At 51.2% G+C, this 277785-nt stretch overlaps 11 protein-coding genes across 30 annotated transcripts in view; 8 read left to right on the top strand and 3 right to left on the bottom strand.

Annotated features, from left to right (window-relative positions):
- SYT12 (synaptotagmin 12) overlaps nt 1–2056 on the top strand; it is a 22309-nt gene extending 20253 nt beyond the window's left edge. For all 3 annotated transcript variants that reach the window (XM_055415421.2, XM_055415418.2, XM_088832233.1), the window contains one exon: nt 814–2056. In XM_055415421.2, coding sequence (XP_055271396.1) covers nt 814–987 — 174 coding nt within the window. In that variant the 3' untranslated portion in view covers nt 988–2056. The remainder of the gene's footprint in view (nt 1–813) is intronic.
- A 7651-nt stretch (nt 2057–9707) lies between these two features.
- On the top strand, nt 9708–19332 carry RHOD (ras homolog family member D). Its single transcript, XM_055415417.2, has 5 exons — nt 9708–9917; nt 14461–14548; nt 15662–15771; nt 18113–18247; nt 18761–19332. The coding sequence occupies exons 1-5, from the start codon at nt 9786–9788 to the stop codon at nt 18926–18928; spliced, it is 633 nt and encodes a 210-aa protein (XP_055271392.2). The 5' UTR covers nt 9708–9785; the 3' UTR covers nt 18929–19332.
- A 34246-nt stretch (nt 19333–53578) lies between these two features.
- Nucleotides 53579–147381, top strand: KDM2A (lysine demethylase 2A). Its single transcript, XM_055415416.2, has 21 exons — nt 53579–54610; nt 55816–55939; nt 106607–106745; nt 107498–107576; nt 108002–108048; nt 112369–112547; nt 115449–115555; nt 115899–115992; nt 117133–117286; nt 117388–117503; nt 121261–121387; nt 123288–123682; nt 133535–133618; nt 135076–135345; nt 135882–136013; nt 137535–137624; nt 139562–140274; nt 142121–142284; nt 142851–143009; nt 143576–143791; nt 144225–147381. The coding sequence occupies exons 2-21, from the start codon at nt 55898–55900 to the stop codon at nt 144404–144406; spliced, it is 3489 nt and encodes a 1162-aa protein (XP_055271391.1). The 5' UTR covers nt 53579–54610; nt 55816–55897; the 3' UTR covers nt 144407–147381.
- Nucleotides 147382–157723: 10342 nt separating this feature from the next.
- Nucleotides 157724–176698, top strand: GRK2 (G protein-coupled receptor kinase 2). Of its 4 annotated transcripts, XM_055415414.2 has the most exons (22): nt 157727–158096; nt 167356–167424; nt 167870–167946; nt 169692–169765; nt 169896–169997; nt 170083–170157; nt 170283–170344; nt 171104–171155; nt 171410–171501; nt 171656–171755; nt 171837–171915; nt 172004–172134; nt 172375–172469; nt 172543–172650; nt 173124–173190; nt 173492–173592; nt 174179–174245; nt 174327–174422; nt 174649–174811; nt 174971–175107; nt 175220–175333; nt 175433–176698. In XM_055415414.2, the coding sequence occupies exons 2-22, from the start codon at nt 167384–167386 to the stop codon at nt 175595–175597; spliced, it is 1998 nt and encodes a 665-aa protein (XP_055271389.1). In that variant the 5' UTR covers nt 157727–158096; nt 167356–167383; the 3' UTR covers nt 175598–176698. The 4 variants fall into 4 exon arrangements, with proteins under 4 accessions (XP_055271388.1, XP_055271387.1, XP_055271389.1 ...); XM_055415413.2 differs by lacking the exon at nt 167356–167424 and having other exon boundaries at nt 157724–158096; nt 175223–175333; XM_055415412.2 differs by lacking the exon at nt 167356–167424 and having other exon boundaries at nt 157726–158096.
- Nucleotides 176699–179902: 3204 nt separating this feature from the next.
- ANKRD13D (ankyrin repeat domain 13D) lies at nt 179903–191558 on the top strand. Of its 3 annotated transcripts, none has more exons than XM_088832450.1 (15): nt 179903–180147; nt 180686–180821; nt 180939–181063; nt 181996–182041; nt 182147–182290; nt 182503–182692; nt 188176–188242; nt 188613–188694; nt 188918–188979; nt 189088–189218; nt 190030–190187; nt 190298–190414; nt 190506–190669; nt 190749–190837; nt 191198–191558. In XM_088832450.1, exons 1-15 carry the CDS (start codon nt 180058–180060, stop codon nt 191502–191504), a joined length of 1908 nt encoding a protein of 635 aa, XP_088688576.1. In that variant the 5' UTR covers nt 179903–180057; the 3' UTR covers nt 191505–191558. The 3 variants fall into 3 exon arrangements, with proteins under 3 accessions (XP_088688576.1, XP_055271386.1, XP_088688575.1); XM_055415411.2 differs by having other exon boundaries at nt 179904–180147; nt 191188–191558; XM_088832449.1 differs by having other exon boundaries at nt 179904–180147; nt 180939–181081; nt 191188–191558.
- Nucleotides 191559–191684: 126 nt separating this feature from the next.
- Nucleotides 191685–200231, top strand: SSH3 (slingshot protein phosphatase 3). 4 transcript variants are annotated; one of them, XM_055415408.2, is made up of 14 exons: nt 191685–192661; nt 193177–193217; nt 193764–193995; nt 194943–195061; nt 195148–195219; nt 195556–195621; nt 195707–195895; nt 195977–196070; nt 196295–196423; nt 196503–196549; nt 197308–197454; nt 197665–197865; nt 197956–198229; nt 198393–199440. In XM_055415408.2, exons 1-14 carry the CDS (start codon nt 192596–192598, stop codon nt 198549–198551), a joined length of 1836 nt encoding a protein of 611 aa, XP_055271383.2. In that variant the 5' UTR covers nt 191685–192595; the 3' UTR covers nt 198552–199440. The 4 variants fall into 4 exon arrangements, with proteins under 4 accessions (XP_055271383.2, XP_055271382.2, XP_055271381.2 ...); XM_055415407.2 differs by having other exon boundaries at nt 191691–192661; nt 193180–193217; nt 199298–200231; XM_055415406.2 differs by having other exon boundaries at nt 191692–192661; nt 199298–200231.
- Nucleotides 200232–223713: 23482 nt separating this feature from the next.
- On the bottom strand, nt 223714–225198 carry POLD4 (DNA polymerase delta 4, accessory subunit). The gene is made up of 4 exons (XM_055415405.2): nt 224889–225198; nt 224553–224642; nt 224235–224346; nt 223714–223873 (listed from the first exon to the last, which is right to left on the bottom strand). The coding sequence occupies exons 1-4, from the start codon at nt 224983–224985 to the stop codon at nt 223849–223851; spliced, it is 324 nt and encodes a 107-aa protein (XP_055271380.1). The 5' UTR covers nt 224986–225198; the 3' UTR covers nt 223714–223848.
- An 8666-nt stretch (nt 225199–233864) lies between these two features.
- On the bottom strand, nt 233865–243272 carry CLCF1 (cardiotrophin like cytokine factor 1). 5 transcript variants are annotated; one of them, XM_055415404.2, is made up of 4 exons: nt 242753–243037; nt 241823–241921; nt 237119–237285; nt 233865–235306 (listed from the first exon to the last, which is right to left on the bottom strand). In XM_055415404.2, the coding sequence occupies exons 3-4, from the start codon at nt 237269–237271 to the stop codon at nt 234812–234814; spliced, it is 648 nt and encodes a 215-aa protein (XP_055271379.1). In that variant the 5' UTR covers nt 237272–237285; nt 241823–241921; nt 242753–243037; the 3' UTR covers nt 233865–234811. The 5 variants fall into 5 exon arrangements, with proteins under 5 accessions (XP_055271379.1, XP_055271375.1, XP_055271377.2 ...); XM_055415400.2 differs by lacking the exon at nt 242753–243037 and adding an exon at nt 242412–242500; XM_055415402.2 differs by lacking the exons at nt 241823–241921; nt 242753–243037 and adding an exon at nt 243092–243272.
- A 12922-nt stretch (nt 243273–256194) lies between these two features.
- RAD9A (RAD9 checkpoint clamp component A) lies at nt 256195–262392 on the top strand. 4 transcript variants are annotated; one of them, XM_055415394.2, is made up of 11 exons: nt 256197–256364; nt 256450–256520; nt 257001–257129; nt 257571–257685; nt 257773–257872; nt 259458–259567; nt 259686–259795; nt 259877–259941; nt 260033–260173; nt 260913–261129; nt 261434–262392. In XM_055415394.2, exons 1-11 carry the CDS (start codon nt 256331–256333, stop codon nt 261527–261529), a joined length of 1188 nt encoding a protein of 395 aa, XP_055271369.2. In that variant the 5' UTR covers nt 256197–256330; the 3' UTR covers nt 261530–262392. The 4 variants fall into 4 exon arrangements, with proteins under 4 accessions (XP_055271368.2, XP_055271369.2, XP_088688141.1 ...); XM_055415395.2 differs by having other exon boundaries at nt 256350–256364; nt 256450–256533; XM_055415393.2 differs by having other exon boundaries at nt 256195–256364; nt 259686–259941.
- On the bottom strand, nt 262175–265640 carry PPP1CA (protein phosphatase 1 catalytic subunit alpha). Its single transcript, XM_055415397.2, has 7 exons — nt 265482–265640; nt 264826–264957; nt 264449–264679; nt 263731–263835; nt 262913–263136; nt 262697–262831; nt 262175–262617 (listed from the first exon to the last, which is right to left on the bottom strand). Exons 1-7 carry the CDS (start codon nt 265534–265536, stop codon nt 262507–262509), a joined length of 993 nt encoding a protein of 330 aa, XP_055271372.1. The 5' UTR covers nt 265537–265640; the 3' UTR covers nt 262175–262506.
- Nucleotides 265641–266519: 879 nt separating this feature from the next.
- Nucleotides 266520–272443, top strand: TBC1D10C (TBC1 domain family member 10C). Of its 3 annotated transcripts, none has more exons than XM_055415391.2 (10): nt 266520–266643; nt 266912–267077; nt 267786–267885; nt 268096–268203; nt 268290–268396; nt 268596–268710; nt 269396–269461; nt 269571–269760; nt 271305–271459; nt 271755–272443. In XM_055415391.2, exons 2-10 carry the CDS (start codon nt 266926–266928, stop codon nt 272100–272102), a joined length of 1341 nt encoding a protein of 446 aa, XP_055271366.1. In that variant the 5' UTR covers nt 266520–266643; nt 266912–266925; the 3' UTR covers nt 272103–272443. The 3 variants fall into 3 exon arrangements, with proteins under 3 accessions (XP_055271366.1, XP_055271365.1, XP_088688140.1); XM_055415390.2 differs by having other exon boundaries at nt 266588–266643; nt 266801–267077; XM_088832014.1 differs by lacking the exons at nt 266520–266643; nt 269396–269461 and having other exon boundaries at nt 266650–267077.
- Nucleotides 272444–277785: the final 5342 nt, after the last annotated feature.

The following is a 277785-nucleotide window of genomic DNA, read 5'->3' as shown; positions in this document are numbered from 1 at the left end:
GGTCTGCAGAGGCTGAGGCCCGGGCCATGCTGGTAAGCTGGCTTGCCTGCCTCAGAGGATGGGGAGCTCATCACCTTCCCTTACTCTTTCCTTCCATCCGTCTTTTTTGTGCCTGAAGCCCAAACCTGCCCCTTGGCCCTAGGGCTGTACAGAAACCCCCTGGTCTCCCCTCCTGGGACACCCTGTCTGAATTTGAAAACCCAGAACTTTGCCTCACTCTGGGTGTTTCGAATCCAGGCAGACATCCCAGCGTCCCTGGCTGGTCCTCCCCTGCCACTCTCATGGGGCAGGCCACCCGTCTGCCCCCCGCTTCCTCTGGGCGATCATCCTGCCCCTTCTCCTGCTTCGCAGCCTCTTAAGGCGGGCTAACTCTTGGGACGAAGTGGGGTGAGGGGGTGCTGAGAGGTGGGGGAGAGGAAGGAGAGAAGTCAGGCTGGGTTCCAGTCTCAGCTTCACTACTTTGATCTCAAGCAACTTCTTTCCTCCCTTCCTAAATTATAAGTCCAACACATTATCTCAGGCACAACATCAGACATCCATAACTCTCTGACTCTACGCTTTTTAACTCATTTTGTTCCTGGAACAGATAGGATCTATGATTACCACTGTTTTAGAGATGGGGAAACTGAGGTAGAAAGAGCCCAAGTCATTGGGTCACCCAACAAGGAAGCATTGAGGCGGGGCTGTGGGGTCAGACAGGTCAGAGGTGAAGATTCAGGGGGGCCGTGCCTGGCACTCGGCTGGGGTCTGGGGGCCATGCGGGACCTCAGGCACCACCCCTGGTCCCCAGCACCCATGTCACTTCCTCCCCAGGACCTGTCTCTCCGTGTGACGGTGGCTGAGAGCAGCAGTGACGGCCGTGGGGACAACGTGGGCCACGTCATCATCGGGCCGTCGGCCAGTGGCATGGGCACCACCCACTGGAACCAGATGCTGGCCACGCTGCGCAGGCCCGTGTCCATGTGGCACCCCGTCCGGCGAAACTAGCAGCCGGGGCAGGGCCGGGGCGGGCACCGGAGCCCAGCACAAGCTGAGCTCTGACACCTTTCTCTATCATCCGGCCGGAACCATAAACGCCGGGACCCCCAGTGGAGTCCCCGAGAGCCATCATGATCCCTCAATGCGGGCTGCGTTGGAGGAACAGGCCTGACTGAATGTCAGGGGACCCAGGGCTGTCTCTCACTGAGGACCAGCTGTGGCTGGGCCGGGACTCGGGGAGCGCAGCCAGGAATCGGCACCCTGTGCCCCCATTTTCAGATCCCCAGCAGGTCTGTCCCTCGGCCTGGGGGTGCCTTGGCCTCTCAGAGCTCCCCACACCCCACCCCTGCTGCGAAGCCATGCACAGGGACCCTGTGAGTCTTGGGGGCCAGGTGCTGTGCGAGGCACAGGCTGGGGTGACATGAACAAGGCCAGCCCCTAGGAGGTCAGGGAGACGAGATCCCCCTGCCCCGGTGATCTTCTCGGTGCAGATGGCGGCCCTGCCACCAGGACCTGTGGAGGGCTCAGGGGGACCGGGGAGAATGGGGGGCAACATGGGAGCTGCGCTGGGAGGGGCATGGAGAGAGCTGGGTCCGGGGCCGCATCCCAGCCTTGGCCTAGCTGGGTAGGATTGTGACCGCATCACAAACGCAGTCCTTCACCAGCTGCCGTGGACACAGGGGCCTCTCTCTGGGCAGGAGGAGGGACCGAGGCACCAGGCCAAGTGGTGGCCCACAGGCCACCTGGGACAGCACCTCCAGCCTCATCCTATGTGAAATCTAATCCCTAGAACCATAACCCTCTAAGGCCCAGGGGTCCAAAGAGGCCCAGCCCCAGCCCAGGCCAGCCCAGGGCCAGGGGACACACAGCTGGCCAGCCCCTGCAGCCTGGGAGACCCTCCACTCTTTTCAACCCAGATCTGTGTTTAGCCCCACACAAATCAGGCACTGGCTCTACCGTGTTGGTTGGCGTCCCTCCAGGCCAGGCCCTGTAGGGAAGAGAGATGCCTCAGCTGAGGGGGGCTGGGGGGCAATGGGGTGGACAGAATACAGACTGCCGGGGGCATGGGAGAGGCCTCTGTGGGCACAGGCTCCTGGGAGGATGTGGTGGAATCCCCAGGGCGGGACCTTGGAGAAAGGGTGGCCGGAGTGGTGGTTGTGGGGGACGTTGAAGTGGGTCAGGATGGAGTGGGGGGAACAGGTTTGAAGCCTAGGGAAAGGAGGTGGCTCTGGAGCCCAGTTCAAACCATCAGAACACCAGATGCCCGAGGCTGAGCTCCAGAAGCAGACCCTGAGATTCTCAGGCGAGGGGTTGACAGTGGAGGGGGTGGGGCGGCGAGCCATCAAGAGAAACATTTAAGGCCAGGACAGAGCCCTGGGGCAAGAGAAGAGGCCAGCAGATTGTGGCTTCAGGGGAGCCCAGCTTTGGCCCTATGGAGAGGGGGTGCTCTGCCGTGTGGATGGCACCCCAGGGGGCTCCAGCCTGGAAGCCAGGGCGGGGCTGTTACAGGCCCACAGGAGTCTTTGACGCCTACCCCACCCTAGCTGGAGGGAAGGCGTGCCTGGCCTGGGTATCACCTAGGAAGCTCCAGCTGCCAGAGGCAGCCCCAGAGAAGCAGGCGGGGGTGTGCTCCTCGCCCTGAGGGGTGGGAAGGGGCCCCCAGGCCACAGGGATGGGAGTGGGGAGGAGACAGGGCAACATGCCCTGCGGGCCCACCCTCGGGTGAGAGGTGGGTTCTCCGGCTGGCTGCCTCTGGAGACCCAGGCTCACCCAGGTAGGTTGGGGGGCCCCCAGTGAGGTTGGGGGGCCCCAGGGTGGTCACGGGACTGGAGGCCGGATGGTGGCTCTCCCCACCTGATGTGGCTGTGGCCCAGCCCTGAGGCCAGGCTGTCCACTGGGCGGAGGTCTGCGCACCCCAGGCCAGCCGAGGGCCGGGGAACACGCAGCTAGCCAGCCCCTGCAGCCCGGGAGACCCTCCACTCTTTTCAACCCAGTGGCTCTGCCTTGCAGGCCATGTCGTGTACCACCACCCCCACCCCTCCGCCCCCTCCCTAACTGCATGAAATGCTGACTCTGCACCTGGATGGGCGTGGTGGGGACCGAGTCTGTCGACTGGAATGATTCTAGAACCCAAATAAAGCTGGGGCGGAAGGAGGGGGCTGCCAGGGAGCCCTGCCGGCCCCAAATCACCTTTGTCTCTGGAAATCAGGTACTCGGGCCTCTGTGAGGGTTGCTGTGAGCACGCCTTCCCCTGCTGCTTGGATGCCAGAGGGACAGGAGGCTCCCCCGTGGGGAGGCCATCCCAAGGACCAATGCCCTCAGGCTGTCAGGGTGGCTCTGAGAAGGGGCCCTGAGCCCGCCTGGCTGGGAGAATGGCAGTCAGGAGTCTCAAGGAAGGCCACTGAGGAGTGCTGCTGAGCTGTCTCAGCAAGATCAAGGCAAGAGGGCACAAGTCCCTCAGGGCAAGAGGGACAAGTCACTCCAGTCGTGTCTGACTCTTTTCTACCCCATGGACTGTAGCCTGCCAGGCTCCTCTGTCCATGGGATTCTCCAGACAAGGATACTGGAGTGGGTTGCCATTTCCTTCTCCAGGATCTTCCTGACCCAGGAATCACGCCTATGTCTCTTCTGTCTCCTGCACTGGCAGGCGAGTTCTTCTTTACCACCAGCGCCACCTGGCAAGAGAGATCAGGCCCAAAAAAGGTGGATACGACCAAAAGAGCCTTCCTGGTAGTAGAAACAGCGTGTGAAAAAGGGCGGGAGTGGAAAAACCTTGGTCAGCTCATCAGCCTTGCTAGAGCAAACTCAGGGAGAATGGGGAGAAGGGAACCAGAGGAAGGGCTTGGAGGGGAGATGGGCCAGGTGCGTTCAGTAAGCGCTGGTGCTCGGCTGCAACCTGCAGACTTAAGAGGCAGGTAGTGTTGTCTGCTGCTGCTTCTTTTTTTTTTTTTTTTGCAGATGTGGAAACTGAAACTCAGAGAGGTTAGGTAACTAGCCCAAGGTCACACAGCCAGAGCATCTCAGAGCTGGGGTTCGAGCTCAAGCTCTCTGGCTCTTGAGCTTATGACTCAACTACTAAACCACACTGCCTCCTTCCCCAGCTTCTCAAGGGTGGGGTTGAGGGGCAGCAGAGACATCCCTCCCGATCACAGGCTGCTCTGGTTTTCCCCTCTCCTGTCCTGGAAGATCACAGCAAGCATGGGAGAAGGAGAATCTGGGCCAGGGGGCAGAAGCGGGGGAAGGGGGGAGGGTTCCCAGGAGGCCTGCCCACCTCAGGGCCTAAGTGAAGAGCTTCTGTAGAATTCCTGCCCCCTGCGCCCCCATGCCCAGTGGTAACCAGTGAAACAGGCCCTGCAGGAGCCCAGAAAGAGTGAAATCAGGGAAGACTTCCTGGAGGAGATGGCAGAGTGGGAAGGACTGAGCACGTGGAGGAGGGAAAGAGCCTCAAGACGGGGAAACTGCCTGCACAGGTGTCTGGGGAGCCAGACAGCCAGCTGGGGCTGGAAAGGCCAGGTGGGGCTGAGATGGGGAGGCTTCCTGCCCAGGGTGAGTCTGAACATTCTTGACCTGCTGGCAGTGAGGTCCTGGGTGGGAGCGGGCCAGAGGGAGGGAGACTGGGGACAGGTGGCACTCTAAGCAGCTTTGGGAGTCATGACAAGGAATGTCAGCGAGCCCTGCTCTCAGTCAGTGAGGAGCAGACCCGCTGCTTTTAGGTTTTAGGGTCATTCAGCAGAGACCAAACCACAGTCCTCCCATCTCTTCTCACCCTTTCCTCCCCTTCCATCCCACCTTCCCCTGCTCCTCCAGCCCCAGGCCCCAAGGGTCCCAAGCCCCCTCTGTCTGGGAGCCTTCAGGAATAGGCCGAGCCCCACCCAGGAGGTCAGGTGTGGGGGTCACTACCCTGACAGCGGCAGTGGGGGGCCAGGCCTGCACATGGGAGGGGCCAGGCCTGCACATGGGAGGGGCAGGAGGAGCCACAGCAGCAGCCACGGGTGACAGCGGCTCAAACTCTCCCTTCCTTTCTCCCGCCTTGTCGCACATGCCTGCAGAAACCTGAAGGGACAGACCAAAAAGCCAAATGGACACTCGGGCTGGGCCACAGGGCTGTCTCACTTTCCACCCCCTCCCACCCCACTATCAACCTTCCCGTCCCAGCCAGAAGGGTCAGTAATAGCAAAGCAAGGACGAGACGCCTGTGCCTCCAGCCCTGAGCTCCAGTTAAATGGCGACCGGAATTGCGTGGGTCGCTAAGGGTCGGACACGACTGAGCGACTTCACTTTTCACTTTCACACATTGGAGAAGGAAATGGCAACCCACTCCAGTGTTCTTGCCTGGAGAATCCCAGGGACGGGGGAGCCTGTTGGGCTTCCGTCTATGGGGTCACACAGAGTCGGACACGACTGAAGTGACTTAGCAGCAGCAGGGGAGGCCAGACAGAAGTAAACCTGGGACAAGAAGCCCTTCTGGGTTCCATGTGCCACAGACTGAGTCTGCTGCTTACTTGTGAGACAAATTCCTTCCCCTCAAGAGCCTCAATTTCCCCATCTGAAGAATGGGCATATTGGTCAAGAAGGTCTCTGAAGGCACCTGCACCCCCACATACCAGTTGTGGGATCTTGGGCAAATTATCTGTCCCCTTTGCGCCTCAGTTTCCTCATTCATCAAAGGAGGATAGTAATTAAACACACTTCATAGGATAGAAAATCGCTCAGTCATGTCCCACTCTTTGTGACCCCATGGACTATACTATGCAGTCCATGGAATTCTCCAGGTTAGAATACTGGAGTGGGTAGCCTTTCCCTTCTCCAGGGATCTTCCCAACCCAGGGATCGGATCCAGGTCTCCTGCATTGCAGGAGGATTCTTTACCAGCTGAGCCACATAGGAAGCTCTTAGGATAGAATGAAGTGCCACATATCAAGTGTCTGGCACACAGTGGGTGCTCAGAAAATGTGAGGCCAAGGCTTTGGGTGGAGGGGTTCTGGAGCTCTGGGGTCTGGTGTTTGGGATGAATAGGAGTTGGGGGGGGTACATTGGGAGGTTTTAAGAGCAAAGAATCTGTGTCCCCTGCCAAGACATCCCAAATGGCAGGGCGCAGGACAAGGCCTCTGAAGTTCCACCTCCTCTGGCACCCACTCCAGGGGCCTCCATCCCCCTCCATGAACGCCCCACACCGCAAGCCAGGAACACCAAGCAGAGCCCACAGGCCTGCGCGTTGACGGTGCAGGGAGCAGAGCGGCCACACGGGGGCAGCAGAGACTTGGCCCCGACAGCGGGGAGTTCCGGGCTCCTTGAGGATGGACCGTCAGAAAATGGGGCAGATGGGCCAGGGCCACGGGGGGTCCTTGGAGCAGATGGGGGCCGGAGGGAGTCACCTGTCTGCTGACCCCGGCTCAGGTCACGTTCTGAATTCACTCAGCCTAGCTACTGTTTGTTGTTCCTTCATTTACTTCTTCGGTTTGTCGATTCCTTTGAGTCAGCCCACCTTCCTTTCTTTCTCTCTCCCTGGCTCCTTCACCTGCTTTCCTTTTCCCTGTTTGTCCAGCCAGTCAACTGGGCATAACATCCTGAGCCACGGCTAGGTTCCAGTCTGGGAACTCCTATCTAGGGGACAGAGGTGGGTGGGCCTCAGTCCCTGACATTCAGGTGCTCAGGGCTCGGCTGGGAGCCGGGAGAGCCTGCCTGGCTATTACATTTGAAGGAAGGACTTCCGCCTCAGGCTGAGGACCGGGGGTCTGCAGGTCAGTGACCCGCTGAGCAGGGTGCTGGAGGACTCTGGGCCTAGGACTGCTGAGGCCTCAAAGGGCTGAGTCACCCACAAGCTGGTGGTGAACAGCAGCCACAGAAAACCGTAAAACAGCAAACTGTACCCTGGTCAGGCCAACTGTGACCCGGGCCATCTCTTCATCCAAAACAAACCCCAGGAAAACAGCACCATCCTGGGCCTGGCAATGTCTGAGATTTGGGAAATTCCCTGGCATCAGGGCAGACTCTCTGGCCACTGATTAAATCTCCCTCTGGCCGAAGCAGGAGCATAGAGTGAGAGTGGGGCTGGGTCTAACATCAGGGGGCGTGGGTTGAAATCCCAGCTCAGGATCGTGCTGGCCTGACACAAGCCACTGCCTTTCTCTGAGCTTCAGTTCCCAGATCTGTAGAATGGGGGAGTCCATCCGATCCGACACTCTGCCCAGCTCACTGTCTGAGCACTACACGAAATCATGCACATGAGGTGTGATGTTGGAAGAGAGAAAGCCCGGCTCTGCAGTCAGTACCGGGTTCCAGTTTGAGCTCTGCCTCGTGCTGGCTGTGAAAAGAGTTTAAACCTTTTTGGGCCTCAAGTGCCCCATCTGTAAAATGGGGCTAACACTCCCCACCGGCTAGGGGACAGAAGAGCCTCCACACGGTTGGCAGTCCATTGATGGGCGCTGTTACTATTAGGAAATGTTCAGTGAAACTCTAAAGCATGACACACATCAAGAGTGTCATTAGAGTGATTATCCCCGTAGCAACCAAGGCCAAACACCTCTGCCTGACTCTTAGCTCCCTCCACCCCTAGTCGGGCCCCACCTGCCTCCCAGCCTTGCCATCCAACGCCTGATGACAGCAGTCATCAGGGGAGCCTAAGGGATGACGAGGCCGACAGCTGATTGTTGGGGGTGGGGTTCCTCCTCACCACTCCTTGGGGCGGGGAGCCCAGATCAGTGGCTACACACCCAGTCCGGTGCCAAGTCACTGCCCAGCCCTTTGGCAGTTTCGGGGAGGAAGGGGCAGCTGATGGGTGGAAGGGGATGTCCTGGGGTGCTCGCTCCATCCAGGTGAGGTTTCATTCAGCTCGCTGACCGTGGCCCTGGCTGAGCCTGGAACAGGAGTCAGCGGCCTGGACTCTGCCGCTCAGCAGAGGGGCGGTAACTCTTGCCCTAGCTGCCTCTTTGGGCCACGGTGAGGTTTAAGGTGGCTGAGCGTGGTTTTTCACCTCCTGGCTTTGAACTGCGTGAGGAATGATGTCATGACTTGTGTGGGGGAACGTGCAAAACCCCAAGACTCCTGCCCTCTGTTTCTCTGAGCTTCAGTGAAAACAGTCCATGATCTGCGGCAGCCTTTGTGCCCATCTTATAAATATATATTTCAATTCTAATTCTATATTTCTGGCTGCTAATAGGAGTAGGAGGCCTTCCCAGATGTCGCTGGTGGTAAAGAATCTACCTGCCAATCTGGAAGGCGACGCAGGTTGGATTCCTGGGTCAGAAAGTTCCCCTGGAGGAGGAAAATGGCAACCCACTCCAGTATTCCTGCCTGAAAAATTCCATGGACAGAGGAGCCTGGCGGGCCACAGTCCATGGATTCACAAAGAGTAGGACACGATTGAGTGACTAAGCACACACAACTGGAGTAGGAGGTCAGGTGACAGTGAGTTTCCAGTTCAAGTCTGTATTAATTCCTGGCACCCAAAGTGCTCCACTACCCAGGCCCCATTTAATCCTCAAATTCCTCCCCAGGACCAGCTCCCTAATGCAACCTCACCCATCATCATAGGGAAGACCTGCACCCCCACACACACACTGCAAACAACCCCACACATACACCTCTACGCCTTACACAGGCTGTTCCCTCAGTCTGGAACCCTCTTCTCTTCCCCCATCTAACTGTGTTTCAGTTTTTCCTCAAGACTCTGGCCCTTCTCTCTAACCACCCCCAGCCTGAGTGTGGGGCCCCTCTTCCTAAGTCCCATCTACTGCCTGTCCCTGCCATCGCTAGAGCTCTCATAACAGTGATATGTCCTGCTTGTCTCCCAATCTAGGCTGTGAGAGACTTTTTTTTTTTTGTAATTTATTTATTTGTCTGCATCAGGTCTTAACTGCAGCCTGCAGGGTCTTTCGTTGTGGCACGAGGGGCTTAGTCGCCCCACACATGGGATCTTAAGTTCCCCACCCAGGGATTGAACTCACATCCCTATCATTGGAAGGCGGATTCTCAATCACTGAACCACCAGGGAAGTCCCTGTGAGAGACTTGAACTTCTGCAATTCAGAGTCCCCAAGCCCTTGGGCACAGGCGGTCATCATTGTTGGTTAAATAGCAAGAATTACACATGGCATCATCGACCATGGACCAGACTCTGCTCTAAGCACTTTACAGATGGAAGGTTCCATCGCTTTCCCCAGGCCATGCCCCAGGCAGAGGGGAGACCCACCGCTAGTGAGACTTCCTGGTACTGGCTGGGGGAGGGGAGGTCCAGCTGGCAGTGCCACAGACTCGCCCATAAGGGCCTGCCCGGGTCACCCTCTTCCCACCTGCCCTGGAACACCTGCAGGAGAGCTGTGGAGTGTTCTGTCTGCAGGGAGAGGGGTGGAGGGGGATGCATACTCATTCATTCATCCACCACAAGTCACCAGTTCCTGCTCCGGGCCCCCGCAGAGACTAGGCACTAGGGACCCGTCCCTGCCCCCCACCACGCTGGTGGGCCAATAGGACTGACCCCCACCTCCCTGCTCAGCGAGACGTGGGCCCCGAGCCTCGTCCGTCCCCGTCCACCGGGTCACTGCCCAGCGACGAGTCTTCTCCGCATCAGACCGGGGTGCGCTCCTGAGGGTCCTCTCCTGCAGCCTGAGGGCCCCACAGGGCAGGGACTGAAGAGTTTGTCTCGGGCCGCCAGGCCGGCCGCGGGCCGCGCCGGCCGGCCCCTCACCTGGGCCGCCCGCCGCCCGCACTTCCTCCCGCCGCCCCGCCCCTTCCACATTCCTGCCCCGCCGGCCCGCGGCCGCCGCTCGCCCCGGCCTGCCTCCCTCGCTCCGTCCCTCGGCGCCCGCGATGAAGGCGGCCCAGGCCCCGGGCGAGGAGGCGCCGGGCGGCGCGCTGTCGGTCAAGGTGGTCCTCGTGGGCGACGGCGGCTGCGGGAAGACGTCGCTGCTGATGGTCTTCGCGGAGGGGGCCTTCCCCGAGGTGAGTGCGGCCCCCCGGCGCCTCCTGCCTCCCTGCAGCGCCTGGGGTCCGAGGCAGCTCTCACCGCGCCCCCGGGAGAGAAGGACTCAGTGGCATCGTCTGTTAAGTGCCAAGAACGGCACCTACCTGGGGGGAGGTGTCCCCGGGGACTGACTTGGGCGGCCTGGGGACGTCGCGGGTCCTAAGAGAGCCCTCGGTGGCACTGCCTGGGTAAGAGGGACTGACCACTCTGGGGGGAGCTAGATCACCTATCTTCAAACCCAGGCTTGGGGACTCACAGCTGTGTACCCTCTGGCAGGCCCCCTACTCTCTGCCTGTTTGCTCAGCTGCCTAACAGGAATAGCGGTGGTGCCCAGCTCTCAGGGTCTCAGCGATGAGTGAGTTCACACAGGTCAGAGGCTGAGCTGCAGCAGGAAGGACCCACTGAAAAGTGGCAAAGGTTCTTCTTGGGAGACATCGCATCTTCACTTGTCCCTACGATGGCTGTCCTGTGGGCTCAGCCTTAGAGGGTCAGAACACAGCAACCTTGTCAGACAGCTGGGTTGGCATCTCGGTCTCCCTCAGCTGGGGCCCACCATGCCTTGCTCAGCCTCTGTGAGCCTCCGATCCCTCAAGCGACCTCCTTGGGTGGAGAGACACGAGGGTGGTGGTGAGGTAGCATTAAGGCAAGGCTAAGACACGGTCCCGGGTAGTACCTGGCATGGGGTCGATGCCTGGGCACGTGGACTGTCTTTCCCCTACCAGCATGCCCACCGCCTGTCCAGGTGGACTTGTCGGCCCCAGGGCAGGGTGAGACCCGCCCATTGTGTGCCCCCTCAGCCCGGTTACCCTGGAGTCCATGGGTCCCCTTGCAGCACCACCGCCCCCTCCCGTGGATCCCTGCACCTCTGACCCACGGGGGTGTGGGAGTTGGATGGGGGAGGCTGGGGAGTCCGGGCCTGCTAACGGAGTCAGCCTTTCTTTCCACTGTGGCAGCATCAAGCCAACTCTTGCTTTGTGGTTTTGGGAGCTGACGTCATGTCCTTTGGCCAGTCACATTTTTTTTTTTTTAAGTTGGGGGGAGGGATGTGTTTCCGGGCCCCCAGATGCTGCCTGTGAGAACCCAAACCCAACAATTATACACAGTTGTGGGGAGCTCCACAGAGAAGCTGGGCGACCTGAGGCCCGGGAAAGAGGCCTGGGAGAGGGGCCTGGATGGGGGCGGAGGGTGGGGGTACCTCATCGCCACTGTCCTGGGCTCTGAGACATCCTCAAGAGTGAGACCCATCCCGACTGCAGAGGCTGCAATGTGGAAATAGGCATTCCCAGCTGATGTGAACGAAGTGTGTGTTGAAGGGTGAAGGACACTCCGGGTGGCCCGGGAAAGGGAGCACATGACTGTCACCAGGGGGCTGGCCTGCCACCGTTCTCCGTTTGGGGACCCTCATTCCCCGGGACCTGTCTGCCTCCAGGCACAAGAGAGACGCTTCATTTAAAGAAACACAAGGTCTGAGAGCGCAAAAGGCCTTCAGTTTATAGCTGGAAAGACGGCAGCTGGAGAGAAGAGTCTGGCCTCAGGGCACAGGGCCTGCCCGTGAGAGTGCTGGCCTAGAACCCAGGTCTTCCTGGCCGTGACCAGGACATCCTCCGCAACCCCCCAGAACTTTGCGAGCCAGAGCAGCCTCCTCCTGTCCTGGCCTTGGACGCCTTCTCCTGACAGCCCTCTAAGCCTGGGGAGCCAACAGCTAGGAGACTTGGGGTCCCGTATGCCAGGCCTCCTGCCTGCAGTGAAGAACAGGCTGGGATCTGGAGGGCCTCAGGGGTCTGGAGGCCTACAGTGAGCCTTGTCTGGCTGTGACCCGACCTCGGGTTCAGGGCTGGAGAGTAGAGAGAAAGCTCCTGATGCAGGGGTCTCCTGGCTGGGCACCGACCCCTAACACTTGGGGCATCAACCACAACTACAGGGCCAGAAGCCTAGGAGCCCCACTCAGGGTCAGGGTGGAACGGGGCAGGGCACCCAACTGACCTTCCAGGGCCAGCCGAGTTCTTCCTGGCCCCTTGCAGGGACTCCCGTGGGTGTGCTTCCCCGGCGAAACTCCTGGGTCTCCTCTCTGGAGCTGTGTCTCCCATGCTGTAATGGTCCATCTGTCTGTCTGTGAGTGCTGTGAGGTCAGACCCAAGCCTGAGTCATCTGCCCTGGTCTAGCTGGGCCCAGCCCTGTCTCTCTGCAGGAGGACAGTGCGACAGATAAGATTAGGTGCAGAGAGTGACCCTGCCTGGGGGGTTCAAAGAACAAGACAGAAGGTGTCAATGGAGTCTGCGGGATGACATTCCAGAGAGGAGAACCCAGTCCCACTCCGTGAATGGGGCTTTCCTGCTCAGCTCTGGTGCCAGGGGCCAGAGTGGGTGACCTCAGGAGAGACAGGTAAGGGGGGTCAGAGCCTGGCCCCTGCAGCCTGACAGACCTGGCCCCATGCTCAGCCATCTGTCTAGTGTATACTGTGGGCCGGTCACTTCCCCTCTCTGGGCATCAGTGTCTCCAACAGGAAAATGTGGTGAGGGGCCTTCCCTGGTGGTCCAGTGGTTAGAACCCCACGCTGTCACTGCGGGAGACGCAGGTTCAATCCCTGGTCAAGGAACTAAGATCCCACATACCAAGTGAGGCCAAAAAAGAGAAACTGGGGATAGTACAGACTTTCTAAGGTTACCAGGATCAGAGATGGTGCCGGTAAAGGGCCACGCAGAGCAGATCCCTCAAGAATGTGGGTGACGGTATTATCTCCACGGACACTGCAGTCCTGAAGTGTGTCTCCCGAGAACTTCATGGCAGGTTGCCCTGCACCTCAGATCAGGAGGGACCCTGCCACAGTGGGCAGCCAGGCTGGGAGCTCAACAGATGTCAGCACCTCCACGGAGACAGGCTGGGGAGGGGCTAGGGAAGGGGCACCTCCTGGAAGGGTGGATGCTGCCCCTGGCACCCAGTTTCCTAAGCGGTGGGCGTTTGACCTCGCCTGCCAACCAGCCTTCGCTGTCACACACAGATCCTCGCCTCCTTTAACCAGCGAGGGTGCTGGCCCAAGGTCACACAGTGAGTGCCAAAGCCCTTCCTAAGCCAGGCGCATCTCATTCCAAAGCCTGGGCTCCTTGGACTTCCCTGGTGGTCCATTGGTTAAGACTCTGCTCTTCCATTGCAGGAGGTGCGGGTTCGATCCCTGGTTGGGGAACTGAGATCCTACATGCTGTGTGGCACAGCCCCCGAAAAAGAAAGCCAGCGCTCATAGCCACCGTGGCACCATGTCACACTGTCCCCCACCAGGCCTGAGGGCAGGGGGCGAGGAAGGGGTGTGGGAAGGAGGGGGCAGCCCTAGTCTGAGTAGAGGAAGTGCCAGTGACTGGAGTCCAGGGTGGTTGACCCCAGGGCCATCCTTGGCTTCTCCATCCTGCCTGGTTGCTGCACGTGACCCACCTTTCTCCCCACCCTCCCCACTGCTGCTTCCCAGGTGCCCCTGAAGGACGGTGCTGACCCTCTGCTAAGGGATTGCCCCTCCCAGTAGCCAGGCCCTGACTCAGAGGGCCAGTGGGCAGGCAGCCTCGAAGTCCTCCTAAGTCACGGGCAGGTGGGGGCCCCACCTGGCATGGGAAGAGGGAAAAACAGGGTCCCCCGGGCTATGGTCCCACTGCCCAGCCCTGAGCAAGGGGGGAAGACTTGGCTCCCCAAAAGGCAGGGGGTCCTGCGTGCCACTTGGTGCAGAGGGCTTGTGGTGTGAAAACCTCCCCCCTGTTGCTCGGCCCCCCTCTGCACAAGCTCCCCATCTTCATTCCTGTGCTTGTGTAAAAGCCCCTCCTGCTCCCACTCACTCAGCCTTTGTAGAGAGGGGGCGAGCTCAGGCTTAGCGGGCCTGGGGTGGAGGGGCCCCTGGCCAGGTGACCTCCCCCTGGGGCCGGGCAGGGCGGGTAAGAGAGACAGAAACGGGAGCATCCTGGTTGGATTAGGAGAGGTTGAGAGGCAAAAGAGGGCCCCCCCTCCGAAAGCTAGGAGCTCCCCAGGGTAGGCGGTGAGTCTTTATTCCTTGTTTCTGAACGTCCAGAATCAGACCCAGAGAAGGTGCTCGTGAATGAAAGAATAAGCGCAGGTCAGTGTTATTCAGGAGGCGGGGCAGCAGGAAGGAAGGCTCGGAAATGGCACAGTGTGGACGAGGACAAAGAGGAAAATAGGCCTGGTTCCTGTGGAATCTTAGTCTGCACCAGGCCCTGGGCTCGGGGCTCCGAGTGAAGCTCTGCAGTGAATCCTACAGCAGCCCGCTGCGGTGGGTGCTCTAGGAGATCCACTCTTCAGTCTCAGAGGGCCCCAGGGAGGTTCAGTGCCTCGCGTGGGGGGGCGCACAACTGCAAAGTGGCTGCTCTGGGCCTTAACTCCACCAGCCAGCTCCCGCCCAGAAACCGTCTGCTCTGCTGACTGCCAAAGGGGCTATGCCGTGGGCATTCCTGTGCTCTGGCCTGGTTGCCTAGACCATCGCCCTTCAGAAGCTGCCCCCTTAACCACCCCTAACCCCTTCTTCCTCAGAGCTACACCCCCACGGTGTTTGAGCGGCTTGCCGTGAATCTGCAGGTGAAGGGCAAACCCGTCCACCTCCAAATCTGGGACACGGCAGGTGGGTGCAGGGCTGGGGGAGGGGCAGGGTGGGAGGAGGGGCCCCACTCCCCTCCTTCTGAACCAGGGAGGCTGAGCAGTCTCCAGGGAACGGGTGTCGGCCTGAACCCTCCTCACTGTAGCCCCCCAACCAAGGGCAGCCCACCGTGTCCTGGAGACGAGGCGGAACTCTTGGCTCTCTCAGTTCAGTTCAGTTCAGTCGCTCAGTCGTGTCCGACTCTTTGCGACCCCATGAATCACAGCACGCCAGGCCTCCCTGTCCATCACCAACTCCCGGAGTTCACTCAAACTCATGTCCATTGAGTCGGTGATGCCATCCAGCCATCTCATTCTCTGTCGTCCCCGTCTCCGCCCACCCCCAATCCCTCCCAGCATCAGAGTCTTTTCCAGTGAGTCAACTCGTCGCATGAGGTGGCCAAAGTATTGGAGTTTCAGCTTTAGCATCAGTCTAGAGGCGGTCTATTTCTGGCCACCTGAGCGTTCCACTCTGGCTTTAGCTCCTATGAGATTGTTCGACCTTGACTTCTGACCTTCAGCTTCCTGACCTTGCCCACAAGAAGGTTCAGAGTTAACTACATCAGAACTCAAAGCTAGACTTCCCTGGCAGGCCAGCAGTTACGACTCTGCCTTCCACTGCAGGGGGCCTGGGTTTGATCCCTGGTCAGGGAACTAAGATCCCACAGGTCAAAAAAAAAAAAGAATTCAAAGCTAAACTCAGGGAATCCCACAGCCCCTTACCTTGTTGGGCTGTGACATCTTGGCCCAGGTCCCGCCTGCCTCTTTCTTCTCATCCTCCAGCTCCCTCAAGCCCAGGGCAAAGCAGGTTTCTGAGTTGGGGCCTCAGAAACCCCCTACTCCTGCCAGAGCAGGGCTCTTTTAGCAAGTGGTCTCACCCAGGCTGGGACTGGCACATCCCACAGGCTGGCCAGGGGGACACGGTCCCAAGGGGATCAATCACGGGCTGGACTCCGAGGCACAGAACTAGACCCTGGTCTAGTTCACCCACTCAGCTCACACCGCCCCCTGGTCTTGGTTGGGGTAACCTCTCTGATGTTGGGGACGTGCTGACAGTGGGCAGGAGATCTGGAGGGAGTGACCGCCCCCCCCCAACCAGGGCAAGTGGACTATGACCGCCTGCGGCCCCTGTTCTACCCTGATGCCAGCGTCCTGCTCCTCTGCTTTGATGTCACCAGTCCGCACAGCTTCGACAACATCTCTAACCGGGTAGGTGGCAGCGGGGTGGAGGTGGGGATGGACAGGGAGGCATAGCCCCATAGCCAGGCCACTCTGCTCTGCCCCTGCCCTGGACCCAGCCGACTGTCAGAACCTGGCAGGCCCTGGATGATGTGTGGCCCAATGTGTTTGGCATAACTGTGGGGAAACGGAGGTCCAGAGCGGCTTACCCAAGGTCCCACAGGGATCTGGTGGAAGGGTCTGGATGGGACCTCTGACTCCCAGTCCAGTACTTCCTGCCTGCCCGTACTGCAGACTCAGAATGCTGAGGCCTTTCCACCATGACCCTGCCTAAGGATGCAGGGTGACCCAGAGACCCCTGCCTCTCCCCAGCCCGGTCCTGTCTGAGGTCATAGGAACTGTCAGCCTCCCACAACATGACCGCTGGCTCCCAGTGGCCGCCAGGACATCCCCTGATCATGGTAGATGTCCCTGGGGCTGCTCACAGGTGTTGGGGACGTGGTCCCTGGAGTTCCTCTGCTCTGGCCAGCAGCTCGTGCTGCCAGGGCCTCCAGGCATGTGTGAAGGGCATCTCCAGGGTCCGTCAGAGCACAACCAGTTACAGTGGTGGTAACAATTACCACAACGATGATGGCAGCGTTTACTGAGACAATACGGGCCAGGTACAGTTCTGGGTCCTGACATATTTACTCAGCTAACCTAGAAATGTTAAGGAGGAACTTCCCTGGTGGTCTAGTGATTAACACTCTGCCCTTCTACTGCAGAGGGCGCAGGTTCAATCCCTGGTCGGGGAACTTGGATCCTGCATGCCCCACAATATAACCAAAAAGTGAAAAAAAAAAATTTATGGAGCAGATACTATCATTCCCAGATTGGGGCCCTTGCTCCAAGATACACATCTATTAAAGTGGTAACCCTGGGACTTGAACCAGTCTGCTCCACGCAGTCATTCAGAAAGCACCTCTATGTGCCAGGACTGTTCTAGGCACCAAGGCTGGGAACAGGGTACAGGCAGAGGGGATGGTGAGAGGTGAGTGGGTACCAAATCTGGAAGGTAGAACCGAACCACCAGGATTTGCAGGTGGATTAGACATGGGTGGGAGAGAGACATTTGCTCAGAGCACCTGGAAGGTAGACTTGCTGTTTCCCAAGACGAGGGGTAGCAGGCTGAGGGCAGGGAGGTGGGCAGTGGAGGCCCCTTGGACATCCCAGTGGAGGGGCAGGTGGAAGTCTGAGTCTGCGGTTCCTGGGAGGGGACAGGACTGGGCAGATCCATTTAGGAGCTGCTGGTGGAGAAGAGCTGTGGACTGGGGGTGGGGGACAGAGGGGAGCTGTCACCTGGAGACCTGAGGACAGCCAGGAGAGTGGGGCCCTGGGGCACCGTGCCAACCAGCTTTCAGAGGATAGAATGATCGTTGATGCCAGGGCTTAGCTAGGACGAGGTCTGATGAGATGCCCTGTTGGACTTATCAAAGTGGAGTCAGAGAGAAGACCCTTGTCAAGGGCAGTTTTGTGGATGGGAGGGTCGCTGGGACCCAACACAGGCCCCATATGTCTCCAGAAGCCAGACAGTTTGATGCCGTTTTTCCCTGAAACTGAGCCGGCGTGCACTGCTGGTTCCAGGCTCCTGGGTTATAGTCCAGACTGAAATAACCCAGCCGTGAGGCCTCGCATTCCAGAGAGCAGCTGGCAGGACAGGAGTGCCCCCTCCGACAGGCCAACAGCTGCTGCAAGCATTTCGTGAGCTGCTTTAGTTTTAGAGCCTATTTCTTTATAAATTTTGCCCCACTGGGGAGATGGTCCTGGGACCCCTTACCTTGCAGAGGCAGGATTCTAGAGCAGGTGGGGACAGGGCTCTGGGCGCTAACCACTGGGTTCAAATTCTAACACTTCCGGTCTTGTGACCGAGGTCACGTTACAGAGCCTCTCTGTGCCTCAGTGGGCGCATCTGTGCAGTGGGACTGAGGACAGAACTTGCCGCACAGAGTCTTGGGGGTTCATGTGTTCATCACGTGTAAAGTCTCAGCCTGGCCCGGAGTGCTTGTTTTCTTAGCGCCAGTGAGTTGTTCCCCTGCTCAGTCGCTCAGTCGTGTCTGACTCTTCGCAGCCCCATGGACTGTAGCCCGCCAGTGTCCTCTGTCCATGGAATTTTCCAGGCAAGAATACTGGAGTGGGTTGCCATTTCCTTCTTCAGGGGATCTTCCCTGACCCAGGGATTGAACCCATGTCTCCTGCATCGGCACTACATTACCACGAGTGCCAAGAGTGCTCCCTACACTGGCTGTGCCAAGTATCATTGTCAGACTTTACCTGGAGTTCAGGACAGCGGCCCACTCCCCTGATGGCTCACACACGTGCCCTCTCCCCCCAGTGGTACCCAGAGGTGAATCACTTCTGCAAGGAGGTGCCCATCGTCGTCGTGGGCTGCAAGACCGACCTGCGCAAGGACAAGTCGCTGGTGAAGAAGCTGCGAAAAAACGGGTTGGATCCGGTGACCTACCACAGGGTAGGAGACGCAGCCCGGGGTGGGGTGGGGTGGGGGGCAGGAGAGGGCACCCCTGGGGTGATGCCACTCCGGCCCAGCCTCTCAGCACACACAGGATGTGGAGCAGGGTGGGGGGTGTTTTAGAAACAGCCGTGGTCAAGAACTGCCAGGCTTGGAAGTTTCCAGTGAGGATGGAGAGCAAGTGGAGTGCACATCAGATGGTCCTGCCCCCGCACTTCACAGCCGGGGGGACCCCCCAGCTCTTTCGTCCGCAGGCCTCTCTCTGTGGCATGCCTGGGTCAGGCTGGGAAGTTAATTAGTTGGTACCTGGAGAGGCAGAGACCCAGCCGAGAACTGAGGCAGGAAACTGGATGAAGCCATCAGGGTGCTTGGTCAGGCCAGTGGGCAGGAGCTGTGGGCACCCTAGGAGAGCACACCTAGGATGGCCAAGGGGCCTGGTGGGGGGAGTGGTGGCTGGATGGCAGGGCCCCAGCGGCGGCCGCCTGACAGCAGCCCTGTTGCACTTTCTGCTAGGGCCAGGAGATGGCGCGGGCTGTGGGTGCCGTGGCCTACCTTGAGTGCTCGGCTCTGCTCCAGGAGAACGTCCACGCCGTCTTCCAGGAGGCGGCCGAGGTGGCCCTCAGCAGCCGCGGTCGCAACTTCTGGAGGCGGATCACCCGGAGCTTTTGTGTGGTGACCTGAGGGCCTAGGGCCCTCCCCGCCCGACTGCCCCGGCAGCACAGGAAGGAGCTGGTTGCTGACCTTCTGCCCAGTTGGCTGGGCTGGACCCAGTCCCCAGGCTGTGACCACCGAACTGTACCTCAAACAGATGGGCACCCCCGAGGCCAGCCCCCCCGACCCTGGAGCTGGGATCCTGGATTGCAGCGAAACCTCTCTGAGGCCTGAGGGAAGGGGATCCCGGGCTCACCAGTCCTATGGAGGGCTGGTCCTGGAGACCCTTGACTCACCCCCATCTCCCAGCCCTGGACCACACATCCCGGAGTGGCCTGTGTGCCCTGGCGCTACCTTGTGGCTCTTCTTAGGGCTGTACCCACCCCACCCCCCGCTGCACCCTGCCCATCCCAGTGGTAAACACTTTAAGATGACATCACTTGTCCGCTGCCTCATGCCTCGTTTTGAAATGCCTTCACACACGTGTTCCCCGTGGGGGATGAAAGCACACCCTCTGGGTCCAGTGTAACTATCTGGATCCAAACCAGGCTCTCACTTCAGGACCTTGGGCAGGTTACTTGGGCCTCTTGCCTGTGAAAGAGGCGGGTGCCTGGCACAGAGGGTGCTCACAAAAGGTTCACAGTATCGCTTTCATTTATGATAAATACAACAGATAATATTCCATGGGTGTAATGTACATAGTACAGTCTAAAATATTGTACAGAGTTCTCCAGAGAAACAAAACCAATAGGATATATATTCAGAGGGTGATTTTAAGGAATCGGCTTAAAAACAGTTTTGAGGACTGACAAGTCCGAAACCTGTAGGACAGGTTGGAAGTCAATGTTGCTGTCCTGAGTCTGAATTCTGAAGAGCAGCAGGCTGGAAATTTCAGGCAGGGTTTCTGTGTTGCTGACCTGAGGCAGAATTCCTTCTTCCTTGGGAAACCTGTCTCTTAAGACCTTCGACTGATTGCGTGAGGTCCACCCACACAGAACCAGCCACTAACACCCACCCCCTCAGTTTCATTAGAAACAGCGCTGGGTTGGGACTGCTTCCTCCAGGTGAAGGCTCCTGGCTCAGGTTACAGAGCTGAGCTGAGACAGAGGGAGTGACGTTAGGGACCTGCTCAGAAAACCCCACCTGGATTACAGGCTCCACTCCAGGGTCTTAATATAAGCTGCTCAGGGGTGGGAAACAACTGTTTCTGGCCTAGATTTCTAGCCTGGTTGCTCCTCCCCCAAGCCCACCCCATGCCCAGAATGTTCTTTCTCTTCTCCCCTTCCTGCCCTCCCCAACCCAGTGAGCTAAGCCCAGCTCACACATTTCTAATTTCCCGAAATGTGAGTCCCTGGAACCCTTGATAGTTATTTTACTAAGAAGCTTGTGACACTGACTTCTTGCACCAGACCTGGGTGTCCCTGAAGAAAGCTGTCTGTCTCCCCCGTCCCTTTTTTGGTGATGTGGCTTGGCCCCTTGGCATTGCAGATGGGCAGAGTGCTCTGTCTCTGGAGTCAGTCGCAGATCTAGGTTCGAATCCTAGTCCCGTCATTTTCCAGAGCCAGGTGATTTTATGAGTGTGACACTTCTCCAACCTTAACAATTCCATCAGGCAACCAGAGATCATCCTGCCCACCCTAGAGGGTTGCTGTGAGGGTGAAGTGGCAAAATGCTTGTCAGGTGCCTAGCACAGTACCAGGAATAAAGGACGAATGCAGGAAACATGGACTTGATCGCATGGAGTAGAGCGGGGCTGCCCAGTATATTCTTTGCGGGAGGGCAAGATACTGAACAAGATGTCTGGATCAGGCTCCCTCCCTGGGATAACCAGAGGCTCCATCATCTATGCCTTCAACAGCCTGGTGTCCAGGGAGCTCTATGAGGTACCCAACGCTATGACAAGAACTGCGGGTATAACAGGGAACCCACAGTTTGTGCCCTTAAAGCCAAGTCTCTGTGCAGTGCCACGGAGGATGGGATCTTAACTCCAGCATGCAGGGGTGGTTGGGAAGCTACCAAGAGAGAGAAGGCACTTCCCTGGAGAGAGAGACTGCCCTGTGAACATGGGGGCAATGAGTCCCTCGTGTTCCCTTGAGAGTCCATCAGATGCTGTGTGAAGCTTTACAACGCGGACAAGAGACTTAGGACAAGGAGGCGGAGAGTATTAACAAGAAGGTGATGGACTGATGGGTTGGGTCCTGGAGAGTCAACCTTCTCACCTAATAAATAGGAAGAATAAATTCTGCCTATTTAAATTCCTTGGTGGCCCAGTGGATAATCCTCAGCGCTCGCAATGCAGGGGGCCTGGGTTCAATCTCTGGTCAGGAAAATAGATCCCTCATGCCACAACTAAGACCCAGCATAGAGATTTGCTCTGAGCAACAGTGAACACCAGCACAGTCAAAAATTAATAAATATTTTTAAATGTTTTGAAATAATCGATGTTGGGACTTCCCTGGCAGTCCAGTGGTTAGGACTCAGTGCGTTCACTGCGGTGGTCCTGGTGTGACCCTTTATCAGGGGATGAAGATCTCACATGTTGCTCGGTACACCCAGGAAAAAAAAAATTAAAATGTCCACTTGATGAAGTTAACAGGGCTCAGTTGTTGGGTCAGATGCCAGTCACAGAGGCTGTGAAGGTATTTATTCGAGGTGATTACTTTCCAATTAGTAGATTTTGAGTAAAATAGATTACTTCGCATAACCTGTGTGGGCCTCATCCAATCAGCGGAAGGCCTTCAAACACTGAGGTTTCCTGAAGGAAAGGGTCACATGGCCAGAAGAGGACTGAAGTTCAGCTCAGACCACTGCTGCACTGCGCCCAGGACACGGGCTGGGAGGCCAAGGTCTGGGAAGAACTGCCTTCCGTAGACAGAGCAGAAGCAGAATGGGGTCAGGGAGGTGGGAGAGCCGCAGGTGTGCAGAGGCAGGGGAAGGGCTCTTGGGGCCACACCACACAGTGGGGAGCGGGCACACGGCTGGCCTGATGAGCGGGGGAGCGGGCACGCGCCTGGCCTGATGAGTGGGGGTGGGGTGGTGGTGGGGGGAGCGGGCACGCTCCTGGTCTGATGAGCGGGAGTCTGATGGGGCCACTGGGGAGGAGGGTCCCTGCCGGGGAGCAGTTTCGTCCAGAGCTCATACACCCACTTCTCTCTGGCCAGACCCCAGCCCCCTACCCTGGGTTGCGCTCCCTTGTGTTCTTGGAGAGCTCCTCACTGTTTGACGCGATCGGGTCTCACTGAATTGCCAGTTCCTTGAGAGCACAGGCTGGATTTGTTGGGATCCTCTGTGCCTCCAATGGGCTTCCCTGGTGACTCTGATGGTACAGAATCTACCTGCCATGCAGGAGACCGGGGTTCAATCCCTGGGTTGGGAAGATCCCCTGGAGGAGGGCATGGCAACCCACTCCAGTATTCTTGCCTGGAGAACCCCATGACAGAGGAGCCTGGCAGGTTACAGTCCATGGCGTCGCAAAGAGTCGGACACGACTGAACGACTAAGCACAACACAGTAGCTCAAACAATGCGTCACAAGGAGACTTTCTGGTAGTCCGGTGGTTAAGAATCCACCTTCCAGTGCAGGGGACGTGGGTTCCATCCCTGGTCAGTGAACCAAGAGCCCACGTGTTTGTGTGTGTGTCAAGTCGCTTCAGTCCTGTCCGAATCTCTTCAACCCCATGGATTGTAAGCCCACAAGGCTCCTCTGCCTGTGGGGATTCTCCAGGCACAAATATTGGAGTGGGTTGCCATGCCCTCCTCCAGGGCATCTTCCCCACCCAAGGATCAAACCCACCTCTCTTGTCTCCTCCCTTGGCAGGCAGGTTCTTTACCACTAGCACCACCTGGGAAGCCCTCAAGATCCCACAGGCTGCAGGGCAACTAAGCCTGCACCCCGCAATGAGAAACCCCCAAGAAGCCCTCGCACGGCAACAAAGACCCAGCGACAGCCAAAAAACGTCAAAAAAATTAAAAACAAACACCAGTCCCTCACATGGAGGCAGCACTGAAGAAATCTATGATGAATGATTGGACGGATGCCGCAAAGCAATGCCCCATATCAGGACCTCAGCTGCTCCTGCCTGGACCTCTCCCATCTCCCAGCCTCCAGGCGCTCCGCCTCCTTCTTCCTCCTCACAGATCCAGTCGCTTGAGCCTTCTGCAGCCCTCTGCCCAAAGAAGGTCTAACTTCCCAGGTGGGGACGTGGGAGGTCTCTTGCACCGACTGAAGCCTACCCTCCCCACCTTACGCCTAGCACACCTGACACTCCAGCCACACCTGATAGCTAGCTCAGCCTCGAAGTCTGCTGAAGTGCTTTCCCCACCTCGGCCTGCCCTTCCTGCCGGTCACTGCTTGTTCCAAGCCCTCCTCTACCCCCAGATCCTTTAGAGTCTGGCTCAGAGGCCGGCTTCTGCAGAACACCGGTGGGCCTGCTGGCTTCCCAGCTCCCGCTTCACCTGCACACCAGAGCATGTGTTGTCTGTGGGTGGGCCCCTGGGTGAAGGAACTGGGTCTTCGTTCCCTGTGCAGTGGGAGAAGCCAGATTGGATGCCTTAGGATCCCATGGTTGGTGGCGGGGCCAGGCAGGGTGGCCGGGAGGGCGGAGGCGGGAGCAGGACCCAGTTGGGCAGCTGCAGACACCCAGACACGAGGAACAAGCCGCCACAAGTCAAGGCCGGGGGACTTCTGGGCTGGGAAGCCGTGTCTGCCGGGAGGGTGGACCGTGGGGAGGGTGGGGATGCTGAGAGCAAGGGAAGAATGCAGGCCTCACCCTCGGCCCGAGACACCTGCACAGCTGCCAGAGGTGGGAAGCACTGGGCGGCTGGTTTCCAGCTTCAGCCCACCAGCCATCCCAGGGGTCCCGGGGTAGGGGCAGGGTGCAGGGCATCCCTGGAGCCGGGGTTGTTGTTGTGGGTTGCCCACCTCTTTCTCCTCCTCACCCATCAAGCCGGGCTTTCAATTCCTCCCAACCCCCCTGGAAGGGTGGGCACGGCCTGGGGAAGGCGCAGCCCGGAGGCCAGCTGGGGCCAGGAGCCACAGACAGGCGACTGTCTTCATTTTTCTATGCTGCCTCCGCCCAGCCTTGGGGGTGTCTGCCGGGAAGGCGAGGGGAAGGGGTGGGGACCCCAAGTCATATTGCCCGGGACAGGCCACTCCCTGGCATCCTCGGGCAGAGAGGGTGGGGCACACTGTCTCTGAGTCACGTAGCTTTACCCTCCGCCCCCCCAAGACAGCACCCCGGGGCCCCACATCTGGGTGTGGAAGGGGGTTGGTGGCTGGCAGATCAGCTCACTTTGGGCCACCCTCTTTGCTCTCTCCTGCCTCCTGCTCTGGGGGGCCCTTCCTTTGGAGAATCAAAAACTCACAGTTCCCCGGGAATCACCCTGAAGCCACTAGCTAGGTCTTCAACGGAGCCTGAGGCCAGACCTCAGGCAGAGAGACCCAAAGCAGAGTGGAAGAACTGACCGCCCACCCTGCATTCCTGGGCTTGATCTCCAAGCTCCATGCATCTGATAAATCGGTCAGATTATGGAAAGCCAGGGATTTCCCTGGTTTCCAATTCTGATCCTGCCATTTACCAGTTCTGTGACCTTGGAGGAGTCACCGGGGCTTTCTCTGTGTCAGTTTCCTTATCTGTAAAAGGAGTTTATGCAAACTCCAGGAGACAGTGAAGGCCAGGGAGCCCTGGCATCTGCAGTCCATGGGGTCGCAAAGAGTCAGACACGACCGGACAACTGAACAAGGAGATGAAGGGCAGAGGAGGACGTCCCTCCGGGAGCCGGAGTATATGAATTAAAGCAGCGATTGCCTACTCACTCCGTAGTCAGTGCTAACTGCTAACTAGAGCGATTGGTGGCACTAGTGGTAAAGAATCTGCAGGAGACATGACAGCCATGGGTTCAATCCCTGGGTTGGGAAGATCCCCTGGAGAAAGAAATGAAAACCCACTCTAGTATTCTTGCCTGGGGAAGCCCATGGACAGAGGAGCCTGGTGGGCTACCATCCCTGATGTCACAAAGAGTCAGACACAACTGAAGCGCCTTAGCACGCACGCACAGGGTTTATTTGGTATACAACATTGTTGCAGGGGCTGTAAAGCAGGGGCAAGCATGTCAGTGTTACATGGGTGTCTGTCCCCTTTTCTCAATGTGATCCCAGGCCTGAGAGGGATCCTGATGCCAAGGACGGGCAGCCTCAGAGGGGAGTGGATGTGGTGTACATGGCAGATGGCTCTCTGCAGGGCAGGCTGGACCCTCGGAGGGGAGAATGGGTTAGAATTTCCTCCTCGGCTCATGTTTGCTGAGCCTGGTCCAGGACTGAGGACAGGGCACATACTCCATGTGTGGGATTGTTGTTCTTGAGTTGCAAAGTCGTGTTCCTCTCTTTGCGACCTGAGGCACACCAGGCTTCCCTGTCCTTTACTGTCTCACAGAGTTGGCTCAAACTTATGTCTATTGAGTAGTCAGTGATGCCATCCATCCAACCATCTCATCCTCTGCTGCCCCTTTCTCTTGCCCTCAATCTTTCCCAGCATCAGGGTCTTTTCCAATGAGTCAGCTCTTCACATCAGGTGCCCAAAGTACTGGAGCTTCAGCTTCAGCATCAGTCCTTCCAATGAATATTCAGGGTTGATTTCCTTTAGGATGGACTGGTTTGATCTCCTTGTTGTCCAAGGGACTCTCAAGAGTCTTCTCTAGCACCACAATACAAAAGCATCAATTCTTTGGCACTCAGCCTTCCATATGGTCCAACTCTCACATCCATACATTACTGGAAAAACCATAGCTTTGACTCTATGGACCTTTGTCAGCAAACGGATGTCTCTGCTTTTGAATGCACTGTCCAGGTTGGTCATAGCTTTTCTGGGTTAGGAAATATTGGTTGTCTACTACGTGCAGCCCTGTTCCAGCCATTGCACACCAAGAGGAGAGTGAGGGAGTGAGCAGGATATGGGAGCTCTAGTGTGGACACAAGCAGCAGGGGAGGGGAGTGTCTCAAGTTCGCTGAGCAGCTTGCGCCTGCCTGCCGTTGAGATAAACAGGAAGGGAGCTGGGGATTGCAGGGCAGGGATGGGGCGTCAGTGAAGAAAGACACGTCAAGCTCACCTCTTGCACCCATGCCTCTGCAGCACCGTTGTTCTGGAACTCCTGCTCCTGTCTGCCCACCAGAGCAGCATCACAGAGTCCTGTCTGGCCAGGCGCTGTACGTGACATACCGCACGTCCTCCCCCGGTCAGCATTTCCAAGCCCACGCTTTGCAGCTGAGGAAACAGTTTCAGGAAGTTGGGGACTGGGACCCACAGCAGTGAGTGGCAGAGCTGGGCACTTGGACACGGGGCAGGATAGAACGGGAACTCCCAGCCCTGGCTCCTGACTGCCCCTTGGGCACCGGCCAGGCAGCTGGACCTCGACCAGCAGAGGGCAGCAGGGCCCAAGGAGAGGAGACGTCCCCAGCTCCAGGAGGCTGGTCCGCAGGGCAGGCCAGGTGTGGAGAGCTACCTTTTCATCTGCTCCTGCCTCGGGACACACCTCTCCCTCCAGCCACCGCCCACTGAGCAGGGCGGATCCTAACATTTCAGAAAAGATAAGCTCAGACAGGCCATGTGACTTGAGCACTTGGCCAGTCTGAGCAGAACTAGAATGAAAGTCATGCTGTCATGGTTTCAGGGTCGGAACCTAGGATTCGAATCCCGATCCTGCTCACAGGATTATAGTTGAGTGCATGGGCTGGAGTGAGATCGAAGTGACATGTTTCCCATGGGGCCATGTAACCCAGCCCCATTTAATCTCCTCTGTGATACTCCTGGGGAGGCGGCTTGGAACTGAGGGGCCTCCTCTCTGCCCTCCTCACCCCTGATCCTGACTCAGAATGTATAGTTCAGGAGATGATTAAAATACTTGAGAATGTTGGGACTTCCCTGTTGGTACAGTGACTAAGGCTCCACCCTCCCAAAGCAGGGAGCCCAGGTTTGATCCTCTGCAGGGAATTAGATCCCTCATGCTGAAATGAAGATCGAAGATCTGGCCTTCTGCGACCAAGACCCAGAGCAACCAAATCAATAAATAAATACCTTTTAAAAATCCTTAAGAATGTCAAGGTGCCACAAGGGAGTGCTGCCAGAAAGTAAGGTGCTGTGAGTCAGTAGGTGGGGGTGTGCCCTCCTCACCTCTGCAGTCAGACCCAGCCTGGGGGGCTGGCTGGAGGAGTAAGGAAGGGGAGGATCCAGAGGACCCTGGAGTCCTTCCTGCTGGAGAACCAGCCCACAAGGAGACCCAGACCCTGTGAGGGGGGTGGGACGGTGCTGAGGAAAGACAGTGGAGCTGCTGACTCTCTTCTTCCCGACCTCCTAGCTGAAGGCGCTAAGTCATGTGAAGGACTGGTTCAAAATTGGGAAATGAGCACGTCAAGGCTGTATATTGTCACCCTGCTTATTTTATGCAGGGTACACCATGCGAAATGCCAAGCTGGATGAATCACAAGCTGGAACCAAGACTGCCAGGAAAAACATCAACAACATCAGATATGCAGATGCTATCAGATCCCATCACTTCATGGGAAATAGATGGGGAAACAGTGGAAACAGTGTCAGACTTTATTTTTGGGGGGCTCCAAAAATCACTGCAGATGCTGATTGCAGCCATGAAATTAAAAGACACTTACTCCTTGGAAGGAAAGTTATGACCAACCTAGACAGCATATTAAAAAACAGAGACATTATTTTGCCAACCAAGGTCCGTCTAGTCAAGGCTTTGGTTTTTCCAGTGGTCATGTATGGATGTGAGAGTTGGACTGTGAAGAAAGCTGAGTGCCGAAGAATTGATGCTTTTGAACTGTGGTGCTGGAGAAGACTCTTGAGAGTCCCTTGGACTGCAAGGACATCCAACCAGTCCATTCTAAAGGAGATCAGTCCTGGGTGTTCATTGGAAGGCCTGATGCTAAAGCTGAAGCTCCAATACTTTGGCCACCTCATGCGACGAGTTGACTCACTGGAAAAGACTCTGATGCTGGGAAGGACTGGGGGCAGGAGGCGAAGGGGACAACAGAGAATGAGGTGGCTGGATGGCATCACCAACTCAATGGACATGAGTTTGAGTGAACTCTGGGAGTTGGTGATGGACAGGGAGGCCTGGCGTGCTGTGATTCATGGGGTCGCAAAGAGTCGGACACGACTGAGTGACTGAACTGAACTGAACTGAACCACTCTAATGGCAGAAAGTGAAGAGGAGCAAGAGCCTCTTGATGAAAGTGAAAGAGGAGCGTGAAAAAAGCTAGCTTAAAACTCAACAATCAGAAAACTAAGATCATGGCATCCAGTTCCATCACTTCACGAAAATAGAAGGTGAAGAAATGGAAGCAGTGACAGATTTTATTTTCTTGGACTCCAAAATCACTGCGAACAGTGACTGCAGCCACATAATTAAGACACTTGCTCCTTGAAAGTAAAACTATGACAAACCTAGATAACATATTAAAAAACAGAGACATCACTTTGGCAATCAAAGTCTGTTCAAAGCTCCAGGAGATGGTGAAGGACAGGGAAGCCTGGTGTGCTGCAGTCCATGAGGTTGCAGATAGTTGGACATGACTGATTGACTGAACAGCAACAGTTAATCAATCAAAATCTCTGAACCACTCCCCACACACCCATGCACACACCCCAGTGTGCTAATAAGGAAGAGAAGTTAGGACACCTGCCCAAGGTCACACAGGACACAGGTTTTCCTGAAGGACTAGGGTGACTCCTCAAACTGAAGCTCTGTTCCATCAAAGTGCTAGCGAGGTTTTTATTCAGAATTGTTAAAGGGGATAAAGAAATCAGTAAACGAACTCTTTCTGGATTCTTCTATGCTGCTGCTGCTGCTGCGTCACTTCAGTCGTGTCCGACTCTGTGTGACCCCATAGACGGCAGCCCACCAGGCTCCCCCGTCCCTGGGATTCTCCAGGCAAGAACACTGGAGTGGGTTGCCATTTCCTTCTCTAAAGCATGAAAGTGAAAAGTGAAAGTGAAGTCGCTCAGTCATGTCCAACTCTTAGTGACCCCATGGACTGCAGCCCACCAGGCTCCTCCATCCATGGGATTTTCCTATGACACTCTTGGTTTCAGATACATTGATTGTCAGATCAAGATCAGGAAGCAGTGGCTAACTAAATGGGTGGTGCCTGGGCTTCCTCTTCTGTGAAGGGGCAATGGTAATGCCATTGCTGGCTCACAGGTTGGAAGAGGTCTTAACTCTCAGCCTAGTGAGTGTCCAGCAGGTGAGAGCCCAGTGGGTGTGATTAGTGACATCATTATTGGCATCTTGCAGGCCAGAGCCAGCCCAGAGGACAGCTCTGCTGCAGAGCTTATGATACCATGTAGGGCCCTGTAGGGCTCCTGGGCACAGGACCTTTCTGTGTCCCCCATGTCTTTGATTATATGGAACAGCCTTCACTCAGCCTCCATGACCTTCCCTGAGTTCTGATGGGCAGATTCAAGCAGTTGTTAATCAGGGAAGGGAGAGGAAGGGAGATAGGGGAGAAACAGTCAAGAGCAGCCTTGGGGTAAGATCCTCTTTTCCTATCAAAGGATACACACAACAATGTCTTTGCAGATACTGAAGCCCCCCTCCAGGTATGTGTGTGCTCAGTCAAATCCAAGTCTTTTCAACCCCAAGGACTATAGCCCACCAGGCTCTTCTGTCCTTGAAGTTTTTCAGGCAAGAGTACTGAAGTGGGTTCCCATTCCCCACTCCAGGGGAATTGTCCCAACCCAGAGATCAAATCTGCATTTCTTGCATTTCCTGCATTGGCAGGCAGATTCTTTACCACTGTGCCACCTGGGAAGCCCTCATACTACACAGGATCTTAGCCAAAAGGTCAAGAAGGGATGGGAGAAGTTAATGATTAATGATGGTATACTGCCCACTGGGGGCTTCCCTGGTGGCTCAGAGGTTAAAGCTTCTGCCTCCAATGTGGGAGACCCGGGTTCGATCCCTGGGTTGGGAAGATCCCCTGGAGAAGGAAACGGTAACCCACTCCAGTATTCTTGCCTGGAGAATCCCATGGATGGAGAAGCCTGGTAGGCTACAGTCCACGGGGTCGCATAGAGTCGGACACGACTGAGCGACGGAACAGAACAGAACAGATACTGCCCACAAGTATGTAGATGACACCACCCTTAAGGCAGGAAGCGAAGAGGAACTAAAAAGCCTCTTGATGAAAGTGAAAGAGAAAAGTGAAAAAGCTGGCTTAAAGCTCAACATTCAGAAAACTAAGATCATGGCATCTGGTCCCATCACTTCATGGCAAATAGATGGGGAAATAGTGGAAACAGTGACAGACTTGATTTTGGGGGGCTCCAAAATCACTGCAGATGGTGACTGCGGCCATGAAATTAAAAGATGCTTGTTCCTTGGAAGAAAAGCTATGATCAACCTAGACAGCATATTAAAAAGCAGAGACATTACTTTACTGACAAAGTCCATCTAGTTAAAGCTATGTTTTTTCCAGTAATCATGTATGGATTTGAGAGTTGGAAAAAAAAAAAGCTGAGTGCCAAAGAACTGATGTTTTTGAACTGTGGTGTTAGAGAAGACCCTTGAGAGTCCCTTGGACAGCAAGGAGATCCAACACATCAATCCTAAAGGAAATCAGTCCTGAATATTCATTGGAAAGACTGATGCTCAAACTAAAGCTCCAATACTTTGGTCACCTGACTCGAAGAACTGACTCATTGGGAAAGACCCTGATGCTGGGAAAGATTGAAGGCGGGAGGAGAAGGGGATGGCAGAGGATGAGATGGTTGGATGGCATCACCGACTAGATGGACATGAGTTTGAGCAAGCTCCGGGAGTTGGTGAAGGACAGGGAAGCCTGGCGTGCTGCTGTCCATGGGGTTCCAAATAGTCGGACACAACTGGGCGACTGGGCTGCCCACAAGGATGTAGACCCCTGACCAGTTGGATCTGAAGGTTGATAATGCGGACTCCTGCTGACCTCACCACCAACCCATCAGAAGAGCGTCCAGGAGCTGATCACACACTTTTTGAACAATTTCTATAAAACTTGTCACTATCTTCCCCAAATAGGGACATTCATTTAGTTTAAAGGGCATAAGCCCACTGTGTCCCCCTTTGCCTGGCAATGCAATAAAGTTATCCTTTTCTACTTCACCCAAAACCCCGTCCCCAAGATTTGATTTGGCACGGGTGCACAGAGAAGTGGAGCTTGCAGCATTGCTCAACACCAGCTGCTGAGGGGTCTTTGGGGTGAGGGTGCTGCTCCATGTCTCCCACCACTCCAGTCACCCAGGACTGTTTAGGGCTCACCTTGAGCACCCCCTTTTGCAGGGGCCACTCTCTACCAGCTCCCAGTGCTCCCAACAACCCTAATGGCTCAGAGAGTAAAGAATCCGCCTGCAACGTGGGAGCCCTGGGTTCAACCCCTGGGTTGGGAATATCCCCTGGAGAAGGGAATGGCTACCCACTCCAGTATTCTTCCCTAAAGAATTCCATATTTGGGCTTCCCTGGTGGCTCAGATGGTAAAGAATCTGCCTGCAGTGCAGTAGTGCTGGGTTCAATCCCTGGGTTGGGAAGATCCCTGGAGAAGGGAACGGCTACCCACTCCAGTATTCTGGCCTGGAGAATTCCATGGACAGAGGAACCTGCCAGGCTATAGTCCATGGGGTCGCAGAGTCAGACAGGACTGAGCAAATTTCACTTTCACTTTTCAAGGGTACTCTTAACAGAGAAGTGAGAAATGCAAAGCTCCTTGGGATTCAAATCTCCAGGAATTCCATGATCTCAACTGCTGCAACATACCAACCCCAGCAGCCTTCTTGGGGCTCTCCGGTCCCAGCGAGCACCCCGCCTCTCAACATCTGAGCTCTGCTGCCAGGTTCAGGGCTCACTGCCCAACAGAGGAAGCACTCGGGGGCGGGGGGGGGGCAGCAAAGCATGTGCACCACAGAAAAAAATGGGAAGGAAGGAAAGAGGGAAGGCAGGGAGGGAGGGGAGAGAAAACGAACAATTTGGGAAATAATTTTATTTTTATAACAAAAATTAATCAAAGCACTTTACCTGCATGATCTTCCTTCCCTAACCTAATCATGAGAAAAAACCCCAGTGGACAGATATTTCATAAGCTATCTGAGAGGTCGTCCTCAAAACTGCCAAGGTCATCAAAAATGAGGAAATCTGAGAAACTGCAGCACAGAGGAGCCCAAGGAGACAGGAAAACCAAGAATTCCCTGGCAATCCAGTGGTTAGGACTCCGCACTTTTACTGCCAAGGACCCAGGTTCAGTCCCTGGTCGGGGAACTAAGATCTCATAAACTACAAAGTGCACAGCGTGGCCAAAATAAATAAAAAATAAAGACAAATGTGTGGTGTCCTGGATGAGACCCTGAGATAGAAGAAGATTAAAAGAAAAGGTAAAAACTGATATATTAAGTATTAGATATTAGGTAAAACTAAGGAAATCTGCTAATGTATCAGTGTTGGTTCATTACTGATGAACAAACGTAACAAATGCACCTTATATTTGTACAGACAAATATAAGGTGCTAACGGGGGAAAACAAGATGAAAGTGTAAATGAAATCCTCTGTATGATCTTATTCTTTGTTAACACACAGTTTCTAAAATAAAAAGGTTATTTAAAAATTAGTCCAGGACGTCCCTGATGGTCCAGTGGTTAAGAATCTGCCTACCAATGCAGGGGATGTGGGTTCAATCAGTGCTCGGGGAGCTAAGATTCCTCATGCCATGGGGCAACTAGGCCCAGGTGGCACAACTACTGAGCCCCGACGCTCTGGAGCCTGCTCGCCACACTGGAGAGAAGCCCGCTTCCTACAGCAAAGATCCCACAGGCCGCGACAGAGACCGTCCCACCGGTGGCTCTTGCATTGCCCTGCTCCGTCCTCGCCCAGCTGCAGAAATTCTCCAGGGTTCCCCCCATCCTACCTGGCTTTGCCTGAAATTCTTTTCTCACCTCCTCCACAATGCCCCGTTCCAGGGCCCAGCCTCATGCAAGGTGACCAGGGACCACTGCCCCGTAAGGCTGGTCTGGATAGAATTTTGGCCAGAGGCAGAAGGAGGCTAATTGTGGTTCTGGAGAAGACTCTTGAGAGCCCCTTGGATAGCAAAGAGATCTAATCAGTCAATCCTAAAGGAAATCAACCCTGAATATTCATTGGTAGAACTGATGCTGAAGCTGAAGCTGTAATACTTTGGCCACCTGATGCGAAGAGCCAATTCATTAGAAAAGACCCTGATGCTGGGAAAGATTGAAGGCACAAGAAGGGAGTGGCAGAGGATAAGATGGTTGGATGGCATCATGACTCAATGGACATGAGTTTTAGGAAACTTTGGGATGTAGTGAAGCCTGGCGTGGGGCTTCCCTGGTGGCTCAGAGGTTAAAGCGTCTGCCTCCAATGCGGGAGACCCGGGTTCGATCCCTGGGTCGGGAAGATCCCCTGGAGAAGGAAACGGTAACCCACTCCAGTATTCTTGCCTGGAGAATCCCATGGACGGAGAAGCCTGGTAGGCTACAGTCCACGGGGTCGCAAAGAGTCGGACACGACTGAGCGACGGAACGGAACGGAACGGAAGCCTGGCGTGCTGTAGTCCATGGGTTTGTAAAGAGTCGTACTCAACTTATCAGCTGAACAATAGGGAGGCTGTGGCCAGGTGGTTGGGGGATCAGGGCCGCTTCTGGCCAGTGGACAGCTGGGTCTTACTGTCTTGTCCCCAGCAGGTGCCCTGGCCTACCTGACAGGAGCCCTGCAGTTTGTGCCCTGCCCTGGCAGGCCTTTGATACCTGCATAATCCTTTCTGCTGAGGAGGCCAGCTACGGGGTGTGAACAAGGGCCGGTGAGCTGGAAGAGGCCTTGGGAGCAGCTCTGCTGGACACCCAGAAACCCTGGGAGGAGTGAACTGGTGTCCTGGGCCCTCAAAAACCAGGGTCACTCAGGCAGGGCGTCAGCCCACGGGCGGGGCCGTGCCCTGGGACTCCAAATTGAGTTCACTGCGACCAAGGGCTTAGATGTGATTCCAAACTGTGTTTGGATAACTGACTGACCCTGACTCCTGGGCCAAGGGAACTTGGGCTCTGGCAGACCTGACACAGCGAGAGTGAGAATGTGTGAGCAAACCCATCAGGGGTTGTTTACCTCTCCATTGTCTGAAGTCAGTGTCTGTTTGTTTAAACTTCAGGAGGTCTCTTGAGGGTTCATTTGGGTCTCTGCTGCAGTTAGGAACTTGAATTTCACAAGTATGTGTGAATTATACCCATCTCAGGTCTTGCCCGAAAGTAGAGCAGTTCGGGCTTTAGACAGTCCACACGCATTCAACAAATATTGCTTGTACTGAAGGAGACCCCAGGGGTGTCACCAAGCCTCTGGGACCTGACCTTAGCCATTTTGCCATCTAGGTTGGAGGAGGGGTTTGCTCAGGCCCTGATGGTTAGTCTTTAGGGGCTCTCAGCTGAAAGAATATGGGCCTTCCGCCCCGGCATAGGTTAGGGTTAGGGTTAGAGTATCCAGCAACTCCAGGGCTTCCCTGGTGGCTCACACGGTAAAGAATCTGCCTGCAATGCAGGAAACCCAGGTTTGATCCCTGGGTTGGGACGATCCCCTGGAGAAGGAAATGGCACTCCAGTATTCTTGCCTGGACAATTCCAAGGACAGAGGAGCCTGGCAGACTACAGTCCATGGGGTCATAAAGAGTCGGAAACGACTGAAGCAACAAAGCAGCAGCAGCCAACTCTGAGGATTTATCCAGGTGTCTACATTGACTAATTTAAATAAATAAATATATATATATATATATATATATCTTTAACTGATGCTGAATCTCCATTACTTTGGTCACCTGATGCGAAGAGTTGACTCATGGGAAACGACCCCCGTTGCTGGGAAAGATGGAAGGCAACGGGAGGAGGGGACAGCAGAGGATGAGATGGTTAGAAAGCACCAGTGACGCAGTGGACATGAGTTTGAGCAAGCTCCAGGGGATGGTGAAGGACAGGGGAGCCTGGCTGGCTTGCTGCAGCCCGTGGGGACGACAAGCGTCAGATCCGACTTAGCGACTGAACGATGATGCTGATGCATAAATGCATTTGGTCGCATCAGGCCTTTGTTGCGGCTTGCGGGATCTTCTGTTGCAGCGCTCTCGTTTCTCTCCAGTTGCTGCGTGTGGGCTTCAGAGCACGCAGGCTTAGTTACAGAGAGCAGGTTTGTTGCCCCGTGGCACGTGGGATCTCAGCTCCCTGACCAGAGATCGAACCTGCGTCCCCTGCATTGGAAGGTGGGTTTTTAACCACTGGACCAAAGGGAACTCCCTGAACTCCCTTTGGGGCGTCTGTTCCAGTCACATAAGCTGCCTGAGACTTGCAGACAAGACTGCCCACTTTCCCCACCTCCTTCCTCTCCTTCCTTAGAGGCAGCTTCTGCTCCAGTCCCCCAGGTGCAGGGGCCACTGCAGAGGGCCGCATGTCCTAGGCCAGGAGCAGCTTCTCACGGCAGAGGCCCCCTTCTGCTGCTGGCCTGTGGCTGCAGCCCCTGCAAACCCACCACCCATCCTGCCACATTGCTGCAGGAGCTCAAGGTACCTTGGTCTCCTGGTTGAGCTCTCATTCTCTGTCTCAGAAGGAAGCAGAACTTCAGTTTAGCAGCATTGCCTCATGCCTACCCTGGAGAACCTCAAGAGGAAAGTAAGCTTGAGCTAGGCAGTTGGAAATAGTTCCAGAAGATCACCCCACCAGGCTCAGCTTTGTGGGTGTGTCACCTCAGCACCCACAGAGCCACAGCGTCACCCCAGGCACAGCTAAGCTGCGAAGGCTCAGGGCTTCATCCCAGGGATTGGTGTCCTCAGACTTGTCACAAAACTCTGAGCTTTGAGGCCCCAGCTGGGCCCCTGAGAGCATGTTGCTGCTGGCCCCTTGCCTGAAACTCGACATCCCCATGCACAGCATTGATCAGAGGACAGTTGACATCTGGGTGGTGGGGCATGGGGGCATTTTCCAGCTGCTAACTGTGTCAACTGCACCCTGCTGAAACTTGCAGGGAGTGGGTGGGTGGCCGGCAACTGCGGTTACTGGGCCTGGAGCGGGCAGGTGCCGTTAGCCTGTGGCCTGGGTGGACGGAAGCTGGCAGGCAGGACGGAGCGGGTATATGGAGGGGGAGGACGGGGAGCAGGGCCTGCTTTTCCGGAGGAGGACTCAGACCACACTGCCCTCCTGCTTCCCGGGTCCTCCTCCCCTCCCAGGCTGCTGTCACGTCCTGCGTGGCAGCTGTCACCTCCCTCTGGCATTTGCTGTGGCCTTTTTGATCTCCTCCACTGGTCTGTGGTTCTGTTTGAGGGAGAGGCCAGGCAGGGCCTTCCTTGGCCTTTGCAAACTTCGTGCATGCTGAGGGTCTGACGGTGACCCCCAGTTGGCCTCCTCAGTCATGTCACGTGACATGTCTCATCCCCCAGCCTGTAGCCGTGCCTGGCACCCAGGGAATGCTCCTCACAATGCCCTACACTCCACCCATGCCTAGCCATCACTCTGTAGCCATCGAAGCAGCCACCTGCCCTCTGAGAGCTTCATTTGACCTCACTTGTCCTTCCCTGCACAGTCAGCTATCTGTGTGTTAACCAAGCAGGAGCACGCTCACTTATGTTTTTTGTTTTTTTCGCTGCACTGTGTTTTAGTTGAAACACACAGAACCTTTAGTTGAGGCATGTAGTATCTTTTTTCAGTTGCAGCATGTGGGATCTAGTTCCCTGACCAGAGACTGCACCTGGGCCCCCTGCATTGGGAGCCTGGACTCTCAGCCACTGGACCACCAGTAAAGCCCTGATTGTATGTTTAAATAATCCTTCTGGAAAGTGTTGTGTTAGTTGCTAAGTCGTGTTCGACTCTTTACAACCCCATGGACTGTAGCCTGCCAGTCTCCTCTGTCCATGGGATTTCCCAGGCAAGGATACTAGAGTGGGTTGCCATTCTCTTCTCCAGGAGAACTTCCTGCCCCAGGGATTGAACCCATGTCTCCTGCATTGGCAGGTGGAGTCTTGACCACTGTGCCGGCTGGTCAGTACATCCTTCTGGGGAGGCTGGCCTGGGGAACACGGGCCCGGGAACCCTGTTATCTGGGTTCAAACCCTAGTTCTGTCTGTTCAAGCCATGTGACCTTAGGTAAGACCAAGTGCTTGTTCCTCGGTCTCCGAAGCAGAGTGAATGTCACACCTCCTCACGGGGAGTTTAGGATCAGCGTGAAGACTGGAACAGGGCTGGGCCCTCAGCACACGTGAATGGTTTAGAGAGCATCTCTAGCAGCTGGTGGGGTCCCAGCTGGTGGCAGCGGGTGGCCCTCTGGGAACAGGGGGGTCTGGTGAGATGCTGCCGCCCTCGGGCCTCCACTCACTCTCCATCAGAGCCCAGCGGGTGCCTCCAGCCAGACTGGCTCCTCTTGGGGTGGGACCCTGGCACGGGTTTTCTCTCCAGAGCACCTTCCTTGACACACCTGCAGATCCCTGCAGCCCCTCATGCCTAGAAAGCCTTAGCAAAGGACATTTCTCAAGTCTGATGACACTTTCTTTTGGGAATTGACAGCTCTCCTCAGGTGCTCCTGTCCTAGTTCTCTCTCTCCTAGAACTTTCTCTCCACTGCATTCTGCAGCCCTGGACAGGGGACCCGCCCACCACCCCAGGCAGTCCCCATTCTGTACCTCTGCCCTGGGGCTGCCCAGGCTGCAAACTGCACAGGAGAGGGCAGTGAAAGTGCCGGGGGCCCCACGGCCCCTGGAGGCAGCCCTCAGCCAATGACAGGGGGCAGCTGGTGGAGAGATGACACTGTGAGGCCTGGGCTACCACCTCCACAGGCCGCAGCCAGGCTGAGCTCAGCGGCCCTCTGTGATCGTTTTGTTGTTGTTGTTTTTTAATTTACTTATGGCTGCACTGGGCCTCCACGGCTGCACATGTGTTTTCTCCAGTTGCAACAGTGGGGGCTACGCTCCGTTGAAATGTGCGGGCTTCTCATTGACATGCCTTCTCTTGGTGCAGAGCACGGGCTCAAGGGCATGCCGCCTCAGGAGCCCCACAGTTCCACTCAGTCACTCAGTAGTGTCCAACTCTGCGACTCCATGGACTGCAGCATGCCAGGCCTCCCTGTGCATCACCAACTCCTGGAGTTTATTCAAACTCATGTCCATCGAGTCGGTGATGCCATCCAACCATCTCATCCTCTGTCGTCCCCTTCTCCTCCCACCCTCAATCTTTCCCAGCATTGGGGTCTTTTCCAATGAGTCAGTTCTTCACATCTGGTGGCCAAAGTATTGGAGTTTCAGCTTCAGCATCGGTCCTTCCAATGAATATTCAGGACTGATTTTCTTTAGGATGGACTGGTTGGATCTCCTTGCTGTCCAAGGGACTCTCGAGAGTCTTCTCCAACACCACAGTTCAAAAGTATCTATTCTTCAGTGCTCAGCTTTCTTTGTAGTCCAACTCTCACATCCACACATGACTACTGGAAAAACCATAGCTTTGATGAAACAGACCTTTGTTGGCAAAGCAATGTCTATGCTTTTTAATATGCTGTCTAGGTTGGTCATAACTTTTCTTCGAAGGAACAAGCGTCTTTTAATTTCATGGCTGCAGTCCCCATCTGCAGTGATTTTGGAGCCCCCCAAAATAAAATCTGTCACTGTTTCCACTGTCTCCCCATCTGTTTGCCATGAACTGATGGGACCGGATGCCATGATCTTAGTTTTCTGAATGTTGAGTTTTAAGCCAGCTTTTTCACTTTCCTCTTTCACTTTCATCAAGAGGCTCTTTAGTTTTTCACTTTCTGCCATATGGGTGGTGTCATCTGCATATTTGAGATTTTGATATTTCTCCCAACAATCTTGATTCCAGATTGTGCTTCATCCAGCCCAGAGTTTGTCATGATGTATTCTGCATATAAGTTAAATAAGCAGGGTGACAATATACAGCCTTGACGTATGCCTTTTCCGATTAGGAACCAGTCTGTTGTTCCATGTCCAGTTCTAATCTGTTGCATACAGATTTCTCAAGAGGCAGGTCAGGTGGTCTGGTATTCCCATCTCTAAGAATTTTCTACAGTTTATTGTGATCTGCACAGTCAAAGGCTTTGGCATAGTCAATAACACAGAAATAGATGTTTTTCTGGAACTCTTGCTTTTTCGATGATCCAACGGATGTTGGCAATTTGATCTCTGGTTCCTCTGCCTTTTCTAAAACCAGCTTGAACATCTGTAAGTTCACAGTTCATGTACTATTGAAGCCTGGCTTGGAGAATTTTGACCATTTCTTTACTAGCGTGTGAAATGAGTGCAATTGTGCGGTAGTTTGAGCATTCTTTGGCACTGCCTTTCTTTAAGATTGGAATGAAAACTGACCTTTTCCAGTCCTATGGCCACTGCTGAGTTTTCCAAATTTGCTGGCATATTGAATGCAGCACTTTCACAAATCTTTTAGGATTTGAAATAGCTCAACTGGAATTCCATCACCTCCACTAGCTTTGTTTGTAGTGATGCTTCCTAAGGCCCCTTGACTTCACATTCCAGGATGTCTGGCTCTAGGTGAGTGATCATACCATTGTGATTATCTGGGTCATGAAGATCTTTTTTGTACAGTTCTTCTGTGTATTCTTGCCACCTCTTCTTAGTATCTTCTTTCTGTTAGGTCCATGCCATTTCTGTCCTTTATTGTGCCCATCTTTGCATGAAATGTTCCCTTGGTGTCTCTAATTTTCTTGAAGAGATCTCTAGTCTTTCCCATTCTACTGCTTTCCTCTATTTCTTTGCATTGATCACTGAGGAAGACTTTCTTATCTCTCCTTGCTATTCTTTGTAAATCTGCATTCAAATGGGTATATCTTTCCTCTTCTCCTTTGCCTTTTTCTTCTCTTCTTTTCACACTATTTGTAAGACCTCCTCAGACAACCATTTTGCCTGACACAACTGAGCGACTGAACTGAACTGATGGACCTAACATTCCAGGTTCCTGTGCAACATTGCTCTTTACAGCATCAGACTTTACTTCCAGATACATCTACAACTGGTTGTTGGCTTTGCTGTGGCTCCAACTCTTCATTTTTTCTGGAGTTATTTCTCCACTGATCTCCAGTAGCATATTGGGCACCTACCAACCTGGGGAGTTCATCTTTCAGTGTCCTATCTTTTTACCTTTTCATACTGTTCATGGGGTTCTCAAGACAAGAATACTGGAGTGGTTGGCCATTCCCTTCTCCAATGGATCATATTTTGCCAGAACTCTCCACCAAGACCCGTCCATGTTGGGTGGCCCTATATGGCATGGCTCACAGTTTCATGGAGTTAAACAAGGATGTGGTCCATGGATCAGAATGGTTAGTTTCTGTGATTGTGGTTTTCAGTCTGTCTGCCCTCTATGGAGAAGAATAAGAGGCTTATGGAAGCTTCCTGATGGGAGAGACTGAGGGGGAAACTGGGTCTTGTTCTGATGGATGGGGCCATGCTCAATAAATCTTTAATCCAATTTTCTGTTGATGGGTGGGGTTGTGTTCCCTCCCTGTAATTTACCTGTGGCTAAACTACGGTGGAGGTCATGAAGATAACGGCGACCCTGCAGCAGGCCACCACCGACCCACGCCTCTGCTGGAGACTCCTGGGCACTCATGGTTAAGTCTGGGTCAGTCTCTTGTGGGATCACTGATCCTTTCTCCTGGGTCCTAGAGTGCACAAGGTTCTGTTTGGGCCCTCCAACAGTCTATTTCCCCAGTCCTGGGTGAGTTCCGGCAGCTCTACAGTGGAGTTAATGGCGACCTCCTCCAAGAGGGCTTATGCCATACCCAGGTCTGCTGCACCCAGAGCCCCTGCCTCTGGAGCAGTTCACTGCCGACCCCTACCTCCACAGGAGACACTCAAACACAGTTCTGTCTCAGTCTCTGTGGGGAGTCTGGGTCCTGGTGTGCACAAGGTTTGTTTGAGCCCTCTGAGCGTCTCTGGCAGGTGTGGGGTTTGATTCTAAGCATGATTTCGCCCCCGTACCATCTTGCTGGGGCTTCTCCTTTGCCCTTGGACGTGGGGTATCTCCTCACAGTCACTCCAGTGCCCCACAGCCAGTAGCCCCACGGAGTCTTCCCAGAACAGGGATTGAACCCATGTCCGCTATACTGGCAGGCAGATTCTTAAGCCCTGGGCCACCAGAGACACCCTCTGTGTGACAGCTTTGGTGACAGGCCCTCTATTAGGGGCCTCCTTCCCTCCCTGTCTCTTCATTCTCTTCCCCCGTCTGGGCTCCCCAGGACCACCTCCCAAACACACTTATACTTGAATCTTTGTCTCAGGGTGTGCTTCCAGGTGAACTCAAACTCAGGTGGTGCTAGTGGTAAAAGACCCACCTGCCAATGCAGGAGACGTAAGAGATGTGAGTTCGATACCTGGGTCAGGAAGATCCCCTGGAGAAGGGAATGGTAACCCACTCCAGTATCCTTGCCTGTAAAATCCCATGGACAGAGGAGCCTGGCGAGCCACAGTCCATAGGGTCACAAGGAGTCGGACATGAATCGATCGACTTAGCACAAACTCAAACTAAGACACTCTCAGTTGCTTACGTGAAGACCAGGGCCGACTGTGCTTGTCTTTCTATGCCCAGTGCTCAGTACAGCACCTGGCACTAGGAACCATAGGGCAATCCTTCCAAATTCTTCCACGGATTCTGCATGGGAGCCTGACAGTGTTCTCAGCCTTTAATTAACAGGACGAAACCCTCAGCTTGTCAGAGTTCCTGGCTGCAAACCACAGAGATTGACTCCAGCTAACCAAAGCAGAGAGGAATTTAACGGCTGTATTTGCGAGGGGACAGGTGGAGCTGATGGTAGACGTGGCTCCCAGAACGGACTGGGGGCTGAGGGACCAGGTTTGGGTTGGTAGGAAGCTTTGGAGCTCTGTGGCCCCACTGCCAGTGACTTAGTAGGAATGACCTCCGCTTTCCCCCACATCCTAAAGTCTCCTGCTTGGGCATCAACATCGTGCAAGAGAGGGTCTGCTGGGTCAAACCTATGACAAAAGCCACCGCTAGCTGCATGAGGTGAGGGGCCGAGGGCCTGGCCCCTTCAGTTTCCACAGAGGGAAGACCAACAATGAGGGGTCTCCAAGATACAGAGCCTGGGGTACCTTTAGGAACAATCTCTTTGAATAGGGTTGGAGGGGGACCACTAAGAAATGCAATGTTCACCCGCTTTTCTTTTTTCAAATTTTATTTTGGTTGTGCTGAGTCTTAGTTGCAGCCATCAGGATCTTTAGTTGTGGCAAGCAAACTCTAAGATCTGTTTCCCTGACCAGGGATCAAACCTGAACCCCCTGCCTCGGGAGTGGGGAGTCCTAGCCACTGGACCACTATGGAACTCCCTTCCCCAGGTTCTCCTCTCCGGCTCACAGGGCAAAGCACTGACTTAGTGACTTTCGCTGCAGGAATCCAGCCTCCAGCAATGAATGGCCTGCTGCCTGCCTGCTGCTATTGCCAAAGCTGCTTTTCCCAGCTCTTGCCTGAAGCACGCGATAAAGTTCTCTCTAAACCTTTTGTGCCTATCAGTGACTAACCGATTCCCACCCAGAGCTAAACTTGCCACCAGCTCCTTCTCCTCAGGCCCTCTTGCTTCCTCGTCCTCTTACAACCCCACCCACTTGGCTGGGTCCTTCCAAAGTAACTCAACACCCCCCATCTCCCATCAGGTCATCCCATTTGATACTTTTGATAGGTGATGGTTACTCTTGCCAATTCCACCTCTTCCCTGGCAATCCCTCTCCTCTGCTGGTGCTCTCACATTATCTTCACCAACATTGAGTGAGTGAGATACTGGCTTTGTTTTTATTTTTTTTTAACTTTTTATTTTGTATGGGGGTATAGCCCATCGGCAATGTTGTGATAACATCAGCTGAACAGTGGAAGGACTCAGCCATACTCAGTATAGATGTATCAAAAATGGCTGTTTTCCAGGCCTGGTTCCAGACGTAGTGGAGGAAAGGAGCACACACAGCCTTCAGGGGGCTTCCTCCCCTTGAGGGAAGAATCAGACACACTGGAGACTTTTAGCGCCAAGAGGGCATTCAGTAAAAATATGCCTGTCCAGGTGGGTGGGTGCTGTGGGAATTCCCAGGGGGAGCAGGGAAGGCCTGGTGCCCAGGTTTGGGGGCAGAGCAGGGCACAGGAGGAGCATAGCAAAGCCTGACTGGAGAGGAGGGTCAGGTAGGAGACCTCACCCTCACAGGGGAGTCCAGGGGAAGCTCTGACGGGGAAGCTGCTGGCCAGGTGGTGCCAGCAGAGGCCCTGTTTATCTGTCAGCTGGGGCATCGTGCCCTGCTCTGGAGTCAAGGCTCTCCCAGGGCACCCGCCTGGGTCCTCACTGACCTTTGGCTTGACTTGTGCTCACAGGAAGTGGGCTTCCCTCTGTCACTTCTCCCTCCAGGGAAGCGAAGAGCACTGAGACGTGGCTTCTGTTCAGCAGGAAGGGGTTGAAATTCAAAGCCGACAGCAACTGCCTTCTTCACCCCGGCTTTCAAGTGGAAACTCATCCTGCCTCTTGCCGCCGTACTGGCCAACGATCTCCCTGATGACCTCTCTCCGGGCTCAGAGGAAGGCGTGTCTTCTCTCAGCTGGCACTTATCTCGGGGCCAGTCGGCCACCCTGACTGTCCCCCACCGAGTACCTTCTGCTCCATCCCTTATCCCTATTTCCAGGTTCCGTTTTCAACCCCTTTCCCCCTCCTGGCATCTTCCAGTAGGCTACACACAGGCATGTGTCTTTCCTTCTGCTCTTCTCTTCGCAGCCGGTTTCTTGAAAGATGGGTGTAGGCACCCCGTCTTTTCTCACTTCCCAGTCAGTCTTGACTGGTTGTGACTCCGCCGCCCCCAGCTGCGCTGCCACTGCGGGCAAAGGTTGCCAGTGACGTCACAGTGGCTCCTCGTCCAGGGCTGGTCCTCCCATCTCAGTTCACCCCTCAACTCCTCCCTCCGGCTGACGCTCTCCTCCACGCTGCTTTCAGCCTCTCTGATCTTTCCCTCTCAGTTGTTTCCATGGGCTCCTCTTCCCGAGGGCTGCATCCCACACCCATTCATTCTTCGAGCAGTAACTGAGCGCCCGCAATGGGCCAGGCACGGTCCTCCCGGATGGAGCTGTCCCTGGAGTTCCAGACTCCGTCTACACTTTCCACGGGCCATCTTGTTCCCTTCACGGGATTAACCTGGTGCTGCTGATTCTCGGATCTCCAAATTGGAGCCTGCTCTCCACCACAGCCCTTACAGAGTCTCTTAGCCTTGACCCCATCTTGTGACCCACCTGGATTTCCCACTTCAGAGTTCTTTCTGAACCCTAAATTCCACCTTGTAATTCCCCTGCTTCCATGACCACCGTGGGTTGCCCCCACCTTGGGAGGACACTCTCAGCTTTGTGGGACTGGCCTCACCACCTCAGCCACTCTGGCCTCCTTTTTTGAACATACCGATGCCCATTCCCACTGAGGGCTCTGGTCAAGTTGTTGTCTCTCCCTGGAATGTTCCTTTTTTGTCATACAGTCTCAACTCCAATGTCACCTTCTCACAGAAGCTTTCCTATTTTCCTTATAGACTTTATCTAATAAATTTGCTATGGGGCTCCCAACTAACTGCAAGCTCAGTTTTCACAAACTTGTTTATAAGCATCTATTATGTTCCAGGTGCTGTTCTAACACCGTGAATGTTAAACTTGAAGTCAGATCCTATAACAGTGACCATGAGGAGGAATTCTTAACCCTTTTTACAAATGAGGAAACTGAAACTGGAGCTGTATGGCTTGAGCAAGGTGCCGTGTTCACTGCAAGGATCCCGGCTGGACCCTTACAGCACGTTGCCTCACAAAGCATCTGTCTTGTCCACACCTTTCCTGCCTGGACACCCCTCCCCCACAGCAGAACTGGCCCCTCCCACCTTTATGTCCTCACAGTATCCTGTCCTTCCTCTTGTTTAGTCGCTAAGTCCTGTCCAACTCTTTTTGTGACCCCCATGGACCATACACCATCAGGCTCCTCTGTGCATGGGATTTCCCAGGCAAGAATACTGGAGTTGGCTGCCATTTCCTTCTCCAGGGGATCTTCCTGACCCAGGGATCAAGTCTGTGTCACCTGCATCGCAGATTCTTTCCCGCTGAGCCACTGGGGAAGCCCTCCACAGTATCCTATACAGACCTCCTATCTATCCTGCATAGACCTGGTGTCCATCGCAACACTTGTCTTGGTTTGCACTTGAAGTGCATAGTTATTATTAGACCCTTTCCTTGTTTCAAAGGGCCTCATCTGGAGGCTAATTTATACAGTCACCTGCCCCACCCCAATGAGGTCTCATTTGCAGTCACCTTGCAACCCCTGTGCCAAACACACTGTCTCAAACAGGCAGGTGCTCTCTTGGAGGAAGGAATGAATTAGCAAACATTTGATCTGATGGTGAAAAATGTCATGTTTGAGGAGCAGCAGGAAAAGCAGCTATGAGAAGACATGGTTTATGGTTCCAATCTCATTACTAAACTAGTTGTATGACCTCAGCCAAACTGCTTAACATCTCTGGGACTCAGACTGCCAGGTTTTTTTAACTGAGCAGGTTGGGGTAAATGACCTCTGAGCGCCATGCCAACCAACTCTAAGATTCTGTAATTCACACTAATGTCCCTTTTAAATAGAGAAGGACCTAGTAGGCACTGTACGGAAAAAGTTAACGGGACACTGAGAAGCGCAGCATGAAGAGAGGCGGGTGTTCCCACCTCGCCCAGGGCTCTGTGGGAACCCTCTCTACTTCTCCCTTCCCAAACTCTGCCATGCTGCTGCTCTCTATGAAGGCTGGCATTTTCAAAGTGGTCATTTTTTTTCTTCTCTAAATAGTAAGCTCCTTGAGGGCAGGGTCCAAGTCTTATACTTTAAATCCTGAAGACCCAGCCAGCAGTCAGAAATTGGCATGCATTTTGCGGTTGATGAGGATAATGGTCATATAGAGATCCAGTCAAGTGTGAGACAGACATTTGCAGACTTAATCAGAAATACACCAGAAAATGAAGAGAAAGCACTGGAAATTAGTAGTATATTGTTTTATACCAGTATCTTTCAGAATTACAGGCCTGTGTATTAAGGAGCAACTTAAATGCTTATAGAAATGAATATGGTCCCTTCAAGAGGAATAATGTGAATTCAGAATAAGCAAGCTTCTGCCAAGTCTATATGTATCTTCCAGCAATCCAGAATTGAGAATTCAATTTGCCCACTTTTCTGAATTTGTTGACTATAATGCACAAAATATAGGAAATAGTAAATAAGCACTAAATACTGAAATGAAATAGAAAATTTAAAAATATATCATAAAAACATTAACGTTTATACAAAACATAAGCCTTCACCAGTATAAAATGTGCATTAAAAACAGAGATCTGTCAATCTTTTTCTTTTGGCTGTACCTCTCAGTATGTAGGATCTTAGTTCCCCCAAAGGGACTGAACCCACATCCTCTGTAGTGGAGACCTGGAGTCCCAACCAGTGGATGACCAAGGAATTCCCAATAGATGTGTAAATCTTGTAAGCAGTTTCAATAATAAAGGACTGAGGTATAGATCTTATATCGCTCACATTCCTTATACCAATAAAATTACAGAAGAATTGAAAGTTAACTAATGATATGTAGTTTACCAATATGAAGATAATTAGATCAATAATAGAAGCAGATCTAGTAATTATGACCAAATCAAAACATGAACTGCAAGCTGTGGCAAATCAAGTATATTTGCAAAATAACATAACGTGGAAATCTCACCTTAACTGCAGTCAATATTTTCTTGCAGTCCCCCAGAGGGTGCAAAAATAGATTTAGCCAGGAAGAAAAAGAAGACTAAATATATTTCAGAGTTTAAATATTTATCAAGCATTTGGGGAAAAAAGGAGACTGTCATTTTAAAATTAAACACTCCAAAGATAATGAACTTTAGTATAATTAAAGAGGCACTTTGAAAAAAAGTTGGCTGTTGATATTAACTTTATAATGTCATATCAAAAGCCATGCTCTGATATGGACTCTATGGACGACACCCAGAAACTGCAGATGGCAGAGATAAGTGGAGCAGAAAGACGAGATCACAAGAGTGTTCAGTTCAGTCGCTCAGTCGTGTCCAACTCTTTGCGACCCCATGAATCACAGCACGCCAGGCCTCCCTGTCCATCACCAACTCCCGGAGTTCACTCAAACTCATGTCCATAGAGTCGGTGATGCCATCCAGCCATCTCATTCTCTGTCGTCCCCTTCTCCTCCCGCCCCCAATCCTTCCCAGCATCAGAGTCTTTTCCAGTGAGTCAACTCTTCGCATGAGGTGGCCAAAGTATTGGAGTTTCAGCTTTAGCATCAGTCCTTCCAATGAACACCCAGGATTGATCTCGTTTAGAATGGACTGGTTGGATCTCCTTGCAGTCCAAGGGACTCTCAAGAGTCTTCTCCAGCACCATAGTTCAAAAGCATCCATTCTTCGGCAATCAGCTTTCTTCACAGTCCAACTCTCACATCCATACATGACCACGGGAAAAACCATAGCCTTGACTAGACGGACCTTTGTTGGCAAAGTAATGTCTCTGCTTTTTAATATGCTATCTAGGTTGGTCATAACTTTCCTTCCAAGGAGTAAGCGTCTTTTAATTTAATGGCTGCAATCAGCATCCGCAGTGAATTTGGAGTCCAAAAAAATAAAGCACAAGGTACTCGGTAACAAAACAAATCTTTCTTATAGGAAAATAAATAAAAAGAAATAAGAGAACCAGCAATCCTTTCTAAATATATTGTCTTCCAGCTTCCATAGGAAGTTGTTGATTAGTCCATTTGACTCCACAATAATCCTAGGAGGAAACAGAGCAAGGAGTCAGGATCTCTGCTTTATAAAAGAAAGAAGTTTCTCATAGGTTAAGGGACTAGACTAATAACACACAGCTGGTAAGGCCTCTCACAAAACAGCTGTAAGAGTACCAGACTTTGAAGTTGACAAAAGGCAGTGAATGCCTTGAAGAAGATGTGCAAAGATTAGACTCTCTGGTAGGACCTAGGAACAGGCCCAAGTGTTTAGGCAACTAGCCCTTTGGGGATGTGGCTGGGGCACCCCACAGCTATCAGCCATCACCAGCTGAGCCAGCAAACAAGCACAGGGTTGCAAACAGACCCTGGAACCCTAGGGTGACACAAACTTCCCCCTACTAAACATAGGTGTCATGAGGCATAGGGCTCAGCCTCTTTCAGCCCCACTGGCAGAAAGAGCAGGAAGTCTCTTCCTTTCAGAAGTGGAAGTGAGGGTGGCCTGGCCCCCAGGCAAAGCTAAGACTGCTAAAAGAGCAGGTGGATCCCAGATGCTGCTGCAGCGGCCCCACAGCCAAAGTCAACCCCACCATTCAGGAGAGGTGGGTCTGCATAAAGGCAAGCCAAATGCCTGGGGAAAATGGCAGCAAGGAGAGACTGTGCCAGGGAAGGCTTTGGTCCCACAGTCCCAAGGAAAGGATCAACCATGTTCCATGAAACTAGAAAGAATCTCATGTTATCAATGTTCAATGATACACAAATTTGCAGGGCATTTCTGTCTTCCTTTCTTTTGTTGATCAATTCAGATTTTACTTTCAGACTCAAAAGAAAACTTTTTATCCCTTAAGACCCATAATCACCTAACACCTAATTTTTATCCTTCCTAAGTACAGTTGGACTATAAAGACGAGCACTGAAGAATTGACGCTTTTGAGCTGTGGTGCTGGAGAAGACTCTTGAGAGTCCCTTGGACTGCAAGGAGATCCAACCAGTCCATCCTAAAGGAAATCAGTTCTGACTGTTCACTGGAAGGACTGATGTTGAAACTGAAATTCCAATACTTTGGCCACCTGATGTGAAGAGCTGACTCACTGGAAAAGACACTGATGCTGGGAAAGACTGAAGGCGAGAGAAGGGGACGACAGAGGATGAGATGGTTGAATGGCATCACCAACTCAATGGACAAGAGTTTGAGTTAACTCTGGGAGTTGGTGATGGACAGGGAGGCCTGGCGTGCTGCAGTCCATGGGATTGCAAAGAGTCAGACAGAACTGAGCGACTGAACTGAAGGTTGACACAGTAAGTATCTGATACTAATTTTGGAAGGTCTTTCGAGGGATACAGATGTGGCCTGCCTTCAAGGACCTTACAGTCCAGTAGAGGGGGTGGAGGAAAAGGCATTGGCAACCCACTCCAGTACTCTTGCCTGGAAACTCCCATGGATGGAGGAGCCTGGTGGGCTGCCATCTATGGGGTCGCACAGAGTCGGACACGACTGACGTGCCTTACCAGCAGCAGCAGAGCGGGTGGAGGAAGATGTTCAGGAAGTGACTGTTAGAAAACCAGAGAGCACGCATGATCAGAGTGCACCAGAAATGGGTAGAGGGAGATGGGCGAGCAAGGGCTGCTTCGATGATGAGTGGATGACATGGGCATGCCTGGAGAGAGGAATGAGCACAGCAGGTGAGGAAGGGAAGAGTGACGGAGAGAAAGATGAAAAGAAAGAGACTTCAGGATGGTCGAGTGATGATCAGTGAGAGGCAGAGTCAGGGATGACAGAAGAATAGAGATCAGAGTCAGGGGCTGAAGAGGAGAGACTAGGATCCGGGAAAGGAAAGAGGAAAAGCTATGAATAAGTCACTCCTTACACGATACGTAAATCTGCTTAAACACTGAAGCCATCTCTCCTTAAAACTGGAGGTCAGAAACATAGTAAATGCTTATAAGCTGTGGCTATTCTGTGTCAGACATTGGGCTTTAAGACACTATTCATTTCATCTTGAGTGTTAGCTATTTTCCCCACTGTATAGAAGAAAAACCCAGGCTTTGAGGTGTTCAATAGGACCAAGTAGCTGGTAGGCCGAAGAGCAGGCCTTCAGTCTCTGATGCCAAAGCTTTTAAATTACTGGCTACACTACCTCCTGTAGGCTTATCAGGTGGCTCAGTGGTAAAGACTCTGCCTGTCAGTGCAGGAGACTTGAGTTTGATCCCTGGGTCAGGAAGATCCCCTGGAGGAGAAAATAGCAACCCACTCCAGTATTCTTGCCTGGAGAGCCCAACGGACAGAGGAGCCTAGCTGGCTATAGTCCATGGACATGACTGAGAGCACATGCATGCTAACTCTTAGGAGATCTTCAAGACCAACTTTTCTATTTTGGTTTAGATCTACACCGTTTAGGATATCCCTACTTCCTCCTTAATATTTAGGGAGTACAATGACATTGGAAACAGCTTAACTTAGCTGACCAGATTACAGGGTTCTCTTTTTGAAGGTGATATAGATTTTGGTTCTCAGTATTTGTTGGGTCTTAGCTTTGTTTAATTGGAGAAGGCAATGGCAGGCCACTCCAGTACTCTTGCCTAGAAAATCCTATGGACGGAGGAGCCTGGTAGGCTGCAGTCCATGCGGTCGCTACGAGTCTGACATGACTGAGCGACTTCACTTTCACACATTGGAGAAGGAAATGGCAACCCACTCCAGTGTCTTGCCTGGAGAGTCCCAGGGACGGGGGAGCCTGGTGGGCTGACGTCTATGGGGTCACACAGAGTCGGACACGACTGAGGTGACTTAGCAGCAGCAGCAGCAGCAGCTTTGTTTAATATAACCTGATAGCTCAGTTGGCAAAGAGTCTGCCTGCAGGGCAGGAGACCCAGGTTTAATCCCAGGGTTGGGAAGATGCCCTGGATGAAGCAAATGGCAAACCACTCCAATATTCTTGCCTGGAGAATCCCATGAACAGAGGAACCCAGAGGGCTACAGTCCATGGGGTAACAAGTTGGACATGACTTAGCGAATAAACCACCAGCTTTGCTTAAGAAAGCAGATATTTGTTAATATCTTATCAAGACACCAGTTTATTCCAGTCAGAGTCTATTCTTAATGGTTCTAGAAGGAATTTTTCTTTCTCTCCATCTACTACTCTTGCCCTCTCCCTACAGTTGAATATGTATAGCTAGCTGTTCACAGTTCTAGCGGCCTTCTTGGGGAATCCCCAAGCTCTGTTCTCCTTGAAAATGGCTCTTTTGGGGCAAAGCAATGAGCCTCATGATATGTCCTTGCCAACCAGAGCCATTGTGATTGTAGGGGGAACCACTAGCCATCTGCCTATCTCTTATCTAACCCTGCACATCTGCGTTGGAATATTAACAAAGCCAGCCTGTGGAGAAACCATTGTGGGTATCTGCTTAAACATCATGTCCCCCAATGCAGACTAGTTAACAAATGGTTTTCAACTGGAAGGGAGCTGGCTCCAATCTGACAAACCTTTACTTGAAGTCCTGTTCAAAGTTAAGTATTCCTATTACTGTTCTTGGAGCTGGGTTTCCTCCCAGCACAGGAACCTTAGTTAAACCTGCATCTGTTATCTGAAGGTGAGACGGTTAATCACTTTAAGGAGTCCTGGATCTTAAGACAAAGGAAAAGACCAAGTTGAGCTTCTGCTAGAGACCTCCTTATGTCTCTCTGTCCCCAAGTAAATATTTCATGAATTTATAGGAATATGTGGGAAGGAAATAAAGCCATTTATTTTGCAAATAGCAATGAGGCCTGACACTCAATCTGACAATGGCAAAATCTCTCCTTAAAGACAAAACAAGCAAGCTGCTGCCTTTTCCTCTACCTGCAGAGATCCAGATGCCTATGGGATCCCATCTGGTAGTGCCAGTGTTAAAGACTGCTGCCTTTTAAATATATTTTACTATAGCAGGAAACAGGTTTTAGGCCTGATAATTTTGGGTGAAGCCCTTCATTTACTCTGGAAATCTAAGAGATCTGAACAAAGCTGCTATTAGAATAAAGAACATTTCCCAGTGACTGGAATGCAAGAGGGCAATACCATATTAACAAACCTTTTGTTGTTTGTGAGGTGCTGAGGTCTGGTATGGCAGAGCTGAACTCCCCTCTATAAGAGTAGTCGTGCAAGCTGTTTAACCTTTCTGTACTTCAAGTGTCTTATCTTTGAAATGATATAATGCTACTGGGCCCTTTAGCTTATTTCCAAAGATATCGTGAGACAAAGCAGAGAATATCTGTAAAGACCCCCAAGTTTGCACGTAGAAAAATCTCACGTGCTAAAAATAAATTATAATACCTTGAGTTTACATACTGCCTTTACCCTAGAGTTCAAACCGAACTCTCAATCATTATTACAATCATTGTCTTCCTCTAACGTTTTCCTAAAAGAGTTTGAGGTTGTTTATGGCAGTTGTATGATTCCCTGCATGCCTTTCCTCTCTCCATCTTCAGATCCCAGGAATCAAGAGTTTAAACGGTAGGAAACCAAGGCAGGGAGGAAAAAAGATATGTGTGACACCTCTCAGCAAGAGTGTAGTGAAGCCAGTAGAGCTGACCCGGGTGCGTAACGCCCAAGCCACGGTCCTTTACCGGATTTATAATTTAAACGGGCCCCAAAGCACGAGATTGGCTGGGGAAATGCCCTGATCGCGGTTGGGCTGCTCGCATGGCGTTGCTCAGATACCTCCGGCCGGGCTCCGACGACGTCCCCAGCCTGCAAGCCCGTCGGGCAGCTGTCGAGCCACGGGAGCCCGTTCGTGGGCAGGGCTGGCACGGCTCGGCGGCCGCTGCCCCGTCGCTGACCCTCGCGTGAAGCTGCGCGCACCGAGAGACGACATCTTCCCGGCCGGGCCTCCCGCGCCCGCCGCGGCCCGGGGCGGCGGGGTCGGCCCGGGGGCCGAGGACGGCTCGCGCACCCCTCCGTGGGGGGCGCCCCGACTCGCCGGGGGCGGGGTCACGTCCCACCCGGGCCGCCGGGGGCACGGGCGCTGCGGAAACCTGAGCGTGGCCAAGGAGCGGGGGCTTCCAGGGCCACCTCCCCGGGCGCCTCGGGGCCGCGGTGGGCGCGCCGGCCGCCAACGCCCCCGGGCCGTCGCGGCGACCACTCCCGAGCCTGGTACCTGTGGAGGCCCTTGTCAAGCGCCCGGAGCTCCCCCCAGGGGAGCCGAGCCCAGGACAGACATGCTACTCCCGTTTCCTGCCCCTTCGGAGCGGCGAGGAGTGGGTGAGGCGGGGCCGGGCTGCTGCACCGAGCAGCCCCCAGAGCCGAGGGCGGACGGGCCCCGCGGCGGGGGCGCCAAGGGCCTGCCCGGAGATGGCGGGCAGGCCGGCCGCGGCCCAGCGGCGGGCGCGCGAGGGGAGGGCAGCCGGCGGGAAGGCGCCCCTTCCCTGCGCCCCTTCGCCCTGGGCAGTCTGGCCGACCCGGCCCAGAGGCCTGACCCCGGGAAGGCCCCCGCTTTGAGGCGGGCAACGGCTGCCCTCGCCCAGGCCGCCCGGCCCTCAGGTTGTGTGACTGTGACGGGCTGACTGGGGCAGAGGGCGGCTGAAGGGGACCGGGGCGCTTCTCCCCACTGCTTGGGGGGTGTTGTGCTTTCTGGGGGGTCGGGGGTCACCGCCCTCCCGGGCGAGGTGGGGGAGGGCCGCCGGCGCAGCTGGCCGGCGAGGGGCGGGGTCACGGAGGCGAAGTGTGTGTTCGAGCGAGGGCGTGTGGGGGGCAGGGCGCGCGCGGAGGAGGATCCGTGGTCTGCGCGCAGGCGCGAGCAGCGGGCCGAGCCGGGGCCCTGGAAGAAGGCCGACGGCGAGCGGGGGCGGTGGGCCGGCGGGCCGGCGGGAGGGCGGGCGGGCTGACGCGAGGCGGGGCGGGGAGCCGCGTCGGCGTCGCGGGCGCGGGCGATTCGAGGCCGACGCATCCGCGCGTGCGCGCGCCGGCAAAGTGTCCGCGTTCGAGGGGAGTGACGCGTGCGCGTTCACGTGCACCCCGGAGAGCGGTAAGGAGCGAAGAGAGGCTTGAAGCGGGGTGGGGGCCGAAGCGGCGAGCCGAAGGAGGGGTGGGGAGGCGGCGCCTGCGCAGTGCGCCGCGGAGGAGCTGTGTGTATGTGAGAGTCTGACGGGTTCAAAATGGCGGCGGCTGCTTCAGCGGCTCCTCCTGTGTGAGGGAAACAACACCCCTCCCCGGCGGCGGCGGCGGCGGTGGCGGCTGCGGCTCGCAGAGCACCTTCCCAGCGGCTGGGCCTGTCGCCGCTCTGTCTATCCTGGGCAGGGGGCGCTCCGGGAGGAGGGGCAACGCCAAGGGGGCCCATCCCCCGGAATCCTTCCTCTGCGACTGGGGAGTAGCCGGGGGCTCGTCCCGCAGCGCGGAGCTCGGGCTGAGGGGGAGACGCGAGGGGACCCGGGGCCCCCAGCCCGGCGCACCGCGCCGCTCCCGCCCTCTCCGCCCCCCGGGGCCGGGGCCCGCGTTCCGGGGGGCCGGGGCGGCGCGGGCAGCCTCGGGGCGGCCGGTCTCAGCTGATCGGCCGTCGCTCCCGGGCTCTGGAGGCGGCCGAGCGGCAGCTCGCCGAGGGCACGGCGAACAGGGCGCTCCCCGCGGCCGGGGCTGGTCCGGGGCTTGCGCCCGGGCTGCTGACCGCTCGCCCGGAGGAGGCGGGGGCGCCCCGGGCCCGGCGCCGAGGGGTCGCGCTCCCCTCTCCTGACGCCTCCGACTCCCGGTCTCCAAAGCCAGAAGAGGAGGTTTGATTCAGCAACTGTTTCCTCTCTTTTCCGGGTCGCTCTGACCCTCTGGATACTGGATTGATCCACGGAAAAAAACCGAAGACGACGTTTGGGATTTAATTTTTCTTCTCAGTTTTTGGAATCTTTCACTTCTCACTTGGACAAGAACTCACGAGCAAAATCCCCGGTGAGATTTCCCCCTCCTATCGTTTACCCCCCTCCCCCTTTGGAAGTTTTGGTTCGTTGTGTTATCTAAAGACTTAATGTAAAGTTTCTATTTCTTTTTCCAATGGGTGAACGAACCATTGAAATGCCTTTCCCGGGGGGAACCCGGCGAGATTTGCCATTTTTTTCTTCTCTGGCCCTGACTGTTCCCAAGCCCGGGCTGTCCTCGTCCAGGGGGTGCAAACACGGTTTGCCTCCCGACTTGGGGCGAGGGCTTCCTCCAGGAGGGCTCTGCCACGAACTGCTATTGCAAACTGTGTCATCGGGTCCTCGGGTCTCGTAGCAGTTTTGAAAGGATGCTCTTAAACGTGGCCATAATGTAGTTACAAAAAAGAAAAAAAATCGGCATTCTCTGTGGAAGCCATTATCCCTGAGAATTATTTAGGAAAAAGAAAAACCTTGGTATTAGGGATCGACTGTCGCACAAACCGGTCTTTAATGTTTGGAAAAGATGAATTTGACTTATATGTCTATATAAGTAAAATATCTTATTACTTTAAACAGAAAGATCTGATCAATTTTTGTTTCTGCTTTGCAACTCTCTTGAATTTGTTTCAGAGTTGTACGCATCTTGTGTTGGGGTGGAGCGTTGTTTTGGGAATGAAAAGATCCGGGGAGTTTAGGAAGGACGGCGACGATTGTATACGGATTTTACTAGAGGTGTATAGGAAATTGTTTTGGAGTCTTCATTTCAATCCTCATTTCTTGTTCTCTTTATGTAGTTAGTCTGTCCTTTAGTTTCTATGAAAGAACTATTTTGGTTAGGATCTGGATTAGTTCAGTGCCTGCTTTACCTGGTCAGCTCTAGGAGAGAAAAGTACTACCCGCCCCCCCCCCCCGCCCCCGCGTTTTTTTTTTTTTTGCTAATGTTGCCGTGAAGGGGAGCCTTGCCTATTGTAATCCTGTGGGGAGAAACAAGTGGTGTAGCCCGACTGTAAGGAACTGAAACCATCTTCTTTTGCCTATAGGCCTCAGACAGTTGTAATGTGATTGTTGATCTTGGTTTGGAACCACTTGCCCCAAAGCTGAGAGTTCCCAAACTGGTGAAGAGGAACCCGGTTTCTTAGGAAAACTTTAACTTACACATATCCTAAATACTTCATTGCAAGGGAAAAAGCTTGAGTTCGAGGATGAGTTCTCATCTCTGCTCCTATCATTATTCTTCAGTGTTGCAATCTGGTTCCTAAGGAGGAAGAGGAAGGCAGCCCTGGAGTGGTTTCTTTCTGTAATTTCAACAGAAGAGTGAGAGATGGAACCCGAAGAAGAAAGGATTCGTTACAGCCAGAGATTGGTTAGTATTTACTTGCCTTTTTTTTTTCCCTTCAGTTTTGAAGCAGAATAACTATCTTGTTTCCATTTGTGAAGATACTGTGATTAAAACTTTTCAGGTGTCTTTTTCTCTGCCCCGGAGGAGGAGGGAAGATAATATCTTCTGTGGGTTTTAGGCCAAGTAGTTACAGCCGTAATAGTCATCCTATTTGGAAATGAATGTATAGGTAGCCTTTAACGTCTGCCAAAACGATTGTAAATCAGACGATTTTGTGAATTACAGCCTGACAAGGATTCCAAAATACTGAATTGTAATAAATCTAATTGATTGAATTAGATTAGAATGTAAATTTTAGGAGCAAAGCTATTGGAGGAAGGATAGCTCTGTATAATTATTTTTATAGATTATGGTGTATCAAGATCTGTGGCTTTGATCTGGGGAGTAGAACTAAGGTTTTTTTTTTAAAACACAAATTAACATTGATAGTGTTGAAGGGTATTGATTGAGAGAAGGTAGAATACTGGATGCTGATAAAGTTCTGTATTTTGTATTTTGGGAAGGATGTATGTAATCTCTCTTATGGAAATAAATTTCTACTTAGTAATGATTTGGAGGGAATTAGCTTGTGTCTGCATGAGGATACTTTGTCCTTTAGGCCGTTTTCCTCTCAGGGTTTCCCTGCTGGAGTTAAAGAATTTGATTTTTGTTTTTCTTCATCAAAGAGAGCTTTATTAATACTCACCATATATTCATTTCAGAATTTTGAATTTATGTTTGTAGAGTGGGGAATGAGGAAAGCCACAGAACTGTCTGAATTATGTAAATTTGGTGAACTGAAAGACTTAGAAGATTAGCTAAAGGAATTTATGCTGGTTTTACTTGGCTCTGCATTTTAGACTGAATCTGGAGGAAAAAAGAATGATTCTCTAAAGCTTTTTCTGTTGATCTCCAGATTCTTTGAGAATAACCTGTTCATCCCACCCCCATCCCCCACCCCCCTTAATGTGACTGTTGAAAAGGTGTGGTGTATGTTGGCAAGTATTAATATGTCCAGTAGGCAATAATGTTCTGGTAAACCTTATTTCAGAGGTTTACTTCGCGTTTCCCAATCTGTTGAGGTTATAATTCTTTATCTCCAACTTTTATAAATAAAGTATATCATTAGTGGAATTTTGTACGTTTAGGATTTATTTTTTGTTTTGAAATTTCTTCAGTTCAATTTTTCTTTGGGAAAAGAAAGAAGATGCTGCGAAACTCTTTCCCAGTTAGTTACTGCTATTTGGAATTCGTTTTTATCATGTCAGCTGGTAGGATTGCTGAGCTGTTTTGTAAATAAGAGATGTTGGGATCTAGTCTTTCAAAACAAGTTTTCACATTTTTTAACAAGGTAGAAAGGTAGTGGTAAGTGTGATTTTTGTCCTGGTAAGTTTTTTTTTTAATTGTAAAATGATTGCTACCTGTTGCACACATTAACCTTTCTTTATCTAGCATATTTTTCCTTCTGGTTTGTGATTTTGTAAAGTGTTGTGTAAGAGGATAAAGCACAAATTTTGGGAGAATCTTTCTTACAATTTTGGGTAATAATCTTGGAGTTTAGAGTGACTGATGTTTGTTTTCCTTTTTAAAATTACATGACAGAATTATATCTGAAGTGTAAATCCCTTCCATAACATAACTTTTGATGTGATATTGGTGGCTTATTCGAATGGCGGTGTGCCTACCGAGCTCTTAATGGCTCTGTGTCAAACACATAGAATTCTGTATTAGGTTAGTTATTTGAGGAATTTTAAGACTAACATGAAGATATAAAGGCTAATTTTTGCAGTAGTTATAACACTGTGTCTCTTTAAAGTAGGTCAGAGTATAGAATTTAGTTTTCCTTTGCAGTTACTGGCCATGGAACATAAAGTTTGAAAGAGAATAAATGACAGGTATACTAACTTCGCTTTATGATTAAAGTTTGGTTTCATGCCATATATTTGTCGAATACAATCACTTAGTATATTGATTACAGTCTTACCAGCTTTTACTTCCATATTGTTTTAGAGGACAGAATCTAAATGGTGGTCCCTCTGACATATCTTCAAAACTGCTTCTTGGGAGAGAAAATGTAGCTCCAATATTAACAGTCCGAGTCCAGACTCTGTTGGAACAAAACTTCTTTATATCGAGAACCTTTCACGTATCTTAAAAAGAAGAAAGTTGTGTCCTTACTAATAAGAACATGTATAATTCATGATTGAATAGATCCTCTTTAATGCTTTTAACTGACTTGGATTTGGTGAGATAAATTATGATGTTTATATCATCTTTGTGACAAGTCATCTTTTAAAACATCAGAAATGATTTTTAAAAATTGGCTTTTCTTTTGTCAAACTAGTATTTGTGGAGGAGAATTACACCTTTGAAGATGGTATGTATGTTTTTAATGAAAGTATTTTGTTTTTAATGAAAATATTAGTAGTTTTGTGTATAGAATTCTAGAAGAAAGCCAGATAGCTCTCCATGGCAAGTTGACATCCCTAAGGAGGTATTTAAGTGAGAGGAATAGAACCTTCACTTTTGGTGATGGGTGGTTATTTGGTTGTCCTGAGGTAAAGATGACTTATTTCTGTATTTCTAGTAAATTTGGATGTAGGACCTTACTGAGAAACTGTCAGGTACTAATTATGGAACTTTTGTTCCTTAATTTGGTTTCAGGAGCCAAAGTGTTGGAGCAGTTTTGAATGCTTGTCACAGCCATGTGTATTTAAGTGTTCATTTACAGGGAATGTTCTACATAGTATTTTAGAGTTTCTTAGTCTAAAATATTAGTTAAATCCTTAGCGGTTGTAGTTGATGGTCTTTTAGGTTTTTGAAGTCACACCAATTCTGAGTAGTTCTTGCTATTGCATAGAAAGTCACGGGCAAAATAATGTGCGTGAAAGTAAATGAGTAAGGTGTAGTTACATTTGGTATGGAGAAAATTCACTAGCCCCTGCCAAAGGCAATTGTAGAAACAAATGAATGACTAAATTAGTGTAAAAAGAAAGCGAAGACAGTATACTTCAGACAGTATGCTTCAGGGTAAGAGAAGTTATACTTTTTTCTCTTGACTTGAGCTGGTACTGTTATCTGAAGGGAAAGATGCTGATTTACTTAAGAGTTCAGCTTGCTTGTCAATCTTGATGATGAAATTAAGAGATTTTCTAAAGGATGTTATTACACTGTTGGATGCTCCATCCTGTTAATGTGCCTTATATATGATTCTCTCTGAAGTAGCTGAATCATTTATATGTTGCAGGAAACTGAGGGCACCAATCCCTTATGATATTTTCACCTTCCTTTGGGTTATCCTTAAAATTGTATCCCCCGATTCAGGAGCAATGAACAGATTAACCCTTTTACAAACAGTCCCACTTTGAATGTCCCCTCTGTAAGGTTTTTCTGGCCAGGAATAGACCAGGCAACACAAAAACCTAATTTTAAGCCATTTTTTTCCCATAGCTTAACAATTAAAAAAATTATAGCATGGTCTAAATCATTGAATTTGCTTGTTTATAATTATTCCATTAGACTTAACTGTCAGTCTCTATTGGTGAAAGAGTACATTGTTGCAGTCTCTTTCCTAGTAATATAGGAAAATCTTATTGCCTATTTTTGGTATTCAAAATGCAGATGATGAGGGAGCTAATTTTTTATACTTAAGCATCAGTCTTCCACAGTGACCTGTATTTTGGGAATCCAAATACAGAATGAGGGATGTATTTAAGCCCTATTCTTTGTTTTATTTTGCTGAGCACTCATCACTATCATACTTAAGTTTGTTTGTGCATATATCTCCGTTTTAGAGTGTAAGCTCCTTGAGATTAGGCGCTTTGTTTTTGTTTGTGATGTCTACTAGATGCTTTGAATAGTGCCTGACACATAGAAAGTGCTTAATAAGTAGCCTCAAAAAGAGAGAAGAAAGTGCTCTCAGTCTGCAATATATAGAAAATGCTCAATAAGTATTTGTTGATGTTGTGGAAACCCTGCATAAATACTTTTTTTCCCCCCTGAGTTTTCTTGACTGCTAGGAATAGATCAAGAATGGAGCAGAATCTGGTGTACAGGGATGCACACACTGTTGGGGTTTTGGGTTCTGCAGTATGTACATAAGAACCATAATGCCTGAGCTCTAGCAAATGAAGAGCGTGTAGCAAACCTGCCACGTGAACGTATTTATAGTATTTAGTACTATTGCCTAGAAAATCCCATGGATGGAGGAGCCTGGTAGGCTGCAGTCCGTGGGGTCGCTAAGGATCGGACACGACTGAGCGACTTCACTTTTCACTTTCACACATTGGAGAAGGACATGGCAACCCAATCCAGTGTTCTTGCCTGGAGAATCCCAGGGAAGGGGGAGCCTGGTGGGCTTCCGTCTATGGGGTCATACAGAGTCGGACACGACTGAAGCGACTTAGCAGCAGCAGCAGCAGCAGCAGGCCACTGAAACAAGACAGTATTAGTTAACTGGAAAAGCTCAGTCTGAATTTTAAGTTCTTCATCAAATCCTGTTCAGTTCAGTTCAGTCGCTCAGTCATGTCCGACTCTTTGCGACCCCATGAATCACAGCATGCCTGGCCTCCCTGTCCATCACCAACTCCCGGAGTTCACTCAAACTCATGTCCATTGAGTCGGTGCTGCCATCCAGCCATCTCATTCTCTGTCGTCCCCGTCTCCTCCCGCCCCCAATCCCTCCTAGCGTCAGAGTCTTTTCCAGTGAGTCAACTCATCGCATGAGGTGGCCAAAGTATTGGAGTTTCAGCTTTAGCATCAGTCCTTCCAGTGAACACCCAGGATTGATCTCCTTCAGAATGGACTGGTTGGATCTCCTTGCAGTCCAAGGGACTCTCAAGAGTCTTCTCCAACACCACAGTTCAAAAGCAAAACCTTCTATATTAAGGTTTTTGCTGACTTTTAAGACAAGCTTATGGTTGTGAAGTTGAAAGTGATGGTGGTTGTGTTTATCTCAAGTCTTGGTTTTGACTATTAAGTTGGGGAATGGATACATTTGATATATACCATGCAGAGGGACATAACATTCTTATTTTATGTCTCTCTTTATTTTTCTTCTTAGGGAATGGACGTCCTTAGTCAGGTTTTATTAATTTGCTCTCTTGGTCTCACTTTTGGGATAATACTGTGTTTTTGCATTGTGCTTTCCTATCAGCAGAGCTTAAAATTCAGTAAACATTTATCATGTGTTAGGTATTGGGCCAGGTTCTTTCAAACACGTTACCTTATTTAATCCTAAAAACAACCCTGTAAGGTAGATGGTATAATTTTAAACCTTAATATTTTTATTATGGAAGTCGAGGCCTAGGGAGCTGCCTTGACTTGACCAGGATCACAAAGTTGATAAGGGGTGGAGCCAGACCTTGAACCCTGTTTCTCCTTTCACTCCGTGTCATCTCTCTCGCAGTGTATTTCATACCGAAAACAAATAGGTACTTCTGTTGTAGGAAGTTGTAAACTGAGAGTTTTATCTTTTTTTGAAGCTACTTTTGCAATTTCTTTTAAGTAGTTAATGTAACTACTTAATGTCCTAAATGAGATGGCTGCAACTACTTGACAGCCAACATTTGATCATGTTTTTTAAAAGTTAGTGTGTTCTTTCATTTTTTTTTGTCAATTCTGAACTTATTGCACTTGGTCTATTAAAATAGCAATATTTGTGTAGTTTGTATATATGTCTTTTATTTATGCATGTCACTCATCATTGTTTTCTGTTTTAAATTTTAGGTTCTTGGGGGTTTTCTCTATCTGTGAGTACTTGGTAAAAACTTAAAGCATAAAGATAAAAGGCAGCAGATAGTGACCAAACCAGTGGTTTTGACAAATACAGTGGTGAAGGCCTCCTTCAGGTAGGTAGAGGAGGAGGGAAGAGGATGGCCTTGCAGAAGGTAAAGATAGCATAAGCCTTACTATGGAGTGGGGGGTCTGGTAAGCTGTTAGGTTAATAGGACTAAAGTAGATGATTTGTTTTGGGAGGTAGTGTTGATAATGTAGGGAACACATTTTAAACAATTATGAAAGCTGGGTATGAAAAATAGAGAGCCACTACAAGTTATGGTTTATTTTTAATTGAACACTGATTTGATCAGAGTGTTGTTTTAGGAGTAATATTTTTGTAGTTTTATGTCAGGAAGGTGTCTGAAAGAAGATTGAAACAGATTACCTCTTGAGGTGATAGGTACCTGCACTTAAGTACAGTGGTTCTCAAACTGTGGTCCCCTTACCAGCAAGGTAGATCTTATCTGTGAATCTGGGAGCTGCGCAGAAATGCTTATTTTCGGACCCTGCCCCATTCTTGCTGGATCAGAAACTCTGGGGTTGGGGCCCAGCGACCAGTGTTTTTAACAAGCCAGGTGGTTTTGATTCGTGCAGAAGTTTCAGAACCACCACTCTGGGGTGTGGATAGTAGAAATGGAAAGGAAGGATAGAAGCAAGACACTTGGGCAATGAATGACTGACAAAACTTGCTGTCTGATGGATGGCAGTGTATTTTGAAGGAAAAGATTGCTTGACTGGGGATTGTGAGCCCAGAGTCCTTGTACAAACTGCATTAGCAACTCTAGCTTAAAACAAGAGAACTGACCTGTTACTGAGGGAGTTGTACTGCTAAGTGAATTCTGAGGATTCTGGAGACAAAGATAAATGAATTAAGGTGGACTCTGGGATTATCTCGATTATCAGGAAGATCAGTGGGAGGGTTTTTAAAAGAGGGAGGTGAGAATATTGGTGGATATTTTAGACAGTTGGGACAGATTTATTTAAAGCAGAGATTCTCAGCTGGGGGTGATTTTTGCCCTATCGGGGGAAATTTGGCAATATCTGGAGACATTTTTGATAGTCAGACCAGGGGTGTACTGCTGGTATTTTAGTGAGTAGAGACTAGGGATGCTGTTAAAACATGCCGTTAAACATTTCCTACAACAGAGAATTATCCAGTGTTAATAGTGGGAGTTTGAATTCAGATTTAAAGAGAGAAATTCAGTCAGTGGGTTCTGGGTCTCCATCCTGATTATCTTCTGTTAATCTTAGAGGTTTAAGTCCAACACGGAACATCTTGAAATCATCTCAGATTGCGTTTTTCAGGGCTTTGCCTAAATAAGCATGAAATGGGTTTTTTGTTGTTGAATTTTCACAGAAGTAACTTCATGGTCATGACAAGTCCTCAACCTAGTTGCAGATTTCTTTATTACTCCTTTTAACTTATTCCCTGGTAGCTCAGATGGTAAAGAATCCACTTTGCAATGTGGGAGACCTGGGAAGATTCCCCTGGAGAAGGGAATGGTTACCCACTCCAGTATTCTTACCTGGAGAATTCCATGGATGGAGGAGCCTGGCAGGCTATAGCCCATAGGATCGCAAAGAGTTGGACATGACTGAGTGACTTTTACTTCACTTATTTATTCTAAGATCAACTAATGTGGGTAACCAAAGTAAATACTCACTGTCTTGAGATCAATAATAAAGTTACAATAAATGTTTTGATACTCTCTTTGAAGAATAGAAAAAAAAGATAAAGGGTTTGGTATTGACACGAGAAAATATTGAAATATTGTTCATTACCCTGTGGCTGAATAACCCATGGCTCTTCCTGAGAAACAGTGATGAACTGGTTGTGACCCTCAATGTGAGTTTAAGGTAGCCCCAACCTTAACTCATTTCCTTATATCCCTGGATCACAGAAGTTACAAATGCTTTTGTGTCAAAACTTTTTTGTATCATCTAGCCAGCCCTTGGAGAAGGCAATGGCAACCCACTCCAGTACTCTTACCTGGAAAATCCCATGGGCGGAGGATCCTGGTAGGCTGCAGTGCATGGGGTTGCTAAGAGTCAGACACAACTGAGCGACTTTTCACTTTCATGTATTGGAGAAGGAAATGGCAACCCACTCCAGTGTTCTTGCCTGGAGAATCCCAGGGACGGGGATGCCTGGTGGACTGCCGTCTATGGGGTCACACAGAGTTGGACACGACTAAAATGACTTAGCAACAGTAGCCAGCCCTTCCTTTTTTTGACAGTAACTTCGAGAGAGTGTAGATTTGTAAATATAGTGCTTGATTTGTAGTATTTTAATCATTTCCAAAGTACGTTTCTATTTTTTGTCTTTTGGTCATCTTATTGTTTTGATAACCACAATTCTGGGAGTTGCTAGGAAATGGGAATGGGGCTACCATGTTACACAATTCCGGAGGGTATCATTCACATTTCTTAAACTGTGTGAAAGATGCCACTGGAGTTGCACAGGGTGCAAAAGAAAAAAAAAGGGGGGGTGCTTTTTGGATGGATGAGATAAACGAAAAGCCACCTTGTATATTTGAAACAGGGGGAGAAAGTCCTGTCTGATAGATAGTAGTACACATTAATTGAGTGTACATTGTGTGCTTGGTACTGGCATTTTACATATATTAACTAATTTAATTTTTAGCAACCCCTTGAGGTAGGTTCTATGATTCCCATTTTCTGGTTTGGAAACTGAGGCATAGTGCAGTTAAGTAACTTACCAGAGGTTGTAAAGCTAAGTAAGTTGAGCCAGTGGCTCAGACAGTAAAGAATTCACCTGCAGTGCAGGAGACCTGGGTTCAATCCTTGGGTCAGGAAGATTGTGGAGAAGGGAATGGCAGCCCACTCCAGTATTCTTGCCTAGAGAATCCTGTGGACAGAGGAACCTGGCAGGCCACAGCCCACGGGGTCGCAGAGAGTCGGAGACTACTGAGCGACTAAGCATGCATACAGCTAAGTAGGGAAAGAGCCAGGATTCATGGTAGGCAGTCTAAGATACACTGTCTCTTCTTCATCTTCATTGGAGTACAGCTTGTAAATGTTTTGCCATTTAGGGTGTTCTCCAAATCATGTTTTCTCATTCAGGAGATTCATTCACTTAAATGTTTGCTGAATACTTAATCTGTGTTAGGCACTTAACTTGGGCCTTGCTTTTTTAGAACTTTAAATAACTGTGGTTTCAGGTAGTGTTGGATACTTTGAAGATATTAAGAGGGGGGATGAAATACTTTAGTGTGGGGATCACTCCTTGAGCTTGGGTCATTGGTAAAGGCTCAGTGAGAAGATTGTGTTTTGTAACTGAGACCCGAGTGATGCGGAGCCAGTCTTGTGAAGATCAAGGGCTTGAATGACCAGATCTGGGTCAGCAGAGCTCTAGGCTGAGGGATCTGCAAAGCCCTGAGGTAGGAATGAGAAAATGTTTCAAGCACTTAACCACATGTCAGGCACCAGGCAGAGTGCTTGGGATACAGTGAGGAGCCAGGGAGGCATGGTCCCTCTGCCACAAGAGTACAGTGTTAGGGAAGTCAGATATTAAATACTTAATGCTAGTGATGTTAGTTATAGTTACACAAAGGACTATAAAGATAAATATAGGAGGCAATGAAGGTGTATAATAGGGTGACGTAATCTAAGCTTCAGGAGTGCCAGCAGGCATTAGAGAACACCTTTTCTTGAGAAAGCCTTTAAAGCCGACACCTGAAGGGTGACCATGAGGTAACCAGGCAAAAGGGAGAAGTGATTATCATAAGCAAAGCTGCCCCCCTTGCCCCACCCCACCACCGAAGTTGAAAGGAATCTGACATGTTTCAGGAACCTACCAGCCAAATAAAACCAGAAAGAACAGTGTAACTGGAGAGAAGTGAGTGGTGGAGACAATTAAAATCAAGGTTCAGTTCAGTCGCTCAGTCGTGTCCGACTCTTTGCGACCCCATGAATCACAGCACACCAGGCCTCCCTGTCCATCACCAACTCCCGGAGTTCACTCAAACTCATGTCCATCGAGTTGGTGATGCCATCCAGCCATCTCATTCTCTGTCGTCTCCTTCTCCTCCCACCCCCAATCCTTCCCAGCATCAGAGTCTTTTCCAGTGAGTCAACTCGTCGCATGAGGTGGCCAAAGTATTGGAGTTGCAGCTTTAGCATCAGTCCTTCCAATGAACACCCAGGATCGAACTCCTTCAGAATGGACTATCAGGGGTCAAGTAGGGCTTTATTGTGAATGCAGTGGGAATGCAGAAGTTCAGCAGAGGAGTATAACATGCTAGTATCAGTAGACTAGTATCAGTAGCTGCCGTGTAGAGAAAGGATCAGGGAGAGACAAGAATGGATTTGGTGAGACCGATGGAAGCTACTGTGGTTCAGTTCAGCCGCTCACACGTGTTCGACTCTTTGCAACCCCACGGACTGCAGCACACCGGACTTCCCTGTCCATCACCATCTCCCGGAGCTTACTCAAACTCAACGTCCATCGAGTCGGTGATGCCATCCAGCCATCTCCTCTGTCGTCCCCTTCTCCTGCCTTCAGTCTTTCCCACATCAGGGTCTTTTCCAGTTAGTTCTTCGCATCAAGTGGCCAAAGGATTGGAGTTTCAAATTCAGCATCAGTCCTTCCAATGAATATTCAGAACTGATTTCCTTTAGGATTGACTGCTTCGATCTCCTTGCAGTCCATGGGACTCTCAAGAGTCTTCTCCAACACCGCAGTTCAGAAGCATCAATTTTTTGGTGCTCAGCTTTCTTTATAGTCCCGTTCTCACACCCATACATAACTACTGGAAAAACCATAGCTTTGATTAGATGAATCTTTGTCAGCAAAGTGATGTCTCTGCTTTTTAATATGCTGTCTAAGTTGGTCATAACTTTTCTTCAAAGGAGCAGGCATCTTTTAATTTCATGGCTTCCGTCAGCATCTGCAGTGATTTTGGAGCCCCCCAAAATAAAGTCTGTCACTGTTTCCCCATCTATTTGCCATGAAGTGATGGGACTGGATGCCATGATCTTAGTTTTCTGAATGTTGAGCTTTAAGCCAACTTTTTCACTTTATCAAGAGGCTCTTTAGTTCTTTGCTTTCTGCCGTAAATGTGGTGTCATCTGCATATCTGAGGTTATTGATGTTTTTCCCGGCCATCTTGACTCCAGCTTGTACTTCAGCCAGCCCAGCGTTTCTCATGATGTACTCTGCATATAAATTAAATAAGCAGGGTGATAATATACAGCCTTGACGTACTCCTTTCCTGATATGGAACCAATCTGTTTTTCCATGTCCAGTTCTAATTGTTGCTTCTTGACCTGCATACAGATTTCTCAAGAGGCAGGTCAGGTGGTCTGGTATTCCCATCTCTTGAAGAATTTTCCGCAGTTTGTTGTGATCCACACAGCCAAAGGCTTTGGCATAGTCAATAAAGCAGAAGTGAATTGAGTGATCCAGCAGATATTGGCAATTTGATCTCTGGTTACTCTGCCTTTTCAAAATCCAGCTTGAGCATCTGGAAGTTCACTGTTCATGTACTGTTGAAGCCTGACTTTGAGAATTTTGACCTTTACTTTGGTAATGTGTGAGATGAGTGCAATTGTGTGGTAGTTTGAGCATTCTTTGGCATTGCCTTTCTTTGGGATTGGAATGAAAACAGTTCAGGTAAGATAAAATGCTAGTATGCTTGAGAGGCTGACAATGGAATTATAGAGGTCTTCACAAACATTTAGGAAATAGAGTCAAAGGACTTTGGTTCGTTGGTTGGTTGAAGGGCAAAGTTAGTGGGTATACACGAGGATATACTCGCAAGTTTTTCTTGTGTGAATGGTTTGCTGGAGTCCTTTTACTGAGATACAAGTCACTCTGAAGGAAGAGCAGGTTTGGAGATTGAAGGAAAGAGCTTGCATTCAGTTTTGAGTCAGTTTGGATAGGTTGAGGGTGAAGTAGCTGTGAGATATCATGGTAGAACCGTTGAGTAGGTAACTGACTGTGGTTCTGGGCTTTAGTTAGTGTTAGTCGCTCATGTCTGACTCTTTGCGACCCCATGGACTATATGTAGCCTGCCAAGCTCTCATTCCATGGGATTTTTCAGGCAAGGATACTGGAATGGGTTGCCATTTCCTTCTTCAGGGGATCTTCCCCACCCAGGGATTGAACCCAGGTCTCCTGCATTGCGGACAGATTCTTCACTGTGTGAGCCACAAAGGAAGGCCCATTCTGGGCTTTAGGAAGAGCTTATTAGCATACAACTGGGTCTCATCGGCACATGTGTGGTAGTTCACACATGGGCTTCCCTTGTGGCTCAGCTGGTAAAGAATCCGCCTGCAATGCAGGAGACCTGGGTTTGATCCCTGGGTTGGGAAGGTCCCTTGGAGACCTTGGAGAAGGGAAAGGCTACTCACTCCAGTATTCTGGGCTGGAGAATTTCATGGACTGTATAGTCCATGGGGTCGCAAAGAGTTGGACAAGACTAAGCAATTTTCACTTTCACTTCACTTCAAACTGGGAGTGACTTGCAAAGAGGGAGAGAAAGAGGGAACAGAGCGATATGAGGAAAATCAAAAGTAGCGGTGCCTTGGAAGCCAAGGGACTGTGGTGCCCTGTGATTATCGGGCACTGTTCTAAGCATTTGTGTATTTTTACTCATTTAATGCTTGCAAATGTATGAAGTAGGTGCTTTTATTATCTCTATTTTATAGATCAGGGAAATGACCCAAGAAGGGACTATATTATATAATTTGCTCAAGACCACTGAGTAGCCACCGGAGAAGTTGGTTTTTGAATCCAGGTTTGTCTGGCTCCAGTTTGTATTCTTCACACTGATAGTGTTTCAAAGAAGAGGGAATGGTAAGCTGAAGTGGAGGCTGGGTATACTGGAAACTGAGATTTCTGTCTCCTCCCCCTCCTCCTGCCCCTTGTGCCAAAGGATGCAAAGATGAGCTGCATCTGACCATTTCTTCTCCCTGTTTCCTGTTCCCCTTCCCAGTTAGACAGTTAGATTGAAGACTCTTGACATATTTCTGTAGAACTAAGCAGCCCATAGGGCTTCCCTGGTGGCTCAGAGGTTAAAGCGTCTGCCTCCAATGCGGGAGACCCGGGTTCAATCCCTGGGTCGGGAAGATCACCTGGAGAATCCCATGGACGGAGAAGCCTGGTAGGCTACAGTCCACGTGGTCGCAAAGAGTCGGACACGACTGAGCGACGGAACGGAACAGAGATTTCTGTTGGATTTGGCAACATAGAGGTTACAGGAGTTTCGGTGGCATTGGAAGGCAGAAGACGTTCTTCAAACTAGATGCGAGATGAAACAGAGAGAGAGTGAATGAAGAGAAGTTTAGAGAAGCTTCGCTGTGAGGAGAGAAGGGGAGCACGTCGTGAGCTACAAGTGCAGGGTCCAGAGGATGCTCTCTTGAGTGTTCGTTGTGTTTTGTTTTAAGATGGAAGAGACCACTGCGTTTTTTTTAATGGCATTATCAGCTGTTACTCCTTTCTCTGTTCCTCTCCATATTTAATCCGTTGCTAAAGACTGCCTGGATTTCTGTTTCATTTGATTGCGTTTTGCAAATATTACAGTTTTTACAGATTCAAGATTTATAACTCTGCATTGTCAGATGATGGTTAGCATTGATTTTAGCAATATTTTGAAATTAAAGTATATATATATTTTTAGACAATACTTTTGCACACATAGGAGACATAACTTAATATAAACACAACTTTTATATATGAATCTCCAAGATATGCTTAGATGTCTATTGAAATGAGCAGAAATGGGTCATGCACGTCCTTGAAAGTACATAAAACATATACAACATAATAACTGAACCCTAACAATTAAAAAACCTTAGCTTGGTCATCAGGAAGTCTGTATCCGTTTTCTCAGCTTTATTTTATTCACCTGCAAGATGTTTCTCATTTCAGATAGTTTAAAGCAGTTGTTTTCAAAGTGTGACCCAGATGACCATGTCATCTGGGAGATTATTAGAAATGCAGATTCCCAGGTCCTAAACCCACACTTAACTGAATCAGAAACTGGAATGGACCCAGGCTTGTTCCAACAAGTCTGCCAAGTGATTCTGATAGATGGTAAAGAGAAGCGCTTGAGGTATTTTAAGTCTTTTTCTCTTCATTCAAAAATAACGCAGAGTTAATTACCTTAATTCAAACTTTAGAATTTAAAGTTATTTTTAAAACTTTTCTTCATATGTGTTTCCTACCAGTTGAATTTGAGGATGTTTTTCTAAACTGCTGCTGCTGCTGCTAAGTCACTTCAGTCATGTCCGACTCTGTGTGACCCCATAGATGGAAGCCCACCAGACTCCCCCGTCCCTGGGATTCTCCAGGCAAGAACACTGGAGTGGGTTGCCATTTCCTTCTCCAATGTGTGAAAGTGAAAAGTGAAAGTGAAGTCGCCCAGTCGTGTCTGACCCTTAGCGACCCCACGGACTGCAGCCTACCAGGCTCCTCCATCCATGGGATTTTCTAGGCAAGAGTACTGGAGTGGCTTGCCATTGCCTTCTCCGGTTTTTCTAAACTAGTAGCAGCGAAATCGTGAGGTTTTTGAATCAGAGGCTGTAGATTGAGAAGTATTTGGAGACTGGTGCTTGCACAAAGCAAAGAATGAGTATGTGTATGTGCTTATATCTCTCTATATGCATCTAGCATACATACATGCTTTCCTATCAGTGGAAGATTCTCCTCAAAAGAGTGGTGAAGAGAAGGGAAAGATACTGTACAGGCATTTCTTAGGCAGGCACTAGTGAGTGGTATGGCAGAATAAGAAGTATCAAAACGTAAAGGTTGCTTTTTTTGCAGTAGTAGATACACATACAGTCAGCCCACTGTGTTCCCACAGCCGCATCCGTGGACTCAACCAACCATGGATTGAAAATATCTGGGGGGGAAATTGAAAGTTTTAAAAAGCAAAACTTGAATTTGCTATGCTGGCACCTACTTACATAGCATTTACAACATATTTATAATCATTTGTATAGCGTTATAATAGGTAATCTAGAGATGGTTCAAAGTACATGGGAGGATGTGCATAGATTATGTGCAAATACTACACGATTTTATAAGGAGCTTGAGTATCTGTGGAATTTGGTTTCCAGTGGCAGGGGTAGAGGGTAAGCGGAGTTCCTAAAACAAATCCCACATTGATGCTGAGGGACTGTACTTACTTCCTGTAACAAGGAGCTCTCAATAATAGATGTTTGCCTCTGTGTTACCTGCAACGAGTTGTTGTTGTGGACTGAAAGGTACTGATTATTCTTGATACTCATTTACTTCCTATAGAGGGAGTTGCACACTTTACTATTGGAAACCATAATAATAGCATATGTCAGATGCATATTTTGTGCTTGGCACTATGCTAAGTGCTTTTCCATGTGGTCCACTTCCACTATTGTTGTTTTGGCTTACTGCCTTGAGTTTAAATTGACTCTCTGTTAAATTAAATACTACTAGAGTTCCTAAAAAGAACTCCTTTTAGTATACCTGGTTGAACACTTCCAGGGTTTAGTAAACAATATCATGTTTGTTCCATTTATCTTTTGTGCTTTGTGTGTGTGAGCAAGTATTTTTATAGATTATACTCCATTTAAGTTTATTACAAAACAATGGCTGTATTTCCCTGTGCTGTACAATATATCTTTGTTGCTTATTTATTTTATACATAGTAACTTTACCTTTAGTTATTACCCATCTCATACCCTGTCAGTTGAAGAAGCCTGTGTTCTTTCGTCTTTCCTTACATGGAAGTTGCTTTTTTTTTTCTTTCTTTCTTTCTTTACTTTTTGTAATTGCCTTTCTCTAAATCTTTTCTACCTTTTTAACTGCTTCTTAGTGTCGTTACCAAATCTGTACGAACTGTCGTAGGTTCAGAAATTTTGTTCTTCTTGGTCTTTTGCTCATTTATTTATTCAACAGACATTGTTGGGTGTGCTGCTGATGTTTAATGCATGTGTTGGGGATACAGAAATGAGTATCTGTACCAGGAGGACAAAAAATTGTGCTCTGATAAATGAAATTTAGGAGGTATAAAGTAAAGAGACAAGAGAAAGGAGGGTATGAAAGAAAGTCTTAAAAGTGGAGGTAAACTAACTGGATATTGGGACATTAAGGTTGTTCAAGAGGCCAGAGGATGAGGAAGGAAATTCCAAGCAGAGGAACCAGCATGTTGATAGGCGAAAAAATGTGAAACAGCACTGCAGCATTGCCAGTACTTCAGTGTTAGCTAGTAGATAGAAAATGGAGAGGATCTGAGATCAGAAGAGTCTGAATCCTGTTGTTTGTACTTTATGCAGAAGGCAGTGAGGAGACATGACAGAAACTAGAAACACGGGAATACTTGATGATATCTGCTTTAGAAAGACCGCCCTGGGAGGGTTTTGTGGTAGATAGACTAGTGAGGGAGGAATTGCAGAGGAAAGTAAATCAGATAAGAATTTACTATAATAGCTTAGAAAGAAGTGATAACCAAGCCTTGGTACCAAGAATGGACATGGAGAAGTGACTGAGTCGAGATAGTTTAGGACAGAGTTGGTGGGACATGATGATCCTGTTAGATGCCCTTGGAGAGGAAGATGACTCCTGAGTTCTTGACTTGTTCTTGTTCCCAGTTGTTGGGTGGTGTCACTCATTGAAAGAGAATACCATGGTTTTTTGCAAAGGTAAGAATGTAATTTTGGTATATTTGTATTAGTCCTTGGGCTTCCCTGGTGGCTCAGATGGTAAAGAATCTGGTGGCGATGCAGGAGACCTGGGTTTGATCCCTGGGTCAGGAAGATCCCCTGGAGAAAGGAATGGCCACCCACTCCAATATTCTTGCCTGGAGTATTCCATGGACAGAGGAGCCTGGTGGACTACAGCCCATGGGGTCACAAAGAGTCAGATGTGCCTGTGCCTGAGCGACTAATCTGTTAATCTTTATGTCTGCTGCTGCTAAGTCGCTTCAGTCGTGTTCGACTCTGTGCAACCCCATAGACGGCAGCCCACCAGGCTCCCTCGTCCCTGGGATTCTCCAGGCAAGAACACTGGAGTGGGTTGCCATTTCCTTCTCCAGTGCATGAAAGTGAAAAGTGAAGGTGAAGTTGCTCAGTCGTGCCCGACTCTTAGCGACCCCATGGACTGCAGCCTACGACTCCTCCTCCATGGGATTTTCCAGGCAAGAGTACTGGAGTGGGGTACCATTGCCTTCTCCGAGTCTTTATGTCTACAGTAGCATATTTAAATAATCAATTATTTATTGGGTGTCTTCTGTGAAGAACTCTATCAGAGATTCTGGGCTAATGTCGTGAGGTATCAACATGTATTGGGATGACTTTTTATTAGGTGAGACTAGTCCACAACCATTGTATTTTAATTACTATGTGGATTACTTAATTTCCCTGTAGGCTTTCTGCTTTTAACTTGCCTAAATCAAAGGCTAATAGTATTATACTCATTCATATGGCTTAAGCCCTTTTCTCAGTTTATCCCACTCTGTTTGAAATATTACTCTGTATTGTCTTCTCTGTCATTTATGAAAGTATTAGGAACTGTCCCAAACATTTTATTGTGGAAAAGTGAAGTCGCTCAGTCGTGTCCGACTCTTAGCGACCACATGGACTGCAGCCTACCAGGCTCCTCTGTCCATGGGATTTTCCAGGCAAGAGTACTGGAGTGGGTTGCCATTGCCTTCTTCTTTTATTGTGGAAAACATATGGAAACATCTTGTTCCTTATTTAATTTAATTTTTTAAACCAGTTCTCCATATATGATACAAAATTATTCCAAATTCTGTTTTAAAAATTCTATAGAGAAACTTTGTTAAAAAATTTTTGTAATTCTAACTAAATTACATTTATTGAGTTTCTCCCTTCATGGAGTCCGTGTGGCCATTCCAACAGCACATTTGGGAAAAGCTTTGTTGATACTTGGCCATCTTAAGTCAGGTTGGAAGTGTGAGGAACTCTCAGTTACCAGCCATAAGCCAACAAACTCTACTTTCACTGGATAAAAGAAATTTATAGTGCTATGATCAGATGTCAGGTGGGTGGTGGTGGTAGTTTTAGATCTGGGAAGGCATCACATCTCTAAGCCTTTTGGTCCTTCCTGTGTAAGAACAGCCTTCTCTCATTTTTTATAGACGGAGAGTTTTCTGATCACCTGGATGCATGCATGCTAAGTCGCTCTCTGTGCAATCCCATGGACTCCTACCAGGCTCCTCTGTCCGTGGGATTCTCCAGGCAAGAATACTGGAGTGGGTTGCCATTTCCTCCTCCAGGGGATCGTCCCGACACAGGGATCAAACCCAGGTCTCTTATGTCTCTTGCATTGGCCACCTGGGAAGCCCAGTCACCTGTACACAGCTCCTTAATTTGATGACTTAGTTCTAAGATCCATCTGAAAACTAAAAACTATTGGCTAAAATTATGCCCACCCATATTAATATTAATCAGATTCATTGACTTCTGTGAAAGCACTGATGGCAAAAGAATGGCAAGCTGACCATTTGAATCAAAACCTGTCCATTTCACAAGTGTGTGATCGGTTCATTGCCACAGGACTGTAAACTAGACACACTGGCTTGCTTACCTGTGAAATAGGCTCTGTTCAATTTCTGAAAAGGGACAGTGCTTTTTTATATACTTTTTGTTCTTTTGGGACAGTGCTTTTTTTGTATACTATTAAATCCTAAAAATAGTTTATTGATTAGTTGTACTGTGGGACTAATTTGATAATAAAAGACTCCTATTAACATTATAATTAAATACAGAAATAATACAAAGGACTTGAGAAAAATTCAAATAAGATTTTCCCATGGGTAAAATTTTGTTTTACCTTTTCTCATATTGATCAGTCTTTTGGAATGTAATACTGATGACTCTTCCACAATTTATTAGTGTTTTTGCTTTCTTCCCTCAGCATTGATAGAATCCATATTTTGGGTGAGTGAATGAGGAACATGTTTAAAGGATTTTACCTTGTCGACTGATATAAGTTACACATGCTGGCTGTGAAAAATACAGGAAAATCATTCATAATCTTAAACTTAACCATTACCATTTTAACATATCTCCTTCCAGTTTTTTTTCCCCATGCATAAAAGTATTTCTGTGTAGCTGGGATTATGCTTGATACCATTTTATATCTTGCTTTTTAACTTTATCATAATAATTTTCCAATCACTAAAAATTCTTATTAAAGTTTTTATTGACTAAAGGTATACTGTGATTTCCTATAATTTATTTGCGCATTTCTCTGTTATTGAATATTTGGGGAACATTGACAATATAAATGTGCGGACGTCTCTGGCAGCCCAGTGGTTAAAAATCTGTGCTTCCACTTCCTACTGGGGTTTCGGGTTCAATCCCTAGTCAGGGAACTAAGATCCTGTATGCTCTACAATGCGGCCAAAAAGAAAAAGTGGTGAACTTAACTTTTTTTTTTTTAATGTTTCTGGGTATATCCTTATCATTCCTAGAAGTACAGTAGTTAAGGTTATGAACATTAAAAAAAAAAACTTACTGTGAAAAAAACTTACTGTGAAAAAATTTAAACACAAAATAAATAATAATGGATGTATTCCCCTATACCCATCCCCAGCTGCAGTGATTATCAGCATGTGGAACTCTCTCGTCCGTATCCTCTGCTCCCTCACAATTATTTTAATTAAATCCCAGATACTTTTATTTGAGTAACATCTGTAACATACGTCAGTTATGTATATCTGCATTTTTAGTAAAACTTATTATTTGTGATGTATAAAGCACCTACAGAAAAGAACATAAAACGTATTAACTTCTAGTCCAGTGCATGATCACAGAATGAATCCTCTTGTAACTATCACTCATCAAGATTTGGAGTTGCTGTCACCTCAGAAGTTTGCTCATGCCCCTCCTAAACACTAACTCTTTTCTTTTCTTCGCTTTTCTTTCCAGTGGAGACTTCTAGTGCTTTCATTTAGTTTTACTTGATTTTGAACTTTGGAATGTGTATTTTGTGTCTGGCTTGTTTCACCCAACATTTGGAGATTTATCTGTGTTGCCCTGTAATATGGAGGCTTTAAAAGTATATGACTAGTGTCTCAGTAAATGAACAGCTTCTTAATATCTTCATTGTTCAGATTTTCCTAATGACTGTCTCACTTTTTTTTTTTAATAAATGATTGGTTTGTTTGAATCATGAGTCAGATAAGGTCCATCCACATGTTGTGTATGGTTGATGTGTTTAAAGTCTCTCTTAACCTGTAAGTCACTGTTTCCCCCTTTTCTTGTAGAAAGATCTGGTTACTTGTCCTATGGAATTTCCTACTTTCTGGATTGTGCTGATTTCATACCCATGTTATTTTTAAAATTGAGATATATTAATATTTAAAACACAATAAAATATACAGGTCTCACGTTGAGTTTGGTGAGTTTCGACAGTGGGACATTTCTGTCTTCATGGAAAATTCCCTGTGTCCCTTTGTCTTTAATGTCCTCTTCCATCCCTGAATCTGACTTCTGTCACCATAGACTAAATTTGCCAGTCTTCATAAATACAGAATCATAGCATTTGCTCTTCCCTGAGGGGCTTCTTTCACTTAACATTATGTTTTTGAGATTTGTCATATGTTTCCATAGTTTTCTCCTTTTTATTGCTGAATATATTCCATTGTCCTTATATACCATAATTTGTTTATTCTCCTTTTGATGGACATTTAGGTGGTTTTGTTTTTGGCTATTGTGAATAAGGCTGTGGTAAATATTCTTGTAAGTCTTGATATGGACATGTTTTCATTTTTTCTTGAGAAAATTCAAAGGAGTAGTTGCTGGGTCATATGGTAAATGTATGTATACCTTTAAAGTGCTGTTCCATTTTATGCTTCTGCCAGCAGTGTATGAGAACTTCACTCTGCTCCATATCTTTGCCAACACTTTTTGTTCATGCTGTGCAGCGTTTGGGATCTTAGTTCCCCCACCAGAAATTGAACCTTTGCCCCCTGTATTGAGAGCACAGTCTTAAACACTGGACCACCAGGAAAGTCCCCTTGCCAACATTTTTGACATTAGCCATTCTAATGAGTGTGAAGTAGTATCTCATTATTACAATTTGTATTTCTCTGATAACTAATCTTGTTGAGCACCCATGTGCTTATTAAGCATTTGTGTATTTTCTTTGAAAAAAGTGTCTGTTCAGTCTTTTACCCACCCCCTTTTTTTATTGGTTTGTTTGTTCATCTTTTAATTGTTAATTTGAGTTCTTTTTGTATTTGGATATGGCTTCCCTGGTGGCTCATTGGTAGAGAATCCACCTGCCCTACCAGTGCAGGAGGCCTGGGTTGAAACCCTGGGTTGGGAAGATCCCCTAGAGAAGGAAATGGCAACCCACTCAAATATTCTTGCCTGGGAAATCCCATGGACAGAGGAGCCTGGCAGGCTGCAGTGCATTGAGTCGCAGAGAGTTGGACATAATTACCTAAATGGCTAAACAACAACAAAACAACATATATTTGGATGCAAGTCCCTTGTTAGACTTAATGTGCTGCAAATATTTTTTCCAAAAGTTTGTGACTTCTTTTATTTTCTTAATGGTATATTTTGGTAAACAGAACTTTTAAAATCTTTATTTTTTTTTTTATTTGTAACATGCTTTTTAAAACTTGATTTTTGAGATGACTCTTTGAAAGGGGATATGGTAGTGTCCTCATTTTGCTCATTAGGAAGTAGAGGCCCAGAGAGGTAAAATGACTTGTCCTAAAGTTATACAACTAATAGAGCAAGCTTGGAAACCAGGTCTTTTTCTTTCAGGTTGAATTTCTTTCCGTCACACCGTGTTCTCCGTTTCTCTTTTCCCATTACATGAAAATGATACTGTACTTAGCTACTTTCTTTTTCTTAAAGCTCTTTTACTTTGGGACCTTTGCATATGTAACTCTAAGTTGAACACTTTTCTTCCTCTCTTGAATTTAATTTATCCTTCAGATTTCAGCTTCTATGTTTCATCCTTTGGGAAAATTTTGACATCTCCTTTTCCTGCAGGTAAGGTACCTCTTCTCCCTATTTCTTTAACAGTACATTTTTCTGCTGTCGTAGCAAATAATACCCTGATTGTCTTTCCACTTACTCTTGATTCTGAGGGCAGGAACCATTACAGTTTTATTTATCAGAATATTAATAATGTCTGGCACATGGGAGATGATTAAAAATATAATGAATTTGATTAAATATAATTCTCTCTTTATCTACTAGTGACAGGTTTTTTTTGTTGTTGTTTTTACTGTATACTTAACGCTATGGTGTATGTAATTTAACATTTTTGTGTAGTGTCACGATGCTCCACTTGTGATTGCTGAGTACCTGAAGGATTGTAACATGTTAAAGGGAAGATTATGAAAATTTATTTTTATTCCCTACATACTAGGGAGTATTAAAACTTAATTGAATATTTGACTAGCTTTAGGGAGTTTTCTTTATCCATTTACTTTATTTTTATTCATTTACTTTTACTGTTGACAGTGTCTTAAACAGAAAGTTTAAACTATATAATTGCCTGAAAGATACTACATCTGAAAAACTAATTTATACATTTCACAGCTGCTGTCTTTGACATTGAACAGCAGGCATTGATTCCATCTTTTATTCCTTCAGAGTAGATAGGTTCTTAAAAAGTAATCTCTGACAGCTGTTCTATGGTTTGGTAGAAAAAAATCCTATTCTTAGGAAATACATGCTTAAGTATTTAGGAGTAAAGGGACATCATATATGCAACTTATTCTCAGATGGTTTGGGAGTAAGTGGGCAAAAAAATACACACCTGCGGAATGCAAACTCGTGCAGCTACTTTGGAAAACAATATGGTGGTTCCTTAAAAAACTAAAAATAGAGTTGCCATATAATCCAGCAGCCTCACTACTGGGTATATATCCAGAGAAAACTGTAATTCAAAAAGATAAACGCACCTCAGTGTTCACAGAACACTGTTTATGGTAACCAAGACATGGAAACAACCTAAATATCTGCTGAATGTCTATAAAGAAGATGTGGTGTGTATATGCAGTGGAATACTACTCAGCCATGTAAAAGAAATAATAGGGAGCTCTTGTGATGCTGCTGCTAAGTTGCTTCAGTCGTGTCCGACTCTGCGCAACCCCATAGACGGAAGCCCACCAGGCTCCCCCGTCCCTAGGATTCTCCAGGCAAGAACACTGGAATGGATTGCCATTTCCTTCTCCAATGCATGAAAGTGAAAAGTGAAAGTGAAGTCGCTCAGTTGTGTCTGACTCTTAGCGACCCCGTGTACTGCAGCCCACCAGGCTCCTCCATCCATGGGATTTTCCAGGCAAGAGTACTGGAGTGGGGTGCCATTGCCTTCTTCTGTTGTTGTGATGAGGATTCAGCATTTTCACTGTTGTATCACAGGTTCAGCCCTTGGTTGGGGAACTGAGATCCTGCAGGCTGCTTGGCCTGACCAAAAAAAGAATGAAATAATGCCATTTACAGCAACATAGATGGACCTAGCGGAGAAGGCAATGGCACCCCACTGCAATACTCTTGACTGGAAAATCCCATTGACGGAGGAGCCTGGTAGGCAGTGGTTCATGCGGTTGCTAAGAGTTGGAGACGACTGAGCAATTTCATTTTCACTTTTCACTTTCATGCATTGGAGAAGAAAATGGCAACCCACTCCAGTGTTCTTGCCTGGAGAATCCCAGGGATGGGGGAGCCTGGTGTGCTGCCATCTATGGGGTTGCACAGAGTCAGACATGACTGAAGTGACTTAGCAACAACAGCAGATGGACCTAGAGATTATCAAATGAAGTGAAATAAGAGATACAATTTGATATCACTTGTAGTGAAAGTGAAAGTCGCTCAGTTGTGTCCAACTCTTTGCAACCCCGTGGACTATATACAGTCCATGGAATTCTCCAGGCCAGAATACTGGAGTGGATAGCCTTTCCCTTCTCCAGGGGATTTTCCCAACCTAGGGATTGAACCCAGGTCTCCCGCCTTGCTGGTGGATTCTTTTCCAGCTGAGCCACAACGGAAGCCCTATCACTTATATGTGGACTCTAAAATATGGCATAAATGAACTTATCTACGAAACAGAAACAGACTCACAGACACAGAAAACAGACATGGTTACCAAAAGTGAAAAGTGGTGTTGGTGGTCAGGGGGATATATTAGGCAGATACAAACTATTATGTATATAAAATAGATAAACAGCAAGGTCCTACTGTATAGCACTGGAAACTATACTCAATATCCTATAGTAAACAGCAATGGAAAAGAATATGTGTATATATATGTGTAACTGAGTCACTTTGCTGTACACCGGAAACTAACACATTGTAAATCAACCATGCTTCAGTAAATTCCATACCTGTATACACACACACACACACACAGGATTAAAAATGATTTCATCATTGGTTATAAATGTATGAGAAAGTGAAAACAATAGTAAACATATATGTTTCTGGGGGGCTTCCCTGATGCCTCAGACAGTAAAGAATCTGCCAGCAATGCAGGAGACCTGGGTTTGATCTCTGAGTCTGGAAGGTGTTTATTGATACACTATAACTTAAAGCATTAGAAACATTGAATATTAAAGTGTTCTGTATCTTTGTTAAAAACTTACCTTAGCTTAAAGGGTGCTTACCTGCTTCTTGTTGTGTAACTTAAGATATGGAGCAAACATCTTCTGGGTGCCTTGGCTTCCAGCATTTTATCCTTTGTACTTTAGATGTCATGAACATCACTGAGAGTTCCTTTTTTGCTGGTGTCTCTCTCTCTGGGACAGACGGCCTCATCCTTATCACCATCATCACTTTCCTTAATGTGCATGTCGAGAAGTTTGCCTGCACTAACTTCATCTGATGCACGTAACTCTGTTTTCTACTCAGATTTCACTTCCAGCATTACTACTTTTTATCTTTCTTCATTTTTATCTCTGAAGGCCAGTTCCCTCTTTTGATTATCTGTTTTTGTAAAATTTCATGTGGGTTTATTGCTGGAGACTAGGCATCAACACAGTTACACACTGTATACTGTTTGTGTATGAACTGAATAACATGCCCAGTGACTCATCAACAGACTTTGAAAGAAGGGGTGTGATTGATCACTGGACACAATACACATCTGTCATTTTCATAGCCACTTTTTCGAGCAGTAAAATTTGTACTTAGGCAGCTACCCACAGATCATATACCGTAGTACCTGAGATTTGAACTGTGTTGTTGGGAGACTGATATTCAAGAATATCTGATATTCAAGGATCAGAATTAAATAATAGCTTCTCTGGAAATGCTGGATCTTAAACTATTGAGGACAGAGAGCCAGAGAAATAATTTTAGAAAGTAAAGTGCAAAAGGCATATTTTAGAACTTAGTTGTCTTGAGATTTGAGTGAAATTAACTGAGACCCAATGAGAGAGTGAGAAAGTTACCTTGATAATTAGAGTAGGATAGGGAGCAAAGGAAATGGCAACCCACTCCAGTGTACTTCCCTGGAGAATCCCAGGGGCGGGGGAGCCTGGTGGGCTGCCATCTATGTGGTTGCACAGAGTTGGACACGACTGAAGCGACTTAGCAGCAGCAGCAGCAGGGAGCAAAGGGCTTGCCTGACATTGTGGGGGAGGCGAACTATAACTGCTAGCTTTTAAAGGTTTGATGTTCATTATGAGGTCATCATTTGTAAGGAAAGGTGATAGAACAGGAAACAGAGTTTAGGAAAGAAGCTTGAAACAACAGCATGTGTAATATGAATTGAAGTCGCTGAATACAAAATGAGCAATATTGAAATGATGAATGGGAAAGAACCATTTATTCTTTTTTTTTTTTTTTTGCTTTAGGAAAAAACTCTTCAGGTTAATATTGGCTATAAAAAATATTGGTTATAAACTATAGTTCCATGCTTTCTGCCCTCATTTTAGTGAGTTTAATGATTTCTTGAATATAAGATGTTTTGTAAAAGCTTTTAAAGGTTCACCTTCACTTTTCACTTTCACACATTGGAGAAGGAAATGGCAACCCACTCCAGTGTTCTTGCCTGGAGAATCCCAGGGACGGGGGAGCCTGGTGGGCTGCCGTCTATGGGGTCACACAGAGTTGGACAAGACTGAAGTGACTTAGCAGCAGCAGCTTTTTTAGTTCATCTGGAATTATGTTAGTATGTTTGAAACTTCCTCAGAATCTGGCCCAGCACTAAAGTTACTTTGTAGCACTAGCAGTAAAGATTTCCTGAACCAGATAGAAATATCCCATGCAAGATGGGAGATGAAACAGCTAAGATTTGTGATAGTCTGACATGGAAGCCCAGAATATGTTGCTGTCGTTGTTCACCTGTCGCGTCTGACTCTCTCTGACCCCATGAACTGCAGCATGCCAGACTTCCCTGTCCCTCACCATTTCCTGGAGTTTACCCAAGTTCATGTCCATTGCTTTGATGATACCATCCAGCCATCTCATCCTCTGTCACCCCCTTTTCTTTCTGCTTTCAATTTTTCCCAGCATCAGGGTCTTTTCCAGTGAGTTGGCTGTTTGCATCAGGTGTCCCAAGTGTTAGAGCTTCAGCTTCAGCATCAGTTCTTCCAGTGAGTATTCAGGGTTGATTTCCTGTAAGATTTACTGGTTTGATCTCCTTATTCTTACTCTCCAGAGCATGTAATCAACTTAAAAACAATTCTGTTATGGAAGATTTGGCATATGAGAGTAGAGGTAAGTCTTGTTGGTATTTCATCCAGGCTTAACCACAGCTCCTTGTGCCATCCTGGGAAAGGTCAAGTTAAAAGAGATAACTTTCACTGGATTTCAGAAGTCAGTGAACCTAGCTAAACTTTATTAAAGTAAAAAGGGAGGAGAAGTTCAAGGATCACGAGTTTCAGAGACACTTGATTGTTTACGTTAGAGATTCCTGCAGCAAGACTTTATTCTAATGGTAATGTAAATATCAACTGAGTGTACACTTATTAACTTAGTTTTTACTAGATCAGTTATAGTTGCTTTAAATAGTTGTCATTATTGCTGTCCTTTAAAAAAAAATGAGATGTTTGGTAGATAAAACTCAAATTGTAGGGTTTTTTCTTTATCAGAAACAAATAATCCAAGCAGGGCAAGGAGAGAATGGAACAAATTGAGAAAGTACTGTTAACATATATACACTATCATTTGTAAAATGAATAACTAGTGGTAGCTGCTGTATGACACAGAGAACCCAGCCTGGTGCTCTGACCACCTAAATGGGGCAGGATAGCGGGTGGGGTGGGAGAGAGGATCAAGAAGGAGGGGCTGTGTGTATGTGCCCCCATGCGCCCGTGTATGTGTAGTTACAGCTAATTCAAGTTGTTATCCGGCAGAAACCAACACAACATTATAAAGCAATTACCCTCCAGTTAAAAACAAAAGAAACAAATAACCCATACCCTAAAGTGCAATCCAGATGAATTCATCTATTGTACTTTGCTTAGAATGAACCAAAAGAGCTGAGGTAGAGGCTGGTTGTCCATGGCTTGTCACTTCAGTTCTACTTAAATCTGGTAAGCTTTTGGTAGGTTTGGAATGCCACAACCATGTTCAGTGTAGTTAGTAAGTCAGTCAAGAAATGGTCTTACAACTTCCTTTATTGAGTCTGGCAGATAAATAAGCAAATATTTTTCTTTAACAATGGCAAAAATTAAGGTAGGAGTAAAGAGAAAACAATCCTTAATTTTTGCCATTGTTAAAGAAAAATATTAACTGAATATTCCCTTAGCAAGGCTGTAACTAATCTCTCAATTTCTGTGTGAATTTGCTTCAGTGTGGTTTGGGGTCCCTTCCAGATGCTGATATGGTGTGGCCTTAAATAGGGCACTTCTTAACCTCTCAAGAGTCTCAGTTTAGTCATTTCTAAATTAGGGGTAATAATGATAGTTGCCTTTTTAGAGTTGATTGAGGATTTAATAGGATAATGAATATAGACTGCTTTGCAAACAGTGAAGTTTCAATAAATGGTATCATAATTTTCAAAACTTAAGTTATATAACCAGCTAGTTCTATATATTTCAAATATGACTGGTTTTTAATTATACAAATAGAGTAGGAATATATTATTATATAAAGTATTATAGATAAAGAATACATTATTATGTAAAGCTAAAGTGTTATAGATAAGGCTGCTGCTGCTGCTGCTGAGTCGCTTCAGTCTTGTCCGACTCTGTGTGACCCCATAGACGGCAGCCCACCAGGCTCCCCCATCCCTGGGATTCTCCAGGCAAGAAAACTGGAGTGGGTTGCCATTTCCTTCTCCAATAGATAAGGCTAAAGAGCTCCTGATGGCTTTAGCCCTGATCCCTTACCCCAGAGGAACTATTTTATCAGTACAGGTATCCTCCCGTGTTGTCTTCTTTGTCTTTATACCTGCACACATGCCTGCATGTACACAAATAATACACAGGTAAATGTATTTTCTACTTCATAGACCCAGTATAAAAAGATAGTATTTAGTAATTTTGTAAATATTACAAGTACTAGTTATTAGAATTTATATTTTATAGTCTCAGTAATCCAAGTATATGAGCTTCCCAGGTGACTCAGTGGTAAAGAATCTGCCTGTTGTCAACCTTTGTATTCAGCTGTCTCCAGTTGAAGGCAGTTTTCTATCTTCACAAAATGCATTTACCCCCAAACCTTTTTAGTTTGGAAAAAACTCTAATACAGAAAAGTTGAAAGAGTAGTATAATGATCATCTGTATATTCTTCACCTAGAGTCACGAGTGTTTTCTAAAAATTGCCACATTACTTCTGTATATACTTTCTCAAGGCTGAATTATTTGAAAGTAGTATGCACATCATGACGTATTTGTGTGTGTGTGTGTGCGCTCAGTCATGTCCGACTCTTTGTGACCCCACGGACTGTAGCCCACTTGGCTTCTCCATGGAATTTTCCAGGCAAGAATACTGGAGTGGGTTGCCATTTCCTCCTGCAAGGGATCTTCCCAACCCAGGGGTGGAACCTGTGTCTCTTGTATCTCCTGCATTGGCAGACGGGTTCTTTACCAGCTGAACCACCAGGGAAGCCCACTTGGAAGCGCCTAAATATTTCAGCATGTCTTTCCTAACTAAGGGCATGAACCTGATCATAAATCTGTTGTCCTAACTTAAGAAGATAATGGCAGGTCCCTGTTACCTAATATTCACACTTGCCTAAATGGCGCTTTTCTGGCTTTGTAAAACTCTGGGTTCATTCCAGGTTTATGCATTCCATTTAATTATAGCTCTTCAGTCTCTTTTAATCTAGGATAGAGATTGACATACTATATATCTCGTGTCAAGTCTGACTAGCCACCTGTTTCTATACAGCCCCCAAAGTAAGACTAGCTTTTACATTTCCCCCCGTATTGTTTCTTTTTAATTGAGGTAAAATTCACATAAATAAATTAACCATTAGCCACTTTAAAATGTGCAGTGTATTGACATTTAATACATTCAGTGCATTAGTTTCAAGACATTTTCAACACCCAAAAAGGAAGCCCTGTACTGTTAAGTAGTGTCCCCATCAGCATATCCCTTCAGCTCCTGGGAAGCACTAGTTGACTATCTGTTCCTATAGATTAGCCTGTTCTGGATGTTTCATATAGATGGAATAATATGTGACCTTTTGTGTCAGGCTTCTTCCGCTCGGCATGTTTTTGAGGTTCATTCACATGGTAGCCTGTATCGATATTTCATTCCTTTTGATGACTGAATAATATTTCCTTGATATAGGTATACCACACTTTATCTGCCCAGTGATGGATATTTGGGTTGTTTCTACCTTTTGGCTGTTTTGAGTAGTGTTGCTGTGAACATTTGTGTACAAGTATTTGTTTAAATACGTGTTTTCAGTTCTTTGGCTTTTACATTTTTAAATGGTTGAAAACAATCCAAAGAACAGTATTTTGTGACATATAGAAACTATATGAAATTCAGATTTCAGTATCTGTAGATGAAGTTTATGCATTTGTGTTGTCTCTGGCTGTTTTCATGCTACTGTGGCAGAGTTGAAATAGTTGTGATAGAGACCTTATGTCCCACAAAACCTAAAATATTTACTCTGTGGCTCCTTACAGTAAAAGTTTGCTGATCCTGAACAGACCCTCTATCTTTTTTGTTTTTGTGACATAGATTTTTTTTTTAACTACTAAGATTTTATTTTTAAAGCAGTTTTAGATTTTCAGAAAAATTGAGCAGAAAGTACAGAGTTCCCACATACCCCACCTTGCCTCCCAGTTTCCCCTGTTATTAACATCTTGCATTAGTGTGGTACATTTGTTATAATTGATGAACCTAAAGTGATAAAACATTATCACTCAAAGTCTGTGTTATGTTAGGGTTTGCTCTTTGTATTTATAGTTATTTGGGTTATTAATCCATAGTTTTGCTTTTACTAGAATGTCAGATAGTTGGAATCCAAATACAGTATTGTAGCCTTTTCAGACTAGTTTTTCTCACTTAGTAATATGCATTTAAGTTTCCTGCATATCTCTGTGTCTTGATAGTTCTTTTCATTGCTGAATAACACTCCACTGTGGGGCTTCCCTGGTGGCTCAGTGGTAAAGAATCTGTCTGCCAGTGCAGGAGATGTGGGTTCCATCTCTGGGTGAGGAAGAGCCTCTGGAGAAGGCATTCACTCCACTATTCTTGGCCTGGGAAATCCCATGGACAGAGGAGCCTGCTGGGCTATAGTCTGTGGAGTCACAGAAGAATCTGACACAACTTGGCGACTAAACAGCAGCAACATTCTTTTGTATGGCTGTATCATGGTTTGTTTATCCACTCACCTAGTGAAGGGCATGTTGGTTGCTTCCAGGTTTTGACACTTCTGAGTAAAACTGCTGTAAGCGTTTGTATACAGATTTTGGTGTGTGGACATATGTTTTCAGCTCCTTTTGTGAATGTTATCTCCCAGTCTGTTATTTCTCTTTTTATTCTCTTCAAGAATGTCTTTCACAGAGCAGAAGTTTTTTTATTCTAATGAAGACTAATATACCAAATTTTTCTTTTGTGGATTGTGCTTTTGGTACTTGTCTTAAAAACTCTAAACCCGGGGTCATTTCAGTTTTTTCCTGTTATCTTCTAGAAGCTTTCTGTTGTCTCTTTAGGTCTATGGTCCATTTTGAGTTAATTTGTGAAATATATAAGGTTTATTACTTGGATTTTTTTATTCCATGCTTGTCTGGTTGTTTCAGCACCAGTTGTTGGAAAGAGTGTGCATTCGTTCCACAGAAAAGTGTTGAATTGCCCTTGGTCCTCTGTCAGAAATCAGTTGACTGTACTCACGTGAGTGACATTGTTTTTTAAAATGTCCCACATTCTGGATTTGTCTCTTTTCTCATTGTGTACTTTGTTTTTCTAAACTGTATTCCTTGTAAACTAGAACTTGAGTCTAGAGGATTAGATTCATGTCAAACATTTGGCAAGGATGCTTCCTGGGTGATTGAGAACTTCAAATTGGATCAAGTCAGAAGGGGCACAGAGCTCAGTTGCCCCCCTGGTAGTGACAGTTAAGACTGGTTAAGGTGGTAACCAGCAGAACTCTTCATTGTAAAGGTATGTTTTCCCTTTGCAGTTAGTAAGTTCTCTCGGGGTAGTGCTTTGGCCATGTAATAAATGAATATTTGAATCTTGATTTGTCAGACATGTGCTCGATTCTTGGAAGGCAGCAGTAAAAAGATTTCTGCCCTCACGAAATTTGCCCTCTCCGCTCCAGGTTTGAAGATAATAGTGTGATTGGGTCTATCCTAGGAGAGGGGTGCACTTGCAATTCAGGGTAGGCTCATACCAGAAAAATAAGATCATTGAAAAAGTATCAACCAGTAAGGACAGAATTTCAGTATGGGATGATGTAAAACTTCTGGAGAAGGGTAGTCATGTTGGTTGTATAACAGTGTGAATGCCCCTGAACTATACATGTAAAAATGGTTAAAAATCTTACATTATGTGTAGGTTACTACAATTTTTAAAAAATATATGCCATTATGATGCATCATTGAACTTAGCCCTGCCTCCCTGCCTTTTTTCTGATAATTTTCCTCAGGCTTCTTATTGGTCTGTTTGGACTGAGAAACCCTTCTGAGATAAAATTCTGTAGTTCAGTTCTGGTAGAGAGGAAGAGGCAGTGATGTCACGTTTCATTCACTGCCTCCAGTAGAGTTTGTCGCCTCTCAGGGAGTCCACTGTTGAGATCTCTGGGTGTCCTGGATTGTGCCCAGGCTGTGGGTGGAGCTTCAGCTGTTGGTGCAGACAGGCTCTGCTGTTTCCATTTGTTGCAGTTCGCCAGATGCAGGCCTGCCTTTGCCAGGATATGGAGAGACATCTACAGCTTGAACCATTGTCTGAATGCTGCTGTTTTGACCCAGGAAATCCTACAGATTCAGGATGAGAGCAGTAACCATAATGCCAGCAGCAAAGTGATTGTTGACCAGTTTGCTGTGAAGGCAGGCCCTTCATTTAGGAAGTAAACCTGTTATTAAGAGCGGGAGCTCTGTTTAGAGGGAAGGAAAGAGCACCTTTGTTTGTGACAGTGGAGCTTGGATAACCCCTCTTGCCTTCCTATTTACCTGAACTGACTGTGGAAGAGGAGGTGGTAGAGAAACATTAGAGATGGCTGTGGCAACAGCATGAAACCATGGTAAGGTAAACTGTAACTATTCTGTAGACATTTTATCCATCTGAAACCTTTAGTTGCCCTCATGTTGGAGAATATCTAGATTCTCAGAATATATCAGAGAATATCACAGATTCTCAGTTTTCAGTATACAGATTATAGGTTATGTGCGTATAGCCTTTGGTTTGGCAGTAGTATAGGGAAATTAGTGTGTGGTAGGGTGTTTTTCACTGCAGTAGGAAACACCTTTTTCAGTTAGGAGCCAGTACACTCATATACTTGGGTATACATCATTGTAACAAAAGTTTCAGGAAATGTAACCCATACTGTGTTTTCTGATACTCTCCACTTCATTCTGTTCTATTATTTCATTTAAAAAATGCATAAATGACCTAAATTAATTTTTATGACCCAGGATTTAAAGAGGATTGGTGTGAAACAGTGGTTCCCACAGTATCGTACATACTCAGGATTCTTTTATGTATAGGAATCTGTGAAGTCAAAACTATCTTTGTAGTAATACTAAGATGCTATTTGCCTTTTTCTGTCTCATTCTCTAATTAAAGTGAAGATTTTCTAGAAATACAGTGGAGTTTTCCAGAACTATTTGATGTTTGATGATATCACTCTCAGGATTAATTGAATGTGCATTTGTTTATTCCTGTGTTTTCTAAAATTTTGTAAAGTAGCAGGATTTGTATTTTTTTCCACAGATTAACTCAGTTTTCGGTACTCATTGTGCGCTTAACTAGGTGCTTTTGATTACACCTGCTCTAACCTTTGTAACTTCATCATGGTCCTGTGAAACATTACTTTGAAATCCTGATGTTTTTCTTGAGCCTTTGTGGAAATAAAGGGCTTGTTTTGCAGTTACATATTTAGAAATTCTTGCCTTTTAATTTGTAATCACTAAATATTGACCTGTATATCCCATATATACAAAAGCTGTTTGGGGTCCTCAGTAATTTTTAAGAGTGTAAGGGATTGAGAAGACTCTTGAGAGTCCCTTGGACTGCAAGGAGATCCAACCAGTCCATTCTAAAGAAGATCAGTCCTGGGTATTCATTGGAAGGACTGATGCTAAAGCTGAAACTCCAATACTTTGGCCACCTCATGCGAAGAGTTGACTCACTGGAAAAGACTCTGATGCTGGGAGGGATTGGGGGTGGGAGGAGACGGGGACAACAGAGAATGAGATGGCTGGATGGCATCACCGACTTGATGGACATGAGTTTGAGTGAACTCCGGGAGTTGGTGATGGACAGGGAGGCCTGGCATGCTGTGATTCATGGGGTCGCAGAGTCGGACACAACTGAGCAACTGAACTGAACTGAACTGAACTGAAGGGATTGAGACCAAAAAATTCCAGAATGTCTGTTGTAGGGATTAAAAATAGCTACTTGTTACGTAATTCCGGTTTGTTACCTAACCTTTTTGATTCTTTCTTCATAACTAAAATTGACATTTTACTGTCTTCATTGGATTATTGTAAGGATTATAAATAAGCTATAAAATGGGTTTGAAAATGCTTAACACAAGGAGGCATTCATATGTTAGCTATTATTATGATAGAAAATGTGGTAGCATCTAGTCACATTGATATTTAGCTGTATAGCATTTCATAGCAACACTCACCTGTTGTTGTGAAAGTGAATTGTCTAAACCGGTTCTAAGTTCTTGTTCTCATTCTGCTCTTGCCTATGCTTCCAGTCTTTTCTTAATTCAGTGAGTTTTGTTTTCCAAACAAATTATGAACTTCTGGAAAACAGCCACTCACTTCTCTTTATTTCTTTCCTGTCTTGGACAGAACTCAGCCTACAGTAAGTACTCAGGACATGTAAATTCTGGTACAAGAGCCATGGGACTCACCCGCTTAGAATCTCTATGAGGATGATGGTGGGGAGAGAGCTTTTAGGTCCCTGTTCTAAGTCCTTACTCTCTTTCTTAGAAACTTTCTTTCAGTACTGAACAAGCTTCCTAACAAGTACAGTGAAGGATGAAGTACAGTTTAGCAAATCACTTCAATTTCTTTGTCTATTCCCCTTTCTCTTGGCAGTATAAAATTTAACATAATTTACTTTTCACTAGGGTTTTCTGTCATTACCTCCCAACAGTACAGAGAATCATAGCAATAGATGCCAAATAATTCAGATTGGCATGATTTAATTTTTATTTTCTATAAATGTATATAATTATTACTCCTGTAACACCTTCAGAAATTTTAGAGCAACATAGGCAGGCAGGTGTGAAATTTACTTTATGTCAAGAATTCAACTGTGTTCTAAACCTTCTCCTTTTTTGGTCACTTCTCTTTTTTCCTTTAGTCTTATCTTCAGTCTTATGTCCTAGTCTGTCTTGATGTCCAAAAACTTCTTGTATAAGCACGTAGCTCCTCTGTTCTGGCTCTGCACTTCCCCTGTTCACATGTTACCGTTCCTTTAATGGTCATAACAGTAGAACCAACTCTACCACTTAGGCTTCTCCTAAAGAACACCTTCCAGAAATGACCACTTAATATTAAATTAAAAGAGCTGGCAGTGTGGGGATGAACAGGGTACAGTTGTTGGATTTCATGAAATTTTATCCCTAGGATTAGGTATTTGGTATGAGAAGATTTAGAGATGGTGGAACCATAAAAGAGCTCCTGAGAGGGTTAGGCTTAGAAAACTTACTAGAAGTCTGCCATCTGGGATGATAAAGAAGGAGAAAACCTTATCCAGTGTTTAATGCTATATGAGAAAAGGCATGTCAGGTAGGACTTGTCTCTAGCCACATAAACCAAATCACTCTTTTTGGGAAAGATGGTTATTTCCCAATCCAGTGTTGATTCCTGTTCAAAATCACGATTCTTAATACTTTTTGAGCTCATGCCGGCTATTTTATGTATTTTATCTCACTTAATCCTCATCCAGTCCTGTCCCATGGCTTCTATTATAATTGTTAGTTAAGTGGCTCTTACACAGTGAGAGGCAGAACTGTTATTTGAACCCTTGACTCTGCCACTACTCCATTTAGCCTCTTTATATAGGGTACTCATTGGAAAATACTCTGATGCTGGGAAAGATTGAAGGCAGGAGGAGAGGGGGACGACAGCGGATGAGATGGTAGGATGGCTTCACTGACTCAATGGACATGAGTTTGAGCAAGCTTGGGGAGTTGGTGATGGACAGGGAAGCCTGGTGTACTGCAGTCCGTGGGGTCGGAAAAAGTTGTACACAACTGAGCGACTGAACTGAACTGATAGGGCACTTTACAGTTTGCAGAGTGGTTTTGCATATGTACATTTAAACCTCACCACAATCCTGTGGTGTCAAGAATTAAGTGAAATTCTTGACATATTCGCACAAGAAAATGAAAGCTTAGGGAATTCAAAGCTCAAAGTACCAGTGTATAGACCCAGGCTGACACCCACTCCAACTCCAGTTGCTTTGCTCTCCTTATGTAGTTTTGCTGAAGATAATAAGTAATAAATAGGGTCATAGCTGCAGGTGAATTTTTCTAAGAATGTTCACTTGGTTGGGCGGTGATTGGCAATGTTTTAAATTGTCTGGAGGAATTTAGCAAACCATTATACTTGCATTATTGGTTTCTCTCTTAGCTTGAGTATAACTGCTTTATTGAGTATTCCTTTTGCTGTTGGGCTTCTTAGTGCAGTGGGTTACTTTGCCACTCCTACTGCATTCCTAGGTCAATTCAGAAGTGAAGACTCAATTTTCTGTGCCTTAACCTTAGTTGACACGAGTGAATGACTGAAAGATGGAAAGCGGTCTTGCCAGGATTCTAATGTGGCCATGGCAGTAGGGGAGGGGAAGAGTATATGTGTTTGTGGGGATATTGTAAAATACCAGCTCTTGATTGTTTGCCAGTTCCTTCCAGAGCTTCTGCTCCTTAACATGAAATTTCATGACTCCTCTAAATCTCAGGTTTGACACTTTGAAAGAAGTTATGTGTTGGTTAAGAGATTGACCTTTGTCTATGAATCAAAGCATTAGTCAGAGCTCCAGAGAGAGGAGGGCCATAGCGAAACGCATGTTGATCAGAGGAATATAGCAAGGCTGGAAATAAGTGCATTTATGTAATATCTTCTGGCTTCAAGTGACTGCTTGCTGGCTTCCCTAACTCACCTAAAATTTAGGAGAAGCAGTGTGTGTGACCTTTAATGGTTCATATCATTTACTGAGTAAGTAGAGTTAGTGTTTTCTAAAATCAGCTGTCTTTTCAGGTTCCCTGTATCTTTCTTAGTGACTGGCAGATCGTTCTTACTTCCCTTTTAAATTTGAGGTAAACTTTTAGGGACTTTATCTTTTTCTGTAAATTGTTTTGCCCAACAGATACACTAATCTTTACCTTCTTGGAACTGGAAATGGCTCTGCTTGTGCCATCTATCATACTAATGACTTACAGTTGCATCAATTACAGAAGATGGTGAAGAAACTAGGCATTATCTTTGTTTCTGCATTCTGGGTATCCGTTGCTATAGAAACAAACCAGGCAGTAAACATAGGTGTTCAGGGACTATTTGAATCTCAGAGGATGTTCATTGGCTAATGAAAATAAGTTAAGACATTTGTTGAGTTGAGGGACAAACAATATTTCTGAGTTCATTATTGTTTCCATTTTTGGTGGGTGGTATTTTCCATTTTGTTTATATGTGGGTAATTTGAAGATTATTTCCTAGTGATCAATCCTTCCAAAATTCCCTTTTCTGCTCTGGGAGATAAAAATTAGAAAAAGCAAAACATTTTATATTCCTTTTAGATAATGATTTCACTTAACTCAGAGTGACTTTTGAATGTCAGATGGTAAGAGTCCTAAGTTTAAGAAGCATTCTGTGGTTACAAAAAGGAGGTGAAGATTTGAGAGTGAAACAGAAAGTAGAGTGAGGAATTACACATCTTTTTTTCCCAGCTACTTAAGAAGTAAAACCCCCAAGGTGACTTGGACGTTGACAAATGCTGTTATTTCCAGTTTCTCTGATGGTTTGACTGGGCTTCTTTTGGAGGATAAACTGAACATTTGCATGTTGATAGAACGTGTAATATTGCTGAGTACTGCTTTTGCCAGTATCCAAGAAGAAAAGTGTATGTATATTCTAGTAAAAACTAGAGGAATGAAAATATGCTTTTTCTGTTAACGTCTGAACTCATATTATTTCTCTTCAGGATGGTGTTGAGATGCCTGTCTTCATCCTGAATTTCAGAGACTGACCTCGCTACTTAACAGTTTTTTTCTTTTATAGAATTGTGGCACTATCACAATTAATTGTGCAACAAGCACACTGAACAGTTGATTATACCAAATAGTATGCAGAAAAGCAGGGAATGTTGATGGAAGAGATCCAGCACTGTAACTCATTTATCAGCCAGTTGGCTTTTTGGAGGACATATTTGTGGTTGAGTAAGTGTATCCTGACTCAGGATTTTAGGGTCATTCTGTACATACTACGCATTTGACATTAGTTCTGAGGGAACTTCAGGGGAGGAGTTCACTTTGTGTTGTATATCCCTCTGCTTTTGAGCGTTCTGCCTTCTCAGCTGTCTTTTTTTCTTTTTTTAAAATCAGAGACTTAGATGTGGATGAGCTTCTTGCCAAATTTCTATTTATGGATTGCTCTGTCTTGCTGGAATTACTGTGATCTGCTAATGTTTTGTATGTATAGAAAGTGTTCTTTGTGCTGTTGGTCTCTGCATAAGTTGATCTTCAGTTAGCCCAGAAATATTTCAAGGCTGAACTGTCAGTGAAAGAAATGCGAGCTTTTCAGCTGTGTAGTTGATCAGGACGCGTTGTCATACAGTAAAGCAGCTGTGTCAAAATTAAGCCTGTGTCTTCCTTCATCCTTGTCCTCAAGCCTCTTACTGTTTTAAGGACAGTGGATGTTACATCTAAAGGCAAAAACTTGGGCCCAGGGTTTAGGCACTGTAAAGTGACTACTGTTTTTGTACTACCTTAGGATATTCCCATTAAAATCTCTCATGAGATGTAATGAAGTTACCACATTTTTCTAAACAAATATTATAACTTTTATTTTTGAAAAATGTTATTCACCCTCTGTTAAGGAGAGCCTCAGTAATCCAGTGGGGAGAAGTTTAGTTCAGTTCAGTTGCTCAGTAATGTCCGACTCTTTGCGACCCCACGGACTGCAGCACGCCAGGCTTCCCTGTCCTTCACCATCTCCTGGAGCTTGCTCAAATTCATGTCCACTGAGTCAGTAATGCCATCCATCCATCTCATCTCATCCTCTGTCGTCCCTTTTCCTGCCTTCAATCTTTCCCAGCATCAGGGTCTTTTCTAATGAGTCGGCCCTTTGCATCAGGTGGCCAACGTATTGCTGCTTCAGTTTCAGCATCAGTCCTTCTAATAAATATTCAAGATTGATTTCCTTTAGGATTGACTGATTTAATCTCCTTTCAATCCAAAGGACTCTCAAGAGTCTTCTCCAGCACTGCAGTTCAAAAGCTGCAGAGGTCACTGCTACAGAGGAGCAATATATAATCTATATCCATAGTCCTTGGCACTTAGTAGATGTTCAGTAAAGTTATATTGAATGAGAAAACATTTATTCTCATAAGTGGAGCCTTCACCAACCATTCTGCTACTCCTTCCTCTTGGACTTTAATAAATTCTGTATCTACCTGTCTTAATACATATCACATTAATGCTGCTGCTGCTGCTGCTAAGTCACTTCAGTCGTGTCCGACTCTGTGCGACCTCATAGATGGTAGCCCACCAGGCTCCGCCGTCTCTGGGATTCTCCAGGCAAGAACACTGGAGTGGGCTGCCGTGCTAATACTGTAATTTATTTACATGTCTGTCTCCCCCTACTGGCCAGAAATCTTAGCGCTAGACTGTGCCTTTTATTCTTGTATGCAGAGCATCTGGCTGTAACTCCATAATAAGTGCCCTGTTTTATGAATAAGTGTTCAAATAATTTTTATATCACAAACACACGTACACACATAGAAAGGTGGTAGGCAGTGATTCATCTACATATGTACCTGCCCCAGTGTGTGATCTTACAGTAATATCAGGTTTTCAAAAATATGGAAAGAAAGAAAATGAGAACACCTTAAAGTTTAGTTGATTTTTAGGTTATATATGTATTTATACTTTTGTGAAGGAGACCAGTTGAGAACCTGAGCTTGCTTCTTTCTTTGAAGATGTATAAGAGCTTATTAAGCACTTATCAAGTAGGGATTTGGTGTGTGTTGGAAAGGTTCAGATGTAATCCATATAGCTTTTATAAATTTATAAAAAGATGCCCCCAAACTTTTTCTTTCAAGCAGTATCATGATGTGGGACATGAAAATATAGTTGTTACGTGGCTTCCTATACCAGCACCAGCAAAGAGGCTGTGTAATTAAAACTTTTCTCTAAGGTAGTGAGGTAGATCTATCTCAGATCAGAACTTAGAGATAGTAGGAGATGTAGAAATGAATCTTGGTTTAAAAAAAATGTTAGCAGCGTCATCTTTACAGAAGGTGTGTGATAAATGTCCCTGACTACAAATATAGAGAATGAAAACAAATTCTAATTAACATATATAATAAATGTACTAGGTTCAAAGCACTCTTTGATGTAAAATGGTGTCTGGTTAGAAATAGCAATATTTTTATTTCATCCAAAATAACTGAATGTCCAGGAAGATAATTTGACAAGTAAAAGCTAGAATAAGTCAGGATTGGTGAAATGTTAAATAACATTTAAGGGAAATGCCGTATCCCTTAGCACATATCAGAAACCTCCCTCCCTCTGGAAGATATTTTGAAGATCTTTCTACCAGGCATGGTGTTCTGGTTTATAGACTGCTTCATTGTCAACAGCCCCATCACTTCACCTCCTTGCTCTGCCGGAGCCATTTCAGTTGTTTGGGATCTCCTCCTTTGATAGTTACTTCAGCTGCCCCAAGCCACTGGTCTGGCCAGAGTTTCGTTGCTTAGTGATTTCAGTAGTAGAGAGTAGTGGTTAAGACTGTGGGTTCTAGAATGGGGTTCCAGTCCCAGCTGCACCACTTACGAGCTTTGTAACTTGGGCAGGTTACTTCTGTGCTTCATTTGCCTTTTGTCATACAGAAGAGAAGATAGTATCCTTACATGTGTTAATACATGCAGAATGCTTGTTACAGTACTTGGTACATAGTCAACACTCGAATATTAACTGCTGTAACTACTGTTATTTTGTCCTGGCATCATAGTTCACCTTCAGAGCAGTAGCCCTTCTGGGTGTTATTAATAAAAAAGCAACTGCCTTTTCATACTTTATAAAATTTCTTCATTCTCTGACTCCTTTGATCCCTTGGGGAATGGTAATTGCCTAAGCTCTCCAGAAATAACTGCCTTAACATCTGGTTGATTGAGATACACGGAGATTTGTTTAATATGGGGGAGGAGGCGTAGGGAGGACAGGAGGACCATGCGGAAGTCCCTTGGAGGGCTGCCCTGCCAACCCACCACTCGTGCCTCTTGGTGTCCCTGGTCAGGACAGAGGGGGGCTATGGGTCAGCAAAATGTCAACACAGTGGAATGTAGAAGAGAGCAAGTCTGAGAGTCAGGCGGCGAGGGCTTTATTGTAGAGCACCAGGGGCCTCAGTATTTACCTCCAAGGGAGAATTAGGGTCTCGAGAGGCTAACGATTCACTTAACTGCCTAAGACCACACAGTGAAGTGCCTGTAGCAGAATTGACAAGGGATAAGCTCTCCCTTCAGATAGTTTAGCTTTCTTGTTTTTCTGTTTTCTAGAAGGGTAAACTTAGGTCAGTTTTACCTTTCTTCTTTGTAAAATAATTCCATCATATTTCCTGATTCTCAGAAGATATCCTAGGCAAAAACTATTTGATATAAAATGAAGGAATTGTACAGTGACTCTTAAAGGAAGATTTTTGATATATTACATTATTTTTAGAAATTGTAAGATATTTGCAACAAAACTTGCCATTCTAACCATTTGAAGCAAATTAATTCAGTGGTGTTAATGCACAGTGTTGTGCTGCCATTATTACTGTTTCCAAAACTGTTTTTTCATTACCCCAGACAGAAATTCTATAATCATAAAATGGTAACTTCCCATTCCTCCTCCCCCCAGCCCCTGGTAATCTCTAATCTCTTTCTGTCTTTATGAATTTGTCTATTTTATGTACTTCATAAATGGAATCATACAATATTTTATCTTTTTGTCTGACCTATTTCACTTAACATAATGTCTTCAGGGTTTACCCATATTGCTGCATGTGTCAGATCTCCATTTCATTTTATAGCTGAATAATATTTCGTTGTATATACTACATTTTATCTGTCAATGGAAATTTGGGACTATTTCCACCTTTTTTTTTTTCTTTTTAAACCATCATGAATAATGGCATTATGAACACTGGTGTTGAAGTGTCTGAGTCCCTGCTTTTGGTTGTTTTCTTTTGGTTCTAGAAGTAGAATTACTGGATCATATGGCAGTTCTGTGTTAAATTTTTTGAGGAATTGCTGTACCTTTTTTCCCACACAGGCTGCAACCAGCAATGCATAAGCGTTCTAGTTCCCCCACTTCCTTGATAACACTTGTTATTTTGTGGGTTTTTTTGTTTTTTTCTTTTTTGGTGATAGGAATCTTAATGGATGTGAAATAGTATCTCACTGTGGGTTTGATTTGTGATATTTGGCATCTTTTCCAGTGCATATTGACCATTTGGATGTCTTCTTTGGAGAAATTCCTATTTAAGTCCTTTGCCCATTTTTTAATTGGGTTGTTTCTTTTGTTGTTGTTGAATTGTAAGAGTTCTTTATATATTCTGGATACTTAATCCCATGCCAGATGTGTGGTTTGCAGATATTTTCTCTTATGGTTTCTTTTCACTCTGTTGATAGTGTTTTTTGCACAAATTTTAAAAATTTTGATGAAGTCCAGTTTACCTATTTTTTTTTCTTTTGCTTTTGATGTCATTTTAAAAAATCCTCTTTAAAGCTAATGCTGTGAAGATTTTCCCTTGTTTACTTCTAAGAATTTTATAGTTTTAGCTGTTATGCTTAGGTCTTTGATGTGTTTTTGAGTTAATTTTTTGTACTAAATGAAATGGTTTAAGGTAAGGGTCTAACACATTCTCTTGCATGCAGATACCTAGTTTCCCTTGCATCGTTTGTTGAAAATGTTTTTAATCTTAATAAACTTAAGTCTTATAGCCACGTGTGGCTAGCAGCTAACATTTTGGACAGCTCAGATCTAGCTGATCGTTTAATTTTTCTCCTTTAATCTGTTAACGTGGTGAATGACAATAGTCAATGGAGTGGAAATTCTCAGAACTAACAAACTGCTTTTGCATTTCTGGCACAGCATGGTGGTTCATGAAATACTTAAGAACTTTTTTTAGTCACTTATCTATGTGTCCTTAAATATAAAGTCAACTGAAATGGCTATGAAAATTTAGAAAAATTGCTTTCTCATAAAATGTTATTCAGCAAGATATTATAAAAATACATTGCTTTACTTAAATATGTACATTGTATTAACCTTTCTTCTGTTATAGACTGCCCATCATTATTTTGTATTGAGATAGAATTCATATGCTATTCAGTTTACCCTTTTAAATTGTACAACTCAGGGACTTCCCTGGTGGTCCAGTGGCTAAGACTCCACATTCCCAGCACAGGGGGCCTGGGTTCAGTCCTTGTTCAGGCAACTAGATCCACATACTGCCATTAAGAGTTCGCAGACCGCAACAAAGAGTGAAGATGCCACATACCGCAATTCAGACCCAACACAGCCAAATAAATATTTTTTTAAATAGTATTATAAGTGCACAATTCAGTAGTTTTTAGTAAATCTACAAAGTTGTAAAAACATTCAAGTGAAGTCACTCAGTCGTGTCCGACTCTTTGTGACCCCATGGACTGAAGCCTTCCAGGCTCGTCCATCCATGGAATTTTCCAGGCAAGAGTACTGGAGTGGGTTGCCATTTCCTTCTCCCGGGGATCTTCCCAATGCAGGGATTGAACCCAGGTCTCCCGGATTGTAGGGAGACGCTTTACCATCTGAGCCACCAGGGAAGTCCTCTGTGAAAACATTCAGTTCAGTTCAGTTCAGTCGCTCAGTCGTGTCCGACTCTTTGCGACCCCATGAATCACAGCACGCCAGGCCTCCCTGTCCATCACCAACTCCCGGAGTTCACTCAGACTCATGTCCATTGAGTCGGTGATGCCATCCAGCCATCTCATTCTCTGTGAAAACATTACTAGTATCTAATTCTAAAATATTTTCATTACCCTAGTACACGTTAGCAGTTACTCCCCATCTCTCTTCTCTCCAGCCTGTGTCTTTATAGATTTGCCTATTCTGTACATTTCAGATAAAGGTAATCATAAAATATATGGTCTTTTGTAATTAGCTTATTTCACTTAGTGTTTTTGTCGAAGTTCATCTGTGGCTGTGGCATGTATCGGTACTTCACTCCCTGCTATTGTTGCCTAACTATATTCCATTGTATGGATACATTGTTCAGTCCCTAAGTTGTGTCCAACTCTTTGTGACCCCATGGACTGCAGCACTCCAGGCTTCCCTGTCCTTCACCATCTCCCTGAGTTTGCTCAAACTTGTTTGCATTGAGTCTGTAACGTCATCCAACCATCTCATCCTCTCTCGCCCTCTTCTCCTCCTGCCCACAGTCTTTCCCAGCATCAGGGTCTTTTCCAGTGAGTCAGCTCTTTGCATCAGGTGGCCAAAGTATTGGAGCTCCAGCTTCAGCACCAGTTCTTCCAATGAATATTCAGGATTGACTTCCTTTAGGATTAACTGGCTTGATCTCCTTGCTGTCCAAGGGACTCCCAAGAGTCTTTTCCAGCACCATGCTTCAGTGCTCAGCCTCCTTTATGATCCAACTCTCACATCCGTATATGACTGCTGGAAAAACCATAGCTTTGACTATACAGACCTTTGTTGGCAAAATGATATCTCTACTTTTTAATACACTGTCTAGGTTTGTTATAGCTATTCTTCCAGAGAGCAAGCATCTTTTAATTTCAAGTGTGGCTGCAGTCACCGTCTGCATTGATTTTGGAGCCCAAGAAAATGAAATCTGACAGTTTCCACATTTTCCCCATCTATTTGCCATGTAGTTACAGGACCAGATGCCATGATCTTCACTTTTTGAAAGTTGAGTTTTAAGCCAGCTTTTTCATGTCTTCTTTCACCTTCATCAAAAGGCTCTTTAGTACCTCTTCACTTTCTGCCATTAAAGTGGTATCATTTGCATATTTGAAGTTACTGGTATTTCTCCCGGCAATCTTGATTCCAGCTTGTGCTTCATCCAGCCCAGCATTTCTCATGATATACTCTGCATATAAGTTAAATAAGCAGGGTGACAATATACAGCCTTCAAGTATTTCTTTCCCAGTTTTGAGCCAGTCCATTGTTCCATGTCCAATTCTAACTGTTGCTTCTTGTCCTGCATATAGGTTTCTCAGGAAGCAGGTAATGTGGTCTGACACTCCCATCTTATTAAGAATGTTCCACAGTTTGTTTTGATCCACAGTCATAGGCATTAGCATAGTCAGTGAACCAGAAGTAGATTTTTTTTTGGAATTCCCTTGCTTTTTCTATGATTCCAACAGATGTTGGCAATTTGATCTCTGATTCCTCTGCCTATTCTAAATCCAGTTTGTACAGTTGGACGTTCTTGGTTCACATACTGCTAAAACCTAGCTTGAAGGATTTTGAGCATAATCTTGCTGGCATGTGAAAGGAATGCGATTGTGTGGTAGTTTGAGCTTTCTTTGGTATTGCTTTTCTTTGGGATTGGAATGAAAACTGACCTTTTCCAGTCCTGTGGCCACTGCTGAGTTCTCCAAATTTGCTGGCATATTGAGTGCAGCACTTAAACAGCATCATCTTTTAAGATTTGAAATAGCTCAGCTGAAACTCCATCACTTCCACTAGCTTTGTTCATAGTAATGCTTACTAAGGCCCACTTGACTTCACACTCCAAGATGTCTGACTCTGGGTGAGTGACCACACCATCATGGTTGTCTGAATCCTTAAGAGCTTTCTTGTACACAGTTCTTCCATGTATATTTGCCACCTTTTCTTAATCTCTTCTGCTTCTGTTAGGTCCTTGCCAATTTTGTCCTTTATTGTGCCCATCTTTGCATTAAATGTTCCCTTGGTATCTCCAGTTTTCTTAAAGAGATCTCTAGTTGTGTCCATTCTGTTTTTTTCCTCTATTTCTTTGCATTGGCCACTTAAGAAGGCTTTCTTATCTCTCCTTGCTGTTTTTGGAACTCTGCATTCAATTGGATATATCTTTCTCTTTCTCCTTTGCATTTCACTTTTCTTTTCTCAGGTATTTGTAAAGCATTCTCCGACAACCACTTTGCCTTCTTGCATTTCTTTTTCTTGGGGATGGTTTTGGTCACCACCTACTGTACAGTGTTACGAACCTCCATCCATAGTTTTTCAGGCATTTTGTTGACCAGATTTAATCCCTTGAATCTATTCATCACCTCCACTGTATTGTAAGGGATTTGATTTAGGTCATACATGAACAGCCTAGTGATTTTCCCTACTTTCTTCAATTTGAGCCTGAATTTTGCAATAAAGAGTGGATGATCTGAGCCATAGTCATCTCCAGGTCTTGTTTTTGCTGACTTTACAGAGATTCTCTATCTTTGGCTGCAAAGAATATAATCAGTCTTATTTGGATACTGACCATCTGGTGATGTCCATGTGTGGAGTCATCTCTTGTGTTGTTGGAAAAGAGTGTATGGATATGTACTATATTTTATTTTCCCATGTGTCATCACCCGTTGGTTATAATGAATAATGTTGCTGTGAACGTTAGTGTGTGTGTTTGTGTGGACATGTTTTCATTTTCTTGAGTAGATAGTTGGAAATGAAATTTCTGGGTCATATGGTAACTCTGAACCAGTTTGAGGAACTGCAAGACTCTTTTCCATAGAGTTGTTCTGTTCTATATTCCCACTAGCTATGGGAAGCTATATGACCCTTTTGCTTTTTTCACATTCTCACCAGCACTTATTACCTAGTAGGTGTTAAGTAGTTTCTCATTGTGGTTTTGATTTGCATTTTCTTAATGACTTATGAGCTGAAGACTAATGATGTTTTATGTGCTTATTGACCAGTTATATATTTTTGAAAAATACTCATTCAAACCTTTGTCCATTTTAATTTTATTTTTTGTCTTTTCAGTTTTAAGTTGTAAGAGTTCTTTGTATATCCTGGATATTAGACCCTTATGAGATATATAATTTGCAGATATATTCTCTCATTCAATAAATTAATTTCTTTTTACCTTTGTTGGTGTAGTGTTTTTGAGGTTTTAATTCTGAAGAAGTCCAGTTAATCTATTTTGTTGTTGCTTGTGTTTATGGTTGTGTTTATGGTGTCTTATTTAATTAACTATTGCCTAAAGTCATGAATATTTGCACTGTGCTTTCTTCTAAGAATTCCATAGGCTTAGCCTTTACATTTAAGTCTGATCCATTTTGAGTAAGTTTTTTTAAATAAGGTATGAGGTAGAGATCAGTTTCATTCTTTTACACGTCGTTATCCATTGTCCCAGTACCATTTAAAAATTTTTTTAGTTTTTGAAATTTTTACGGTTTTTAAAGGGCACTTTCCCTCTATATTGGCTCTCCATCCTTGGGCCTGTCTTACATCCAGTGGTTTGTGTCTCCTACTCCTCTGCCCCTGTGTTGCCCCCTCACTGGTGGCCACTGTTTTGCTCTCTGTATCTGTGAGTGCTGCTCTTCTGTTGCATACACTAGTTTGTTTTGTTTATTAGATTCCGCATATAAGTGATAACATACAGTATTTGTCTTTCCCTGACTTCACAAATCATCATGCCCTTCAAGTCTTTGCATGTTGCTATAGATGGCAACATTTTATGTGTAGGTGTGGCTAAGTAGTATTTCACTGTGTGTGTGTCTAAAAATTGCTAAGACCAGTGTCAAGGAGCTTTTTGCCAGAAGTTTACTGGTTTCACATTTATATTTAAGTCTTTCATCCACTTTGAGTTAATTTTTGTGTCTGGGAAGGTAGTGGTTCCGTTTCACTCTTTTGTGTGTAGCTGTCCACTTTTGCCAACGCCATTTATTGAAGAGACTGTCCTTTCCCTGTTATATGTTCTTGCCTCCTTTGACATAAATTAATTGACCTTGTATGTGAGGAGGTTATTTCTGGGTGCAAATGAATGCTTTCTAAAAATGATTGTTGTGGGAAACCATATTTTTTTTCAGTGGTATTGCTCTTGCTTTTTGACATACTTGGAACTCATCTTTTGGAGTTCTTTTCTAAGACACATATGTGAATTAAGGTGAGGAAGAGAGCTGAGTGATGCCTTTCAAAACACAAACCCATTTAAGAAATTGTCAGCGAAAATAACCAGCCTCCCTTCAAATATAAAGGTACCCAGAAGTATTTTTGAGCATTGGTGGCATTTTTAGAGTAAGAGGTCTACTAAAAATAGACCTTAAAGTTGGCCTTTAAGCTGTGACTTATGGCAACAGACTGCGAGGTGAGAGTGTTGCAAGGGTTTTTTTGGCCAAACTCGGGAAAGATGACAGGTATCATCAGTGTTTCCTCCTAAAACTGGTAAATTGAGTCACGCTCTCCTCCGGTGTGTAGCCGTCAGTTTTATTTACTTTAATTTTAATTTCTTATTTTTGCTCTTTCCCTGGTCCCATTCCCTAAGAGACTTTTCTCCAGTGTCTCATTTTCTTAACATATTTACATAAATTCCAGTGCTGTGTAATCAATTCTAGATCATCAGTATCTAAACTTTAAATTCCAGGTTTGGTTGTTCTTAGCACATACTGGGGGTGGGGGCCTTTGGCACCTCAGTCCCCGAGTCCATACTCCTTCCCACCCGGGCCTCCCCCACCTGTTGGAACCTCATTTGATGAGCACCGCGACAGGCAGGGGAATGGGGACGACCCCGGCCGCGGGGAACCTCACCAGGAAACTAAGGACCAAACCAGCCTCTTTTTCCATTCCCAGGTTTTTTTTTTCTGAACCCAAGGCATGCCGTGCTCCCTGTTTCCTTCTATTTGTGTTGACAGGGAGAGGGGTGTTCTGAGTAGGGTGATATTTTTTTCTTCGTTTAAACTATTTTAATACTCAGAGGGATATGTGAAAGGTAAAGTGAGGAGCTCCACTTGGATGTAACCAGGTGGTGGTAGGGTCTGGGCTAGGCAGGCCCTTGTATAAGCAGTGGATTGTGTTCCTTCTCTCCCTCCCTGCTGTGCTTCTTGCGGTGGGACCATAACTCTTACCTTTGGGACTCAAGTTAGATTGGAAGGAAGCCATGGAATGTCTCTCTGGAAATCTTTCCTTTGCTCTTCTGCCCTTCTGAGGTTCAGCTTCTGATTTTCTCCCATGACACATGCATCTTTTCCCAAAATCTTGAACCCTGGGGTTTGATGTTAACAGGGCTTCTCTGGTGGCTTAGGTGGTTAAGAATCTGCCTGCACTTTGGAAGACCTGGGTTGGGAAGATCCCCTCGAGGAGGGCATGGCAACCGACTCCAATGTTCTTGCCTGGAGAATCCCCCTAGACAGAGGAGCCTGGTGGACTACAGTCCATGGGGTCGCAAAGAGTTGGACACAATGGAGCGACTAAGCACAGTACACCCTGGAGTTGGGCTCCTTTACTGTTGCCTCCCACACAAGTTGTCCCATGTGTATGTGTTACAGAAATTTCAGCAAATGTTAATACTTAAACTATGCCAAAAGGTAAATTTGCAGCATAAGCAACTTGTTATCTTAAGAAAAAAATTAAAACAGGCAGCTTACCAAGATAATTTACATACCATAAAATTCACCTGTTTAAAGTGTACAACTCAGTGGTTTTTAGTATATTCAGGGTTGTGTAGATGTCACCACTGTTTAGTTCTAGAACATTTTAATTGTTCCCCAAAGAAACCCACATTGATAAGTTACTTTCTATCTCTCTGTCTCCCCAGCCCTTAGCATCCATTAATCTACTTTTATCTCTGTGGATTTGCCTATTCTGGACGTTTCATGAAAATGAAACTAGCTTTTTGAGGGTAGTGACTGAGTCTGTGGAGCTGCCCCAGGAGCCAGAGCTGTTATATCTCCTTCTCTTCCACTTTCCATTGTACACAGTAAAGGTCGTTTGTACAGCAAAAAATTAAAAAATGAAATTATGTAATACATGGTCTGTTGTGTTTGGCATCTTTCACTTAGTATGTTGTTTTTAAGATTCTTCCATGTGTAGCACATAATGGTACTTTGTTCTTTTTATGGCCAAATAATATTCTACTGTGTAAATATACCACATTTTGTTAATCCGTTTATCAACTGACTGGCATTTGGGTTGTTTCTGCCATTTGGCTGTTACAAATAATGTTCTGCTGTGAGCATCTGCATTTTAGATATGTTTTTAATTCTTTTGGATATGCATCTAGGAGGAGAATTGCTGAATCATAATTGACTGTTTAATGTTTTGAGGAACTGCCAAACTTTTCCAGAATGGCTGCAACATTTTACATTCCCATCAACATTCTGTAAGGGTTCCAGTTTCTCCACATTCTCTTCAACACTTGCTATTGTCTGCCTTTTTAGTAATAGCCATCCTGGTGGGTGTAAAGTGGTATATTGTTGTGGTATTAATTTGAATTTTCCCTAATGACTAATGATCCTAAGCACTTTTTATGTGCTTGTTGACCATTCGTGATATTTTCCTTTGGGAAGACATTATCTTTAATGCTAAGTATTGATGGTCTGCTCTTTTGTTGTTGTTTAGGTTAACTTTATCTGCTGTAAAAGAGGTTTTGCTTCATTAATTAAAATGTTTTAGTCTATTTTCAAAGGTTGTTTTAGAAAGCTAATCCAGAAGTAGCCTTCCCCATAAAAAAATTATGTTTTGTATCCTGGTCTGTAATGTCTATAAAGACAGTTTGTCCCCCATCTGATAAACGATGGTAGATAAATGTTTCGTAGGACTTTTCTTTGTGGTCTAGTGGTTAAAACTTGTGCTCCCAATGCAAGGGGTATGGGTTCAATCCCTAGTCAGGGAACTAAGATCCCATATGCTGTGTGGTGCAGCCAGGAAAAAAAATGTTTAGTAGACCCTATTTGGTCATATTTTTGTTGTAAATTTTTATATCTGTAGGCTCAAAGAGTTAGTGTAAAATTTACAAGTGGGGAGCCTAGTGACTCATTTTAAATGTCGTACATTGTGAGAATATTAGCTGACCTTTATTTGAGAAAAAGATCTACAAAGCAAGGCAAATGGATGCTTAACGTAGCACCTGAAAATCTTGAAAAGGTGTATGATTTCATCCTTCTGTCTCTCCCCAGCGTGGTACCATGCGACGACGCTATGAAGATGATGGCATTTCAGATGATGAAATTGAAGGAAAAAGAACTTTTGACTTGGAAGAGAAACTCCACACCAACAAATATAATGCAAACTTTGTTACTTTTATGGAAGGAAAAGGTCAGTATCATTTGGATTCAGACCTGCAGCCACTTGATGTAGGAGGTTGTAGACTCTGGGAGCTGTGGGCTCAGCTTGTCTGCAGCCAAAATACTGCCTGTTAATACTGTGATGCTGTTTATCTTTATTTTCTCTTATTACACAATGCCACTCATGCACCAGCCTCCCCCGGCCCCCCAGTTCTACCCCATAAGTCATTCTCGGCTATATTGGATAAAGCAAGCGTTTATTAGGACAGGAATATTGGGATTTTTTTCCCTAAAGGCCTCTTCCTTCTTCTCTTATTCCTTGGTTTGGGTTTAATTAAGAATAGTTCAATAATAGTTCTTTTATGCATGTACCTGTGCCACCATAACTGAGCTCCATGTGCGTCATGCAGCTTTGTTCTTAGGCAAACTGACAAGGATGTCATGGTATGTATTGCAGTGGGCAGAATTACATTTTAGGCTGTTAAGGCACAGGATGTGATTTCTGCTTGGGATTTATGAGATGACTCAATAGTACTATCCCCTGTTGGTTAAATTCTGAATTATTGTGGAAATATCGATTTAGCAAACCCCTTGAGTCCTGCTTCTCAGTGAGCTCTCCCTATACCATAAGAGATGTTTCTTAATAACAAGCATGTATTACTTAACAGTAAAACTGTATACGCAGAAATAGCAGACACCATCTCTTATCGTATCGTAGGTCCTTTTATCTTGTTCCAGCTAAACCTCTTGGCCTTTCTAACAATTGTTTTCTTATGGTGACAGATTTTAATGTAGAGTATATCCAGCGGGGTGGCTTAAGAGATCCTCTGATTTTCAAGAATTCCGATGGACTTGGAATAAAGTAAGTGTTCACTGATTGGGTTTGGCTGCAAAGTGGCCACGTTACACCCAGGGCTATAGACAGTGCAGTATTGATAATCCAAGGCATAGATAATTGAAACTGTCTGAAATGTATTATTATAGGTAAATGAGAAAATATAGATGAACTATAAAGAAAATAAATTTGAATCTCCTGAAATCTACCACCCTGAGTAATCCCTATTAACTTTTTCTCATATATTCTTTTTTCCTACACATATATGTACATCTGTTTATATATGTATAAACATATATATGTATAAACATTTATATTTAAAATATATTTTTTAATCCTCAATTTGAAGATTGATGGGGCTTGACTGGGGAGTTCTTAGTTCTTTAAGAAAAAACTCACTCTGACTAGAATAGTTTTGCTTCCCATTATACTTACTGGTGTTTGTTTCATAGGATGCCAGATCCAGACTTCACTGTGAATGATGTCAAAATGTGTGTGGGTAAGTGTTACACTCAAGGCGTTTGAGTGTCTTTGAGGCAAAGATCTAAGATTTACAGCTGAGTCTTAAATCTCTTACTGAGATTTTAAGGTTTTGGAGCGTTGAACTATATATTTATTTGAAGTATATACTAGTTGAAGTAGTTTCTTGATTAGATACTACTATTGAGCGACTGAGAATTTTCTCAAAGGGAGTTACCGAATTTGCTTCATTGAGTACTTCTCATTAGACATACTGCATCTGAACATCTGCCTCTTTCCTACCTTCCAGTTTTATCACTGTGCATCCTTCCTTCTCTCCATGAAGAGCCTTCCTTCCAGGGTAAAATTTCAAAAGTAGAATTGTATTTCTCTGAGCCAAGAATGAAACCTCATTTATGATTCTTGTCCTTCCCTAAAAGCCATAGAGAAATTTCCAGAAAATTTTCACCAATGCTACATTTGGTAACATGGCTAAGATTTGAAACTTTGTAAACTGAGAAGTAAATACATTAAAATATCTCTTCATCAGGTGATTGGTTAACTTGAGTCTTTAATCAGATTTGTGTTTGATTATATTCAAAATTTAGGGGGGGGGAGCAAATTAGAGCAGTGTAATTAAAGAAGAAAACTTCTGGTGTCACTAAGTGAAAGTCACTCAGTCATGTCCGATTCTTTGCAACCCCATGCACTGTAGCCTGCCAGGCTCCAGGGATTTTCCAGGCCTGAATACTGGAGTGGGTTGCTGTTCCCTTCTCCAAGGGCTCTTCCCAACCCAGGGATCGAACCCTGGTCTCCCATGTTGCAAGCAAATTTTTTACCATCTGAACCACCAGGAAAGGCTTTGGGTCAATTTTTCTGCGCATCACTGGTGTTTAGTGTGGCCCCGAGACATGCCAGGATCCTCAGGAATTCAGAGATGGTTACTCTCATATACATGATAAGGCAGTAAAGTGGATTAAAATGTTTTAGAAATGTTTCTAACAAAACATGAAACAAAAGGAGCTTTGGATGCTTTCCCCGTGACAACTTCTGTTGTGCCTTGTCCTCTATGCTGAAGCTTCAGTTCAGGCTTCCCCTTTGAAAGTAAGTAAGTATTGCAGTACTACTCTTGGCCACTTGAGGGCTTTTTTTAGACAGCTGAATGTCCGAGGTAGAGGAAGGTTCTCTCAATCCCTGTATTTTTCACTCCCCTATATGTTTCTGTGTTAGATTACACTTTTCTTCTGTCACTGTGTATTTCCTGTTACTCAGCACAGTCTCTGTGGTGTAGTAGATACTCAGTAGATCTGTTTAGTAATTACTCTTTACAAGGCAGGGTTCTCAGGGGCCTTCAGAAAACCTAATAGTAGAGTGCTTGTTGGTCTGTTACTTGACTTTTTCCTAGTGACCTCCAGAAAGTAATTCCTTGGATCCATAAGTTAATGGGCCACTACAGCTTTTCTCTATTGGTCAGGCGTCCTTATGGGTTTATAGTCCACAGATGACTTGCATCAGAATCATATGTGGTACTTGTTAAAAATACAAACTTCTAGATCCTGTCATAGACTTACAGTATCCACATTTCTGAGCTATACTAATATAGAGACTTATTTACTCACTAGTTTTCTTGTGGATTTCTTCCCACTTCTGCCACTTTCTCATGTCTTCTGTTTGTTTACTGCTAAAAATGGTTGGAGCCCTTCCTAATCTTATATTTTCCAAATAGACCTGTGGATGGTCATAGATACCTTTGTTGTGATTTAAATAAAGCAGTGATTATATTTAAACTAGCAAGACTTATCAGAAATTTCATCTTTATGCTTTGCACCCAAATTGTTTGAAGTCTGGATAGTTTTTTTCTTGGATAACTGATGATTGTTAAAATTCAGTGAACAACATATTGGTGATTACATAATCCATTATTACTAAATATACTTTGGCTAATTGATTCTTCTTTTCTACCTAATGACTGTCACATGTCCAGTGTCAGTTCATGTCCTCAAAAGAAAACCATTCTATCGAGGAAACTTGATGTAAGGGATATGTTGATTTTTAAAATGTGGACTCATAACTGACAGGTTTCAAATCCCAGTTCCACTAATTACTACATTTGTAACATTGGGCAAGTTACTTAAATGTGAAGAACAGTGTCTGGCACATAGTGTGTGCTCAGTTAATGTTAGCTATTACTATGACTAACTGTCATTCTTTTATTTAAGTGCCTTGGTAGCATTGGCAGAATGGTGTTTGCTTTGATTTACATTCCTAAAGAAGAGCATTTACTTTTTTTAAAATTATGGTAAAATACAACTAATTTAATATTTATCATTGTGATAATTTTAAAGTATTCAAATCAGTGACATTAAGTATATTCACGATCTGCAGCTATCACTAATACCAACTTCCTAAAATTCTTCATCACCCTAAACAGAAACCCCATACCCATTAAGTAGTCATTCCTGCTCTTGCCTTCCTTCAGGCCCTGGCAACCACTGGTCTACTTTCTATCTGTAGATTTGCCCATTTTGGATATTTTCATGTAAATGGAATGATAAAACATGTAGCCTTATGTGTATGACTTCTTTCACTTAGTATAATGTTTTTGAGGTTTATCTGTATTGTAGCATATAACAATACTTCCTTTTTATGGTTGAATAATCCATTCATTGTATGGGTATGGCACATTTTGTTAATTGATTGATCTATTGGTGGACATATGAGTTATTTTCACCTTTTTACTATTGTAATTAGAGCTGCTGAGAACATTAATGTGTGAGTTTTGTTTGAACACTTGTGTTTGATTCTTTTAGATATATACCTAGGAGTAGAATTGCTGGGTCATATGGTTATTCTAGGTTTAATTTGTGGAAGAACCATTAAGCTGTTTTCCATAGCAGCTGTGCCATGTTACACTCCACCCAGCGCAGTCTGATTTCTCTGCATCCTTGCCAGCCCTTATTATTTTCCTTTTATTTTTATTATGGCTATCCTAGTGGGTGTGAAGTGGTATCCCAAGGCAGTTTTGATTTAGCATTCACCTTTTCTTCCAAGTAATGAAGGTTCAGTCTTTTGTCTTACATTATCAGTTATTTTTTTATATGTATCCTGCCATATCTGCTTTGTTGTGACCGTATTCTTGTCATCTTGCCTATTATCTCTCATATCTAACTAGACTGTAAACTCCTTGAGAGCAGGGGACCAGGTCCTAACACTATTCTTGGCCTATCCACCAAGGCTAGGTATATATAGTAGGTGTTTGTTAGTTTCTTACAAATTGAATAGTACTCTTAATGTTCCGACAGCAGCTTTTTCTTTTCTCCCCTCCTTGACAACTGTTTTCTTAACTTTAAAAAGTTATATTTTCCTCTATAACTGGGGAATAATATCACCTTGTGGCCCAATGTGAGGATTTAGTCAATGAAGTAAAATGTTTGACATAAAATAGATGCTAATTAATTAAACAGTAGTAAAAATATAAGAAAAAAGGATTGTTTGAACTAGACTGATCGGAGAAGGCTTTTAGAAAAAGAGGCTGGACTGCCTCTCCATATCTTCTCTTATGCTGTTACCTCTGCTTGGAATTCTCACTGTTGAATCTTGTTGAAATTCTGTTCAGTCCTCCAGGCCCAACTCAAATGTCTCCTCTTCCCTCTCTTTTCCTAAAAGCCTTCTCCAATCAGTCAGCTAAAACAATTTTTTTCTTTTCATTTTTCTTTTTACTCCCGTTTAATTAATTAGCATCTATTTTATGTCAAACATTTTACTTCATTGACTAAATGCTCACATTGGCCCACAAGTGACAGTATCCCGCAGTTATAGAGGGAAGTATTAGGGCTGAGAGAAGTTAAATAACTCGCCTAAGTGATACTAGAGCTGAGAGTCAAACTCCGGCCTCTGACTCTGAGGCTGTTGCTCCCCTGCTCTTTTATGCTGCCTCTTCGGCATGCTGCCTTCTGCTGTGGTTGTTGCAGTTGGTTGGGAATCTTGTGTCCATTGAGATGTCTGTATCATTCAGTAAATATCTATGCAATGTATGAAATTTGTCATCTATGAATGGTACTGAGTACTTAAAATTGTTAGCATTGAGATACTGAATAAAGATTCAATGCCTGACCATGTAGTAAACATGCCATAGGGAGTGATTATTGTTTTTAGTATTAATCATTGTCATTCTCATTCTTTCTGGTTTGATTTTCTGTTGATTACCTCTTTCAAGTGACAGCTATCTCCTGTCTATTTATTGCTGAATACTGTAAAGGAAAAAGAATAGTTTGTTTACTTTCATTTGTATCTTATATTCTTAATATATTTAAGGATATCAGTGGCTCAGTTGAAATGATCAATGCATCTTTCATGGCAGGGAGTCGTCGTATGGTGGATGTCATGGATGTGAACACACAGAAAGGCATTGAAATGACCATGGCTCAGTGGACACGCTACTATGAGACCCCAGAGGAGGAGCGAGAAAAACTCTATAATGTCATCAGCTTAGAGTTTAGCCACACCAGGCTGGAGAACATGGTGCAGAGGCCTTCCACGGTTAGTCTAATCATGGTCTCCACATTTTCTTTGTCACCAGGAGGGTTGTTTATATACTGGGAGGAGTTCTTAAACATAGCAGGATGACGATGGAGATGAACAGGAAAATTTAAAAAGAATAACTTGGGTTATTCATTTCCAACATCACTTGATTTTTTTATAGGAAGAGGCCATTCTGATAATTTAGGAACTTTGCCACTTGCATGTAATGGGGAAGAGTCTTAAAATTCACTCTGATAAGAACTGTAAATAGGAAGTTTGCCTAGTAAATTTCTATCCTATAGGTTTATACTTGTAAAGATGCTTGGGAGAAAAATGATATAGAGGCAGGTGAGTAGATTCTGTTGGATGATTAGTAGCAACAGATTGATAACCCAGCATGGGGGAAAGTTAGTTTTTGGTGCTTAAGTTTCCTGAAGATACTGATTTAACCCCTTTCTTATGAAAGTGGCTATCTGCAAGATCCTTTCCTTGAGGGGGATTGGTTTCACTTTTAAAATATACCTGGTCATTTTTGGACCACTTTTATTCCTGTTTCAGAACTCACTTGAGTCAAGTATTCCATCTGGAACAATGGAATTTGGAATGTACTATTATTTTAAACATTATTTTAAAGTCTCAGTGTTTTATCCCGTATCCATTTAAATTATCCTAATTGTACCCTTTGACTTTCAAAGTTAAAATGTGGTTAATTGGTTATAATAATGTCATTCATATATATATATACATACATACCTTCAACTTAATAGATAGTTGCATTATTATCACTAATACATTGGTATGTACAGACCAAGGGAAAATGTTCTGTCAGTGTGATGTAGAGAGATCCCCAGTCTTGACATGAAAGAAGAAATGAGGCAGAGAAGAAAGACCAGAATCCCAGGCAGGAGGAGTAGTATGTGCAAAAGTAGGTGCAGGGAGAGTAAGCTGGGCAACTTTGAACTGTCCGTTGTGGGTGGTAGCATGAAGTGAGATTCTCTCGAGAGGAGAGAGATGGCTTCTGCTGTCATCCCAGCAGTAACTTAGAAGTAAATGAAGAAGTAGCAGATATAATGTGCAAGTTTGTATGGTGATGGGGAAATTAGTTCATGGAAGGCCATGAGCTGTTTTTGCAGTGTGTGATTTGATTATGTCCCAGATTGGCCCTGTATTGGTACAGAACAGCTAGAAACTGGTGATTATCCATCCTGGAGATTTGTTCTCAAAACAGCTGTGAGCATTTAGCAAAAGGCCTATCCAGATCCTAAAGAGTAACCTAAGAAAAAGGTATGAACACATTACTATAGTATTCTTTTGGTAGTCAGATCATACCCAATAATATCAAAAGAGGACAGAGAGTGACTTACTGCTACAGGTGAGAATTCTAGCCAAAAAGATCCAACTATCCCTGAGTGAACACTTGACAAAAAAATACTTGTGTTCCTAATTTTTCCTCTTCCTGTCCAGACATAAGAACTTATAGTAAGTATATTGAACAAGTCAGTTATCCTTTATTCTGGTAAAGACTTTCCAAAGGACAGTTCCAGGAGATGGGAGGTCCTGGCCACTACACTAAGAGAGCAGAAAATAGGTTTTGTTCGATGAGAAGAAGGAAACATGGAGCTCAGTCAGTGTTCCTAGGCCCAGTGGATGCTTGGTTAAAGCTGTTGGATCCCTGAGTGGAAATTCTTTGAAATGGGACAGAAAGTGAATCTTCATAGTTGTTCCTCATCTTGCTTATTTAAACTTTAGTGTCATCAGTGACCCCTTCCAAAAACTCATGGTTTACATCTGAGTGTCCACTGAACATTGATCTGTATCATTACACACAGATTGTATGCATTTATCTAGATATATGTTGTAAAGAAATAAATGATGAAATATATACAGACATAAGTTATAAAGCTCACCAGATATATCTTTTTTATAGCCATAAGTTAGATACCTGCAGCACCGGTGCTTTGCTGAATCCATGGTTGTTTGACTCACACTTAAAACCGTTTCTTGGAGTTCAGTGGTTGGGTGCAGACATTTGAAGATATGGGACATGTTACGATTCAGTGTAAAGTGTTTTAAGTTCATACTGTTTTCATTTTTCATTTCTTTCAGCACATATTATTTAAAACAAATTCCTGGACTTCCCTGGTGATCCAGTGGTTAAGACTCCATGCTTCCATTGCAGAGGGCATGGGTTGAGTCCCTCGTGGGGGAATTTCCCCATGCTGCATGGTGTGGCCAAAGGAAAAAACCAGATTCCTAAACTCTGATAACATTATTTCAAAAAATTTTAACATGTTTTTGCATCTAATCCTCACAATATTCCTTTGAGATAATTATCCTCATTTTACAGATAAGTTCCAGAGAGCCTCACATAAGATCTTGAGAAAACATGATAGACCTGGAACTTCTGATTCCTAACCCAGTAGGTTCTATAGCACATTGCTCATATAAGGCTGCAAATCCCTATGGAATTCTTTTCTCCTCCCCTCTCCTTTCCTCCTTCCCTCTCCTTTCCTTTTAAATGTTTGGTATCTTGGCTCTTCTAGCAGTTCGTCTTTCAGTAAGTTTATAGGAATCTTCCAGACACTGCCTTTTATCTCCACCGCGTAACCCCCACCCCCGCCAGTATAGCTGGTTATGCCAGTCTGCCACACAGAGAGGGTTTTATTGGGTACTACTGCATCATTTAATGACTTTGTTTTGATTAGTGCTATCTTTGTGGTCATGCTCATGGAACCATTAGTCTTTATTTTCACTTAATAATTATATCTAGAATGTTTGTTGACTCTAAATTTACCAACAGATTGTTTGCTTGCTGGAAGTTAAATTCTAGTCTTTCAGTATGTGTTTTGAGAATTTCTGTTTTTCTTGACTTTAGCATTCTCTTTAATGCCAACCTAAATGTTCTTCTTCCTTTTAAAGGTGGATTTCATTGACTGGGTAGACAATATGTGGCCAAGGCATTTGAAAGAAAGTCAGACTGAATCAACAAATGCCATCTTGGAGATGCAGTATCCTAAAGTGCAGAAGTAAGTGGCTTACCCTGCATTTTCCTCAGCGTGCTGTGGGAGACCAGAGTGATAGCAAGGAATGGGTCCTCCCTTAGCAACCTTGCTTCATGTCCCAAGAGAGTCAAGTTGAGTTCCAAAGGAAGAGTGTATGTAAGAGCCCCATAGCCATGGTAACGTAAAGGAGAACAAACTTTTCTTCTGATACTATGATGACTTGAGATTGCATTCCTCTCACTAACTGGGAGTTTATACCAGGTGGAAGAAGATGGAGGGGAGTGTACAGGGGAGAGTGTGGCATTGTGGTGGGAAAAGTCTCCTTTTTCTCATCAGTGCACTAACGCTACTGCTTTTTTTGGGTCAGGTACTGTCTGATGAGTGTTCGAGGCTGCTATACTGACTTCCATGTGGACTTCGGTGGTACCTCTGTTTGGTATCACATCCATCAAGGGGGAAAGGTATGGTCACAGTTGTGATGGGGATTGGAATCTGAAGCTGGTTATATGACTTAGCTTCAGTTCCTGCATGCTTCATATACCCTGAAAACGAGTCTATTAGGAGATAAACACACACGTATCTGGAGAGAATCATAGAGTAACTTGACTTTCTTGGCTAGAATCCAGCAAAAATTGGTATCCATCTAGCCCATTTTCCTTTTACCAATGTCGGCACCAGTACTGTTTCTAGATTCCCAAAGCAGAATTCTCCAAATAAAGGCAAGGAAGTGGTTTTAAGAGGAAAAGATAACTTCTCTACATGGGAGCATAGTAAATAGTAGAAGGGAACACAAAGTGCAGCTAGACTGACAATGAAACCAGTAAATTGGGATCCAGACCACTTTTCCCTGTATAGAGCCATTGGTCTGAAATGTAGCCAGAGGAAGCCTTTAAGTCCTGTCAGGGGATATAAATAGATTTTGAAAGATTATCCTCATTCATAAAGCCTTATATTCCAGCTTCTGAGAGTGCTTTTGAATGCTGTGTGAGAATGAAAATGTAGAATTAATATCAGAAGTTTATAGTATTACACTCTTATTGTTACCCTTTTTTTCTTGTAAGAATTAAAAGCATTTATGAGAGAAAAGTAGACCTGGAATGAAAACAGATGATGCTTTTAAAATGTGAGGGCTGAATTAGAACAGCTATTATCTCCAAATCCAGAGTCATTTTGTTTACTTTACATTCATAAATGGTGTCCTGAGTTTTGTCCTTTTGATCTTGGTTACTACCTTGGAATCCAGGCCTGTCTTTTGAAGATACTGTATACCTAACTAACTGAGGCCAGCCAGCTAGGGGCAAGGAAGGGACTGCCTCGGTGACAAGCTTAATGCCCTCCTTCTCTCTGAGTCCTGTATAGGTTCCAGGTTCTACAGTCAAACCCCAGGGAAGCCCTAATGCTGTTTGATCAAGTGGAGGACAGAAAAGGTCTACTTCCCTGAGGCCTGTAGAATTTCCAAAATGGTCAAGTTCTATAGGCTGGGAGGATTGCTAGCTTCTCTTCTACTTGTTGGTCTTAACTTTGTACCTGTTTTATCAGTTGAGGGAGACGACTGGGTCATGTCAATGGCTGTTAACAGACTGAAGTTTTTTAACTCACAGGTCTTCTGGCTCATCCCCCCTACAGCCCACAACCTGGAGCTGTACGAGAATTGGCTGCTGTCAGGGAAACAGGGAGACATCTTTCTGGGTGACCGGGTATCAGATTGCCAACGCATTGAGCTCAAGCAGGGCTATACCTTCGTCATTCCCTCAGGTAAGCAAGATGGAAAAAAGTGAGTTGTCTACTCTAGCCTCTGAGAGAGCCACACTACAGTGAGTGCTTACAGCCTCTGCCCTCCGTTCCCTTTCTTCTAGGCTGGATTCACGCTGTGTATACTCCTACAGACACATTGGTGTTTGGAGGCAATTTTTTGCATAGCTTCAATATCCCCATGCAGTTAAAAATATACAACATTGAAGATCGAACACGGGTAAGTAACTATGTAAGAATTAAATGTGAAGAGGTTTCATATATCTCTTTTTACTCTGCTTACTGTGTAACACTCAGACTACTGTACTTTAACATATAAATGTGTATACTGCCTTTCTCAGCTGGGGTTCCATGAGAGAATTAAACTTAGTAGAAAATTATTTGTGTGTCTTATTTTGTCAGTTTTCCACAGGGTGTTGCATAGCTGATAAATCATCCTGGATATATAGGGGGAAAGTTACATGCAGTAGATACCTTAAGGCAAGAGTTGACAAACTTCTTTGTAAAGAAAGTGAAAGTGAAAGTGAAGTCGCTCAGTCGTGTCCGACCCTTAGCGACCCCACGGACTGCAGCCTACCAGGCTCCTCCATCCATGGGATTTTCTAGGCAAGAGTACTGGAGTGGCTTGCCATTGCCTTCTTTGTAAAGAACCAGATAGTAAATATTTCAGGCGTTGTGGGCCATATAGTATCTGTCACAAGCACTTACTCTGCCTTGTAGAGTGACGCACTTAAACAAGTGCGGATGGCTCAAATATAATACAGTTGTATTTATGGACACTGAAATTTGATTTCATATAATTTTCTTATGTCACAAAATTCTCTTTTAGTTAGATTCTGCCTTACCCCCTACCATTTAAAAGTGTGATATGTTAATGATTGATCAATCTTGGAAAAGCTATGAAAGTCATAGTGGTACTGCTCTATAAACTTTTTGGTGGATTTGAAAGTTTTCAGGATTAAAAATCAAAAAATAATTAATGAAGAATTCATAATTTTTAGAAGGAATGGTTACTGACTAATGATCAGGTAACCATTTTGGTGTCTATTTTGAAACATGTTTTTTGGTTTGAGCTACCTATTGTATGAATATTATATACATAAGATACAAGATTGTTGCTGTCAGAGTTATAGAGATTGCCCTGTTAGAATTAAGAGAGGATACAGTACTTTTAAAATAAATTTTATAGAAGTGAATTTTATAGAATTTTATAGCTTGTTTATTAAAAGTAGTGAAACTACAGAAGATATAATAGTAGTTTAGTAAGTTTAAAGTAACAGTAAAAATAGTTTAAATATTTTAAAAGAGAAAAAAATCACATAATTTCATAGTAAAATACTCTTATTTAACTCAAGATCATTTTGTGATAATACCATCTACCCTGTTGTAAGATTCAATCTGAAAATATTTTTAAAAAGCATTCCCTTTTTTGGCTAAAAATTGCCATTATACCTGTTGCTTAATTGTTTGCTCAGTTTGAGGGAAGAAAGGGAGGATATATATTCAGTACTATAGGTAAAATGAGCACCTTAACTCTGCATGAAAAAGTCTCCTGCAGACTGTTAAACTGGTAATAACTGTTCTTGGTTTATCTAATTTTCCTAGACTTTGTTTATCAGAAAATGTCAAATTTCAGTATCCAACTGACATACTATTCCATTTTTCCTAAATATGACTTAATTCTTTCCTTCCAAATAAGGAACTCTCTGTGTTTGCATGAAATTTCACTGGGTCCTCTACACATGTCCACAGAGGATTTTTTTTTTTTTTGCTTTCTACACCCAAGCTTTTACATTGCCAGTACCAAGCTGATATACATTTATTATGTTACCAACTTCTTTAAACTTAACAAAGTTTAACTTAAAAGAGACTGTATAGAGAATGCTTTAGTAAAGAAATATAAAATATGTTATAAATTTAATGCAATATGTTAGTTACTTTTGCCATGCTGGTGTAGAAATACACTATTTGAATTGAGTATTGGTAAGTCTATTGATAGTGCTTAAAGGCGCAATAATTTTATAATGATTATTAAAATATTTTTTTTCAAAAATTCTAACCCAGCCTTAGAAATCGATGTGCTCTGTGGTGTCTAGCAGCAGGTAAAATATAACGGGGTAGTTTGGGTGTATGATGTCTTGGCTATTATTAGTACAATGTCTTGAGTTCCAAGTCAAAAATTAAAAGTGTAATGCCCATTTTATATTTTATTTTACCTTATTTTATTTTCTTGTCATTATTACTCCATTGTCAACAGAGTTTCAGAGGGCTTAGAATTTGGGGTTGTCCTAAAGACCTTTCCTGAAGTCTTTTTTAAAACTTAAAAGGCAAACAGAGAAGCGCAGTGTATTATGTTTACTTTGAGGGGGATCAAGTATCTATTAATTCTTGTGTTCCCTCCTGCTGTACCAGAAGTAAATTATTTTCAAACAAGGGAGGAGAAACCTCTTCTATTTGCTGAAGCTGTAGTGGTATCAGAAACTAAGATTCAGAGCCTTTGCATTGGAAAGCTAATGAAAAGTACATGTCTCTCCTGCCTTGCAATGAGGAAAGTGATCTCCTTATTCCCCAGTAATGCCCTGTGACCTAGTGAAGGGTTTTGAAAAGGGATGTCCATCTGAGTCTCCTTGATTTGGAAAGATTGCCTGACATGGAGCTTTGAAAAGTAGGTGGGAACATTCTCAGGAGTTACATATTCAGATCAATCCTAAAAGTATTGTTTTCCTTATCCTTTTGAAAGAAGCCCTCTCTGAAAGAAGACAGGCAGAATATACACGCATACCTCAGAGATCTGGCAGGTTTGGTTCAGTACTACTGCGATAAAGTGAATATTGCCATAAACTGAATCACAGGAGTATTTTTCTTTTTCCAGTGCATATAAAAGTTATATTCACATTATACATAGTCTGTTAGTTATTTTTACATTATTTGTTGTCTGTTAATGTACAGTAGCATTATGTCTTTAAAAAAGTGTATACTTTAAAAATACTTTATTGCAACAAAATTCTGTAAAGCAGTTATCCTTCAATTAAAAACTGATTAAAAAAACAAAAAACTAAAGATAGACAAGAGTTAAAACAGAGAAAGAAAATACTTTATTGCTAAACAGTGCTAGTCTTCATCTGACAAATGCAGGGTTGCTACAAACCTTCAATTTGTTTTTTTTGAAAAAAAAAAAAAGGGCCACAGTATCTGTGAAACTCAGTCAAGTGAAGCACAGTAAAATGAGGTATGTCCGTATTTAAGATAATCTCCATGGTTGATCCTGCTCAATGATTGATCCATGCTGATTTTCGGGTTCCTTGACCATGATAAATATAAAGGGCAATTATTTTTATGTTAATTCACCTAGAATAATTTCATACTATTTGGGGGAAGAATGGAAAGAAAGCTAAAGGTAGCAGCTGATGAGGCCACATAGAATAGTAACCTGATTTGTGGCCATACCATCTTGGTAGAGTACAAAGTATGAAGCAGGCAAGCTGAGAGCTAATAGCAGGAGGAAGTACTCAGTCTAGTGTCCTAGATGAGGTGTAGCTTGGGAATGCATCTCTAATCATACTTTCAGGTATGTAAGGACATAATAAAAACATTTTCCATTATATGCTGTGTTATCATGGCCTTCTGATTCAGGGTACAGGCAAGAATGGTTGACATTTACAATAAGTATATTGTGCCTTACTAACATTTTACTCTCTGTCTCAAAACTTCTTTTTGATGCTTTCCCACTCAACAAGACAGCTTCTTGATAGTTCTAAATAGTCTTTCCAAGTATCTGTTATCTTTAGCGATGATTTCCCAAGACCAACATTTTTTAAGTTGAGATATTCGCTTAAATTCTTGCTTTACATGGCAACCTAGGATTACATGTTAACTAGAGAGAGTTTTTCCTGGGCTAATTATTGGAGTGATTGTTACTCTCTTTCCTGAAAAATTGTTATTAGCTTGATTTTCTCATTATTTTGTTCCCATGTTAGGTCCCTAATAAGTTCCGCTATCCATTCTACTATGAGATGTGTTGGTACGTGTTGGAGCGCTATGTGTACTGCATAACCAACCGCTCTCACCTAACTAAGGAATTTCAGAAAGAGTCCCTTAGCATGGGTAAGTGTTGCACCTACATGAACTTTCAAGATATTCCACAAGACTGAGGGTAAGGCCAGGAATATTCCACAGGCTATTCCCCAGTTGTTTTGTTTTTATGGTTTATCTTTTTATTTAGCTACTTAGAAGTACCGAATCCATTCGGTGAAGTTAAAAACTGGTTACAGTTGATCCTCCTACCCAGATGTGAATTATTAGGCCTAAATGAAATATTCTGGATCTCATCTGGTATTAGTACTTTGCTCCTCAAGAAAGTAATCAGTTGGAAATTCCCTGATGGTCCAGTGGTTAGGACTCCACGCTTTCACTGCTGTGATCCTGGTTCAATTCCTGGTTGGGGAACCAAGATCCTGCAAACGGCTCTGTATGGGCAGAAAAAAAGTCTTAACATGTTTTATTGTGTAAAGAATGGTCTTTGGCACAATAAAAACTAGGATTGCATCATCAGAGTTACTCTTGCTGTATTTCAGGCCCCAAACTAAGCAGTCTGTATACATTAAGTTGTCATTACCTGTGAGGTGTGTATATCCTCCATATTTTACAAATGGTAACATCAAAGTTCAAGGAAATTAAAAAACTTGCTCATGATCTAAGAGTTAATAAATGGGAATGTTACAACTTAAATCATGTTGGTAAGATTCTAAAATGTATATTCTTCTGAGTTTTAATGTCTCCATAACTTATATCAAGAGAAATATTTTATTGGATGTCGATTGAGGTAGTTTCAGTTATACATTTTTAGGCTATTCCATGCATTGAAAATAAAGAGGAGCCGTCACTGCCATATCCTGTGGTCATGTAAGCAAAATACTTTTTGCCTTAGCATTTCCTCTGAGGATAACTGATGATGTCATTTGAAAATAAAACATACTCAAGAATATATGAAAGCAGGATACACAATTGTATATACAGCATGATCCTAATTTTGTTTAAAAATATGTCAAACAAACAAAAAAATATGTCAAGTTGTAGTTATAAACATTTGTATAGAAAAAGACGAAAAGAAGATCCATCACACTGTTGAGTTTCTCCAAGCATGGAGAAACACAGGATGACTTACTTCTTTGCACCTTCCTGTATTTTCTAAATTATTATTAGTCAGAATTTATTACTTTCATAATAAAAGGCTAGTTAACATTTAAAAATTCTTCTTTTAACAAAACTTTCTTTTGTTTTGACTATCAAAAATTGTCTTTTAAAAAATATTCACGTTTTTTATTAGCCATGTTGCTAAGATTTTGATTCCAAAGCTTAATTTTATGGCCAAAATTTTGAACAAAGGTGGTTTTTAAATATATGTGCTTCATGTTTTTGTTGTTTAGTTACTAAGTCATGTCTGACTCTTTGGCAACCCCATGGACTGTAGTCTGCCAGGCTCCTCTGTCAGTGGAATTTTCCAGGCAAGAATACTGAAGTGGGTTGCCACTTCCTTCTCCAGGGGATCTTCCCTGACCCAGGGATCGAACCCGTGTCTTGCATTGGCAGGCAGATTCTTTACCACTGAGCCACCAGGGAAGCCATTGTGTTTCATATTAGTACTAGTCTTTTAAAAGATAATGAGATCATAATCCTCAAATTAAGTTTGAACTTGAAACTCATTTACAGCTATTTTCATGGGTAACTTATTTTCAGCACACTGTTTATTAAAGACTGCACCCTTCCCAATCATTTAAAAATCCAATTGACTGTTGTCTCAGTTGTCCTACTAACTCAGGATCCTATTTTTACCTACAGCTGATTTTCAGCAGTAGACAAATGGGTTGGAATAGGGAAGACCGTTTTTAAACTGTGGTAACTCTGTCATTTATAACGGCAGGGCCCCTCCCATACTACCTATTTCTCTTGTTGATCACATGGCCAAGTGGCACATTCATACCACATTTTTTCTTCATACTGGCAGATTTGGAGTTAAATGGGTTGGAGTCTGGAAACGGGGATGAGGAAGCAGTAGACCGAGAGCCTCGGCGCTTGAGCAGCAGACGTTCTGTCCTCACCAGCCCTGTAGCCAACGGGGTCAGCCTGGATTATGATGGACTGGGCAAAACCTGCCGAAGTCTTCCAAGTCTGAAGAAAACTTTGTCTGGGGACTCATCCTCTGACTCTAGCCGGGGTTCCCAGAATGGCCAAGTGTGGGATTCCCAGTGTAGCCCCCGAAAGGACCGACAGGTGCATCTGACTCATTTTGAGCTTGAAGGTCTTCGTTGTCTTGTAGATAAATTGGAATCTCTGCCACTGCACAAGAAATGCGTCCCTACAGGGATAGAAGACGAAGATGCTCTCATTGCTGATGTGAAGGTAAGGGTTCGTTGTGTTGCATAACGGCTGCTAATCTGGCTAGGACAATCAGTTTCTGGATTCTGAGAGAAAATTCGGGAGTTTGGGGTGATCTTGGTTCAACCAGAAAGAAGTTAAGAGTGTGTGTGTGTGTTTGGGCTGTACAGTGTTTCAGTTCCTAAAATGAGGTTAGGTCCCTATTAGGAAAATGCAAACATTTGTATGTTCAGTTAGGATTTAAACCTAATCTTAAAAATGGATTTCAGGCTGACCCTAGAAAAAGGGTGAGCCTAAGAAAAATGTTTATATTAAGAAATGTTACTTAGAACTTAAGTTACACTCTGATAAAGAGGCCTATTTCAGAACAAAAATGGCCAGTACAATCTCTAGCAGTCTTATCCCAAACACATTTTTTTGTTGTTGTTCAGTTGCTAAGTCCTGTTCAACTCTTTACAACCCCATGGACTGCAGCATTCCAGATTCCCCTGTCCTTCACTGTCTCCTGGAGTTTGCTCAAGTTCATGTCCATTGAGTCAGTGATACCATCCAACCATCTCATCCTCTGTCACCCCCTTCTAACTCTTGCCCTCAAAACTCCAATACTTTGGCCACCTAATGCAAAGAGCTGACTCATTTGAAAAGACCCTGATGCTGGGAAAGATCGAAGGCAGGAGGAGAAGGGGACGACAGAGGATAAGATGGTTGGATGGCATCACCGACTCAATGGACGTGAGTTGAGTAAGCTCCGGGAATTAGCGATCGACAGGGAGGCCTGGCGTGCTGCAGTCCATGGGGTCGCAAAGAGTTGGACACTACTGAGCGACTGAACTGAACTGAGCTTCAAATTTATCTACATTAAGACTTAAATACATTGGGGCAACTTCTGAGAAAAGTGTCATTTTAAATGCAATTCATCTGATTGCCAAATCAAGTTTCTTCATGTTGTATATTTTTTTTCTTTGTCAGTAAGTCTCCCCGCATTCACTTCAGTTCAGGCGCTCAGTCGTGTCCGACTCTTTGCGACACCATGGACTTGCAGCACGCCAGGCTTCCCTGTCCATCACCAACTCCCGGAGCTTACTCAGACTTATGTCCATTGAGTCGTGATGCCATCCAACCATCTCATTCTCTGTCATCCCCTACTCCTCCCCCTTTCAATCTTTCCCAGCATCAGGGTCTTTTTCAAATCAGTCAGTTTTTCGCATCAGGTGGCCAAAGTATTGCAGCTTCAGCATCAGCCTTTCCAGTAAATATTCAGGACTGATTTCCTTTAGGATGGTGGTTGTGTCTCCTTGGTGTCCAGGGGACTCTCAAGAGTCTTCTCCAATACTACAGTTCAAAAGCATCAATTCTTCGGCACTCATCTTTCTTTATAGTCCAACTCTCACATCCGTACATGACTACTGGAAAAACCATAGCTTTGACTAGACCAACCTTTGTTGGCAAAGTAATATGTCTGCTTTTTAATGCTTAGTAATCTTCAAAGTCCAACCCACTCCTCGTATATTGGTCTCAAAGAAATGAATTTATTTTTAGGGAATCCAGATTTGAACTGTCTGAACTGGAGAGAGTTCTAGTAAATCTTTCCTCATATATTTCTTATGAAACCATTGGGGACTACCCCAGAGATCCAGTGGTTTAGACTGAGCTTCCACTGCAGGAGGCATGGGTTCAGTCCCTGGTCAGAGAACTAAGATCTTACATGCCACCTTGTGTAGCCAAAAAAAAAAAAAGTAAACATTAATACAAACAGGAAAAACTCTTTAAATCACTGTTTGGAATTATGTCTTCAGTGCAGGGCATGGGTATGTGTATTAGAAAGCTAGTTAACCATTTATAACGTGTTATTTTTAAAACCTTTTGTATAGATTGTTTTAAGCCACAGAAGAATTTATAAGGAATAATTTTATGTGACCTTAAGGAAGATGGGCTAAATATCTCATAGTATGACTTTTTTATTCCTGATCCTTATACAGGTGTTTCTTGGCTACCACTAAACAACCAGCTGAGGTTCTCCCTACCTTCTGCCAGGTACCTCAGGAAAGAACTCCAATTGGGCTAAGACCTAGACTTCTAATTTTTTTATTTTTTTCTTCAGTTGACATTCTAACTATATCTTATTATTTATGCATCATTGAAACGATAAAAACTTTAAAAGACTGAAAGGATTGGTAACCTAGTGAGGTTGGTCCTCTCCATAGTGATAGAACCTAGGCAGTTGGTTTTACAGTTTAGTTTTATAAAGTTGTTGTAGACAAGGCAGGTGGTATTGTGGCTTGTGTTTATGGGAGGAAATAACTAAGTTCCAGGTAGGTGTGGTCCTGTATCTATAATGATTGATATAGTGCGCCAGAACAAACTTAGCCATACTTTTCTGTATTCACAAGCCAGTTCCCAAACTCACTTCCCACTCGAGTGAACAAAGGACACTTATATTTTTTGTTTTTCATTGTGATGGTACATACATATTTTCCTGAGAGTTTGAGTATAGCATCTTTTTTTTTTTTTTTTACAGAAGTTTGTCTCTTTTTTTGGCCAGGCCACGCGGCTTGCATGGTCTCAGTTCCCTAACCAGGGACTGACCCTGGGTCACGGCAGAGAAAGTCTGAAATCGTAACCACTAGGCCACCAAGGAACTTCCCCAAAGTTCCTTTCTTCTTTCTTTTTCTAAAATTTTATCTTGGCCGTGTTTTGTGGTGTGAGAGATCTTAATTACCGGACCAGAAATCAAACCTGTGCCCCCTGCATTGAGAGCGTGGAATCTTAACAAACTGGACCACCAGGAAAGTCCAGAAGTTTCTTTTTTCCTAGCTATTCTGCCTTGGATGTGGAAAACATTAAATTGTGACTTTGGTGACTTACTAACTTGTATAATTGCCTTTAGGAACCCTAAGAAGGAAGGTTTTATAATCTCTCACTAATGTTCTTTTGGCCTGGGGATCTGCATTTTTAATTTATGAAAAAGAGAAATATCTTTTTAATCCTAAGGGATATCTATAGGTAGATTTGATTTCATTGAATTCAGTTGTAGGAAGTCATAATTCACTAATCAGTTGTACAGCTCAAATGTCATGATAGAAATACACAAACTATTAACTAATCTGACCAAACTCAGGGAGATAGTGAAGGACAGGGAAGCCTGGCATGCTGCAGTGTGTCAGTTCAGTTCAGTCACTCTTTCGTGTCCGACTCTTTGCAACCCCATGAATCACAGCACGCCAGGCCTCCCTGTCCATCACCAGCTCCTGGAGTTCACTCAAACTCATGTCCATCGAGTTGGTGATGCCATCCAGCCATCTCATTCTCTGTCGTCCCCTTCTCCTCCTGCCCCCAATTCCTCCCAGCATCGGAGTCTTTTCCAGTGAGTCAACTTATAAGTTGGACACAACTTAGCAACTGAACAACTCTTAACTAATATAGTTAAATAAGGATATTTATAGAGGCAGAGTAGTAGGGGAAAATGTAGAAAGATTTGTGTCAAACTTCAGGCAGAGTAAAAGGAGGCAGCAAGAAAGGGAATGAGTTAAGATCCATCTAAAGAGAGCTCTTAACACTGTGACAAGTGTCCTGAGAAAGCTTGCTGTTTATCAGGAATCATGGAAAACATGGCTGCCTTTGCTCAGTAAGACAGAGGTGGCATAGAGACCAGGTCATAAGAGAATGAGTGGCCCAGTAGGATGACTGCACAGACTGGCAGTGTTTGAGTTCTCCCTTGTTTACCCAATACCATATCAAAATATAGCTGATGACAGAAGACAGAAGATTTAGAGCCCAGCTCTGCAGGTAGTTTCAGTTAAGATCAAATGGATTACTTATTCCTACGTTTGACCTGTTATATTTAATTTGAGCTTTAGATAATAGTTTCAGACTTGAATACTTTGAAAACCTGAACACCACCAAAAAGAAAAAAAGAAAGCATTGGATTGGGTGGGTGCCGAATCACTGCCCAGCTGGAGACTGCAGTGCTAGAGAACTTGGTGCTGTGGCAGCACAGAAGGCTACACTGCAGCAAAGGACTAAAGCGAGCCCAGAATTTACCCTTCCTGCAAGAGAGAGATGGTCTCTTGTAGCCTATGTGGCTCTCACAAATAACTAGAAGATGTTAGAGGAACATTGGTGGGATGAGATACCCATAATTACATATTCCCTGGGAGAAGCAGTTTTAGTGAATGTGGTTAAAGGGCTTTGAAGGTTCTAAAAATGTTCTACAGTATTGAAGAAAGAATCATACAGAGTTGCAAAGGGATTAGATGAAATATGGGGCATTTAAAAAGGTTGATATATTGGCAAAGTTAGGGGAAAGTAATGAGCATATATAAAGTCCTATTTGGGAGGGGGTATAAAGTAACCTTGACTCCTGATCTAAAATTGAGAGGCCATGTCCTTGAGAGATGTTGAGTAAAGAGGCAGGACCTTGAGTAGTATGTATAGTGTATAGTGCAGTCCCATTAATGTTTAAAAAAGTATCTTTGTTAGCATGTGCTAAAATCACAGTGGGCCTGGGGTGGGCATGTTAACTGCTTACCGACGGTGGGTCTTAGCAAGGTGGTGGGAATCGGCTGGAAGGGTGAATTTTTAATCAGACTTTATTGTTGTCTGTTTATTTTGGTAATAAAGCAGCTCTTAATATATGTATAAAAAGAGGCTCTTAATATATCAATACATCTGGCTGCCCAACTCAGTTAATGAAACAATTTCAGTGTTTTTGAATATTTTTCTACTTTCGTATTTTCTCTAAGACATTTTGATAAGCTTGGCAAAAATGTGACTGTCGGGCAGGATACTAGATCAATAAGAGCCTGTTTTCTCCTCTGTAAAATAACATCTACCTCAGTGGAGATGTTATGAAAATTACAAATCTTTGAAATTCACTTATTTCACTACTGTGAGTAATCCCTGCCTGCTCTCTGCCAAGAACCAGGCTTAGTGTTGGTATAAATATGCAAACATACTGTGGACCAAACCCTTGGGGGACTTACAGTCTAGTGGAGGAGCAGACATTTTAAGTGGGCTAAGAAAGTAAGTGAGTGACTTCTAGGTTTACAGGTGCTGGACCTGACCCTGAGGACTGGTGGTAGATTGTGTCCTGAGGAAAGGAGGCGCCATTCTTTTTAGTTAACCGGTTAAGACCCTTTCCTGTTAGGTGATGCAGACTGATGACTACAGTATTATGTAAATGAAAAAAGCTCTAAATTTATAAATTTGAAATTCTTCCTTTGTGGTAAAATTGGCTACTGCTGCTCTTATCTAAGAGTCTATCTAGCATTTTATTTTGTAACTATGATCTAAAAATTTATATGAAGCTCCACCTCAGGAGGATGATGGGACTGAAGCAGAGTTATGGTTGTGAATAAATACAGAAACACGAATCAGAAATTTTCCTTAATCTGACACTTTGGGAGTGATTCTGACACTAACAAAGAGAAGAGCTGATAGAAGGCCCAGTATAATTGGATTTTAATCCATTAAGCCAGATGAGGGAAAAAAGGAACCTGTATAAATAAAACTTCATTTGTAGTTTTTACTGATATTTGTAATAATTCACATTCTTACTGAGTAAAAAGTTTTTAATAACTCAGCTACAAGTTAGATTAAAATAGATATAATTCTTTAAAAATGTTTCATTATAGTCCTGTTTTATGTAATGTTATATTCTTACTAATTCTCATCATTGTTGCCTACCTTTTATTCTGAATTAAAAGGAGAAAAAAATTGGGCCTTATTTATGTGTGATTTGGGAACTTACTTGAAGTGAGTTTCCTAGTGCCCTGTCTGATTTTTGCTCTTTCCAGGTGGCCTTTAGAATTTGTGCTGGATACAACTTGGACTTGTGTTTTGTTTTGGAGTAACTTGTTTCTCTTAAGTATCTGTGCATACTGTATCATCCCTCTAGGTTAGATAGCACTAAAACCTAAATAAGCATTTTCCAAGGGGACCTCACAATGTTAAGGAAGGCAATGTCAAACATAATAGGCTAATTACAGAGAGTCTTTCAGTCATAAAAGTACAATTTTAGGATTAGAATGACCATTCACACATTTCCAGGAAGAGCTCCACAGAAGAGTACAAAAGTCTCTCCTTCCCTTGGTAAACTAATGTCAGAAGTAAACACGCTGCCTCTGGCACCAGAGCCCCAGGCCTCAGAGAGCCTACTTGGTCATTGACTCTGCAGGAGAAACTCACTGAAACAACTGTCCTGGAATAAGCTAGAATAAATAAGCCTGTTTCCAGTGGTAAGAGCTAGGTTCTCAGTGGCCTGAGGTGTTTATTTCAAAGCTGCTTCTATAATTTCCCCAAAAGCCAATTTTCATTTATTAGAGTCTAAAAGTTACATAAATCTGGCCCTAATATACTGGATGCTGAAGCCTGAGAAAAGAGTGCTCCTTCAGTCTGAGTTTAACCCTGACTGTGGATCGGTGAATGCAGAGTAGGTGACACATGTCACTCAAGTGGCTGTCAGAAGTGGCACCAAGATGTGTGACCGAATGGGGGACTGGTTGCTTTTCATCCAGGCAATGTCAAAAGACAGGAATAGGAAGACGGAGGCGCTGGTGTCCTGAGGATGGAGTGGTGAGAGGCAGAGTCCTGGCTGTTAACTGAGGCCCTAGGAGACCGGCAGGTGTGGAGTCAGAGGTGGTGCTGGCCCTAGGGTCCCGGTGCCTGATGCCAAAGCAGGGGAGTGAAGTTCCTGAGGGTGCCCCTCAGCTGGTCTGACTTGGTCACAAGGGAGCCGCCCGCAGCGGCGCGGCTCTCACAGTGCGGGCTGGGGCAGAGGCCGCCTCGGTTGTGGAAGTAGCTGAGATGAACCTCGGTATTGGTGGGAATGTGTCACGCCCAGGGCGTTTCTGGAACACCTTGTGGTGTGCTGGTTCTGGATTCCGGGCTAGGGGAGGGACAGCGCGGGCAGGTGAGGCGGGCCGGCCATGGGGAGAGAAGGGAATTCCGGAGTTGTTCGGCTCCGGGCCGGGCTCTGCCGCAGAGGCTGAACTTCGGGCGACTAGCTGTCTGCCCGGGCGTGGGGAGAGCCCTGTGTGCAGCCCGGGGGAGCGCGGCTGTGACAGGGAGGTGAGGTGTGGACCGCGGCAAGGACGTTCGAACGCGGGACCCGACTCGGCATGGGTTAAAGCCTTCCCTTCCCTCCGCTGGCGCCTTCCGAAGTCGCCGGCGAGAGCCCTGGGGCTGGCCCTGGGTTCTGCCCCGGCGCTGACGGGGCGGTGGGAGGGAGAGGGCGGGGCGGCGGCTCCCTCCCGGCGGGCTCTCCTCCAATCGCCGCGCCGGGAGCGCTGCCCAGCACGCCCCCTCCTGACTGCCGCAGGACGCTGGGCCCTCTGCTGGCTCGCTCACTCGAGCTCGGCTCCCCTCCTGCCATCTTCCGTTGCAAAGCATTTCTGGGAGCTGCATGTGGGTGACGCAGCAGCATTGTTCGCAGGCACAGGAAGCCGCGGCTGAGCTCTGGGGCTCGAGAAGGAGCGCAGGGCTCTGCGCGCCGCTCCCTCCGGGTAGCCTGAAAGGTGATCGCCGGACTGCCCTGCCTTAGGGGCCCTGGGAGATTTCAGATTTTTTTCAAGTAAACTGGGATTTTTCCTAGAGGCAGAACACCTAACTCCTTCAGCACAACTTCCAATACAGAAAGCAAAACAAAGACGCTGGGGAAACTTCATCCAAGAGCCTCGGCAGCTTCAGAGGACGGGAAACACAAGGTCAGGCGGGCGGGCGGGCGGGCGGCAGAGCCCTCCTGGTCTGGGGTGTGTGGTGTGTTTCTGCAGGGACCGGTCTCGGCTGCGGAGAGGCAGGAGAACTGCCTGCCAGCGAGTCCGGGATAGTGCTGAGGTGTCGGTGGTGCTGTCGTCACTGCACTTGTTCCCTCTCCCGGTGGGATGTGCTTTCGAATTGGGTCGTTTGCCTTTGGGAGTCTCTTCCCCTTTTCCGCCCAGGCGCCCGCGGTTCTCGGTTCTCGTCCCCTTCCTGGGCTGTGTCGGGTGTGGGCTTGCGCTTGAACATTCTCTCATGCCAGGAGGCTAGATAGTGCCTTTCCGCACTCCACCCCCCGCTCCCTGTCCCAAACCCACTCTGGTGAAGGGTGGTGGCTTCTTTATATGGTTTCTTGAAGGGCCTCAGCTGGAGTCTGCCTTTTTTGATGAAAGCAGGGCGTGCTTGGTTGTTTGGCCCCAGTGAAATAGGGCTTGGAAGGAAATCTGCATTTCCCTCCACACCCACACAGACCCTGCTAACTGAGTCGTGCCTGTGTGAACAGCTGCCCCCACACCCCGCACCCTCCACCCCCGCCCCAACAGACACAATTTATCCACCTACCCTTCCCTGTCCCCCACAGAAATCTTGCAGGTAGACGGCTTTTGGTGATAGTTAGGTTCCTGTTCTACTCTTGAACAATTGCGGATCTTTCTGTGCAGTCTGTTTTGCTGAAAGTGGAAAGTCCCTGTTTGTGGACAGTTCAGTGCTCTAGGGGCGGAGGAAATGGGCAGAGTCCTACTCCGCGGCAGCAGTGCGAAGTGGGGGAGGGGAGCTCGCACTCCCTAGCACACATTTTGAATGGACGTGAGTTTCTCACCCCAGGGAGATTGGGAGCGGGACGGAGCCTGGTCCCACGTGGCACCACACCCTGCCTCTTCACCCCCACGCAGTGTGGTGCTAAAGGAGGCTCCAGAATAGGATGCCATAGCAACTCGAAGTAAATAAAACGTCTGCAAAGGAAATCAGTTTGGGGGAGGGAGAGAGGCATCTGGGGGACTTGGCAGAGGGACTCATCCTGGAGGAGCTTCGTGGGTACTAGTTAAAGGGTCTTTCCGAGTCCCAGCTCTGGATCTGGAGTGTGATCCTTAGGTTAAGGATGAAAAAACTTCGTAGAGAAATGCTTCATGCTTCAAGAGTCCTGGTCTCTAGGCATAGAGCACACAGGATTCTGAGAATGATTATTAAAAATGGCCCAGGCATGCTGGCCTGTCTAGGATCAAAGTTTACTTTTTCTTGAAACAGTTAATATCCTGTATACATCTAAAGCAATCAGAAAGAAATCGTGTAATTTGTCTTCTGGATTTGTGGGGTGGGATTGTTGTCGTTTTGCAGCTGCCATTGCTTTAGGGCTCTTGAGGTCAGATGAGGAGAGATTTCATTGTGCTGGAAGGTTTGGGACTGAGAAATTTCTGTCTAAAACATAAAAGATTTGTTTCAAAATAATAACCAGTGTGACTCACTTGAGTGGCAATTTCTTTCTGTAGAATTGTTCCTCGAGGCATTCAAACTAGATTGGCTAAAGGCATGAGAACTATTGCCCCTGAGATTGTTGCTGCCCCCTTTATAGGAATAAAGGCAAAAAGCGACCATGGGTGCATGTGTGTGTGCGTGTGGGTGTGAGGGAGAGAGGTTTGAGAATGAGATTTCTTTAATCTGCCTTCAAAGAACGGAGTCCTGGGTTGAAATCAAGATGTTAAGACCCTGCTATTCATATTAACCAATCCTTTTTATTATTTTTGCCAGTCAGCAAAATGAAGGCATGATTTTAAAGTATGATGGTACTCGTTAGCTGGAGTAGAAAAGTAAAGAGTTGATGTAAAGTTTTACTGTCATGTATAGAACTATGTGACAACATTTGACAACGGTAGCGTGCTTACAGTGAACACACAAGTGTGGGGTTGGAGGCACAGGTAGATTTAAAGTCTTGATAGTTTGAATTCTCTTCCATCTTCTGTTTGTTTCTCAGTGGGTCCCTATATGAAGGGAAAATGTTAAATGTTGCCAGCCTGCTGTTCACCTTGGTGCTTAGGGGAACTGAGGCTAAGTCTGTCTGGATGCTGTTAGGAGTGGTTGACTCTGTTCACTGTGTTCTTCCCCTCTTCTCTCCTATCTTACCCTTAGGTTTTGCTGGAGGAGCTTGCCAACAGTGATCCCAAGTTAGCCCTCACTGGCGTCCCTATAGTACAGTGGCCGAAAAGGGATAAGGTAAGGAACTATTCTTCAAGCTGCTGAAACATTTTGCTGGCTAACCATTACCATTCCAGGAAGAAAAAGAACAACCAGAGGCAGACAGATTTTGGTGCATTAATGTGAACTGACAGAAAATCATTACTCAGTTCTGTTTTGACTCTTCAGTAAAGCTATCTTTGGAGGTGACTCTCTTAACAGACTGTCAAACTAGAAGACCTGCCTCCAAGTTCAGATGCCAGCATGTGCATTTGTTCACCAGAGTGGATCGGTTCCTATCCTTCTGCCCCAGTGACTCAATTCTTTTTATAGATCTGATGTAAAATTAGTTAAAATAATTATAGTTATACATTTAAAAGGCTAGAACGTTTCTTCATTGAAGTGAGACGGCACTCTCAAGGTTCCCCTTGATTTGGACTTTTCAGTATTGAATTGAGAAGAGACGAAAACAGCTACCCATTAGTTAATAAATTGTCACTTATGAATTTTCACGTCCCTTCAGTCAGGTCCTGTATAATTCTATCCCATATTGTCCTTTGTCAAGGTCAGTCATAGAATTCTGATCTTGGTCGTGAGTCTGGCAAATAAATTAGGCCCGTCTTTGGTGTTTCCCAGCTGCAGCTTGCAGAGCCATCACATCCCAGGAACATTTAGGCAAAATATAAAGGTGTATATCTAAAATATGTCTTTGAAGAACCACTTCCTCCTTCCGCAGTGCTTCTGTCCCACTTGGCTTCTGCTTGGCCACATGGGACTGCCACAAAACAGTTTAGTCCTTTCTGGCCCTGGCTGTTGAGTGTTTTGTGTCCAAAAAATGTTTAAGGCACAGTGGAAATTAAAGAAGTATAAGACACAGTCATTGTTCTTAAACAGATGACCAGCAGGGTAAAATACAGGTGCTAAAATTATAAACATATACCTGAGAAATTTATTCATGCTTAGCTATTATTGGAGTGTCTGCTATGTGCCAGAATTGTAGGGTTGAATTTAGAATAATAGAGAAAGATTTGTTGCTCCTTCAGGTAGTTTTCTGTCTTCTTCAGGAGTGTATTCTGAGTAATAATACTCAGGATAAGGAAATACTGGAGGGCCCGTGCAATGCCTTTGGCACATAGAAAGCTTCAGAGAAGGGCAGATCAACAGAGTGAGAGGGATGTGGCTGAAGTAGTCTGAAGGGATTGGCAAACTTTTTTGTGAAGAGAATGTGTAGGTAATAAATGTAATAAAGATGATAATTTTTTAAATTTTGCAGGCCATTCAGTCTATTGCAGTTTCTCAGTTCTGCTGCTGCACTAGAAAGCACCCATGGACAAAATAAAAATGAGCATGGTTTTTTTGCCAATAAGAGTTTGTTTACAAAAACAGCCTGTGGGCAATTTGCCCTCAGGCCATAGTTTGCCAGGCCATGTCATCTTCTACCCACTCCAGTCCTTAGGCTACCCTATATGTTTGACCTCACTGCTTTCTCTTTCCAGCTTAAATTCCCAACCCGGCCAAAGGTGCGGGTTCCTACCATCCCCATCACAAAGCCTCACACTATGAAACCAGCCCCGCGGTTAACACCTGTGCGCCCAGCCGCTGCCTCTCCCATTGTGTCTGGAGCCAGACGGAGACGAGTGCGATGTCGAAAATGCAAAGCCTGCGTGCAGGGAGAGTGTGGTGTTTGTCACTACTGCAGGGACATGAAGAAGTTTGGGGGGCCTGGTCGCATGAAGCAGTCCTGTGTTCTCCGGCAGTGCTTGGCAGTGAGTGATCTGCTGGGTAAAGAGTATGGGGGAGGGGTGTGGTGCTGGGGGTGGGGCTGAAATATACAGATAGTATAGACCGCAGAGCTGGAAAGAAAAGGTTTTGCTGTCTTTATGGCTTTTTTCATTTTGTCCCTTTTGTCTCTAGATTTAGAAGGAAGGTATCTAATATTTAACATAATCTAATTTAATTTTTGCCTAATTTTCAAATGAGAGACTAGTGTTTGAAGGACAGATCACTGCAGTCTGTTCCCTCTTTAAGTGGATTAGAAAGGAAGGACCTGGGAGGCCAAGGATAGGCCAACTGAAAATAAACTGTTCCCTGTTGGTCTCTACTCCTCAGCTAGTTGACTCTTCCTATCTTCTTAGTCATTTTCCTGCCAGAACCTCTCTTCTTTCTACCTGGTCTCCATGCTCTCTTAAGTGTTTACTGGAGAATTGCGGGAACCAAATTGCCCATCTTCAGTTAAAGGGAAGCCGAATGATAAGGATCTAAGCCTGCTCTTTTCTTGATTTCTGTCTTCGTTCTCTTATAGCCCAGACTGCCTCACTCCGTCACATGCTCCCTCTGTGGAGAGGTGGATCAAAATGAGGAAACACAGGACTTTGAGAAGAAACTCATGGAATGCTGTATCTGCAACGAGATTGTTCATCCTGGCTGCCTCCAGGTGAGGAGAGGCCTAAGGGGCCCATGAGGTCTCAGCTAACAGTGTCTAAAGACTCTGAGTGGAGCAGAGGAGAGTGGGACATCTGTCACGAGAGGCTGCTGAGGGTCACAGAGGGGTCTAACATCTGTTTTTGATTCAGTGTCTGTATTCGGTGTTGGGCACTGTACTAGACCCTGAGGCTACACTAGTACACAAAATAGTCCTGGTTCCTGGCCTCATGGAGCTTACAGGCTGGCCTTGGTGGGTATGTTTGGAGTCCCCGGCCATCGTGGAATAGCATAGTTTTGGAATGCCTCACATTTTTAAAGCGTCTCTATTACATACTTCATTGTATCCGGGGGTTATTAGTTCCTGAAAGATGGTGAGGGTAATACTGTCAGCTGACATTTAGTGTATGTTGAGTCTGTGTTAGGCTCTGTGCACTACCCCAGGTAGTAATAGGAATTCCCTGGGAGTCCAGTGTTTAGAATTATGGGCTTTCACTGCTAAAGGCCCGGGTTCCATCCCTGGTCGGGAACTAAGATCCCACAAGCCACATAGCTCGGCCAAAAAAAAAAATGAGGTTTAAGCCTTAACCTCAGATATTGAGTCAACTCTTCTATCATGGACCTTGGGCCCAGGTATGTTCAAAATCTCCCCAAGAGATTCTAATGTGTAGCCAGAATGGAGAAGCATTGTTTTATATGACTCCTCATTTAGTCTTTTAGACAACTCTGTGAATTTGGGTCTGTCTTAGATTTTCTGTAAATCTAAAGTACATTGGTTGGTGCTGGTACTGTCTTGGTCTTTCTGAAGGTGTCAACTATGTCATGACTGCCACCTGGCTGACAATGATTATATAAGACACTGTTAATTGTGAGAAGCAGCCCAGTTTCAGACAATTCAAATGTGAAAAAATATGCATCTTGGATTTGATAAAATAGGGTATTATCGTCATGATGATGACAGTGGTTAGTACGAAGTGTTTACTACATGCCACACATTATTCTAAGCATTTTATCTAATATTTAATCCATTTAATCCTCACCATTACCATGTAAGGTGGATATTGTTATTTATCCTCACCTAACAGTTGAGTCATAGAGACCTGGTTACTAGTCTCCAAGCCAAAGCCATAACTGCATCATAACCATTATGCCCCACACTCAAGATCACACTGGCACCATTCCTGTATGTTCAGTTCTCTTTACAGAATGGCATGGGACCCTCAGGAGAATGTATGTGTTGGGGGAAGAGACCCCAGATTGGCTCAGACGCTTGGGAATCTTCTCTTGGAGTCTAAATTTGATCAATGTAACCAAGAGTGAAGGGTGGCCAGTATCCCACTGGCTGAGAGTGAGGCCAAATGGCTCTTGATTTGGTTTTTTTTTTTCCTCCCCTGTAGACCAGTGTGTTTAGGAGTGAGTAACTCTTCCCAACCGTATGTCTGTTACTGTTTGATAAAGGAAACTTAAGAGACAGATTGGGTTTTGTCTGTTTTTTAAGTGAGACAGATTTTTAATAACCGCTCTCTGCCTGTAGATGGATGGAGAGGGGTTGCTTAACGAGGAATTGCCAAATTGCTGGGAGTGTCCGAAGTGCTACCAAGAGGACAGCTCCGAAAAAGCCCAGGTAAGGGGACGTTTCCAATCTCGCACTGTGAGAAGGAAGCAGACGGTCAAGTTTGGAAAGAACGTTTGCCTTTCATGTTTTTTCTGACCCAGGAGGTTATTTTTATTTTGTTTGTTATCTTTTTTCCTCTTTGTTTAGCTGTTTTTCTTTTGAGTTGTAAACTTTGTTTTTTGCATTATTGAATATTGTTCCCCCTGGGACTCTGCAAATTCCCAGTGTTCTTTTACACCCTGGGGCCCTTGAAAAAGAGGAGCCACAGCTGGACTGTTTGAGGAGGGAAATAAGGTGAGCTTGGTCTGTGAGGAATGAAACTCGAGGGGAGGCAGTGACCTGAGTCAGCTGGTAAATACAGTGGCATACTAGACTTTCCAGCTGAGCGGGTTCACATTTTTGTCTTCTTCACCTTTGTGGCAGAAAGCCCTGCCCTTGTGCCCAGCTGTGTCCTCCAGAGGCAGTCCCTCCTCCGGAGGGAACCAGTGCTGTGACCTTGGCCCCAAGCGACTATGGTTGTTGGTCCAGTGGTCACCAGTAATGTCAGAGGGCCAGAAGGACTGGTCACTCAGGCCAGGAAGACAAGATCTCCTAAGGGCATGTACGGAGGCAGCCATTGGCCTCATGTCAGTCGTCATGCCCAGGTGGTCTCCTCCAGGCACCCTGTACAGGAGAGCAAGGACACGTTTCCTTGTTTCTTTCTTTTTTTTTTTTTTTCTATTTCTTCCTACTCAGGCACTGAGGTCATTGAACTTCTCAGTCTAAATAGGTCTGAGGAGAAGGGTTTCTGGAGTTGACGCCTGCTAGAGTTCTCATTGCAGGTTCCTCTACCAGCAGCAGGTTCTGATAGTAGCAGCTTTTACTTTTGTCTTCACTGGTGGTGGTGGTGGTGGGTGCTTGCTGTAGAAGACAGGTTGGCAGATACTATATTTAGTGTTATCTTCTAATGCCTTGTAAAAGCCAGCACCCAAAAGTTGGTCGTTCTTTTTCAGCCACAGCGATCTAAGAATATAAGGAGAAAAGGGAGCAGAATTGTTGCAGAGGGACATAGAACGTCTTCTTGAGGAAGTCTGAACTGCTACTTTGATACCTAGTGCAACATGGTGGTCAGGCTTCATTGCATCATAGCCAGGGTGGGCTCCAGGAAGGGACAAGGGGACCAGAGAGCACAGATGGCAGAGGGTGAGGTTGTGCTTTTATTGTGGGATATTGGCTTCACCAAACTCGAATTCCTCATTTTCATCCTGAGGAAATTCCTCCAGGAGCACTGCGGTTTCTCATTCTAGACCTAACCTCTCACCTGTGGTCGGTCTCCCGGGACAGCGTGGGGTGCTGAGTAGACGCAGCCCGGCAGTGTCGCACTCAGACCCTGTTTAGGGCTAAAAGTCAGTAGGTTTACTGCTATCGGAATCTGCATCCTCGTTCAAACATGTATATGTAGGCTGTTTTTCTTCCAGCAGAAGTGTCTCTTGGGTGAAGAGCTGAATTAGAGGCAGAATTTAAAATGGTCAGATTGCGTAGGGGTAGGAGTTGCAGCCTCTTTAAAGGATTTCTTTACCCAGAGAATTATATTATAACCAAAAAATTGGGACAGGAGATGAGTAAGGCAGGCTTTGGAATCATGTAGCTCAAATGTGGATTCCATTCCTCTGTACTTGGACACAGACCTTTCTGTCACAGGTAGATTTCCCAAGCAACCTATTTTGAGGGTTTTGCTTTATAATTAGCTAGCTGCCTTGAGCACAGACGTGAGCTCATTTACAGAGTCTGGTTTGCAGACAGTGAGGAGATGACCACCCTGTGGCACACTGAGGTCCCTCCTCCATAGAAAAGCAGCAGTCTGCTCTCCACTAGGCCCCGAGAGCAGCAGAGAGGTTGACCCAGTGAGTGTAGAGGGTCTTGAAGAAAGGAGGCACTGACATGGCATTTGCGGGCCTGTTTTGCAGAAGCGGAAAATGGAAGAGAGTGACGAAGAAGCCGTGCAAGCCAAAGTCCTCCGGCCCCTGCGGAGCTGTGACGAGCCCCTCACGCCCCCACCTCACTCGCCCACCTCCATGCTGCAGCTCATCCACGACCCGGCCTCCCCCCGGGGCGTGGTGACTCGGTCATCCCCTGGTGCTGGCCCCAGCGACCACCACAGTGCCAGCCGCGATGAGCGCTTCAAACGGCGGCAGTTGCTGCGGCTGCAGGCCACAGAGCGCACCATGGTACGGGAAAAGGAGAACAATCCCAGCGGCAAAAAGGAGCTGTCTGAAGTTGAGAAAGCCAAGATCCGGGGATCGTACCTCACTGTCACGCTGCAGAGGCCCACCAAAGAGCTCCACGGGACATCCATTGTGCCCAAGCTGCAGGCCATCACGGCCTCCTCTGCCAACCTTCGCCATTCCCCCCGTGTGCTGGTCCAGCACTGCCCAGCCCGAACCCCCCAGCGCGGGGATGAGGAGGGGCTGGGGGGAGAGGAGGAGGACGAGGAGGAGGAGGAGGAGGAAGATGACAGTGCAGAGGAGGGGGGTGCGGCCAGGCTGAATGGCCGGGGCAGTTGGGCTCAGGATGGAGACGAAAGCTGGATGCAGCGGGAGGTCTGGATGTCTGTCTTCCGCTACCTCAGCCGCAGAGAACTTTGTGAATGTATGCGAGTGTGCAAGACGTGGTATAAATGGTGAGCAGGGCTACAGGGATCAGGCAAAGGGGTATGGGCATAGGTGGCAGCTTTCCATGTGAGAACAGCATGTGTCTTGGCTCCTGGAGGCTGGTTGGGCCCTGAAGGATTAAATCCACCCAGTCTGTTTCCCAGACACAGGGGTCCTCTTAAAAAGATGTGGCCGGTCATGCCTGCAGGTGTCATCAGGGAAATCTGGCCCTTGGCCCCTTCTCCCTGCTCTGTACTTTCCCGTCTTTCCTTACTGGACTTTGAATGGATTTGTACCTTGGGGCTTGGGGGTGGGTTTGTACAGTGTGTCCTAAAACTTAGGAGTCATAATCCCCCTACCCCCAGTCAGTTGAACGCATCATGCATTTGTTACGCCAGTCACTCCTGGGGCTGGGGATACAGACGACTGCTCTTACACCCCTGCCCCATTACGTCTCCATCTCACGAAGGTATACGGGCTTTTCAGAAACTTTGCAGGTGCTCACAGGCTCACAGTTTTCCACAGTTCTAATTCTCATACTCTAAACCTAGACCAGAATGCCTTTCTCCAGCAAGCAAGGTTCACTTTTGAATCTTCCTGAGACTTAGTTGTCCTTCTTAGTGAAACCTGTCATTTCTTCTCAAGTTAAACATTAAGACATAGGGAGCATCCCTAGAGGTGATGAACAAAGATTTCCACTGGACATTGTTTTTCCTTAACTTCCTAAACCCTAGGATAAATCCTTTATATCTGGGTCAAATCCTGTTATGGTAGTTTTCAGAGTGTGATGCCCAAACCAGTGTCATACCTGGGACCTTGTTAGAAACGCAGGTTTTCAGGGCATATCCCAGACCTGCTGATCAGGACCTCAAGGGTGGGGCTGGGCAATCTGTTTTTATTAAATTCTCCACCAGAGGATTCTGATACACATTAAAAATTTGAGATCCAGTGCTCTGTTTTTGCCATACAAGTTTCATGTGCCCTGGGTGAAGTTTTTTCAGTCTCTTAAGTGAAGACTCCATTGTTTGCAACCATGAGTTTACTTCCTAAATCTGAATTGACATGTGATTCTCTTAATATTTGTCTTCGTAGGGCTTGGTAGTGGCTCTGTCCCTCAGTTTCCAGGCCGAGCCACATAAGACTCCCATTATATGCCATCTCCTCTTCCCCTGCCAGCCAGACACTGAGCCAGGCTGGGGAGCAGAGACTGTAAAATATTAAAGAGAAAGCCGCGTGTTGCGGTGCTGTTTGTGGCCTGTGGACTTGTCGCGGAAGGGCAGGCCTCTCCCTTTCTGTTCTGATGTAGACTGGCTAGAAAAAGTAAAGGTAGCGCTGAGGCCGAAGCCCAGGGGTGGTGGAGGACTCTCCAGGCCTGATTCTAATAAAGAGCCTGTCGCGACCTGAAAATGAAATGGGCTCTTTCTGGAGTTCAAGGCACAATGAGCTGGATGTGCCAAGTGACACCACCCTGTGTCTTGGGCGGCTGGGAGAGACTGAGGAGAGTAGAGGGACGCCTAGTAGCTTCCAGCAGTAAGAAGTCAAGAAATTCTTTTAGTGTTCCTTTGTATACACTTTGGTGGGAGCCATACCATTTTAATGCAAATAAGGGGCTATAGTCTATTGTTTTACTGTGTGTCCCTAACAGTCGCTCTGTGCTCTCAACCCGGCCAAAGTAAATTGGGGTGGACTGGTCAAGTAATCTCTCTTCTCTGAGGCAAAAAAATGGCAAGGCATGATCCTTAAATGCATGTAGAAGCATCTAGAGAGGGTGATCCTCCACGGCTCTGCTTTTCCCAGAAGCCTCCAATAGCCTGTGGTGGTCTCCCTGACAAGGGCAGTCAGGCCTTGACAGCTGGTTCTCTCCTTCTGTTACAGGTGCTGTGACAAGAGACTTTGGACAAAAATTGACTTGAGTAGGTGTAAGGCTATCGTACCCCAGGCGCTCAGTGGCATCATCAAGAGGCAGCCAGTTAGCCTCGACCTCAGTTGGACCAACATCTCCAAAAAACAGCTGACGTGGCTCGTCAATAGGCTGCCAGGTGAGCAGCCCCACGCTGTTCTTCCAGCGGCCGGGGCCAGCGGGGAAACTGCATTATTGGCAGCGTGTTCAGGATTGCTTTCGGGCAGCAGTCTGTGCTGCCACTGCCTTTCTGCTTGGCAAGAGACCTGGCCGGTCCCACGTAACTGCCAGTCCCCAGGGTGCCACTGTGGGCTGGCAGGCCAGTCGCTGAAGAAGATGGAGAGGGGTCAGGTGCTGCTGCCAGCTCTGCAGGTCTTCTCGGTGTAGTCGCTGAAGAGAGAGTTTGAGTAAGAAGTCGCCTTGATTAGCCCCTTCCTTGTAAAGATTCCCTTAAGCACTTTGAGGTCTTAGAAGTCACTCACTACGTTACTCTGCTCGAAACCAAGCAGTCCATTTTACGAGCAGAGTTAGATGTAATTTAGGAGGGCAGAGAAGTCTTTGAGCAGGATTACTAGAATAAGTTTAGGATATGGTTCCTCCCTCCGTTAGACTGCGGATCTGTTTGCTTGGTCCGATCAGCTGGTAGTTGAGGCTTTGGCTGGCTGGTAGATTGTATTATTGCATGTCTGTCTCCTTCTGTGGCAGGACTGAAAGACCTCCTCCTGGCAGGCTGCTCCTGGTCTGCAGTCTCTGCCCTCAGCACCTCCAGCTGCCCCCTTCTCAGGACCCTTGATCTTCGGTGGGCAGTAGGAATCAAAGACCCTCAAATTCGGGACTTGCTGACTCCACCGGCGGATAAACCGGGTATGCTCTGGGCCTGACTTCCCTGTGCTCCTTTCAGCATTCCCAGAAGCTCAGGTAGTCCCAGACATGACACTGTTGAAAAGTAGAAAAGTGGAAGTTGAAAACAGGACAATGGACTATGTGCAAGTACAGTTAACTGTTTACAAATAACTACCTGCAAAGAAAGGAGTGAGTCACTTTGTGGGTTAGTAGAGTCTGGGGGTTGGAGAGTATAAGCCTGAGGAAGGCTGGGAAGGCTTCATGGTTGAGGTGGAACACTGAAGGCTGTTTCCCTGATGGTCTAGAAAAGTGTGGGAGCGTGGGAAGGAGAGGAGCATTCCACACATACCCTTTTGCTGTGTGAGTGAGGCACAATCCAGCAGCTGGGAAGAAAGAAAACGTGTCTGGTTTCCTAGAAACAGCCCCCACACACTGCTCGCTCCCTGAAGGCAGGGCTGGGTGTGGGCAGTTCTGCTTGTTAACCCCTGCACAGCCTGGCCAGCAAATACCCATGACTGAAGCTGGCTGCAGCTTGAGCTGAACTAGAATTAAGAGTCTGGATCTAGGTCCTTCTCTTGCCTGTGCAGGCCAGGACAATCGCAGCAAGCTCCGGAACATGACCGACTTCCGGCTGGCAGGCCTTGACATCACAGACGCCACACTTCGTCTCATCATCCGCCACATGCCCCTCCTGTCTCGACTCGACCTCAGTCACTGCAGCCACCTGACAGACCAGTCCTCCAATCTACTCACCGCTGTTGGGTCTTCCACTCGTTACTCCCTCACAGAGCTCAACATGGCAGGTATGGCACTGCCGTGTTTTGTGACAGATGGTGCCCCTGCTCCTTGGAAGCCCAGCCCTCCTTGGAGTTTGACCAGTAGAACAGAAAGAACATGGGCTGTGGACTAAACCGTGTTAATTAGTCTCCTCAACATGGACAAGACATGTTCCTTTTGTAACTGGTGGGGACCAAGGCCTTGAGCAGTTGTCAGGCGCCTAAGAATGCCGCCAGCACCCAGCTGCAGGCTGGTCTGCTTTGCAGCGCAGGGGTCCGGTGGCAGGGGCCTTCCGAGGCTGCCATGCTGGTGGTACTTCTGGTCTCTGAGCCAGGTAGTTAAGGGGAAAAGAGGGGCTTTTGTTTAGCCTTTTGAGGAAAGCTGGGAAATTGAGCATCAGAAGCAGGCTCCTTTGAGTGTGTGTATGCAGCATTGTCCTTGTGGTCACTTTCCCCACAGGTTGCAATAAACTGACAGACCAGACCCTGATCTACCTACGGCGCATCGCCAACGTCACCTTGATCGACCTTCGAGGATGCAAGCAGATCACGCGAAAAGCCTGCGAGCACTTCATCTCAGACTTGTCCATCAACAGTCTCTACTGCCTATCTGATGAGAAGCTGATACAGAAGATCAGCTAAGACACACCCAGCCCAGACTGAACAGGAAACCGATCTTCCCCTGACTCCCCAGCCAGGAGAGCCTCTCTCCCCGCCCCTGCACGGGCTCCGAGGCCAGCGTCACACTCCCTCTCTGCTCTCCTGTCCCTTGAGCCCTTCCCTTACAGTCAGGGCAGAGGAGGGGTGGACCCCAGGCTTACCAGCCTGTTCCTCTCCCTCCTAAGGAGAAGGGGGTAGCAAACTGACCCGAGGGGAAAGTGCAGGCTGTGTGCTGTCACAGCGCCTGCTTGCTTGCTCGCCCGCCCGCCCACTCACTCGTCGGCCAGGAGGCCGGGTTCTCACTTCGGGGTGTCTGTGCAGCCGTCACCTGCACTGTGGCCCTCGTCCCCATCCATGGTCCCAGCAGTGCCTGGCTCTGAGCAAACTCCCAGGGAAGAAAGCAGCCCTGTCTGTGGCCAGGCCCTCCTCCTCGTGGGGTCCACTGCGTGTCTCTCCTCCGCCACACTCTCCCGGGTTCCGCAGGAAGGCCAGACCCGTGCAGATCACACTGGTGCTGCTGAGGTGTCCGTGCCTCTCGTCTGTGTCTGTGCTCTCCCTCCTCTCCTTGTAGCTTGATCCTGTCCGATGCTCGTGGTAGATCACAGAATGAGGTTCCCCCGCCCCAGACTTGCCTGCTCGTTTCTGTGAAGTCCTTGTTGCACTTATTGGGGTTGAGGCTCTTCAGAGGAGCTGGAACTGTCTGCCCCAGGGACACCCCCATTTTACTGCTTCCCAGGCAGATCCTGAGACAGGCACTGTCTCCCCATCCCTTTCCTCTTTGGCCTGCCCTGCCCTTTCCCACACTTTCTTTATTCCCTCCTGAATAGGGCTTTTCCAGGATGTCTGTCCTCAGAGGGAGCAGCCTGTCTCCCCCAGCAGGGTGGTCAGAGAACTAGGCCAAGTCCCCACCTGCCCTCCGGCAGGCTCAGGGCCTGGGGTCCTGTAGCCATCCAAGCCCAGGCCTGTGTCTCCCCTCAGTGGCTCACTGATCCGGCGTCTTCGGAGGGGTGGGGAGTCCTGCTTAGAAGCCAGTCACCTGCCCTCTGCCTGCAGCCGTGGAAGGGGGTGTGCATGTGCCTCTGTGTGTGTGGCTGAGTGTATTCAGCATGTGTGTGGAGGGAAGGAGGGGAGCCTGGCATCTCCCGCTCCACTGCCCTGTGTCGAGCCCCATCAGCTGCCCCCTCTTACTTTGCATTGAACGGCCTGTCCAAAGATCCTCTCTCTAGGGCAGCAGAGAGCTTTTTGCACTTTAAAAAAAAAAAAATGGAACGAAAGGTCGGGATTTCTTTTGGGTCAATATTTAAGTGTGTGAGGAGATGCTCAGTAGCAGCAGCCTGTGGCGAGAGCTGATAAACGATAGACGCGGGTTTGCACTCCGCTCCCCATCCGAAAGGAAGGCGATAGCACAACCTTGCCCCACCGACTCGTCCCCAGCCCGTCCCCTCCTGGCCCCTTTCCTGCAGCCCAGCCTCACACTGTCCTCCTCCTGAAGCCCTGTGGAGGTGGGGGGAAGGAGCCCAGGCACCAGGGGTCTGAAGTGTGAGCCGCCCCAAGGAGAGACGCCACGTGCCCCCTTGCCACTTCCAAAGCAATAGAGGCAGAGGGGCTCCCTCTTTGCCACCTAGCCCACCTTTGACCCTGGCATTGACTGGCCTCCTGAGAGAAAACTGGGTCTTGGAAGGGGGTGGCCTTGTGTCGGTTTCCAATCTGCTGATTATCCTGCTGCACCTTAAAAGCAGCGGTCTGCTCCCCTGACCCTCTGCCCCTTCCATTGGTCTCCAGGCCCCAGCCACCTGGGGCTGAAACCTTGAGGAAATGCCAGTGACTTATTCCAGAGTGCCTCAGTTAGGGGAACTTCTCTGTAAAGAACCCTGGGTATTGAGCAAAAACCTTATTAATGTTATTGTTAATGACCTATAATTGGAAGCTTCCTGCCTTTTTTCGGTTGCTCCTGTGGAAAATACTGAAAAGATGACTTTTGTTTTGCTTTCTTGTCTTTTTATAAAAGGGGAGGTGGAGAGACCCCCTCAGAGCAGGGATTGTTCCGGGAGAGTGCCTCTGACTTTGGGACATCTCACCCACAGAGATTTCCAAGCTGATGGTTTGTTTTGGGCTTTGGCTTTTATTTTTGTTGTTTTGCGTTTGGAAAAACAAGCATTTTTACTGTGCACGTAAGTTGGTCAGAGGAAAAGGGAGCCCCAGGAGTGGCAGCCAATGGACCTGTGCCCTTGCTGCGTTTCCCTTTTCTCTGGGACTGTGAGGGAGAAAATGGTTTTTAGAGGTGAGGGTTGGACCGTGTGGAGGACAGAAATGTCTCTCTTCGAGGACAGAGGAACCCGGGAGTTCCACCGAATTTCCTGCCATCTGCTCGTAGACACAGCCTTGCCAGGAGAGCCTGCCCTCCGCAGACCACAGGACCAGACACCCTGCCTCCATCTTTCCAAGCACCGGGGCAAAAAACCACAAAGGAAAGGAAGAAAATTTATATATATATATATATATAATATAAAATCACTTGGTGATTAAAAAAAAATAACTGCTCCATAAATAAAACTCCTAAAGTCACTATGTTTAAAGGGTTTGGTTGTGTTTTTGTTTTCGGAGAAATATTGTAAATATATATTTTTTTGTTGCTGATTTAGAGTCAATCTCCAATGTTGTGCTAAAAAAATTTAAATTAAATGTAAGCATTAAGAGGACAAGTCATGCTATCTCAGTTGACACATTGGGGTTATTAGGGGCCAGGGAAAGGAGGGAAGCTAGGCGGACTTTTGTTTTCTAAACGTTCTCCACTATTGGTTTTACAAAGAGCAAGGACATCTTTCCTCTGATGTGGGAATGGGAGATATTTGTGTAATAAAAATTTTTAAAAGACAAAGAAATAGCCTCCAGTGGGAAATATTTTTATTTGTTTTTTTTTTTTTTTAATAAAAACTTTCAAAACCAAGACAAAAATAACAAAAACTTTTCTGCCTTGGTGTGTGTGTGTGCATGCATGAGAAAGAGGAAGTCTGAAGGTACTGCAGCCTCCCACTCCCGAGCCCCGCAGTTCCTCCCCCATCCCTGAGTGGCACCGGAAGTGCTGTGTGCCTCTGTGACTTGCTTTGCCTTCTTTTTTTTTAATGTCTGAAAGCAGCACTTGCTTATATTTTACAGCATCAAAGGGAACTTTTTAATAGAACTTTTTAACTTTTTAAAATTTAGGTATACGATTACCTGACCCCGACTCCTCCCCACAAGGTGGTGTCTGGAGAGGTGCTGCTGAGTCCTTGGGGAGAGCTGGAAGGATTCTGGTGCTCCCCTATGAACGGGCCTGGGGATTTCTATTCTGGCCATCCCTGGAGAGCCAGTAGCCAAGGCCACGGCCAACCTCTACCCACTGCAGCTACAGAACAGGCCTCTCAAGGACAGTGCCTGCTTGAGGCCACCAAGCAAGGTCTGGGTATGGCTCTATTGGCATTTGTCCCACTGGGTCCTGCTTGTTGAGTACAAGCTTCCAACCTTTAGACGAGTGTCCTGCATGCTGCCCACTGTTGACCTCAGACCTGACTGCGCCATCTCGGGAGAGCTGAGATGACACCCAGGAGGTCTCGAGAAGGCTTGCATCTCTCCCTTCAGGGGATCTGGGGGGCCCCTGCCCATCCTTCTCACCGAGCTGTTAAGGACCATCTCCACTACTGCACATCCTGGACAGTCAGCCGACTCCATTTCCTGAGGATGGCTGCGATTGTGGCCGTGTTTGACATTGCCAAGGAACGCAGAGTGTCCGTTTTGCCTTCTAAACCACAGAAATCCATCTACCTGTTGATAATGTCATGCCTGCCACCCTAGTTGAAGCTACCATTTTCCAGAACCTTGACTCCAGCAGGAACCCTGAGACTTCTCAGCTGCAGTCCAACCCCCATCTGCCTCGTTGGCAGCCAGAACATTTCTCTTAGATTTAACTACTTCTCTACTTAAAACCCAGCAGTGTGTTTGTCTCGGGATAAGTCCTCAAGCTCCCTCATCATTTACCCGTCCTCTCCGGGCTTCCCTGGTGGCTCAGTGGTAAAGAATCCACCTGCCAGTGCAGGGGACACGGGTTCAATCCCTAGGTCGAGAAGATTCCCCTGAAGAAGGAAATGCAACCCACTCCAGTCTTCTTGCCTGAGAAATCCCATAGACAGAGGAGCCTGGCAGGCTACAGTCCACGGGGTCTCAAAAGAGTCGGACATTATCTTACCAACTAAACAACTCTTCTCCACCCTCGTAACTAACTCCATTCTCTCAGGGCCTTTGCTGGTACAACTTCCATATACAGGAATCTTGTGTGGAACTCTCCAGGGTTATGTGCCACTGACCTCTGCATCACCTGCCACCGTCATCTGTAAAAGGAGAAGCACCAGGCTGGTGGTAGGTGCTTCTAAGAGGCCTTGAACAGGCACCACTGTAGCCCCCAGGGCTGCTGTGTTCACGGTGTGTCACCCTCCCCACAACTATGAAAACTTATCCTTTCTTCACCTCTTCCTCCAGAAGCCCTTCTTGTTTCTCCTCCAATCAGAAGGGATTAACCTGGGCATTCTGTAAACCTTTCACAGGCAAAATAATAAAAACAGCTGGCATCTACTGAGCCTTCTATGTGTTGACCCAGACTGGTCTAAGTATCTACACATGGTAACTCCTCATCTTTACAGCAACCCCTTTTTTTTTTTGAAGTATAGTTGATTTAGAATGTTGTGTTAATTTCTGGTGTACAGCAAAGTGATTCAGTTATATGTATATATATACATATTCTTTTTCATATTCTTTTCCATTATGGTTTATTACAGGATATTGAATATAATTGCCTGTGCTACACAGTAGCACAGGATATGTTTATTATATAGTTAGTAGTTTTTACCTGCTAATCCCAAACCCCTAATTTATCCCTCCCCAACGGACATGAGTCTGAGCAAACTCCAGGAGATGGTGAAGGACAGGGAAGACTGGCGTGCTTAGTCTATGGGGTCACAAAGAGTCGGGCATGACTGAGCAACTGAATAACAACCCTCTTCCCCCTTCGATAACCAAAACTGAACAACAAAAACAGCCATATGTTTGTTTCCTGTGTCTTAAGAGTCTGTTTCATCAATCAGTTCACTTGTGTCACATTTCATTGATTTAGGCTGTGCTGTGCAGGTAAAGCGTTTGCCTGCAATGCAGGAGACCTGGGTTCAATCCCTGGGTTGGGAAGATCCCCTGGAGAAGGAAATGGCAACCCACTCCAGTACTCTTGCCTGGAAAATCCCACGGATATAGGAGCCTGGTAGGCTACAGTCCATGGGGTCGCAAAGAGTCGGACACGACTGAGCGACTTCACTTTCATGCAGCTTGCGAGATCTTAGTTTCTTGACTAGGGATTGAACCTGGAATCATGGCAGTGAAAGCACCCCATTGTAACCACTGGATCGCCAGGGAAGTCCCTTGTGTCATCTTTTCAATTCCATATATAAATGATATCACATGGTATGTCTTTTTTATGACTTCATTTACTGTGATAATCTCTAGGTTCATCCATGTTGCTGCAACTGGCATTATTTCATTCTTTTTATGGCTGAGTAACATCCCATTGTATATGTGCACCACATCTTTACCTATTCATCTGTCGATGGACATTTACATTGATTCCATGTCTTCAGTTCAGTTCAGTTGCTCAGTCGTATCCGACTCTTTGCGACCCCATGAATCACAGCACGCCAGGCCTCCCTGTCCATCACCAATTCCCAGAGTTCACTCAAAATCATGTCCATCGAGTCGGTGATGCCATCCAGCCATCTCATTCTCTGTCGTCCCCGTCTCCTCCCGCCCCCAATCCCTCCCAGCATCAGAGTCTTTTCCAGTGAGTCAACTCTTCACATGTGGTGGCCAAAGTATTGGAGTTTCAGCTTTAGCATCAGTCCTTCCAATGAATACCCAGGATTGATCTCCTTTAGAATAGACGGTTGGATCTCCTTGCAGTCCAAGGGACTCTCAAGGGTCTTCTCCAGCACCACAGTTCAAAAGCATCAATTCTTCGGTGATCAGCTTTCTTCACAGTCCAACTCTCACATCCATACATGACCACTGGAAAAACCATAGCCTTGACTAGACGGACCTTTTTTGCCAAAGTAATGTCTCTGCTTTTTAATATACTATCTAGGTTAGTCATAACTTTCCTTCCTTGGCTACTGTAAATACATAGCAACTCTACTATTATTATCTTGTTTCTGTTTTTGGCTGTGCTGGGTCTTCGTTGCTACATGGACTTTTTCTCTGGTTGCAGAGAGCAGGGTCTACTCTTGTTGCAATGTGCAGGCTTCTTATTGTGAGGGTTTCTCTTGTGGAGCAGTGGGCTGCACAGCGCAGGCTCAATACTTGGGGCACACAAGCTCAGTCGCTCCACAGCATGTGGGATCCTCCCAGATCAGGGATCAAACCTGTCTCCTGCATTAGCAGGTGGATTCTTTACCACTGAACCACCAGGGAAGCCCTACCCTCATTTTAAAGATGAGAAACTTGAGTTATGGACTTTGGCCTGAAGTGTCTTGACTAGTAAAATCTGGAGACTGGCTGCAGAGTCAGTCCTGTCTGCCTCACTTCCTAGCCTCTGTGAACAAGCAATGGCATTTCACACTCAAACTCCACCCGAGGAAGGGAGTGGGCAGGTGTCTTCGCTCTATGGATTACAAAGCCCAGGCCCAGAGAGGAAGTGAAGGCAGAGCGGGGACATACGTGAACACTGGGCCAAGGACTCCGGAGCTTGGGCCTTCCCCCCTGGTCTCGTGCCTGCTGAGCAACCAGGCTGGGTGTGTGCCCACAGCCCCTCCCATGGCACTTTGAACTTCTTGAGGGTGGGGCTAGACTTAGCTAGCTTGGCTTCTCCTCCCTCTGCTCCAGGAGTGGAGGGATAAGGAAATTTACTGAGCACGATGAAAGGCGGATTTATAGGAAAGGGAAGCAGGACCAATTTCATGGGCGAGTGATCCATGCAGTCACACAGGGCCCTGCCCTCAAATGGATCCCACACTTTGTTTAACGTGCTGTCGTCACCATCATGAAATTCTTTCTTTTAGTTTGGCTGTGCCGGTCTTAGTTGCTGCACTCAGGATCTTCAATCTTTGTTGCAACATGTAAGATCTTTTTTAGTTGTCCCATGTCAACTCTTTCTTAGTTGCTGCATGTGGGATCTATTTCCCGGACCAGGGATCGAACCCGGGCCCCCTGCATTGGGAGCATGAAGTCTTAGTCCTTGGGCCACAAAGTAAGTCCCTTGCAATCCTTAATTTTTGAAAAAGGGGCTGTGCACTTTATTTGCAGTGGACCCCACAAATGAGGTAGCTAGACCTGGGGAGAAGGCCAATTCCAGCTCCTCCAGCCCTCCCAGGTCAGCTCTGTGCTAAGTGCCATTCGGGTGGCCAGCAGCAGAGCAGGTCTGCACTTGCTGACTGGGGAGAGTCAGTCTACCTCCCCAGCTTCCAGAGGCCCAGACCAGAAAGGAACCCTCAGTGCTGACACCAATGTACGGGCAGGAAACAGTGAGAGCAGACAACCAAGGCCCGAGAGCATCTGGAGTTGCCCTCAGCCTAGCCTTCTGTCTCCTAAACCTGCCCCATGCCGGAGAGCGACAAGGGGGCAGAAAGCCCAGCTGTTGTGCCCCAAGACTGTGCCATGGCAGTGCCGGAAGGTCAAGACAGGTAGAGAGGCAGAAAGAGACCCAGACCCAGAGAGAAACACCCTGAAAGATCCAGAAAAGGGAAGGCAGAGAAAGAGGCAAAGAAGCTGGGAGGGGAGGAGAGAAAGACCATGGAGGACGCTGAGAGGGAGACACACACAAGTGGGGCCCATGGTCCTCAGGATGTGTAACAGTGACCGTTCAGAAAGCCATCCCCCTCAGCCCAACGCTGCACACACATCTTCATTTACCCTCAAAACAACTCAGTGAGGCCAGGCTGGGGTACAGAAGAGAAAGGCAGGGCTCAGACAGGTTAAGCAACTTTATCTAAAGCACCCAGCGAAGGGCTTTTCCACACCTATCCTCCCTCTCCCTGACACGGCAAGTACCAGAGGCTACAGTGGGGCCGGCGGGAGCTACGAGATCTTGACTGAGACGCTCAAAGGTCGATGCACAAACAAGCGGTAAGAGCTCTGCACGACTCAGCCTGAGTCGCGGAAGACGAGGCGCATGCGCACTGGGGACGGCTCCGAGCGAGCCCTGTGGGAGGGGCGGGGAGGGGCGGGGTGGGGCGGGGCCCAGGGGCGGGGCCACGTCTCGCTGAGGCTCCAAGGCGGAAAAGGGAGACAGGGGTCCCGGGCGGCGCGGGGACTTGTGACCTTCCGGAGGGTTCATGGAGAGGCGCTGCTCCCGGGAGACGGGTCGGGCGGAGCAGCGGCCTGGAAGCCTGGCACAGAGTTGTGGGCTATCAAAGGCCCTCGGACTGTCAGGAAGCAGCACGAGGCCTGTGTCCCTGGCGGAAGTGCCAGTCCTCAACACTTTTCCCCTTCACCCGAGCAGGCTCCCGGCCCTAACGGTAACTTGTCACTTGCCTCATAAGAGTATTAAATGAGATCATCTGGGTTCTAGGAACAGTGGCCTGCACATGGAGAGAACCCAGGAAGCGTTAGTGTTTATTATTACTTACAGTTTGCCCATAGATTCGCCCTCTCTCCTATGTTGGATGCCCAAGGCCAAGCACCAGGGCCTGGCATGCAGTAGGAGCTCCAGGTACGCTGTTGGACTAGTGAGTGAGTAAACGAGGCGAAGTCCCAGCGTCCCAGTCAGAGCCTGGCACTGTGTGGGCCCCGGACATCAGGGAGGTGGCTGCCCACATGAAGCAGGAGTTTCTCCCAGTCAGTCTGCTCACCTGCGGTGAGCTGTATGGATTGGGACACCCTCAAGTTCATCCTCCTGGCTGTTCAAAGCCCAGAATGGAGACAGAGGTGAAGCCCCCGCAAGAGGAAACCTGTACTCCTTGGCACATGCCAGTCCTCACCCCCGACCTCACTCCTGCTCATGTACAGACAATGTCAAGTTCAAGACCTTCACCAGCTCTTCCTCTCGTTTCCTGAGTCTGCCACCTTCTCACATATCCTCTTGCCAGGTTAATTGGAGGGAGTCTTCTTCCTCACCAGACCTGAGTTCTGTTTCTGTGGCCCTAACTTTGCACCCAGTGTGAGGAATGCAGCAGTGACCACACCAAACAGGGGCACCCAGGGAGAGCCTTCTGAACAGGAACCTTTCCACCCACAGGATGCAGGGTGAGCAGGAATCTGGCTTATAGGAAGGAAGTGAAAGGGAAGTCATTCCAGGCAAGGGGAATTATAAAGTCAGCACCCCAGAGACAGGAATGAACTTGGCTAGTTGTAGTGACAGAAGGAAGATCAGAGAGACTGGAGACTAAAAGGCACAGGGAAGCGCAGGAGGATTGAGTTAGAGGGATGGGCAGGGGCCAGACTGTAAGTTTCATGGGCCACAGAAAGGGATAGGTCTCCTAAGTGCAGGGGTGGTCATTGGAGATGGGGTTAGATTTAGGCCTGTGAAGACTCTAGAAGAGAAGCAGGGTGGAGGCTGGTGCAGGCATCAGTGCCAGGCAGGAGGTGATGGGACTCAGATCAGGTTTAGCAGGGCACAGTGGAAGATTTGGGATGTATCAATACCTTGGTGCTGGAGAAGACTCTTGAGAGTCCCTTGGACAGCAAGAAGATCAAACCAGAAAATCCTAAAGGAGATCAACCCTGAATATTCATTGGAAGGACTGATGCTGAAGCTGGAGCTCCAATACTCTGTCCACCTGATGCGAAGAGCTGACTTACTGGAAAAGACCCTGATTCTGGCAAAGACTGAAGGCAGGAGGAGACAGGGGCAACAGAGGACTAGATGGTTGGATGGCATCACCAACTCAAAGGACATGAGTCTGAGCAAACTCGGGGAGATAGAGAAAGACAGGGAAGCCTGGCATGCTGTAGTCCGTGGGGTCACAAAGAGTCAGACACGACTCAACGACTGAACATCAACAATACTTTGGAGACAGACACAGCAGTAGTAAATGGGAGAAGCTGGATGACAGCCGGGAGAGGGGGCACAGGAGCAGGTGAGGGAAGACAGGAGTGGAGGATGACTCCTGGGCTTTTGAAAAGTGAAGGAGCCACGGCTGAGAAGGGGAGGCGGGAGAGGAGCAGGTTGGACTGGGCAGGGTGGTGGGAGCAGGAGCTCAGCGTGGGACATGTTAAGTTTGCAACACGCATTAGTCATCCAGGGGAGATGCCAGGTATGGCTGTATATGCAGGCCTGCCAGCTGGGTGGAGATGGGATTCCACTCCTCGTTCACTCCCAGCACCCCAGCCAGAGGCTGGCACCGTCTAGGCACCAGACAAAGACTGGTTGAGAAAGACTGAAGCCAGCCTGAAAAGGCAAGTGGACAATCGACCTTCCCTCAACCACCAGAGGGCAGCACCATCCAAAACACAGCCTCCCCAGGCCAAGGCTTCCAGGAGCTGCTTTCCAGGGTCCCAGGAATCAGTGAGGAGAGGGTCGCTCTCTCTCTCAATCCTGGCTTCAGGCCTGCCTGGGTTGCAGGTTGGGCAGTGGGTGGGAAGGGCTTTCTGGGTTTGCAAGTGGTGTGGAGGAGGTCGGGCCTCCTCTGGGAGCAGGATGGGGGGCTTTTCAGAATTCACAGGGACTCTGGCCTAATGAGTTCACTGGACAGAAGTTTTAAAACAGGAGCTATTCCAGAAACCCCAGGCCAGTGAGTGTAGTCAGAGTCCTGCAGAGTTTCGGAGAGGCAGGAGGAGAGGAAGTCGGAGGCCTTCGTCACACCCTCCTCTACTCCGGCCATCTTCTACCCCAGACACCACGTGCCTCCTTGGGCTGTGGGGCTCGTTCACTCAGTCACTCTCTCACCCATCAAATGTTGACTACATCTTTCTGTATCAAGACTCACGGTGGGCTCTGAGGGGCAAGAAGTAAACTGGGAGCATTGGTTTCAGTGAGAGGAGGTGTGAACGTCAGGAGGCATTTTCCAGTGGATGCAAACATTGAATCAAGCTTCATGGACTGATTCAATGGACCTGAGTTTTGAGCAAGCTCCGGGAGATGCTGAAGCAGAGGGAAGCCTGGCGTGCTGCAGTCCATGGGGTCGCAAAGTATTGGACATGACTGAGCAACTGAACAACAACATACACACACATCCCGCCCCCCTTCCCCCATCAAAAACGAAATGACGTGCATCTTGCAATTGATGATGTTTTCAAATCAAGGAAGCAGGTACTAAGTGCAGAACTGGAGATGCACACAACTGGGAGCAAGGGGATTGGGGAGGGTGGCCTGGAGGAGGCGGGTCTGAAAGAATGAGCAGGAGTTAGCCAGGGAAGAGGACACGCAGAGGGCTTCGAGACAGAGGGAGGAACAAAGGCACAGGGGTAAAAACTGATGGATTGGCTGGTGGCGGGGGGTACCTCGGGCTTAAGGGATGATGGCAACACCGGCCTGAGAGGGCAGCAGGACTCAGTCATCTAAGACTTTGACTTGCAGGTTAAGGAGCTTGCTCAAGTGATTTGCCTTCGGCAGAGTTGGGTGGGGGCCTGGAGCCCCCCTCTGAATGCCCCACTCTCAGCATCCCCAGGAGGCCTGGAGCACTGAGTCTCAGTGCTAAGTAGACAGTAAATCTGTCAGATCGAGATTTGAGAGAGGCACCTCTGGTCAGGGCCTGTATTAGGGCAGGAGCCCTGGGGATCCTCAGAAGCAGACAGGTTTAAGAAAATTCTCAGGAGGCCAGATGAGAGGATATGGTGATAGATTAGGGCATGGGGAGACAGAGGAGCCAAGGGTGATGCCTGGAGTTCTGGCTTGAGTGTCTGGGTGGATGGTGGCGTCACCCACTGAGAAGGGGACCTCACCATCCTGACTGATGCGCTCTGGTTCCAGGCTCCGCCGAGGCCAATCTCAGAAGATAGCAGGGGAAGTGCACATGACAAGGGTGGTGGAGAATCCTAGGCTTTGCAAACAGGTCCTGGTTACCGACCCACAAACTGGCGTGAGGCTTTGGCTCCATGGGCCCAGGAGTGGGAGGGAATCCTGTCACCTTAGAAAACACAGAGAGGCTCTTAGGAGCAGCACAGTGAGATAAGGGTACTGCTTTGTGATACATGGACCCCTCCACCTCCACCGTGCAGCCTCATCAGAGTAAATTTCCCTTGCCAGGCAGTCCAGTGACCCCCATGACGCACTCCCCCCCCCCCCGCAAGGCTGAGAGAAGTTGGATCCCGCTTTGTGGAATCATGATGATTCTGACCCAGGGAGGGGGTTTTTGGTGCACGGTCCTCAGTCCTGAGTGGGAGTCTTGGGGCCTAGACTGGGTCTGGAGTAGGAGTGGGGATTGGGACTGGGGTAAGTCTGGAGTCTGATGGCAGTCATCAGGTCCCGGGTCCATGACGACCCATTAAGCGCTCTAGGTCCAGTTTGAGTACTGGTTGGATGTCTTGGTCCTGGGTCTGTGTCCCAAATTTTCGGGTCCAGAACCATGGTCTGGTCCGAGTCCAGGCCCAGGCTCTGCCCCCAAGTCCAGGGTTTGAAGTCATGACAGTGGCCTGAGTCTGGGGGTAGAATCAAGGTTGGGCTCAGCAACCAAGCTGGGATCAAGGTCATGGTCTGTGGTTGGGATCAGTGTTTGAGGTCCTGGCCCCAAGTCTGGATCTGGGGTCCTGTAGGGGGCCAGGGGTCAGCGTCAGGGTCTGGGTGTGAAGGGGGTCGGGTCCAGAATGGTGACCTGAGGTCATGGTCAGTCTGAGATGATGCCAGGTCTAGTTCTGGAGGTCCTGTTTCGAGTCTGGGGTCAGGAATGTGATTGGATCTGGTGTCAGGTTTCCGACTGTGTGCAAGGTCAGGGGTCAGGGGTTATAGTTAAAGTCTGAGATCCATGTCCCTGGGAACACATTCTGCAATGCCAGTCTGGGGTCCCCGCCCTGGTCTATCGTGGCCCCTGGGGTCCACATTCTGCAATGCCAAGTCTGGGGTCCCGGCCGTGGTCTATCGTGGTGTCTGGGACCCGAATTGTGCCCCGAGTCGTGGTCAACGTCTGGCTCTAGGGTCTTCTGCGGGCGAGGGGCCCTGTCGTGTCGCGGGTCAGGGGGCAGGTCATGGCCGGTGGGGGCCGTGGGCGAGAGGAGGCCGGCGTGGCCGCGGGGGTCAGGCTCGGTCCAGCCCCGCGGCCTCCAGGGGGCGCCGCCGCCCGCCCGGCCGGCCCCTCGCGGGCTCGCTGGCGCTGTGCGCGGCAGGCGGGGCCGGAGGCGGCGGCGGCGGCGGCTCCGGGGCGCGGGCGGCGGGCGGCGGGCGGCGGCGGCGGCGGCCCGACTGCAGTCCCGGCGGGAGCCGAGCGAGCCGGGGCCGGGCCCGAGCCGGCGCCATGGGGCGGCGCCGCCTGTGAGCCGCGCCGAGCGGAGCCGCGGGCGCCGAGCGGGGCCGGGCGGGCGGCGGCGCCCGAGGCCGACGGAGCGGCCGGGCCGGGCCGAGCGCGCCGAGCGGAGCGGAGCGGAGCCGAGCGGCGGGACAGGCCGCCGCCGCCGCCAAGATGGCGGACCTGGAGGCGGTGCTGGCCGACGTGAGCTACCTGATGGCCATGGAGAAGAGCAAGGCCACGCCGGCGGCGCGCGCCAGCAAGAAGATCCTGCTGCCCGAGCCCAGGTGAGGCGGGCGCCGCAGCCCCGCGCCCCGGCCCCGCGCTCCCCGCTGCGCCGCTCGGCGCCGGCGTCCGGCAGCGCTGGCCGGCCCCCGGCGCCCCCGGCCCTGTGCACCTGAGCACCCGCGGCGGCCCAGCGCGGGGGCTTTCCGGCTGCGCGGGCTCCCCGACCCGCCCGATGCCCCCGGGCCGGCTCTGCCTGCCTCCCTTTGGCTTCACACACTCCGCCTGGCCCCCTTCTCCGTCAGCCCTCTCGCTCCTGCCTTCTCCCCCGGGGGCGCCGTGCACCCCCTCATCCTCCTCCGGAGAGCCCAGGGTTCCCCCTTTCCACCGCGGAGTCCCCCGCCTCTGCCCGCCGACCTCCCCGGGCCCGACTGTGTCGTCCATCCTGTCGCTGCCCCGACTCCCAGCACCACCCCCTTTGGGGTTCCACCGGCTCCCACCCTGGCCCCCTCCTGTGGGCCCTTCGTGAGGTTCGGTGCAGACCAGTCTTCCGGGGATCTTCCCGCGGGTCACTGGTTTGGGGTGGGAATTGAGAGTACTCGGGGATGGGGAAGCGGTGGGGAGCAGGGTCCGGTGTGTACCCCATGGCTCTGTCCCCCTCCCCTGGAATTCCTCTTCTGGTGAGAGTCCTGCCTGTGGTACCCCAGGGGTGCTGCTTGCCAGGGGATGTCCCAGCACGCCTGCAGCAGCTGGATCACAGCTGCCACTTCTCCATGAGGTAACTGACCTGATACCCAAGTTTCACCTGCTCAGGGTTTAGGCTCAGGAGTGGACAGCGTAGGGACGGTAGCTGAGGCTGTCCAGCATGTTATGGCTTCGATAGTATTTTCCCATCCCTTGAGCCTCGCAACAACCCAGGGGGCCGGTCGGTCAGGTGTGGTTTTGTCTCCGTGGAACAGATAGGGAAGCTGAAGGCCCAGACATGAGTGGCCTGCCCAGTGTCACAGGTAAGCCAGGGTGGTGCTGGGCCACCAGAATCAGGGCTTCCGGCTTGTGGTTCTATGTTGGGTCCACCACTCTAGCCTGAGCCCAGGCCTAGCCATTCCGCCTAAAGAGCCATATGCCCTGCCAGCCAGGACCCTGGGCCCATCCTAGCTGTCCTGGTCTTATCATGTGACTTTGGACAAGTCCCTTCCCATTTCTGGGCCTCAGTTTTCTCATCTGTGAAATGTGGATGGTGTGAAATAATGACTGTGACTCTGTGGCATCCTGAGTGAAGCGGGGCCCAAACGGGCTTGGGGTGGGGTGGGTGCCATGCTGATGTCTCCAGTGCCTTTCTCCTGCCCGTTCACTGGGTTTCGGATTGACTGAACACCAGGCCTGGGAGAGGAAAACTGGTCTGCGTTTTGCAAAGGCCGTTAGGGCCCTTTTTTTCTAAGACATTTGCAATCAGATTTCTCAAAACAGGAACCAGACTGACTGCCAGCCGGGGCCTGTCCGGGGAGCAGCGACAGTTAGAACCAAAATGAGTTCAGAAATGACAAAGCCACGAGGGAGGAAATGGGGAGTTGGCCTCTGGGGCGCTTAGCGCCTCTCCTTGGTGGCCACGGCCTCGAGACCCTCCAGCAGGTTGGACTTCAGCAAAGCGTGAGGCGGGGCTTTTTCTGGAACTCTCTACGTTTGGGTAATCTCGCCCCAGAATGCATTGCTGGCGGCGGGGCCCGCCTCGGGTTGGCTCTGCAGGTGTTAGAACCCTGAGAAACAAGATGTTCCTCTTTTTCTGTCCCCGTTACACCCTTGATATCGATGGCGTTGAAAGGAGTAGTGGTGGAAATCATGATAATTTATTTATTTCTGACATCTATCATCTCAGCTGATCCAAAAATCCACCCCACGAGGTTGGCAAGGCCATGTCTTACATGTAGTAGTTGCTCAAGAAATAGCAGGACCGCGTGGTGTCTGAAAGCAGGGGGGCTGTAAGACTGAGGGGAGCAGCAGGAGGCTGAGAGCCAGGGGTCAGGGGTCCTCAGGTAGGGTCGCCACCTGGCGGCGCGACCTTGGGCAGATGGCCGGCACCTGTGAGATGCGCTGAGGCCCTCGCCCTGAGCTGAAGCTAGGCAGGGGCCTCGGAACCCACACCTTCCACCTTGGAGGGTGCGCTGCCCTTTGCCTTATGCTCTGCACACCGCCCGGGGCTGATGCCTCTTGCCCTGGAGATTGTTATGACTGTATCTTACAGTTGCCAGTTTGCAAAGTGCTTTGTACCCCGTTTTATCCTTTTCACAACCATAGGAAACGGGCATGGCAGGTGGTATTTTCCCACTTAATAAGTCGAAGCACCTGAGGCTCGGAGAGGGGAAGAGACTTGGTCGCAGAGGTGAGGTGGTGTTTGAGTTTGGGGTCTCCGGGCTCCCAGGTGCTCTTTCCCCGCTGTGCTTCCTGTCTTCCACACACCTTTCTGGACCTCTGTGCTCACCCTGGTCCTTCTCTTGAGGAATGCATGCCAGCTGGCCCCCCATGCCCAGGGAGCCACAGTTCTGGGGGGAGGGTGGCCTGGAAGCCACCGGGCAGAACCCGCGCCATCAGCTGTCTTGGTTCACAGGGCTCACCCCCTCCCCGCCAGGGGTCACATCTTCCCCCTCAGCCACGATGTCGGGGTCAGGGAGGAAGGCCACAGTTTGCCTAGGACAAGGTGCCATTTGGAGCCGTTCCCACCGTGGGGTGGTCCATCTTGGCAGCCTCCCTGCGGCTGGTGCCTGGATTGTGGCTTGGCTGGGAGCTGGGCTGGCTCACAGCTCTGACTTCTCGGGGCTGGGGAACAGGAGCTGTTGGGCACAGGGCCACTTTGAGTTGGCACAGGGGCCTCCCCTTCTGTCACCCTATAGAATCCAAAGGAGACAGACTCATTTCTCGCTCTTCTGGCAGAGGGAGGCAGCTGTGTGGCAGGAGTCTGGAGACCCGGCTTCCAATCCCGCCGCAGTGCCAGCTCACCTGGGCCCTAGGGACACCCCTTATCCTGGCCGAGCCTGCCTCAGTTTCCACAGTCCAATGAGGGGGCTGCCCTTGACCGATGGACCCCCCGACACACACACCCCCGTGCTTCTTTCGGTTCTCGGGGTCTGTGGTCAGTGCTGCTCTCCAGAGAAGCTGCTGTCTGTCTTTCCTAGCGGCGGCCACGGTCCCGTGATGATCGTCATTTGCTTAATATGACCACGGAGGCCTCGTGTAATTAATCTCTGGGCTCCTGGCGGAGGAGACCGGCCTGGGCGGTCCCGGGAGATGCCCAGCTCTCCCTGGTGACTGCGGCAGCCCCAGTGGCAGATGTCAGAGTCGGGTGCCTCTTGCAGCCTCTCCTTCTCTCGGCTCTTTCTTTCCTGGTCCCTCCCCCCGCCATGAATTTCCTCCTTCCTGCCCTTTTCTGGCTTCCCTGTCTCCCAGACCCGCCGCTCTTCCTCCGCTGCTTCTTCGTTCCTGTTAACTCTTTGCTCCCAGGACTTCCTGCCCTTGGTCTGCGGAGGGCAGAAACGCAGGCAATGGTTTTCTTGCTTCCTCCTCCCTCCGCTTCTCCATCACCAGCAGAAACCCTGCTGCTTGCAGCCTTTATCCCTTACCCGGAATGTTCCGCTCCAGTAGCAGCATTTTCCCACCCTATCCCTCTGCCTCCCGCCGTCCCCCGCCTCCGAAAACAAGATTATCTTTTAGGGCACTCATCCCCTCAGGGTCTTCGAAGCTCCCCCCCACCCCCGCTCTCCCCAGGAGTGGGTCTCCAGGACCTCTTTCCCCATCTGTTCTCCTTTCCAGATCATAGGGTTTCACATTTTTGCCATTAAGTTTCTCGCCCGCCTGCCATCTCTCAGTAAATGGATTCGAAGGGAGCGTGAGCTTGACAGGTTGGAATCTGTGCCGGGGAATCTGGGCTCTGTCAAGCCAGGAATAACGTGCCCTATTAATGCACGATCAGTCCTTAGTAGTAAACTCCCGGTGACGTCAGGTGTAGGCACAGTCTGGGGCGGCGTTTCCTGCCCGCCGCGGGCACCTGGGGAGGCTGTGCAGAGGGGCCGGGCTGTGTGCACACAGCTGAAGCCTCCAGGATGTTATGTTCCTGCCTCGGAACAGACAGCAGAAGCCACGAAGACCTGAGAGCCTTTGAAGAACACAGCCTCCATCACACCTGCCCTTACTTATTCTTATTTTTTTTTTGGCCGCACCGGGTCTTAGTTGGCACACGAGGAATCTTTGTGGCTGCATGTGGAATCTAGTCCCCTGACCAGGGATTGAACCTGGGCCCCCCTGCGTTGAGAGCGCAGAATCTCAACTGCTGGGCCACTGGGGAAGTCCCACACCTGCCCTTCTTTCTTCCCCGTGGCCCCAAGGGACCAATGTCCTCTGCTGATCACAGAAGACAGAATTATACTCAAGTTATCCCTCATCTGTTTCAAACAGGAGATACTAAAAAATGAGGCATTTGGCTGCAGGCTTTTCTCAGACAGTAACCTGCCCTCTGCCTCGCTGCTAACAGGCAGGGTAGTGTCTCGACTGGCTGAAGAGCAGGGTTTCCGAAGTGGGTTTTCTGATGCTCATGTGTCTGCTGCTCTGTTCTCTGAGCAGGGAGGCCATTCTTGGTTTGGAGTTCCGGATAGCTCTCTTCCTGGGAGTGCAGGGCAGGGAGCCCTGGAAGTTGTTCCGGGTTTGTTCTCACGGGAGGAGAGCAGTGAGCGGCGGGGTGCGGCAAGGCCACTGGAGTGTCTTTTCCCGCAAGCCGTCACTTTGTGGCCGCCGTGCCTCAGTGGACTGACTCATGGGTGCAGTGCCCCATGCTGTCATTTCTCTTCCCCGGTCCCGGACTTGCTCCAGAGCTGGCGGATTCGGTTGCCCTTACCCATTTGGTATGCGGTCCTTCCTCGAGCTCTGAGGATGCTGTCAGCCCTGAGGAGAGTCATTGAGAAATATTCACAAGAAGCCCCTGAGGACTTCCTCATACCACTTGGCACCGTGGTGCCAGGTTTCCTGGAAATGCCCCAGAGGAGTGCCCCAGCCGTGGCGACAGCCTCTGGTCTGCTGGCTTGCCCGCCGTTTCTCCCAGAGCATGGCGCTTCCTGGCGGGGCTGCCCCCGAGTGCAGAGCCCCTGGGCCAGCTCACACCGTGGCTCTAGCATGCTGTCACCCAGGAGCACAGGAACCATGGCCCCTGGCCCTGCCACGTGCCAGCTGGGGCTGCCCCAGCCTGATTGATGCCCACAGCCAGGATACAAGTCCAGGGTCCCCTGGGACCCTGCGCCCAGCTCTCCCAAAGAGGCTGGGGGAGGCCCCCGCCTGGTGGGGGGCCCTTTCTTAGGTGGGGGCTGGACATTTTCTTGCCACTGGCTTGGTAGGGACTCAGGGTATGCTGCTTCTCAGCTTCTTCTGGCTTCGATTTCCTCACCATCAAGATGAGCATGTTTGCTTTTGACCCTGAGGTCCCTCCCCATCCACACTGGCTACGGTCTGTGACCCTGAGTGGGCGTCATATGGGAGGCCACTGTGCCAGAGAGTGAGGGACTTAGCTTTCCCCTTGAACCACGTGGCACCAGAAGGTGCCGGAAGCTCTCCCCCTCAGCCCTCACCCTGCCGCCCCATCACCGCAGCCCACGCTGGGGTGGGGGGCCGGAAGTGCTGTCTCCCTGGCCGCCAGGCAGCTTCTACCCGGGGGCCCTTGCTCCTGGCAGGGCAGGTATTGGGCCCTGCCCATGGGGCTCCCTGGGCTGGTGTGTGAGCAGAGTGGAGTTCCAGCCCTTCAGGCTCGGGGAGAGGCTCACAGGCCCAGCCCTGGGGAAGGGTCCAGTCGCAGCCCCACTCCCTGAGGACGTGGCAGGTGTGATCAGATTCTAGAAGGGGGCTCCCTCCAGGAGGAGGAGGCCCCAACACGACAGGCTGCGCTCTCCTGTCACCGTGTCCTCTCTGCCTTTCTCAGCTCAGCTCAGTGTGGGCGATTCAGCGTTTGTTGACATCCTCATTTTACAATGGGGAAGCTGGACATTTAAAGTCTGTAACTTGGCCTGGCCTCTGGGAGGGAGGAGGGAAGAGCCATTTGGAGCCCAAGCCTGGACCCCAGGCAACTGCGGGAACCAGGGCGGCCAAGCCCCTTCCTCCGAGAGGCTGGGAGGCGGACGGTCCTTCAGGGGCAGGGACGGAGGAATGATGCAGGCGCGGGGCTCCCCCGACAGCCCGACGTCCATCTGAGGGCCCGCACGCTCCTGGATATCAGAGTCGTTGACCTGGGTGGGGTCAGGAATGCTGTTGTGGGCCCATCGCCACTCAGACTCTGCCAGTATCAGGGCGCGGGGATAGGAGACAGAGGTGACCCAGCCCAGGAGGCCACCACCGCCTCCCGTGCCAGCCTGTACTTGCCACCCTGGCAGGAGCGTCCCCCACGACACACTTTGCTCCCTGGGCCCCAGCCCCGTGGGAACAGACAGGAAACCCTAACGTTGTCGCCTGGAGGCCTCCCCTTCAAGGACTGCCGAGGTTGACCTCGCGTTTGGTTCGGGTTGGGGTGGGGGGGTTGTTTATTTTATTTAGAAAACATTTTTTTCTTTTTAAGGAAGAAAGTGAAGTGCTGCGGGCTGGGAAGAATGCTGTGGCCATTCACCCCTTGCAGTCTTCCGAGGGAGGCGGGGTCTAGCTTGCTGCGCCTGGGGCCCAGCCGGCATCGGGCAGAGCCCCTGGGAGGGAGGAGGAGGCCTGTGCCCGGCATGGTGCCCAGAGAAGGGCTGCTGTCTCCACTGGCTCTCAGGCAGGGCCGTGGAGAGCCGTTTCCCTGGCCTTGGTGTGTCCAGCCTACGGGGCCCCGCAGAGGGAAGTGGAGGCCCTGCTCCCAGCTGGGCATTCCCATCATGTGCCACCTTTGCTGAGCCTGGGCCAGTCCTGCTGGTTCCTGGGGGGTGGGGTGGGGGGCGGGGAGGAGCTTCCCGGTGATTGTTGCAGAGGCCACACCCAGCTGCCCCATGGGGTCATCTGATAGGCTGGTGTCGCTCTGCCTGTCCCCCACACCTACCTTTTTCTGGACATGCCCCTGACCACCCCTCTGACCGACCCCCTCCGTGGAGGATCGACATTCTGTGATACTTTGTCCCTCTTTCTTGGAGGTTACCATCCCCTTCCGTCGAGAGGTCCTGAAACCCGGGAACGGGATGTGGACACAGAGACCCAGGAGCCAAACCGCAGAGCGGTGGAGGGCCCAGCCCTCCTGTCTGCCTCCCAGGAGAAATCTGGGGATTTCTGGGGACCTCGTGGGGTCCCCGGGGCCACACACCCCTACCTCCCGGCTGCCTGGTCTTGTGGACCTGCTGAGCTTCCATTACCTTGGATTGGGCCCCCCTGCTGTACCCCGCCCAGCACACTGCCCAGCCTGTGTCCCCGTCCAAACAGGAGGCCCTGGGCTGCCCTCCGCCAGGCTGGGGGCCCAAAGGGATGGGCGCGCACTGCGGCCCACAACCTCCCTGGGCTCCGGGCTCTAGTCTGCAGGCCCGGGTTCGGGGCTGGATCTTGCTCAGTGTCACAGATTTTTAAACTCCTGATGTGTGTTAAGTGCTTGGGGGGCCTTGGGGGTTGAGTCTCGCCTCCTGAGTCCCTGCAAGTCCCACAGGGCCAGGGAGCCGTGCCCTTGGCAGAATCTGGTGGTGACTGTGAATGGGTATGTGGCCCCCAGGAGGGAGGGTGTGCCAGCCTGGCTCAGGGCCACTGCCCAGGCTTGGAGTCCTCACGGCCGTGGAGGGCGTCCTCGCTTTCTGGATGGAACCGGCTCTGTAGTGGTAGCTCAGGGCCACTGGGCCCCTGGCCCTCAGCTGGGGCTCTTGTCGGCCGGAGTCACAGGATGGGCACACAGGAGGGCCGTCTGGGTCATCGGCACCCTGCTGTCCTGTTGGAGACAGTTCTCAGGGAAGGTCACGGTTTCCGAGCTCCTGGGAGCAGGCTCCAGGCCTGCGCTCACAGTGGTTCTGTGTGCCCCCACGTTGGCTTGTGTGGCTCAAGTATAGGCAAGGGCCTGGCCAGGTCAGGGCTGGACCTCCACCCCGAACCCTTCAGAAGGAAAGGGCAGGAGTCACCCCCACTGCGAACCTAGGTTAGGGCTAGGGGCTGGGCAAGGTCTCCTGGTTGCCCTGGCCTTCCGACCTCAGGCCCCCTCTCTGATGGGGCCTTGAAAACCCCAGCTGGCTTTGTCAGTTCTGGCCATCTGTCCGCCGTCAGCCCAGCCTGCTCCTGCCCCACCTGGTTTCAACCCTCCTTCTTGGCCCTGCATCATCAGATACCTGGGCTTCCCCCCATGGTGCCTCCAACAGAGCCCATCCACCCACCCGCCGCCCAGCCAAGCTTCCCAAGTGTGGTCTGTCGAGCCTCCTCCCTGCCCAGTGGCTCATCCTGGGCCAGGCCTCCTGTGCCTGCCCCCACGTCCACCGCCTGCCCTGGGCTTCGCCACCTGTCGACATCCTGTTTGCATTTGAGGAACCTGGTGAGGTTCCGCCTCCTCCACGCGACCTCTCCAATGGCCCAGAACATTCTTTCCTGCCTGAGTCTCCTCCAACCGATGGCCCCACGCAGTTTGTCTCATGCCGTCTAATGTCACAGAATCGCAGACGCAGGACCGGTGCCCTGGGCGGGCCTCCCCGGGGGGCAGGGCTGCATGGCGCCGTCCAGCAGGTGGTGGGCAGCAGGGCCCTGTGCTGGGCTCCACGAGATGGGCAGGGATGCGGAGAGGTGGGCACACAGCGTCCTTTTCACCCGTGGCCTGCTGGCGGCCTCCCATATCCTGAGGGCCTGTGAGCATCTCCAGAGCCAGGTGGGACCACAGCTGGTGGCTGGGTGGGACTGCAGGTAGCCCAGGAAAGGAGAGGAGGGGAGACCAAGCTACCACTGAGGCATGAAGCCTGGCCAGGTGTGACTTTCCCAGAGCGCTCAGTGTTGGGGGTGAGGTAACCAGGGGCGGGGAGTGTGATAACCTGGGCTTCCGCGGTCACAGGGGTAGCCACCCCCTCCCCCCGCCTCCGCTGCCCTGGAGGCAGCTCAGGGCCAGGGGTCTTACTTTAGATATTAGGGACAAGGGAGCTGAGGCTTGACTTTTTTTTCTTCCCAGTATTGAAATATATAATCCACATGACAGAAAATCCATCGTGTTGAAGTGCTGAAGTCAGTATATTTCAGTACAGTTACTATGTTGTGCAGCCCTCATCACCGCCTAATTCCAGAACATTTCCATCACCTTATAAAGAAACCCTGGCCCATTAGAAGTTATTCCTCTTTTCTTCTCCAGCTCTTGACACTCACTCATCTGCTTTCTGTCTGTAGATTTTCCCCTTCTGGACTTGTGGCATAAATGGAATCATATAATGTGTGGGCTTGGAGGAACACTCTCAGGTCGGTCTGTACCGTGGGGCACACGTATACCAGCCTTTCACTCTGTTTCATGGCCAAGCGGTATCCCATTGTGAGGATGGGCTGTATTTTTGTGATCCATCATCTGCTGATGGGTGAGACCTGGCTTTTGAGGTTTGGCCAACTCCCTGAAGCCAGCACAAGGAAGGGCTGGGACCAGACTTCTGAGCAGCCGCCTGCTGGTCACCCTAGCTTTGGAAGATGGAGCTTTGGTGGGCAGACAGGTTCCCTCGGGTCCCACTGGTGTGACCCACGGTCAGGTCCAACGGGGTCGCTGCCTTCCTGGAAGGGAGCTTGACTCCCACCGGCAGTGCCCTCCACTCCGGATTCCGGGGGAGGAAGCAGCCACCCTCCAAGGGAGCAGGGCCAGCAGGCCTGGTGGGAGCCACGGGGGCTCCGGGTCACCACCACTGGCCCTGTCTTCCAGCATCCGCAGCGTCATGCAGAAGTACCTGGAGGACCGGGGAGAGGTGACCTTCGAGAAGATCTTCTCCCAGAAGCTGGGTGAGTATGGTGGGGGCTCTGCCAACCCCAGGGCATCTGCCCCACCTCCCGGTCCGGCTGCCAGGCCGGGGGGTGGGGGCAGGAGGCCCCTGGGGCCACCTTTGTGCTTCATACCAGCTGACCAGGCTGTGTGCTCCCCTCTCTGCCAAGAGATCTCCCGTCCACCGTGGAGGAAGCAGAGGGCAGCAAGCGAGCCCCGCTGCTGGCGGCAGGGCCGGGACCCAGCGTCTCCCAGCCCCTGGCTGTCGCCCCGGGAGGCCCCTTAAGCGGGGTGGGGGCCCAGCAGTCTTCCAGGGCCGCCAGGGAAGTTCCTCCTTGGGGTTTTTGTTTTCGAGAGTTGCAGCTTCCCCTTGGCGCAGGCACAGCTGCTGGGGCCGTTGGTGGAACTGACAGGAAGGGGCGGGGCCCTTCCTGTGGCGCCTGCGGCTGCGGCCGCCCCCGCCCCCACGGCCCTCTGAGCAACCTGCGCTGGCAGGCCGCTCGCCGCCACCTCCAGGGCCCCGGCCTTAGAGGCGGGCAGCCGGGGAAGGGGGCGGTGGCGTGCGGGGAAGCAGGCCTGGGCGCGCACAGTTCTGACTCGGCCTTTCCGGGAGAAGGGACCTCGGCTCTGAAATGGACTGGCCTGCCCCGGAGATCGGGCCTAGGGAGTCTGTGTGTCAAGGAAGCCTGCAGTGTGGGCCCCTTGCCTGGGCTGTGTGACATTGGGCACATCGCTGCCCTTCGCTGAGCCTCACCTGAGAGCTAGCATTCTGGAGCCCCAGGTGCAGTGGTGGCAGTGAAAAGCCTCTCACCCACTGGGAAGCCGAGGGCTTGCATTCCTCAAGGTCCATCGTTGAAAGGCCTGTCTGCCCTTATCAGAAGCCGTGGGAGAGGGGATAGGGCCCCCAGAGGTTGCGAAGTCACCCAGCTTGAGCCTGGGTACCCACGTCGGGCTACAGGAAGTCAGGACCACCCTTCCTTCTGCTGGCCCTGCAGGGCTGCTCTGGGGCCCGGCCCCTGGCCCGCGTCCTCCAGGGTCTCCTGCCCACCCTTCCTGCAGCCTGTCTCACCCCCTCCCGTCCCCAGAGGCTGTGCTCTCTGGAGCCCTCTGCTTGTACCCTCTGGCCTTCCTTCCTTCCCAAGACCTGCCGCTGGGCAGAAGAGCCCTGAGTTCTACTCAGGCTGCCACGTACCCCCTGCCTGACAGGTCTCCCTGAGCCTCAGTTTTCCCCCCTGGACCTGCCGCCGCTGTCCACCTGTTTCGAGTGGCAGCTGTGAGAGTCGGCCTGATGATGGAGGGGGGCATAAGGTCCAAGGACAGGGGACCCCCAGCCCCCACGCAGCAGCCCTGGCCTGGCCCAGGCAGATCTCACTGCACCTATGCAGTCCAGCTGCCCGCTGGGTGTGCCCCCCTTCTGGGGGAGATGCAGGCTCCAGATTGCAGTGAGAGGGCAGGGGGCCCAGGTGCCAGAGTCAGCCCCATAGGCAAGTCTGCCTTACCAGGGCATCTGCCACTTTCCAGCCACCATCAGAAGCAGCAGATTCTGAGAGGGGTGGGAACTTGGGCACCCCAACCCTGAATCTGAGACTCTTCAGTTGGTGGTGACCTCCGAGGCAACCTTGCCCAGCCTCCGTCTGGGGCAGGGACCACCTCTGCCACCTCCTTGGCCAGTTCTGCCCAGGAAGCCCCAAGCCCACACCCCCCACCATGATGGACGGGCTCTGTGGGGCTGTGACTCAGCCTGATGCAAAACAATTGCTTTCAGGGTACCTACTCTTCCGAGACTTCTGCCTGAAGCACCTGGAGGAGGCCAAGCCCTTGGTGGAGTTCTATGAGGAGGTGAGGCCGGGCTGGCCTGGCTTTGCTGCGCGTGGGGAAAGAGAGGGGCTTGGGCTGCTTTCATTGAACCTGTAAGACAGTCCCGCGCCCCACTGGGCCAGGGCTCACCTGTGAGGATCTTGTCCTCCAGATCAAGAAATACGAAAAGCTGGAGACAGAGGAGGAGCGCCTGGCCTGCAGCCGAGAGATCTTCGACACGTACATCATGAAGGAGCTGCTGGCCTGCTCACATGTGAGTGCCCGTGAGTGCCGGCTTGGGGGTGGGGATGGGAGGGCTGGCCCCGCGGAGAAGTCACTGGCCTCTCCTTCCTTCCCAGCCCTTCTCGAAGAGCGCCATCGAGCACGTCCAGGGCCATCTGGTGAAAAAGCAGGTGCCTCCGGATCTCTTCCAGGTGTGTGCTGGCCTTGTCCCTGCTCCCACCCAGCCCAGCGGGGGTCCCCTGCAGGCAGCACGGGTCCTGGAATCTGGTCGGCTCCTGCTGTGGCTCAGTCACCCACCTCCCGCTCCCTCCCTTAGCCATATATCGAAGAAATTTGCCAGAACCTCCGAGGAGACGTGTTCCAGAAATTCATCGAGAGGTGAGAGTGGGGTACATGCAGGAGCAGAAGGTGGGAAGAGGCCGCTTTGAGAAGGGGTGCGGATGCCCAGGAGGAGAGCAGCCGGCCTGCTTCAGTGCCCAGCCTGTGGGCACCTGGGCCTGTCTACACCCCAGTGCGGGGACTCCTGAGAAGTCGCCACCTCCCCCACTCTCCCGCCCCGCCCTTCTCAGCACTAGGCACCTCAAAGCCCGTCCCTGTCTAAAGGGAGCAAGGGACCACCCATGTGTCTTTCCCTCCATGGACTGTCTAGCCCCTTGCTGGGCCCACTGGGGATGAGAAGTATCAGGCTGGTGGTAAGAATGGGCACAGGAGGACACACTGCCCACCCCTTTGCCCACTGTGGCCTTCACAGCCAGAGCCAGCTTGATGTGTCTCAGCTGCCCAGCCGTGGCGTAGGGGCTTCACCGGGAGTGAGTGGTGTGTCACTGGATATATGCAAGGAGGGAAACGAGATGAGCCTTGTTGTGGATGTGGTAGCAGGAAGTCGGAGTCAGATGGGAAGATGTCACCTCTAAGTTTATCTGATCCAAGCAGAAACCCAAAGACCGATAACAGTGCTGGCATTACTGGGAAGGGGGTGGGGGCAGCCCGGGCTGGCATTCTTCCTGGCAGGCCAGGAAGAGGATTCTGAGGCTTGGGAGCCCAGGCAATAGCAGTGGGTGAGGCCAGCTTGCCCCAGCATCAGTTTCACTGACTTTCTAAGGCTCAGCTGAGCTTGGGGTCTTTCTTCTCTTGCAGTGATAAATTCACACGATTTTGCCAGTGGAAGAATGTGGAGCTCAACATCCACGTGAGTGGGCTGGGTGGGCGTGCAGAACCCTCTCCCTGCTGCTCCTCCCCAGGGCTCGGGGCAGCCAGGGGAGTCTACCTTCATCCCCCAGGGGCCGCTGCGGGGTTGGTGCTGGGATCCCAGTGCGGATGGCTTCAGGCAGGGCGGCACTTGGAAAGGGTGGCCCTGGGTCAGAGGCCTTAGGGGAACCCCCTGCTGCTCCCAGGGTGGGGCCTGGGCAGCCTGCAGTGACCCCCCGGCTGCCACCCTTGCAGCTGACCATGAACGACTTCAGCGTGCACCGCATCATCGGGCGAGGCGGCTTCGGTGAGGTCTATGGCTGCCGGAAAGCCGACACGGGCAAGATGTGAGCACCGGGTCCACTGTCTCGGGTGGGACACCTGAGGGCGAGGAGGGCCCCCCGGGGGTGCCCTGAGAAACGCCCACACCCCACCGCGCCCCTGGGGCCCTGCACTGAAGGTGCCAGCGGACCGACCGAGGGACCGACCCCTGTCCCCTAGGTACGCCATGAAGTGTCTGGACAAGAAGCGCATCAAGATGAAGCAAGGGGAGACCCTGGCCCTGAATGAGCGCATCATGCTGTCGCTCGTCAGCACCGGGGTGAGCGGCAGCCCGCCCCGCCTCAGCCCCGGCTCCGAACAAAATGCAGCCTGCGCTGACCTCCTCTTCCACCCCTCCTAGGACTGCCCGTTCATCGTCTGCATGTCATACGCCTTCCACACACCGGACAAGCTCAGCTTCATCCTGGATCTCATGAACGGTCAGTGCCTGGCCTGGCCCCAGGTGGACCTCGGGGCTGGGGGCTGGGGTGGGAGCTGAGCGCCCCCCCTGCGGGCTGCCTCCCTCAGGCGGGGACCTGCACTACCACCTGTCCCAGCACGGGGTCTTCTCCGAGGCCGACATGCGCTTCTACGCCGCGGAGATCATCCTGGGCCTGGAGCACATGCACAACCGCTTCGTGGTCTACCGGGACCTGAAGGTGAGGTGCCGCCCAGCCCTCCTCCCCCCGTGGCCCCGCCCTCCTCCCCGTCGCCCCGCCCTCCTGGCCTGGCTCCTCCCCCTTCGTGCCCCGCCCTCTTCCTGGCCTGGCTCCTCCCCTCCGCAACCCCACCCCCGACCCAGGGGACACCCTGGACACCCTTACCTCTAGACAGCCGCCCGGCTGGCGTGTTGCCCAGCCAGGTCCTGTCCTGAGCTGCTCACTGAGCCTCCTCCACAGCCGGCCAACATCCTGCTGGACGAGCATGGCCACGTGCGCATCTCAGACCTGGGCCTGGCCTGTGACTTCTCCAAGAAGAAGCCTCACGCCAGTGTGTGAGTGCCTCAGTCCTATGCCCGCTTCCCGCACCCTCCGACCCAACCGCTCATTGCCTCCTTACTCCACCAGGGGCACCCACGGGTACATGGCTCCCGAGGTTCTACAGAAGGGTGTGGCCTACGACAGCAGCGCCGACTGGTTCTCCCTGGGCTGCATGCTCTTCAAGCTGCTGCGAGGGTGAGCAGGCCATCCCAGGGCGGGTGCACAGGACAGAAACAGGCTCTCCCCCATGCCAGGAAGGAGGCTGGGGTGGGGGTGGGGGGCCCTGCCACCTGGCTGTCAGGGGTGGCACCATCCCTGGTTTTGGCAAGGATCATTCATGGGCTTCCCAGGTGGCACTAGTGGTAGAGAACCCGCTTGTCAGTGCAGGAGATGTAAGAGATCCGGGTTTGATTCCCGGGTCAGGAAGATCCCCTGGAGGTGGGCATGGCAAGTTCAGTTCAGTCGCTCAGTCGTGTCCGACTCTGCAACCCACTCCAGTATTCTTGCCTGGAGAATCCCCAAGGGCAGAGGAGCCTGGTGGGCTACAGTCTATAGGGTCGCACACAGTCAGACATGACTGAAGTGACTTAGCAGCAGGCACTCATGCAGCCTGCCTCAGTTTGCACATTCCTGTTCTCTGACCTTGGAGTTTGGTCTTTCTTGCCCAGGCATAGCCCTTTCCGGCAGCACAAGACCAAAGACAAGCATGAGATTGACAGAATGACATTGACAATGGTGCGTGGAGGGTCCCAACCCGGGGAGGCTGGGTGGAGCTCATGAGGGTCCTTAGTGCGGCTGGGGTGTCTTGTGGGCATCAGGGACTCAGCCGCCAGCAGCCCACCCTCTGGCCTCCAGCCCCGTAGGTTCTCCCTTCCTCACATTGTCAAAGCAAACATGCCTGCTAGTGGCGTCTGGAAGCTCTCTGTCTGCTGGGGGCCTGGACCCGCCTGCCCCTGCCTCATGCAGCCTCAGGAGGCCCGAGCTGTGATGGGGGCCGGGGTGGGCCTCTGCCAACGTCCCCTCCTCCTCCCTGCAGGCTGTGGAGCTGCCTGACTCCTTCTCCCCTGAGCTCCGCTCCTTGCTGGAGGGGCTGCTGCAGAGGGATGTCAACCGGAGGCTAGGCTGCCTGGGCCGAGGGTGAGTGCTTGGGACCCTGGCCATTACCCCCAGCCTTCCCGCCCTGCTGGGTAATGTCTACCTTGCGGTGTCTAGGCCTCTGCAGGGGTTGCTGGGGCAGCCTGCCTGAACCTCTGCCCGTGTCCCTCTGAGGACAAGGGCTGTGTTTTGTCACTGGAGCCCCCCCACTCTGTGGTCCCAACCTCCTTGGCAGTTCATAAGTTGGGGCTAGAGCAGCCCTGCCCATTGTTCCCAGGTGGAGGGTGCCTGCCGTACAGCTGCTAGGGGTGGGCACAGACCGGACAAAGATGATGTTGCTAATGATGATGACAGCAGCTTTTTATGTTTATTAAACATTTACTAAGCACTGGGTGTGATGTTGTAAGATTCCCAGTATCAAACTCACCATAGTCCTATGCCGTGAAAACTGCTGTTCTCCCCATTTTAAAGATGAGGAAACAGGCTGAGGTTTAAGGAACTTGCCCAAGGTTACAGAGCCAGAGCATGGCTAAACCAGCAGTTAAACCTAGGCCACCTGTCCCACAGCCCAGACCTTGCCCCCCCAACCTGGGTGGTGCCAAGCCCCAGTGACCTTCTCTTCCTACAGGGCCCAGGAGGTGAAGGAGAGCCCCTTCTTCCGTTCCCTGGACTGGCAGATGGTCTTCTTGCAAAAGGTAACAGCCCAGAGCTGTGGCCGGGCAGGGTGCTTGGGAGCCTCTGCTCGGTGCTGATGCCTAGCCCCTATTCCACTGCAGTACCCTCCCCCACTGATCCCCCCACGAGGGGAGGTGAATGCAGCCGATGCCTTCGACATTGGCTCCTTCGATGAGGAGGACACAAAAGGAATCAAGGTACGGGGCCTGGCCTGGCCTCCCAACCCTGAGCACGGCTGGCAGTGTCCTCCATCCTCTGGCCCTATGAGATCCCCATGCCAGCCCAGTCTGCCTAGTGGGCCTCGGGCTCTTCCTCCTCATATGTCCCTGGGGGTGACCGTTGGACCAGATCCCCATGTCCCGGGCCCTGCAGCCGGACCGGCCTGTGGCTGACAGCCGTCCCTTCTCCACCCTCTTGGTGAAGCTACTGGACAGTGACCAGGAGCTCTACCGCAACTTCCCCCTGACCATCTCGGAGCGGTGGCAGCAGGAGGTAGCAGAGACTGTCTTTGACACCATCAATGCCGAAACGGACCGCCTGGAGGCCCGCAAGAAAACCAAAAACAAGCAGTTGGGCCACGAGGAAGGTGAGGATCAGCAGCTGCCGTGGGCACCCACTGCTCTCTTTAGAGATGGGAAGCAGGCTCAGGTGTCAGCCGAGGTCCCTGCCAGAGAGCAGCTGATCCAGGACTCAGACCTGGCTCGGGCGGCCGGCTGAGTGCCCCTCTCTCGCTCTCTCGCGTCAGACTACGCCCTGGGCAAGGACTGCATCATGCATGGCTACATGTCCAAGATGGGCAACCCCTTTCTGACCCAGTGGCAGCGGCGGTACTTCTACCTGTTCCCCAACCGGCTCGAGTGGCGGGGCGAGGGCGAGGCCCCGGTAAGGAGCAGCCCTGGACGGGGAACCCCTGGGGTGTGTGGGCTGGGCGGGGGGGGGGGGGGGGGGGGGGGGGGCAGTCCCAGGCCCTCACCGCCCGCTCCCCGCCTTGCAGCAGAGCCTGCTGACCATGGAGGAGATCCAGTCGGTGGAGGAGACGCAGATCAAGGAGCGGAAGTGCCTCCTCCTCAAGATTCGAGGTGGCAAGCAGTTCGTCCTGCAGTGCGACGTGAGTGGGGACCCAGGGTGGGGCTGGGGCGGGGCCAGAGTGTGGCTGGGGCGGGGCCAGAGGGGCCACGGCCCCGCCTAACAACCGGTGTGCGTGCAGAGTGACCCAGAGCTGGTGCAGTGGAAGAAGGAGCTGCGCGACGCCTACCGCGAGGCCCAGCAGCTGGTGCAGCGGGTGCCTAAGATGAAGAACAAGCCGCGCTCACCCGTCGTGGAGCTGAGCAAGGTGCCACTGATCCAGCGCGGCAGCGCCAACGGCCTCTGACCTGCCGCCAGTTCGCCCGGCCGCCCTCCTGCCCGCCCGCCTTTTATAAACCTCTAATTTATTTTGTTGAATTTTTATTATTTGTTTTCCCGCCAAGCGGAAAAGGTTTTATTTTGTAATTATTGTGATTTCCGGTGGCCCCAGCCTGGCCCAACCCCCAGGGAGGGGCCTGCTTGCTTTGGCTCCCGCTGCCGCCCACCCAGCCGCAGTCCAGCCACCTCACCCTGCCCCCAGGGGCCTTGGCTCCAGGTGTCCCCCCAGCGCCCTCCCGCCCTTCCCTGGGGACGGTGTCGCCTGGAGCTGGGCCTGCCACCCCCCTCCCCAGCTCTGCCCACAACACAGCTGGGTGGCCCGGCGGCCCCACCCAGGGGAGGCTGCAGCACAAGGAGGCTACTTGAAGCTCCCACCGCGGCCCCTCCTGCATCGACTGGGACACAGGCCTGCACTGACCTGCCCTCCAGCCAGTCGGTAGAGGGAGCCTGTGGACTCGCTGACCCCAGGGCCTCCCACGTGGCTTAGGCTCCTGCACCCTTTCTGGGAAGAGCCCCCGTGTCACTGGCTGCCTCCACTCCCACCTTCCCTGAACACAGTTGGTCCTGGCCAGGAGGGTGGCATTGGCAGTGGCTGCTGCTGCCCCCACCCCAGCCCCCTCTTCTTCCCACCCAAGCGCCCAGGCTCAGGGACCACAGAAAGGCACCTTCGGGGCTGTGCCACGCTGGCCTCGCCTGGCCCCAAGCCCCCTTCCCCTGGGCTGGGCAGGGCCTCTTCTGCTGGGAACTGTCGGGGGCTGGCCTGGGCTGGCCGGAAGGCACAGTGCGAGGGGTGGGCGGGGCAGCCCTCCCCACTCCAGGTCGCTCAGCGCACCCCTCGCTGTCAAGCCCCACGTCCTGTCAGTGCCACCGCCCCCAGGGCGCCACCTCGCCCGCAGCATGCCCCCTCGTGCCAGTCGCTGCCGTGTGGTGTCACGCCCTCCCCCAGGGCTGGGTTGGCAGGCCCTCCCTTCCCATCTACACTCCCCGGGGCGTTCCTTTGCCGATTTTTGAATGTGATTTTAAAGAGTGAAAAATGATATTATGCGTTTTTATAAAAAATAGTGCCTGACTCCTTGGCTGTGTCAGACTTTTTGTGCCTGAGGGTCATTTTCGGCCTCCCCCCAGGGTGGAGCCTGAGGAGGGAGGATCTTGGTGGTGTCAGATCTCCACCTCCAGGGCAGACACTCACAGCCTGGGGAGGGGTGGGGGTGGCTCATACCCTGCCTGTCCTATCCTGGGGGAGCAAAAGGGGGTCTTTTGCCCACTGCCGGGGAAGCAGGAGGAGGTGCCTGCAGGTTGGTGCTTAGTGTCATGTTTGGACTGGCCGGGCATCTAGCCCACCAGGGCCCACGCTGAGGACACTGCTGTGGACAGATGAGCACCTCTGCCCTGGGGGCCACACATGCAGCCTCCGGCCTCAGTAGAGGTCCCTGAAGCCTGAGCGATCCCCCAGCAGCAGGCTTCATGTACCCAAAGGTTATGTTCAACTTTCTTCTCTGCATGTCTCTGCCATCTAAGCCCCCACGGGTGATGTTGCTGCTGCCTTTTCCATGCAGGGCTCTGCTGGCAAGGACTCAGGGCCCCAAAGAGTCCTGAAGGAAATGGCTTTTGAGCTGGGCCTCCAGCAATGGGGTGAATGAGGTGAGAGGACATTTCTGATGCAGGGAAGGGCCCAGTGGTCAGGAGTGGCTCAGGTTGGCAGCAGTTCTGTGGGAAGGAAGCAGGCCTGGGAGGCCCTGAATGCCAGGCTAAAGCCAACCCAGAGTCCAGGGGCACTTAATGACTGCAGCACAAAGATGGGAATGGAGATGGAGTCTGAACCTGGATAGGCTCTCGGGAGTCCTTGAAATTTCTGGACGGGCTGGGTGGTGACTGGACACCTAACTGCAGAACTAGTTGCTGGTTACACATGCAGAGTGTGCAGAAGGAGACAAGTCAGGGAGATAGGGGAAGGGCCAGTGATTCTGTCCAGGGAAGAGATGTCATGATGGTGGTGGTAGAGGAAGAGATGCAAAGAGGCTGGATGGAAAGAACGTGGCCCAGCGGGAATGGGCAGGACTTGGGGATGAGAGAGAGGTGGGAGCCCACAATGGTACACCAGGAGGGCCCTGCTGTCACTCAGAGCCACGATAGGGAGGAAAGCTGGCCGGAAGGGAGGACGGTGAACGTGGCTGCATTTGGCTTGGGACCTGCTGATGGACTGCATGGGCCTTCAGGCACAGAGGGGTCCCAGAAGGAGCTGAAATGTAGTCCTAGAGGTGGCACCAGGGTGACATTGGAACAGATAGGCTTTCAGCTGGGAGAAGCCTGATTTGGGAGTCAAGAGGAGCCCTGGAAAAGGTTTGAGAAGACAAAGGCATTAGGAGTCAAGGACTGGTAGGGAGTTGTGTTCAAGGCTGCAGAAATCAGGACAGGCTGGGCCTGAGACAGTCCAGTTAGATTTGGGGTGAAGAGGGCTTGGGGACGGGGTAGCACTTTTTAAGGAAGGTGGAGGCTAGAAAGAGCTGCAGCAGTGGTGGCTGGTAGGGCCTCATTTTATTTTTCTTATTAAAAAAAAAATTTTAACACCAAAACCATTTGTATTGGGGTATAGCCAATTAACAATGTTGTGGTAGCTTCAGGTGAGCAGCAAAGGGCCTCAGCCATACATATACATGTATGTATCCATCCTCCCCCAAAACCCCTCCCATCCAGGCTGGCACATAGCATTGAACAGAGTTCCAGATGCTATACAATAAGTCTTTGTTGGTTATCCATTTTCAATATAGCAGGGTGTACATGACCTTCCCAAAGTCCCTAATTATCCCTTCCCCCCAGCAACCATAAGTTTGTCTTCTAAATCTGTGAGTCTCTGTTTTGTAGAGTTCTTTTCTTTTGTGGAGTTCTTTTCAGACTCCATATATAAAGGGTGTTGTGTGATATTTCTCCTTCTCTGTCTGACTTCACTCAGTATGACACTCTCTTAAGTCCACCCACGTTGCTGCAAATGGCATTATTTCATTCTTTTTAAATGGCTGAGTAATATTCCATTGTATATCTGTACCACATCTTCTTTATTCATTCCATGTCTGGTAGAGCCTGATTTTGGAGTTCTAGACATTCAGAGGCCTCTGCTGTCATAGACCCAAGGACATTATAATGACTTGATGGCACCACACTGCAGGGTAGCTAAGTCATCCCAGATAGCACAGGAATCACTTGGCCACAATGAGGGCAAGGTGAGAACGTTAACTAGGGCCTCCCAGCCCACAGACAGACCTCAAACATCTAGATCAAATGGCAGGACCTTTTTACAAACAGAGAGATGGAAACCTGAGGGTCAGCTTTGGCCAAAACCCAGGCTAAGGCTAGAGCAATACACCAGAGCTCAGCAAGGCCTGCACCCTGGTTCCGGTGCGGGCGGAGGGGGCTGGCCCTGATTTCGAAACTCTCCTTCCTCTCCTGATACTGGCAGCAAAGTGCAGCCTCTGCAAAAGGGATGCACGCGGCGGCTGAAAGCAGCCACCTCGCAGTGAAGGGCCCTCGGGAAGGTCTAGAGCCTGCCAGGCCGGCTCCCCTCCCCTCCCCATACTCCCATTCCTGCCTCCCGTGCGCCCTACCGCCATCCCTCAGGGCAGAGTCCAGCCCAGGAAGGGGGCTACAAGCAGAGCTGGTCAGCATTTAGGGGCATCTCAAAAGTGACTTAGCAGCAGCAGAAGTGATGGGGCTGTGGTAAGCCAGCAGCTTGCATCCCACCCGCACAGTCAGGCACGTTCGGGTACCCGCGGGGCCTGGGGTAGGCAGATCGGGCGCATGGTCAAGCGGGGGAGCTGCCGGGGGAACGCTGGAGACCCAACAGCCGCGGGACCGCGGCCCGCCGAGCACGCAGGCGCGCAGGCGCGCGCGCACGTCCGCCCGCCCGGCCGCCGGGCCCCCGGCCTCGCTTCTTCCCCTTCCGGACCCGCGAGGACTGGTCTGCGCCGTGCCTGGGTCGCCCCCTGCAGGGCGCGGGCTGAGCTGCAGCCTGGCCCCGCCCCCCGGAACGCCCTCCGCAGACCCTTACCGGCCGAGACCCGGGGCTGAGACCCGGGGCCTGGCTTCTGCCCTGGCGCCCGTGGTCGGCACCGCTGCTTGGCGGCGCCCCTCGCCCGTCCCCGGCGCGCGCCAGCCCCGCCGAGGTTGCGATGGCTGCGAAGCAAGGCCGGCACCAAGGCCGACGCCCCGCCCCGCCCCGGCGCCGCCCCGCCCGCCGGGCCCGCCCTCCCTGCCGCCTGCGCCGCCGCCGCCGCCACTGCCGCCGGGGGCGCGGGGGCTGCGGTGGGCGCAGCTCCGGCGCGGCGCGGACTGGAGGCGAGGGGGCCGCGCCAGATCCCCAAGCCGAGGGGGTACTGGGCCGCCCCAGCCGCGGCCTCCCGCCCGCCCTCCCGGGATGCGGCGCTGAGGCCCAGCATGGCAGGCCCGGGTCCCACCTTCCCGCTGCATCGGCTCGTCTGGGCGAACCGGCACCGCGAACTGGAGGCCGCGCTGCACAGCCGCCAGGTGAGGAGGCCCACCGGGTCCCGGGGCCGCCCTCCTGTCCCCCCATCCCCAAATCTGTGGTCTCCATCCCGGAGGCCGCCCGCCCTGCTCCCTCTCCCGGGAGGTCCAGAAGCCCAGGTCACCTGCCCCTCGAGCTTGGGCTCCTGGCCTCGGGGCTCCCAGCGCTTGGCCGGGCCCTGCCGATCTCCCACTTCTCAGCCTCCAGCCTCCGAACTCGCGCTGCACCACCCCTGAGCCCAGGCTGAGAAAAGCAGCTTGGTCCTGGCCCCCAAGCTAGTCCTGACTCTTGACGTCAGCGGCTACATCTCTACCTGAGCAGACGCCCCCCTCCACTGGGCCCCCAGCTCTGACCCTGGCAGAGGGCAGGAGAGGTGGGCAAGCCCTTCCCACCTGCCTGCCTCTCTTCCCTTGCCAGGATGCTCAGACCACTGGTGCTATTTCCACCGCCTGGCTGCAGTGACTCCCGCCCCTGTTCATCCCCGCGGCCTCCTTGCCCCGGCCTCTCCTTACTTGCCCTGCTGTGTCCCATCTCCCCCAGCACGACATTGAACAGGAAGATCCCCGGGGGCGCACCCCACTGGAGCTGGCCGTGTCCCTGGGGAACCTGGAGTCCGTGAGAGTCCTCCTTCGACACAATGCTAATGTGGGCAAAGAGAGCTGTCAAGGCTGGGCAGGTACTGCAGAGGCAAAGAGGGGGTTCCTTGAGACTGGCAGCAGGGGGTGGTGTGGGGGAGTGAGCGGCTGGGTCTGGGCTGTCTAGGGAACGCCCCTCAGCCGCCCGGTGCCCCCAGTCCTGCAGGAGGCCGTCAGCACTGGGGACCCTGAGATGGTGCAGCTGGTACTCCAGTATCGGGACTACCAGAGGGCCACGCAGAGGCTGGCCGGCATTCCGGAACTGCTCCACAAACTCCGCCAGGTGCAGCAGGGCACGGAGGTGTGGCCCGTGCGGGGAGCATGGGGTACCGCGGATGGGGCCATGACAGATTCTGCAGGGTCACCCCACCACGCCTGGCCATGGAAGGACACCCAGCCTGTGCAGCACGCTTTCCTGACCCTGTCAGTGGGGCCCCTCCCTCTGGACCCCAGCCCAGGGTCAGGCAGGAAAGAGGGGCATCCCGGCCCCTGTGGATGACAGCGGGCCCTTGGGGAGGAAAGCCTTTGCCAGCATTGAAGTTCCTCTGTGATGTTTCTTCTCCATGTGTCTCTGTGGTCCAGCTCACCCCCCGCCCCAGCCAAACCCTGCCCAGGAAAGAGTGGGCCTAAATAGGTCTGCGAGTCCTCAAGCTATAACCACCTGCAGGCCAAGGGGCCAAGGCTCAGCCCCACCACTAGCCTGCTAACGTGCCAGAAATCTCAACAGAGCTTTAGGTGGTGGGTCTCCTGGTTCATGCACATTTCCTGGAAGGAGGATTTCATCCAACCTAGCAGATTTGGCCTGGACCCTCATCCCCCCTTCTCAAAGCACATGGTGGGCAGGGGGAGGAGTGCCCCACTGGGAGAGTTCACTGCCTTGTGCCCTCCACTCCAGGGGTTAGGCCCAGAGGGGGTCACTGTGTCTCCTTTTCAGATGAAGACTCTGGGACCCAAAAGAGGAAGACGCACCCTCAGGCCCCCCAGCAGGCAAATGGTGGGCTTGAGCTCGGCCCCCAGGCCTGCAGATGCTGATAGCCTGAGGACCTGTTTAGGCCGCACGTGGCCCACCCTTTGCTGGGCAGAGTTTGGCTGGGGTGGGGGGTGCGCTGGACCACAGAGACACATTGAGACCCACCAAGGGGCTGGGTGCCCCACGGGGGCTGGCCCCCTGCTGCAGGCAGAGAGGGCCCTGACTGGCGCTCTGGTCTGTCTCAGGCCCCCGATTTCTACGTGGAGATGAAGTGGGAGTTCACCAGCTGGGGTGAGTGGGGACCTTCACCCCACTTCGCTCCTGGGGGACCCGGGGTGGGGCCTTGGGGAGGGCCTTGGGGAAAGAGCGCTGGTGACCTCCGTGACCCCCCCGCAGTGCCCCTGGTGTCCAAGATGTGCCCGAGTGACGTGTACCGCGTGTGGAAGCGGGGTGAGAGCCTGCGGGTGGACACCAGCCTCCTGGGCTTCGAGCACATGACTTGGCAGCGTGGCCGGAGGAGCTTCATCTTCAAGGGCCAGGGTGAGCTCGGGGGGCAGGGGGTCTGCGGCAGACCAGGGCCCCGGGCCTTCCTGTGAGGACAGTGCCGTCCTTTGTCTAATGGAGGTGGGGTGGGGGGACCCGGAGCCTGAGGCCACAGCCGGCAGCAGCGGGCGGCTGAAGGGTCCCGGGGGGGCCCCTGCGGCCGCTGTCTGGGCCTCGCACTGATCGGTCACCCTCATGCCGGTGTGCAGAGGCTGGAGCCTTGGTGATGGAGGTCGACCACGACCAGCAGGTGGTGCACACAGAGACGCTGGGGCTCACACTGCACGAGCCCGAAGTGCTGCTGGCCGCCATGCGGCCCAGCGAGGAGCACGTGGCCAGTCGCCTCACCGCTCCCATCGTCTCCACCCACCTGGACACTCGCAACGTGGCCTTCGAGAGGTCAGTTGGGGGCCTGGCCACGCCGCAGGCAGGGCTCTGGTTCAGGCCTCTGGGAGGCTGAGCCACTGGCAGAGGCCTCTCGGATAGGGCAGGGGGTCACCGCAGGCCCAGTGACTCGTGGACCACCTACCGATCTGGAGCCTGTGACACCTTCAAGCCCCCTGCATGCCTGTCTGTACTGGCAGCGGTCTCCCGGGGAGGAAGCTAGGTCAGGATGTCCCCAGTTTCCTGACTTCTGACCTCACATGCTTCCCCATGAGACAAGAATTGAGGCTATGGTCCAGGGCAGCTGTTGGCACCAGAGCTGGCTTCTCAGGGATGTGGGTGTGTCTAGGCCGGGGTCCTATCCCCCCAACAACACGTACCCCAGTTCCAAAGCAGACTTCAGAAACACTTTAAGAAGAAAAAAACAGCTTTCTTGAGATAATGATTTTATATACCATACAGTTTACCTGTTTTAAGTGTACAATTCACTGATCTTTACGTGATCTTTACATTCAATTCACAGGTATGTAACCAGCACCACCATCCAACTTTAGAACATTTTTGTCACCTCAAAAAAGAAACCCTGTCCCCTTTCATCCACTCCCATCCCCTTATCCCCGCCCCCAGCTAATCTACTTTCTGTCTCCATAAATTTCCCTGGTTTAGATCTTCATGTGAATAGAATAATACAATATGTGCAGTCTTTTGTCACTGGCCTCTATGGCTTAGCATAATGGTTTCAAGGTTTATCCAAGTTGTAGCATGTAACGACTTCATGCCTTTTCATGGCCAGATCCATTGTATGAATACCCCACATTTTGTTTATCCATTTGTCCACTGACGGACCTAAGCATTAGTTCCACCTTTTGACTGTTGACTCTTGGAATTGCTAGGTCATGTGCTCATTAAACACAGATGTTTAATTGTTTGAAGAGCTGCCAGACTATTCACTGAAGGGGCTGTGGCATTTTACATTCCCATCAGCAGTTATATGAAGGTTCCAGTTCCTCCACATCCTCACCATCACTTACCACTCATTTATTTCTTTATTTGGGGGTTATCACCATCCTGGCAGGTATGAAATGGTATTCATTGTGGTTTTGATTTACATATCCTTAATGACTAATGGTACTGAGCAACTTTTCATGTCATATGCTTATTGGCCATTTGTGTATCTTCTTTGAGTGTCTATTCAGATCCTTTGCTCATTTTGCAAATCAGGTTATCTTTTTATTATTGAGTTACAAAAGTTCTTCAGGTATTCTGGATATAAATCCCTTATCAAGTACATGATTTGCAAACATTTCTCCCATTCTGTGGGTTGTCCTTTCACCTTCTTGATGGTGTCCTTTGAGACACAAAAGTTCTTAATTTTCATGAAGTCCAGTTTATCTATTTTTCCTTTTGTTGCTTGTGCTTTTAGTTTTATATCTAATAATACTTTGTTGTTAAATCCAAAGTCATGAAGATTTTCCCTTATGTTTTGTTCTGAAAGTTTTCTGGTTTTAGATTTAACACTTAGCTCTTTGATATATTTTGAATTAATATTTGTATATGGTGAGAGGTGAGGGTTCAGCGTCATTCTTTTGTATGTGACTATCCACTTCTCCCAGCACTATTTGTTCAAAAGACTATTCAGTTCAGTTCAGTTCAGTTCAGTCGCTCAGTCGTGTCCAGCTCTTTGCGACCCCATGAATCACAGCACGCCAGGCCTCCCTGTCCATCACCAACTCCCGGAGTTCACTCAAACTCATGTCCATCGAGTCGGTGATGCCATCCAGCCATCTCATTCTCTGTCGTCCCCGTCTCCTCCTGCCCCCAATCCCTCCCAGCATCAGACTCTTTTCCAGTGAGTCAACTCGTCGCATGAAGTGGCCAAAGTATTGGAGTTTCAGCTTCAGCATCAGTGCTTCCAATGAACACCCAGGACTGATCTCCTTTAGAATGGACTGGTTGGATCTCCTTGCAGTCCAAGGGACTCTCAAGAGTCCTCTCCAGCACCACAGTTCAAAAGCATCCATTCTTCGGCGATCAGCTTTCTTCACAGTCCAACTCTCACATCCATACATGACCATGGGAAAAACCATAGCTTTGATTAGGCAGACCTTGGTTGGCAAAGTAATGTCTCTGCTTTTTAATATGCTATCTAGGTTGCTCATAACTTTCCTTCCAAGGAGTAAGCGTCTTTTGATTTCCTCGCTGCATTCCCATTAAATGGTCTTGGCACCCTTGTGGAAAAATCAGTTGACCAGAGACAAATGGGTTTGTGTCTATATTCGCGATTCTATTCCACTGATCTGTATGACTCTCTTTATGCCAGTACCACACTATCTTATTAATCACACATCGCTTTGTAATAAGTTTTTGAAATCAGAATATGAGTCTTCTGACTTTGTTCTTCTTTTGCAGGATGATTTTAGGTATTCTGGGTGGGTCCCTTGCAATTTCATATGGATTCCAGATTCAGTTTATCTGTTTCTACAAAGAAGTCAGGTGGGATAGTGTTTGTGTTGAATCTGTAAAGCAGTTTGAAGAATAGTGCCATTTTAATAATGTTAAGACTTCTGCCATGAACATAGGTTATTTTCCCATTTTAGATCTTTAATTTTTTTTCAGTGATGTTTTATAGTTTTCAGAGTGTTTTGCACTTAGAGGAATAAATTTATTCTAATTGATTCTTTTTGATACCACAATAGATTATTTTCTTAATTACATTTTGAATTGGTCATTGCAAATCTATAAAAATATATTGGAGTTTTGTATACTGATCTTATATCCTGCAACCTTGTCAGACTCATTTTTTTAGTTCTAAAGGGTTTTTAGTGGATTCCTCATGATTTTTTATATGTAAGATCATGTCATTTGTTAATAGTTTTACTACTTCCTTTCCTATCCAAATCCCTTTTATTTCTTTTTCTTGTCTAATTGCTTTGTCTGGAACTACCGGTAGAATGTTGAATGGGAGTGGCAAGAACAGACATCTTTATCTTGTTTCTGAGCTTAGGGGGAAAGGTCAGTCTTTCATCATTTAGTATGAGGTTAGTTGTAGGCTTCCCTTTATCAGGTTGAGGAAGTTCCCTTCTGTTCCTTGTTTGTTGAGTGTTTTTATCATGAAAGGGTTTGAGTTTTGTCAGATGCTTTTTCTGGGTCTATTAATATGACCGTATGACTTTTATTTTTATTCTATTGATATGTGTTGTTCAGTCACTCAGTCGTGTCCCACTCTTTATGACTCCGTGTATTGGAACACACCAGACTTTCCTGTCCTTCAGTATCTCCAGAGTTTGCTCAAACTCATGTCCATTGAGTCGATGATGCCATCCAACCATCTCATCCTCTGTCGCCCCCTTCTCCTCCTGCCCTCAATCTGATGTTGAACCAATCCTGTATCTCTGGGATAAATTTAGCTTTGTCATGGTGTATAATTGTTTTCATATATTGCTAGATTTGGTTGGCTAGTATTTTGTGTCCATATTCATAAGAGACAATGTTTTATAGTTTTTTTGTACCATCTTTGTCTGTCTTTAGTATCTGGGCAAAGCCTCAGAATGAGTTAGGCAGTGTCACCTCCTACTCTATTTTTTTAAGAGTTTGTGAATAATTGGTGTTAATTCTTCTTTAAAAGTGTGGTGGGAGTCTTTGGTGAAACTGTCTGGGCTGGGCTTTACTCTATGGGTAGTTTTTTTGTTTATTTTTATTTTTACTACTTCAATCCCTTTTCTCATTACAAATCTATTAGATTGTCTATTTCTTGAGTTAGTGTTGGTAGTTTAGGTCTCTCTGAAAGTGAAAGTGAAGTCACTCAGTCGTGTCTGACCCTTTGGGACCCCATGGGACTGCCAGGCTCCTCCGTCCATGGGATTTTTCCAGGCAAGAATACTGGAGAGGTTTGCCATTTCCTTCTCCAGGGGATCTTCCCGACCCAGGAATCGAATCTAGGTCTCCCACACTGCAGGCAGACTCTTTACCATCTGAGCCACCAGGAAAGCTCTAGGTGTCTCTAGCATTTGTTCATTTCATCTAAATTATCTCATTTGTTGGGGTACAATTGTTCAACATATTGTTTTATTTATAATCCTTTTTGCTTCTGTAATGTCAGTGGTAATGCCCTCTCTCTCATTTCTGATTCTGGTAATTTGAGTCTTCTCTCTTTTCCTGTCAATTCCGTTGATCTTTTCAGAGAACCAGCCTTTGGTTGGATCAGTTTTCTCCATTGTTTTCCTATCCTTCATTAATTTTCACTCTGATATTTATTATTTCCTTCCTTCTGCTTGCTGTGGGTTTAGTTTGCTGTTTTCCCAGTGTCTCACTATGGAAGGTTAGGTTACAGCTATTCATCTCCCTGTGAGCATTGCTTTAGTTGTGTCCCACAAGTTTTGATATGTTGTATATTCACTTCCATTCATCTCAAAGTATTTTCTGATTTTACTTTTGATTTATTGTTTGATCTGTTGGTTATTTAGGAGTGAGTTATCTTTCACATATTCATGAGTTCCCTTTTTTTTTTTTCTGTTTTTAATTCTAATTTCATTCAGTCATGACTGGAAAACATCAGTCTGTCAGTTCATTTGCTCAGTTGTGTCCTACTCTCTGCATCCCCATGGATTGCAGCACGCCAGGCTTCCCTGTCCATCACCAACTCCTGGAGTTGGAGAACATACTTTGTATAATTGCTTTCCTCTCAGTTTTGTTGAGGTTTCTTTTATGGCCGAGCATATAGTCTGTCCTGAAGGATGTGTATTCTGCTGTTGTTGGGCGAAGTGTTCTAAGGACATATATCAGGTCTAGTTTATACCGTGTTCAAGTCATCTGTTTCCTTGTTGATCTGCCTACTCGTTCTTTCCCTTCTTGAAGGTGGGGTTATAAAGTCTTCAACTATTATTGAGTCAGACATATTTTTATTTTTAAATTTTTATTCTGGAAAATTTAAAGCACATAGACTAGTATAATGTACTCATCACTCAAACTTTAACAAGTATTAACATTTTGCTTTTTTTTTTTTTTTTGCTGTACTGTGCTGCATGCAAGATCTTATTCCTTGACCAGGGACTGAACCCATGCCCCCTGCAGTGGAAGCACTGAGTCCTAACCACTGGACCACCAGGGAATTCCCAACATTTTGCCAATCTTGTTGAATCTACTCTGCCACAATTTTTTCCTTTTTTCTTTTCCTTTATTTTAAAGCACATCCCAGATGCCTTATCAATAGTACATGCATCTGTATGTGACTATAACAGATAAGGATGTTTTTAAACCGAGCCCCAACACTGTTAGCAAAAGTGAACAATTCCCCAGTACTTCCTAGTCCTCAATCCTCTGTTCATTTGTCTGAACTGTCCAGGCAGCCTCTTCAAGGTTCCTGTGTGTTTCACAGTGGGAAGGCTAATTGGAGGGGTCTTTGGAAGGGACGACTTTGGCCAGAGTTGGGAGGGTGTGAGTCCTCTGGCCAGAGTTGGGAGGGTGTGAGTCCTCATGACCTCCTGTTTGGTCTGTTTCAGGAACAAATGTGGTATCTGGGGCTGGCGGTCTGAGAAGATGGAAACCGTTAGCGGCTACGAGGCCAAGGCAGGAGAGCCTAGTGGTGGGGGCTGGGGTAGGAGACGAGGCCCAGGAACTCTGCCCCTTCTCCGCATCCACCCCGTGTGGAGGGAGAGACTGAGCAGTCCACGGGCTCCGGAAGCCCCGTGTGGCCCCTGATGAGCCCACTGGGATCACCCACAGCACAGACCCCCATACCCAGATCGCCAAGATGAAGCGAGGAGCGTTTCCCCTCATTAGTGACTCCCTGGGGTTCAGACCCCACCGCCTCCACTGTGGGGAGCGAGATCTCACCTGTCCTTGGAGACAGGACGCCTTGGGTCCTGTGCTAGTGAGGCTGAATGTGGGGAACAGGCTCTGAGCCCCCAGCTCCCCCTGTGTCCCCCCTGCTCCCCAGGTGTACAGTGCCACCAACGTGGAGCTGGTGACACGCACACGCACGGAGCACCTCTCTGATCAGGACAAGGCGAGGATCAAAGGTAAACCCAGGTGCGCCTGCCCGCTGCCCAGTCACACCATATTGGGGGGGATCACCCTTGTGTGGTGTCAGGGCCAGAGTGTCTGGGCCAAGCTGGGAGGCGTCCCCATTCCCATCTACTCTGCCTCCCCCTACCCAGGAGGCTCCCAGGGTGGAAGGTGGGTGTGGGCAGTCTGGGAGCAGTGGCCCCAGGTCCCCTGATGGGCTCCACCCCTTCTCCTTAGGGGGGAAGACTCCATTCCAGTCCTTCCTTGGCATGGCCCAGCAGCACTCCTCCCACAATGGGGTGAGCCAGGGCTGGGGGGCGGGTGCTGGGGGCCGGCTGGCAGGGGCCACTGGGCAGGGCCAGGCCAGCGCCTCTGGAGCACTAAGCCTAGTCCTGGGGCCCATGCAGGCTCCTGTGCAGCAGGCAGCCAGCCCCACAAACCCCACAGCCATTTCCCCCGATGAATACTTTGACCCCAACTTCAGCCTGGAGTCGAGGAACATCGGCCGCCCCATTGAGATGTCCAGCAAAGTACAGAGGTGAGGTCTGGGGGCTGGTTGCAGGCTTCCCTGTGTGCCCCCAAGCCCTTGTAGATTCCCCTCACACACGGGGCCCCCTGGAGTAGGGGGATCATTCACCCAGCCAGCTGCCTTCTAGACTATTCCCTGGGGGCAGGGGCCTGGCTTTGGCTACCATGGTCCTCAGCACCCAGCTTGAGGCTTTGCTTAGAGGCCTGGTCGCTCTTCCTGGTGAATGAATGGATGGCTTTCTGTTCAACTGAACGAACACCTGCTGGGGGCCAGCTTGTGGCAGAGGGGAAGGGCACAGGGCTCTCACACCTCCTGGCTTTGGAGCCCAAGGGATCATCTTCCCCTCTGAGAGTCTAGATCCCCCTCAGTAAAATGAGAAGTCGCATTTGACCATCTGCTCACAAGGTGCTGGGAGGCCCTGATGAGCTGTGAGTTCTAGCACTTTCCATGGGCCCTGCACTCTCCCTGGAGCTTCACGTGGGCTCCCTCAGCCAGGGACTGGTTTATGACCCTAGTGGTACAGTCCTAAACTGTGTGTGTGTGGGGGTGCTGGACCCCAGAGGAAGCGATGTGCGAGGTGCTGGCTGTGCGCTGAGGAGGAGGATGGGCCAGACTGAGTCTGGGGCCTGGGGACAGCTCGGACTCTAGGGCCAGAAGGACATAAGCCCCCAGGGGAAGCAGGCGGGGGCCACTGAGCAGAGAAGAGGGTCCCCCAGGTCAGGCGGAGAGTGTGCGTAGAGGCAGATGTCCAGAGTAGGTGGGCCTCAGCAGAGGGGCCCCCAGAGGTTCCTTGACCCGCATCCTGCGGCTGGCCGGGCAGGTTCAAGGCGACGCTGTGGCTGAGTGAGGAGCACCCGCTGTCCCTGGGGGACCAGGTGACGCCCATCATAGACCTGATGGCCATCAGCAATGCTCACTTTGCCAAGCTGCGTGACTTCATCACCCTGCGCCTTCCGCCCGGCTTCCCGGTCAAGATTGGTGAGAGGGTGGGCGGGGCAGCAGGAGGGTGCCAGGCGGCACCTGTCCCCCCCCGCACCTCCCCCGGGGAGTGGCGGCAGGGCTGGCTCAGGCTGCCCATCTCCGCACAGAGATCCCCCTCTTCCACGTGCTCAACGCCCGCATCACCTTCAGCAACCTGTGTGGCTGCGATGAGCCCCTGAGCTCAGTGTGGGTGCCGGCGCTCGGCTCTGCTGTTGCAGCTTCAGGTACTGCAGCGGGCAGGCCTGGGGCCGTGAGGTTCGCTCGCCTCTGTGTGCCAGGGAAGGGGGCTGAGCACGGCCCCTCTGCTGCACCCAGGGAGCCCCTTCCCCTGTGAGGTGGACCCCGCTGTGTTCGAGGTGCCCGAGGGGTACAGCGTGGTGGGTGCGGAGCGCAGCGAGCCCCTGCGTGACGAGGATGATGACCTGCTGCAGTTTGCCATCCAGCAGAGTCTGCTGGAGGCGGGCACGGAGGCGGAGCAGGTGGGGTGCGGGCCGGGGCCGGGCCCTGGGTGTGGGCCTGGGTGGCAGAGGTGACAGCTCAGGGCTCTGGCTGCTGCAGGTGACTGTCTGGGAAGCCCTGACCAACACCCGGCCTGGCGTCCACCATGCCCAGGCCACGGCCTACGAGGAGCAGCTTCAGCTGGAGCGGTGAGCTCGGTGGAACCTACCAGGGCCAGGTCTCAGCCCTGCCCTGGCTCATGGGTCCTGCCAGCCCTGGGGGCTCTTGGCTGGTGGGGGGTAGGGAGTGGGGAGGTGCTGGCCCCAAGACCCCACACCCTCTTTGAGGCCACGCTCCATCTTCAGGGCTGCCCACCAGGGAGGGCGGCAGGCATGAAGCCTGGGGAGACAGGACCCTGCCTTGTCTCTTGTCTCCGGTCTTCCGGTCCCAGCCTCCCTGCCCTTATCTGCGCCCTCCACAGCCGTGACCCAGCCCTTGGTCTCCTCCCCAGCCTTAGCTCTAACGGGTCTGCTCTCCCCTCTCATGCCTGGCCTGGAAGGGCCCTCCAGGAAAGCCTGCGGATGTCCACAGGGCCCGGGGGTCTGGGCTCCCCACACAGGACACCCCCCACCCCGGCTCCCCCCAGCTTTGAGGAGCAGCTTCGCCTGGCCCTGGAGCTGTCCTCGCGGGAGCAGGAGGAGCGGGAGCGCCGGGGGCAGCAGGAGGAGGATGACCTGCGGCGGATCCTGCAGCGCTCACTCACCGAGCACTGAGCCCCGCCCTCGGGAGGCCGTCTGTGCTGCCCCCCCAGCCCACTTTTGTAATTTATTTATTTATAAACACTCAGCTGCTGGGCTCGGGGGCCTGGAGCCCTAGACGCGGGGAGCTGGCCTTGAGACCAAGGTGGAAATAAAGAGACCCTCAGCAGCAGGCTTGCTCTGCTCAGTGTAGGGTGGGGGTGGGGGGGCCTGGCGGGGGGGACCAAGGCGAGACACTGTGGGTAATGGCTTTAGGACTTGGATTTGAATCCTGACCGTTGCCACCCTGGCCTGATTCCTCAACTTTAAATGAGACCCCCTCCAACACTCAGGGCAGCTGGGAGGGTAAGATGTCAAGCGCCCTCACTGGGTAGGTGCTCCGTGAATATCAGTTCCCCTGAGGCCGGTCCCACCTGCTGGAGACCCGGGGCTTTCCTGGAATTCGGGAAGGGCAGAGGCTGGTTCTCCATGTGGCTCGGAGGCGGTGGCCCCGCAGCCCAGGCCTGGGTTCCTGCCCCTACCTACCCTGGCAGGTTCGACTGCAGTCACAAGTCACTTCCCTCTGCCGCGGCCCTGAACTTCCTCAGGCCCGCCCAGCTTACCTCCAAGGTGGCCCCGAGGACCCCTTGTGAGCCTGTGGGTTCCTTCTAAATCCAGCCTGACATCCCCTGAAGCCGAGTGGAAGTGCCAAGAGCAACCAGCAAAAAGAAAGAAGTCTGGGGTGCCTCCACTTAAGACCCACCGTGTCTGGTCCTCTCCAAGACCTGGGTCCTCAGCCCTGCCTCCCTGGGCTCCACCTCTTCGGGGTAACGGGATGGTTGAGGCCCAGAGCACAGCTCAGGTGACCCAGCCGGGCGGAGCCGAGGACGGGGCGGGGCGCCTCCTGGGAGGAGGGGCGGAACCCTGGAGCGCTGCGCAGGCTGCCTTTTCCCGCCGCGGGGCCCGGCGCCTCACCTGCGCCCGGCCCCGCCCGCAACGTGCTTTGAGGGGCGGGGTCGCGGCGGAGGGAGGGGCGGGGGCCACTGCGTGCGGGCTCCGCGGGCCGGGCTGGATGGGTGTGTGGCCCTTTAAGGTCCGCCCCGAGGAGGTGCCAGGCCCTGGTGGCGCCGGACTCTCCTTCCTGGTCCTGCGGGGCAGCGACCGTCTGTCCGCGGGGCGACGAGGGAGGGCGCCGCGCCGTACCGGCCCAGGGGCCCCCGGCCTGGCCCCATGGCCCTGGTCACAGTAAGCCGCTCGCCCCCGGCCAGCGGCCACTCCACGCCTGTGGGGCCCACGGTGAGTCTGGCTTGGCTGTGGTTCTGCCCACGCAGTTGGCTACCAGTTGGGCCTGGGGGAGTGCTTGCTGCCCACGGGCAGCCTCCCCTCAAGCCTGGGGAATGTGCGGAGGGGGCCTTCACGTCTCAGGCTGGAGAGGCTTGGGGGAGATCTTGAGGCAACCAGGAACTCGGACCAAGGCAAGATCCGGAGCCCCGAGCGCCCGCGGAGGCCCTACCCCGCTCTGGGCCCAGACCGGGGCCAAACCCTCAGGCATCTCCAGCAGCGCTCCCCCTCCCTTACCTCTGGCTGCCGGCCTGGACCTGGGCCCGGCTCCGCGTGTCTCCACGTGGAAAGTGGACTGGAACATAAAATGATCTGACACCTTTTTTGGTTCCCTTCCCCACTGCGGGGGGGGGGGGCGGGGCGGGGACGAGGGAGGGGGGCAGATCCCTGCACCCCCAACCCCAGCACCCTGAACCTGGGGAGCAGTCCTTTCCCACCACTTCACTCTGCCCTGGGGGCTGCCTTCTTAGCAGGACCAGGTGTCCCAGCACAGAAGCCGGCTCCAGAGAAGGTGAGCGCCTCTCCCCACACACGCACCTCCATCCAGCCACCAGGGTTGGCCACTGCCCTCTGGGAGGACTCACAGCCAAAGCCAACTACTTAGTATGTGGGGACAGAGTTGCTAGTGGGCACGGCTGACTGCCTTTGCTTCCATCTTCCCCCAGTCAGTTGAGGCTCCTTCATCCATTATCCTGGACCTGGCTCTGGCCAATGGTCCCGTGTTATGGGGCAGGATGGGACAGCAGGGCCTGAGGACTCCTGGGGCCCCACCAAGTTCACAGTTACATATTGAGTTAGGCAGATGGGAAGGGAAAGTTGGACTCGAGGCTTGAGAGCTGTCAAGGCAGTGGTTCCCAAAGCACTGAGGCGGCATCACCTGGGAACTGTGTAGGGATGCACCTTCTCAGGCCTCCCCTCCAGGCCCACTGACTCTCTGGGGATGGGGGCCAACACCTGATTTAACAAATCCTCCAGGCAGTTCTGGGGGGTTGACTCTCCTGTCCTGAGGGGTGGGATGGGCCGTCACGATGTTACTTTTCCCCTGCTCCCCTGCCAGGCAGAGCTTTGCAGTACTCCGAGGGGCTGTCCTGGGACTGCAGGATGGAGGGGATGATGGAGATGCCTCCAGGCCCAGCCCAGAGCCAGCAGAGGAGCAACCCGGGGAAGGGCAGCCCCACGGGGACCAGACAGACAATGGGCACGGGCCCCCGAGTCCTGGCAAGCAGGAGCAGAGTCAACACCTGCACCTCATGGTGGAGCTGCTGAGGCCACAGGATGACATCCGCCTGGTGAGGGCCCCATCCAGAGCCCTCTAGTCCCCTGAAAGGGGAGAGAGCCACTCCTCAGGTGGGAGGGGAGAGTGGACCAGAACCAGTGTGTGTTTGGAGAGCAGTGATGTGAGGGCAGGGGGCACCCTGGGGAGCATAGAGGTTACCCAAGCTGCGATTCTGCTGTTTCAGCTAGAGTTGTTTTAACAGGCCGAGGTGGTGTCTTCAGGTCTCTAGAGAGAACTGGGAGAGGATGGGGAGGTTTGTCCCACGTGAGCCTATAGGGCAAGATTAGGACCGAGAGCGGGGAATTACCCAGAGGCGGGTTTCTGTTCAACCAGCAGAAGACCTTCCTGACCATGTGAGGTGCCCAGAAAGGGACTGGTGCTCAGGGGGGCCTGCTGAGCGCCCACCGTGGGCTGGTGTCCTGGAAGGGCCCACGTGAGGATGGGACACAGGCGGCAAAGTGAGAACCAATTCCTGAATGCCTGTGGAACATCTCACTGTCTACAGCAAGATGGGAAAAACGAGACACAGTCTTTTGTAAGGCAGAATTAATTCCACGGAAGCACCACCCTTTATTGTAAGATTGGGTCCTTAATATTTCTTTGGTAACAAACATTTCTCGAATCAAATTATGGTAATGGCAACTGGAAAAGTATTTTTTAAACTTCCTTCCTAGCAGGAAAAAACAAAATGGGTGATCTGTCATGCCCACGCTCCCCCTTTTTTTCCCCACATACATCCCCTTTGAGAAAACTCTTTAAACATTTAAATGGACCATGAAATCCCAAAGCTGGGAACCACTAGACTGTAACCACTGATCTGGTATCTGGGGAGGGAGGGGTGGGTGCAGAGGGAACAGGTGGAGGTCTGTTCCCGACCCAGATGTGTGTCAGGTTGGGATGGGGAGAACAGGGCCCCAGGGCCACTGTGACCCTAGGCTTCTTCCTCCCGGTCTTCCCCAGGCAGCCCAGCTGGAGGCAGCTCGGGCCCCCCGGCTCCGCTACCTGCTGGTAGTTTCCACCAGAGAAGGTCTGAGCCGGGATGAGACAGTCCTTCTGGGCGTGGACTTCCCTGACAGCAGGTGGGAGCAGGGGAAGGAGAAACAGGAGGGCCTGGTGGGGAGGCGCTGGTGCTGAAAGCCGGCCGCTCGCCCTCTGTCCCCACCAGCTCCCCCCGCTGCACCCTCGGCCTGGTCCTGCCTCTCTGGAGTGACACCCAGGTGTACCTAGATGGAGACGGGTAAGAGGTGTCACCTGGAGGGAAGGGAGAGGAGAGAGGGCCAGAGGGTGAAATAACCAAGTGTGATGTCTGCCCGGGGGTTGGTACTGGGGAGCACCCGTGGAACTCCAGGCTGGGCCTACTCTCGGCTCCACCGGAGATCCACCCGGTGAGCCTGGGCGAGTCACCTAACTTCTCTGGGCCTCAGCTGCCCCGCATTTGCAAACAGGTCTTATTTTGAAGCTCAGGTCTTATTTTGTATATGTTTTGAGGACCAGCCTGGTAAGGTGGCTAGTGGGTAGGCCTCTTGGAGGCGCTGTTCTTGAGCCAGGTCCCACCCCACCGGGTCTCCCACAGGGGCTTCAGCGTGACGTCCGGGGGGCAGAGTCGGATCTTCAAGCCTGTCTCCATTCAGACCATGTGGTAAGGGGCATGGCTCCACCGTGGCCGCAGGGTCAGGGGAGGGCTGCTGGGAGGCCCGTGTGACGCGGCCTCCCCTCTGTCCCAGGGCCACGCTCCAAGTGTTGCACCAGGCATGTGAGGCAGCTCTCAGCAGTGGTCTTGTGCCAGGGGGCAGTGCCCTCGCCTGGGCCAGTCACTACCAGGACAGGCTGAGCTCGGACCAGAGCTGTCTCAACGAGTGGATGGCCATGGCCGACCTGGAGTCCCTGCGGCCTCCCTGCGTGGAGCCCAGCCGGTCAGTCCGGGGAGGGGGCTTGGGGGGAGGTGCTGCGGCAGAGAGGGAAAGGGGCCCTGCACTGACAGGCTTGGGTCCCAGGCCCTCAGAGCAGGAGCAGATGGAGCAGGCGATCCGGGCCGAGCTGTGGGAGGTGCTGGACACCAGTGACCTGGACAACGTCACTTCCAAAGAGGTGGGCCGGGTGCGAGGATGAGTGGGGAGCTGGGCCCTGGGTGGGGGCCCTCCGGCTGGGCCTTCCCCTTTAGCGCTCCTCCTGTCTGAGCTGTTACCACGTGCCTGGCCTCAGCTTCTCTGCCGTGACAGGACTCAGTACTGTCCTCAGAGGCCCCAGAGGGGAGGGTGGGGCGTAGGAACCTTGCAAGGCGCCCCAGCCTCACCTCACCCGCCTGCCTGCAGATCCGCCAGGCCCTGGAGCTGCGTCTGGGATGCCCTCTCCAGCAGTACCGCGACTTCATTGACAACCAGATGCTGCTGCTCATGGCCCAGCAAGACCGGGCGTCCCGCATCTTCCCCCACCTCTACCTGGTGAGCTGCAGGCTGGGGGTGGGAGGTGGGGATGGCCAGAGCCGGCAGAGACCGAATGACGTGCTCTCCCTGTTCCCAGGGCTCAGAGTGGAACGCAGCAAACTTGGAGGAGCTGCAGAGAAACAGGTAGGGTTTCGAACCCTCTCATCCTCCGTCTTCCCCAAGGGGAGACCTGGCCAGAAACTCCCAGAACCCTCTCTGCAGCTGCTAACTCTGCTTCCAGCTCCTCCCTGGGGCTGTTCCCCTCCTATGGGCTCAGGCCAGGACGGGGAATAGCTACTTTGCTGGTCTGCTGGCAGCTTCCTGGTCCCCTCTACCCTCTCCCCGGCTGTAAAGCAGGAAAGCCCCTCTCTGCCTGACCACGTCTCTTAGAGAAGGAAGGGCCCCTCTCCGGCTGCCTGCTCCTGACACTTCAGTCCCTTGTCCACCATGGGCTTTTGGGAAACCTATGACAAGGGTCATAGGTTTTAGCTATTGCACATCCAGCCAGGCTCAGCTGAGCTCAAAAGCCCTTCTCTGGGGACTTCCCTGGAGGTCCAGTGTTAAGACTCTGCACTTCCAATGCAGGGGGTGTGGGTTCGATCCCTGGTCAGGCAACTAAGATCCCACATGCCATGCCGCACAGTACAGCCCCATACCCCCCCAAAAAAAGCCCTCTCTAACTGACTTCTGATGATAAGATAAGGACTTGTGCTGCAGATGACCTGCAGCTACCTGGAAGCGAGACAGGGGTAAGGGAGGACCGTACTCAAGCCCAGTGGGGTAAACCAATCTGCTCAAGGTCACAGTCACCTCCTCTTCCCACCGCAACTGTACCACCCCACCACACCCAAGCGCCCAGGGTGCGCTGGCTCCAGGTCAGCCCGGCTCCTGCCTGGCTACAGGGTGAGCCACATCTTGAACATGGCCCGTGAGATCGACAATTTCTACCCTGAGCGCTTTACCTACCACAACGTGCGCCTCTGGGATGACGAGTCAGCCCAGCTGCTGCCCCACTGGAAGGAGACACACCGCTTCGTGGAGGCCGCCAGGTAGGGCCATGCCACCCCACCGCCCACCCCACCTCAGCCCTCTGCTGCCCGTGCCCGCCGCCTGCCTGCCCTGCCCTCCGCTTTTCTGGCCCTCAGGGCCCTTACTTCCTTTCCCCTCTGCTCTGGGAGGTGAGCCCGCGAGCTGCCCTGCCCCCACACGGCACAGCGACGGGTGGGGAAGGGGAAGCTGACTGCGTGTGGCTTCCACAGGGCGCAGGGCAGCCGGGTGCTCGTCCACTGCAAGATGGGCGTCAGCCGCTCGGCTGCCACGGTGATCGCCTATGCCATGAAGCAGTATGGCTGGAGCCTGGAGCAGGCTCTGTGCCATGTGCAGGAGCTCCGGCCCATTGCCCGCCCCAACCCCGGCTTCCTGCGCCAGCTGCAGACCTACCAGGGCATCCTGACTGCTAGGTACGCGGTAGGGGGACAGGGAAGGGGGCATGGGGCGGCCGCTGCGGGTCGCCACTGGGTCAGGAAGCTGACTCAGGGCCCCCCTCGCAGCCGGCAGAGCCACATCTGGGAGCAGAAGGCGGGTGGGGCCTCCCCAGAGGAGCCCCTGGCCCCCGAGGTCTCTACACCATTCCCACCTCTTCAGCCAGAACCGGGGGGCAGTGGGGAGCTGAGTGTCATGGGGTCAGAGGACAGCCAGGCAGCCCCAAAAGAAGCGCCTGGGTCGCGGCCCCGTATCAACCTCCGTGGGGTCATGAGGTCCATCAGCCTCCTGGAGCCACCCTCCGAGCTGGACAGCCCCTCCGGCGATGCTGACCTGCCAGAGGTAAGGCTGCGGCCACAGGAGGAGGCAGGGTGGGGGCCGAGAGGAGGAGGGGGCAGATGGTGGGAAGATGAGAGAGTCCAGGACTGAGGCTTGGCTTGACCCTGAGCAGGGGGCTCTTGAGCAGGTGGCCTGTGCCCTGGTCTGTTCCTTTTCATCCCCTCAGAGCAGCGGAGGAGACACAGGGAGGACAGGTGAGCCCCGCTCTCCACGGGAGCGGGAGCGCAGCCTTGGGACAGGGCCATCTGGCCGGCTCCACGGCCGAACAGCCCTAGGCTGGCGGCTGCAGGCAGCTCTCAGCCTGAAGACGGAACTTGCTTCCTGAGGCTCAGGGCTGCCCAGACTTGGGGGAGCATCCTCCCCAGGCCAGGAGCTGTGCAACCAACTGCTGAACCCAGATGGATGTGGACGGCCTCAGCACCCCTTCCCAAAGCGAAGGGGCAACCCATGGAAGGATGGGGGTGCAGAGTGGTCACAGCACTTACAACCAAAGTCGCAGCTGGATAGCTGAGCACGCTCCCTCCCTCTGCTGAGATCTGCAGGGCACAAGTCTAAGACCAGAAGCTGGCCCCTGCCTTGGGAAGTCACCCCCTCTCCCCACCACGTGACTTGCACCCAAGGTGGCCAACCCGGAGGAAAGAAAGACAGCTCATCTCACAGAGGATGGGGACATTTGGGAGAGGCTTCCTGGAGGAGGTGGCACTGGGTGTGGAAGGCGGGGGAATAGATGGTTGATGGGGGTGTCAGTGTTCCTAAAGGCAGGGTGTCCTCACTCAGCACCCAGCTCAGGGCCTGGCATGGAAGATGTGTCCCTGTGGCACATGGGACTGACTGTACAAAGCAGTGGGGGCAAGAGGAGGAGAGGGGGCCTAAGAAGGGCTTCTGGGGGCAACAGAGGGGCAGGTGAGGAGCAGGGGCAGGAGGCCTGGGGTGCTGCTTTCCCTCCTAGGGACAGCTGACCTGTGAGTAGCTCAGTGTTTCTGTATTCACTCAACAGACATTCTGCATCTACCCTTTTCACGGCCCTGCCCTGGAAAGACTGCCCCTGACTCTATAGTCTCACTCTTCCAGGTTTTCTCTTCAAAAGAATCTTCAGATGAGGACCCTCCTCAGCCCTTCCCTCAGCCCTCTAGCGCCAAGGGAGGCCGGCAGGTCCGCAGGGGGCCTTGGCCTGCCCTGAAGTCCCGCCAGTCTGTGGCGGCCCTCAACAGCGCCGCCCTGGTGGCCAGCCGAACCCGGGCCTTGGAGGAGCAGGGGGACGCCGGCTGTCCGTGCACACCCAGGCACCAGAAGATTGTGAGGCAGGCCAGCGTGGACAGCAGTGGGGAGGAGGGCGAGGCGTGAGCCCTCACATGTGCCCATGCCCCCTTAGACACAAGTAGAGGCGCCCGCACACAGCTCCTGGGGCGAGCACCCCTCAGCCCTGCCAGTCTGTTCACAGTCCTCTTTGGAGGAGGCCGCAGGCTCCTGTCACTACAGCCTCAGCGCTGACAGCCTTAAGTCTCCGACCCACATCCACCTCTCCAAGGGCTCAAGATTTTCTCCATATTTGGGGATATGGTAGAGACTGAAGGTGCCTTTGTGGGCAACAGTACCCTAGCTTCATTCTCAACTGCTGCCTGAAACACACACTTGAAGCCACAGATGTAAAAAACAGTTTCCCGGTGCAGAAAGGCTCAGGCTACCTCCCTCTCCCACTCCCCCGAGCCCTACCATTTCATTCCTGGGGCCCTCCAGGGAACCAATGCCCCCACCCCCAACAAAGGCCGAGAGTAAACTCAGTCCTCAGTGCCCAGAGCCCTCCAATGGGGCTGGCAGTCAGCCTGCCTCTCACGCCCCTTAAGTGCCCTGAGTCTGCTGCTGCCCCAGCGCCCTCACCAGCACTGCACCGGAGCCCAGGGCACCAGGCCGAAGAGTCTTCTTTGTGCTTCATGGCCTCTGGCCAGTTTTTCATAGTTAATAGTATCTCGCTTTGTACTCGGAAATAAAAAGCATTTTCATACCATCTTCAATTTTATGATAAAACCTGTCAGTCCACTCTTTCTCTGGTTACACGAGGAGGCTGGCCTCTCATTACCCCTTCCAGTTTCCTCACAGTTCCCAGATGTCTCGTGACAGGCCCATGTAGGCAGTGGTGTGTTTGGGGTGGGGTGGGGTGGGAGGAAGAATGGGGAAGAGAAGAGAGGAGGCCGGAGCTCTCTCCCTCGTCTCCCAGGGCAGGGCCTGCACACACCCCCTCAGGCAGGTCAGCAGGGGAACGAGTCCACTGGGCAGGAGGTGCTGACGCTGTCGGGGCAGCGGAAGGGAGTTACCTACGAGGAAGTGGAAGCTGCCAGTGCCTATCTGGACCGGACCGAGCCTGTCCCGGAAACTAAGGTTCCTTTTGGACACTTGCTGCTAGTTCCTGAGCACACTTAGGGTCCCAAGAATCTTCCTGCTACAATGCAAGAGAGCCTCATGTTCCAAGCCAGCCCACCACTGCCAGGGAAGAAGGAGCCATTTTGGGCCCTTCCCTCTGCTGAGGGGTTCTTTCTGTTCAGTTACAGTGTTCAAGAAGAGTAGGCAGGTCCATCGTTGTCGCTTCTCTCCCTGCTTCCCAAGATAATATAACACGGTGCCCTATAACACTAGTTTGGTTGGGGGCGGGTAGTGGGCGGGTGCAACTCCTTCCCTCACAGCAGACCTCACAGATGGGAGCTGGTGGCAAATGTTCTTGTTAATTGAGACTTCATGCTCAGTTCTGCGGAGAAGGCAATGGCAAGCCACTCCAGTACTCTTGCCTGGAAAATCCCATGGATGGAGGAGCCTGGTAGGCTGCAGTCCGTGGGGTCGCTAAGGGTCGGACACGACTGAGCGACTTCACTTTCACTTTTCACTTTCACACATTGGAGAAGGAAATGGCAACCCACTCCAGTGTTCTTGCCTGGAGAATCCCAGGGACAGGGGAGCCTGTTGGGCTTCCGTCTATGGGTCATACAGAGTCGGACACGACTGAAGTGACTTAGCAGCAGCAGCAGCAGCAGCTCAGTTCTGGGAGTGAATCTCTCACCCAGACCCTGGCTGGACCCCCAGCACTGCTCTAACCCTGGTGGACAGAGACTTGGGTTCTAGCCCGAGCTTTATCACTTGCATGTTACTTCACCTTAAGTCTTTGTTTCTTTCTGTAAAACAAAAGGATTAAACTGGGAAATCCCTAGGCTTCCCCCTCCTGCTTTGATATTTTAACAATACACATCACCTGTACATTGACAGAATTCAGCCTCAACGTGCTGTCTAGAAGAGGAATCAATTTCTGTGGGTAGCAGGTTCAGGGTCACAAGGTGAGGTTCAGAAAAGCTAGATCTGACTCTAGATCCACTAGGCTGATCCACCTTACTGAGCCGAGAGGGTGTTGCCTGTCTACAAGCAACCATGGTTCTCACCCAGGCTGCCCTTTCAGCAGTCCGAGGCCTAGGCTAGGGGGAAGTGGGGGTGACAACGTCGGGGGGGGGGAGCCAAGGCCAAGCCCTGCCCTCCTGAAGTCTGTGCAGCTGGGAAGGCAGGATCTAATCAGGAACTCAGAGCTGTGGGGCCCACCATAATCTACGGAGGACTCTGAGAAGTAAGAAATCACCACGTGGAGAAACAAAAATTGGAAGGGAAATTATCTGCATAAAAAATGCAGATAAATGATTAAGAACTGTATGTATACTGGGAATTTCCTGGTGGCCGAGTGGTTAGGATTCCAGGCTTTCACTGCTGGGGCCTGGGTTCAATCTCTGGTTGGAGAGCTGAGATGCCTCAAGCCAGGTGGCATCCCCACCCACCGCGCCAAAAAAAGAACTATATGTATAGATAAAGATCACACAAATTGCTAAAGGGGCAAAAAATACAGTATTTTTAAAAAATATAAAATGAAAATAGCGTCTCCATCTGATCTTGCCCTCCAATCCTTCATAGGCAACCACTGTTACCAGCTTGAATCCCTCCAAAAACATTCCATGCTTAAGTCATCTACTATATTTGTATATTCTTTTTAAAATATAAATTAAATCATTATTAACATTCTGTATTTTGATAATTTTTTTCATGTCACAGAGAGTTGCACATCAGTAAGCTCTGCCTCATTTTAAAAATAACCACACATATCCTCTTTAATGGAATCCATCATTATTTAAGTGGTCATCTATCAATGGTGATTTGTTGTCTTGTGTCCATTTCAAGTAATGCTTAATTACCCTTGTATATACTTTCTTGTGTACAGTTCAGTTCAGTCGCTCAGTCATGTCCGACTCTCCGCGACCCCATGAATCACAGCACGCCAGGCCTCCCTGTCCATCACCAACTCCCGGAGTACACTCAAACTCATGTCCACAGAGTCGGTGATGCCATCCAGCCATCTCATTCTCTGTCGTCCCCTTCTCCTCCCGCCCCCAATCTTTCCCAGCATCAGAGTCTTTTCCAGTGAGTGAACTCGTCGCATGAGGTGGCCAAAGTATTGCAGTTTCAGCTTTAGCATCAGTCCTTCCAAAGAACACCCAGGATTGATCTCCTTTAGAATGGACTGGTTGGATCTCCTTGCAGTCCAAGGGACTCAAGAGTCTTCTCCAACGCCACAGTTCAAAAGCATCAATTCTTCGGCGATCAGCTTTCTTCACAGTCCAACTCTCACATCCATACATGACCACGGGAAAAACCATAGCCTTGACTAGACGGACCTTTGTTGGCAAAGTAATGTCTCTGCTTTTTAATATACTATCAATGTTGGTCATAACTTTCCTTCCAAGGAGCAAGCGTCTTTTAATTTCATGGCTGCAATCAGCATCTGCAGTGATTTTGGAGCCCAAAAAAATAAAGTCTGACACTGTTTCCACTGTTTTTCCATCTATTTCCCATAAAGTGATGGGACCAGATGCCATGATCTTTGTTTTCTGAATGTTGAGCTTCAAGCCAACCTTTTCACTCTCCTCTTTCACTTTCATCAAGAGGCTTTTGAGTTCCTCTTCATGACCACTAATTTCATAGGAAATATTTCTAGAATCGCTGAAGCAGACGCTATATGCATTTTTAAATTGTTCCCATTTTTAAAATTTATTTTTCTTTTTTAAAATTTTTATTTATTTTTGGCTGCTCCGCCTGGCAGGTGGGATCCTAATTTCCCGACCAAGGATGGAATCCACGCCCCCTGCACTGGAAGCACGAAGTCCTAACCGCTGGACTGCTAGGGAAGTCCCACTACGTGCATTTTTAATTCTAAAAGGCACTACCTAATTTCCTTACCAGAAATTGCACTAATTTACAGAGAAAGGGAATGCCTGTTTATGTTCTTAAAGGACTGTCCAATCTGCACATCAATCATCTCATATAAACCTTGCAACACTCTCAAAGGAGAAATGGGAGCCATTATAATTATCACCCTTTTAGAAATAGGGAAACCGAGGCCCGGTAGCTCCTGAGCCAGCTCCCACCTCCACATCGTTCTCCCTCCGGCGGGCCCGGCTCGGCCCGGCCTGGGACGAGTCACCAGCCAGGGCATCCCCTCCTCAAGACGAAACGCTACGAAGACCGCGACCCCACCTCTTCACCTCGCCTCCCAGACGCCTCAGATCCGCGGCTACCAAGAGAAACTACCTTTCGGCCTCCACGGCCTCTCAGCACCCAGAAAGGGCCCAGGGCGGCGGGGGAACCTGGCGGCTCAGAACGGACTGCAACGCTGGGGCGCCATCTTGCGTCCGTTCCTCTGGCCGCCGGGTGACAGTCTGGAAACCACATTTCCCAGTGTGCCTAACGCCTTCGCGCAGGCGCGAAGTCCCCCCCGCCCCGTTTCCATAGGAACCTCACCCTACCGGGTCCCGGCGGCTATCTTCTGAGGAGAGTCAGCTGTCGCTCTCTCTGTTGCCCCGACGCCAGGACCGGGTCTATAGACTGTTGAGGGGGCAAAGTAGGAGCCTGAGGAAAGAAGACCAGGTGGCCCTGCCTCCGGGCTGGGGCCAGCGCTTTCCGATTCTCCTCAGCGTCCCGGCGTCCTGGGGCCTCGGCGTTCTGAGGCGAAAGGGCTCGCGTTGGCGAGACTAAGTCGAGCACTGGTCTGCGCGGGCCTGCTGGTCCCACTCAGCGCTTTGTCACCCCCTGCCAAGAGCCTGCGCGCCGCCGACAGGTATTCCCGGGGCGCGGGCCGGTGAGTTGATGATTGGCGCCCCAGGTGAAGGTGCCGGTAGCATCCGGCAGGATAACGGACGCCCCCGGAATTGGACCCGCTCTGCCTGTGATGGATCGGGGACCCGCGCTCAGGGCTTCACGTCCCCTTCTGTGAAATGGAGCTTGGACTGGTACTCTTGTGCACATTGCCATTCCGTTGCAGAGCAGTTCCTGGCTCTGTGAGACCCAAGGAACATGTCCCTGTATCTCTCTGGGGCCAAGTTTCCTTTCTCTAAAGTAAGGAGATTGAAGCAGATGATCCCTGAGGTCTCGTCTAGCAGGTTTGGGGTCATTGTCCCTCATTGCAGACCAAATGCAAAAAGGGAAAAAAAGGGGACCTGTATGGTCCGGACAGGAAGAGCCAGAGACCCTTGGGTTTGTGACTTTGGGCAAAGTGGCTACATCTCTTGAGGCTCAGTTTCCTGATTTGCAAAACTGGGGGTAATGATAGAACCATCTCAGATTTTTGATGGTTAAAATGGGAGTGAGTTTTTAGCCTACCTGTAATAATTGCTGTATCCCATCCCAGCCATCAGTTCTGATACTTTCAGAAATATTCCTTAGCCACTGTGAGAACTTAATTTTTGGAGTCACTTTCTCCTAGGCAGGATGGTTTTATAGGCTGATCCTGATGGGAAAACCTAGGCATTCTTACCCAAGGCTGGATGCTCAGGGCTGGTATATCTCTTCCCTTCAGCCTCATTACAGCACAGAATCATGAAGCAATCTTGAGGACCAGTGATGGACACTCCTTTGGCTCTTGTGGCTTTTGTGTCATTCTTGGCTCTTCTTTTTCTATGGCCCACTCTTCCCCAGAGATATTTCTCTCCCAGCTCTGACCCACCTGGGAGTGGGAACCTATGTACCACACCAAAAGATTGTTGAGACCAACAGCTGCTGCAAAGGAATGAGGCTGGCTCAGCAGCACCATCTTCAGGCTGGCTTCTAGGCCCTGCCTTCCACAGGCCCGCCTCGGGCTGAACTTGTGCCAGGAGCTGATGCTGAAGCGGAACACTCAAAGCAGCTGTCCAGTGACCTGGGGAGTGGAGAACTTCTTTAGGATCTGGGATGGAGCTGTTACTTGAGGAAGGCAGAACAGAGAAGATTGAAGGGAGAATGGCCTGAGGACAGGACAAACCCTCCCAAGTCTTGTTTAGATATCCCCCGGGACCCTCTGTTGCTCAGAGGACATGGTCATCCTCTGAACAAGGAAGCTGGGGAGAGGTTAAGTGGGTACAACCAAGGAAGGGATGGACCACAGCTGACACTCCATTTTCTCACTAGCTGTGAGGTGGTGCAGGACGTCTGGGGGCCACAAATGCTCCTTTTCCTGGAGATGTGACCCAAAGGGAGCTGTTACACCATCTTCCTAGTAACGTGTACACCCACCCTGGGATCCTGCGCGTCCCCTCCGTCCTGCTCCTCCAGTTTGCTCTACTGCACTGGCTGCAGGTAAGTGCCTGCTGGGTGTGTCAGGATTCCTGTGTAGTGAAGTGCCCTAGGAAGCCTTAATTACTCCAGACCTCGTGCAGCTCAGGGCCTGCCTTTATCAACCTAATGCAGGGTCATGGTGATCTATTGCAATTTACAACAGCTGAAAAGTCTTATGACTTTCTCTTTCCCATCTGAGGGATATTGAGTTTTTAGGTTTAGGTCAAAGAGCCAGTGGTAGCACTGAGACCAGGGGTCTTTCTACAGCCTTGGCTGTCACTGAAGGCGTGCCATCTGCCTCCTGGTAAGGCCACAGTCCGAGGCTAACCTGCAGTTAAACCAGAGCTCTCCTTCCTCCCATTTCAGCCAGAATTCCCAGTCCATTTTCCCCAGTTTTCCAGCCCAGCTTCTTTGTCATTGAGCATATTTGACCAGAGCCTCTCACTCTCACATCCTTGCAAGTTGCTGACTTGTTTCCGTGGCGTCGCACCAGTGCTGGCAATTCCTCTCCTTTCTCTACTAGACTTGCTGGTTCCCAGGCAGTGGCCCTGGAGGGTTAGGACATTTTCGGGAATTCTGTATCTGGGCTTGAATACGAAAGCTGTCTTCCCAATGGGTGGGGAGGCAAGTTGGTAACATCTGCCCAGTGGGATCCCCTGGCCTGGGCAGTGATATCACCCCCCACCCCACTGGCACCCCTCAGTGAGCCTTGGAGGTAAAGTTGGGGAGGCAAGAGTGGCAGGGAGGGGCATACAGAGCAAGCCCTGGCTAAAGCAAGGCCCCACATGCTGGCCTAACTCAGGGCAAACATAATTGTGGAGGTTGGGTGACAGTTTGGGTGAAGGAGGCTGCCCTGGAGGCTGGCATGGATAAAAAGAGCTGATTGTATGCAGCCTACATTATTGATCTTCACAGAGCCTGAAATAGCGTGTAGCTGGGCATGTCTTCACGCCACCTGTCTCCGCAGGCCGTGCTCTGCTGTGCAGCTCATCTCTTGGTTTGGAGAACTGGCTCTGAGACCTCTGACTTTCTCCATGGCTTCCACTCTCACTGGTGGCTCAGCTCAATGCCTTGTCCAGTTCTGGGCACAGTCTGATTGTCTCTGTGTCCCAAATGTTCCTGTGCTAGACTGAACTCTGCCTCATGAGAATGTCCACTGTCCTGCCGACCCCAAGCTTTTATTTCCTAAACAGAAATGGGAAGTTGGGGAAACTGGGAGGCTGAGTGCCATGCGGATAGAGTAAGTGGTTTGGGAACAACAAATAGAATTATTTGAGTGTCAGTGGGATGACTGATCTGGTCGGCAGAGATCCCCCCAAACCCCAGTACTGCTCAGTGCCCTGTACGGCGGGTGTGGCTGGCTGGAGCAAGGCCTACTGGCTCTCCCTGCAGCCAGATATGCTTCAGGTGATCGCTGCTGCCCCAGCCACCATCCTGCTGCAGCACCCCCTCACCTCAGCCCTGCTGTGTCCTCTCTTCCCTCTCCTCCCTCCACCCTTGGCCCAGTCATGCCTGAGCTGCTTAGGAGGGCTGAGCTTGGCCTGCGTGCTGCGGGACTGGTGCTCTCAGGCAGATACTTGATTCCTCTCCTCTTACAGAGGAAAAAGGACTCTGAAAAGAGAGGAGGTTAGAGCAAGGGGACAGAACGACCTGAAACCCAAGTGCAAAGGAATCAGGTTGGAGCAATGCTACAACCTGAAGGTTGTAGTCCAGAGAAGGACTCTACCAGTCAGTTCTAAGGGTCTGCTGGTCTCAGGGATGGGTTGTGGGGCCAGGTGAGGCTGGTCTAATGGAGAACTCTGTTTCAAGTTGGACTGTTTGACAGCCTGGGGTTCTGTGAAGGATTCATTTGACAGGAAGACAGGGATAAAACTAAACCTATTCCTTTTTCTTATAATTCTTCTCTTCAAGCCTTGAGCTTCAAACTTTTCTCTCCTGTCGACCTTCCCACCTCCTCTATTTACACCCAGGTGTAAATCTCAGGGTGATAACCCTTACTTTTCACATTTAATCAGTTAACAAATTCTGTGGGTCCTCCACAAAACAGTTGCCTTTTATTCCCACTTCCTCTACCTAGCCCAAGCTCCTGCTCCCACTCCTTCCTAGACTACTGTAATAGCCTTCTAACTGTGATGCCCTTTGGTCTGTCCAGAGTGTCCTGACTAGATTGTTCAGGAGAATTGCATCACTTCATATGTTACTCCCATGTTTATTGCCTTCCATGGTGCTCCTGTTGCTTGCCAAGTACAGTACACACTCTCTGTTCCTTTGTTCAGGGCTTTTCCCAGTTTGGCACACAGCTCACCTACCTTTCTGACTTATCTCCCAGAACATCCTAGTATGCACCTTTGACTCAAATAAAACTAGATTACTCACTGTTTCTTGAAAACAATTTTCCTCCCTTTAACCTTTGTTCCTGCTGTTCTTTCTATCTAGAAGGCTCCTCTGTCATGTTCATTTATTCATTTTAAAATATTTATTGAGGCACTTCCCTGGTGGTCCAGTGGCTAAGACTGCGCTCCCAATGCAGAGAGCCCAGGTTTGATCCCTAGTCAGGGAACTAGAGAAGGAAATGGCAACCCACTCCAGTGTTCTTGCCTGGAGAATCCTGTGGACAGAGGAGCCTGGTGGGCTGCTGTCCATGGGGTCACACTGAGTTGGACACGACTGAAGCGACTTAGCAGGGAACTAGATCCCACATGCCACAACCAAGACCCAGTGCAGCCAAATAAGAGGTTTTTTAATATATATATATATATTTATTTATTCATTTATTGAACACCTTTTTATTTTGAACATTTTCAGATTTAGTTGAAAGTAGTAGTACAACAAACACATATCTAAATTCACCAGTTGTTAATCTTCTGCCACATTTCTTTCTTTTTTGCCCCTAGATTCACTAAAAATAAGTTTCAGGCATGAAGAGGCTTCACCCCTAAATATTTTGGCTCATATCTCCTAAAAATAGGATATTTTCTTACATAACCACAATATCCTTTTTACAAATTGTGGTAAAATATACATAAAATGAAATTTACTATTTTAACCATTTTAAGTATATAATTCGGAGAAGGCAATGGCAAGCCACTCCAGTACTCTTGCCTAGAAAATCCCATGGACAGAGGATCCTGGTAGGCTGCAGTCCATGGGGTCACTACGAGTCAGACATGACTGAGCGACTTCACTTTCACTTTTCACTTTCACACATTGGAGAAGGAAATGGCAACCCACTCCAGTGTTCTTGCCTGGAGAATCCCAGGGACGGGGGAGCCTGGTGGTATATAATTGTGGCATTAAGTTTCTTCACAATGCTGTGCAAACATCATCATTATCCACTTCCTGAATTTTTTCATCATCCTGAAAGGAAACTGTACCCAGTAAATATTCCATTCTCCCCTGGCAACCTCTATCCTACTCTATGTCTCTATGAATTTGCGTGTTCTCAGTAAGTGGAACCATGCAATATTTGTCCTTTTGTGTCTGGCTTATTTCACTTCGCATAATGTCTTCAAGGTTCACCCATGAAGCGTTATCAGAATTTCATTCCTAAGCAATATTCTATTGTATGTATATATTACATTCTGTTTAGCTACTCATCTGTTGAGGGACACCTGGCTTGTTTCCACTTTTTGGCTGTTGTGAATAATGCTGCTATGAACACAGGTGTACAAGCATCTCTCTGAGTCCCTGCTTTCAGTTCTTTCAGGTATATATCTAGAAGTGGAATTGTTGGGTCATATGGTAAGTCTGTGTTCAACTTTATGAGGAACTGTGGAACTATTTACCATAGCGACCAAGAAATTTCACAATGCAGTATTATTATCTAGGCTAATTAGGCCATAATAGCATTTCTCCAAATATACCTAAAATCTAGTTCTCCTGCCTTCTTGTTTTTCATGATGTTGATATTTTTGAAGAATCTAAGCTAGTTTTCTGGTAAAATATCTCTTGATTTAAATTTTCTTTGAATGTTTCTTCACAATTAAATTCAAGTTAAACCTTTTTGCAAGAATACCACATGAAGGACATGTTCTGTCTGTTGCATTGTTTTGGTCATTTAATGTTGCTTTATCTCATCAATGTTGATGCTGAAACAAGACACATTACATACAGAGGTACTATGAGAGGAAGAAAAGACAGACAGGAGACAATGAATCACACTTTTAAATTGCTGACAAAGGGAGAGTTTCAGTCTAGAGTTCTATATCCAATGAAAATACCCTTTAAAATGAAAGAGAAATAAAAAATTTTCAGAAAAATGAGAGAAGAAAATTTATTGTCTGCAGACCTGCACTATGAGAAATACTATGAAATTATTCAGGCTGAAAGGAAAAATTTGGAAACTTGGATCTATAGGAAGGAATGAAGAGCCACAGAATTGATAATTCTGGGTAATTATAAAAGAATTTTTTTTTCTTCTCTTAATTTCCATAAAAGACAAATAATTGTTTACAACAAAAGCAATAAGACAAATAATTGTTTACAACAAAAGCAATATAAGTGTAAGATGCAGTTTATGATATGTGTAAGAATAAAATATATGATAATAGTACAAAGGATGGGAGAATAAATGAAGTTAAAGCTTCTTTTGTGAAATATGTTCAATTACACTATGATAAATTAGTGGTGCATATTATAATTTCTAAAGCAATCAGTAAAAATAATAAAAATGATAAAAAGATATAGCTAAAATCCAAAGAGAGGAAATAAAGTATAATATTAATGATATTTAATATTGAATTATAATGTTTATCAGGTATCTATATTAATAATTAATACTATTAGATTTATGCTATTAATTATATATGATATTAATATAGATTTAATATTCAGTTCCTCAGAAGTCAGGAAAAGAACTAATGAACAAAAGAACATATGGGGCAAATAGAAAACAAATAGCAAGATGATAAACTTTGTAATGGGTTGAAATTTGTCCACCACCAAAGCATATACTGAAATCCTGCATCTCAGATTGTGACTGTACTTGGTAGTATCTTCTTTTTTTTGTCTGTTAAAATTAAAAAAAATTTTTTGGAGGTGGAATCTTATAGAGGTATTAAGCTAAAATGAGGTCATTAGGGTAGACCCTAATCCAATATGACTGGTTTCCTTATAGGAAGAGGATATCTGGACACAGACATGTACAGAGAAAAAACAACATGGAGACACGGGGACGATGGTTGTCTACAAGCCAAAGACTGAGGCCTGGAATAGATCCTTTCCCACCCACCTCAGAAGGAACCAATCCTGCCAACACCGTAATCTCAGACTTCTTGCTTCAGAGCTGTGAGTAAATAAATTTCTATTGTTTAAGGCCCCCAGTCCATGGCACTTTGCTGTGACAGCCCTTGCAAACTAATACAGACTTAAACCCAACTGTATTAATAATTCCACTAAATATAAAGGCTCCAGTGAAAAAAACAGAGCTGGTCAGACTGAAAAATGAAGACCCAACTATAGTTGACCTTTGAACAGTGCAGAGGTCAGAGGCACCAACTCACCCAGCAGTGGAAAATTTGGGTGTAACTTTACAGTTGGCCCACCCTATCTGCAGTTCTGCATTCGCAGATTCAACCAACCACTGACAGTTTAGTACTATAGTACGTATCTATTGAAAAGAAATCTATGTATAAGTGGGCCCTGCAGTTCAAATATGTGTTAACTATATATATCTAAGATATAATTTTAATATACAGATACAGACCATAAAAGATGAAAAAAAGATATGTACATAAAAAGCTGGTATGGCTACATTAGTATCAGATAAAGTAAATGTCAAGACAAGGAGAATTAGCAGAGAAAAAAAGCATTTCAAAATAAAAAAAGGGTCAATTGAACAGGAGGTTATAATCCTAAATGTGTGTGCATGCATGGTCGCTTCAGTCCTGTCCGACTACCTGCGATCCCATGAATTCTAACCCGCCAGGCTCCTCTGTCCATGGGGATTCTCCAGGGAAGAATACTGCAGTGGGTTACCTTGCCTGGCACCAGAGGATCTTCCAGATCCGGGGATCAAACCTGCATCTTATGTCTCCTGCATTGGCAGGCAGATTCTTTACCACTAGCGCCACCTGAATCCTAAATGTATACACTTAATAGCAGAGCTACAAAAGATGAAATAATAATTGACAGAGCTAAAGGCAAAAACAGACAAAAGGATAATTACAGTCAGAGATTTGAAGACCCCTCTACTGATAACTGATAGGCAAGAGAGCAATGGGATTTAGAAAATCTAAACAATACAATCAACCAACCTGATATAATTGACATTAAAGAAACTCCACCCCATAAATGAAGAATGCACTTTTTTTTCGAGTACGTATGGAATATTCACTAAGCTAGATTATATCCTTGGCCATAAAATAAATCTCAATAAATTTCCAAAGATTAAAATCTCATAGAATATGCTCTCTAATCACAGTGGAATTAAGTTAGAAATAAATAAATGTCTAGAAAATCTACAGATGTTTAGAAATTAAAGACTGTATTTCTTTATAACTAATGAGTCAAGAAAACGAAATTAGAAAATATTTAAAGCTGAATCATAATGAAAACACAGCATATCAAAATTTGTATAGTGCAGCTAAAGAAGTTCTTAGAGGAAAATATTTAAATGCCTATATCAGAAAAAAAAGAAAGAAAATTTCAAAGTCAGTATTCTATGTTTCTACCTTAAGAAGCCAGAAAAAGTTTGGTAGTTTCTCAAAAAGTTTAACAGAATTACCATATGATCCAACAGTTCTACTTCTAAAAATATACCCAACATATATTCATATAAAAACTTGTACATAGGTGTTCATAGCCATATTAGTCATATAGCAGAAAAGTAGGAACAACTCAAATGTCCATCAACTATTGAATGGATAAACAAAATGATATATCGGCCCAAAGGAATACTATTCAGCCATAAAAATAAATAAAGTAGTTACATGTTAGAACATGTATGAATCTTGAGTACCTTATGCTAAGTGAAAGAAGTCAGACACAAAAGGCTGCATATTGTATGAGTCCACTTGCATGAAATACTCAGAATAGGCGGGTCCATAGAGATAGCGGACTAGTGGTTGGCAGGGGAGAACTAGGACTGCCTGCTAGTGAGTAATGAAAATGTTCTGGAATTAGAAGGTGGTGATTATTGCACCACATAGTGAATATACTAAAAACCATTGAATTGTACACATTTTTTTTTAGTAATTATTTTTGGCTGCGCTAGGTCTTCGTTGCTGTACGGGCTTCCTCTAGTTGCAGTGAGTGGGGGCTACTCTTCAGTTGTAGTGCATGGGTTTCTCATTGCAGTGGCTTCTCTAGCTGCAGAGCTCTAGTTCTAGGTGCATGGGCTTCAGTAGTTGTGGTGGGCAGGCTTAGTTGCTCTGCAGCATGAGGGATCTTCCTGGACCAGGGATTAAACATGTGTCTCCCACATTGGTAGGTGGATTCTTTACCACTGGGCCACCAGGAAGCCCAAATTATACACTTTTATAATGGCACTTATATGAATACTATCTCAAAAAAGGAATTAAAGTAAAAAAATGAACACATTAAACCCAAAGGAAAGAATAGTGAAGAGCAGAAATAATGAAACAGAAAACATATAAAGAACAGAGAAAGCGCAGCAAAAAAGATATTTAAGTAATTAAAAAATAATATAAAAAGTAGAACCACTTTGGAAAACAGATGGGCGGTTTCTTGTAGAATTGAGTGTATATTATGTTACACCTCCCAGCAATTTGACTGACTGACATCTACCCGAGAGAAATGAAAGTATGTGCCTATACAAAGACTTGTACGTAAATATTTATAACAGCTTGATTCATTAGAGTCCGAAACTAGGAATAACGCATATGTTCATCAACTGGTGAATGGATCACTGCATTTTAACATATTCATACAATGGAATGTTGCTCAGCAGCAAAGATGAGTGGAGTGCTGACATACGATAGTGTGAGTGGATCTCACAGACACTGCATTGCGCTGACGCAGCCAGATATGCTGAACGGTGGCATTCATATGAGTTCCAGAAACAGCAAAGCGAGCCTCAGATTATAGGAACCAAATTGTCTAAGATGAGAGAAGAGAGAGAGACTAGGTGCAAAGGGGAGTGGGGGAATTTTCTGGGCTGATGAAAATGTCCTAGATCTTAATTGGGTTGGATTGGTAGTTACACTGGTGCATAACTGTTATCTTGGTGATGCAGCCAAAATTTTAAAAAAATTATGTAGTTTTGTTGTAGATAAATGATACTTCAATAAAGTTAATTTAAAAAAAAATCAACATACTCATACCTCCAATTCCCAACTCCAACACCTCAGGACTCTTCCCCACTTTCCCCCATTCCATTTTTTTTTCCCTCTACAGGCTTGTGGGATCTTAATTCCCTGATCAGGGATCAAACCCATGCCCCCTGCAGTGGAAGTGCAGAGTCCTAACCACTGTACCGTCAGGGAAGTATCCCTCAATTCCATATTTTATCTCCTTTTTTTCACAGTGAAGTCTCTGGTTCCCAACATCTATATAGTTATTCATTTTTTTCTATTTTTAATACAAAAACAGAAACAGTTTTAGAATTTATATACCATTACCGTTTATCAACAACAAACCACTAAGTAAAGCTCCAAATTTCTTTTGTGTGTGGTTCTTTTGTTCTTATGAAGTCCGTGAATTGTGTTCAAAATTTACAATTCTTATATTCTTTTTCTGTGAGGTTAATTATTAACTTAACATATAGTGGATTCATTTGCTACCATTTATATTCAACTTTAGGATTTTTGAAAATCTCTTTTGATACATTTTTAAATATGCAAAATGTTTATGTGATTCAAGAGCTGACATTATATAGAAAGTATATTTAGAGAAATCTCATTCCCATCCTATTTCATCCACTCTCTTCTTACCTACCCCAAACTGTAACCATTTTATTTGTTTCTAGTTTACTGTTCCAGTGTTTCTTTTTTCAGATATATATCTCATTTCCTATTCTTTCTTACCCAAAGGTAGTATACTATGTATTTAACAATTTGTCTTGGTAATCACTCCATATCAGCTAATGGAAATCTTCCTCATTTTTCAAAATGGCTACACGGTATTCCATCGGGTGGGTTTGTTTAATCCATGGATCAGAATTTAGGGGGTTTCCAATATTCTGCTTTCACGAATAATGCCAGCAAATACGCTTTTGCATATGTTGTTTCACGTTTGTCGAAGTGACTCTTCAGGGTAAATTCCTAGAAGTGGGGTTGCTGGGTCAAAGGTTAATGCCCTGTCGTCTTGTCAGTGCTACCAGATTCTCCTCCATGGAGGCTGTGATGGTCTCTGCTCCTGTGTGTTTCCCCCAGGCCTTGTCAACGGAGTACACCGGCCAAAAGTTTCAGCTTTTACCAGTCTTTTTTTATTTTCTTATTTATTTATTTTTGACTGGGCCGTGTCTTCATTGCTGTGCAGGCTTTACTGTAGTTATGTCGAATGGGGGGGCAATTCTTCGTTGCAGTGCTCGTGCTTCTCATTGTGGTGGCCTCTCAGGTCATGGAGCACGGGCTCCAGGGTGTGTGGGCTTCAGCAGTTGTGGCACATGAGCTAGGTATTGTGATGCACGGGCTTAGTAGCTCCAAGGCGTGTTGGATCCTCCCAGACCAGGGATTGAACCCGTGTCTCCTGTACTGGCCAGGCAGGTTCTTTACCACTGAGTCAGTAGGGAAGCCCTTTTGCCAGTCTTATTTGGAATGAAGTGGCACATCTTTTGATGTGTTTAAGAGTAGACTGAAAACTCTTTGAGGCTTGGGACCCAAGCTACATACTCCACATACTACTCACGCTAGCAGATGCCCCATCTGCACTTGTTAAATGAATAAGTGAATGAACTGGTTGGACTTATATTGGACTCATCATGTTTGCATTCTTGTGAAACCTGTTCCCATGACAAGTTGCCTCTTGTCCCAGTTATAGGGCAGTGCCAAGTGTCTGGCAGAGGTCTAGTGAACAAGGAGATGGGTCAGCTAGAAGGACTGAGTCCTGGACCTTCCCACTGCCAAGACCCCACCGTATGGACAGGTAGAAAGCCCTTTTCTTCCTATATTCTCCCAGTGGAATATAATTAAAAGAATGTGGCATCATGAGTGCAGAATAGGCACAAAACCATCACAGTGCGTGATACAAAACCCTGTATCCTAGTGGAATTGTTTCTATTATTTTTTTTTTTTGACCATGCCCAACAGCATGTGGGATCTTAGTTCCCTGTCGTACTTGTTAAATAAATACATCAACATGGATGTGGTGAGACTCTTTTCTTATTGATTGACCAAATAAGTAATATAGTTATAAATTCAAGGTTCAAAAATCTCATTTAATGAAAAATTTCCCCTCATTCCTATTTCCAAACCACCAAGTTACCTTCCTCTCAAAGATAACTGATGGTATCAAGTTGGTGGGTGTCCTTTCAGAGACATTATATGCAGGAAATGCACACACGTTTTAGCCCAGACTGTAGCACAGTGTGTACACTGTTCTGGAAATCCTTTTCCCCACTTAACTATTTATTTCAGAGATTATCCTATTCTGTACCAATACATGAAGAGTTTCCTCAGGCTTTCACAGTATGGTATCCATCATGTACTACTGCTTACTTTCTGGTTGTCTTATTGATAGGTGTTTATAGTCTGCTATTACAGACAGTGCTATAATGTCATTTCATACATACAAGAGTGTCTGTAAGACGCATTTCTACATTTGAACTGAAAGGGATCTGTGTACTGGGAATTGTGATAAACCAGGCCAGATTGGTGTCTTTGGGGTTGTACCAGTTTACACACCAGCACTGTGGATGTGAAAAGGATCCTGGGCAGCTGTGCTCTTGAGGGCATGTAGAGATGTTGGCTGGATGTTGTCTCCACTCCATTGAGAGGTGGTGGTGGTGGTTTAGTCGCTAAGTCGTGTCTGATTCTTGTGACACCATGGACTGTAGCCTGCCAGGCTCCTCTATCCATGGGACTCTGTAGGCAAGAATACTAGATTGGGTTGCCATTTCCTTCACCAGGGGATCTTCCCGACCCAGGAATCCAACCCAGGTTTCCTGTGTTGCAGGCAGATTCTTTACCAACTGAGCTACAAGGGAAGCCCAGAGGACCTCAGATGAATGCTCAGTGGGCTGGCCCAGAGAGGGGAACAGGATCCTGCTTCCGAAGTCGTCGGCCTTGATGCCTTCCTTGACAAGAAGGCTCTAGGAAAAGACGGCTCCTGCCATTGAGGTCACACAATCCCAAGAAGTGACTTAGAAGGAGACCAAATTGTACTGGAGTTCAGGACTAGCCTTCAGAACTGGGACCTAGATGACTCACAGGCTGGATAGGACGAGCAGATCAAATAGTAGGTGTGAGTGAAGCAGGAGGGCTCTTTCAGCTCTGAGTGCTTTGCTATTGATGTTATTCAGTCACCTACTTGTGTCTGACTCTTTGCAGCCCCATGGACTGCAGCACACCAGTCCTCCCTGTCCCTCACCATCTCCCAGGGTTGGCCCAAGTTCACGTTCATTGCATTGATGACGCCGTCCAGCCATCTCATCCTCTGACCAAACTACTGGAGCTTCAGCTTCAGGATCAGTCCTTCCAGTGAATATTCAGGGTTGATCTCCCTTAAGATTGACTGGTTACTATGCAGCAGTGCCTGTGCTGATTACTCTGGTGACAAGGATAAAATACTCTCCAGCAGTGGAGATGCTGAAATGTCCTGTTGTCGCAATGTGACACATTGCTACATAATAAAATATGGGCTTCCCTGGTGGCTCAGATGGTAAAAAATCCACGTGCAATGCAGGAGACCTGGGTTCTATCCTTGAGTCAAGAAGATCCCCTGAAGAAGGAAATGGCAACACACTCCAGTATTCTTGCCTGGAGAATCCCACGGACAGAGGAGCTTGGCGGGCTATAGTCCATGGGGTCACGAAGAGTCGGACATGACTGAGTGACTAATACTTTCACAGGAGGAGGAGAAACCCTTAATTCTCCTCAGGGAAAGTGCCTGGAGAGAAGAGCAAGCAGTCAGGGTGGGGCTCACAGGAGGAGGAGCCAAGGGAACCTCCTGGTGAGGTGAGAGGCTAGGAGGACTCTCGGAAATGCCTGTCCCTTCCGAAGAGAAAGGACTGACGTAGGGCTCAAGAATTACCCAGGGCTTGTCCACAACGTGGAAGCCCCTACTCATCCTTGACTGCTGAGCTGAAGGGCCATTTTCTGGGAGTCTGCTCCAGAGTCCAGTTTACACCCATCTTGTGTGGCAGTGTTTACAGTTCTTTGGCACATCTTTCCTCTGTCTCCCACTGCAGCAAGCTCTTGGAGCTTAGGAACTAGGGTTCTAATCTGCCATGACCAGCATGAGACCAGCACAAATCTGTTTTCTAATTTAGGACTCAGGTGGATGAACTGGAGGCCGGCCTACCTGCCGAGGAAACTAGCAATCGTGTTGCAGATCCCCTAAGTCCTCGAGATGGTGTCAGCCCCACTTAAGTTGGCACTGCTGTGGCTTCTATCTACTCCTAGTCTAATTCAGAAACATCTTCCTTTCCCTGTTTACTCAAGTTTCTTGGTAAATTAGCTCCCTAAGCCCTCATGCTACCAGCAAGTTTGAAGGTGGATAAATGTTGCCACACCTGAGTCAATAAAGAATGAATCAGTGGCCCCTCATTGATGGGCGTGGCATGGTGGTTACTATGACAGCGGAGCTGCCAGTGAGAACTGCAAAATAGGGACAGAGGGAAGCAGGAAATGTGGGGACCAGATTAGGGTGAGCCATCCTGTTCCTTTCCATCTCCTCCTAACGAGATCTTCCTTGATACCTCAGCGTCATCACACCAGCGCTACCACGTGTGAACTTCTCAGGAACCTCCCGGACATGACATGGCCTCTCCTGCCACTCTGACACTCACCCCTCCTCTTTGCTCCTCGTCTTCTACCTTCTAGAGAGACTTTTCCCAAGTGTGATCTTTGGTCCTGTCCGTGCCGCCTCCCCGTCTCCCTTTCCTCTCTCAGAGAACTCCTCCGTGCTCATGGGCTCGAATGTCAGTTCCAGGCACGTGAGTCCCCTCAGTCCCCTGGATTCCACACACTCTCTGTCCTTGCTTCAGCGCTTGACCTCTGGCTTCCCATTGCCTAATAGATGTTTCCATTCAGACGTCCTGTTGTCATCTCAAACTAAACATGCATGAAATCAAGCCTGTCCTCCCCTCCCAGTTTCCATTTCTTTTCTGCCCACAGCACCAGCATTCTCTCATCCATCCACGCTCAAAACCTGAGTCATATTTGACCACTCCTTCCCATCCTTGCCTTCCCAAAGGCAAGTCTTCCCAGCTTCCTTTGTGACTTCTCTTACTTTATCCTCTGCATGGTCTGCTCATCTGGGTCTCAGCACCCATGTTTTGAATATTTCAGAGCTTCCTGCTTGGCCCTCCTGCCTGCAGTTTGTTCCCCATCTAGTCTCTTATACGTGGGCAGACAGATTCTCCAGAATGATTACTTTTATCCCATCATTTTTTCTGCTCAGAACCCTTAGGTATTGTCATCACCATCGAGGAGTCCACACTGCAAAGGCCCCAGGCTCAAGCCCCTGTGTCGGTCAGTCCCAGCCACCTCACCAGTGTCATCCCACGTGATATGAATGCAGGCTGTGCAGCGGGACTCTGGGATCCAATCCTGTCCCTCACAGTCACGTGCTGTGTGATCCTGGGCAAGCATTTAACCTTTCTGTGCCTGAGCATCCTCTTTAGATTGCCTTATAAAATGTTTATAATCATTTCTAGGATTGCCCTGAGAATAAAGGTCACTTAGGACAGTGCTGGGTGCGTAGCAAGCACTGAAACGCTAGCTTTGGGCTGTGCTGATTTCCAAAGAGCAAGTGCTGCGGCCCCCACACACTTCCCCTGGGTGCACACACCCACCCCTCCTCACGGCCTTTGCTTAGCCCACTCCCTCAATCTAGAATGTTTTCCTCTGTCTTCTGACTCTTACTCACCCGTCAAGGGCCACTGACCTCCCATTTCCTCCCAATACAGACTCGCTGGGTGCTTTTTGCCGCGCTGCTCAGCCTCAGCTGGTGGTAGTGGGTGTGTCATGGTATTTGAAACCAGCCATAGGCCACACATGAATGCCTCTTCCTGGGGTTCATTTTACTTGATAAGTAAGTTCAGCCGTTTTTGTTTTGTTTTTGGCTGTGCGATGCACAATGGGGGATTTTTATTCTCCAACCAGGATTGAACCCACGTCCCCTGCAGTGGAAGCTGAGAGTCTTAACCGCTGGACCACCAGAAATGCCCCAGGTTTTTATGTTACAGCAGCTACTTCAGAAACAGCACAGACTAGAATGCGAGATTTGCCAAAGATAAAACACTCGACTACTAAGCATATTCAGAGCGGCCCAGGGGCAAGTATGCACCCATTCTGCAGGGAAAGGTCTGAGAATCAGGGGCCTGATGACTTGAGGGGCCGAGTGTGATAAGATTGAGCAGGGGTCATGCAGCAGGATGTGGCAGACCTGGGCTCAGGGCCCTTGCAGTGAGGGTCCCGTAACACGCTGTGCTCAGTCCCTCCTGAGAACTCCATCTATGGCTTCCTACCTGCCCCAGGGTAGCACTCGTAGTGCGTCGCTTTCTCACTTTCCACATGGGGAGGTCCTTCAGATGCCACCCTAAACACCTTGAGCGCAGGTGTGGGTGGGAACGCAGGGGTGGGGCCTCAGAGTGGGAAGGCAGACCTGGGTGGGAGTTGGGCCCTGGTGTTCACTGATGAAGCAGGGCACTTTTCCTCTCAGGCTCGGTTTCCTCATCTGTGAAAGTGGCTGATACTCACCTAACGAGATTGTTCTGAGCAGTCAGCTAGGTGACGTGAAGCACAGCAGATGGCACGGGTGAGTGCTCGGTAAACATCTGCTCCCTCCCAGCGTACCAGGCTGTCAGCAAACATCTGATTCTTGAATGCTCCCTCCCCGAGCCATGTCCTCTTCCCTGCTTCTGCCCCGACTCCCTTGCCTCCCTTCCTGTCTATGTGGAGGCTCTGATCTAAGGCCACACTCTTCCCTGTGCACTAGTCCTGGCCCTCCTCACCTTCACAGAGACTCCACTCATCACACTGCCTCCTCTGTCTCCCGGCCCTCAGTGCCCCACCCCATTGGATCTCTCCCTTCACCGGGTCATTATGCTGTGCTATCTCCCTGACACAAAAGATGAAACAGAACAAGAAATAATAAACTCCGTTCCTTGGCCCCACATCCTCTCTAGTTGCCACTCATGTCTCTGCTCCCTTCACAGTAAAAGGTCCCTGAAAGGCCTGGCCTGCTCCTTGTCTCCACTTCCACCGCCCCTCCCTCTGCGCCCACTCTAGGCCCAGTCCTATACCCACCAGTCCAGGGGAACTGCTTGTCTCCAGTGACCTCCACGTGGCCAAGTCCAGCGTGCACTTCTCAGGTTTTTTTTACCAGCCTGTCAGAAGCATCTGAGACCTTGAAACACCCTCTGTCCAGGCCTCCCAGGCCCTCCTCTCTCCTGACTTCCTCCAGTCTTGCCCTTCCTCAGTCTCCTTGCTCAGGCCCTTGCCTCTATCTGTACTCACTCAGGTAATCTCATGCCCACACATGGCTTTCATTGCCACCTAAAGGATGCCCAAATTTCTTTCTCAAATCAAGAGCTCTTCCTGGAATTCCAGACTTACGTATCCACCACTGCCTACTCCCCAGCTTGGATGTGTCACAGACCTCAAATCTGAACTCTTAATTCCCCGCCCCACCCTCCCCGTCCCGCAATCTTTCCCATCTTAGTAATGGGAACTCTGTTCTTCCAGTTGCTCAAGCCAAACCCTTTGGAGTTATCCTTGGCTCCTTTCTCACTTAAACCCCATCAGCAAGTCCTGTCAGTTAGTTCTTCCTTCAAAATACAGAAGGAATCTGGCCACTTATACCTCCATCTCCTACCCATCGCCTCATGGCAATGCATCACCATCACCTATCACGAGGCCAACTCCAACAGCCTCCTGAGTGGTTGTGTTGCCTCTTCTGTCCCCAGCCCCCCACTGTGTTTTCTACCAACAGCCATCAGTTTGTCATTTGTTGGCTTAAAACCCATCTTCGATTTCCTGTCTCACTCAGAATAAAATCCAGATTCCTCACCCTGGTCTGCAAGGAGCCGCGGGACCAACCTGGTTACCCCTCTGTCCCCATTTCCCCTCACCCTCCCCTCGGGCCCTCTGCCCCTCCCTGGTCTCCTTGCTGCTCCTTGACCGGGCTGGGAGCGTGCCGCCTCGGGGAGGGTGTGCTTGTTGTCTCTTCTGCCCGAAGCCCTCCTGATGCCAGAGAGCCTCCCCTCACAGCCTCTCTGGCACCCTTGGCATTCTGTGTCCTCTCACCCTCACTTTGCCCAGCACTGACCACTGCCTGACATGATACTTATGTGTTTGTTTCTGTCCATCTCCTCCCCATTGACACCCCCAGAGGACCTCTCGAGTCCGGCACGGAGCAGGTGCTCGGCAGCCAGGCGGGGCACGGGGAGACAGGAAGAGCCTAATGCACATGGCCCCTAGTCTCTGCGCCACCACGTACCTGCTGGTGCTTCTGGGCAACTCTGAACAACAGTCTAGGCTTCAGTGTCCTTCTACGTAAAACCTTCTGTGAAGATGTTTTTGGAAAGTTAGAGATAATACATTCAAAGTACTTGAGGCATGGTCAGCTCAATAAAAAAACTGCTGCCCGCTGGGCCTGCTTCCAGGGAATTAATAGTTCTGTCTCTAGCTGCCACAGGACAGAGAGCTGAGGCATCATAAGTACTGACTCCATTCTCCATGTCCCAGGGTCCCCTAAGCATTGTTTGTCGGTCCAGCCAGTTCTCCTCCATCTCCAGGACCTGTCAGTTCCCTGCCGAAGCTCCTCAGATGATGGCCATCTCTGAGCAGGTCCTGTGGGTTGAAACTCTCCCCCAACCCTGCTTTGGAGCCAGGTGGCCCCCAGTGGCAAGTGGAGGTGCTTTCTGGGAATGTGATGTCTGTCTGGACCTTAAAAGTGGGCCCATGGGTCCTGCTCTGACAAAGGACCCATTTTTGTGAATTGGGCAGCACTGGGCAGGCTAGGTCGCAAAGAGTCGCACACGACTGAGCGACCTCACTTTCACTTTTCACTTTCATGCATTGGAGGACATGGCAACCCAGTGTTCTTGCCTGGAGAATCCCAGGGATGGGGGAGCCTGGTGGGCTGCCGTCTATGGGGTCGCACAGAGTCGGACACGACTGAAGCGACTTAGCAGCAGAAGCAGCAGCAGCAGGGCAGGCTAGGTGATGGGTTCAGGGGGTTTTTTCCTGGCTGGTCAGTGGAGGTGGCTAGGGTCGTTTTCCTGTGCAGCACCAGGGGGCGCCAGAGGTTGCCCAGCGCTGACTGGCCGCTGTTTTTTCTGAAGGTGTCTCCCCTTCCTCTCCTGTCTCGGGCTAGGAGTGGAGGAGACGCAAGCACCTTGCAGGAAAGCGTGGTGCTAATTCTCGGCCACCTATCAACAGCCCAGGCAGGGCTGCACAAAGAGACTGGCCAGCGTTCCAGGCTCAGAGTTCTTTATTGATCAGCACTAGCGAAACCCTTGCCCTGTGAGCTCAGCCGTTCTGCCCTCAGATTCCCACCCAGCCTGAGGTGCAGGTGCGTCTTGGGCTCTGAGGTCATCTGCCTTCTGCCAGAGTCTGGTTCTGCCCAAAGCTGTGCCTGATTTGCCACATCATGCCAGGGACCACGGGGTGCAGGTCAGGGGTGTGGCAGGCTTCAGAGGGGTCATGGCCAGGCCCTCGTCCTCAGAGACCACTCTCCCTGTAGGGGACACCTGGCTTCCGCTGTGTCGATTCTCAGAGGGGTTCCTGGAACCCTGCTGGTTAGACCTCCAGATTCAGCCTCTTTCCTTCCCTGCCAGCCTCTTTCCTGCCAAATGTTCTCCACAGCAGGGCTGAGCTGCGGGGCAGCAGCTGGCTCTCGCTTGTGTCTGGTTCTCAAGTAGCAGGCGGGAGGTCTTCGGCGGCGCGTCAGAGGGGGTAGAAATGCCAGAGGCTGTGCAGCGGGGTCGTGATGGAGGGAAACTCGAGTCAGTGAAGTCTCTCCACTTGCTCTCACCAGCCCCAGCTCTTGGCCACAGCCTAAAGTCCTCGGCCAACCTTTCAGCACGACACAGTCCCTTGGGCCCCAGGGGTACTCTTCCTCCACCGTTAGCTCAGAGATAAGAATTACAAAGGCAAGCTTCTGCCTCCTGAGCCCAACACCTTGTAGAAACTTCTTGCCTGCCCAGTGACAATCCCCAAGGCTGCACCTACTTCTCCCGCAGGTCAGGACAGCCCCCATCCGGGATCAGCAGGCTGGTGGTACCTGAAGTCCCTGCCCCACCCCCCAGAGCTCTCCCCAGCTTGTCTCTGACCTGCACTGGAAGCGGGGATCCCCGGGGTGGCTCTGCAGCACCTGACGCACTTCTGGGGGAGGCTTCAAGCCCATCTGCTCTGCCCGATGCCAGCGCTGCAACCGTGTGATCCCTGTAGGAGTGGAAAGAAGACAGTGAGGCCTTGGGGGCAGGGAAAAGTCCAGGCTAGAGAATATGTTTGGAGGGGTATGTCAGGATCTACACAACCCCCGTCTCAGGAGACGGTGCCCAGAGGGTCAGGCAGGGGCTGGGGTTGCTTGGGAGATGTGTGGGTGGCACTGGCCCCTGGATGTACTCTCGGGCCTGAGGGGCTCTCACCTGTGCAGGGCCCGTACTGCCAGGCCAGGTCAAACTGCCTCAGCAGCTCCAGCTCCGCTTCATCCACGCTCAGGGGTAGGGGCTCTTCCCCTGCAATGATATGCTGTTCCTCAGGCCTGCCCAGGCCTGTGCCCTGACGGGCTGGTCCCCTGACCCTTGCCTCACAGCTGACCCACTGTTCCCCAGCCCTCACCGCCCCTCTGCCTCTGCTGTCCACTGATGTAGGAAGTAGACCAGGTGTTGGAAGTAGAGGACATACTTCACTTCCCCTTCCACTGCCCACGTCCTTTCATGTCCCTCACGTCCACTCCTCCCGCCCTCCCACATCTCAGAGACCTAGCTCTGGTGCCAGCTCCCCCTTGCTGTGCCCAGCGGAGCCCTCCCTCCTCTTCACTACAGGGTAGGAGTCAGTGATGAGCCGTTTCCGGCCCATGGCGGCCACCCAGGCAGGCAGAGGAGGAGGCCACTGCCGGGAAGGAGAGGCAGGCCAGCGGGCACGAGAGAGACAGCTGCTAAGAGAGAGCGAGAGAGGGCTGGGGCCAGAGAGCGAGCCTGGGGCCAGCGATGGGCAGACGGACGACCCAGACAAACAGCAAGGAAGTCGGAGGGTTCCAGGGAATGACGCGTCTCCCCCACCCCCGCAAGCATGCAAACCGCAGACCTAAGCCAATGAGAGGCCGCCTCTGCGGGGCGGGGCCTGGTCCCAGCCAATGGCAGGCGGAGCAGGCAGGGGCGGGGCAGTTGATGCAGCTGTGCTCTGGGGGAAGGGGGTGAGGCTGGTGGGGGGACCTGTCAAGATGCCCCAGACGGCACCACCTCCTCCGGCCACCCCCCACTGGTCTGCAGTGGGTCTCGGGGGACTTACAGAACGTTATCCTTGGCCTCTCACTTCCCGTTTTCCCTTCCTAGGCAAATGTTCTTTTCAGCCTCACTAATCCCCGTGGCCGGTCTGTAACTCCCCAGAGCCCAGCCGGAGACTTCCACTCCCGCCCCTTGGCCCGAAGAGCATAGTGGGGGCAGATCTGGAGGTCCGGAGAGAGTTTGGGCTAATCCAGACCCCTTCCCTGCTCCCACCCCGCCCCCAGCGGCCCCAGGAGACCTGGCTGGCTGGAGAAGCCCAGGGGTTCTGAAAACTCCTTTCTCACAGTTTGCGCCCAGAGATACTGCCCACTCTTAGTCCAGGCGAGTGCTTGCCTCTTCAACTGTCCCGGAGTCCCACCAGCCTGGCCCTGCCCGCCTTCTGTTTAGGAAGATTCCACACGGTGCAGGAGGCCAGAGTGTGTTTGGACCCCTAGTCCTTCGTCAGTAAAATCTGTCCCAATGTGAGAGTATGAGCAGAAAATACCGACAATAAACCTCACACTTACACAGTGTGCCAAGTTCTGTCCTGAGCACTTTCCCACATATTCTCTCCACTAAAATAGACAGAAATGGTTCTTGAAAGTAGGAAGTACTGAGGACTTTCTTGGCAGTCCAGTGATTAGGACTCGGCACTTACACTGCAGGGTGAACGGAATCGATCCTTGTTCTGGGAATTAAGATCCCACAAGCATCCCAGTGCAGCCAAAATAAAATAACAGGAAGTAGGAAGTCACAGGTATGGTGGGGCCCTGGTGAAACCATTGTCTCTCTGTGTCCCCCAGGAGCTCACAGGCCAATAGGCAAGCAGACAGACACACAAATGACAGTACAAGGATAAAATTCCTAACAAACTAGAAGAGGACAACAGGGTCAGAAATGAGTTGTACTGTGAGGCTGGCTTAGCACTGGAAGTCCTCCTGGAGGAGGTGGGCTGCTGCAAACAGTGTCTCTCAATTCTCCACCCATGACCTTTGTCCCTTGGGCTCCTGTCATCGCTGACTCACCCCTGTACCCGCCTCCTCCTCACCAACTTCCTGGCAGCAGGCAAAAGTGCTGGCCAGTGGGAGTCTGGGAATCAGTGCAGGGCCCAGCCCAGTGCTAATAGCCCTCTACAGATCACATCCGGTTCTTCCTCCCAGGGGCACAAGGGCCTGCTCAGGGGCTTCTGCTTCCCCCTCTCCGATGCTCTGGGGTCTGGGCACTTTGTCTCAGGAGGAGTGTGGGCACAAGGGAGGAGAGTGCTCTGGAGAACAGACCCCCAAAGAGGAGGTGCAGGAGCAGGAACAGGCCGTGTCTGCAGGGGCCTCCTCCCGCCTGGCCCTCCCCATCCCTTCCTGGAGGAGAGCAGAGTGGAGAAGTGAGAGCTCCTAGGTGCACTGCCCGGAGCTGGAGGGCCCTTCCCTGCTTTATTGTTTGGATTGGGCCGGGTCTAATCCCCCCATCTGCCTCCTGGACTGAGTGGGGCCCACACGGAGGGAGACAGGGGCCCTGCTGTGACAGGGAGGAAGACAGGGAGGCCCTCTCCACCAGGCGTGGGAAGGGCTTCGGTGTGAGGTCCAGTCAGGCAGGGAGTACTCCAGGGAGGGATGGTGCTCAGGTTCTGTGGGTCTGACCACCCTTCCTCAGAGGGCGTGTCCAGAGGTGTGTGGCACCCAGCTTCTGAGCCCACAAAGCCCTGAGGGAGTAGGGAGCCATGGGTGGGGCAGACCCCTCCTCATTCCTGGTCCCTCCCACCCCTGAAAGCTGATAGCCGTGGGGCCCTGCCACCGCCCAGGGAGCGTGAAATGGGGTATGCGACTGGGCGGCCACAGTGGCTCCTACTGCTGCCTGAGCTAGTCCCTCTCCCCTCTGGCACCCTGGCTGGCTCCATGGGCACTGTCTGGGCCATCCCTGCCAGCTGCCCCCAGCCCTATCTGGTTCAGGCCCTGCTAGCCTGCCCTACTCAGCCTGGAAGATGTCTCCCTATCTGTAGAAGCCTTCGGCTTCTCCTATTCCAGGTCATCAGTTCAAGTGTAGGCACCCTAGGATGGGCTTTCTGGCCTGGAGTTGAGCCAACTCACCACAGGCAGCATGGCCCCCTCTTCTAGTCACACAGCAATGGGCTCAAGCCCCAGGGCCTGAAGGAGTTGGCACTCAGGGGTTTGGGGGCCATCCCTGTCTAGTTGGCATTCTTGCCCAACTTGGCATCTGGATTCCTAAGCTGTGCTGGCAACTAGGCCAGATGTCCGCCTGCCCATCCTCAGGTGTTTTCCGTCTTTTCTCCACAACCCTGTCTGCCTCTTTTGCTCTTCCTTCCTGGAACCTCTGTCCCTGCTCAGGCAACCTTCTGGCCTAGCCCCAAAACCATTGTCCTGGGTCCTGTCGTGGTTCTGGCTTCAGGCTGGAAGGCCAGGCCAGAGGTCTAACTTGGGGACTGAATTCTCTCTCTTTCAGGGAATTTCCTGAGACCCAGGTGTAGGTTCCTTGTCAGCCCTGATCCCCAGAGGCTGGTGATGATTCCTGCTAAGGAATGACCTCGGAACACTCAAGGCCCTTGCCTCATGGCCAAGTCCAAAATCTTGGGGGAACCCAAGAGAAAAAGAGGGAAAAGACCTGGAATAGGATCCCAGCACTTTTCTGAGGGCTGAGGCCTGCCATTGACTGCTCCGAGGGGAAGGGGGATTAGGCCTGGCTTAGCTCAGACAATGCGGCAGTATGGGGCGGGGGGGCCTCAGCACTGCGCATGCACCCTAAGAGCCCCTTCCTTCCCCCCACACAATGGGGCCTGCGGAGAGGGCCCGTCAGAGCTCAGAAGGTGGGGCAGGTGGAGAGAGGGGAGTAGCTGCATGGGGCCCAGTGGGCGGTGGGGCGCAGCCGCTCTCCTTCCCTCCCCAACACCCCCCTTCCTCAGGCCCTGCCACCCACCCTGAGCTGGAGATTCTGGGCACCAGACTCACATCCCTGAGCCCCATTTCCCACCCTGTGGGGCCAAAATTCTTTTTTTTTGGGAGGGGGTGAAAATTCTTTCAGGCAGCTCCTCCTGGTCCCTGCTGACCCTCTCAGACATCCTCCTTCCTCCAGGTTCTCTGGCCTCGTGGGCTTCAGGAGCCTGGGGGTAGGCAGAAGTTCCGCTGGGTCTGGGTTTCTGCTGCTGGATGTCTCTTCTGCCCTGTCCCCACCACCCCATCCAAACCTCCCTCCCATCACCTCCCTCCCATTTCACCTTGGCCTTCCCAGCTCTAAAGTCCTCGGGAACTTTGAAGAGAGGCCCTTCTGGCCATTCCTCACCTTGGCCACCAGGTGTCAGACTTTGTCCAGCTGGGAGGAAGGTCCTCCTTCACGTCCACCCCATTAGCCTGGCCTTGTGGAGATGAGGGCCAGGTGGGGAGGGGCCTAGAGGTGACCTCTGAACTAGGAAGGCTGAGAGACACTGAGGGCTGGGGAGAGGGCTGCAGCTCTGGTTCTACAGCTCACAGTGACTCCCTCACTGCCCCCACCCCACCCCACTGATGAGGTCTTTGTCCACTGCTGGGAAACTGGGGGAACAGGCTGAGTCAGGGACAGTTCTGGTCCCAGAGAATAAGGGGGAGCTGAGAGGGAGCCACCCGTCAGAGTACTCAACCAGGCCTGGATCATCACCCTTGCCCTCTAGGTTAAGAAGAACAAGGGCCTCCCTTGGCCCTCTCCACTGTGGCAAGTGGGTGAAGAATATGTGTTTGTGTGAGAGGAGTGCTTGAATGAATCTCCCCACATACCAAGGGGAGGAAGCTGGCAAAGCATGACTACCCTCCTGCCACCTCCCAGCAGAGTCTACTATACTCGCTCCCCCCACCCCGAATGTTGCCTCACCCAAGTCACAGTTCTCCATCTGGTAGGCATCGCAAAATAGGGGTGAGATTTCTTCTTCATGCGCTGTTGGCCGGGGTAGCAACAGGGAGGAGAGCCTTCTCTCCTTCCCTCCCACCCTCCCTAGCCTTTCTGGGGACAGAAGGAGATCTAGAGGTAATGCCCTTCCCCCTCAGCACCCCCCTCCCCAGGTGGTGACTGCAGGGCCCTGTGTTTCAGGTTCTTAAATTGACCTCTGCCTCCCTGGGCCTCTGGCTTTCAGTTCATTGACTTAGTCGTATCCGACTCTTTGCAACCCCATGGGCTGCAGCACACCAGGCCTCCCTGTCCATCACCAACTCCTGGAGTTTACTCAAACTCATGTCCATTGAGTCGGTGATGCCATCCAACCATCTCATCCTCTGTCTTCCGCTTCTCCTCCCACCTTTAATCTTTCCCAGCATCAGGGTCTTTTCCATTGAGTCAGTTCTTCACATGAGGTGGCCAAAGTATTGGAGTTTCAGCTTCAGCATCAGTCCTTCCAATGAATATTCAGGACGGATTTCCTTTAGGATGGACTGGTTGGATCTCCTTGCTGTCCAAGGGACCCTCAAGAGTCTTCTCCAACACCACAGTTCAAAAGCATCGATTCCTCTGTGCTTAGCTTTCTTTATGGTCCAACTCTCACATCCATACATGATTACTGGAAAAACCATAGCTTTGACTAGATGGACCTTTGTTGGCAAAGTAATGTCTCTGCTTTTAAATATACTGTTTAGGTTGGTCATAACTTTTTTCCAAGGAGCAAGTGTCTTTTAATTTCATGGCTGCAGTCACCACCATCTGCAGTGATTTTGGAGCCCAAAAAAATAAAGTCTGTCACTGTTTCCACTGTTCCCTCCTCTGGCTATAAGATCATACTTAAGAGGTAGAACATGAGATAACCAATGACACTAACTAATGAAGATAACCAGTGAAAACTCATCACCTCTCCTGAAGCATCTGTGGATGGAGAACCCATGACAAACCCATTCATAGAAAAGCCTGATGAGCTGTGGTTTGTTAGGAGCTGCCTGCCCCATATTCCACAGGGCCAAACCCAAAAGAAAGACTCAGCACTGATGTCATAGTAAGGAACTATTTGGGGGAAAATGCCATTTCTGGCTGGATTCTCCTCTGTGTCCGTTGCCTGCTGCCCCCCCCAACCCCATTTCCCTCTGCTCCCCACCCAGCACCCTTGCACACAACTCAACAGCTCACAGCCACTCAATATGCACTCTCTAGCCCTCTAGAGCCCCTCACCCCTTGATTCTCTGCCATCCCTGCCTTGCCAGTTCTCAGCCTTGGGAAATAGCCTCTCTTCACTCTGTCCGCCCCCTCTGGCTCGCTAGGAAATGTCAGAGAATGTCACAATCCTGCCGATGAGTCCACAGCAGAGAAGTGTTTGCTGACGTCACTGGTGCCCCAGCAGCCCTTGTGATTCTCCTCTGCCTGTCCCTGATTCCATCCCCCAAACCTCTCAGTCCTTCTCCCCGCCCCCCCCCGCCCCGCCACCCCTTACACAGCAACAATGTGTCCTGACCTCCTGCAGGTAAAAATGCCCACAGCAAACCACCCAAGCAAAACACCTCCCATGATTTGCTGCTCGCTCTAGATATTCCCTTTGCCACTAAACTCCAGAGGGAATAGGTTTATTCTTCCACCGTCCTTCTTACCACCTCCTTCTTTAATCTCACAATTCAGTGTCTCTCAACTGCTCTTGCAGAGGTGGCCTGTGACTCCCTTTTGACCAAAGCCAGTGCAGTCTCTACCCCCATCTCCTCTCCAGTCTACTGGGGCTGCCTCTTTGAAATGCTCTTCCCTTGGCTTTTCACGTGCTGTTGTCTTGACGCTCTTCAAATTGGATCATCGAGTACTTTATCATTGTGGGAAAATGCTTCAGGGATGCAACAATGAATACACAGTGGAGCCTGCCCTCAAGATGCTGCCTGGTTAAAAAGGAGGTGGACGCAACCAGCCCCGGTCCTGCCCACCCTCCAGGAACGGTGTCAGAGCCCCCTTAGGAGCACCCGCTGTGTCCTGGGTGCTGGGAATACAGCGGGGACTGCAGGCGCCACTTCCTCCCCAGTGAAGCTTGCAGACCAGCAGGGCCCTCGCCTGCCTGGATGCCATCACTCCTTCCTTCAAATAGTATTTCGCCTGCGTCTTTCTGCACTTAATCAAATTCTGCCTTGGATTCTAGCATTTGGCAGGGGGTGGGGATGGGGCGGGGGCTGGTCCCTTTTCCTGGATCATTTTGTTCCACACACTAATTGAACACCTTCTTTGGGCTTGAGCTTGAGCCTGAGCTGCGTGCTAGAGAGGGAAATGGGGAAGACTCAGAATCTGCCCCCAGGAAGCACACAGTAGGTGGGAAGCACCTTCCTTCAGCCTACATCCTGTTTAGTTCCTTGCCTGGTGCCTCATAGAACAACCTCTGCATGGAGACAGCCCAGATGCCCTTTTCTTTCTATCTCCTTAGGCTGGTGGGTGGTGGGACCTGCAGGTGTCCCTGGCCACACCTGGACCCCTGAGGGTGTGTGTGTTCTCCCCACTTGGGTCAGGTGACTCAGGGACCTTTAACAGAGCCTGGCTCACCCCACCCACAAGCAGGTTTGTGGCTCCTGCACCTATACTCCCAGATCTCCCGCTTCCGGCGACTCTGCACTTGTCACCACCTCCCAGGGTCTGTCTGCAAGAGCAGGCTTTTGTTTCTGCCCAGAGAGGCTTCGGGCTCTGTCAGGGCAGCAACCAAGTCAGGTCCTGGTCTTCTTTTGGCTCTCGGGGTCGCGGAGAGTCGGACACAACTGAGCGACTGAACTGAACTGAACACCAGTTAGCACAGTGATGGGCAGGTAAGTAGATCTTTAAAATATCTGTCAACTGGTTGACATCACCCTCATTTGTTACTCCCTTTGCTTAGGGCTCTGTCTGCAAGAGGCCCTGGTAAAATATCCCCATATTACCCGGGAACAATTAGCTCATTGATCCACCCAGCAGCTCTTCACTAGAGCATCCTGATATGCTGAAATCAGTCATCTGTGATTATGGATCGTTGGTGCCTCAGCCAAGCATCTTACCGTCATTGTGTCTCTTATCCCTTCCAACATTCTTATAAGGGTGTTAATTTTACCCATTTTACAGATGGGGAAACTGGACAATGCTGCTAAGTCACTTCAGTCGTGTCCGACTCTGTGTGACCCCATAGACGGAAGCCCACCAGGCTCCCCGTCCCTGGGATTCTCCAGGCAAGAACACTGGAGTGGGTTGCCAGTGGGTTGCCATTTCCTTCTCCAATGTGTGAAAGTGAAAGTGAAGTCGCTCAGTCGTGTCCGACCCATAGCGACCCCACGGACTGCAGCCTACCAGGCTCCTCCATCCATGGGATTTTCCAGGCAAGAGTACTGGACAATAGAGAGCTTTAAATCATTTGTCCAAGGTCACCCAGCTGGTAGGTTATGGACCTGGAATTTGAGCTTAAGTCATCCTTGATTGGGGCTTCCCAGGTGGCTCAGTGGTAAAGAATCTGGCTGCCGAGCAGGTGACAAGGCTTCGATCCCTGAGTCGGGAAGATCCCCTGGAAAAGGTAGTGGCAACCCTCTCCAGTATTCTTGCCTGAAAAATCCCATGGAGAGAGGAGCATGGCAGGCTACAGTCCACGGGGTTGCAAAGAACCAGACATGACTGAGCAACTTAACAACAGCATCCTTGAACAGCGTCTGTCTTATTTGCTTGCATTGCAGCATGAGTTCTTCTCTCTCCTCTATTAATTTTATGTTGAAGAGCAAAGTGTAGAATCACAGCTGAAGCTTGTGACTTGGCCTCAGTCTGTCATGCTCCCTGGGAGATGAAAAGTATCTAGAAGGTGAGGGTTACTGCTGGGGGGCTCAGACAGGCAGCCACAGGTGGGGTTCCTGAGGAAGCTGAGGGACTTGGACAGCCAGCCAGAGGGCAAACAGACAGCTTTGCACAGGGACAGGCCTATGGGACCACTAAAGTGATCCAGAGGAATAAGGTGGATTAGCAAAGGCTGGGAGGAAGAAGGGAAGTGACAGAGGGGAAGATATTTGGGAGGACTTCTTGGACGGCAAGGAGATCAAACCAGTCAATCCTAAAGGAAGCCAACCCTGAATACTCATTGGAAGGACAGATGCTGAAGCTCCAGTACTTTGACCACCTGATTTGAAGGACCAGCTCACTGGAAAAGACCCTGATGCTGGGAAAGACTGCAAGGAAAGGGAGAAAGGGGCGAAAGAGGATGAGATGGTTGAGTCCACTGACTCAATGGGCATGAGTCTTGAGCAAAGTCAGGGAGATAGTGAGGGACAGGGAAGCCTGGTGTGCTGCAGTCCATGGGGCTACAGAGTCGGACACGACTGAGGGACTGCACAGTAAGAGGAGAGGGTGGGTGAGGGGCAGGAGCGTCTTCCGGGTGGACACAGGGGAGAGAGCTTCTTCCCTGGCTCTTGGCATCTCCTGGGCTAACTCTGGGGCTTCTGGCCCTCCACCAGCAGGTGTGGGAGCCCAGGGCTGGAGGTGGGCAGAGGAAAGGCCAGGAGAACACGGATGAGAACCAGGGGCGGGGCAAGGTCAAGCAAAGAGATGATATTCTGGGGCAAGCATTTTATTTGTTAATACAAGAATAGAAATTCTGCAATAAATATCATCTAATAAATAACATCTCCAAATAAATAAATATTAATACAACAAACTTAAAAGAGTCATGAGTTGGGTGGGGCTGGGGGGCAAGGCCTAGGGGAGCTGCCCCCATACCCCGAAATGCTACCGCAATGTAAACTTTCAGGAAATTCTGTGGCTGTGGCTATGGTTGCCCTCCCCAGCCTGGGCAACCCACAGATACCCTGGGAAAGGGGGCAGAGGGGAGGCACCCTGAAGCTGGCAAGAAAATTCAAGGCCGTGTCCTTTTGGATGACACCTTGTGCCACGGATAGCCTTGGTGACCCCTGGGTCCAGTCTGTCCCTGCCCCTCTGCTTTCAGTATCACCTCCATTGCAGACCCCACTGCTTTCATTTCTCATCCCATCTCGTCCATCTGGACTTGGCCACCATGTGTTTCCTGAACTGGATGTATTGAGTTGTTTGAGGGGTGGGGGAGCAACACCCATCTAAGGAGAGCAGGGCAGCCAAAGGGTTTCACCCTAGAAAGGCACGTGTGATGGTGCCCCCCTCTCCCTGCCCTACAGGCACGCTTCCTGGAAGTGCCACTTGAGGGGCTGGTTGTGCGCTGGCAAGTGGTGCGCAGGAAGCAGGAAGCTGCAAGAGCCTCACACCGACTGCAGCCACTCTGGGTGCCCTTGAGCATGACGTCCTGTGGAAATGGGATGGGGCCTATTGCACCTCTTCCTCAGACCCGTAGGACTTAGGGAGGCCAGGAGGGGGTGGGCCTTATCGCATCACACCCTCCTCCAAGTCCAGGGAGGCTAGAGGCTCACGGCTCCAGTCTCCTGGCTCAACAAGTGTTGGTGTACGCCTTTCTCCCTCCTAGAGTGGGAGCAGGGCTGGAAGGAGGAGGGGAAGGAGAGGGTGGTCGGAGATCAGAAGCCACGGGCCTCCAGGTGCAGGGTGACCGCAGTGGCCGGAGGCTGCATCTTCTTCTTGAGTCGGTTGAAGTCCTTGGCCGAGCGCCACAGCCAGGTCTGCAGCTCCTTCAACAGCCAGAAGTCGTCCATCTTCTGGAGGAAGTCACTGTGGGCAGGGCCAGGGGCCCAGGTGGGCTCAGTCCCGGGCAGAGGCTGGGGCAGCGGGTAGCCCAGAGCTGCCATGACGCCCGCGATGCTGCCCAGCAGGCCCTGGAGGCTGGTGCAGAAGTGGGCCAGGCTGCGGCGCAGCTCGGCCGTGGCGGCCTGGCGGTTGAGGCCCCGCAGGTAGCACAGGAGGTGGCTGTAGGCCTCGTAGTTCTGGGTCAGCCGCAGTTTGTCGTTGAGGCTTCGCCACACCTCCAGGTTGACAGTGGCCTTGGGCAGAGTCTCCACCCCCAGCCGAGGGGGGTTGAAGTCAGGCTCGTTGAAAGGGGGGCCCAGGTAGTTCAGCTGTGAAAAGGAGAGGACGATGGGGAAGGAGGGGGCCGGAGGAGCCGGCTGGGAGATGCTCGCCCCCAAAGCTTCTATTTCCTGCGTCCCCTGACACTGGCCCCATCTCCATGCTAGGCCTCCCCTAAGTTTCTGCAGGGATGTCACTGGCATGGAGGTGACAGTTGAAGCAACGAGGGCGATGAGCTCCCCTATGGAGAAGTGCAGAAAGAGAAACACACGCAGGAGAAACTCAGGAAGGACGTGCTGACTGGCTGAGAGCACAAGCCCAGGGAAAGCGCCCCGTGCAGGCAGGGCAGGGCAGAGCGGAAGAGGAGCCCTGAGGACCCAGGAGGCCAGGCCACAGAGGCGAAGGTGGACCAGGAGAGTGCAGAGCCAGGAAGAGGAGCTCGAGAAGGCAGCAGGGCTCAGCAGCAGGGCTGCAAAACAGAGCGAGGAGAGTAAGTCTCAGGAACTCCGCGGGGCTTGGCAAGAACGAGGTGCCTGACTACCTTGGAGAGGGCAGCTCCAGGGGCCTGGAAGCCAGACTGCAGGGGTTAAGGAGTGAGCGGGTGGAGAGGAAGTGGAGGCAGAGGGTGTAGACCACTCCTTCAAGAAATTTGGCAGGGAAAGCCCGGGGAAGAAAAAGGGTCGGGAGCCGGAGCGGGTAGCAGAGTCAAGCAGAGGTTTCCTGGATGGGAAGGCAGAGAGGAGAGCGGGTGGGAAGGCAGAGGGCCCGGGGGCACCCCAGCTATGCCTGCCCCTGAGGAGCCTGGGCCGCTCGCTGGAGGGCAGGGAACATGGTCCTCGCTGAGGCCCCCAGAGAAGGGCTCAGAGGCGCAGGGCTGCCGGAGGCAGAAACGGGCCATCTCAAGAGCTGGGCAGGAGGAAGGGTGTGAAGACAGTCTAGGGAAGAGGACAGACCTTGCCAACCCTCAGGGGATAGGCCTGGGGCCCAGGGAGAGGGCGAGGGAGCCGGCTCAGCTGGGAGAGAGGGAGAAGCAAGAGGCGAGGCCTGGGATAGGCAAGGGCCCAGGGGGAGGTTCACACGCTGACAAGCTCAGAGACAAACTAATTTCCTCGGTGTATCCTGGGGCTGGAGCCAGCTCCCCCGTCACCCTCCTCCCCCTGCTTTCCCTGGCTCCAGAGTAGGGTCTGGGATGTGGAAGAGGAACACGGGAAGAGGGGCCAGTTCCCCACAGTCCTCGGCAACCCCGACCCTCCTCCCTTCTCTCCTGGGCTCTCCGAGTACCTCCGGACCGCACCCAGATCCTTATGGCATAGCTTCCATCCGCACCCCGAACCCCCTGTCCCTCCTGGCCAGGGTTCCCTACAGCCCCGTTTTCTCCCCAAGTCCCCCTTAGGAGGCCCAGCTAGGATGGGAGAGGCAGACAGAAGGGAGGCCCATGGGTCCAGAGCAGCAGGGCCCCAGGTCTGGGGCAGAGACGAGCTGGAACACAGGCATGGGGGGTGGGGCCCTCCAGTCCCACCCAGCCCCACCCGGGCGAGAGACACCACAACTCGGTGTAAACAGAGGAGACTTCCCTGGCCCTCAGGGGGAGGCGGGCGGCCGGGCCGGCAGCCAGTGGCAGTGGGCCAAGGCGGGTGCGAGGCCTGCCCACATGCCTAGTCCTGGGGCCAGGGATGGGGAGGAGGGGGCACCTTCCCCAAGAGGGAGGGCAGGAGATGGGCCAGCCAGGGGGGCTCCAGGGAGCCCAAGCCCCTCCCCATCACCCCATCATTCACCAGGACCCCCACTCTCTTGGTGTTCTCTCTTCCCTCACCCCCGTGCTTCACCCAGCTCCCAGCCCCTGAGCAGCCCCGGGTACTCACATAGGTCCCAGCCAAGCTGCGGAGCTGGTGCTCCAGGTAGCGGGTGAGGTCATAGGTTTTCTGGATGGAGGGGCCGGGCCCCGGGTCTCCTGTGCGGTTGAGGGCTGGCACTGCAGGGAGCTGCCAGAGCACAGTGCACAGGCACGCGAGCATCCCCCACGAGTCCCCTGTGGACAGGACAGCAAGGAGCGTGAGGGTGGCCTGGCCTGGCCCAGGAGGCAGCGGGCAGCCCCTCAGGTGTCTCCCCACCTGGGGCGGGAGCCAGGCAAGGGTGGGACAGCAGATGGGAGCAGGCAGAATGGAGGAGGGGCGCTTCCTGGCCTGAGAGACTGTGCTCATGGAGGCATATTTGTGTTTGAGGAGGACTTGGCCTGTGTGTCAACCAGGAGGTACTGGAGAGCATTTGTGTGTCAGCGTGTGTGTGTTCAGCGCTGAGAGGGATGCGCGAGAGGCAGCCACGAGTGGGAGTCGAGCCAGAGGCAGGGTGCAGGGTCAGACCACCAGGGTCAGAGGCAAGGTGTAGCTGTGGACACCAGGGCCAGGCAGGCTGAAGGACATGGGGCTGGCTTGGGTGGGTGGTGGAGGCTACATTCTGGGATTTGATTCCGGCACGTGGAAAGTGCAGGATCAAGTTAGACTGAAGGAAATGTGGTGTTCGCGCTGAGAGGCGGCTACAGTGGGATTTGCCGCATGCTCCTCTAGGGTATTGGAGGGGGGAAAGTTAGAGCCAATGAGACCTGGGGATCCGTCTGCCATGAAGACAGGGCGGGGATGGGGCAGAGACAGCATGTGATGTATTTGATGAGTCCTGCTTGTCCGCTGATGGTGCTGCAGAGTTTGGGCCCTGCAGGATACCACAGGCCAGGGGTCAGAGGTGTGAGGAAAGGCTCGACCATTGGAAAACATGATGTTCCCAGCTTTTAGGTGAGGTTCAAGGTCAAGAGCACTAGATTAGGATTCAGTGGGCCTTGGGATTGGCAGTGGCAATGAGGGTTAGGAGAGAGTAAGGCTGTAATTGGCCCTGGGCTAGATTAGGTTTAAGGACTGGGTTCCTTTTAAAGTTTCAGGTTAGTTTGTTGGGGTCTGGCTGACCGAGTGTGGTTGCGGTTTGAGTCCAGCTGGGGGATGTGGTTAGGTTTGGGCAGGCAGAGGGTTGGCTGGGGCTGAAGTCTGTGCATCTGTGGATGTAGCTGTCTGATGCGGTGATACATGGCGTGTCACTCAGAGTAGGGCTAGTTTGGGTTTTGAGCTTGGGGAGGTGTGAGGTCGAGAGTGGTTTCCTTCTTTTAGTTTAGATTATATCCTGTCAAATTTTCTACAATGACATACATTGCTTTGATAGAAATAAGTTGGATATGGGTTTAACAAGTTGATTGTACTTAGGGTTATGGTATAAGTGTGGAGTTAGAAAGAATTAAGACCATGTATGTTTAGACTTAGTCATATGCTGGGTCAGGGGTTTAGAGAGGGTTGCAGCGTCGGAGGGTTTAGGATTCACGCGGTCTGGAAGGTCTCTGTGGAGGGCAGGGCTCAGGTGGGACCTTCTGCAGTGGCCCGCTGGTCGGTCTGACTCTTTCAGATGCTTTACCGGCTGGCTGCACTGATGAGCATGGCAACAGGGTGCCTCCAGTCTCAGGGATTCTGCTGTCTCGAGTGAAGGGCTCTTGTTTGAGGATATGTGTGTGCGCGCATGCACGCACACACACACGTGCCCCACCCATGTGTGTTTTAGGGCAGAAGGCAGGGCCAGACCCGTAACTGCTGCCTGGGGGGCCAGGCTCCCCTCTCCCTCTTCTCCGTCTGTAGCCTGTGGCTTCCCTCCCAAATGATCCTCCCTCATCCTTCCTTTCCGCCCCAGCTCTCACTGACTCTGAGTTCCCTCTTTTTCCTCTCCACCCCTCTCTTTTTGGCTGCGCTGAACAGCATGTTGGGGATCTTAGTTCCCCAAGCAGGGATCAAACCCGTGCCCCCTGTAGTACACACATTGAGTCTTAACCACTGGACCACCAGGGAAGTCCGCCTGAGTTCCTTTCTATTCCCTGTTCTCCACATCCCAGACAACTCCAGGCCCTTCTTCTCTGCTGCCCTCAGCCGCTGTCTGGCTGAGTGCCCAGGATCCTATGGGCACAGTGAAGAGTTAGTTTCAAGGGTGGGAGACCTGCTGAGCGGGGAGTGGCCCTTCTGGGACTGAGTCCTGTCTCTTCTCACAGTGATGACGCCGAGGGTCCCAGCAGAATCGGCAGTGAGGAGCTAGGCTCGGCTCTTTACCCCACCCTGCTCTGGGTAGCCCTGCCAGCCAGAGTTCTAGGACTGGGCTCTGCCTGGCACACAGAGGGTGGGGGCGGGGGTCAGGAACCCCATTCTGAGCCTTGTTCTTCCCTCCCACTCTGGGCCCTGCGGGACATCCCTGGGGAGGACTGGCTCCCTACACAGGGACGGCACAGGGAGAAGCCTCTGGAAAAACAAGAGCGAAGTCATCTGGGCAGAAAAACGGCTCATGAAATTAACCAGACAAGGCCGGTGTTTCCAGGAATATTTCAGTTCTGAGGTAACTGTGTCACTGAAGGCTGGGGGGGTGGCGAGGTGGGGGAGAGCTGAAGGGTCTGAGGGACCAAGAGGGAAGGAGCCTCAGACCCAGAGGGGGAGGAGGCAGGAGGGGGTAGAAGGCCAAAGCGCTCTCCTCTCTGTCGGGATGGCCGCTGCTCTGGGCAAGATGTCCCACCTCTCAGGCGGCAAAACTGAGAGCTGTCCGGGCCGAGAACACCTGTGGTTCAGTCATGGGCCCTGAACTCGGCGCAGCCGGCCTGTGTCCCTAGGAGGGCAAGTGCTGGGGGCACCCTGGAGTCCTCACGCTCCCCCTCCTCTGCAGGCGCAGGGTGCGCAGGTGGGCCGGCCACTCGGGGGCTGTGTCCTGGGCCCCCTCCCCCAGCCCTGGCCCCCAGCCCGGCCCCCGCCCCAACTCTGCCTCTGGCTGCTGCCCACTGATTGTTTACATCCCGTCTTCCCCTGTGTTTATAAATCCGGCTGAGCACGTGAGGAGCTAATGAGAGCAGCTCACATTTCCTGCTGCGGGGGCCCCGCCACCCCCCATCCTGGCCCCCACCCCAGCCAGCCCCTAATTCCATCCAGATCCCTGGGCCCTGGGAACCGAGGCCCCCCTCATGAACAAACACACACACACACACACTCAGCCCACGCACGCGCACGGCCACCCTGATACGGCTGCACAGGCAGGCAGACCCCCATGGACGCGTGTCTCTAGACAGCTGCCCCCCTCAGCCCGTCTCCCCCAGTCTGACCTCAGTCGGGAAAGATAGGGGGCTCAGCAGTGCACACAAGCCAGGGTAGTCATGGTGGGGAGGACTGGTCAGCCAGGAGACTCTGCACCTTGGACTGGTGGCTCAGAGCCGTCAGCCCGACAGGTAGGAGCTGGGAGGCGCTGCCCAGAGGCGCTGGACTGAGGGTGCAAGGAAGAGCGAAGGCCCTGCCTTGAGGCCAGGCCAGGCCCAGCACCCTGGTGAACTCGGAGGGGTCAGTGGGGGAGTACTGCAGGAACGCAGCCACTGAAGGGGTGCTGGGTCCACGGTGACGGGAGAGTCAGGGAAAGGCCCTAGGGGCCACCCCTCAGCCCCCCTTCTCAGAGAAAGGCCCAAAGGAACAGCCAGCTTTCCTGGTCTTTTGGGCTGGCTGCACCTCCCCTGTCTTCCTTCTATCCCTTCCATCATTCTCTCCTTGGTTCCCTATCCCCCAGGCAACTGAGAGGCGGCTTAGGGAGTGGGTAACGGGTGGGATCAGAAGTCAGGAGACCTCTCTGTCACCAGCACATCCAGTGGCTGGGCTTGTGTGATGGGATCGCATGCACTGTGCAGCTAAATTTCAAACCGTGTGGCACCCCTACTCTGTCGTCCTCTTCAACAGCCCCCTCCCTGCCCTTCTCTTCCAGCCTAAATGAAAAGAGGAAACTGAGGCCCAGGGAAAGAAGCAGATGGGCGGGCCGCCTCCCAGCCTTGAGGAGTCCATTCCCAACCAGGAGTCCAGGGTCGGGGTTGTGCCACAAGAGGACCCTGGGTGGAGCCCAGCAGAAAGCAGGCATGGGAGTAGGGGAGCACAAAATGAAGGAAATAGTCCAGCAATTGTGTGGGTGTGCTTGAATGGGTGTTGTTATCCAGAGAGTGTGGGAGGGGCTCGGGGAGCGCGCAGGAGCCAGAGTGTGAATAGACAGGTGGGATTGTGGGGAGGAATGTGAAGTGTCACTAACAGTTGCTAGTGCCGAGGGGGGTGTGCAAAAGTGTGACCGGCCGGGGCAGGGTTCTGCCAGGGGGAGAGGGAGCCATTACATCAGCTGGGAGGGGAGACTTCTCAGCACTGCTGCGGCGGGACAGTTGCTGCCACCTCTGCCTGATGTCTGAGGGTATCTGAGCCAGTGGGGGTACCGGATCTGCTCTGTCGGGGTGTGTGTGGGGGGATGGTATCCCCGTGTCCCGCGGGAAGGGCAGCCGTGTGCTCCCGCAGCCAGGGAGGGGCTCCGTGAGGACAGGGAAAGCACAGAGGTGTCAGCCTGGAGGGGTCAGGGTCAGAGAGCGCCCGACCGAGGAGCGCGTCCAGTGCCCCCCGCTCTCCCCAACAGCCGCTCTGCGAGGCTCGGACCGCGCCGGCCCAGCCGGACCTCCAGCCGCCCCTCCCCTCCCGGCAGCCCCCTCCTACCCCAGCGGGGCGGGCCGGGCCGGGCGCAGGAGGAAGCGGGGACGCATCCTCTGGGAGGTGGGAGTCTGGGGAGGGCATCTGGAGCGCAGAGAGGAGTCGCTGGGAAAGAAGGTGGGGAGAGCCGGGATGAGGGGGCTCTGGCGAGGCCCGGGGCCTGGGGGTCCCCTCGAGGGGCTCGGCCCGCTCGCCCGCCCTACCCCCTCGGCGGTGACCTCTCGCTCCCGGCCCCCTCCCTGCGGCGGCGGCGCCTTCCCCCTGTGTGGCCCCGGCGCCCCCGGCCCCGCCCCCGGCCCGCTCCCGCCCGGTCGCTCCCTTCCCGGCGGCGGGGGCGGGGTCCGGGGGCGCCGGGGCTCCGGGCTCGGCCGGGCCGCTGCCCTTTCCCGCGCCGTCCACTCCCTGCCCGCCCTCCCGCGGGCCGCCGGGGCCGAGCGGCCGCCGCCGCCCCTCCCCGGCCGGTGACAGACTTTGCTGCCCGGTCCGGCCGGGCTGCGCCCGCCACCGGCCCCCCGTCCCCCGCCCGCCCGCACTAATCACTCCCAGGCCACTGCGGGCCGGCCCGGGGGGCTCGCGGCCGCCGCCCGGCCCCTACCTGCCGCCGGCTCGCCCGCCACGGGCAGCATGGTGGGCTCCGGCCGCGCGGCGCGCAGCGAGGAAGCCGCGACTCCCGCGGCCCGGCCCGGACCAGCCCGGCGCGGCTCTGCCCTCCGCCCTCCTCTCGCCCGCCCTCCTTCCCGCCCTCCCCTCCCGGCGGGCCGGGGAGGGAGAGCGGCGCGGCCCGAGGTGTCGGCCTCCCCTCGCCTCCCGCCGGCCCGGCCTCGGGCTCCCCCGAGCCCCCTCCCTCCCGCCCGCTTCCTCTCCCGGCCCCCTCCTCCTCCGCGCGCGCCGTCTCCTCCCGCAGACCCGCTCCCTCCTCGGACTCGCTCTCCCGACTTTGGCGCGGGGCTCGGTCCCCCGGGGTCCCGGGACCCCGCCTCGCCGGGCTCCAGGTGGCCGCCTCCCAGGTCTGCGGGTCGCCCGGGCTGCCCGCCGCGCTCCGGCCACCTCCCGGCCCCGCCGAGCGGACTCCAGGAATGCCGCGTCCCCGCCCGGCCCCTCTCGAGGGCGCCCGGCCCGGGCCCCCCCCGCCCCGGCCCGAGCCCCGCGGGCGGGGGCAGCGCCCGGCTCCCCGGCCCGGCCCCGGCTCGGGACTCCCCGGGGGAAGCACGGGAACCGGATCTGGCGGCTCCCGGGCGGGGGCGGGGGCCGGGGCCTCGGACGCCTGGCTCCTACCTGCTCGGAGGTCCATGGGGCTGGGGGCCGGGCGGGCCGGGCGCGGCTCCTCTCCCGGAGGCTGGCGGAGTGGGAGGGCGAGCCGCGGCTCCGGCGAAGCTTTAATAATCCCATCCGCCAGGCCCACTCGCAGGTTTTTTTCGCTCGGTTTCGGATTTTTTTTTTTTTCGGTGTGGGACATTCTGCAAACTTTTTTTTTCTGACGTGTAAAGCTGTAACCACAAATTGTAGCGGCCCTCCCCGGGGTGGGGGGAGGCGGGGGGAGGAGGGAAGGGAGGGCTTCTGGGGCTCCTCTCCCTCCCACAGCACCGAGGGGGGGTGAGGTGAGGCGAGGCTGCGGCGGTACCACCCCGGGCCTCCTGGGGGAGGGGGCGGGAGGGCATCCGTCCGTCGGCGAACTCCCCAGAGGCAGGGGAATGAGCTGGCCGCCCCTTTTCTTCTCCCTGGGTGTCGGCCTGGGGCGCCGGCTCCCGGCCCGGCGGGGTCCCGCTCTCACCCTACCTCTGCTTCAGCATCTCTAACCTCCCACCCCTCCCTTCCCACCCCCCACCCCGAGTAAACGCAATGACACATTCTCCCAAATGCCAGCGAGCTGGCTTCGAAGCAAGTGATGGTGTTTTTCCTGCTGCCCTTTGTCTGGGCTGACCGCCCCCCTTGCCTATTGTCCCGCCGCCTGTCCCACTTCCAAACGCCGAGTCTAAGAGAGGCGCCCGGGCTGGGGCAGGTGACTAACCGGCTCACAATGCCCCCCGCCCCGGCCGGGGGTGCGGGCAGAGGGCACCACAGGCCCACTGCCCAGTGCTGAGGGAAGAAGAGGGCACTTGGCAGAGGGTTCTTCCCTCCAGTTCACAGGGTTCTGCATTCTTCCTGCCCCTGGCCAGGAGAGTGCTCATGGGTGGGGGACTCGTAATTCATTAATCAGCACGAGGCACCAGACCAGTTTCAACACCAGAGGTTTCAGGGGTGACTCAGCGAGACCGATCGGGTGCAAGGCGCGATGGAGAGACCCAAACTCCTCACATGTGAAATGCTTTCCCATGAAGACTCTGCTTTCTCCTGCCTTTGGGGTTGGGGCTGTGGGCTTTCAGGGTGGTGGGGTAGGGGTGGCTGGGCTGTGGAGTGCCCTCTGTCCGTCCATCCTTCCCTCGGGACTGGACAGGGACTCGCCAGGAGAGATCCCTAGGGGACCCATAAGCCAAGACCCTCCCTGGAGGGTCTCCCTCTCTCCCCGCACAGAGGACTGCCAAGGAGAGTGCAGAGGAAACGCTCTCATCTGGGGACGTGCAGACATCCCCACTCCACGACTTTTCTTTGGTCATTTGGTCTCCAAGGCTTGAGTGCTCTAGAGGGCCAGACCACCAATTAAATCACTTGGTAATAAGTTGCTTTTGTTGTGGTCTATTTGCCGCCCCAAGGAGGGAAAGGTGGTGGTGGGCCAGACCTGCACAGTGACTCCTCTCAAGAACGGCATCAGAGCCTGCGCCCACCACGCCCGCCCTGGTGCCCCCAGAGGAAGAAGGGTGCCCTGCCAGCCCTGCCCTCTCGCCCCTCGAGGCTGCAGGTCAGAGAAGGAGGCACGGTCCAGCCCAGAGCGGGGTTCCCATGGCAGCTCCTCCCTTTTCTGCACTTCCAGAACTGAGGTGGGGGGGTGGGGGGGTGGGGGGGTGGGGAAGAAGTTTGTTTTCAATTACCTCACTGGAGTGGGACAGACTTTGTTGTTGGGTTTTTTTTTTCCCCCTCTTCTTTTTTTTTCCCTAAACGAGGAGAAAAGAGCTGGGAAAGGGGAGCTGGCCTGCGGTGGGGTGCAGGGGCTTTTCTTGGGAGTCAAGAGCACTCTGATGAAACCTGCCTTGGGGGGGCCCTTGGAGAAGTGCTCAGGGGGGCCTCCTTCCGCCCCTCCCCCAGCCAGAATGCTGGAGTTTCAATGACATTCTTGGCGGGCGAGCCCAAGGATCTTTTGATGCCCATGCCAAGGTCAAGGAGGCAGATGCCCAGTGGGTGACGGGCACTGAGACTGGCCAGGAGGTCTCCTAGCAGCTACCCTTTTGGAGGGAAGGGGGCAGGGGAGGGGGAGAGGGGAGCCGCTCAAGCCCTTCTCCCCGGGTTTACAGCCTGCTCCTTGCGGAGAGCGTCTGCACAGACAATGTGGTTTGGATTTGGCCGAGCCCCTCAGCACCTTATAAAGCACCTTGCTGAGTCAGGGAGAAAGCAGCCCCTACACGGGGGAGAAGGAGGGGGCCAGGAGAGAAAGGGGAAGGAGGGAGAGGGGAGCTAAGGCGGGGGGGGGGGGGGGCGCTGAGGGAAGAGGAGGGAGAAGAGAGAAGGGACAGGACAGGAAAGAGGAGACACAAAGAGGCAAATCGGTAGGTGGGAGCGGGAAGGAGGGGGAGGCCACCCGAAGGAGGAAGAGGAACCCGGTTTAGTGGAAGGGGAGGGACGCGTCCTTGCCCCCTGCCCCCACCCCGGCAAATGTTGACCTCAGGAGCCTAGAAATCATTGGTTTGCAGGAACTGAGGGTTGCAGCTCTGGAATGGGGACCCAGGCCAGCTGGTGCAGGGACAAGTGGCTTTCCACACACACCCCCCGCCCTGCCCCCAGGGCTGGTCGCCCCGACCCCGTGAGCTGGGAAAGCCCTGTTCTCCCTCTGCCTCTAGTCTGGACTTGCAGCCCTGCCCTCTCCCCTCACCTGGGGGGCGGGGGTGGGGGGACAAGCCGCTCCCCTCCCCATCTTCCCCACTGCCCAAGGGAAAATCATCTCCATCTCCAAGCTGCCAGTGCCCCTCTGCCATGTCTGGGCAAAGGCAGCATGCCGGCGACGAGCTGCCAGTTGGGCTGGGGTGGGGGCTGGAATAAAGACAGTGCCTTTATTCTGCCAAATCCCCAAGGGGGTGGGCTGGTGGGGGGTGGGGGTGGAGAAGGAAGAAGGGAGGGGTGGAGAACGGAGAGCCCCTGCAGGGTTTCTGTGGGGTGGCCGAGGCACAGGTGGCTGCCCTCTGATTTCCAGGTGGAGACCTTGGGGGAAGTTCCTGCTCCCCCATGGCTCTCAGACAGGGAGGTTTGCCAGGGGCCCTTCCAGCTCTCACCATCTGAGATTCCTGGTGGGGGCAGGGCAGAGGTGAGATGAGGAATTGCGGAGGGTGAATTGGGGGCAGATCCATCTGTCCCATGATGGCTCCTACAGGCATTTCCTGAGCCCCAGCTGGGTGCCAGGTCTTGTACAGGACAGAGGAAAACCCACCCCTGCCTTCAAGAATTTCAGAGTCTGGTGACAAAGGACACTCATTAAACTGAGATCAGAGGGAAGGCCAGCTCTGGGAGGAGGCGGAGTTTTGGGGTGGACGTGTGGCTGGATGGCAGGAGGGGTGGCTACAACCACTGGCTGAAGCCCTGAGGTTCTACGGGCTGCCTGACAAGGGCGGGTGGAGGGCAGGCCAGGGAGTCAGGGTGCTGGGCTTCCAGGTGGCTGGTGTGGCCTCAGGACAAGCCCGTCAACTCTCCGTGGAACGGGATATGACCACCTCCCCAAGGCATGGTGGTAGTATCTGTGAGCCGATGAGGAGGATGTTGTTCTGATGCCCTCTCTGGCCTTCTTCCAGACTTCACTCCTTACCATCCGCAGGGGTTAGTTGGTCAGGCCTCAAAGGTTGTGTCTGGGTAGGGGGCAGGGCTGGCACCCAGAGATGACTGAGCTGCCCTCCAAGGGGGTGGGGGTGAGTCAGTGTTGACTCAGGGATGGGCTAGGGTTCCACCCCTCCCTGCTGCCTCCCCAGCTCCCCCCATAACTGGCACCCCCAGGAAAGGCTGTCTGTATGCCGGAAAGACACCATGTCCCACACGGCTGCAGAATTGACACTGAAGGCGCCGTGGCCGCTGGGGCGTCCGGGGAAGGCTCTGGTCATGCCCTCGTGGTGGGTGAGCAGAAGTGCAGTACTGGAGAAGCCACGGAAGTGAGTAGGGGCACCCATCGGTTCATTCATTCATCTCTTTGTTCACCTAACCTTCACGAGTTCCTGCTCCATGCCAGGTGCCAGGGACACAGAGCCCTAAGGGGACAGGAACCCTAAGAGGCCCTGGGGTCAGGGGGTGGAGGCCCTGCCCCAGAGACTCTGCCAGCCTGCTGTGATGCCTGGTGTATCTCAGTGACACGCTACTCTTTTGCACCTCTCGGGCTTAACTCATGACAAGTGTTAAGACACACTGAGCTCTCACCACAAGTCAGGTCCTGTGCTAAGGCTTACGTGAGTGATTCCATCCCATTCTTACAATAACCCTAGATAATAAGAACTGGTGTTTCCCCCATGTGATACATGAGGGGACTGAGGCTTGGTAAGATGAAGCCACTTGGCTGAGGTCATACCAGGAGGTAGAACCAGGGCTGGAACTGAGGACCACTGGCCTTGAACATGGCTCCCTCTTCACCACACCCACCGTGCAGGGACCCTTGAGAAGAGAAGAGGCTGGATGCAGAGACAACAGCATGTGCTGAGCACCGCCTGGCTCAATCAGTTCAGTCCAGTCGCTCTGTCGTGTCCAACTCTTTGCAACCCCATGGACTGCAGCACGCCAGGCTTCCCTGTCCATCACCGACTCTCGGAGCTTGCTCAGACTCATGTCCATAGAGTCAGTGGCTAGGAGGCATCCAACCTGGGGCGCCCCTGGTCTCTTCAGGACACTAGCACGCCCTCTGGGAGAGAGATTCCCCGTGTTCCTGGAGCAGTAGACCCGGGCTCTCCTGCCCATAGCCCCCACCCACAACTGATGGGCCAGGCACCCCACATGGGCCTCCTGGGTCGGTGAGAGGCGCTCGCCAGGAGCACTTGTGTCCCTTCAGCAGATTCCATGAGCAGAGCATGGAGTTAGAACCATGGAATGAGCACTGAGCTGGGAGTCGGGTGGCGGCCTGTCCACAGAACCAGGACAAGGGCTTCCCTGTGCCTCCTGAGGGCCCGACTCTGCAGTCGGCAACATCCCAGGCAGAGCGCCCCTCAGGGTGCAGGGGCCACAGAGGGCAGGAGGGGGAGGAAGGGCAGCATACACTTCCCCTTTTCCTCCAAGGGCAGGAGCCCAGAGGGCCCTGCCTCACCCTGAGCTGGCTGTGATGTCGGCGGAAACCCCAGGACCAAAGGCCTAATCCTACCTTAGCAACGACCCTGCCCTGCCCTGTATCCCCTACCCGCGCCTGGACCAGCTTGGGCCTCCTGAAGACACCATGCCCCCAGCCCCCTGCCTCCTAGCAGAGGAGAGGAACCCTGCTGCTTCCTGCCTGCCCTACACTATGGGGCGGGGTGGGGTTGGGGGGAGGTCTCTCCCCCGTCTGCAAGGCTGTCAGGGTGATGGATGTGTGAGGAGGGCAGAAGGGACACCCCCAGCTGCTCCCCTCCGTCCATCAGTCAGCCAGGAGCTTTCCCCGCCATTCTCCGGGATGCTCCACTGCCCTGGCCAGCCCATGCCGCGGGCTCTGTGACTCCGTCTCCCCTGGCAGAGGAGTGGGGTTACCTCTCCCTGGGCTGGAAGATCCTTATCCTGCCCTGCTGAGTCACTGCCGGTCCCCTCCCTCCCACCAGCCTTCTTCCTTCAGTCTTTCTCCAGACTGTCTGGGCTGCACAGGGGCCCCCGGGGGGGTCAGAGGACAGCCGGCAGCTGCTACCTCCTCCGGGCCATCCCAGCGCGGCCGTGAGCTGCCTTCCCCAGCTGTGTGACCGTGGGCGAGTCACTCAGCTCTCTGCACTCTGTCTTCTCTTGCATGAAACAGGGCGATGATAATGGTATCCTCCTCAGAATAAGGGATAATTGACTGGGCACGGCAACCCACTCCAGTATTCTTGCCTGGAGAGTCCCACGGAGCCTGGCAGGCTACCGTCCATGGGGTCGCACGGCGGAAGCGACTTAGCGCCCATGCAGTACTTGACGTAAGTCGAACCTCCGGCACTTAACGCGCAGCACTGCTACGTATCATCATCTCGCTCTGTCCCCCCGACTCTGGTCATGAGGCTGCCTGACCCCTGACCCCTGCAAGCCCCATGTTAATCTGCCGGCACCTTCTGATCTTTCCCTTTGGCCTTCTTCCTGGGCCCTGTCCCCAGCACCCCCACTCTGACACCCCACACCAGGCACAGACACGGAACCCTGGAAAGTTCTAGAGCTGGGCCACTGCTCAATTTTCCTCCAGCGGGTGCTGAGCATCAGCCTCGGCCTCCCGGACAGTCAGCGTGCTGGAAGATGGACGCAGGCACAGTGAGCTCGGAGGCAATGAGGGGAGCCACCCGCCGCCCCCAAGCCGTGCTGGGTGCCAGCCCCCTTCTGTCTGTGAGGGGCTCCCCCCTCCCTGGCCCCAACAGACCCCTTTCCGGGGCCCACCTCATGGTCCCCGGCAGAGCCCCCCGAACACATCCGCTTCAGCTGCTGACCGTGGCGAAACTTGTTCCATGAAACTGGGGCTCAAGAGCTCGGACAGGTGCAAGAAGGGCTCTAGTGCCCAGAAGACAGGGGTCAGAGGTCAGGAAGATGTCAAGGGAAACTGAGGGTGGCTGGGGAAAGCCAAGCGGTTGGGGAATCGCACTTGGCCTGGAACAGGCTCCCAGGCCTGGAGGAGCTGGCGCTCAGGTCTTTGGCGCCTAGTCACCCCCGAGGCTGTCTGAAGCACCTCCTATATGTGCCTGCAGGACAGCGGGGTCCTATGGAGACCCGCACCCTGTCCGCCAGGGGCTGGGGTCTGCGAGGACAGAGGGAAGATGGCTGCAGAGCCGCCCTGCCCTTAAGAGTGGTCTGTTCCCTGCCCTGCCCTCAGCTCTCTGAAGTCTCTCCTCCCCTCTGCACTGTAATAAGCCCACCTTGGCCAGGGACGATGGCTCCTGGGGCCCCTCTCCGTTGGGTGCCTAGCGCAGTGTTGGACACCCACCTGGGACCCTCGGGCGCCCACTTGCCCTCCCCAGGGCAGCCTGGTTTCTGAGCTGGAAGCAGGGACTGGACACGGTGTCTGTCTCCCTCTGCTGGTCCCTGAGGGCACAGCCAGGCCGGGCCGCTTTCCCAGAGCTGGCAGTGCCCATGGCTCCCCAGACAGCTGACGGCAAGCGTTGGGGACACTGAGGCAAGGTCCTGGGAGTCAGACTGGGTTCCAAGCTGTAGGAATACGGACGCTGCCTCCTGGGTCCCCGGGGCCCGAAGCCTGCCTCCAAAAGGGGCCCGGGGGTGGTCTTAGGGAGGCCAGGTCGTCTCCCTGATGTCTTCTCCACGGGCCAGCAGGCCCCAAACAGCTTCCTTCCCTTCTAACCCATGAATGGAGCTGTCATCCACAGATTTATCTAAACCTTTTGTGAAGCTATTTCTATTTCCAGCCGAGACCACATCTTGGGGTAATGAGTTCCATCGAGCCCTCCCCTGCTGGGGGAAGCACGCTGCCTTTGATTTGTCCTAAACTTACCTCACTTGCGCTCCGAGGGGGCCCTGTAACTCCAGCACGCCAGGTTCTGGTGAACAAGCCTGAGCTTTCCCCTTCCCATCTGCGGCCTTAAAAAATTCCATCTCATCTCCCGTTCACCTCCAGCCCTGCAGATGGAAGGGACCTGGTGTGTCAGCTGTGCTCGGAGCCTGGCAGTGCCAGCCCCCAGCAGCTGGCTAAGATGACGAGGGCTCCTCTTCTCCCACAGGGGGGCAGAGGACGCACGGCCCCCACCCTGCACCTCTTCCCGGGGCTGGCTGACTCCTGCTCAAGCTCTCCCTCTGAGCATTCTCCAGTTCCTGGCCTCCAGACCTTTCCTCTGTAAAGTTACTGTGGGGGGCAGTCCCTCCCTGTTCCTAGTGTGGATTCACCCTGGCCTCATCTGTGTTGATGATTTATTCTCTCCCTGGTCCCGACCCCAGAAAACCGTGAGGGGCCACTCCAAAGATAGAGAAGCCAGGACACAGTGACCAGAGTAACAGCAACACCGACCGTGCGAATGAAGGGCTTTATGAACATTGAGAGAGTTCATCTTCGCGGCACTCTGAGATAGGGACTGTTAGCTGTTCCTCCCCCAATTTACAGATGAGAAAGCTGAGGTTCAGAGAATATAAAAGAAAAGCGTTCATTTGCATAGAACCTGAAAGTGATGAGGCCAGGATTCAGACTCAGGTACACAAGGGCCTAGAGCCCCCTGGTCCACCTCAACAGACAGTGTGGCTTCAAGTCTGGGGGACTTTCAGAATCCGACACTCTTCGGTCATCCGACCCACGTTTATTAAACCATTGCTATGTGCCAAGTTTGTTCTGGTTGCTGGGAGAAATGCCAGGGAACAAAAAAGGCCCAGGCTGGGCTTGCCTCCGAGGGTTGGAGGCACCCGGTGTGCCACAAACCCATCGCATGTGGGCAAGCAGAGCCCCACCAGCTCAGTGCCCGTCAGCTCAGAACTCCCTCACACACTGGGAAACCCCAGCGCCACCACGCTCAGCCCATTTCCCGTGTGTGCACAGCCCAGCCTCGGCAGCATCAGGCCCTCTGGAAGGGATTTTTGTCCTGGGCTCTCTTTCCCATGGCTAGAAAAGTGTGCCTAACACGTTTGTTTGTTAGTGTGTATTCAGATTGACCCTGTTAGAAATGTACGTTTTACAAATTATTTATTGATGGTTGCGCTGGGTCTTCCTTGCTGTTCCAGGGCTTTCTCTGGTTTCGATGGGCGGCGGCTACCGTTAGTTAGTGCGGGCTTCTCATTCTGGTGGCTCCCCTTGGGGAGTGTGGGTTCCAGGGCCAGCAGGCTCCAGTAGTCGCAGTGGAAGGGCTTAGCTGCCCCCGACAATGTGGGTTCTTCCTGGACCAGGGATCGAACCCATGTCCCCTGCATTGGCAGGCGGATTCTCATCCATCAAACCACCAGCGAAAGTCCTAATGTGTATTAGATGAATGAATTACTGAGCTCTGAGGATTCTGCGATTTCAAATCTAACAAGTTGGGTGAGAAGCAGTGGTTGAAATTTCCAGACAGATAATTATTTTTTTAAAAGTTTGAAATGGTAACCACCTTCCTCCATTTCATATGGAGATACATCCACCATCCTGAGATACATCCACCCACCCACCCACACACATAATCACATACTGTGTACTTTCAGGAGGCCACCTCTAATGTGGGGTATGGCGAAGACTTTAAGAATGTGGGGTTTTAAAAGCTCTTGAGACAGCATCTCATTCAACCCGCTCACTTTATCAAGGAGGAAACAGACTCAGAGAAGGGTCTTGACTTGCCTGAGGCCGTCTGTGAGCAGGGCTGGAGACCCCTGCTCCTCCTCCCTTCTGGACCTGGAAGGCCTTCTTGGCTACACCAACTGCCATCCTGGGGAGGCTGCCTGACCTCCAATGGGAGAGCTCCCTTCCAGCCCCACAGCCTAGGGGAGCAGGCCTGCCAGTTCCAGCTCTTCCCCAGAGCGGGGATGGCTATGAGAGGGGCTCAGGGCCCAGAGGGCCCCTTGTGATCTCAGCACATCAAGTTGGGATGAGGCATCTCATGCCACCAACCACATTGTACAGTCGCAGACAGGAGAGGGACTCACCCAAAGTCACAGTAGAGTCAGTGCTGAGGACAGACCAGAAACAGACCAGAGACTCCCGATTCCCAGCTCTAAGCTCCTTTCTGGTGTCTGAGCCCTTCAGAAGGGTCAAGAGATTCCTGGCTTTGGCAGGTGTGGGTGTGCACCCACACCTACACACACAGCTTAGGGAAGACTCGTTGGTAGTCCAAAAGCATTTCTGTCTCCTTCTCCCTCCGTACAGTCAAAGCTGTGGTTTTTCCAGTAGTCATGTACAGATGTGAGAGCTGGACCATAAAGAAGGCTGAGCACTGAAGAATTGATGCTTTAGAACTGTGGAGTTGCAGAAGACTCTTGAGAGTCCCTTGGACAGCAAGGAGATCAAACCAGTCAATCCTACAGGAAATCAACCCTGAATATTCATTGGAAGGACTGATGCTGAAGCTGAAGCTCCAAAATTTTGGCCACCTGATGTGAAAAGTCAACTCATTTGAAAAGACCCTGATGCTGGGAACAATTGAAGGCAAAAGAAGAGGGCAACAGAGAATGAGAAGGTTGGATGGCATCACTGACTCAATGTACATGAGTTTGAGCAAACTCTGGGGGATGGTGAAGGACAGGGAAGCCTGGCGTGCTGCAGTACATGGGGTCACAAAGAGTCAGACACAAATGAGCAGCTAGACAACTTCCTCTCCCCAGAACCTTGCTCCAAAGCCTGGAGGCTACAGGACCCTACAGCCCTGTAAGAGTCAGGAGCAAAGACCCGGCTGTTCGATGAGTCACAGCTCCCCTCCCTGCCTTTCAGGGAGTGTTGGATCTATCTCCTGTTCCAACTGGGCTGCTCAGGCAATGGCTGGGGAAGCAGTGAAAGCTTCTCACAGCTGGAGAAGCCATGAAAGCTCAGCTGACTCTCACTGGAATAAAAAAGAGAGAGGGTGAGATCCAGGGAGGAGGAACAAAGTAAGTAGGAAAATAACAAATGCTAGGTTATTTGTGGGCGGGGTGTGGACTGGACAGAATGTGGGGTAACAGCTATCATCCACAGAAGGGTAGGACTGTGGGCAGGGCTTGGAAATGTTCTTTATTTAATCACAGCACTGTGCTAAGAGGCAACAGGAGTCAATTCAGTTTCACATGGATCACACACTGAACGTGTACTTACTGATCACCTGCTGAGGGCCGGGCCCTGTGGGAGGTACGGTAACACAGTAACAAACACAACAGACTCAGTCCTGGCCTCACTGGGCTGCCATACTAGGGCCAGTACAGAAGTAGACACGTGTGAAATAATGCTGAGCTGTGCCAAGTGTGGTGGATGACTCAGAGCAGGGGATTAGCTGGGGGGAGGGGGCCTGGAACAGGGAGGCAAAGGCCTATTTGAGGATGGGCACCTGAAGCCGAGCCCTAGGAAGAGAAGGTGCCTGCGTGTGAGAAGGGGGGAAGAACATTCCAAGTGGTGGGAAGAGCTTATGCGGAGAGCCCAAGGTGGAGAAGGATGTGGTTGCTTCAGGAAATGGATGGGGCCAGACCAGCTGCAGAGGGAGGCCAGAGATAGGCGAAGAAATGGGCAGGGCTAGTCCCTTCCTGCAGGTTTAGGGTAAGGGGTTTAGTTTTTGGTAGCTTATTTATTTATTTAGGCCGTGCTTCATTCCCTAACCTGGGGTTGAACTTGCACCCCTGGCAGTGAAAGCTCAGAGTCCTTACCAGTGAATCCTCAGGGAATTCCCAAGGGGTTTAGAGTTGATGGCAAGTGCAGTAGTTGGAAACCACTGCAGGATCTAAGGAGAAGGCAATGGCACCCCACTCCAGTACTCTTGCCTGGAAAATCCCATGGACGGAGGAGCCTGGAAGGCTGCAGTCCATAGGGTCGCTGATGGTCGGATATGACTGAGTGACTTCACTTTCACTTTTCACTTTCATGCATTGGAGAAGGAAATGGCAACCCACTCCAGTGTTCTTGCCTGGAGAACCTGGAGAATCCCAGGGACAGGGGAGCCTGGTGGGCTGCCATCTATGGGGCTGCACAGAGTCCAACACGACTGAAGTGACTTAGCAGCAGCAGCAGCAGGATCTAAACCGGGGAAAGGTGTGACATGATTGACATCTTAGGAAGGTCACGTTGGTGCTGCATGGAGAGTGGACTGGTGCGGCAGGGAACCACTCAGAGTGCTCCCACCATCATTCCAGTGAGAGACGATGGTGGCCTGAGCCAGAATGGTGGCTACGGACATGGGAGAGGAGGACCACGTTGCCATCTGTTCGGGAGGCAGAGCACTCAGGGCTTGCTCAAGGACTGTAGTATTTAAGGGGTGGGTCAGGATGGAGTCAAGGATGCGTCCCAGTTTACTGACCTAAATGCCTGGGTAGAAGTGGTACCATTTACACTGAACCCCTTAAAAGGCAAAAATAATCTCCCCCAGTAATCCAGGGAAACCTGGTGAGGGAGGAAAACTGAGGGTAAGGAGAGGAAGTGGGGTCCAGAATGCAGGCCAGGAGCAGGAGGGCAAGGGGCCTGCAAACATGGCTTCCTCATTGGCGACAGTGCCAGAGGAGCAAGGCCCTAAAGGAACGCAGGGGTGCCCAAGGGTCCCTCAAAGCACACCAGGAAACCAGAGGCCAGGAGCCCCTCCATGACTTGCCCTCCTCTTCACACACTTGAGGACAAGGCTGAGGAGGACGGGAAGACCTGACCGGCTGACTGTTGTGTACGTGCTCAGTCGTGTCCCACCCTTTTCGACCCCATGGACTGTAGCCTGCCACACTCCTCTGTCTGTGGGATTTTATGGGCAAGAACACTGGAGTGGGTTGCTGTTTCCTCTTCCAGGGGATCTTCCCAACCCAGGGATTGACTTAGCCTCTCTTTTGGCACCCTCCCTTGGTCTTTTTCAAACGGCCAGAGACGCAGGAGTCTATTCTCATGTTTCCAGCGCTCTTCATCACTGGCCCTCATCATTCAGTAGCCCCCATCCCTCCTCTCACAGACGCACCTCCCTCCCAAAGGAGGGAAAAGCCCCACGCGCTGCTGAGTCTTGACTCTCGCCTTTTCCTGCCAGCCAAATCCTTCTACCCATTTCCGTCCGTCGAAGCCTCCGTTCTTTGGGATCAAAGAAGGATCGTCGAAGCCACGGCGAGCAGCCACTTCAAACCCCGGGATCATGTAGCAAGGTGCGTTACTATCTTTTCAGAGCTGGGAGCTGCTGCTTATGTCCGCGTCCCCGGCCCGCCCGGACGGGGTGAGACGGTCTTGCATCGACCCCGTACGCAACCCCCGACGCCCGACAGACGTCCAGGAAATCCGCACTAAATTAGTGACCCGGGCCGGGCCCGAACGCAATCTCCGGACTCCGAGCCCACTGTTCGCTCCCCGACACCCTCTGAGCGCCTCGCGTTAGGGCGCGCGGCCGCGGTGGGGCCGGCTGACCCGCCGAGCTTCCCAGGGTCGCTGAGGGCCGAGAGCGAGCCTGGACCACACAGAGGAACCCGGCGCTCCCGGGTCACGTGACAGGGCCCGCCCAGGGCGCAGCCTCCGTCACGTGACGGCGCAGCGGGCGAGCGTCTTTCTCACGTGACGGAGCTGCCGGCCCGCGGCCCAATCAGGAGGCGGGGGCGGGGCTGCTGGGGGCGGTGCGCGGGAAGGGAACCCCCGGCCGCCCGGAGCCACGGGAGGGACCCGGAGGGATCGTTGAGCTGGGGTCCGGCCCGGGGCTCGCCACCCGCCCCATCCCGGTCACTGGGGGAAGCATGAAGTGTCTGGTCACGGGCAGCAACGTGAAGGGTGAGTCGGGGCCGGCTGGGGGCTGGAGCCACGTGGGACGGCCCGAGGCGCCCGCAAACCCCTGCCTCTCTCCTCCTCCCCGCAGTGCTCGGCAAGGCCGTCCACTCCCTGTCACGCATCGGGGACGAACTCTACCTGGAGCCCCTGGAAGACGGGGTGAGGAGACCGGGTATGGGGGAGTGGCGTGAAAGTCCCAACAGGGAGCCCTGATCGGGGCTCGAGCCTTGCCCCCATCAGGCAGGTTGCCTGGTGGGCACGTTTGTTGAGTTTTAACAGGGGCCTCCCCTGTTGCTGGGGCGTCCCTTTGTGCCCTATCATCTTCCCAGGCCGGTGTCTGAATCGATAGCCCTTGCCCTCCCTAAAGTGCCCGGTGGTGGATGGGGGTGATTAGGTAAAAGGCATGGGTGCTGAAGGCTGCGTTGCGCCCTTGCTGTGGAAACGGCGGTGCTGGACCCATTCGGGACTCGGGGAAGGTTTCATGGAGGACACCCCCGATGACTGAAAGGAAAGGGCGGGCTCTGCAGGTGATGCTAGAACAGAAGCTGTTGGGGCAGGTACCTGGGCCAAAGCTGGCTTGAGGGCTGGGCCCAGCAAAGCTGGTGACCACATCTTTCTCCCCACTTTTCCTGGCCCCAGCTCTCCCTCCGGACCGTGAACTCCTCCCGCTCGGCCTACGCCTGCTTCCTCTTTGCCCCACTCTTCTTCCAGCAGTACCAGGTGGCCACCCCTGGGCAGGACCAGCTGCGCTGTAAGATCCTGATGAAGGTGAGGTGGGTCCCTCAGCAGTGGCAGGGCACTCCCCCCAGGAACCCCTCCTGGCAGTGCAGTTTGCTCTGGGGCACACAGCAGGTGCCTGCAGGAGAGATGTATACCGGAGCAATCTGGTGCAGAACGCAGGGCCGGGACCAAGTAGAGACATTCATGGGGCTAATGGGCCATATGGAGAGGGCAGCTGAATCTGCCAGGGACCTGCAGGGAGTAAATGACTCTCAGGTTGGTCCTTGAAAGATAAGCAGGTCTTTTGAAGGCATTCCAGACCAGGCTAACAGCACGAACGAAGGCCTGGAAGGGTGCAGATATCTGCATGTGTGAGTGGTCCTTTCCTGGTGTGACAGTGCTGAGCCCATGATGGGCCAGAGCCCAGGGGGACTGGACGTGAGAGCCGGTGGAGGCGCAGTGCTGAGCGGATGTGTTTCCCTCGCCTAGTCCTTCCTGTCTGTCTTCCGCTCGCTGGCAATGCTGGAAAAGACTGTGGAGAAATGCTGCATTTCCTTGAATGACAGGAGCAGCCGCCTGGTAGTTCAGCTGCACTGCAAATATGGTGAGTGAGCAGCTGGCTGACCCAGGGGTCCTCGCGGTGCGGGATTAGAGGTTGGCGAGCCTGCTGAGACCCTGTCTGCCCGTCCAGGGGTGAGGAAGACTCACAACCTGTCCTTCCAGGACTGCGAGTCCCTGCAGGCCGTCTTCGACCCAGCCTTGTGTCCCCATGTGCTCCGTGCCCCAGCCAGGTGAGCACGCCCCTGATTGCACGCTGAGCCCTAGGCTTTTCTCTTCCTTCTTTCAGCCTCAGGAGTCAATTTAAGGAGGCACCGCCTTTGTTTTTCCTGCAGGGTATCTGTGAACCTCGAAGTGCTCATCCAAGCCAGTTTGCTTTCAGGGCCCTGACTGGCCCTTAAGGGCAGAGGCTGGAGTGAGGAGGGGCCAGATGTTCCCTTGTCCCATGTTCCTCTCTGTCTCCTGAGTCTGTATTCTCCACCTCAAAGTCTGACTTGGCTTTCTGACCACTCAGACCCACTCTGACTCCTCTTTCAAAGAATAGGTCTCCGGCTTGCCCTCACGTCTCCTCTGGCCTGAACACCTTTGAAGGTCCGTTAATTTTTGTGGCTCTGGGACTTGTAACCTTTCTCTGACTTGATCATCCTTTTGGGGTAAGCCTCATTAAAGGGCAGCCTCTCTTCCTACCTGGCTGGGTTCTAGCCCTGAGGGGTCCTTAGGCCATGGCTGGACAGGGAGGTCACGGTTCTGGAGGCTGCCTGAATAACCATCTGTAGGAGAGGAGCCATTCTGGGCAGTCACAGGGGCCGCGCGGGGCCTGGGAGATGGGGAACCCAGCAGACGCCAAGGTCCCTGGAGAAGACCAGAAAGGAGTGGGTCCCCTCCCACCTGCCCACGTGCAGGGTGCCCCTTGCACTCGAGTAACCCAGGGTCTCATGTTTCTTTGCTTTTGGTAGCCACAGGACATGGTAGCTTGTAAAGGTCCCTTTGAGCCCTGACTTTGTTTTTCTGAGTTCTGTTGAAATAGCCCTGCCCAGGATCCCTTTGGGTAGAGAAAGAAGGAATCAAGGGAGATTCTTGGAAGCGGGTGGGCGGGCGGAGCTCTCACCTGTGCACCGGAAGCCGGGGCTCTGGCCGCTGCGGCTCCTCTTGGGCACGCAGGGTCTGGGGGTGCGAGTCCAGCTCTGAGAGCATGGCCAGGACACCTTTCTCTGACTTGGTCATCCTTCTGGGGTAAGCTGCATTAAAGGGCAGCCTCTCTTCCTAGTGGTCTGGGTTTTGAGGATTTTTCTTTCTTTTAAAATGAGGGATTGTTTCTCTTTGTCTTATGGACAGTTTCAAATTCATATAAAAGCAGATAACCAGCTTCTGTCCCAGTTGTCTTGAGGTAAATTCCTGGTGTTATTTTACCTATAACTATTTACTAGCCTGTCTCTACTAGACAGGGACCTGAGGACTCTTTGTAAGGCGCTGTTAATGCGGACAGTGTGGGTCTGATCTCCCAACCCTGGATGGGCACGTGCCACCAGCCTGGTTCGGTTCAGCACAAACCGCCTGAACTTCCTGCTGCCTTCTGTGGGGCTGTTCTTGACTGCCCCCGTCTCTTGCAAGAGGACTGCTCTCCCACAACATCCTGGGAACCTTGGATGAGGCAGGGACTGTGTCCTGCTGCTCCCGTGCTCCACCCTGGGGCTATGCTAGGCCTGGCCTGGTTCTCTTTGGACGATGGTGTGCCTTGCTGTCCCGCCTCGGGTCCTCTGAGAGCAAAGCCACTGGGCGGGACCGAGCCTCGGGTGTGATGCTGTGCCATCCTCACAGGGTCCTGGTGGAGGCTGTTCAGCCTTTCCCCCCTGCGCTGGCTGAAGTGACGCTGGGCATTGGCCGTGGACGCAGGGTCATCCTGCGTAGCTACCAAGAGGAGGAGGCAGGTGAGGGGATGGATGGGGCCTGGGGCAGAGAGCAGAGACGGGGTGGGGAGGCGCAGAGAGCAGAGATGGGCTGGGGGTGGGTGCAGAGCCCGGCTTCCTCCTGTCGCCGCCCCCCCAGACAGCGCCATCAAAGCCATGGTGACAGAGATGAGCATCGGAGAGGAGGATTTCCAGCAGTTGCAGGCCCAGGAAGGGGTGGCCATCACTTTCTGCCTGAAGGAATTCCGGGTGAGGTTCCTGCCGTGTGCTCACCGCCCCGTCTACCTCTCCTCCCTGCCCAGCCTCCATGCTCTGCTTCTCCCTTCCCAGGGGCTCCTGAGCTTCGCAGAGTCAGCCAACTTGTCACTCAGCATTCACTTTGATGCCCCGGGCAGGTAAGGCCCAGCCTTGGGATAGGGAGGGGAGGGTTCTGGGGTGCCAGAAGCCAAAGGGCCTTGACCATGCCTGGACCTGTCACTTGCCCAGGCCAGCCATCTTTGCCATCGAGGACTCTCTGCTGGATGGCCACTTTGTCCTGGCCACACTCTCAGAGCTGGACTCGCACCCCCAGACCCTGCATGCCCAAGAGGAGCCGCAGCGGCCAGAGCCCCGGCTTCCGGCGCACAGGTGAGAGCTTTGGCTTCTGGCACAGGTGAGACCTCCACCCGCCCACCTGCTTCCAGAGTCTGCACCCCCCGCCCCGCACACCTCCCATCCCCACTTCCTGTCGCGCCCCAGCCCCTACAGTGCTTACCGCTTGCAGCCCTGCAGGCTCAGCCTCACCAGTCAGCTGTACTCAGAGATCCCCCCACCCAGGGAAGTGTCCCCAAGGTCGGGCTGGCTTCCTTCTCTGGATGAGGCCTTCTCCCAAGCCAAGGAGGGAAAAGGGCTGCCAGGAGTCAGGGGGCTGCCTGGGATGGGGGAAGCAGGTGGCTGAAAGGGCAGGTGGGTTGGGGAGGATGGGCCCAGCGTAGTTTGAGCAGAGGAAGTTTGGCCTGGCTGTCCGCCCAGCATGTCCCTGGGCCCCAGTGCTCTCCAGTTCCTGTCCCCTGGGAAGATGGGGGCTTGGGCCCCAGGTGGCCCAGTTCACTGGACTTGCCGCTCTCCTCCCCCAGCCGAGCTGAAGTGGCCCCCAGGATGCCTCCCTCAGGCCTCTACCTGAACTCTGATGAAAGGATTCTCAGTCGACCCCCTCCCGGAAGCAGCCACTTAAAACACCACCCCCATTCTTTCCCCTCCCACCAAATCAGGAAGTAATAAAACCGAGAGGTCACCAATGGTTACTAGGCTCCTGCAGGGCCTGGCTGAGCCCTCGAGGCAGAGCCCTAACTCTGTCCCCCACTGCTGATACCGTCTCTGCCTGTAGCACGCCCCACCTAGACCTGGATGACTTTGCTGCTGACGACATGGACTCTTACATGATCGCCATGGAAACCACCCTGGGCAGTGAGGGCTCCCGGGCACTGCCCTCCACCTCCCTTTCACCTGGCCTTCAGCACCCCTGTAGCTCCAGCCCCCACTCGGAGGAGGAGGATGACGACATGGAGCCCAGCACAGTGCCTGGGACTCCCCCACCTAAGAAGGTAGGGGCAGGAGGCAGAGGGGCTTCCCTGGTGGCTCTGATGGAAAGAATCCACCAGCCATGTGGAGACCTGGGTTCAGTCCCTGGGTGGGGAAGATCCCTTGGAGGAGGGCATGGCAGCCCACTCCAGTATTCTGGCCTGGAGAATCCCCATGGACAAAGAGAAGCCTGGTGGGCTATAGCCCACGGGGTTGCAAAGAATCAGACACCACGAGCGACTAAGCATGGAGGCAAAGGCTGGGATGGGAGGTGGAGGGAGGGAGCAGCCTCCAGAGCTCACTCGGCTTCCTCTGTTCTCTCCCCAGTTCCGTTCGCTGTTCTTTGGCTCCATCCTGGCCCCTGCACACTCTCCCCAGGGCCCCAGCCCTGTGCTGGCTGAAGACAGTGAGGGTGAAGGCTGAGCTGAGACCCGTACTGTGAAGACTGGGCCAGATGAAGCCCTGCCCCACCCCTCTCCCAAGGCCAGCCAGGGCAGGTCTGCTCTCCTTGGTGGGTGATAGAGGTGTGTCCTGCTGGAGCCGAGCTGACTGGTGCTGCCACCTCCCCCGGGACCTTGCCTGGCCTGAGTCTCGGTGTTTCCCTTCAACCCCCAACCATTCATTGAACCCTCAGTCATTCAGCCCTCAATCCAGCATGGCTGCTCCCAGTCTTCGTGCTGAGCTGCCCTCTGCAGGGAGTTCCCTCACCTCTTAATCCAATCCTGTGGCCAGAACTGGGGGACTGCCTTCTCTAAGCCCACCTCCCGAAGAAAGAAATCATTGTGGGGCTTCTGCTCCTGATCCACCTTCTGCCAATCAAGACCTGTCCCTCCCTCAAATAGTGAGCGCACCACTGGGATCCCCTGTGACTGGCATGCACTGTGTTGCTTGCTTTCCCCGAACTCTCTGGCCCTGGCTTGGAAATTCCAAGGGTCCCTGTGGACCTGGGCATGTGGCTGGGGTTTTCCTGGCTGGGGCCCCAAGCCCAGCAAGCCTCCCAAGCGGTTCTGGGCGGAAGGGTTGCCAGGCCCAGTGTTTGGGACAGGGAAACAGAGACTATGGCAAGAATCCAGCTTTGACCTTTATTCAAGAGACCAGATGGGTTGCCCCAGGATCCGGCTGCCAGCCCTGAGGCCAAGCAAGGCTGGAGATCCCCAATCTGGCCCTGCTTTGCCCTGAGCTGCAGCCTTAGCCCCAGGATCCTGCTTGCAGCTGCTGTAGGTACAAGCAGGAAGAGCCCTGGGGGACTGGATGCTGCTATTGATTCATAAAAAAAGAAAAATACACCAAGCCTCCGTGTTCCCCGTGATGGGTGGGCCTGGGGGGCCAACCTGAGCCCCCTGCAGCCACGTGATTTCTGTACAATCCACCATCTGGGGCAGAGGGCGGGCACATGGAGGCTACTTCTTGGCTTTGGCGGAGTTGCGGGGTGGGGTGATGGGCCGCCCTCCGGGGTTCAGGCCACTGAACTGCCCATATTTCCCCTTGTTCTTGTCGGCGGGCTTGAGGATCTAGAAGAGACAAACTGGTCAGGCTCAGGGGGCTGAGCCATAGGCCCCTGGGCCTGCCCACCCCTGGCCCGACCCCCACCTGGAAGGAGCACATGAGTGTCTCGTCCACACTCATCATGGCACCTGCGTTGTCAAACTCGCCACAGTAGTTGGGGGCTGAGAAGAGTGTCACCAGCTGCCGCTTGGCAAAGAACTCGTAGCCATCTTCTACTACCTGGACGAGGGTGGAGGCAGTGAGTTCAGCAGGAGCTGGCTGCCAGCCCTGCTTTCACCCAGATGGGGGCTGCCAGCCCACCTGGTGTGCCCGGCAGATGAGGTCCAGGTCATGCTTGTGCAGGAACTTGGCAACCACCTCAGCTCCAAAGGTAAAGGAGACGCCGCGGTCATTCTCGCCCCAGCCCTGCACATCCTTGTCAGGGTCAGACCACAGCAGGTCACAGAGCAGGCCCTGGTCAGGCACGTCTGTGGGCCGCATGATACGCCGGATCTGTTCCATGGACTGTAGGTCTGGGGACAGGCCTGGAGGGCACAGGGGGCAGGTCACCTCCTCCTCCAGGCAGCCTTTGCCAGTCAGCCTCTGCCCCCTACCTCTCCGCCCTCTCCAGGATTCCTGGGAGCCTACACGGGCAGAACTCATCACCTTTTGCCTCTTCCAAGTCCCTGTCCCTTCAAGGAGCACAGAACCCTCTGAAGAAAGTCGCTCAGTCATATCCAACTCTTTGCAACCCCATGGACTGTCCAGGCAAGAAAGCTAGAGCGGGTAGCCATTCCTTTCTTCAGGGGATCGTCCCAACCCAGGGATCAAACCTGGGTCTCCTGCATTGCAGGCAGATTCTTTGCCATCTGAGCCACCAGGGAATCCCTGGAGAAACGGGAGGAGCAAACTCCACGCAAGAAGGCGAGGCCCAACACAATAGTGGGTGCAGCCTAATGCTGCAGCGCGGGGGAGACTTCGTGGAAGAAGTCCTACCCGTACCAGGACTCCAGGGAGAGCTGTTCCTGGTGACTGAGAACACATCTTCCAGCTGACGCCTCTGTCCCAAGGTCCCCAGGGGTGCTCACCCTGGGAGGCTCATCCTTCCCAAGCAGTCACACGCCCAGAGCCATGCTCACCTCCATGGCAACAGAAGATCTTCTCGTCCACGATGGCAGCAATGGGCAGGCAGTTGAAGCAATCAGTGAAGGTCTTCCACAGTTTGATGTTGTAGCGTCTCTTGCCTGCCCAGGGGGAAGGAGACAGCTCACCAGAGGGCCTCTCTGCTCCACCCTCAGCCCGGGTCTCCAGGCCTTCCAGGGCACATTGTGTGTTGTTCAGACACAGCTAGGAGGAAAACGAAGACAAAAAAGGAAACCGAACCCCTGCCCCCTACCCCTACTACCCCACTGCCTCCCAGACAGAATTCTAAAGCAGCCGAGTCCACAGGAACCCGAGTTCCACTTCTGGCACGACCTCAAGGTTGGCACCCACCCCCAGCACAAGAGCAGGGCCGGGTCGAGACAGGGTCTGGTTCATCTTGGCTTCTAACAGAGTCCAGTCCTGACAGGCATCCTAAGTGCTTAAGTACCGGATGCGCTGGAGGGGAGTGTCGGCAGGTGAGGCCCTGCCTTAGAATCCTGGCAGCCCTTCAGTCAGCAGCCACTGGCCAGGTCCCTCCTGAGTGCCAGGACCTGCTCTAGAAGGGCGGCACGGGCTGGTGCTCCCTACACGGTGCTCAGCCTAGCAGGTGTGTGTCAGATGCTGACACCCCAGCCAGCAGGTCAACACGAGTGTCGCACTGAAGGGCAAGAAGAGCCCAGGACCAGGGCAGCCCCAGACGCCCCGCCCACTCACACTCGTCATAGAAGCCGTAAATGCGGTTGATGCTGGCACACTCGTGGTTCCCACGGAGCAGGAAAAAGTTCTCGGGGTACTTGATCTTATAGGCCAGCAGCAGGCAGATGGTCTCCAAAGACTGCTTGCCCCTGTCCACGTAGTCCCCCAAGAACAGGTAATTACTCTCTGGAGGGAAGCCGCCGTACTCAAACAGCCGCAGAAGGTCATAGTACTGGCCGTGAATGTCACCTGTGACCCAGGGAACCAGGTCAGCACTAGGGGCAGCCTAAACGTGAACCCAGGGTCAGGGTTGGGCCCAAGGGAGGAGGAACTTGGGAGGGGTGGGGGGCAAGGCCACTTTCAGGAAGCCACGGGGACCTGGGCTGGGGGCGCACCGCAGATCTTGAGGGGTGCCTCCAGCTCCAGAAGAATGGGCTGGCTCAGGAAAATCTCCCGGGACTTGAGGCACAGACCACGAATCTCGTTCTCCGTCAGCTGTACATTCTTTCCAGGCCTGGAGCCCTGCACTGGGGGCGGAAAGAGGTGTCAGGACCCTGGTTCCTCAGGCGAGAAGCGGGTGAATGTCATCGGTGGCCCCACAGGCACTTCTGGGTTGGGGCTCCTGGGCCTCCCGGCCCCGCCTTGCCCTGGGGCAGCTGTTGCTGCTGAGCCTCCTGGGACCCCCAACTGCCCTCAAGGCGCTAGCGAGGGGGCTGCTGTGCGCAGAGGCCAGCCAAAACCTCATAGCACAGGACCCCTTCCTGGGGGACTAGGCTTCTTGGGTTTCTCCCTCAGCCAAGAGCCCAGGCCAATCCTTGCGCGCCGCCCCCCGCCCCCGGTCCTGCTCTGGCAAGGGGAGCAACCCCAGACCTCCCAGCGCGCCGCGACTGGGGAGAGGTGGGGGGGACGATGTGGCCACGGGACCTCGCGGCCCGTCCCCGCCCAGTCGAAGCTGGCCCTGGGAGGGGCAGGTCCACCCGCGCGCCACTTCCGGGCCGGGGAGGGGACCAGGGCGCGGCGGGCGCCCACCTCCCTCGCCGCCCCGGCCAACCTTCCAGCAGGCGTCCGATGATAGAGTCCAGGTTGAGCTTCTCGCTGTCGGACATGGCGGCGCCGCCGCTCTGGCCCAGCACCTCCGGGCCCAGTCCTGCCTCCCGCCCTCCCACGGCCTCCTTCCGGCCTGCTGCTCCTTCCGCCCGCCCGGGCCCGCCTCGGCCCGCCGCCCCGCCTCCTCGGCCGCCCGCCCCGCCCCGCCGCGCCCGGCCCCGCCCCGGCCCGCCCGGTCGCCCGCCGCCCCTGCGCTCTAGCGCCTCCGCTGGACGCCAGGCCCGGGGCCCGCGGCGGCCCGGGAGGCGGGGCCTCGGCCAGGGGGCGGGGCTCGGGCGGACCAGGTTGCGGGGGCGGAGCCTACACGGGGCGGGGCTTCACGGGGCGAGGTCGATTCTAGTTCCGCCCTTGAGGCGCTACCCACCCTTGCACAGAGGCTGTGGGGCCGGAAGTAGTGTGAAGTTGTTTTTCTCATTCAAGGGCCCGATAGTCCTTCCCACTTCTGCCCCGGGCTGGAAGGTGGTGTGACCTCATTGATATCTCACTGGGTCTCCCCAGAGAGTGCAGATTAAGTCCACGAAGTGCAGGAAAGGAAACAGGCTCAAAGATAGCAAGGGTTGGCTTCAGATTGACAGAGGAACTCTTACCTCTAGGGTCCCTGTGGCCTGCGGGCAGCTGACCAGACCCAGACACCTGTCGCTGAACTCCGAGCTCATTTTGGTCCCCATTGCCTGCGGTGCATGCTACATTGTTATTATTATTTTTTAATGTCTCGTCCTTGCATTTTGAGTAGAGCAGTAATGCCTTACTGTTTGACTTGTCGAAAGCATTAACAAAAGAAGAAACGTTAAATAAAGCGTAATACTCACTGGAACCCTGAATTGAGTATTTTATTTGCCAGTGACCTCACATCTGGAGGCAGCGTGGCCTCTACCTCTGGCAGGCCCTGGCCACATCACACCCAGCACAAGAACCCAGGCCTGCACCCACCCAGCCCACCAGGGTGGTGGGAGGAGCCCATGGCTCAGGGCCACTGGGGCAGGCCGGAAGAGCCCTGGAGAGGAAGGGGTAACCCCCCCCCCACGCACTTGGGAGGGGCCCCCAGCGGGTTGCTGAAGCTGTGGCTGAGGAGGAAGTGAGAGCAGGAGGTGAGGTGCAGCAGGGAGGTAAGCTGGGCTGCTGGGAACAGGGGCTGGGCCTGGGTCTCCGGTAGGGGCCTGGCCTTTCTGCCCCTCTGGGCCTGTGTCCCACCCCCACCCCACAGGAGCAGAGGGGACCGAAGGGATGCGGTGCGATACCCTGCAACCTGTCCTCTTTGACCAGGCGGGCAGGTCCTGGGGCTGAGGCCTGGCTGGAGAGGTATCCTGGCCCCAGGCTGGCCAGGAGCCCCCATTCACGCTGGTTGTCCCCACATCTTGCATCCTGTGGCACCAGGGGTCGGTGACGCCATGGCCCAGGCCCTGGGCGAGGACCTGGCGCAGCCTGGCGAGCTGCAGGATGACTCCAGCTCTTTGGGGTCCGACTCAGAGCTGAACGGGCCCGGCCCGTATCGCCAGGCTGACCGCTACGGCTTCATTGGGGGCAGTACAGCAGAGCCAGGGTAAGCGGGGAAGGCATGAGGGGTTACGGGGTGCTCGGCCTAATGGTGGAGGCTGAGAGCTGAATTCTAGAGTGAGACCCAACCTCAAGGGTCCTGGAAGGGTCTGAGGACTCAGCTAGTATCACCTGTTCTCGGGTTCTAGATGGAATCAAGGTTGGCAGGGCTGTGGGGGGTGGGTCCCTGTGTGTCTCTTACTCCCAGTCTCTGAGGGTTCCCAGAGGGACTGAACCCACTTCTCCTTTCAATCCGGCCCAGGAATCCCGAGGTCATAGAACCTCCACTTCTTCCTCTACCAGTCCTCCCCTTCCCCAGGTGCTGATAGGAAGACAAGTTCGGAGATAGGGAGGTCACACCGCCATCAGAGGCAGACTCAAGTTTAGAGAAGACTCCTGGTTTCTAGCTCTTGGGCTCTGTCTACTCAACTTCCCCGAAGAGTTGTCTATGTCCCCATCCTGGGGGACAGTCAACCAGCCCCTCCCCCAACACACACCTACACACCCTCTTCAGTATCTCCTGCTTCCGCCCACATCGGAGCCACATCCTTTCCTGTCCCCATGACAACCACTGGCAACTCCTAGGTGACAGGTCACTCCCCACCCCAGAGATTCCCAGAGATCTCCAGGGTCAAGGGTTGGGCTCAGCCAGGTAGCAAAAAAGGTGGCGGATGTGGCTGTCCTGTTTCTGGACACCTGTGCCGTGTGTCCCCAGGCCGGGTCACCCTCCTGCAGACCTCATCCGCCAGCGGGAGATGAAGTGGGTGGAGATGACTTCACACTGGGAGAAAACCATGTCTCGGCGGTACAAGAAGGTGAGAGGAGAGTGGTCCCACGTGGGCCTCCTTGGCTCATCCCCCTTTGCCTGGCAAAATTCAGCCTCCTGTGTCCCAGCACCTTCTGCCTTCACTCCCTGCTTCTCACGGAGACTCTTGCGCGATAGCAGATTGTGCCTGAGGTCTGCCGAAAGGGGCAGAGGTATCTGGCACGGCTGGCCTAATGGGATGCCCTGGCTTCATCCGCAGGTAAAGATGCAATGCCGGAAAGGCATCCCCTCGGCCCTGCGGGCCCGGTGTTGGCCCCTTCTGTGCGGGGCTCACGTGTGTCAGAAGAACAGCCCCGGCACTTACCAGGTGAGGGGACCAGCGGAGGTCCCAGTCCCCTCCCCTAGCCCTTCACCCCTCTGGGCCTTCACCTCCACCTTCTCGCCCACCCGCAGAACCTGGCTGAGGCCTCGGGAGACCCACAGTGGATGGAAACCATCGGCAGGGACCTGCACCGCCAGTTCCCACTGCATGAGATGTTTGTGTCACCCCAGGGTCACGGGTACGAGGCCGGGGATGCCAGGGACCCCCAGCCCCCAAACCCCCAGGCGCTTTGGCCAAGTCCCCGACCCTGGCTTTATGTCTTTGCATCTCAGAGGACCCAGCAAGGCCCCTGAGGGGCTGAGGCCTGGGCAGGGGCTGCCAGAGGGTGCGGGAGGGATGCCCAAAGGACTGGCCCCTGATGGGGTCTTCTGGCACAGGCAGCAGGGGCTCCTGCAGGTACTGAAGGCCTACACCCTGTACCGGCCAGAGCAGGGCTACTGCCAGGCCCAGGGCCCCGTGGCCGCTGTGCTGCTCATGCACCTGCCCCCAGAGGTGAGTGCCCTCAGCCCTGCGGCAGGGACCCCACCCCCGGGGACTCTGACTTCAGTTACTGAGACCCTGGACCCCCAACTCTAGTGACCTAGGGACCAAGGCATCCTGTGCCCTGGACCGTGACCGCCCCCCATCCTCTGGAACTCTGGCCTCCGGGATCTAGGATCCTCAAGCCCCACGCAGACCTGTCCTAGTGAGCCAGGGCCTCATGATTGCCAACCTCAGTGGCCGTCAAGCCCAATGACCTTGATTCCAGGAATATCGAACCCTGACCCCTGACCTTTGGCCCAATGATCTAAAAGCCTGGATGTTATCACCTTGACGTTATGACCCCTGATTCTGAACCTTGTGACCATGATCCCTGACCCCAATGACCCCAAGAATGCAAGACTTGAGCTTTGGGACCTCTGCTACCCTTGACCAGTGAGCCCCCACCCTGCGACCCTCAAATTCAGCCCTCTGAGCCCTGTGACTTCCGACCCCTACACCCCTTGGTAGGCCTCTTTCTAGGCAACAGGAAGCTTTTAGGTAAAACCCACCCCCTGCCCCAACCCCACCACCAGCACTGAGAGCAGGCTCCTGGCTCCAGAGTCACCCCAGATGGTGTCCAGGCCCTCCCCTGTACCCCCCCCCCGCCCTGTGGTCCCCTCTGCAGTGGGCACTCAAGGCCTGTGCCCACCCCCAGGAGGCCTTCTGGTGCCTGGTACAGATCTGCGAGGTTTACCTCCCCGGCTACTACGGGCCCCACATGGTGAGAGGCAGGGATGGGGTCCTAGGGCACAGGGGGAGGGCTGGGCGGGAGCCTGGGGCCTGGGGGGCACAGGGGACATCAGCGGCCGTGCTGATGGACGTGGCCGCAGGAGGCTGTGCGGCTGGACGCCGAGGTGTTCATGGCCCTGCTTCGACGGCTGCTCCCACGCGTGCATAAGCACCTGCAGAAGGTGGGCGTCGGGCCCCTGCTCTACCTGCCTGAGTGGTTCCTGTGCCTCTTCGCCCGCTCCCTGCCCTTCCCCACGGTGCTGCGTGTCTGGGATGCTTTTCTCAGCGAGGGTGAGTCGGGGGCCGGCCAGGTGGGCGGGGCAGGAGGGGGGTGCCTGGTGGGCACAGAGGGCGGAGGCGCCAGCTCCGCTCTGTCCCACCGCCACCGCCGACCCTGATCTGGGGCCTGGGTGCTGGGGTGTGCCGAGGGTAACCCGCTGTTGGCCAATGGGAGGAACAGCAGCCCCCGCCCCAAGCAGTGAGATCACCACAGGGAGAGCACAGCATCCTCGTGGGGGAGGGCTGGAGTCAGGGAGGCTTCCCCGAGGTCGATGGGGCAGGAGCTGGCGAGACCACAGCAGTGGCACAGCTCGGGGACGTGGCACAGCTCGGGGATGTGGCACGGTGGGGGCACAGCAGATGGAGCCCCCTGGCCCTCAGGGTGAGCCCTCGGAGGCCAGGCGCGGCTCTGGGAGCCAAGGCCACTTGAGTGAGCGAGACCTACATTCCGGTGGGGGTGGGGATGGGAGGCGGCAGTACCAAATTAACAAGATATTTATAGATTGTCATAAGTTCCGTGAAGAAAATAAAACAAAGGACATGCCAAAGTGTAGGGGAGCAGCAGGAGAGGGCTGTTTAAATATGCTGGCGGCCGCTCCCTGGAAGAGGAAGATACACGGAGCTGATTGAAGGAGAGGCAGGCAGGGCCCTGTCCGCAGGGTCCCGGACATGGATGACTTGAGGGGTGTGGGTGTGGGGAGAGATGCCAGGCCACGAGCGGGGGGCAGCTGGGGCAAAGCTGAACTGGACTCTGGGTCTTTGGGGCTCTGCCTGGTACCCCCATCAGTGCTTGCATTCGGTTCTACATGGGTTGTCCGCCGGTTGCATGGTAGAAATCCATTAGTACGTCTACTGAGCACCTGCTGTATGCCCATTTGGCTTTAGACTGGGTTAGCATTCTAACCACGGACGTCCAAGTCACCGTCTGCTCATCCTCCCCTGCAGACTCGGACCTCGAGGGTGGGGCGGGCAGGGCCCCGTGAAGGTGGCTGAACTGCCCTTGCCTTTTGATAACGGTGATGACGTTAGTAGTCCTGTTGTCCCTTTACATGGCACGATGGTCACCAGGCCTCACTGGTCCCCTGACTGCTTTTCTCAGCAGACCCGAGGCTGCCAGGGAAGGGCTCTGAGGCTCCAGGAGCAGGCCAGAGACACGTGCATGTGCGTGCCTGCGTGTGTATGCACACGTGTGCCCTGTGCTCTTGGCTTAGGGGCGAGGAGCTCTGGCTTGAATCTTTCTAGAATCAGAAGCTCACAGATCTGAGCTGGAAAGGCTGTCACGTCACCACCCAGCCCTTCGCTGGATGGGGCGAGGAGCAGAGGCCCAGAATGAGAAGTCCCGTGTGAGGCTGTCAGCAGCCCTTGGCTCCTGGCAGGCTGCGCTGCCCATGAGCGTCAGTGGCTGCTGGGACCCACTGGCCGGTGCCCCCAGGTGGCCGACCCGCTCTCAGTCCAAGCAGCAGAGCTGCAGGAGGGTGGAAGGAGTCTGGCCAAGGACAGGTTCGGGCCCTGACTGAGAGCTGGCCCCGCACTGAGAGAGCCCCCCTGGCCTGCAGGTGTGAAGGTGCTGTTCCGCGTGGGGCTGACCCTGGTGCGCCTGGCGCTGGGCACCACTGAACAGCGCCTGGCCTGCCCGGGGCTCCTGGAGACGCTCGGTGCCCTTCGATCCATCCCGCCTGCCCAGCTGCAAGAAGAGGTCTTCATGCCCCAGGTGGGTGCCCCTTGCCCGCCCCTTGCAGTGGCCCGGCAGCTCCCTGCACAGTTGGGGAAACTGAGGCCCGGAGGGAGTAGTCACGGTAAGCATGGGGCTCCGTTCTTGTCCTCTGAGCAGCAGAGAATGTGGAAACCCCAGTACTCGAGTGGTTTTTTGTGGCTCCCTTCGTCTGTCTCTTTGTCTGTCAGCCCCTCAGCCCTCAGCCACTTCCTGGGGCTGTGCACTGCCCGCCCTGCGGGGATCTCATCGTTTCCTGCCCTCCCCCAGGCTCAGTATCAACCGCTCCCTGCAGGTGCATGGCGTGGCCCTGTCCGAACAGGACCTGCAGCGGGAGATCAAGGCCCAGCTGGCCCAGCTGCCCTCATCGGCATCCGAGCCACCCCCGAGGCCGCAGGCCCGCCTGCCTGGGGCCCCGGCCATCTTTGAGGCCCAGCAGCTGGCAGGAACCCGGGGGAGCCCCCGGCCCGAGGTGCCGCGCATCGTGGTACAGCCCCCAGAGGAGACCCAGCCGCCCCGGCGCAAGCCCCAGACCCGAGGCAAGACTTTCCACGGGCTGCTGACCCGGTCCAGGGGCCCCCCTATCGAGAGCCCCGCCAGGTCCCATCGAAGCTCCACCTCCTTCCTGGACACCCGATTCTGAGGGTAGGTCCCACTTCTGAGGGTACCACAGACTCAGGGTCCCCCCGATCCCAACTGCCTGAACGGTGGATGCCAGCCTCGAAGGGGGCACCGCACTTTACATTGGGGGTTGGATGCCTCGCTCCTTTCCCGTGGACTGCCTCAGGCCTGAGGAGGACGGAAGGGTGCAGAGTGGGGTTTGGGGACCCAGGACGTCCTCCACCCACAGGGCTGCCCCAGTGCCTGGGCCCTTGGACTCATCAAGCTCGCACTGGAGGAGTGTGCGAGAAAGGGCACTGGCTGGGCCACGGGGACCCCAAAAGGCTCCTGAGGGGCCTGGAATAAAGTCTGAAGGGAAGCCTGTATGCGGTCAGATCAATGCCCTCTACCGGCAACCTTCCACCAGCTGCCCCCTCCCCTCCGGCCTTCGCTCCCCTCATGGCCCCGCCCCTCCTAGTCCCGCCCCGGCTCCCCAGGGCACACGGAGGCTGCCCGTTGGCTGCTGGAAGGTGTTTACCAGCTACAGGGACCAATGGCAAGCCGCAGCGCCCAGCCTCTTGGGGCCAGGTGAGGCTCCTGTGCCGAGGGAGGAGTGCTCCCCCAGTGGACACTGTGCCCACATGTGGGATTCTGTCTCCTCTTCTGCCCCCTCCCCTTGCTGATTTCAGGAGCCCCCCAGCGGGGGGGAGCACTCTAACCCAAGTCCACCCCCCCCACCCCACCCCGGGTCCTGGTCCCATCCTCAGAGAGCTGGCTGAGAACAAAGGCCTAGTGTGCCCGGACAAAGGAGAAAGGCCCCGCCAGCCCTCGCCCCCTCCTGAAACCCCAGCCACACCCCCTGGGGACTGCCGCCATGGAAACCCCCCTCCCACACTCGCTAATTGCCCCCGTGGGTGCCCGAGGTGCCTGGGACAGGAGCCATTGCCAGGACAACGGGGCTGGTTCCGAGGCAGGCTGGTGTCCCTGCAGGGCGGTCTCGGTGCCCGGCCTCCTCGGGTGCCCTCCCCTGAGGGTGGAGGGTGGGGGCATGGTCGGACTCGGGAGTACCCAGAGAAAGTGACTGCAGTCTTGTTTAAATGGTGGAGTGTTCAGTCCGCCCTTCTCAATGGCTGCGCTGGAGCATGTTGGCACCCTCAGACCCGATTCCAAATGGGCTGGTGACAAGTCCGCATCCGCAGGAAGACGCTCACTCTGTGTTATTGTGGTTTAGTTGCTAAGTCGTGTCGGACTCTGCAACCCAGCCCCCTGGACTGCACCACGCCAGGCCTCCCTGTCCTTCACCATCTCCCGGAGTTTGCTTAAACTCATGTCCATCGAGTCGGTGATGCCATCCAACCGTCTCATCCTCTGTCGTCCCCTTCTCCTGCCTTCAGTTTTTTCCCAGCATCAGGGTCTATATGTACTTTCCTTCTTTTAATATTTATTTATTTGGCTGCATCAGGTCTTACTTGCAGTACAAGGGATCTCTAGCTGCAGCATGTGAGATCTAGTTTCCTGACCGGGGATCAAACCTGGGCCCTTGGCATTGGGAGCGCAGGGTCTTAGCCGCTGGGCCACCAGGGAAGTCTCTGCGTGTATACTCTTACAGCGCTTACTATGTGACTGGCCAGGTCCTGGGTCCAGGGGCAGACCATCCCACTTTCAAGGAGTCTTTGGCCTGGAGGAGGGAATCACATGGAGGTCCAGACACAGAGCTAAAGTTTGCCTGGGTGGAAACTGAGTTTGCCAGGAGGAGAGGCAGTTGGGCCCGAGCTTTGCTGCCTATGGCAACCTACTCCAGTATTCTTGCCTGGAAAATTCCATGGACAGAGGAGCCTGGTGGGTGACAGTCCATGGGGTCAGAAAGAGTCAGGCAGGACTTAGCGACTAACTTTCTTTCTTTTGTCGCCTATGGCAGAGCCAAGGTTCACCCGGCCTCCCAGGTCAGCCACCATGAACCTGACTGACACCCGCCTCCGTCCGTCCTCCAGGGGGTGCTCTCTCTCCTGCTCCCACCCACTCCCCCAGTTTTGCCCCAGCCCTGGTTCTGAGTGTGGGCAGCAGCTGGGCCCCTGAGTTACAGAAAATGTTCTGAGCCCCCATTCCCTCCCAAGCCCCGACCAGGGTGCTCAGTCGCTTCAGTCGTGTCCAACTCTTTGGACCCTTTCTGACTTCATGGATTGTGGCCCACCAGGCTCCTCTGCCCATGGGATTCTCCAGGCAGCAATACTGGAGTGGGTTGCCATGCCCTCCTCCAGGGGGTCTTCCTGACCCAGGGATCGAACCCGCATCTCCTATGTCTCCTGCTTTGGCAGGTGGGTTCTTTACCACTAGTGCCACCTGGGAAGCCCCCCCCACCAGGGTACTTGGAGCTTAATAATAACACCCTCCCCTGCAGTGCACCAACCCCTTTCTCAGACCCCCACCCACCCACACACCCTGTCTCTGCAGGTGGCGCTGAGAGCCGCTGTAGAGGCAGGGAGACCCGGCCAGGCTGAGTGTCCAGGCCAGGATCACGGAGAGACAGGGCCAGCTAGACCGGGCCTTAGGCTTAAAGCCAGAGTCTGACGGACTCTCAGGCAGGGAAGCAGGCAGGTGGGGGCCTGCAGGGAGTTTATGGGGTCCGCCCTGAAGTCCCTGCCTCCCGCCACTCAGCTCTTCTGCCGAGAGGTTAGGGGAGCAGGAATAGCAGCCTTGGTCCTGGGCTGAGAACCCATCCCAAGGCTGGAGGGGAGGCCACGAGGCATTCCCACGGATCCAGACCCTGGGGCAGGCGGTCTCCAGCAGGGCCCCTCCAGCTGGGGCTGAGTCACGGCCTTATCTACTCAGAGAAGCATTTTCTGGGCAGTCCTTCTGCAGGTCCTGTTATCAACCCGGAGGTCAGGCCAGAAGAGGACCACTCCCTCCTTGTGTGAGCACTTTTACCCACACTGTTGCCACAGGGCTGCGCTACCCCTATGGCACCTGGGTGCTAGTTAGGAAAAGATATCCCCCCTCTAGGTATGCGCATCAGGGAAGTGACCGCTCAGCAGGGCAACTTTGTGCAGTGAGCAACCTGTACAAGCTCACGCAGCCCCAGCTCCCTACACCCCTGCCCGAAAAGTGGCTCAGAGAAGGCAGGGCACCCACTTGAGAGTGCTCAGCCTGTGGGAACCAAAGCTGGGCTGGCATCTGCCTGGTCGGCCCAGGGGACAGGGACAGGAATGTGGGGGCAAGCAAAGAAGTAGAAGGGCAGATGGACCTCTCGCAGTTGGGGGGCATGGTCTCCTCTCGACTGCCACCCACCCCAAACGTCCCCCCATCCCCACACTGTCCAGAGGTCAAGCTTGGACTTCCTGTAAAGTCCCGCTCAGTGTGGAGTCCTGTCCCCAGGCCACAGAAGCGGAGCCCAGAACAAAGGTCACCTCTGAAGCTGACTGGGCCCCTTTGTAGCCGTTGCCAAAAGTGCCCCTGATCATCACTAAGAAGCTTCCTGACTCCTAATTTGGCAAAGATGCCCACTCCAGTAAACACCCTATGACGCCCAACCAATCACCTAACGCCCACCTTCCAGCAGGAATTTTCTTTGTCTTGAGGCTCTAAAAATTGGCTATTAACCCACGAAAACGATCGGCTCTCTCGGCTCTGCCAGGAGGTCGGCCCACTGTGCTCACGGTGCCCGCTTTCTCTCTGCTCTTTCTTCTTAATAGACTCACTCGCTTCTGAAACACTCTGTGTCTGGAAATTCTTTTCCAACCCGCACTCGGACTGCCTCAACACATAGGAAAGGCCCACTCTCTCTGAGCCTCTGTTTCCTCCTACAAATAGTGGGTAACAGCAGCTCCCACCCCAACCCCAAGAGCGCTCTGCCTGGGTCATCTTTATGGGGGTTACTGTCTAGTAGGGCTGGGCAGTAGCACAGGCATGGCCTCTCCTCACCCTACCCCTACCTGGCTCAGCTCGGCCTCGGGTGACCTCCAGGCTCTCCTGGCGTAGACAGAGCAAGACTGTCCTGCCAGCCTGCTTGCCCCCTCCCCCGCCGAGTCCCAGGGCTGCCGTAGCTCGACCCTGATTTTCCTCCCTGTGTCCACAAGGCAGAAGCCATCACAGCTGATGCCCAGCTAGGGCAACCTGGGAGTGGGCACAGAACCACGCTGCTCTGTGTGCATATGCTCTGGCAGAGGGAAGAGTGGGGTCGAAAGAGTCGAATACAACTTAGCAACTAAATCACCACCACCAATAGAGTTCCAGCTCTCCTGGAAATTCTCTTTTAAAGCAGTCAATCAGGAATCACCCGACCAGCACTAGTGAGGTCATTTACCTGATACACTCCAGCTGTCCCCCCAAAATAAAGTGCCTTTGCAGGGAATTCCTTGGCAGTCCAGTGGTTAGGACTCTGCACTTTCACTGCTGAGGGCAAGGACAAAAGAATAAGGAGGAGAAAGTGACCTTGCAATAACCAACCCATTTTTTTGCCTAAGTATAACTTTTGTGTCTGCTCCCTTCTGCCTATAAAAGTTTTTCATTTTGTACAGCTCCTTGGAGTTCCTTTCTGTGAGCTCAATAAGCTGCTGCCCGATTCATGACCCGCTGCATAAAGCTGACAGGATCTTTAAAGTGTGTGCTGCTGAATTTTGGTTTTTAAAACGTGTTAAGTGTCAATGCTCACGCTCTTTGGTGACGTCCATGCCCTCATCCCTCATCCCTTCTGTGGATCTCCATGGAGCTCAAGGTGCTCACGCAGTGAGAGGATGGATCTTCTAAGGTGGGCGTGCCTCATTCCAGGAGCCTGGGCCGGCCACTGGGAGGAGCAGAGTGTAGATCTGGATCAGGGGGGCCCAGAGCAGCCCTGGAAAGCTGGGTGGGGGACTCCAGATAAGCCACTTCTCCCCCCAGTCCCTGCTTTGGTAGACGGGGGTGGTCCTCACAGCTACTCTGTCTATGGCTGTGGAAAGGGCTCAAGGCAGCCATCTTTGCCCTGACAAGCACCGCCGGGTCATCAGTCCTTCCCCTCCAGCCCGGGAGGCTCTAGGGATCCACCAGGGGGACTCTGGAGAGAGGGTCTGTGGGGCAAGACCTGTAACAATTGCCTCCCTGGGCGCCCAGCACAGGGAGCTGTGATCACTTCAACCCAGGCCAGGGAGGCGGAAACACACATCATAGGAGAAGATGGAGGGGAGGTGCCGAGGCCCCGCAGCTGGATGGAGGGGGGACTTCACCTAGGGGGCCACACCTGAGGAGAGGGTGTGAACCTCCAGGTGAGTTTTCTGGGGGGAACGTGTGAGTGTGAGCCAGGTCTCCTGCGGTGTGCTTCTGTGGCTGTTTGCTTGGGTGTGTCTGGGGGTAAGGATGTGTGTCTTGGGGAGATAGTGGGGGTAACTGTGGGTGTCCAGCGGACCTGAGTGCTGATAGGCAGGGCAGATTGTGTAGATGCCCCCTTTTCTTTCCTGGGCTCAGACCCACGGGAATTCCCAGCCTGGTTACCTGCTTCCCTCCTGGCCCCGCCTAGGGCAGAGGGTGTCCCAGGGAACTGCAACTGCCCTCGAGGGGCCATCTTACCCAGTGGTCACTACTCTGGAGGGTCCAGGAGAGGTGAGGAGGGACCCCGGGGATGTTCAGGCACCCCTGTTCAAGAGAGCCTTTCTGGGCATGCCATCTGCTATTGGGCAGGGTGCTCCTTGGCAGACAGCTATGGTTGGGGGTGCTTGGAGAGTTCAGGACTCCATCCAAGGGCAAGGCACCAGAGT

Source organism: Moschus berezovskii, chromosome 25, assembly GCF_049115385.1.
Source record: "Moschus berezovskii isolate FMDL1 chromosome 25, NW_MosBer_1.0, whole genome shotgun sequence".
Classification (NCBI taxonomy): Eukaryota; Metazoa; Chordata; class Mammalia; order Artiodactyla; family Moschidae; genus Moschus; species Moschus berezovskii.
This window is presented reverse-complemented; position numbering and strand designations above follow the sequence as displayed.

Bases quoted from the DNA above. Each gene is read 5' to 3' on its own strand.
- RHOD (XM_055415417.2), top strand. From the start codon at position 9,786: ATGAAGGCGGCCCAGGCCCCGGGCGAGGAGGCGCCGGGCGGCGCGCTG. The intron at 9,918-14,460 runs GTGAGTGCGGCC...CTTCTTCCTCAG, and splicing joins CGGAGGGGGCCTTCCCCGAG to AGCTACACCCCCACGGTGTT. The intron at 15,772-18,112 runs GTAGGTGGCAGC...CTCTCCCCCCAG, and splicing joins TCGACAACATCTCTAACCGG to TGGTACCCAGAGGTGAATCA.
- KDM2A (XM_055415416.2), top strand. From the start codon at position 55,898: ATGGAACCCGAAGAAGAAAGGATTCGTTACAGCCAGAGATTG. The intron at 117,287-117,387 runs GTAAGCAAGATG...CCTTTCTTCTAG, and splicing joins TACCTTCGTCATTCCCTCAG to GCTGGATTCACGCTGTGTAT. The intron at 133,619-135,075 runs GTAAGGAACTAT...TTCTCTTTCCAG, and splicing joins AGTGGCCGAAAAGGGATAAG to CTTAAATTCCCAACCCGGCC.
- GRK2 (XM_055415412.2), top strand. From the start codon at position 157,984: ATGGCGGACCTGGAGGCGGTGCTGGCCGACGTGAGCTACCTGATGGCC. The intron at 158,097-167,869 runs GTGAGGCGGGCG...CCTGTCTTCCAG, and splicing joins ATCCTGCTGCCCGAGCCCAG to CATCCGCAGCGTCATGCAGA. The intron at 170,158-170,282 runs GTGTGTGCTGGC...TCCCTCCCTTAG, and splicing joins TGCCTCCGGATCTCTTCCAG to CCATATATCGAAGAAATTTG.
- ANKRD13D (XM_088832450.1), top strand. From the start codon at position 180,058: ATGGCAGGCCCGGGTCCCACCTTCCCGCTGCATCGGCTCGTCTGGGCG. The intron at 182,042-182,146 runs GTGAGTGGGGAC...ACCCCCCCGCAG, and splicing joins GTGGGAGTTCACCAGCTGGG to TGCCCCTGGTGTCCAAGATG. The intron at 188,980-189,087 runs GTGAGCCAGGGC...GGGCCCATGCAG, and splicing joins AGCACTCCTCCCACAATGGG to GCTCCTGTGCAGCAGGCAGC.
- SSH3 (XM_055415406.2), top strand. From the start codon at position 192,596: ATGGCCCTGGTCACAGTAAGCCGCTCGCCCCCGGCCAGCGGCCACTCC. The intron at 195,622-195,706 runs GTAAGGGGCATG...CCTCTGTCCCAG, and splicing joins GTCTCCATTCAGACCATGTG to GGCCACGCTCCAAGTGTTGC. The intron at 197,455-197,664 runs GTAGGGCCATGC...TGGCTTCCACAG, and splicing joins CGCTTCGTGGAGGCCGCCAG to GGCGCAGGGCAGCCGGGTGC.
- POLD4 (XM_055415405.2), bottom strand. From the start codon at position 224,985: ATGGGCCGGAAACGGCTCATCACTGACTCCTACCCTGTAGTGAAGAGG. The intron at 224,347-224,552 runs GTGAGAGCCCCT...CCACTCCTACAG, and splicing joins GCAGTACGGGCCCTGCACAG to GGATCACACGGTTGCAGCGC. The intron at 223,874-224,234 runs GTCAGAGACAAG...CCCGCTGCACAG, and splicing joins GATCCCCGCTTCCAGTGCAG to CCTCTGGCATTTCTACCCCC.
- CLCF1 (XM_055415402.2), bottom strand. From the start codon at position 243,272: ATGTCCCACACCGAAAAAAAAAAAAATCCGAAACCGAGCGAAAAAAAC. The intron at 237,286-243,091 runs GTAGGAGCCAGG...TCCTGTCCACAG, and splicing joins CCCCATGGACCTCCGAGCAG to GGGACTCGTGGGGGATGCTC. The intron at 235,307-237,118 runs GTGAGTACCCGG...TCCTTTTCACAG, and splicing joins GCAGCTTGGCTGGGACCTAT to CTGAACTACCTGGGCCCCCC.
- RAD9A (XM_055415393.2), top strand. From the start codon at position 256,331: ATGAAGTGTCTGGTCACGGGCAGCAACGTGAAGG. The intron at 256,365-256,449 runs GTGAGTCGGGGC...TCCTCCCCGCAG, and splicing joins CACGGGCAGCAACGTGAAGG to TGCTCGGCAAGGCCGTCCAC. The intron at 259,942-260,032 runs GTAAGGCCCAGC...TCACTTGCCCAG, and splicing joins CACTTTGATGCCCCGGGCAG to GCCAGCCATCTTTGCCATCG.
- PPP1CA (XM_055415397.2), bottom strand. From the start codon at position 265,536: ATGTCCGACAGCGAGAAGCTCAACCTGGACTCTATCATCGGACGCCTG. The intron at 263,836-264,448 runs GTGAGTGGGCGG...CCCCCTGGGCAG, and splicing joins TTACGGCTTCTATGACGAGT to GCAAGAGACGCTACAACATC. The intron at 262,618-262,696 runs GTGGGGGTCGGG...TGTCTCTTCTAG, and splicing joins CACTCATGTGCTCCTTCCAG to ATCCTCAAGCCCGCCGACAA.
- TBC1D10C (XM_055415391.2), top strand. From the start codon at position 266,926: ATGGCCCAGGCCCTGGGCGAGGACCTGGCGCAGCCTGGCGAGCTGCAG. The intron at 268,204-268,289 runs GTGAGGGGACCA...GCCCACCCGCAG, and splicing joins ACAGCCCCGGCACTTACCAG to AACCTGGCTGAGGCCTCGGG. The intron at 271,460-271,754 runs GTGGGTGCCCCT...CGCTCCCTGCAG, and splicing joins AAGAGGTCTTCATGCCCCAG to GTGCATGGCGTGGCCCTGTC.